This window comes from Fringilla coelebs (assembly GCF_963513975.1).
Source record: "Fringilla coelebs genome assembly, chromosome: 2".
NCBI classification, from domain to species: Eukaryota; Metazoa; Chordata; class Aves; order Passeriformes; family Fringillidae; genus Fringilla; species Fringilla coelebs.
The window spans coordinates 79,051,998-79,340,355 of record NC_140029.1 but is presented as its reverse complement, the minus strand read 5'-3'; the positions used below and the strand labels follow the sequence as shown (position 1 = coordinate 79,340,355).

General features: G+C 42.7%; 3 protein-coding genes across 6 annotated transcripts in view; all 3 read right to left on the bottom strand.

Annotated features, from left to right (window-relative positions):
* MTMR2 (myotubularin related protein 2) overlaps window positions 1-29,891 on the bottom strand; it is a 62,827-nt gene extending 32,936 nt beyond the window's left edge. For all 3 annotated transcript variants that reach the window (XR_014617005.1, XR_014617006.1, XM_084226418.1), the window contains exons 1-2: window positions 29,714-29,891; window positions 7,964-8,069 (exon numbers count right to left, since the gene is read on the bottom strand). Coding sequence is in view for 1 of the 3 variants with exons in the window: in XM_084226418.1 (XP_084082544.1) it covers window positions 7,964-8,069; window positions 29,714-29,796 (189 nt within the window). In the remaining 2 variants the exon portion in view is untranslated. The remainder of the gene's footprint in view (window positions 1-7,963; window positions 8,070-29,713) is intronic.
* Window positions 29,892-48,163: 18,272 nt separating this feature from the next.
* MAML2 (mastermind like transcriptional coactivator 2) lies at window positions 48,164-253,694 on the bottom strand. The gene is made up of 5 exons (XM_084200866.1): window positions 253,295-253,694; window positions 107,688-109,136; window positions 57,361-57,564; window positions 55,236-55,347; window positions 48,164-49,464 (listed from the first exon to the last, which is right to left on the bottom strand). The coding sequence occupies exons 1-5, from the start codon at window positions 253,688-253,690 to the stop codon at window positions 48,482-48,484; spliced, it is 3,144 nt and encodes a 1,047-aa protein (XP_084056992.1). The 5' UTR covers window positions 253,691-253,694; the 3' UTR covers window positions 48,164-48,481.
* A 5,966-nt stretch (window positions 253,695-259,660) lies between these two features.
* CCDC82 (coiled-coil domain containing 82) lies at window positions 259,661-273,676 on the bottom strand. Of its 2 annotated transcripts, XM_084225305.1 has the most exons (8): window positions 273,471-273,676; window positions 272,774-273,343; window positions 272,055-272,292; window positions 270,783-270,875; window positions 268,661-268,785; window positions 267,937-268,107; window positions 262,928-263,113; window positions 259,661-262,371 (listed from the first exon to the last, which is right to left on the bottom strand). In XM_084225305.1, the coding sequence occupies exons 2-8, from the start codon at window positions 273,320-273,322 to the stop codon at window positions 262,306-262,308; spliced, it is 1,428 nt and encodes a 475-aa protein (XP_084081431.1). In that variant the 5' UTR covers window positions 273,323-273,343; window positions 273,471-273,676; the 3' UTR covers window positions 259,661-262,305. The 2 variants fall into 2 exon arrangements, with proteins under 2 accessions (XP_084081431.1, XP_084081430.1); XM_084225304.1 differs by having other exon boundaries at window positions 272,774-273,676.
* Between the last annotated feature and the right edge of the window lie 14,682 nt (window positions 273,677-288,358).

The window sequence follows — 288,358 nt, the reverse complement described above, 5'->3', positions numbered from 1 at the left end:
ATCTTTAAAAAGAAGCTGAAGGTTATTCTATGGAAAAAAAAAAAAATACAGTCCCTAAAGTAATATAAAGAGACTCTTCTGCAGGAGGAAGCAGCCACCATGCAGTGTTTCCCTGGGGTTTTCTGCTTTGTTTTCTCCACGATGTTCTTCTCCACTCAGACCCAAATGTCCAGTGACAAAGAACAGCCTCTCTGGGTTCCCTGGGTTGGTGAATCTCCTGGGCCCTTGCTGCACAACTACAAGGCAAAGCTTAGAAGCTCAAAGGAACACATTGTTGAGGGCCACTCGTTCAACCACGGCTGGCTTGTCTCTTCAAGTTTGTATGGCTTGGTGCCTCAAGACAATTCTCTCATTAGGCTCTGACAGAAAGTCGTCATTGACTCAACTCAGCAACGCTCCCTGGCACAGAAGGTTGCAGATATTATCTATTCAGACAAGTCCAACATTTTTTAATACAGAACCTTCTTCACTGCCAAGGATTCCACATATGTCTCAAACCACAATGCCTCTGTTCTCCATGGGCTGCTCAAAAACTTTGGACAGCACATTAGCTTGACTCTATCCTTTATTTTTACTGAATTTTGTTTAGCAAACAACTTACATGCACAAAGAAGATTAAAAGTTTCAAGGAAATCATTAAACTAGTTCTGTGAATTTCGTATCAACAGTCTTAAGTGACAGAAAAACACTCTGACCAAAACCAGAGTTATAAATTCTACCAACTAATATAAGTCACAGAATACTACCTCAGTTACTAGGAATTTCACTTTTGAGTTTGATACAGATAATTACATATTTATATTGAGCAAACAATCATACAGAAGGGAACAAAGATGTTTCATTCTGTGCAAAAGCATCTACAGAAAATCAAATCTTGGCAGGCACTGCATGCAATCACAAATCCATGTACTCCCTTTAAATACCATGCTTGTTCATTCCTGCCTGATCTGTCCTTCAGTTTACAAAACTGTAACTAACAGGGGGCAGGGGGGGAAGCCACCTCTTACCTGGTTTTACTCAACAAAAAGAAAATTCTTGCACTTTGTAGCTAGAAGAAATATGGCAGTCAATTAAGAAGAGATGAAAATATTTTTTGAGAACATATGAAGGCCATTTGCTCATTTGCTTTAGCTTTCCAGTCCTAATAGATGGCAATCATAAACGCTTCCAGAGATTTCTTTCACTGTGCATTACTCCACATTCTAGCCTTTAGGTACCTCTATATAGGAAAAATTAGCAATGTTTGCTGTCTTTGCTCTTTTCTAACTAGATAAGCACTTAGGGAGTATTATTTCCATGTAAAGGAGACAGAAAACTGACTGCATCTGGATTTTGCCCCTATCTAATTTGCATGAAATCAATATTTTTCAACCCAGAGGTTGGCTACTCTGTGGGTTTGCTTCAAAGAGGGAGGTGCAGAAAAGGACTTACTGGGGAGAGGTGCAAGGAGGGAACCTTTTCCATCTCTTGGGATATTTTAAAATGAAAATTACTATAATTCTTATGAAATATGCAGCACTTACTATAAACTGGAGTCCTCGAAAAATGTAGCAGCGGCTAAATTCCAGTCACTGACAGGGCTGTCCTGGCATGACCACGCTTATGGACAAGAGCATCATTCATTCCCCAGAGCCAGTCCTTTGTGCCTTTGTTCATCAACAACTTAATGCTCCAAAGAAAGGAAGCCCATTTTCCCCAGGCACACAAATGCAATTCGTATGGTCAAAAGCAGAATTTCGAGATCGTTAAAATATGTTTCCCTGGAAGACTTCCTTACTTCTCTTCCACGTCTCTTTAAGTCCCTCTGTTTGACACCTTTGATAACATAAAGCACTGCCTGTTCTTGGGTTTGGCCCTTGGACTTTGTCCCTGTGTACAAAGGGACCTATGGAAATACAACTGGCAGGTCAGGTGAAGGCCACTTCTGCCTGCATAGCTTCTACTCCTGTACAGACACGTGAAAACGTGAAGTGCACCTCCATGTGAGAGCAGAACCGAGCGATGATGCAGAGAAATACACGGTCAAATCTTCATACAGTGACAGTAAAAAGATGAACAGTTTATTCAATTTCACTGCTGCATCACCAGCTCACATCTAGCCAAGTGTTTTGTGACCACAGGTCAATTATCTTCACCATCTGGTGGCTTGTGCAATACAGTCTGTAACTTAATAGCAGTCACAGTCCAGTGCACCAGGAAGGAAAGCTCCCAGCATGGAAGACATCTTTGCATTTGCTACGAACAACTGGTGCTTACAGGCAGCCTCATATGCAAAGAGTCAAGGGCTAGTCTGAAACAGGAATATTTATCTCCATATATTATCACAGAGCTGACTGGCAGGGCCGAAGGTTTTCAAATACCATAGAGGAGCTTAGGCAGAGATTTTGTCATGATTTAGTGCTTTCAAGCTAGCATCACTCACTGACTGAAAAGTCCCCTAAAATCAAACCTGAAAAACATTGCTTAAATGAGTGCTTAGAGTTTAAAACGTTATGTCACTCTCTAAACCCAGCTCTTGTTGAACATGTGTTACACATAACCAAAGCCTGACACACTTCCTGCATTGGCAGGGAGATAGTAATGGAAAAGCTCACTGAGGCTAGTTTTAGTGATTTACAGCAAAGGATGGAGGGGGGGGAATCACATCTTTCTTCAATATGTTTTTCTACTAACAATATACGTGCCCTACAAAAAGCTAGTCTAAGCTACTTTGCACTAAAGCTAGAGTAAAGCAAAGGTGGCAAAGTCAGTGACTGGCATTTCAATCCATCCTGCCCAGTATCATCTGAGGGACAGGATTCACCTCAATTGTAGAAGTCTACATCTGGAGATATTACTCTGCACTCTCTCCACAGTCAGAAGAGAAACACATGAGGTCCTCAAAACAGATAAAACTGTACCTTTACTTGAGCCCAGTTAAAGCTGGGATCCACAGAAATCACTTGCTGCCCCTCAAAGTGTGTTCCCAACATCTGCACCAAGGACTTCTCTAGCTCAGCTCCACTACATTCTCACCTAACATGGGCATATCCTTAAAGCTGAGATAGATCAGATCATATATGATCTATATCCTTCTACCGAGCGCAAAGGAATTGTGGTTGGCTAGCTTCAATGCAGACTTGCCCAAACAGATTTAATCCAGGAAACCTAAGGAGACAGCAACAGTATCCATTTACTGTTTTGGAAGGAAATACTCCTTCATATACCTTTTGTCATGCACCAGTTATGTATCTTACAAAATAAACCACATGGACTTGTCTACAGTTTCTAACAATACACATAATAGAGAACAAATTAAAGTTACAAGCCACTCTGTTTCTTCCCATTTTAAACCTTCAAGTCCTGGGAATGCTACAATAATATTCTTGCACCTCATGCATTAATGTACTTACTGTAAATCCACCAATCCCTCATATATTAAAGAAGAAAATCATTATGTAGGGAACAAACAGTCATGAATGGTCATATTTAGTATTTGGTCTGGATTCAGAGGGGTATCAGTATCATTGTTGCCCCTAAAGAGGAGAACAGTTTAGCAGTCACAACAGCAATGCTAACAACAAAGATTTAAACCACTTTTTCTGAAGGCTGCACAACTAGGCAGGTGACATGGATCTGCTGTATTTTCCTTCTTTCTAGGTGCAAGAAGCAATATAAAGAAAACAACATATGAGTTTCCATCCTTTGGTTTAAGCTTTTGCTGCATGCAATCCAAAAGCAAACACAATAGGCCTTAACAAATTATCAGGCAAAGGTTCTGCTCTTAAGGGAAGTGGTAGCAGGCTCTAGGGCTATATCCACTGCTTCTCAACTGCAAATGAACAGGATACAACACTTTTGTAAGGGCCACTCCAAAGCTTTGAACATGGTAAGCTTCAGGCATCATCCTATAAAGCTACAGCTACCTAAAAATGAAAATCCCTACTGATAAAAGATAGAGCAACAGCAAGAAGACTTAAGTACTATAAAATGCACAGACACATCTCCTCATATGCACAGGAGAAAATACTGCCCAAAGGACTTAGGAGCAAGAAACTCACTGTATTTCATTAACCACCATCTTCCCAGATCTGTAACAGCTATTTATACACTTCAATCCCTTTGGCAAAATTGGCTTTAAGGTGTTTTTAACATCTCAACCCAAATTACAAAGTATCTATGGATTTCCAACTCCATTTTCACTTCCAACTTCAATTCTGTTCTTGCCTGACCTATAACTTATGTTAAAACATATGGCAGGGTATTTGCTAAAAAATCCCTCCAAGATATATATACCCTAAATCAATTCTAAACAGCTTTGGATTTAAGATCAGGAAAGGGGTGGAAGGAGAACCTAAGAGTGCTTTGTTATTTTTCTGTTGGGGTTTTGCTTTGCTGTTTTTTTTTCTTTTTTTTTTTTTTTCCTATGAAACTAACTGAAGCAGCCAAAAGTTATTTAGAGTTAGTTTATGAAGTGAAAATTCTGTAAACTTTCTACTGGAAAGGCAATTTAATCTCTGTTCCAGATACTGACACGCTCAATATACATTAACAAAAAAACAAAACAACAACAAACCTTCATAAAGGTTATTATTAAATACTTGGGAGAAAGATTTAGGAAAAATACTGCACATGAATTCAGTAGGAATCCCTAGTGGCTGTCTCATTTACCTCATTACACACATGTGCGTGCACACACAGAGTGTTAATTGCACTCCAAAAGAAAACTGCAGGCACAGACTGCAAGAAATTAGGTGGGTCCATCCTTTGGTTCCCTCCTCCCAATGGACGCCTACTATTCTTCTAAAAATTCCCCAGAGAAAAAGAGAGTGCTAATTGCAGCTATCACAAAGTGTTTTTCCATCGTCACAGAAATTTAATTCCTAAATTTGAGCCAATGCACACGCAGAGGCAGAGACCAAATAGAGGTAGGAGTGATGATGAATCCACAGAGCAATTCACTCCAGCAGGAAAAATTCAAACACGCAACAAGAGAATAATCCCATAACTGGCGTATCCACATCAAAATTTTGAAAAGTTTATTTTCAGCCTCTTAAAGCTAACTGATGCAACACCTTCCTGTGAGAACATTGCATTGCCCAGGCACTTGCCACCCATACCACAGAGTCACCACAAAATACATCAGTTCCCTCTTCAGGGCTTGCTCTCTTCCATTCTTTCAGAAACAACGTGGGACCTCTTTTTGTCCCACGGTAGTGAGATGCTTAGCTCAAATCTCAGTACCTCAGTACTCAAATCCAAGTAATTCTTGGGAGTTCATGCTGTCTTGTGCCAATGAAAGCTGCACAAGATGCTCAGGTGTGTAAGGAAAGAGCTGGAGTAGAGAACATGCTTGTGCCACTGTATCAGTCAATGGTACTGCCTCATCTGCAATATCCAAGGCAAGGCCACATGTCAGAAAAGTTCAAAGAAAACAGCAAAAACAATCAGGACGTTAAAAAATCTCTCACAGAGCTGACTTTCAAAACTCATGGAGCAGTCACATGGCAGAGATGTCAATTTGAAGAAACCCAGACAAAGAATGACAAGCCCTGGGAAAGAACATCCATTGTCCTCAACTTAAGACCTGAAAGAAATCAGCATTAGCTGGCCATCACTCATAACAACTGTTCCCTTTGGGAGCTGGCACCGGGCTGCAAGAGGAAGCCCAGGGAGCAAACACTAACACACCAGCACTGACAGCAATGATTAGAGGACAGATGGTGGGTCTGCAGTTGCACTGGCAATACCACCACAACAGGCTGTACACAGGTACAGAACAGATCATCTGACCCCCAAGAACTGCTCTCCAGCATAAGACACTCTCAGAATGAGAAATGAAATGATGAATGCATGAGCTCCTCAAGGAGAATTAAGTCAATCTGTAGCAGTGGAAACTGTCCCTTTCTCCCTATACTCTAGTACAAATAGAAGCATGGGAATGCATTTTCTCTAGGTCTGCCTACTACTGACAAGCAGCCACTGGAGTGTAAAGGAATGACCCAGCTTTACACCTACACGCAGCTGCACGGCAGCCACTCACACCACCTCTGCAAGAGTAAACCGTAGGTGAAGCACAGAAGACATGTGCCAAATTGTGTTCACACAGAGTTGATGCCAGCAGAAGCAGGTGCTCACACTTAGCCTGCAGTGACACTATTGTAAATAAGTAATCCTCTGCTTACCATCTCTCCTGAAACACTACTCTAAAATGAAAGAGGAGCTGCATTTGTTCCAACCAAGGCAGAACTTTAGATTGCTTAGAAATAAAAAAAAAAAAAAGCAGGCAGGCTGTGAAGAAATCACTCCTGCATATTATAGGAACTGTAGCACAGCATGAAATATGGGCTCCTAATGGCCTCCAGAAACACACAGGCATCTTCTGCTCAAAAAAAAATATCACATGCAGCTAAGTGAACATTCCTCCGTGGACACTGTTTTTGATTGCTAGTGAATACAGAGGCTCTGTTGAATGGGAAACCAGACAAGCTGAGGAGAGCTGGAATCCCTGCCCAGACAGCTTACAGTTCACACAGATAAGGTGACAAAAGGGAGGAAAGGGTCACAAGACACAATCGGGATTGCAAAGAAAACATGCTGAGCCATCTTAACCACCAGAAGGGAAAGACAACTTCAGTTCTAAAAAAGAAATATTGGCTTGGGCTCTACTTCTAAAGGTAGTCCTCAAGTGTCACAAAAACTGTAAGAACACAAGCTGCACATCAAAACTGAAAAAAGAATTCCACATATGCAAACTTCAGTAAAAAAAAAAAAAAGAAAGTAAGTTTAATTTTTTTAAATAATATTATATATATAACATTATATTATACGGTCACAGCTGTAGCAGAAGTTGCAATCTTATTCATATCAACAAGCCATTTAGCCTCAGTCTAAAAATTATATTTTCTGTATGTTAGAGTGACTGAATAGCCTAACTTCACAGGGGGAAAACTTCAGACATATTACAAATTTCCATACCTAGCCACGTTCAGAAGATAACTATTTGTATCCATAGGCAAAAGGTGCAAACTATCATAGAATGCACATAAACTACTGATTAATTTCCAAATCTTAGCTTAAAATTGGCTAACAAGCTGCCTTTTAGAAAGAAACATTCATATACTTGTCACTTACGAACAGGTGGACTCTGTTATTAATTATGGATGACTAAGACAGCACTCACGGGATGAAAAATCATCACAGTTGTCAAAGGAATTAGCTTTTTACTCTGAGATTTTTATGCAATTTTACTGTGTTTACATTTTACAAAGATTCTTAACCACAGCTGAGAAATGCTGAAGTTGTTAATACAATGTACCAGTACCAACAGTTTTATACCCAGAGACTTTTTTTTTTAGAGCTAAGATATATCAACAAACCCCTTGGTTTCATAAGAGGAACATCAAAACTCCTGTGACACTGAAATAGAACTCTGAATTTATAATTAACTAATATAACAGCAGACTTAAAAGAACTCTGGACCTTTTTTATGTCCGAGCAATTCATTGTGACAGAAGATTATTTTTATCAGCTCAGAGATTGCAATCTTTCTCTGAAGGAAGGTACTTCCAAGGACTCAGAGTTTACAAACAGGCAGGAGCTCTCAAGACTGAACACCTCATGTATATACACATACACATAACATATATACATAAGGAGGAAAAAGTATATACAACTGACAGTTGAGGATTTCACTTAAAGCACCTAAAAGAAAATGGAGCAGCTTTGAAAATTCATCTCCAAGTGAGGATCACAGAGTCAGCTTTTTCAAGATTAAACAACTTTATAAAGAAGGACATCACATGGTAGAGATTAAACTTCAATTTCACCTGTTTGACTTCAGGTCCTTTCAGTAATTTGGCTAAATATATTTTGGCATTACTGAAAGCTGACATTATTTTACCATAGCAAACTCACAGAAGCATTATGTTCTATGAAGGAGGTCACATTTTTGTATTTTTTTATTTTTTAAGACAAAACATACCCTTAAATCTGGAGAGAAGTTGTCTGCTGAGGTGGAGATGGAGTCAGACGACAAAGCAGAAGCAGATTTTGTGTGAGTGGAATGGTCCGACTGCGACGTGGAAGCGCTATAAAGAGAAACACCAGAGCGTATCAAAACTGTGCTCAAGAAAGTTCAAAAGCTGACAAGCCCAGCCACTTGCTTACAGTCATATCAGACATTTCTCACTGTTCCTATCCTTTCCACTCACTTATTCAGCCCTCAGCAGTGCTTTAAGAGAACCTGTTCTACTTGCCATTACTAGGGATTACCAAAGCGTACACAACTCATTACTAAAACTCGGCTCTGACTGAGCCAACATTAACACAACCACCAGCCTGGGCACAGGAACACACTCAGTGCCCGAAGCTGAGTGAGCAGCGGCAGAGGAGCTGCAGGTTGAGCTGTGTGTGATGAGAGCCTGAGCCAAGAGGCCAGAAGCACCAACCCTTGCACAGCGAAGGGCCTGGGGACCTGTGGCCCAGCCAGGTGACCGGACATTCAGAGACAGGGCAGGAGCCAATCACCCCAGACCTTCCTGCATTTAGACTGGCAGGGTAAAAAAGCCCAGGGGTTCCTCCACAGAGGTACCAGCTTGAGCTGCTATTTTGTTATCTAGTTACTGCACCAAGATTAAGTTATTTTAGGGATCGAGTCATCTGAGACCCTGCTGTGGGAAATGTGGGGTCAAGATGGTAACACAACTTGGTCTGTCTGTGAGCGTGGGGTGCATGGCTGCAAAGGGGCTTTGCTCCCAGCTCAGGTGGTGAGAGAGCGACTGTCAGACTGGCTCCTGGATGGTTGGATGGGGAAGTTTCCTTAGCACTGGATCAAATCCTAAATTACAGAAACTAAGGGCCTCCATTTCAGCCCTTCAGATGGGAGATATTAGTGCGCTGCAAGGGGATGAAAACAGACAGACTCCTGAATGCATGCCAGCACAGCCCCGACCGCAGCTGTACAGCGGTGGGAGAAATTCAGAATTAAAACTCTTTTCATCACACACAACTTTTCTTCTTCAAGGATACTTACAAAGCTGAGGAGAATAAAAAGACTCTCCCAGCATATGTCTCTGGTGATATAAAATGTGATTCTCTGAATAACAAAGCAAAACAAAAGTTTTCCTTTTCTATACAGTTTTCCTAATATAGCTGTAAACAATTACAATAAGCTTATATTTTACAGCATTTTTATGCTGCAACCCCTCCTAGAACCCTAATTGCTTAAAATTAGCATTTGATACTAAGGCTTTTAAAACCCCAGATGACTGCAAAGAAAGATCCTACGAGGTACAACGTTACACCCTGAAGTCACTGTACAGTGATAAATACTACCTATGCCAATTAATTCCCACACTTTTACCAACCCCACAAAGGTATTAGCTGGGTGTAAAGATACTCTTAATGATCAGCTATCAGACTTGCAAGCCTAGCCTTGGCCGAAGCAGAATACCAGCAGAAGTATTACTGTTACTACTTACATTAACTAGACATGTGACAACCTAGAAATAGCTGTATCTGAACTTCCAAAGGGCCTGGAGATTTGGTAATTGCCTGAAAATTGTTTTGCTGCTGATAAACAGCCACCAAAAGGCCACAATGTTCCTTTTTATTTCTATTCTTTGGAGTTTGGCAAAGTATTGCACAGGGAGTGTTAAAAAGAAAAAGGACCACAGAAAAATTGGGCTCTTGCTGGGAGTTACTCCTGTCTGTTCAAGAATTAGAGCACTGGCACCTCTTTCATCCTATGAAGTAGAAACTTCAAAATGGAACCTTCAGGAACAGTAAAAAGTTATTTAAAACAAATTGTACTGGTGTGCCAATCGATTAGCACAATTCCACTGAATGCACTTGTTGTACAAGGCTCAACAGCCAATCACTCAGCTTTTCAACATGCTCAACTCCTGTGGTGTTGCCAGGTAAACTCACATAATTCTGGATGGCCAGAGTGACTTGTGCATATAACTCATGCCCCAGCCACCCTACAGTCTCTGTTCAGGCAGAAAATCATCTCACACTAAAACAGCAAGAACTAAATCTGTAAAACCTCCCATTCTTGTGAATGAAAAGGCCTCATATAAGCACTGCATCTGGGTATAGTTTCACATTACAACAAAACTGATATAAAGTTGCTGCTGCTGCCGATGGGCTGCTCACATTCCCCTCTCCTCTGGACCCAGACTGCACATTGCTGCCATCACCATTGTGCTGGACAGGCATCATGGGATGCACGGTTCAATCTGCTGATCTGATGGGGCAGTAAACTATTAATAAACATGAAGAGAGTCTTCTGTTGAGTAACAAGGCTGATTGGATTCATTACATGGCTATATAAATCATCAGATGCAGCACACAGAGAGGGAAGGAATCTGTATCTGGAGATGATGAGGAAGGCTGAGAACACTTTGCGCACAGCGGCCTGCAGGCATGCTAAATTAGGCTTAGCACTAAACCACATTTTTACATTACTCTCCTTAAATGAGCTCAGACCCCTTATGTGTTCCCTTGAAACTTCTTTCAGCCTGGTTTCTGCATGGTCAGTCTTCACCTTCGTATTTGCACCCATTTAATTAACTTGACTTTTAAAAGCATGTTAAAAAAATAAAGAAACACTCAATTTAATCATTCCACAGAGCAGCATGTGTTTACTGTACAGCATCCTATAAGGAGATGGTACTTAGAGTGTACTTTAAGGTACTCAAAAGTCATCAATGAAGAGCAAGCAGATACTGTAGATGCCGGTATCACTGGGTGGCAAGCCTGACTCCTGTCCCTGGGTTCCCCCCTGTGCCTTCTCCCACACCAGCTCCAGCCGGGGGAGCCAGAGGCTCAGGGTAAGCCTCCAGAAGTCTTCCAGCTCCCTCCCTTTCAGGGCCCACTCTTTTGTGTATTTAAATGCATTTTAAAGGTCAGCAGCTCTGCTGAGTTTACAAATCCTTTAGCACAGGTGTAAGTATCTAAGCCAGGGCACACCAGCAGCTGACCTGGCCCTGTAGCCCACACAGGACAGCTTACTCAACTAGGCAACTACAGCAAAATCACAGTAACCTATTGGCAGAAGCATTTGCATCAAAAATTTAACATCCTTTAGAGACAGAAAGGGGAGCTGGGAAGAGCAGACAGGTTTAGTGGAGTGTGCTAGTCTCTGCCCCAAAGCAAGGACAAACTAGACCCAAACAGTTCCCAAGAGCTGTCTGTCTAACTTGCTCTGAACAGCTCCCAGGGAGGGAGAGTGCTAACAAAAGAATCAAAATTTCACCAGTTTTCCTGCTGACGTAACTTGTCTGCCCAGATACATTCCCAGTGACTGTTTAATACACAAGCAGCGATTATCTAATTATTGTAAACCAAAGATTTTTATGAAATTCTTAATTAATGTCACTTTCAAACTAAAACAACAAACAGCATTATGCAGGGGAAAAAGAGAAAGAAAAGGAAAAAGGAAGAGAACTATAATCCACAGCATGTCTGAGCTGTGAAAGTGTTTTGTGTTTATTGATCACACTTGGCTTCAAGTGGCTGTTAAAGAAGGAAAGCATTTGCATTTTAGGAGTGGATTTTCAAAAGCTCCCCACACCAATGTCCCTGTGCTCCTGCAGAAACCACCAGTGAAGCCTCCCTCCAGTGACAGCAGTGGGAGCTTTTGGGAAGCAACGCCTGCAGACACAGCGAACAATACCCCTGGATTATGCAGCTCAGCACAGTATGCATAGGTTGCATATGTTTGGCTCACTACCTCTGTTCTCATCTGCCATTTCCAGGGAGCTGAGATGGAAGGAAGGAGCAGACAGCAGAAAGGCCGCTGGTTTGTGGCTCCCTCCTCTTATCGTTGTCAGGCAGCTGCACAGCTCCAGCTCCACTGCTTAGCAAACTAATTAATCTGATGTCCCTGCATGCACATGAGAAGTTTATTAGCTTCAGTGGTTTAGTCAATCTTAGCTCCCCTTTGCTGCCAACACAACAGCAAAGATCCTCAAACCACAGAGTTACATATGCCTTTGGGTGGGGGAGAACAGGAGAACATCCTGACACCGGCACACAAACTCAGAATGAGAACACCAGAGCTCCCTCCATGCTTTGCCACCATCCCCTCTGCATCATCTCAAGCAAATCATTTACTTGTGCTTCTGTCATGGCTTCTGCACATTATCCCAGCTTTTGCCAATGTGAAGTTAAAGCTGTCTCGTGCAGTACTTTTGGCAGCCTGACGGGTATGTCTGGCATCAGTTTAATGTGCTGAAGACCCCACTGAGGACATTCTGTTCTCACAGGGACAAACCCCCAACAGCTGCATTTCACCAGTAAGGCAACACAGAGCAGACCAGAGGGATGGCCAGGGCATGATGGGCGCATGTAAGTGCTGGGTTGGGGGGCACCTGACAAACATCTGAGAACACAGGTAGGTTTGGACAGATCTCAGTCAGGGTTAGAAATCACTAGAGCTGTGCCAGCCATTGCTAGCTGCAATACTACTTAAACATGCAAAATTATGGTATTGGCTCTGAATCTGATTAAGGTTCTGGAAAACAACATATACTCAGATTCACAAAATACTTTGAGTCTGCCTGTAGAAAAATAAATGAGCTCCTGTGAGGAACCAGGGATGACCAAGGACCTCCTTGAGCTTTTCTCTTCCCTATGCTTCAGGACCAGACAGCTCTACCTTGTCCTTGTTGATGGATGCCTGTGTTAAGTATGAAAAGAGACCCCTTCAACAGGTCAAAAGCACCTTCAGGGAAAGCACCTTACTCCTGTGACTGCCATCCCTCTTTACTCCTCTCCTCATTCCTCCCCCATGCAGAAGCAAGAAACAGGTTTAGGGTGCAACTAACACTGATCTGTCTTTCATCTTGGTAATTATTTTTATTATTTAAATGTTTTTCTTTATAGCCAGATTTTGAATGATAAATGGTCCAAATGCAAGCTGTCAGCACAATGGTCTTATCCAATGTCTGCACGCAGTAGTAACCCTTTGGCTATAAGGAATACATACATGAAACTAGTAAGAGTATTACACTGGAAACTGAGCACAGCGACTCAACTCCTGATAAAGTGTTCATTGTTATTATTAGGACTATCCCACAACATGCCAGGTGGTTTTCAAACATAATTCAGACTCAGACAGATGCCCTCCGGTGGTTCCTGTTCGGGCAATTGAAAGCTATTACTGCACCCGTAGCAGAATTGAAGGTATGCCAGCATGCTGAGCTTAAAGTGTCAACAAAGATGGAAAGAAGCTGCAAACAGAAGTGTCTGCGAAGCACAAATTTGACCTGTTTAACTATGAACACGCAGGGGATATATTTTGGGGAAAACCCGTGATAAAGTTTTAAGCCACTTCAAAAAGTATCATAAAACGGCATTTGCCATCAATGATACAAGGTACTCTCCCTGCAATGTAAAAAAAGTGATGTATAAGAATAAAGCCCAGGAAGAGAAACAAGATTCATAGTTGCCATTTGCTCTGGCAATTGTTACACTAGGAGTTTGAATATGAAGTTCTTTCTTTCCTAGCACAGAGAAGCAATAGTTTTCCCTGGAAGTAGAAAGAACAAGTACAAGCTTCTGAAGAGGGTGCTTTGACCTTGTGAGGATCCAAGCATGGCAGTGAACCCAAGTCAGGTAGAAGATAAGCACAAAGATGCAAAGAAACTGCCAGAATCAAACCATGAAGCTCTGAAGCTTTAACTTGATGCAGACCAATGCACCATTTCTGAAGGACTGAGCTATTCTATCTATATCCTTGCCCCTGTTGTTGGGAACTTAATACAACATTCTTCATTCCTCCAAAGCCAGGACATTTTACTTTGCTGTCCTCACACTCCAGAGGAAAGAAAAAATCCTGCTCTGTGATCTCTGTGAAAAGCTTTCTGTGAACATCAGGCCTAAGGATGACCACTCCATACAACCTCTTTTCTTATATCGCGTGACTCAAGAGGAAAAGTCACAACAACCAATTTCATGTATCACTTAAAACCAAACAACTTCTGGCAAAATCTTAGACAGAAGTCACAAAATGAATATGAGGTGTGATCTGGCTAAACCATCTTAGCCTGTAAGTACTGAGAATGGTCATTTCTGAGCAAGCTCTTAGAAGTGTGCCTCATTCTGTTCAGCAAAAACACGAAGCATACATATAGCATAGTATACTACACTTCTGATCAGCAAGAACATAAATCATATACACCTTCCCAAAGACAAGTAAATCCTGCGCAGAAAGGGACTGGATACGATGAGGATGGTAGGACACTTGCACAGGCTGCCCAGAGAAATTGTGGATGTCCCATTCCTGGAAGTGTGCAAGGCCAGGCTGGATGGGGCTTTGAGCAATCTGATCTAGGGGAAGATGTCTCTGTCCATGGCAGGGGGGGTGTAACTACATGATCTTTAAGGTCCCTTTCAGCCCAAACCATTCTATGGTTCTATGATACTTGTTCAGACTGAAAAGTTAAAAAGAGACTTTTGTCTTGCTTAAAAAAAAAACCAAAAAAAAAAAACCAAAAAAAACCCCACCACCCAAAAACCCCCAAAACCTCAAAACAAAATAAAAAAAAAAAAAAAACACCACCAAAACTAGAGAACATAAAAAGGAAGAAGATAAGATTAAGTTCTGATCCCTAAAGTTCCCTTCCTAAATCCAGGAGCAGGAATATGCATATGAATTTAACACCCAGAATTCTCAAAAAAAAATCATGAAACAGAAGGGAAACACATCTCTGGAAAATATGCCACTTTGAGTTGCAGTACATGCACAGGGCTTGAGGACACCTATTTTTTTACTAATGTCTTAAAAACTAACCTGGCTCACTCCTATAAACAACACAACCAAAATCAGTAGTCAGTGATGAAAAAGCCACCTTTCCAGCACCTTCTTTATGAATATGCTATCTCTGTCAGTACCACAAGCAGCTGTTTCATTGCTCACAAAGATGTGCCAATTACTCAGACACTAATTGGCATGAGCTTCTCACACCATTTCTTCTGTATCAAACAGAATATTTTGTTTCAATAGTCACTGAACTGGCACAGAAAACAGGTGACAAAACGCACCACTGAGCAATACAGTTTCAGACACAGAGGTCATAAATGAGAAAAACACTGTAGAGGGCTAATTTCCATTTCCTCTCTTCCTGTTTTTTTAAAAGTTTCTCATTATGTACATTCCTAAAAATTAATCAAGGTGAAAACTGCAAATTAATGATGACGAGTGGCAAATACAATTTAATTCGAAGCTTCAGATGCCAAGAGAGCTGGGTCCAATTGATCTGCATTTACAGCAGGGCCATGAATAGAAGCACTTGTAGCACTTGGGCAGTTCTCTTACAAGTGTAATGCTCCAGAGGTATTGAGCGCTCCCCGCTCACTTCCCAAACTCAGACTGACAACACTCCCTGCCCAATACTTCCAACACTCCTGTTTCTTCAAGAGAAGAAAAAGCTAATACTGAAAAACCTCCTGGGTCACATCAGAGCAGAGGAGGAGACAAACCAGTGCTTGTTCCCCATGAATATGAGTCTGTCCTAGCCAGTACTGGCTGAACTGGCCTGGGACACCCAGCTGTTGCCCACATCAGACTGTCCTATTTGCAGCAGCTCTCTGTGGCTCTGTGCTAAGGCTAAGTAGTCCCCAAAGTCCTTATCTGTGTATACACACATACTCCTAAGGGTCCTCAGAAGTCCCTCATACACCCCTCTCCAGGCAAGCACTTGAAAGCTCTGTTGGCATCTTTCCGGATGCAACCAGGGCCTTGCAGCAGGAGCTGGGCACTCTGTCGGCTTCCAGTCTGCCATGAACAGGCTCTGCTGCTGTAAATTAAGTTTTAGCATTTTAACACCATACCTCCCAGGACAGGAATCCCACAGTGATTGGTACCACATGGGCCCATTATAAAAGGCTATGCCTTTCCCGAAGAGATTTCACTGACCAACAAAGGAGTGGTATCTCCAGTGAGCAGTGACTGGATCTTAATTCTTCACACTGAAATAAAAAGTCAAAACAGACTAATTCTACCTAGACAACAAATGCCACAGGAAACTACCTATAGCATACGTAAGATGCAGCCTTACCCCTCAGAGCACCCAGTACCATCTTTTTAGGCACATGCAGGACAGACAGCTATTAGTTTCAGGTGAGTTGACTGGAACTCACAATTTTTCTAAACATTTAAAGATCCCAGTTCAACCTCTGCTTGACCTGTGACAACCTCAGAGGGGAAGAACTAAAAGCCATAAACAAATATGTTTTTGAAGGAAAGAAAAGCACAGACTGCCAGGCTGCCTCTGGCATTCAGAGAAGGCATATATTCATATTATATAATATTGCACTCTCGCTATTTAAAAGGGCCATCAATGTCAAAGCTGACCATCATCTAAAAGAGAAGCCATTTTAGCAAATAAATCATGGTGCATGTATGTGACAGACCTAAAACAGCCCCCCGTGCCACTTGCCTGAATGAAAAAGTCACTTCTGCTGCCAAGCAAAGCCGGGTCTCAGTCTGACTTCAATGTTCCAATGGAGGAAAATGACATTTTTTAAAAGTTGATCCTTCCAAGTAGCATCCTGAGCTGAATACACAGTACATCTTTTCCCATGAGCCATAAAGAAAATGCCCAATATTTTAACTGTGAACAAGCTTTTCTAGGAATGCAAATTTTGCTCTCAATAGTTACACAATGGACTACAGTGTCACAAGCACCGTTCGTGCTCCATTAGTCATTCTTTTTTTTTTAAAAACTGAAATTCACAAAAGGCCTACAGTGTGTGTAGAGCAGTTGCTAAACAATAGGCTGATTGTTTAAAATATTTGCAAGATTCCAAGAATAAAGACCAACGCCCAAAGACAAACCAATATGCATCATGTAATTAATAACAGCAAGGAGCCCACAGTATCATTCTCTCATGAGTCAACAGTCCAGAAGGTAAAAACCAGGAAGGACAAGAGCTATGAGACCCCTGAATCAATATTCTCAGATCAGCACAAGAAAGATAACTACAAAATGATCCGTATTCATGAGAGGAACAAAAGGGAAGTTCAGTTTCTAACAAGCTCCCAGCTGGTATAAGATGATCCTAAGCTACAAGAGGAAAGAAGAAAAAAAAATTCAAGAAATTGTTAGACTTCCGCAGGGAACTGACATTTTGACTCTGCTCTACCAATTTAATTTCAGCCCATATCCAGGGAGTGCAAAGTTAGTTCCTACCTTCTGAAAGCAGGCTGATAATCCAGTATTTTGGTCTGATTCCAGTTCCTAATAGAAATGTTTGGATTGCAAAATCCAGCCCAGCACAAGCACTTTTGCTTACAGCATTAGGAGTTTGGGCAGGGAACGGCAGGCAAGGCAGGCATCCCACGTTCCCCAGGTGACACACAATGGAAAGGCAGCCCTGTCCATCTGGCTCTGCCCTAGGCCTTGGGAGGAAGGTCTGACAGACCTCCTAGAGATGGTGCACTTATCTGTGTGTGTGCTCCAAAGCTTATGGGTTTACAACCACCAGCACAGGCCCCTAGCACTGAGGATAAATCAAGCCTATAAAATGAAGAGAGGTTCAAAACACAACCCTGCTTACTGCCAACATAAACAAGGTTGTCTATGAAAACAGCACTCTCACCTGCTCTTCTCTGTGGCTTCCTACACAGTGGGTTATTGCTATGCTTCTTTTTGGCATCTCTGGTATTGTGCAGAAGAAGCTAGAGCCTTTGTTTTCAAATATCAAATGCTACAGAGGGCAGGACTGAACTAGAAATGAAGATCTTGCCTGCGCTGAGAAAACTATTTCTAGGTCAAAAAAATATGGCCGAGGTGGAGACATTCCAGCACCTCAGGCTTCAGATGGCTGAAGCAGTGCTGCACAGGGACAGACAGAATGCCACCAGGGAGATCGCTGATTGACAAGACGTCTGGCAAGAGATCTCCTGGGCTGTGATGAACCAGCACATGTCCTGACCTGCAGCTTTCTCCCTCAGACAGCCCTGGCAGCTGCCTCAGCCAAGGGAATCTCCCTGCTGCATGACTGCTCTGGCAAAACGAGAGCTCACTAATCCAACTTCAGGTTTCCCCAGGTGGTACAAGAACACCCATTTGCCTGCTAGCCCTGCCTGTGGAAAATGCTGATTGCAGAGCTGAGGACGTCCTGTGGCACAGAACTAAGACACCGGGGTGGTGCTGCTATCTCCTATATCAGAGCAAACTTGGATTTCCCACTGCACACACTGGAAAAAGAGAGCTGGCAACATCTGTCTACACAAGTACTTTGAATAAAGACAAAAGCCATGATGGAAATCCTACATACAATCCAAAATCACCCTTGCAGTTAATCAATATTTATATCTACCTTATAAACATTGACATCCGTCCTTTAAAAACTTATCAAGCCAGAGAAAGACATACAAGTAAAAAACTATCAGGATTTTGATGTAAATTCAGACATTCCCATGCCAAGTTGCAAAATTAGTCCAGAACTGAAGAGCAAGGAGAAAGAAAAAAAATGGAAACACAGAACAACAAATCTTTCATTTTCTTGTTAATTTTTCTTTTTTAGGAAAAATCTATTAACTTGTTAAAGGAAAGAAAGAGAAACAAGAATTAGATTAATGAGTACTAACCTTAGGACAGAAACAAGAACTCAATAAAAAGACAGATGTAACTTCTCTTTTACAATTTGTATTCTGGCAGCACCTCAATTTCTAGCTATGTACTAAGAACCAGTTGTGTTTAGACTAACCAAATATACATGTACTTCTCACAGTTCATGTGCTGTCTCAGTTTTTTCTTTAGCTTCCTTCCTATGTCCCTGTTTAAGAAACACCTTAGTTAGAACGTAACATATATTGTTAAACTTTCTGATTTTCTTTAAAACACATACCACACAACCCCCTCACCCCAATAAACCTAACACCCACAGGAATTAAAAATACCAGTGATTTACTAATCACTGACATTACTTGTTCCATCCTGGGAAAAAATCTAAAGGAGGAAAGGATGTATAAATATAGCCAATGAGGGGAGTCTTGTATCACCTAGCAAAACTGTAACACCTTGCTAAGCTTTCACAGACACTCCGCAGCCATGTGCTCTGCCACATTCAGCTCAGGAAAAAAGACTGGGAACACCTTTATTCTGTTGACAGTTCAGCCCCTGCATGAAACTAGTCCCTAACAAAATCTCAAGGCTCAAGTCAGATAAGTATTCAATAATTTAGCAGCTTTATTTCCTGAAATACCACCTAGGCCAACACAAGATGTTTCCAGAAACACAGAGCACTTGTGTGAGAAGTGAAGACTGAGAAGGGATCTCAGCAGTATGGCCAAGATGGGTGCCAAGGGGACGTGCCAGACTCCCCTGGTAGTGCCAAGTGACAGGATGAGGAGCAAGGGCCATAAACTAAAATACAAGAAGTTCCATCTCAACATGAAGAACTTCTAGGGTACCTGTTGAAAACAAAGGTCTTTCGAATTCTTCTGCCTTGCAGTGAAATGAGGAATACAAACTATGCAAGCTCATCTGAGGATTTTCTGTTTATCAGTTCTCATTCATCTGAAATGAGGGTTAAACTAAGATCACCCACAGCCACTTCCTCCTGCCACTTCTGCTTCCTTAAGCAGAAATCAGTGTATATGAAAAACCAAGTAACTCAAAAAGGAGTAGGATCAATGAGGTCAGAATAGCTTGCCTCTGGCTTGTGGGTAACATGGGTGTGTTTGCTTCTACTAAGCCAAGGGGAACCCAGGCAGTGGAGTTTAGACAGCTATTCAGCCTTCCCGGAGTGAATCCTTATCTTTGCTCTACTGAATTACTTGTGGAGTTTATTGATTCTGATGAGGGTAGAGACGTTTTAAATACCTACTTCCCATGGAGATATAGCAATCTGGACCAGTTCCTACCCTGGTTTCCTGAAGATCAGTGTCTTGTGGAAGAAAAGTTTGTGTTTAACTGAACACAGCCTTTTGCAGACCAGAGAAAGCAAATGGGAAGAAGGAAATGCAAAAATAGCAGAATATAATGTATTTCTCCAACTTGAGAGAAGCCTTATCCAAAACAATCTGCACATATTCATTATATCCTTTTCATCTAGGTATTCCCTTGTGTTGCAAATCAAACAATTTTTTTCTGTAAAGGAAAAACTGCTGTGCCCTCCCTTCCTATATTCATTTTTGCTTAAATGCAAAACTTGTCACAAGTTACTATTTTCACTCCTCTGCAACACAAGGCTAAAACTGTCTAAATGTTAGAAAAATTATCAGTGGACAAAGTAGACAAATATATACATATACATGGAGAAATGGGGCTTAGGAAACCAGACTACAAATCTCTGCTCTCTTCTCAGTTACAAATATATTTAGTTAACATGTAAAAAAGAGGGATGCTGTGAGTTAAGAAATAGCTCCTTCCTCTTTTGGAGTTGAGAACAACCCAAATTCAATGCTCTCTTTGCCCTTACCACAACGATGGGGAGGGAGTTCTGTGTAGGTGGTCACATCTGAATTACTCACTGTAGGCTCTACTTAGAGTCACTGTGGAGAAACTGAGATGACTCATTGTCTACAAAATTGATTCTTTCTTATTGTCTTAAAAAATAAAAAAAAAAAGAAAAAAAAAGAAAAACCACCAACCCAGAGACTACCAGAACTCTGTGTTGTTCCAATCAGATGAGAAAAATCTCATGCAGGATGCCTGTATTCTTCTGTATGAAAGGTGGAAGCAGAAAGTGGAATCCAAATGTGTAATTTAGAATTGGAGTATATTTTAACAAAAAAAAGGTGAACTCTGTCTTTCTGTGGTGCTGGAGACAGCAGTGATCAGCACAAGGTATACCCAAACCGGTGGGAATACTGAAAACCGAAGACTGCTCTGCTGGCACAAACCCTGAACACATCCACAATAGTCCCTCCACATCCTCCTTCTCACACCCCAGTGTTTAAGGACTACTTTGTTAGCATGTTGCTTCACCTTTGAGGAAAAAACTTGGGAAGTACTCCCTCCTAAGGTGTGGGGGTTCATTTGCTGTGTGGGAGTGAGATATCAGTTCTAAGACTGGAAGACACAGCCTTAATTTTCAAGAACAGTCTACTCAAAAGTCAACTTGGGTAAAATATGAACAGAAGAACCCACATTTTTCATTTCTTTTCAGAGAAGTTCTACTTACAAGTGAGATGCTGATCAATTTTGATTTGTTAAAGGTATCCATCTGCTGGTTAAATCAACTCATTTGGACAGTCATCCTTCAGCAGTTCATCTCTGGTACTACAGGTCCCAGTGACCTGCCCTTACCTTCAGCATCTGCTCTCCAGAGCAGGCAGACAGGCCCTTCAATCTCACAACTGCACCGAACTCATTCCCAGCCTCCAACCCTTTCCTAGGCAGATTTAGAAGAATCTGTTCATGAAAACAATCCTGCTGCCAATGTGTGCAATCTTTCTCTTTGAGTAGACCACTGAGCAGTGATATCAACTGAAGTCAACAATAGGATTTATTGAAACAGCAATAAAAACAGCACAAATACTTTATTTTCACTAAAGGCAGAAGGTACGAATGAGGCTGTGGTTCAGCTCAGTAATTCATATATCAGTTCATTTTGTACCGGGGTAAAAACACAACACTTTGATCACAAATCACAAAGCAATGATCACAGGCATATTCACTCCAGCAGTTATAGTTTGTACAGAAAAAAATAGTTGGGTTAACCTTTAGCCCTGCCATTCAGTACTGCCATTGCTCTTCATAGGCCATAAGCTTTGTAGTGAATTTTCAAGGACTTGGGATATGTCAGTTTTGCTTTGCCTTTTCTCGGCCTGCTTGTAGCTTTGGTTTAACTGGTTTAGGTGTGACTACAATTTCTGTAACTGGTCAGGCATGCATATCCCCTCTGTTTTATTCTTGTTTGTGTGTGGTACAACCACAGCTTTGCACAGGCAAGAGTAAAAAGCAGCTGTTTTTTCTATACAGAATATTTACCACAAATGTAACTTTGTAGAGAGGAATACAACAGTCTGGTACCACAGCAGAGGACTTGAGAAGTGGAGACACAGGATGTGCTATGGAAGAGTAGAGGCGCAGGATGAGAAATGGGGCACAGGCTTGGCACCTGAGACCATGGCAATAAACAAATCACCAATGGTCAACCAAAGAAATGCAGACCTGGAAATTGACAAAACTGGCTTCAGAGATAACAAAGAGAACAAAGAAACGGTATCTAATACCCATAAAAGCAACCATGTATAGCAAAAAACTCAGATGCAATGTGGAACTGCAGACCAATGAAGAAAAGAGACAGGTGTAAAGTTGTTTAACCAAAAATACTAAAATGACCCCAGGTGGATCCTACAGGAAAGAGAAAAAAGAAAGGAGAGAAAGCAATATGATGAATCTCATAGCTTTCCCAAGAAAGCACTCCAGATGCTGACAATTTGCTCCAACACCCACTACTACCAGAATAAGATCAGCAACCTTGGAACCTAGAGGAGCAGAAGAGGGGTGAACCTAATACCAGGAAGAGGGATAGAAACCAAGAACTAAAGGTACAACAGTTTTAACTGCATTATTATTCTTCATTTTTCTGTAATAATTGCATCTACATTAATTGTGATTAGGCTTCCAAAAATTCAGTTACGCTAAGAATAAATTCTTTGCTATATAAAAACACACTGCCCTTTTGGCTGTGAACAAGGTTCTGAGTGTAACACTTTGTCTGGACTTGCAGTCTTCACATCACAGCAAATAACTCCAGATAAACATTGTTGTTTCATTCTAAACAGGTGTTGCCAGTCTTCCCAGAACAAAGAAAAAAAAACCCATAAACTACTGCTTTTCCAAACAGTTCAACAGAAATGTGATCACACACCCATACCTGACCCAGACCAGATTTGAATCATTGGGTGACCAAGCATTAATGGTTCTGGAGCCATGGCCAGAAGACTACAGAAGCCAGATCTTTAAAGCGAGAGCATTTTTAAGGAGCTAACAAAGTTACTAGAAAATCACCTTGAAGGGGTTATGGACTCAAAAACTGCTAACACTTTCTCTTCATCAAATATATCAGGGTTTAGAAAGCAATGGCAAAGAATTCACGTAGCAGAGAAGCAAGAGAGAAACAAAAAAAAAGAGCTACCTTGAAATCACTGGAAAATTACTGAGTGAGAACATTCTCTGGCAAAAGTAACTACAGATGGTAGGAAAGGGAAAAGCAAATACTTGAAAAGTTCCACTGATTTTTTTTTTGTTGTTGTTGTCTCTCACTGATTTTTTTTTCTTCAATTAGCTCTCAGTACTGGGACAATAAAAAAGCAAGATGTTATTTCAGTTAAAAATGAAGATGGGGTAATTACTGTGACAGTGTCCCTCCTGTATTCCCACTTCCCTGGGTTATCCCAGACATCTCTAGAAACCAAGCACTTAATTCCCTTCCTGTCACACTCTTCCCTCATGGTGGAATGGCCTTCCCATGGACAATTAAAAAGACTTTTTCATGTGCTGTATTACAACTACACTTAAACATAACACCCATATATCAAGGTGACCTCTGGACTGTTTCCTTCATTTCTTATGAAGGCCTGCTGTTTGTTTTCCTTGACTAAGCTTTCTGGTAACACGGAATATCCTGAACTGGAAGGGACCCACAAGGATCAAGTCCAGCTCCTGAGTCAACAAAAGTCCTTTGGTGTTTGGATCAGGTCTCTTTTTACACTGCTGACACCCTCAGAACTGAAAAACCAGTAAACCAGCAAAGCAGGTCATCAGGAAAAGATTAATGAAAAAGAAGATGTGGACAATTGATCTGCTGAGCCATTAAAGAGGTATTATGACCTTTCCAAATGCAGTCCTTGCCTGTACACATGAGGTGTAAAAGAATTAGCAAAGGGAGATAATAAAACATCAGAAAGAGGTAACAAAATATGTTCAAGACAGGCGTTAACCTATCAGGAACACAATAGGATAGGAATTGCGTAATTTGACACTGTCAGGTCATGCACAATCTTCAAATTCAGGTTCTGTGATTGCAGCCATGCTGTAAATAGCCTGTAGTTAAGGAACTACGTGTACAACTCAGCGCTGTCTAGCAAAGAGACTGCTAGTCAACACAGCATTACCATCTCTCTTCAGAGAAGGCAGTGCTTGATGGGACCCAGGAGAGTCGTGTTCTGAGCCCAGCTTCACTCCTCGCCAGTTGTCAGATCTTGCCTCATGCCTCCACTGCAGCTTCTCATCATCTCATCCTTAGACTTTCTCATGCTGTGCCCAATCTCTTAGCAAGGACTCTCAGTACTCAACTGCACTTCCAAGAGCTAAGCAAAATTACCCACCAGGCATTATTAAAAATAGAGTAGCCCTGGCTTAGGCACAATTAAATAGCTGGTCCCATCTTGTCAACACAGAAAGCATCACCATCTGTACACCAGCTTGAACTACAATACTCCAAGTTCCTGTGAGGATTTTAAACACCAGTGGAACCTTAATTACAACACAATGAACAGGTGAGTGTCAATCATATTTTATATTCTCAAATGGAAAATATGCTTAAACCCAAATATTTCTGCCATCAATAAAAAGCATTTTATTGAATGGTCAGAACTGGAACCAAGAGATGTGCATGTGTCAGACAGAGGAAAACTTTTAAGCTGAAGGTCTCTCACTTTGGGACCAGTAGAAACAGTTTCTGCCGCATGCAGAAGCAGAAATGTGCATGGCAAAGATTGCTAGTAAAAACAATTCGTGAATTCTTTAGAGCCAATGGTTTCTCTTCACTGCTATAAATTAAAAGCTCTAAAGTCCTTTTCACTAAATGTTATTTTCATTATTTTCTGCCCCAAACCCTGAGACTATTAAAAAGATTCTCCTCATTTTACAGATCTATATACAGGCAGAGCTGCTATTTAACTTCACAATACACAGTGCACCAGAAAAAACACCCCTGTCTCAGAATGGACTTCAGTTGCAAGTAAGTGTTAGAAATTATCACTCATTTATTAAAATCAATGATAATGAGCCCGTCTGGAGTCGCTAATTGGTTGTAGGCTTAGTGTCAAGTTCCTGAGATGCAAAACCAGTTCATTATCAACGCTCAGCCAGCAATGTACTTGTCTTTAATGTAACAACCTTGCTTTGCACTTACAAGAAATCAAATGCAAGAAATGCTCTCAAAGCCCATGAGGAAAAAGACAGCTACTCACATTTCACCAAACACCAGAACTGGCAAAAATCTTCCCTTTCAAACTCTAACTTCAATGACTCATCACAAAACAACTCAATCAGCAAAGCTCACACATCTGGTAGCAATGTGGCGCTACAGCTAAAGCCCTCCTCAGCCAACAGCTCACAGACCCAACTCCTTCCAGCATCACTCTCACCCACGGGGAAAGAATTCCTCAACACAGCCTTAAATCAGACCAGGTATTGACAGAGCCTTATTTGAGACAAGGGGGGAGTTCATACCTCATGGAGTTACTGGTTCAACAGACCTCGTGCACTGATTTACACCAAGCTTATGTTTTCACACTTATCCCTGCAAACACAAAGACAAGGAGCATGATTGCTCTCATATGCTTCAGTAAAAGTGCAGTGCATCGGATCCACCGCGTCTGCAGACCTCTGTGGATGATAAACACCAGAACAAAGGTGATAACAAGCAACCAAGAAAGCCGTAACATCAAGCATTGCTACAGTCATGCTGCTGGGAAACATTTACCCACTGCCTTATCTTTCTCTAATTTTATACTGATGTTGAAATATCACTGACATCTCCTACAGCAGTTTTTTTACAGTACAATCACCTCCACACCTCTGCACAGGCAATAGAAATTTATCTTCAGCAGACCTAACAGAAAGCCTCTAAGGTATCTTATTGGATCATTGTTCAGACTGAACTGTGATATGCTTTTTCTGAGGAATACAGAGAGTTGTATGCTCATTCAGAAACTACAGAACATAACCACATAGGCTGCATGAACAAAATGCCTAACCACTTCTCATGGAAAGTAAATATAAGAAGTTTGCTACCGCTTTTTTCTCTGAAGTCATGTGCTCTGCTAAAGTCATACACAACTCTATCTGGCTTTCCTTTCACAAAACGAAAAGATCATGGTAGAATTTTGTTGGTGTCCCTTTGAATTCCAGAGGTCAGACAGTCCATATGTAACCTCAAATCTGCAAAAAAAACAATACAACAAACCCACCCACAAATTCATTTTGAGAATGCTCTTGGAAGAAATCTGAATAACGAGCACAGCTGAACTGTGTTTATCACTCACTCACCTAGGATCCTCAGGCCATTCTAGAGATATAAAAGCAGTCCATAACATTGAGAAAAGCTCACTCTTCTGCACATAACCATACTGTAGCTCATCAAATGTTTGAATCAGTGTTTTACCTCACTCCTTCTTCTGTCTCACGGGTTGTTCCTGGACAGACAATGCAGACACACAAGCACTCCTTGCAAGCTGCTAGTCAAATACCACCACAGCTCTTTATGAGTAACTTGCTCATGGTCATGTGTCTTCCATGAGAACAGGATGGAAGGGGAATGTCCACCCTAAGTACTGACCTCTGGAAACCACAGAGAGCTGCAGAACGCAGTGCTGTGCCACACAAAGCCAGCACTGGGTGAGACGGCTGAGACTTGAAAAGCAGAACAGCTGTTTCAGCACAACCATGAGGGCAGCTGAGTTAATTAGCTGTGACCTGCTCATCTGAAACTAACTCGGTATTTTCACAGAGAGCTGGTAATTTTTTACCCTGTACAAACAACTACACTGTAATTCTCATTAGGAGTTTTTCAAATGTTTTTCTAGTTGGGACAGAAAGTAGGTAACATTTATTTCATTATTCCAACATCTTCCTCAAGGACCACAAGTACTGCACATTACTAGGGTCTACTAAAATATCAAAGCAACTTTCACTGTCAAATGTCCTTATTGCCATATCTCACATGCTTTATTAAAAGACAAACCTACAATGTTCTTCAGGACACTTATTCGAATGTGAGCAGCCTTATGCATAAGTAAACTCCATCAAGCACGATTCCTTGAGGAGCTAGATCTTAAGTACCTCTAGAAATAATAACACTTCCAACCAGGAGCTGAGAGAATCTAAAGAATTCACTGCTGTATGTATTTCATATTAACGCTTTTCCAAGTCTTCTAAATCTTGCATAAAACAATTCAGTAACTACAACTCAGTAAGGCTTCACATGGCTGGTAATGGTAATGGTGATTCTGGGATGAGTGACCTTTGAGTCATTTTTTGATTTTTGTTCCTTTTAGATAAAATGAATTATCAAAACTGATGACAGCATCCTCATGATTCATTGTGTTCCTCACATCATCCCCAAAGCTAACTTCTTCTTTTTAAACAAAATCATTCGATGAAAATGTGTCATAGGTTACAATTTGAAGCTGGTCTAGCTGTTAGATCACCATTACAGAGATTAAAATATTTCAATGCATACAAATAGTCCAATTAGCTTCGGAGAATTATTCTGATGTAAAAAATCAAATTGCAATACAGCTTTAATGAAAAAAAACCCTGATGATAATCAATCTACTGTCCAATTCATAGACAAGTATTTACTTGTGCATACGCATCACTAGATTGGCAAGGGAAGCTGATAATAAACATTCTGAAGGTCACCAGCCATCTCTCATTACAAGACCCTGGTTTTATTTTCTTGTAATTTTGCTCTAACCTCAAACTATTTCAACTAAAAAGTTTCACAGCGTACACCAACTCAAGATGAGGGTATTTTTATTAATAATTACAGATTAAAAACATTAATCTATTTCAAATACCCATATGTTGCTTGGAGTACATTAAACCCTCCCAACTGGCTAGCTTTCTTCTACGGGCTCTAGATGTTCAAGTAGAGACTTGAGATTCTGAAAGCTTTTGAATAAGCCTTTTTTACATCCCAAGGAATCTGTTAAGAGTCTGGGCCTTTCCAGGGCTTGGAGGACACAGCCTTGTGCATGCTCAACAGCAACAGGTTTATCATCTCAATTTCCCCATGGTTCCATTTGTGCAGGGCATGCTGCCGAGAGGCTCATTGGAAGCTTCCTTGTAGCCACTGGCTCTTCTGAGTTAAGCTCTCTTTAGTGTCCACAGGCCTCTTACAGTGAATGACCTCCAGATGGGTCCAAGTTACCTGAGCTGATGCAGAGATAAAAAGAAGAATATATTGGGTCAGTTAGGTAAGGGGGAAAGAAGCCTGCAGGTTCTGGCAGGGCACTGGTAGAACTGCACAAGGAAACCAGTACAGAGAACAAGGAACAGAAGAATTTGATGAGGAAGGGTGAAATGAGGGTCAGGAGTCATGAAGGACTCAAGAATGAAGAAACCCGAGTGCAAACTGGGCGTTGTCTGAGGAGCAGCTGGGTAACAGCCAAGCATGGGAGTTTTGAGACGCTGGCAACAAAGTGGCCACCAGGATCTTGGGCTCCAAGAACAGAGCCAGGAGATCTAGGGAAGGATCCCCCTCTGCTCAGCTTTCAGTAGAGCATTTCTGGACTACTTCATCCAGGTATTAGCTTCACAGTGCAGGAAAGTCACTAGGGAGCTAGAGGGTGTAAAGGGAAGCACTACTGGCATAGCAGGGCTGGAGCACCCTGCCTGTGTGGAAAGACCGGAGAGAGACTGCTTTAGGGGGACCAAAAAGGCAGACCCAGTGCCACCAGTGCCCGTGGAAGATACACAGGAAATGCCAGTGGGCTGTCCAGAGAGTCTGTGTGCACTTCATCTTTTTAGGTTTTCAAGACCAAATGGGGTACAAGATCTGATCTTAAAGCTGTGTCTGGTATGAATGGGAGGCTGGAGTCAGGGATGCTGAGATCTCTTAACCCTGAGTTATCCAGCGATCCTACAAATTGGGCATGGCAAGGGCAGCCAGAATGGGACAGAACAACTTTCAGCAGCCACCAGGATATCCTGCTCCTGGGCTCTGCCACAACACCAGGACTTCCCACAACACCAGCCCTACCAGTCTCTCAGTGCCTGCCCTTGCAACCCTACTGCAACCTCCTCCATCAAACACAAGGCCCAAGCAGGATGTGCTTTCAGTCACTAAATTCAAATTTCACTGGACTTGCACTTACAAGAAATCAAGAATACAAGTCTCATTTCGGCTTCCGTGGCCTAAGGACTCGAATATTACCCACATGGCACTACAAACCATTCAGACCACAAAGACAGGCTCAGAAAAAACCATGATGTCAACACCACAGAGGCTCAACACGCCACAAGCAATCTGCTCCTGAAGAGGACAAGGCCTGGCGTGGGCACGGCAGCGTGCTGAAAGGCAGCTCCCAAGCGGGTGTCGTGCCTGCCCTTCCAGCACCGCTCACCTGCGCTGCCCATCTCCCAGATCCCTCCACCGCAGCTACCAAGGGCAGGGGCACTGCTCTGCCTATGCAGGGATTTACTGAGAGCCTGGTGCAGGTATCATCTCCTACCCTGCTTAAGGGCCTGAGAAAGAGAGCGGATGTGCCGCAGCCGAGCAGAGTGCACGTCTGCCTTCCTGCTCCGTCACCCCACGGCCACCCCCAGCGCAGGTACACCCCAGCAGGAGAGACCCGACCGCGGGGAAGCGCAGGAGCCTCCAGCCCACGGAGGGAGCAAACAGCTCCCACAGGAGCCTCCATCCCTCCGGTTTCCTTTCCCCTGGCGGCCCCTCCCTCTGCCCCCACGCCCCACGGTGCTCCCCGGCCGCCGAGCCCCGCGGGCGGGGGCGATGGCTCCGCGGCGGGCGGTACCTGGACAGGGAGTCGCCGCTGGGCGGCCGCGCCGCCGCCGCCCGCCCGGCGCCCAGGCTCTCGCAGCTGGAGCTCCCCTCCATGCCGGGCGGCCCCGCGGCGGGCGGTGTCCCCGCGTCCCTCAGCCCCGCGGCCGGCGCCCGGCGGGGCGGGAAGCGGCCATGCTGGCCCGGCGTGCCGCGCGGGGGGCGGGCCGAGGCGGGGCGCTGCTGAGGGGGCCGAGCCGCCGCGGGCGGCGGGAGCGGGGCCGGCCCGCGGGTGGGCGCGGGGCTTGGATCGTGAGGGTGCGGAGTGGGCCGCGATCCCCCTTTGTGTCCTCTCGAGAACCGAGGGAAATGTCAGATCCCGGGTTCCGTCCCCGGAGCTCGGTGGTCGTTCCTAAGGGCAAAGAAGTGGCCTCTCCCAGGCATCGCTCTTGAAGTCGGCTCACCTGCGTTAGGCTTTCCAGTTGGGTTGTGTACCCGCAGTTAAAACAGCTGTGCTGCTCACATTTGTAATTGCCCCTGTCTGCCGGAGAATCCTCACGGAGTCTATCCCTCGAGTGGGTGGAGCAGGGGCTGTGGAAGGTGGCAGGTCACAATCGCATCCTCTGCGAAGTCCCCCGACGGACAGCTTGAATGCATCCATGCCAGCCTGTGTCCCGGAGGCTTTGCAGGCACAGCTCGGTATCAAGTGTTCTGCAGGAAGAGCCGTGGTATGCCCAGTGCCTTGAAGCAGTCGAAGAGCAGGAGAAAAGCTCTTGGTGTTGCTTACAAAGACTGAGGGACTACATCATAAACCTGCCCTATCAAGGATGCCGATGTCTTTCAAATGTTCAGCTGTTTGGGCAAGAATCTCATGAGGCAAAAGGAATGAACCACTGGGAATTGGTAGTGTTAGGGGGCTGGTAGGTTTCCAGAAAGACTTGCGTGTTGGCAAACAGTATCTGATGTCAGGAGCATCCGTCCAGATGGACCTTCCTTTTTAAATACTACCTCAAAATAGGATAAACCCTGTGTCTTCTAAACATTTGTGTACTTGTGGCTGTAGAATGGTTACCAAAACATCATCCCACTTCATACTCCAAGGAGTAAATTAGCTGATGTGTTTCTCTCTGTTGTTTCCCATTTTGTTCCTTTTGTCAGAAGTCATGCAGGATGCTGAAGCAGGTTTGTGGCATCCCCACCTGAGACTGCATGATCCAGCTGTGAAACTGCCTCTGTTGCTCTTTCCTTTAGTCTCTATCAGCTGCTGTTGAGCAAGGTTGATGTGGGATGGTTTTGAAGCAGGTTTAAACTTGAAAATGCAGTTTAGTTGAAGCAGGGTTTATTTTTGTATTTTTCATTTGATCTTCTGAGCAAAACATTACCAAATTGGCAAATGAGTTTTGGGGGAGGGAAGGTTTCAGCCTAGAAAATTGGGTTCCTGGAGGCTTTTCTAAAATGAAAACTGTTTTATGGTTAAAAGTGAGATCCTTGTTCGAAAAATAAGCTAATTGCTAGTGGTTTATTGCAGCGTTAAAATCCAAACAAAATGCCTCGACATTGAAAATCATTTCAATTGAAAAATCCATGGGCCTGTGCTGATTTTGTACCAGCTATAAAATTATTTTAAATGTTCATCTTTTTTCCTCCCTTCTGGTTAGGGGCAGTGAACATTTCAGAAACACCATTTATTAATAAAAACCGAGGTATGAATGGCAAACTGTCTCTCTGCCTCTTCCGTTTAGCTTTCCATGCACACCTGTGTGTGGTGAGCAGATGGTGTCCTCTGTGGGGACGGGCGGGCAGGGGGTGCTGTGGCAGCAGTCCTTCAGCATCTTTGCTGAGCAGTCGGGCAGTTCCTGGTAGCCTTTTCCCACTGGTATGCTCTCTTCCCAGCCCTTCCGGGGATGGAGTTCCTGGCGGTAGTAACCCTTGGGAGAGGTCAGCGCTGTAGAACTAGCACAAAGCCGTGCGTGTCTCCCTTTCAAATCTTATCAAACTGCCTTGTGGTGAGTTGGTACTACCTCTATCCCTCTGCTAAGCTTAGTTTGATAGAGGTGCAGTTGTTTAAAAAAGTCAAGTAGGAATAAAAACAATATATAAACCTCCATTGCTATGTGAAAGTATTAGAATGCCTTCCTTTCTTCCTAATTTGCTATTGATGTGACATCTCTAAGTAGTTTATTGATGAAGTGCTCTATTTGCTTTTCACTGCCCTGTTTTGTTCTTGGCCTTATCCCCAGGGCCTGTGAAACCCTTTAGAAATTCCCACTGGTGCTTTGTAAATGAGAACAAAGCTAATCACCTCCTGCATCTCTCCTGCTGCTGAAAGAAACTAGCAGTCTGCTCAGTGAGTCTTTCTGCTCAACAATACCACATTTTCAAAGTCAGTCAGAATATTCTCTTTGTGAAGTGTGTTTCCTCAGGGCGCTTAAAAGTGATGGAGAATTAAATAAAGGCCTGACATAACCAAAACCAATTAAGGACAATTCACAAGACTGTTGTATAACTAATGCAAAATAAGTGTCGTTCAGTCTGTTAGCCTACTTTTGCTTGCCACATCCCCTACCATTATCTTACAAGTATCATCATTTGGATTTGGGTGTTTGTTTTCTTTTTTTATGAGGGAATGTTCTGTCGTTTTGTGATTTCAACACAGGAAACAGTAAAATAAAATTAACATCTTGGATAAGTAATAGAATTATCTGTGTTCATCTTTAATGCCGTGTGGCTGACACAACTGAGTGATATCTGAAAGAGAATGACAAGGAGCTTCCTTGAATCAAAGGTGTAAAAGATTAATTCCAAGTAAAAGACAAACAGACATCCTCCAATACTTCCTGAAATTATATGTGGTTGTAGCATATACAAAGTGAAAAATACATAGCCCCAGGCTTTCTTAGGTGTTTAGAGGCTGTCAAAGCTGTGGTGAACACAGCACAAAGAGAATAATATTATGTACGTGTAAAACATGATTAAGTGAGGGGAAGTAAGACTTCTGCTTCAGTCCTGGGTGAAAGTGAGATTCTGTTTTGTATCCATTGTATTTAAACTATGTGTCTGTTGAATTAAGGGCTTTCTAGCTCTGTATGTATGTGTGGTCCATACATCCGCTATATCAATGTGCCAGATGTTATGAATCCAGATGTTCTCATTCCTGGATTAGCTCCTCAGCTTTGCTGCTGCACAGCCAAACACAGGTCTGTTGTGTCTCACACTTTGAGCATGAGGCTCGCCAAAGCTAGGGACTGTCACACCCCCCAGACATCCTGGCACAACCTTTTTCAGGGGTCTCGTGAGGAAGTTTGGCCACGGTCTGTGACTGCTTGACTAAATGTCCCTGGAGCAGAAGAGGAATCATGTTTCTACAGTGGTCAAAGGGTAGACCATGAAGCAGGATCGTGTACTCAAAGGGTCCACTCTGAGAAAACTTGCTCCCCTGCTGCAGTCTTTGTCATAACCTGTCATTGCATGGTACAGCTCATCATTCCCCTCCCTAACCCTCTTCCCATCATGCAGCTCATCCCGTGGTTGAAAGGTCTATCAACAGTAAGGGAGTCAGAGCCCTAATCCCTCCTGAAAATGATCACCTTTCCCTTTTGCTCCAATCCCTACATTAAAATCTTATCCATCCTAAAGCTAGCTCTCTTTGCTGCAGCTCTATGGATCTCCCATATTTTTGCCACTGTACTCATATATTCCTGTGCCCTCTTAGACAGCAGTTAAATGGTTCATGGCAAAGTCAGCTTCACACACTGTGCCCTCTCTAGTCTAGTCCCCATCAATGAGTCCAAAAAATTTGCAGCATGACTCAGTCCCATAATTGTTCTGAAAACCACACAGCCAGAGACACCCTTCTCTCTCCTTTGATTCACTGAAATGGCTCTGAGATTTATTACATTTTCTTGTCTTCTTGATCTACAGCTTCAGGGCAGTGGGCAGGCGATAAAAGATTCTCAGTGCCTTGGGAAGGGCGGATTGTCACTGGTGAGATCCCACTGTGATGTATGATCATCAAATCACACTGGAGGTGGCATGTGTTCCTTTTGTCAAGCCCCATCAGCTGATAAAGTATGAGGTCAGAAACAGCAAGAGCTTTGGCACAGGCAGATAAGTTGATGAAGAACAACTCACTGTGGCTGTGATTTGGAGCTAGAGCTGCTTGTGGTTGCAAGAACATCTGTTACAAGATGGTCATAGGGTACATGCACAGATTTGGTCCTGCTGATGCATAATGCCTGTGCTGTTGAAGTTGGAAACTAGTCAAAACAAAGAGAGGGACTTAGGACTTACAGCTACACTGAAATTGTCACTGTGCCTCCCAAGTTACTATACTTCTGGTTAACCTGATCAGAGTGGTCACCTCAGCTCACCCACAGTGTGGTTCTGGATTGGCTATGATGGCAGCCTGACAGTGGTTTTGCCTTGCACCCCCTCTGTGTTTGACAGAAACAGAAGCTAATGATCAATCACCCTTTAACACCTTTTTTTGGTGACTTGGCTTTTTTTTTTTTTTTTTTTAATGCAGTCATGCACGTATTAATGCAAGGTGCTACAAACGTGGGGCTCTGGACTCAACCTGGACCTAATCCTGTACACTATAGCTTGTTACCTGTTTTTGAAGCACTTTTGATGGGCACACTGTTATGTTCTTCCTGCTGCTCTGTGTACTGCTTTCTTGTTCTCACTCCCAACACCAGCTCATGGCTGCCCACAGAACAGTCAGGCATGAAATATGCCGCAGGCTAATGAGTACATCAGGTTCCACCCGTGTGTGCTCAGTGTGCACAGTCCGCTGGAGTCACCATGCAATTCACCTGGCTTTTAATTGCCTGATGCTTTTAATTCTCCATGGCCTGTGCATTATTGCAGTGCTCTGTAGCCTGTGTTTGCTTACAGCTACGTGATGGCACCGGCACAGTCCAAGGCATGGACTGTAGTGCTGAGCAGACAGGGAGCCTGAGGGCTGTGGGCACCTGTAGAGCTTCAGGCCTCAGGCTCTAGGGGCAGGACTTCCACTGCATGCTGCAGAGCCCACAGATCAATTTTGTGTGTCAATTCAAATAAAGCATCTTTTCTCCCGAAGGGCTAAATACATCACAGCAGCTGTCTGGCTGTTTGGGCTGTTGCACTCCAGCAGCTCCTTGGCATCTGTGTAATGGTCTTCAATCTGGCAAACATGAAGAAAGAAAGAATTACTCACAGGAGTTAAATTTGAAAATTCTGACGCTTGTTAAACCACTACTGCTGGAAATAAATGCATTTCCAGCAGCTGTAGGATGATCAGGCAGGAAGGAATTATGTGGGGGTAAGAATTGGTTTGGTATTGTGAGACATTAGGAAAGTGTCTGAAGTCTCAGCACTTGCAGTCTCTGAGATGGGAAAAGGTGTTCATATGGAGGAGAAAAGTCTCTGTACCTCTTAGATTTCAAATTTTTCTTTTACAGTCCTGATTTATACACCAATTTTCAAGTAAACATTCTTTTAAAATGTAGTAATTTTATGTCTACATTGTCTATATTGCCTATGTGCACACAGACTCCTTAAAGTGAGATTTTAATCTGCAGCTGCTATGTTTAATAGCTACAATTAGGGAAATGGTTAAGAATACTTGATTTTATTGTATTTATACTTCCTTTTCTGTTAAGGAGGATGCACATTTGTGGTGGTGTTTTAATGAAACACAATAAAATGTTGATGATAAGATCTGGAGATTATATTAAAATGAGAAGGACACTTCTAGAATATAAAACACAGTAGAAATTGATTCCTTTTGGTTTCCGTTTTATTTACCTTGATAGCTCAAATTTCCATGTGAAAGACTCATACTTTCTTTTAAAAGCAACAGGGTGTCATGCTCTAGTGATGAAAGGGCTGGGGAGTTGCAAGTTTAACAGTGAGTGCAATAAAAATGAAGTATTTGAGAGTGTTTGATTGTCTGCTCTGTATAAGTTACCTGTCTGCAGTGTGTGAGCTGTAGAAAATGTTCAGGAAGCTACTGAAGACACATTTAGCCCATGGATACAATGAGGGAAGAAGTTTATTGCCATTTCCAATGGAACTAAAGTTTGGAAAAGGCAGATCACAGGGCTTTAATGGGGTTGGAGGAGAACCAGGCTGAGTATTGCAGGGATGAGGCAAGACTGCTCCAGAAGGAGCTGGTTCTAGTGTAAGTAGAAGCCAATTTGCTTCACCTGGCTCCGTGGCCAGCATCCCCCTGACCACTTTTTATTTTAGCAATGTGGACCTACCCCTGGAGTTGTTTCTCATTGACTCCAGGACCATCACACACCCGGTATGAGGATGCTGGGCAATGTTTCTCGGAGCACCAGACAGCTGGAATGGAGAGTGTGTGCTTCTCCCAGGAAGATGGTAGTGAGTGACTAGTCAGGGAAGTGCCCAACTCCAGGAGCCTGCAGTGTCCTACAAGTGGTCTCAGACTCTAATTTTGACATGAGCTGGAAGCACTAGTTGCTGTTCCTGTTCTCCTAGGCATGAACAGCGTTGCCCTCCTCTTGAAGCTGGCTTTAGCTCATGAAAGGAGCAGACAGCTTTTATCCATTCTGCCACTTGTTTGATTGATGGATACATCAATCTGTGTTGTATTCACCAAAGTAATGTATGAAAGAAATATTTAGGATGCAATGCCACATGTACCAAAAGTTAGGAAATGCCTGGTTCTCAAATTTCCAGCATTATCTAAAGGGATCCCACTCCGACATCCCATCTCAGCGCTGGATGCAGGGGAAGTTCAGGACAAAAAGCATAAAGGAATTCTGCAATTAGAAACCAGTTTTATGCCTGCACATAAGTGCAGGCTTCACAAGCAACTCCAAATATTCCACTTCTGGTCATAGTTCAGCATTTGGATATCAACTGCTTTTACCCTGTGCTGAAACATAAGCTTCTGAAGTTTTTGAAGGCCAAACTTAAGCATTAATTATCTTACACGAATGTAATGTTACCTTGCTGTTATCTACAGTGAGTCACCTCTGAACCTTCAGTGCGGTAAGAGACTTTGATACCTTCAGAGACTTTGATAATCTCAATACCCATTCTGCTTGTGCACATCTGTATGATTTGGGTCTGGGATGTTTGAAAAGGATTGCTGTCTCATATGTTTGGCTCAAATGGTAAGGAGAAGGAGCATAATCCAGCATCCTATTTCCTGCCCTTGAAGGACAGGGGCCTCAGGTCCCTGCAGTTTGGGAGATTAAGAGGGACATACACTGCTGGTGGTGAGTGTATGAAGAAAGATGCTAGCTCTCATTTCTTAGCTGGGGAATTTTTGACCCTAACAAGGAAGGAGAAGGATGAGAAGTGAGTTTTAGTGCTGGATATGTTGGCACTGCTGTGGAGGGAGAACAAAGAAGCCTAAGGCAACTGTTCTTTTTTTTCCTTTTGAGGGATGCCATCCTGCTCCGGGATGGCATTCCTCAGTCTTTCATGGGGCCCCCAGGGTGTTGTGACAGGATGGTGACATGATGCACAGTCCTCCACCATCTCCCAGGTGCAAATACTCTGGCAGCTCAGCTGTGTCTCTGTGTAGTATCTGCTGCTGCTCTGCCAACAGGTTCAGCCTATCCTCAGCATGCTGACAGACAAGCTCAGGTGGTTCAGGAGCAGAGACAGTTTGGAGGCTGATGCTTTGGCTGGGACATGTTTGCTTTGGCCAACTCTGCTACAAAAGCAACTGCAGAGAGCAGAGGTGCTTTTTGGAGTTGGCAGTACCTGATGTCAGCAGGAATTCAGAATGAGCCCTGACTTGAACCATCAGCATGTGCCTCATAGCTCCCTCACTGCTTCAGTCATTCTGGAGTGTTGCCAACATGCTTTCCAACCTAAAGAAACTGAGAAGTGAAATAACAGAGGTTTAACATTCAATGTCTCAACTAAAGCAGAGAGGAATTTCCAAATCAAAGATACTTTTTTACCCCAAAGACAGAGTGCAGAGTATGAATATGTGCTTCCAAAAGAATGGAGGTCTGATCCCTTCACAGAAAAGGATCACAAGGGTCCATTGCAAAGGCAAGGGTTAAGTAACCCTATGTAGGATGGACCAGTGTCCCCAGTAAGAGATACTAATTCACTTTGAAAAAGGAAAAGAAAGAAAGGAGAGAAATGTCCTTGTTCTGCTCCAGCATTCTTCATGGACAAGATATAAAGCCTTTGGCTGTATGAACATGTTGCTCAATAACCTGAATATCTGCTAGCTCAGTGCACATTGTAAAAGTACTTGTACAGTGTTCTAGGGAGCACATTCCCACTCTCATTAAACATAACACAAACCCAAATACATTTCAAATTTATACTATGATGACAGTGAAGATGAATAAAATATTTTCTTCACTGTGGGGCCTCTGAAGTCACAAATAATGCAGCTGTTTTAGGTGATGGGTAGCCTAGGAAGTCAGAGCTGTGTTTGCTCAGAATGAGGTTTGCTGTTACAAAGAATTTTCCTTTATTCTCTAAGGTTGATATAAATTGCTACTAGTCCCAATTAACTGTTTCAGTGATGACATCTTTCAGAGAAATAGGCTGGAACAGGAGAGCAGAAATATATAATGAGTGAGGTTTTCGCCTTTGCTCTGCCCTTTCTATAATGAATCAAATGAGAATGAGTAGTGAAGAAGAATAATCCATAAAACTCCCAAGTGCAGTTGGAAGAGATGTTCCCTCATGCAGAAAACAGCCATCGGTCTGCCTTCTAAAGACGCTTTCAGAAGCACTGGGCCTGGCATTTTGAGAGGATGATGCTGGAGACAGAAGGGCCTGGAGCCAGAGCGCAGCCGCAGCCACAGTGTGGAGCAGAGTGGCTGCCCTGGGCAGAGCTCTGGTGCCTGAGGGCAGTTTCTGCAGGCTGTGAGCCACAGCTTAGCCTGTGTCCCCAAAGCTGGCTAAGCTGTGCAGAATAGCTCGGTATCAGGGGCATGCCAAGGTATCTCAAGACCCCTTTAGCCCTATTTGTGGAGCTGCAAGTTTCCCAGTTCAGTAAAAATCTGATTAAATGTCATAACCTCTCTGAGAAAGACTCTCCATTGTTCAAAATTTTGAACTTCATATCACTGTTTTATACTGCAGAATAGCATGCTCTTCACCCATCCGGTAAGAATCGTGCAGCATCTTTGTGTATAAATCTGTTAGGTCATGCCTGCATTTCCCTGCTATTGTTTTAGGAGTCTCCTTCCGGTATTTAGACAGAGGAATATCTTCTTTAATATCTATCGTCTTCCAGCTTTGAAGCTGTGCTGAACAACAAAGACAGACAAACATTTAATTCTCCCCTAATCCTTTAAATAGCTCTACAAGCACAGAGCGTTCACATGCTGTTAAGCCCCTCTCCTGCAGCAGCGGTACATCTTCTTTTAACTCTGCCTCTAAAGCCTGCAGCTTCATCTGGGGTGGAACAGGAGCCCGTGGCACCCTGTCATCCTGTGGTGGCTGTCCTTCTGGGTGGCATGCAGAGGGATGGTTTTCCATAATAAAGCAATCATCTGGATTGAATTGCAGATACCTAATCCTCTCACAAGGTACTCCTGTTTAGTTTTGTGAAGTGAACAAAGACATCAACTTAGACATGCTCCGGGCTGGATTCGGGTACCTCTGAGAGCTTCTGATCATTCCTGTGATTAGCCAGCCTCATCTGGTAACTTTTGTATAAAAGTGCAAGCACAGGATCAAAATCTTCTTCTTCAGGAAAGGGAGCTGGAATAGAAAATTTCTTTAACTTCACTCCCCAGGAAAACATCTGAAGGAGCAGACATGACAGCTGGGACAAACCCATCTCTCTCAAGACTCCTGCTGTTTTTTTATGGTGTAGAAGCAGAGTGGGATTTGAATAGTTGCCTTACAGGATGGGAAGTGGGCTGGGATGCATTGCTGTTCATATTAATTGGTAAGTATTCATTGACTTGAGCCCCAGAGAACATTTTTTTCCCCCTTCCTTCCTCAACATGAAGACTTTTCCCTTGTTTTCAATATTTTTGCTGCCATTTAGTCTGTTCCACTGGCTGAAGACAGATAACCACACCAATATAATTTCTGACAGTTGCCTAAAGCAGGTCTTGAGGAGCTTCAGACCCCATACCCTCCTCAGACAGTCCATCCTCATGTTATCCTTCCTGTTACAAAATTCCACCTGGCATCTAACCTGAAGCCATGGTTTCTTGGCCTGTAGAGATCATTATGGAAAATATCCAATCTTTTACCCTGGCAGCAATGATCTATCCATTCAAAGACTCTCTTTCCTATTCCCACTCAAATTTCCTCTTCTTCAGGCTAAAGAACCTTCATTCTTCTCTATATATTTTCTAGATTTCTGTTCATTTGCATTGCTTATTTCTTCCTGGACTACATCATATTCCCAGGGTGGCACTATTCTACAAGCTAAGACCTGAGGGCCAGACATCATCATTTAGATCAATGTAGGCATGGGAGCTGGGCTTTGGGCTTCTTATCGAAAATCTTGCCTTTTATCAAAGGCTGTAAAAGCCTGGTGAAAGCATTCTCTGATGAAAGCTCAGATAATTTAATAAAAAGTAGCATTTCTGGAGCTAATCTGTCATCCAAGTGCACAGCAACGCTGTGCCGCGGTGCTGGTGGCCATTGGGAAATTTTTCTTTATTGCACACTCTCACTTGCTGAAAGCTAAAACTGATCTAATAGCAGGAGGTTTTGGAGGCACAGTAGAGTGTATAAAAAAGACTCAATTCTAAATTTTTTTGTAAAAGAAAACCAAAAGGGGAAGCCAAAATAGGCCACTACTGAGGGTTAAAAAGACAGATGTAACAAAAGAATATTTCTGAGATTTTGTGCTGGTTTGTGCTCTTGAGTCACTTATAAAAAGACTATATTCAATGTTGAGAAACTAATGAAATGTTCTTCACGAAGGGTTTTTTTAATTACATTTTTAATGGTTTACTTCTTTAAACAGCACTATCTTGTTATCTGTTGAAAGCTTCTCTTTGAAACCTTCTAAAGCACTCCATATATTTTCTGTGAGAAGATTTTAAACTCCCCAGTATAAACAGATGGTCTATTGGTATTTGCATGTCAGAAGCTAGCATTTTATATGGTAAAACACACTAGATTAAGTCTTTGGCATTGGAGGGAAAGTTAATGAATAAGATTATCGTGTGATGGCTTTACTCTAGTAAGATCCACACAATTAATCAAGACCAGTGTGGCTATAACAACATAAAGATGCCATGTAACTATGGGTAAAACCATTGGTTAGTGGATTTGCTGCTTAAATGAAGGGAAAAGTTGGCTTTTGGGATGTGTCGTGCATGAAATCCTGATTTTAGCTGTACTAATGCGGTTAACTTGCGGCTCACGTGTGAGTGGGGACACCACGTAGCCCTGCAGCTTTGATCAGCCTTTTGGAAACACACATGGGGTTCATGCCTCTGCTGAACACATCCTCTGAGCCTGGTTAGCCAGCAGGCCAAGGCTAACACGTTCACACTAAGGAAATCAGTAAGAGTACAACGGGTTTCTTTACACTGATTTTAATTTGCGGTAGAGTTAGGTTATTAATAGAGGTACTATGAATAACAGTATGCTAGGTAGAAGTCTTGCTGAAGGACAAGAAACATGTAAAAACCCCACAATCTTTAGGAGAAGAAGAAACTCAAAACCGGAATGAACATTCATTGACAAAGCTGTTGTGTAGATTCATAAAGGGCTATATTGCCCAATGCATGTATTTTTAGACATTCTTCAGTATTTACCTTAAAGATAATGCTGAATTTGAGGAATCAAATAATATGTTATGTAAGTTCTAACACATTTCTCTTTAAAAACCGCACTTTGGGAAAACTCATCAGCTTCCTTCTCAAATAAATTTGAAGAGTTGATGCCAAATTGAGGAGTTCCCCATACATTTTTCCTTGAAAACGTTAGATGTCTTTCATGGATGGAAATTTCATTGGTATATGAATTATATATTAACCTGACTGTTATGTGTGCCCGCTTGTTCATGAAATCAGCTTACGGAACTAACCTCACAGGCCACATCTACAAGAAGGAGCTTTCCATATCAGATTCTTAAACAATACCACAATAATTTCTAATAAATATTTCTCAGCAGCTGGTACTCTAGGACCTCCTCAGAAACTAAATTACATGTTGTACTTAGAGGCCAGGTAAGCACAAAAGGCAATTTGAATACATTCCCTGGTTTTATTTTCACCATGACACTCCAATATAATGGTATCAAGGACAAACCCTGCCCTTACCTGATGTTCATAGAACTTCACAACAACCAGGAACTTTACCTTTCATCTCAAATTGATATTGAGGGATAAGTTTTGCCATCAGATCTGCTAAATTCAAGAGGAGTGTATGGATGCACCTATACTCAGCATTTCACCCAAACACTGAACAGCACCACAGGGTTTTCCCCATGATCCTGGACAAGAAGAATAAAACAAAGCTACTGTGTCCTGTTAAACAAGGCAGACCAGTCAACCAGAGTGAAAACATGTCAGGCAGCTGTCCAGAATAAATGTAGACAGAGCATCTGAAGCCACATACAGGAATGCAGGACAAGTCTGGGGAGAGCGAGCTGCTCCCCAGGCACATGGGGGAGCAGCTCCAAGTGGGGCTCTATCCTGGCTGTTCTGGGAGCCTCAGGCTGCCTCTGCCACTGCTTGTCCTGAGGCTCCTGGAGCAGCTGATGCAGCCTTGGTACCCAGGCACACAGCACACCAGCAACACACGTGTGTCCACCCGCAAGGGCAATTGCTTGCTGGGTGCTCACTCCTCAGCACATAGGAGGCTGGGTCATTACAGGAAAAACAATCATCTAAGCTTCAGCTCTTTTAAAGGAGCTTCTTGAAATGAAAATGCCAGTTTGCCAAATGTTACTTCATGTTGAGTTTTGTTTGTTTTGGTTTTGACTTGTTTTGTTTTGCTTTGCTTTCTTTTGTTTTGGTAGGTTTTTGTGTTTGTTTTGTTTGGTTGGTTTTGTTCCACTTTGTTTGGCTTTGTTTTTGGTTTTTTAAAGACTAAATTTCTAAGTCCTAATCAACCTGCTTTTTTCAGCTTGCCTGACCTTTTCTGCACCCAGAATGCCTAATTTAAAAATTAGAATGAAGTAAGCTTTTACCATGGTTGAAACTTTTATTGTGGCGGGAGGAATCCGTCCATGTCATCCTTGTCCCTGCAGCTGCCAGACCTCCATGCTGCCGTGCGAGGGAGCAGCGCTCTTGGCTGTGCTGCCCGGCTGGTAGTGGTTCCCACCAAGTGATTTGGATGCAGTGGGAAAGGTCAGCCCTTGCTTGGGCCTGGTGCAATTCCTGCTGTGCTGCATCTGGCCAGGCAATGAAAATATTCACTGCAACTCATGTCTCACACCCCCTCCATGTGGCCTCACTGGCTACATCTCCCTGGGCACTGGGGACATTTTCTGGCACAGAAACCATGTGGCGCAGGGTGACTTGTATTTTATACTGTCTTATCCCTCTTGTCCTGCTCCCACAGTGGGAATGGCTTTTGATTGTGCCACCTGTAGGAGGGTGGTCACGGTCCCCAAGCACTGCCAGGGACTCAGAGCCTGGTGGCACAGACAATCACGCTCCAGGGACAGGCAGGGGTCCCAAGCTGTTTTTCAGCTCACTGACAAAGATGTACCTTCTGCTGGTGGGCAGCAGCCCTGCCTGATGCTCCCACCTCCTATCTGCCTTGCCTTTTACCTTTACAGCTGAGATAGAAAAGACACTTTTAGGACATGAGTTTCTTGATTTATTTTGGATTTACCTTTGGGTGAGTTGGGACTGTGCCTTATTTTCCCCCTTGAGTGCAAGGGAAGCACTTTCTATCACCCGTACTGGAATTGCTGAAGTGAGGAGAGAGCCACACACCTCCTGGGCACATCCTCACTTCATTGTGTCCATCCAGAATTGGGAGTATGGGCACAGCCTCTGCAGTGGGACACCGGGCATCTGCCAGCATCCTCCCCCATCCCTCCTGTGAAAGCACCAGGTTCCAGGGCAGGACAAAGGAGCCATTTGTGGGTAGGAGTCAGATACAACTGAGGGACTAAGCAACATAAGCAAAAAAACTGAGAAGGCAGCAGCCAGTAGAGCTGGTGTTGTGAAGGGCAGCCAAGGGAGGTGTCTTCCCACTTATCCTGTAGGGGAAGGTGAGCAGACATGGACTGAAAGGGTGGATATGCTGCATGGCCATCCCTCATCATGAAGCACCAGCAGTGAAGCAGTTAAGATGTGGGGAGCCTTTTTTTCTTTCCCCTACATCTCAAAATAGCACAAGGCAGCCTTTGAGCACAGGCAGTGATGTGCTGACATTTGTCCCTTGGAAACATCCCCTCCACCACCCCTTCTGCTCAGTTCATGGGGCAGGAAGAGCCACCCACTTGGAGATGGAGCCCGGAAAGCCTCTCGAGGAACAGGACACTTCCTCAGGGCTGACCTGCTAAAAATAGCCTGGTAGGGATGAATGCTTGTGTGAAACAGCCTGCAACCCAATGTGATGTTGTACATGCTGGAATCTCTATAGGCTGGAATCTCTTTAGGCTAGAATGAGGTGTAATGTGAAGGAGGCAAGGAGGAAGGGAGAAGCCAGTTGTCTGATTTGTGGCTTCTCATTGGGGTTCTCTGATAGTGAGGGGAGTGGGGCAAATAGATCCAGGGTATGACCCAGGGCAGGGCATGGGCTTGGGGACCTAGTTTCCTTTTGGGGTAACTCACTCTTGGGGGTACACAGTTCTGAGCTTCAATTTTTGTAGAATCCCAGGGCAAATTGCTCTACTGAAAGATTCTATCAACCCATTCAGCAGAAGCTAAAATAGCATTTCTGTTAACCATTATTTGTTAACCTTTTCTGGTAGCGAAAGCATGCCTTTAGTCAGCAGGAAAACATCACAGCTCTCTGGCAAAGAGGCAGGCTGAGCTCCTGGAAGCTGCCAGATGTTCATTTTTCTCATCCCCCTCATAAAATATCAAAATTTTAATTTTCTCAGATGAATGAGCAGTTGACTAAACAGACATTTAATATAAAATTCATAGTAAGAAAAGAGACACTTGGGATAATTTTGATTGATTTACTTGGCAGAGTTTTGATAGCTACTGAAAAACATACTATTCATGTTTAGGTGAAAAATAAATGGAGTCAAATAAGTGTCACTGCATAGTACTAGGAGGTATATACAGCCACATGTAGTAAAAATGCATAAACACAAACATTTCTGTACAGCAACGTTTCTTTTCAGTCTGTATAGAGAAACACTGGTTTATAATATGGGGAAAATATAAAGCAGACATACATGCAACAAGGACATGACAGTTACATAGGTCCTACCTGCCTCCCAACAGCTGAAATAACAATAATAACAATAATTATAATAATAAAAGCCTTTTTAGGGGAAAGTATTTGAAACCTGGAATGTTTTCATGTTGAGGTTTCCAGAGAGCTTCAGATGTGAAACATATCTGAAGGTGATTAAAGGCTTGATTCAAAGCCCTGTGAAGGCAATGGAAAAACTCCATTGGTTTCAGTGAGCTTGGGGTCAGACCCAGCTATTTAAACATGATCCCGTTCTGCCCTCCCCCAAAACCCAAAGTTGAAATCTGCAGATAAAAATAAACAATCATATCATACAAAACTTTGTATATAGAATACAAAAGGTAACAGTTGACTTTTTGTATAAAATACAACTTTTTGATAGTATATTTATTTCACATATGTATAAATATAACCCAAATAATATGATTTTTATTATTCCTACCAAAATATTATTACTTTTTGTTGCTGTTTTTACAAAAGTTTACAAAACAAATAATTCTTTATATTTACAACCCAATACTGTGAAGAGTGCCCAGTCAATGATGAAAAATAGATTTTAAGCGTAGTGCACTTAGCCATTGCAAAGAAAGGAAAAAAAAGACACTAGCTCCATTCTGATGCAAGTGTTCTGAAGAAATGATACTGGATTCAAGTTTTGGTTGCAAGAGTCTTTCACAAGCTCTCATTTCAAATGCATCAGGCATAGATATACAGGACTGGAAATGGCCTCTACCTTTTTTGAATTAAGACAGGATGTAATTTTGCTCCCAGGGACGGCACTCACAGCCCAGTGTCTTTTGTACTCCAGGCTGAGGCCAACAGGACAACACTCAGCATTGAGTCCACCACTGCATGACATCATAGAACCATGGAATCATAGAATATCCTGAGTTGGAAGGGACCCACAAGAATCATTGGGTCCAACTCCTGACTCCTTGGGACCAACTCCTCAGCTGAACAATTTTTTTTTACATAATTTGAGGACCTTGAAATCAGTCTGGCCCAAATACAGAAACCAGTGGTGGCTTTTTCAATGGCATGTGAGGGTAGTTGAAGTTACTAGACTACAGTGCCCATTGCCCATGGTGATACTAACTCAGCCCTGGCCTCAGTGGCATCCATGGCAGCAGTCTGTCCCTACCAGTGTGCTGGCAGTCACTGCTGACCTGCTCGTGGACAGGCAGTGTGTGAGGCAGAGAAGCCAATCTTCCTTTCCCTCCAAACTCGTGCAGCTGCTACTTCATTCTAGTTTTGCACGATTTATGCGGGACACACTTGTTATATCGCATCTGTATCTCTCCGAGCTTAGGTGGGACCCCAGTGACCTGAGCTGAAAAGCTCAAAGACTTAGGAAAACTTGTACTGATGTTATCAAAGGGACCACATGCACCCCGACCAAACTGGGGAGAAGAGGGAGCTCTCTGGGCAGCTGAGTCACCACGTTACACAACGCAGAGGTGTGCAATGATCACTAGCTGGGCTGGCAGGAGAGACTCTTCAGCAGGTGTTCTTGTCCCTCTTATTTCTCTGGGAATGAGCAGCCTCAACTGGCATATCTAACTAAATGCCCTTGTTACACCTTTTGTGGAGGTGCTGGTGCTCATTTGTGTGACGATGCTTCTTGAAACATCCTGAAAAATCGTGCCCATTTGAAATGACACGGTGAAATAACTGGAAAAGCCTTATTAAAACCTCTCACAAGAAGTAGGTCAGATAAGTGCAGAGGCTATTGTCAAATAGTCTACTCATCCCACTGCCACTAACAAGGATGAATAAAGCACTTGCACGGGCTGAGCAATGCCTCTTGGCACCAAGGCATGGGAACGTAGGCATTGTATTCCTTTGCCACATCTAGTTTTAGCTAATTCAGAGGAGGCTGTGAAACACATTGCACCACATCATTTGAAAGAACAGCACTTTCATTTGAATTGCAAGATCTGTTCCCATCCATGAATCCTGTCTGAATCACTGTGCAGCTGCTTTATAGTGGCACAGTATATCCTTCTGATGCCATTACTGACCAAGTCTATAGCAAAGAATTTAGTATAGTCAAGATATTCCCTGGCAGGTGTGGGACAGCCTGTATCCTTACTGCTCTGCTCTGTTAGCCTTCAAGGCAAGGTGGCTGCAAACTGCTCATGGGAATGGCCCTTGCCCCAGTATATCTCCTTTCTATACACAGAAACTGCTCAGGAAAAAATTAGCTGGTCCATCCCCAAACCCAGAACAGATGATTGAATCCAGTGCCCAGAAATAATCCCCACAATTGTTTCATGTACAAGCACAAATGTAGCTGATGGAGCCTCCTGCTGTGAGTTATAATTGATGTGCATGCTAGTTTCAGGGGCAGAGCCTCTTGTACTCCAGACAGAGGCTGTGGGGACCTGGGCCAACACCAGAACTCTTTCAACTCCCCCCATATGGCAAAGGAGAAAACAGGATGGAACCAAAATGCTGTGCAATCAAAATGGCAGCTTCTACCCAGGCAGGTAGATGATGGCATTTCGTCTGGGCTAAACCTGTTTGAGAGAAGAAAATTAGGCTGAACTACCTGATGGATACTCGCCATGATTTGAGATGAAAACAAGGACAGTGGCTTAGCTGAGCCACTTTAGGCATTTGCCCTCCTCTAAGCTGGACTGGGAGGGTAGTCAGGGACAAATCATGAGCACCCTTCTCACTCAAGTTTCTATTAAGTCACTGTAGTCCCTGGGGAAGGGCAAGGTGGCAAAGTGAGGATCCTGAGCTTTGGAAGTAGTTCATCTCATGTTTCCCTCAATGCCCAGAATGACTGTGCTGCTGGCAGAACAGCAGCACCCTCTAATACTCACTGCAAACACTGATGAAAGGGAGAACACAAATGCAAGAGTACACCAAATAACACGCTGGATGATCTGTTTCCTTCTTCCCTTGGATGAGACCACTTACCCTGCTGTGTGCTACAAAAGGTACAGGGTTTATAACAAAATCACTGGGAAAGCAAATGTAAGTTTGTACTGTGCAGAAGTAAACGGTTCTTGTAATGCCATGAGATTTACACAGGGCTTGATGCTGCCAGGGCTCAGCAGTCCCAAGGAAGTAAAGGGCTGTGAACAAGATGATTGAAGAGCTGTGGACCACTTGGGGTCTTGCACTCAGAGAAATGATGTTCCACAGCCCATACCACTATCTGGTGCTTCCATGTGTGGGAAGCTGAACACGTTTTTTCCCTGGAGCCCCTCTGAGAAGAACCAATGAGTTTGCAATGGGCTGGGCACAGGTCTGGGGAACAGACCCTTCACATGTTTTCACTCCTTTGTGGCAGGCAGGAATATCATTTACACTGTCACTTCAGTTTTGTTCCTAGAGCTACTCTTCAAACAGGGCAGTTGCTCTATGTTGTATTTTAAAGGACAGCCCAGTCACTGGAGTGTAAATTAATGAAGCAGGTTGTTGGCATCTAAAGAGAAAGCTAATGTCCTTACTGCCTCTTCATCTGGTTCCCTCTTGGTACTGTCACTTATGAGTGGTTCCCTAAAATTTCATCGAGGTTGATGTCTTTCATCCAGTCATCATTACCAGGTTCTGTTTTCAGTAAAGAATCTATAAAATCCGAGTCACTGTTGAGTGCAGGTCCTATACTGTCCCCTTGCTGGTTCAGAAAGTCAAACGCTAGGTCACTACCATGCTCACTTCCTTGGTAAGCCCGGGAGGTTTGGTTGGTAGTTGTGAAACCGGTTGATGGCAGAGATGACGGCGGTGTCATACTTGTTCCTGGCTGATTCAAGGCAGGCACAGTCTGTCCTCTCAGCTGATTGGGTCTTATGCTGAGCCCTCGTAGTGAGCCAGCAGATTGTCCATTTAGAGTCTGGTGCATTTGGTTTAGAGGGGGTCTCATTTGGACTCCTGCCGTTAACTGGTTAGGAGGCGCCAATGCGCGCTGAGGAAAATGCTGGTTGCCTACGTTGCGCTGCAAAGACTGGTTGGGATATGGAGTGCCGGTGGGGAAACGGACCCCTGCAGGTTTCAGTGCATCCTGCTGCTTCCCTGCAGCCTCTTGTGGGGCCCAGTTCTGGGCATTGGCAGTAGCTGTGATCATCACGTTGGCCGGCCGTTGAGCAGGGATACCTGTCGCTCCATGGGTCAAGCCTGGCCTTATTTGCTGAGAGTTGACCACTGACCCCGTCCCAAAAGCTGCCCCGTTGTTCCCCTGTGTCATGGTTTGCTGTCGGGACACCATGGGGTTATTCTGACTGGGCAGAACTTGATTTTGGTTTCTGTGTGGCTGCATTTGGTTCATTCCTGAAGTCACATTGTATGTGCTTGGTTGGTTGCAAGGAAGGTTCCCGTAGCAGCCCAAACTCCGAGCAGCAGGAACAGAAGGCATTCGGGTCCCAGCAGGGGTGGACATGAGGCTGGAGTTCTGGGGCATGATGCTGTGAGTTGAAATTGGGTTGGATAAGGACATGTTGTTGGAACTCATGCTCACAGCTGGTGAACCACCTGGAAAGGAGAAAACAGAAGTGTTACAACAAGCGTGGGTGCATCAATATGTGGTGTCATTCAAATACCAACAGCTCAAAAATCCAGATTTCTACGAGCAGAGTTTCTTGAAGGAGACACTTTGCTCTTAAGAGGACTTACATGAACTTGCTCAAGGCCTTGAAGATGCCTATCATCCAAAGGGTGGTTTGGTCTATACTGAGCCACCTGTGGGTTTTTCATCCCTTCAGAGGAGAGCACGTGAGCCAAAACTGATGCTCATTGTAAGAGAAATATTGGAGCAAGGGAAGGACAGACAGAACCACTCGGCAGGAGAGAAGACTTTCCTGCCTTCCTTTACAGAAGCACTAGACACATCAGACAGGATAAAGCCTCTCTAAGTGATCAGAGATCAAGAACTTTTCCTTACAGGAAAAGGGCATGGCTCATCCTGGCTCCCTCTTGAGACAATGGGGAGACTGAGGCACTTTCATCAGGTTTCTTTTCCACCTTTCTTAGACACCTACAGCAGCAGTATCCATCCTTTTTTGGGAATGCCTGTCCCAGATGACAGCAGGAGCCAAGCCTGTATCTCACACATTTGCAACCGTATGCTGGGACAGGAACTCAGTCCAGTCTGTGACGTGCCTGTCCTCCCACGTGGTGGCTGAGCAGGCATGGAGACATGATCCGGTGCTGTGCCTGGAGAGCCCCACACATGCCTTTTCTAAACTCTCTTCCCAGCTGGGCTATGGCTATTAGCCCCTGCAGAAACAGACTAGCCAGTGAGGGAGCCCCTGCAGAAACAGACTAGCCAGTGAGTGTGCCAGCGCTTCCTGCACCTGAACATCCCCTTTTGTGCATCAGAAAACTACAAGTTATGAGTTGGCAGGAATTTATCACTCCTGGCTGATTCTGCCCAACAGAGGATTTTCATGTACTTAATATCTATCAATGGACGACAAGAAGAGAGGATTTTCTGGCCTTCAGTCACAAAACCTCGACACAAGCTCACTTCTTTGGCTACATTGCCATAGTTTGAGGCCACAGTAGGTAATTTATGGTCATTTATACTATGAAGGCTGAGTGCTTATCCAGTGCAAGATTGAATTAATCCCTGAGAGACTGGTTGAAAAAGACCAACCACTTTTTAAACTCAGCCGGTGTAGATGGCACTGTGGAGAACCCTTTCTGCACACAATCAGCTGCTCCACATTGCCATTCCCTTTGCTACTGTTGCTTCCAGCACAAACCCCACAAAAAGCACAGCTCAAAGAAATCAGGTTCAAGGCAAATGAAAGTAGATGTTTCTTCACACAATGTGTGGGTCAGCCGAGGAAATCTGTGCCACATGGCACAGTAAAAGCTAAATTCTCACACCTCTTTGGGTGGCCCCCAAAGTGTGAGAAAAGCTGTCAAATGAGCTTGCTACCAAGGTACCACTGCATTTCAGGAATCCTCTGAGCCTTTCCCAGAGGAGGAACGAGGAGATTTGCTATTTCATAGGGTGCAACTAATAGCAATTTTTGGGCATGAGACATTGCCTTGGTTTGATCCTTTGTACATATGGCAAATCCAGATGGAATTTGACAAACTTCAGCTTCATCACCAAATCTTATTATATATTGGTCTGTGTGACTAATTTTATTAGTTGGTCCATCATAAATCCCTTCCTACTCACAGTGCTTCAAGACTGTGTCAGGCTTGCAGCATTCTCCAAATACTTCAGTCTCAGTACGTGGCATGTTTTCCAGTCCTTTGGTCCTTTGGAGGTCCTTTCTGAACTTGACAGTTTTTGATGTTGATCTCAGAGCTGTACATCATAGCTGGTCACAGCAAAAACTTTTGCACATCTCCAATGTGGATGTAAAGTGAGCTCTATTTCTCCAGTTCAGCATCATCTCGGACAATGTTTGCCTATCCAGTTTCAATCACATGGCCTGCTCACAGTGATATCTGGAGACCTGTCAGCCATTTCCTTTTGAGCTATGTTAATTTTGTGCCACTCAGGTTTCTTAACCAAAATAGGCAGTAAGAAGTCAGATGCTTTAAGGGACAAAACCTGAACAACTATTGCCTTTAAGGTGTGGTTTCATTGAAAGAGATATCATGCAAGCTTGGAAAGATTCTTCTAACATCAGCCCATGTTGCTTGAAATTAATTACATCTTCCCCTTCCTAAATTCTTTATTTATTGGACTGTACCTGCTCCCCAGTAGTTTTGCTGAGCTCTGCATTAGGCTACTAGGGCTGCAAGCACCTACTTAGTCTTTTCATTTTTATCATGGCATTACCAGTCTCCCTTGGTGTTTCAAGGCCAAAAAGAAGGTGACACTAAGAATTTGGAGAACCTCTCAGCCAGCTCTTTTAAAACTCTTTTAGACAAATCATGGGCATACATATTTAAAAAGTCTATGTTTAGGAACAGCTATTTAATATACTGTTCCTGTTGAAATTTTACCATAATGATGTTCAGCTCCCACAGTCTGGAACCAAAGAAAAAATTGTATATTTCTGCTTTTTCTGCATTATTTTTATACATAGGCTATTTCCATTTAGTAATGGATGTAAAGGATTCCTTTTTTTCCTTAAGGACTTAAAAAATAACCCTTCCCAAATGATTACTAACACTGAGTGTGACGCCACAACCAGAGTGCTTGTTTCAAATCAATATAAACATAGATACCTAAATTAAGAAGATCCCCCTAGCCTGGAAGGCAGCCTGTTCCACAAACAGGCTCCAAGTGGGACCTGTAGAGGGTCTAATTATCCTAAGAATTGTGTTGTCCTAACTGAAGCACCTAAATTCAGTCCCTGAGCTGGGCAGCCCCTGGGACAGGATATGGTATGGGGAATCCACCTGGTTTTAGCCCAACAGGGACAATCACATTCCCACAATCAGTGCTCAGCTGGCAACCACATGATTAGCCCCATCTTCGGCTCTGCTGGTGGGTTGTGCTTTTTTGGAACTACTGTAACATCTTCTATGAAGACAGGCTGAGAGAGTTGGGGTTATTAAACTGAGAGAAGAGAGGGCTCTGAGGTGATCTAGTACTTTCCAGTACCTGAAGGTGGCTACAAGAGGGAGAGAGAGAGACTTTTTACAAGGGTATGCAGTGACAGGACAAGGGGGAATGACTTTAAATTGGGACAGGATAGGTTTAAATTAGACATAGGGAAGAAATTTACTCAAGGGTGGTGAAACACTGGACTAGTGAAAGAGTTGTGAATGCCCCAACCCTGAAAGTATGCAAGGCCAGGTTGGATGGGACTCTGACTAACCTGGTCTAGTGACAGGTGTCCCTGCCCATGGCAGAAGGTTTGGAACTAGATGATCTTTAAAGTCCCTTCCAACCCAAACCTTTTTGTGATACTGTGATTTTTCTTTTGCAGGGATGATAGGGATGGGTCCCTGATTTTTGCTCCTGTGAGCCCATATTAAAGAGGAGGAATGGTACAGAATTCAGTGGCATTTCAAGAGATGATTCTCTCCCTCCAGCTGAACTACAAGTTTGTAGAGTCACTTCATTACCACTGGGATGAAGCCCCTCCTGGGGTGACCCTGCCAGCTGTTGAGCAGACCTCAGGGCTACCATCACACTGCTCCTGCAAATGCTACACTTTTTTAAGAACACAAGTGTTTGGGAAGGGGTTGTACTTATTGCCAAAAGACAAAGCTTCCTCTTTCTTTGTTTTGCTATTTTTATGCTTTTATTTTTAACGCAAGTATTTTCCATTCTTATTTCTTCCAGATGGGAAGAAATGCCTTCCCCAGAAGCACTGTGTACAGCAGCTGGGCACCCCAGGCTACAGCAATTTGGAGAAACAGCTTCCCTACCCAATTCACCTGCTCCTTTCTTGGGGGTTTCTTGCCATGGCATGGTACTGCGGGGAAAAGTATAGAGAAATAAAACACTCCAAATACAACCAAGTTCCTCCAGCCTGTGCAATTTTATTTAGCTTTTTGCTTCTTCTTCCCTGATCTGAGCAAAGCTATTCCCAGAAAAAGGGAACAGTTTCCCTACTGTTACTCCCTTATGCAAGAGTTTCCTAATCACTCCCTCTGGTAGCTTCGCTGGAAGCTCCCAGCGCAGCCCTTTCTCCCAGGCTCGCCTGAAAGGCCGCTGTCCTCCTGGGGCTCACTCAGCAGGGACTTGAGATTTGAATGGACAAGTGCTGCCATTCCCACATGTTTCAAACCGAGGAAATGCGACTCCAAATACCACAAGACTGGCAGAGAGTCCATCAGATTAACAACAGCAAGAGCCGCCACATAACAACGGTGATCTACTCACTTCGGAGCCTTTCACACATGTGGCTGCACTCCCTTCCATTTTCTCTCTCAGGCTAGAAATGGATTGTTTTTAAGTAAAAGCCAAGAGTCTCAGTTAATCATTTGGTTCCAGGAACAAACCTTTAAACAATACACCAAATCACAAGATTTCTCAGCAAAATGCTGGAGTTGCCAAAGCATTTATTTTGGGACTACAGGAGGTACCAAGCCAGCGAGCAGGGCCCTCACCATGGGCTATTACCCTGGGATGCTTGAGCCAGTTTACTGGAGAAGATTTATGCCCAGGTCCACTAGAAAGCAGCAGTTTCCAGCAGCAGTTTCCAGGCTGCAGCAAGCTTATCACTGCTAGAATTTGTAAGCAGAGCAAAGGAGTGCATGAATGCTGCTTGAGCAGCCCAACCCGGCCCATCCCTGCATAGCCAGCAGATTGGGCAGAGGGGTGGCATGTGAGTAAGCTGCACTTCAGAGCTCATTAAAATTGTAATAGAAGCTGAAAATGTTGTGCTACAAAGGACAGGTAAGAAGGAAAGACTCAGATCACTGACTGAATCTGCAGAGCCAACAGTTATGGAAAAACAAAACCAAAAAAAATCCTCTTCTTTTTCTTTAGCATGTTGCATACAAAAATATACTAGAAGGCAAAGAATTCTTTTTATACTTACATGCACAGACACTTTTGCAGTATAGAAAACATCTTTTGGTCCCATCTGCTGCATTTCCCCCACCTCCTCTCTCCTCATCATTTTTTCCTTACTCTGCCTTTGCTCTCTGCGTGGCTTTCAGCCAATCAGCAAGGTGAACAGTATGAAAAGCCAAACAAACAATCCTGTGCTCCCATAACTAGACTCTCCCAGGAGGTCAGGGCACATGAGCTGAAACTAAGGACTTGTCTTGAAATGTTGGGCATTTCCTGCCTTGGGCAGTTCTGGCAGAAAGCAAGGGCTTTTACTGTACTGTTTGACTGATCTGTTGAAATGCTACTTGTAGAGCAGCACTAAGGCCATGGCCTATTAAACCCAAAAGTACCACCCATGATAGTGCCGTGTGGGGTACTTAAAAACCTGTGTGAGGATCCTCACGCTGTACATGAACTGCCATTTGAGGGGAGGGATGGTTCTCGTCTCAGTCTCTGAACCGAGAGGCACCACATATGTGAGAGAAGCATCTGAACATAGTGAGGTTGCATAGTCAAGAGGACATCTCTGCATCAGGTATTTGGGAAGACAGTGCTAATGGGAAGGGTACCAACTCCTCCTTCCCCATGCCTGAGAGAGGCAGTATCAGCCTGGATGAAGCACCAGATCATACACCAGCACTTCTCAGTGGTGCAGGACAGTGAGGTAAATAGCACAGGAGGGCACAGCCGCCACCCATTGCCTCTGCGGTGATGGAAGCAGATATCCAGAAAATCATGCCCCAGTCATCCCATGCATGTACGGCTCTTCCAGCTGGAAGGAAGGCAGAAAGGAAAGAGTTGCTTTGAGCCCATGGGTACTTACCAGGATATTGGTTTGCTTGTTGCATGTTGACCACATTCCTTCTTTGGTCTTTATAATCTGGTGGTGGTCTTGTCAAGTGTCTGTTTAGTTGGTCTTGTGGAGTTATTTTCTCCTAGAGGATTAGAGTAGAAGTACATTAATTTGCTTTTCTTTATGCTTTCCTGGCTCTGTGTTTTGCCAATCTCTTTCTTTTCTCAGTTGTGCACAAAGCTGAAGTATTCCTTCCTTTCACCCTGTCTGGTCCACAGGACAGTCACTCGTGAAACTCTGCCATGACCTACTGAAGTCTACATGGAAATATCTTTGCTGTTTGCATTGTGTTTGAGTCTGATTCAACTTTCTTCTCAGTCTCTCAGAACAATGTCCATGTCTGCACTGCAGTACAAAGTGTATTCTAATTTCAGCTTGTCATCCCCATCCACAGACATGCCCTCCCTCACTCTGTCATCCTGCACTGGAGGGGTGACCACAAAACCCAGTAAAATCCTTCCCTTTTGCTTCCCCCAGCTCTCCTCAGTAAGGATACCAGCAGGACATCTGGTTTAGGACTTGGACAAGGACAAGGATGGTGCTGGGCTGGCTGTTTTCATGCCACTCAGCATTGCCCTGTGCCTCCCTGTATGAGGTGCTGTCTTTCCTCTTACATTGGAAATACAAGAACTGGGGCAAGGACAGCAAGGAAAGATTGCAGGAAAAAAATATTAGCTGGGTAGATTTTTTTCTTTTGAGCTTGCAGGGAAATGTCTCTGGTGAGAGGGCCAAGTCCTTGAACTGAAATCTGACTAACTGCCCTATGCTCATAAAGATCAGGAAAGAGCAGGCACCAGAGTCAATGCCAAATTTCTCATCAGCATCAGTGTGATTTGATGCCTCCAGAGTGCTCCTGCTCACCCATGAGACATGGTTCCTAGGGATAAGTGCCCCCATGGCAGGAAATTGTGAGTTTGGTGCACATGTGCCTTTACTGGACAGCTGCTGGGACAGCATCACACCTCTTCTGCAATGTGCACAGGTTTTGTGCTCAGCTGCCAGAATGGCAAACCAGCTTGTCAGTGTGAAAGAGTCAGGCCCTGGCTGATGATGTAATCCATTGGAGTAATTAGGGATAATCTGCCTGAAAACAGCATATGGACCTTCTAGTGAAAATTTAGTATTTTTTTCTCCCAGGAGCACTTAAAAACACTGGGAGAAGAGCCCATCTTGTGTTATTTAGGGTATTTCCACAATTCATGATGGGAGGGGTCTGATTAAGATTTGTAAGATTTGTTTATATCCTGCTCAACCTCGATCCTTGTGGAGAAGACAGACTCCCATGAAATCCCTGCAATTCATGTAAAAACTGTAGGCAAGCTTTATGTGTATTTCTATGTACACAATACAAAAGCAAAGCCAAGCTGATTAAATTTCCATTTTATTTAAGATAAGCTATTTGAGCAATTAAGTTTTTGCTCTGCTAAAAATTCTGACAGAAAACTGCAGCACAGAGAGCTGACTTTGAACTTCTTTTTTCTTCTGCATGAATCGAAAAGTCAAGAAATATTTCCTTTATAGAATCCCCCATGTCTCCTAAAATGACCAGAAACTCCCAAATAGTCTATCAGATACCAAAGGAATGAGAACTGGCTGCAGATACCTAGAAATGCAAAAATAAAACTAGAGAAAGTAGCACTCATATGCAATCCCAGCCAAGCACACAAACTTGTGTTGAACCCCAAAATCAAGGTACCTGATCCTTGTTCACACACAGGTATTTTACACTATGCTGCCTGGGTGACAGCTCCTGGAAGTAAACTTTCCTCTGAGGTGGAAGCAGCATAGCAGTGCAACTTGGTTTATCTTGCAAAGAAAACCACTGACAATATTCATTGTCTCAAAACCAAGCATATGCCTGGACTGTTCCTGTGATGAAACTGCAGTAGCTTAGAAACTTGTTTCATACAGATTGAAGAAGGTTTCAAAAGGCTTAGAAAAGCGCTGAAAAATACAAGGCGCACTCTTGAAGTTCCAGGCATTGCCAAAACAACCTTGAAGTTTTAGGGGGGCTTTCTTCTCCCTGTCTTAGCTTTCTTTTCTATTGTTTTTATGACAATATTTTCCATGTAAAATAAGAAATTAGTAAACTTACAGCTTCTGCCAACATCTGCTGCTGTAGAAGGAGTTGTTTTTGCTCCATCATTTGCCGTTGCAGAGCCTGTTTCTTTTCCATCAGCTGCTGATTCAACAATGATTGCTGGGATGAGTTCATGTAACCACTTCCAGTGTTTGGATTTGAGCAAGAACTGGAGCTTGGAGTGGGGCCAGCTCCCTGGCCTACCACAGAGTGTTGTTCCTGAAACAGAAGAAAAGGCTCGTGAAGGATGAAAATAATAACAAGCGTCAAGAAAAGGAAATAATAATTTTTATGTAATTAGCTGAAGCTCAGGACACAGCCCACAGACTCTCAGGACAAGTGACCAATAGGCTACGACAAAGTAAGAAGAGGATTGAGTAACTTCATCTCTCAGGAAAGACTCTGAAAATGTGCTAGGTGGTTCCAGTGGAAAACCTCAATATTGTACCAGGAGCTTGGGAAATGTTAACAGAAGTAACAGAGCTGTCCTGGGGATCTTTCAGGAAACGTGCATCGGGCTGTACAGCACTTTGTTTGACCACAAGGGAACAAACTCAGTGTCTGCTGGTTCCTACCATCTGGTGAACAGCAGGGAGAAGCTGCAGACTTATTGGTAGAAGTGGCATCTATTCTTAGAAAATACAGAGGTGGGAAGTTAATACTTCACAGTGGGGTGAATGGTGCTGCTTTCATTCCTCCCGTCATCTCCCTGACAAGAGCAATCTCTGAGAGACTGCTAATTGAATCCCATTAGCAACATGATTAAATAGGCTTAGAGTGTATCAACTTCCTCAGTAAAATAAATGTGTAACTGGGAAGGATCTTGAAAAGTCTCTCTGGTCTTTGTGAGGGACCTAGATCTGCTTCCTGTTCCCAGTGTGCAGCTCCATAATGGAGTGATGTCAAAAAGTCCTCTTAGAGGGCAGTGGGGAAGGAACATGAGGACTCAGACATGCTCATACAAGATAGAGAATGTACATGGGATGACAGTATGCTGCTCCTTTTCTCTTGGCCATTATTTCCCTTGGGAGCAATGTGTTTTTTGTCTGCTTGCTCCAGCAGTGTTTGGTACTTGGGCCTTTACCAAATGTAGCTTTCTCAGTACACACACAAAAATACTCAGCCTATGTTGGATCACTTGATACCCACGTATTTCTTAGCCACACAGCTACAAAGAAAATGGGATACACTGAAGAGGTCACAACAGTCAAGAGACACATCCATTCTCTGACCCCACTTGGTTGCAATTCACCATAACAACCAACCACGTAACTCTGTATAACCTAAGAGGCAGCAGCATTTTCACCTTGCAACACAAGACCCCACAGCAGGAGTCTGATGCTCCCTGTTGTGCAGGGAGGTGTACACTCTCTCGAGGTGTAGAGCCAGGATCTGGGCTGCTATCCTAGTAAAGCTCTGCTCCATGGCCATTGTCCCCTAGAGCATTTGGGCAAACACGGGCTGACCAACACTGAAACAAGGATTGGTCGTACGTACCCTGCCCATGCCCTGAAGACCCCAGAGCACTGATGTTTAGCGCTTTGCAAACTCCAGGAAAGCTCATTCCTGCGCCTTAGCTTTTGCATGCCTCCCCTCCCCAGTAACACACTCAGTACAGACTAATCCCACTTATCTTTCTACCATCTGGCATGGAAGAAGCACAATGATTGTTATGGGTATTTCTATTTTAAAATAACTCCATGGCTTCTAGATGGGGCCACATGAGTGTGTAGCTAGTTAGATAAAGTATTTGAAGACTGTTACTGAAATAAAAACCTTGACTTTCTTCTGGAGCCACCTGCAGCCCCCAAGGCAGTGTTACAAACCCACCCTTCAAATTTATTGGGCTCTTACACAATTATATCCTGCACACTTTCTTTCAGTTCCAGAAGGAATCTAGGATTGCTCGGCACTGCCACATTTTTCAGCCCTTATGTTAGCTGCAAGAGAGAAAATACCTCCTCTCAACAGACCCGCTTGCCAAGTTGTTGCGCAAACTTTTTTGTCTTTCCTAAAATATTTTGAAAAGAAAAATATGTTACAATAAATTGGCTTTGACTTCTATATTCAAATGACAACTCTAGCTTGAACCCAGCCACATGTTCCATCCATTAATAGAATTCATCTGTTGTGTTTTTGCACAGATAGTGCAGGCTCCCCCGAATGTGCTTTCAGTCCTACGTAAAAAAACCAACAAAGCCTAAGTTTTTCTTTCCCTCATTCCCTACCAGCCCATATAAGCAGTGGGGGGGATTTTGTCTTAAGATAAACTGTGTAGTGTTCATTCACAGTATCTATCAAAGAAAGCTCTTCTGTAATAGCCATTGGCACAAAACACCAGCTGCTTGGCAAACAGACCCTGAGAAAACAGTGTAAATCATCAACTTGGAGCCAGGTTGGGGTTTTTTTTTGCATTTGGTCCTTTCTCTGCTGTTCATGAAATGTCAGTGTGAGCCTATGAATCTACGATGTGTTACTTCTCCTGCCTGCTGATCTTCCCCTTGCAATGGGAGAAGGAAGAACAGTTTCCTAATAAATCAGGAGACTAGCTGCACAGCAGTTTGACCCCTCATGAACCGGTGCTATCGAGCCCTGCTCTCACCCTGCGCTTCCATCACTGCAAATCAGACAGCAGAAGGGCTCCACTGCTGTCAGGGACATGGGGCTCTGCCCCTGTGCAGGACAAAGTGAGCCTTCTGACACCCCTGAGGTTTGGGTGGCGTTAGCCAGCTTCTGTTAAACTGTTTCATCCGGCTCTAAGCCCCCCTTTACTGCAGCAGCTTTACTACAACTCCACACATCTAGAGCTGCTGGTTTTTAATATCATTCCTGGGTTCCCATGCTGCAGTTCATGTGGTTTAAGGTTAGAAAGCCCTGACCAAAGAAAATCTGGAGTGGGACATGCCTGTCCCCTTGCCCAGGGGCACCTCTACCCAGCAGGCTGCAGAGGCAGCCCAGCATCCCTCCAGCTGGGGAGCCCCGAGTGCTTGCCTGCACGGTGTCACCACATTGTTTCCCTGCATGAGGAAGGTAACCTGTCCTCTTTGCCCCCAAGGAGGCAACATGATGGGGAGCACACCCCTGCAGCCAGCCAGGTGGCAGGGACAGGCTGGAAGCGTCACACCCCCAACAGGCACAAACTGGGTTTACCCCCAGTTTCTGCCTCACTTGTTGGCACAGCTCATGCATGTTCCACATTCCTCCAGCCCTGAAAATGACCTGCAGCCCTTTTAGGGCCATCCCTGGTCCCAGATGGGGCTGGGTTAGTGTTCACAAACCACAACAAAAATCCATATGCCCTTCCAGAGCTGAAGCTTCAGCATGGTGATGCTCGACATACAAAGCGGATGTGTTGCAGCACACTATCTGATGTTACAGTGCCATATAAAACCTATGAGATGCAGAAAGGCAGACAGTGAGAATTCATCAGAGCTGGTAGCACAACTGCAGTTTTGTCCATAAGCATCACAAAGAACATTACGTTCAAATGTTTAAATTAGCAGTAAAACAAAGCATTTAAGACCAAGTTTGCCCTTCACAATCCCTGCTGCAGCTGATTTGTGTTCATACAAATGAAGGGATGTCTTGGCTTCTAACACATATATGAACTTCTAAAAAAAGACATTTCTTTTTTGCCCTTTTTCCTCTCCTCTCCTCTCCTCTCCTCTCCTCTCCTCTCCTCTCCTCTCCTCTCCTCTCCTCTCCTCTCCTCTCCTCTCCTCTCCTCTCCTCTCCTCTCCTCTCCTCTCCTCTCCTCTCCTCTCCTCAGAGAGCTTGTCAGGAGCTCTGAAAGCCTTTTGCAAACTTATGTCTCAGCGTTCTTAGTTCTCAAGTGGTTTAAGGACAGTTGGCTAGGAAAGGACATGTAAACCTTTCCCCTCTTTCTCCTGGAAATGCTTTGAATTGATGAATAATTTTGATGGGACAGAAGGGAAACAATGGTCAATTTTCTACAAAACCACAATTCCCGCAGAGGCTGTTTGCTTCCCAGCCAGGAGCCCTGACATCTGTGCCACAAGATGAGCTTCTGCTTCTTGCAGATTTTTCCCTCAAAAGGAGATGGGGAATTGTTCCACCTTTCTGTTCCTCTGTGGGGCAACTCATTCTGTGCCCTGCATCAGATTGGGAGTGACAGCTCCGACTTTTGCTCTTCTCTTGCATCAGTTCTGGCTTAAAGAAACAAAAAATTAAAAGAAGAAAGGAAAAGTCTTCAGATCCATTTATGGTAGTCTGCTCAGTGACAGATGCCTGCCTTACAAAAAGCTGCTTCCAGGGGAAAGGTTGTGCAAAGTCATGTTCATCTGGTGACTGAACCTATGCATGATGTCCTCACTCATAAGCAGTTTGTGTTAATTGGCATCAGGGGCTTGTGCAGCTCTTCGCTGCAGGCTTAGAGTGAGGATGGTGAAGGAAAAGGCTCCTCTGTGGATTTCTTCAAGGGAAAGAAGTGAGCTTCTCAGGAGCTTTCTGGTTTGACTGTAAACACCACCCTGGACAACTGAGCACTTGGAAAAGGAGAAGGAGGAAGAGGGACAAGAGAAGGATGAGGAGGAGGAGAAGGATGAGGAGGAGAAGGGGAATGGTTCAATCAAGTTCTGCAGTATTTCAGAGTAATGCAAGGCCGGCAGCAAAGCCCTGTAAGCCCCTTACGTGAGCCTCCACAGCCCCAGCTGGCATGCTCCTTTTCACAGGCACAAACTGAGGCTCTCCTGAAGCTGCTGGGCCAAGCACTTAGGCTTATTGAGAAGAGCTGGTCTGACTCATGCAACTTCAGGAAGCCAAGCACAGGGTGCTTTGCTGAACAGCCAATCTTAGTACCTGCCAGCCCTCTTCTGAGCCCCCTCTTTTTTGCTGAAGCAGATACACCCCTTTCTGCTAAATACTGGGCTTTTCATGGTTGTCTTAACTCTAAGCACTGCCTGCTTGTTTCCTTGCCTCAGACAAGAAAACAAAACTCCAGCAGAACCACAGCAGAGTGCCTGTCAAATAAGAACTCTTTCAGCTCTAGTGAAAAAGCTGGAGCTTTCATATTTTTAGAAATAACTCCCACTCTTGACTGGAGTGCAGAGGGCTGCTTTCTATGCCACTGTATACTATGAGAGGACCAAAAAGTTCCTGAGGTTAAACTCATCTGCAGCAGCTGAGGATATGATCTGTGTATAAGGAAATAAGACAGACTGGGGAGAAACACAGCCAAGCAGATTCTCCCTTGCCTTACTGCTTTTTCAGCTTGATGGGAGTGGAAAACAGTATCTTTCTGAGCAACTCAAACTCATTCAACCTTTTTTCATATCTGGAATACATAGCATAAAAGTGAGTCTCCTTGAAGTTTCGGTCTCTAACAAAAAACTTAGAGCAGATTCTCTCTAAACTGCCTGCTGCAGCTCTCCCTTCACTATACAGAGAGATGGGGCTGTATAATTAGGCTTCAGATGTTTAATTTAGACAACTGAATTAGGAACCCAGATTAGATGATAGGAGCATTCCCTTACACTCCTCATCTTGGATGCTTCTAGTCACACTGGAGTAAGATGCCGGGAAGAGTGAGTGTGAACACCCTATGATTTGTGAAGCAAAAGTGAATGACTTTCTAAGGGTGTTGTATAGAGTGATCTAAAAACCTCCCAAATGAACCAGGTGGAAGATACTATCATAGGCTGAATTTCCACTAATATCTGTCAGAGAATATTTTTATGCATTCCAGGAAGATTGCTTTTATATGTACAAACAGCATTTGGAAAACCTGAACATTGCAAGGTCCCGAGAGCTGGCTTTGCTGTGTCTAATATCCAAAGATACAGCTGTGTGAAGGCTGCAAAATAGCTCCTTTCAGTAATTTTGGGGAGTGTTTATAAGAAGTTGGCTCAGCCTCATGGGACTATCTCCTAAGTTTTTCTCCTGAGAACATCTGAGCTCTCAGGACAAAAATTGCAGGGCCAACCATGTTTCCAAGGCACATACACAAGGAAACATGGACACTAGCATTGCAATTTCACAAGCCCAGGCTGTCTGCCAGAAATACTTGTGCCTTCATCCAGCCAGGGAAAAGAAGCAAATGCTGTGTCACTCCTTCAACAGACTGAATGGTGGAGCCCAAACAGGAAATGCGGACTAATCCCTTCAGACACTGAAACTGGAACTGCTGCTGACAGCGGGGAGCACACACCTGATTTCTGCATCCTCATGGTGTAATCACCCATTGGAGTGGTATGTTTGGACATCAAGTGATGCAGCAGGTATTCAACATGCCAAGGGATAAGTATTTCAGCAAACCCAACAGCTGCAGCTCTCACTGGAAGATCCAGGGAGTTCAGGCTTTTTAAAAATACATTTTTTTGCATGCTGAAATTTCAGTGCACCCCAGAACTATTTTCAGAAATAAGTAACATTGTGCACAATCCCAAACACAAAAATGAGTGAGCAAATCCCTGAAAGGAGCCAATCCTCACTTTGACAGATAGTTAATTATTTGTACAATTCTTAATAGAAACTTATTATAGCACTTTGCCTGTTCAACTCCAACAGGAAAGCCTCTCATGCCCAAGATCCTTGTGAACATATTTTCAGATCTATTTGTAGCCCAGCCATAATCCCTTGCCAGAGAGCTGCACAGCCCCATAGCCACTAGCAGGCACTCCTAGAACAATGTTCCCAACCCCAACTCCTTAAACTTGGGCAAAGTGGGAGCTGCATCTTGCAGGGTGTAAGGCTCAGATTCAGGCCTTGCACAATGACAGAGCAACAGGCCCAGAAACAGCGCCTCATTACCAGCCCTGTCTGACAATCAAGTCTTTAATGAGAACAAAGGTTGACAGTGATTAATCATTAAGACATTTCTTGTTCCTTGCTGCACGTGTTGAAGGCAGCCTCCTGCCGAGGCAGTCTGGCAGATTTCCTGTCTGCTCTATACCAGGGCCCATGGCTGGACACACAGGGATGTCTTTTCCCAAAGGCAAACACACAGATGAATGTCTTGTCTCCATTTCTGAGCACGGCAAATTCGGAATGCATGTGCATTCTGCAAAAATAATAAACCCTCAGCTGTAAATTTGATTGCTGTATATTCAGGCAAAATGACCTAAAGGAGATTTGTTCATGTCAGAATTTTTCCCAGAGACATCAAGGATGGATTATTAGTGTTTTACCATGTGCACCATGATGAACTTTTAATGTCATCTTCTGGCATACTGTATATATGAAGGTGTCCATTTTAGAAATATTTTGTTTATTTGTAATGAAAATAACATGCATGTGTTGAAAGTTCAACAGAGGAGGTTATTGTGAAACGTCTGCATCAGAAGAGGAATGTTGGCTCCATCAAAGTCAATGGCAAAACTCCAGCTGACTTCAACGGGGTTAGAATTTCCTCCCAGATCTCCATCCAGCCACAGGGGTACAGTGGCACTCTTGGCTTGCAGTGACCTCATCTTACACTTTTTGGACAAAATACCTGGTTCAGAGAGACCACTAGAGAGCCTCTGTTGATGGACTTGTGCAAAGACTATCCCATGCTCTGTATGGAGCTCTGTTTTTGAATGCTTCATGAGCTCTTATTCTGAAATAAGTTTGCCAATGAGCATGAATGATGAAGACTCCTACCTGGTTTTGGACAAAACCAAACACATAGCGATTTGTTCTACTTCAGCATTACAATATGCAACGGCTGCAATATGCAATATCTATACTACAACAAGCCAAGCCCTTTAGTTTATCATCACACAATTGCAGGAAACCAAATGAGGGAGGTTTAAGAAACTGCCCCTCCTGCAGCTGGAACGAGAGCTGGTGTGTGAAGGGACCTGTTTTGCCCAGTAGTACAGGACAAGGTACGTGCATAGTTGCAGGCTCTGTGCTTCCACTAAAGAGTGGTAATTTCCAGCTGAGGCAGTAAAAACTTCCTGAACTGGTTGAATTAGTCACTTGTGATTATCTGTCTGTATCTTTACTATATGTTATCTGTGTATATGTATACTTAATTCACCTAAAAAATGTTCTTGTCTCACTGCCATATGTTTATTATCTTTCACAAAAATTATCTAGCCTGAGGTCGATACAGAAAATTTCAGCCCACTCAGAAAAGCCATAATCAATGGAAACAAGAGTCTTGCAAGGGGAAGTGCCAGGTAATTCAGTAATAGGTGACTCTCATATATACATGTTTATATTTCAACGTTCAGTTTACAAAGCAGTGCTAAGGACACCGGTAGCAGGCTTAGGTATAATGTATCTCTTTTGGCATCTTGCCTTATCCTCATGTTTCCCCATCCCCCCGGCAGAGGCTGTGACAGTCACAGTAAACCAAAGGGTATGTGGGCACTGTACAGGGAGGTGTGCTCCAGAGGTTGCTGTGGAGACCTGGGCTGCTGGGATTCCACGGAGCCAAGTGAATGAAGTATATCATATATGATTCACCCTCCCTGTTAATTGTAGTTTAAACAAATTTGTGTCACTTCTAATTAACAAGCACAAAAAAAAAAAAAAAAAAAAAAAAGAGAGAAAATGATGATATAATATGGAAATTTTTCTCAAGCAATAAAAAAAGCAAAACAAATACCATAAATGCCAATTTTTATGCAGGAGAAGGGAGCAGGCAACCTGAACAAAATATTTAATGAAGAAAGAAAAAATAATTAAACACGCAGAACAATAACAACAGCAGAAAAACCACATCACTGGAGCCAAATAATTCAAATGAGCACAACATGGGTGACATGACTGTCAGACACATACTAAGATCAAAGCTCTCCTGCTGAGAATACACAGCGAGAACATGAGCATCCTTAAACTGGAGCATCCTGGGACCAGCCTTCTAACACCAACAGCTCTGAACTCTGATGGCAAACAATGGCCAACACCGAAAAGCAATGTGTGAAAAATGGCTCTGACCCACGTCTCCCCGCACTGACTGAAGCTGCAGAAGGGACGTGCCTCAGGTGGGACTGGACCTCTTGTTCCCAGTTACCTGTCCCAGTACAATGACTGGTGCTAACCAAAATCAGCATCTGGGGCTGGTAACCAAGTGTCACTGGGCACAGAAGCAGGGAGTGGGACGAAACCAAATGGTTTCCATCTGGGACAGCCCATGGCACTGGTGCAAGTGCACAACGCACGGTTCAACAGAACAGCTTTGCCTGCCCATCTATGCAGTTTAAAATGAGTCCTTATCACACAACCCCAACTGTGGTTTTCCCTCTCCTTCCCTTATAAAAACCACTGTCTTTGTTATAAAACAACATAATTTGATGGGAGTTAATTTGCATGAATTGACCTAAACCTAAGCTCCTGCCATCCCCTCACACTGTCTTGATGAGTGTGATAAAATGGTGCCAGTGGCTGCAGCACCTGGAGGGTTTGACAAATCTACCTATCCCTCATGTCTCTGTGCCAACAGAAGTTTCATTAAAATGTGAAAATACTAGGTTTCCTAAAAAGCACTCCTGGGATTTGACAAATTTTTCATTATGATCTCAAGACATAGGAAGCAATGTGGTTTTCCCAGGAATCCCAGCAGTTCCAAATACTTCTCTGGGTCAGGAAGAGTAAAGTCAGGACCCTGAATTTTAGGAAAGCAAAATTCCAGCCATTCAAAGGGTTAGTCAATAGGACCCCATGATAAACTGCCCTCAGGGACAAGGGAGCACAGCAAAGCTGGCAGGTCTTTAAGAAGGCTTTCCATAGAGTACAAGAGCTCTCAATCCCCAGATGTAAGAAATCAGGAAAGGGAGGCAAGAGACCAACATGGATGAATCAGGATCTGCAGGTCAAATTAAATGGCAGGAAAGAATTGCACAGGTAGTGGAAGCAAGAACAGGGATCCCAGGAAAAGTACAGGAATGGTTCCTAGCTGTGTGGGGATGGGGTCAGGAAGGCCAATGTGGCTGGAGCTGAACTTGGCAAGGGATGCAAAGAGTAACAAGAAGGGCTTGTACAGCTATGTCAGCCAGAAAAAGAAAGATAAGGAAATCTTTACCCCTTCAATGAACATGACTGGCAAACTGCTAAGAATGGATTATGAGATACTCAACAACCTTTTGCCTCAGTTTTCATGGCAATCTCCATTTCCACTTCTAGTTTTAAACTAAAAGAGTGCAGATTCAGTCTAGATATAATGAAGAGATTTTTTTATGAGATTGGTGAATCACTGGAACAGGTTCCCCAGGGAAGCTGTGAATGCCCCAGCCCTGGAAATGTTAACTGTCAGGTTGGGTGGGGCTCTGAGCCCTGAGATCTAGTGGAAAGTGTCCCTCCCATTGCAGGGGAGTTGCACTAGATGATCTTTAAAGGTACCTTCCAACTCAAACAATTTTACGGTACTAAGACTCTTTCTTGGAGGGGTAACAGAGCTAGACAGAGCTCCTCCACTTCTGCTTTCAGCCCTGCAGAGTTTAGCTCTTTGCTTGGCCAGGACCACATCATGGGAATTGCTGCCTCTTTGTCCCTCTGGTAGCATTACCAGGCATGGTGGTTACCTGCTGCAGGAATAAAAGGTTATTTCAAAGGTGATATAGGGCCACCAATGCTGTACAATGGCACAGGCCCTTCAAGGAGCACCTGGCATCTCACTGAGCTCACAGAAAAGTGCAACAGTGTGCTTGGATGTAGTGAGTTGTTTCTTCTGTTCTTTATCTCCAACCTTTAGAAAGCTGAAATGCAGCCAGCTAGAGAGGTCAAAATAGCTCAATTCACCAGGGACCAGTCCTGCCTCGGACAGCATGCCTGGGAGGAATTATCTGAGGAAAGTCTTCCTTAAATCAGATGAAATAAAAAGTGAATTATACTTCTGGCATTTATTTAAGCTATTTACTGCCCAAATCTTGCAGCGTGGGAAAGAATAACAGACTATCCAGAGCCTGCCGTATGCCAGCTATCAGATAACGTGTGACTCCGGAGAATGGGAAGGTTGGTGCCAACAAAAACTTTCCTGGACGACTTCTGCTCATTTTGTATTATTCTTGTGCAAGAGCAGTAAAAACCTGTTTTGCATCCCTGTTTTTAAATAGACTTACTCTCTTATGAAAAAGAACAGGTGGACAGGGTATCACTGTCCTGTTTTCTTTCTCTGAGCAAGGGAAAGCACAAATGCAATTGCCTTTGCCAAATCACTCTCATATTTTGCTGTGGTATTTCCCACATTTGGGATATGGCAAAGGTAAATACCCCAGAGAGCAAGGGGTAGAGGGCTCTGGATAGTCTTTTGTACTCACACTGTCTGCCCTGCCAGACAAGCCCTGGGCTTTGCTGAGGGAGGACACTGTGCTGTCTTCTGGCAATGCTTTGAAGAGACATTGGGAAGATGTAAGTTCTGCCCTCATCTTTACATGGTTGGTCACAGCTACACAGTTAAATAAACACATAAACTAAGAAAAGATCCTGTTCATTGGTATCAGGGGGCCAGGGGCCAGGGTGTATCCTTCTCACTGTCTGGTGGCAGAGCTGAGGTGATAAAAAGTACAGTAAGGAGCTTTCACTGGCATCTGCAATGCCCATTGAGCTGTGTTTGACCAGACAGCTCAGACAAAACAGTGCAATAGAAACACCCAGCTGACCACTTAATTGTGCTTACAAGGAGAGAAAGCAAAAGGGGAAACTAGCTGAACTAAATTAACTACATGAGTTGTACTACATTCTGCAAATAGCTGGTTAGACACCACAGAGGTAAAAAAAAAAAAAAGGAATTGGCTTGGTTTGATTTGAATTCCCTGTAGAGATCATTCCTTTGCAGTCCTGGCAGTTGGACAACAATAGAGGGCAAGGGAGAAGCACTCATTTATTGCAAGCTTGGATTATTTTGGATTTTAGATATTCTAAACCTGCATATTTGCTCTACAGCAAAACTATCTTAATCTGTGACATCCTTTTCCCATCCTAAAAAGCAAAAGTTGGATTAATTCTTGGACCGTTGATGGCACATGTCTCCTTTAACTTAAAAATAAGGTTTAAATGGGATTTACTGGGCTCACTGGTTTGTACCATCTGGCACAGAAAAACATCTTGTCCAATGACTGCTTTGCAGGCTATTCCTGCAAGCAACCATGCTGGTGGGCCACACAAAAGTTTCTGGCAAGTTTTTAGAACTCACAGGCAGGAGAAGCCTACCAGGAGAATATGTGGATTCAAACAACAGAAGAAGACTGACACAAAAGAATTCACATACCTTTGTTAATTAGGAGAAGGGCAAAAATCTTTTGATAGGTCAAGTCCTGGGTTCAGAATATTTAAAATATCATGACAGAAGTTTCATATTGGATAGCAAGGAGTTGTGATATGACATTTGTGGGGCTTGACACCAAAACTCTTGATAAATTGTACAGAGGTTACTAGGGGTCTTGATAAAACATCTCTAAAATATTGTGTCCCTCTTGTTATTACAAATCTAGAAGTGATGGAAAATAATGAGAATTTTAACCAACAACATAAAGTATACCTCAAATGGGTGTTGAAATATGTATGATTATGTAAATTAGATTGCTTGAGCTAGAAAGGGCAGGGTTACATAGTAGTTGGTTGGTGGGTTAAAGAACTCTTTCCACGTACATCTTGTTCTCCAGACAAAAGAGGTGTCAAATTCAGGGAATAACCCCTTGCTAGCAAAGTCTTGCTCTGTAAAAATGCTTCCTTGCTTTTTAATAATGTTAGTTATGCCTCTTGATTTCTGCCCCGCTTCTCTGTAATATTTTTGTGTGACTAATCAGAGTTGAATCTTACAAAAATAAAGTGTTAATTAAGCTTTATCTAATCTCAATCTAATCTGACAGCAGCAACCCCCATCTGCTGCTCTGTTGTGCTCTCCTATTTGGACCACCTACTATACATGGATAATTAGGTGTCGCAACTACTATGGCATCTGAATTCAGGAGAGTGCTGAGTGATTCCGACAGCCATCTTTACAGTGGGCCCAGCAGTCCTTGCTTTCCCAGACATGCAGTGGACAGGACTTACTGTATGATCCCATCTAGGAGCCAGAAAAAGGCTTGTTTCATGCCTTCAGAAAGTTTGGTACCGAATCCAGTCACCAGGGCTCTCCCGGTTGTTCATGGAGTGAAGGCAAATTGCTGTCTCCAGAGGGTTACTGGCCAAGTCTGCCCTCTGAAATGAATGGGATGAGTCTGGAGGTGCCTCTCTTCTCCTGCTGACTGGAGGAGTGTGGGGGGCTAATTTTGGGCATACACTGAAATGAGGCAAGTCTCATCTGATGGTAAGAAATCTGACTAGGAAAGCACATGGACACCAAGTCTGTAGTAACAGAGTTAGGAGCCAAATGCAAATGCATGGGAAAGATCCCACTGGGCTTTGGACCAGGCTCTGTCATACAAACAAGTTAATAAGTGTGGGACATGGAGAGCAACGTGCAGAGAAGTACAAATCCAAACACCCTCATGGTTAGACATATTTACTTCTGGCCTGCACCTCTCAAGTCCTCTGGGGGAATTACTGCAGCCAGTGCTCACCTTGTACACACAGTCATTTTGCAAGGATAAGGGATGATTTAATTTATTCTCCCTTGCTCAATTCAGTTATCTAGTCTTTGTCCACACACACTGCATGACCTGATTTTCCTCTCTGGAGATAAGTCTTCTAAGCTGCTAAAAGCTTGTCTGAAAAGCCAGCTCAGAGGTCAAGTGAGCAGGATTTCATCATTTCACTGGATATCTTAAAGGAGAAAATGAAAACTTTGTGTTACATTGCTAGTCTGACAGCATCAGACATAGTCTAGGTCCAAAGAAATCTTGCAATGCTCACTCCACTGGTGGAAAAAACTTCTTGAAATACCAGTGGTTCCCTAGCCAGGACAGGTATCAGTTTAAATAAATAAAAACAAACAAAATTGAAAAGAAACATTAAATTAATCATAAGGGTCAGGCAGACACCTTGCAATCTAGTGTAAGTAAAGGTCCCAGATAGCCACCAAAAGGACTTTGCCTTTTCTTTGCTCCATGAACTCGGACAGAAATTCATTCTCTGCTGAAACTAGGGGCAAAACTCCCAGCAGCTTAAGTGGGGCCATGGGCTCCCCAAGAGTTTACACAGCTCTGCATGCAGGAAGATATCTGGCTTCTGCAAGGAGCAGATGTTTAAAGGCACAGCACACTGAAAATCTGTGGCATAAATGGCACAATGGATACACAGATAAGCAGACAGCAGCTGATCTATTCCTTCCTAACAAAGAAGGACAGCCCTCTTTACAGCTGAGGGACCTATCAGCATCTTTGATATCATTGTTCTTTGGGGAACTGCTGAATAAAGGGTCTCTGTCTTTTTGAGCATAATTACAACTGATTTTTTTTTCCCTGATAAAGAATGCAGTCATTGAGCCATAATGGCATTATTTGATGACTTAAATTCATCCTCTAATTCCTCCAAAATGGTATAAATTATTGAACAAGTCACTCAACCCCATAAAAGCACTTTAAAAACATTTTGTTCAGCATGATAATGATCAGACAGAATGTAGCAAGAGTTACAGTAAATTAGACTCATGCTCCAAGCTGGCTGCCACTCAATATACTCATAGCTAAATTCTCACCTACTGAGTAAGACACTCTGTCATGGATAAATTAAGACATAGTCAGTTCTAAAGTGTGTTGGCAAGGACCCTTAGTTCCTTCCCATTTTTTACAGAGAACATCCATGTGATTTCTGGAGGTACTATCAGAGAGCTACACAATGTTATGCCTTGGAGAGATACTGTGGTACCTCTGAGCAAGCTCAGAGACAAGGAAAATTAGTTTGGGTAGAGATAATGTTCCCAGAACACCATTTCCAGCATGTAGATTAGCTTCTCAGCTTCTGCCTGAGTTTCTCTGCTGCCAGCCTCAAGTGGTGCCAGAAGTTAACCCTAAGGTGCCCGGAGGTGAACCTCTCTGCTTTGCAAATCACACCCACCATCATCAGAGCAACTCCTGCAGTGTTACTGTGCTGTGAGCGAGCAGATCTACCCCAAATCCAGAATCAACACCAATGAAAGCCTTGCTGTGCAAGGCTGATCATGTCTCATCCTACCTGCCCTTAATGGCAACCATGATGCCCCAGTACAGTGATGCCTCTCAATGCACTGGGATAAAACAGTGGGATCCCCATCTCCACTGATGTCCCTCTGGATCATGTATCATTGGTGATCACAGCAACTGCAAATAAGGCACCTGAAATACTCAGCTGAGGACACGGTTAGACAGTGCTTGTGATCATCCAAAATCTGTTAGTTTTTATTAGTAATATCAGTGTGACAAAACAGTTATTCATGATGCTCCTTAACTCTGCTTGAGTGTTATCACTGACAGTGACAAATAATGCATACCGATAATTACAACAACAGTGCCGTAAATTCTGCATTTCTCTGAATTACTGATAGGAGCTGGCAATTTTACAAAACTGAATTGCCTTCACTAAGTATCAGAATGTGATTCCCTGTACTCCTGTCTAGGAGAGGTGCTGCAATCTTTAGATGTGGCACAGTCATGGACTAGCAGATACTTTTGAACCAGGTCTGTTTTGAGGAATTTGACCCATCTTATGAAACACAGTGTAGGTTTGTTCCTTTGCTGGAATGGAGAGCCAGTGTGCTTGCCAGCCAAGGCAAAGCACTGATTCTGCCCAGTTGCCAATGTATTCTGGGAAATTTCTGCCCACAAGCTAAACTTCATCTTGTTTCTCTTCATTGTAACTGGTGCCTCAGCAGAAACCATGGTCTGACCTACTCTGCTGCTCTTAATTCTGTGCAGAAATCAGTGACACATCCACAACACAGCAAGATCTGGTACAAGTTTCCCCATATGAGTAATAGTGTGTTGCACCAGTTTTCTCCTATCCCAGATTCTATTCTATTCTATTCTATTCTATTCTATTCTATTCTATTCTATTCTATTCTATTCTATTCTATTCTATTCTATTCTATTCTATTCTATATAAATCAGCGTAAGGGCTAGCAAGCAGCTCCAGTTACCTGAGTATCCTGTTTCCAGCAGTAACTGGTAATAAATACCTGGAAACAGAGGGCAAATAGAGTGCTTCTCTCCCTCATATAACTTGTTCATGTCAATCATACCTGCATGCCTTCATCAGGCCCTCCCAGATTTCTCCTGACCACCTTTGCTGCCTTTCTCCGATCATCTTCTAGAGAGAATGGAACTGCACTGCAGCAGTCAAAATGGGAGTGAATTGTGAATCATGGGTTAAAACACTGGGGTAATGATGTTTTGTAGTCTGCTTTCTAGTCCCTTGCCAATATTTTGTACCTGCTATTTGCCTTTCCACTAACTGTTGACCTGATATTTTCAGACAACTACTCATAACAACCCAATATATCTCTGAGCAGTGGCAGTTAAGTCAGAGCTCATGATTGTGTACATAGACACAGGATAGTTTCTTTTAACCATCTCTGTTACTCTGTATTTCTAGACATTAGGCATTTTATAGTCGTTTATTTCACAGGAACCTTTTTTTTTTTTTTATACAGCTGGCTTTTAGTTTTACACTGATTAATTTCTCGTATGAGCAAATTTTTCACTCTGTTACCCCTTTTAATAGATGTATTTGTCTGTTACACATCAAAGATCTTGGCTTTAATCCAAATGATAAAACTCCTTTATTAAGAACCTGACCATTTATTCACACAGTTTTTTTCCTAACTTGATTTGACTGTCTCTTAGCCCATTGATAGTCTGAACTTTTTTAGATAAGAGTCTCCACATTTCTATATTTATATAGCAGCCAAAAGGAAATGGAAGTTCCTTTTAAGCAAGATGGGGAGCAGAAAACAGGTGTATGCTAAAACAGACCCAAAATCCACCCACACCGACTCTTCCAACTAACATTCCTGGCTGTACATTCTCCAGCCAACCAGCAGACCACATCCAAAACACAGGGAAAAGACCCAAGGATCCCAACACCCTATGTTCTGGTACTTAGAAAAGCCAAAACAATCCTATACCCACCGGAATGGCCCTGCAGGGACCTACTGGCTCTGTCCAAGCCCCTCCTCGAGTGACCCTGTCCACGAACCAGCCCTGTGCATACACAACAGTGTAAGTACAAACCTGGTGATGCTGGCTTTCTGCCTACTTGGGGATGCCTGTGCTTGAAAATTCTCAGTTGGCCTTTGAGGACAAATGTCCATAGCTTTTGTATGATTGGAGCAAGACATTTAATTCTCTCTCTCCTCATCTTCTACTTGGAAGCCAACATGTGAGTGCTGACACCATGGACATGATAATCCTAATGCTCGTATCTTGGGGAGAAACAAAGCTATCACCCTTGAATTATTACCTTAAGGTTCCTTATTATCACAGGCATGTTTTAGGAAGAGAGGAAAATAAAAGGATCATAGAGAAATTCCTGCCATCATGACCTTTCCTACAATCTTCTGGGGACCAAACCAAGCACACAGCTGGTGTCTGTGCAGGGAAGACATGGAATGGAGACTGAAGCAGGGTCACTTTCATAAGCTCTGAAAAGGTAAAGACTGACATAGGCTTTTTTCCCTCCGTGGATATATCAGGCTGGAGCACCATTACATTCAGAGGAAGTGGTGAAAAAAGAGATCACAGATTTATAGGAGAAATGGAAAGATTTGGAAGGCAAGCTTCCGCTTCTTGGAGAAATAATCTTTCAAAGAAAGCATGCAGTGATAGTAATAGAAAGGGAAACTTCTTGATTTGTTTTCGAAGACCTCCATGAGGTTTTCCTCAAAATACAGAGTTCCATATTTCAAGGCCACCACAAGACCCATTGTTGTACCAGAGGGCAAGGTCAACCTAACAAACACCTGTGCCAGACATTCCCAGTGTGGAAGTGTGCAGGACCTTTTAAGTGGTTGCCAGACAGCTCATTTAGGAAGATTTGCTAAATGGCCCTATCAAATTCTGTAATCAGGAATGCAAGGCACCAGAACTATACTTTTCTGTGGCTTTTCCTGGAGTTGTGCTGTCCGTAGCTGATGTTTTGACCTGGCAAGGAATAAGCTTTTTCATAATTTCTCTGATATTTTGAGATTCCCATCAATAGTGCTGGGAGAGCAAAGTGTGAATCATATGAAGCAAGAATGGAAAACTGGCTGAGCATCCCCTGGAGAAGACAGAAGTCATCTGATCCACTGTGCTCACCCCTGCTTTCCATCGCCCCCTTGCTATCCCCTCCCCAATTCTCTCTTGCTCGACCCTGTTGAGTTTTGAACATTCTTCACATTTAGATGGGAGAGGATTTGTTCAGTGGGATATTCCCTGAAAACTGGCCTTTGCTAAAGTCCTCTGTGCAACAGCAGCACTCCCCCTTTCTGTAATGACTCAGATGAGTAGGCCCAGTGACTCAGTGGTTTGGAGAGCTTAAATATCAAGGGACTATTGACAATAGCCTTCCCTAGCTTGAGTAAGGATTACAAATCTCAGTGCTTTGGGATTGAAAGATTCCCTCAGCACCCTTACGCCTCTTTAAGTTGTTTGTACCATCCCTCCCTTGTCTTGCAAAGCCATAATCAGGTAATACACCAATAAAAACAGTGGAAATAAAAACTTTCTAATTTCCTGTGGCTGCTTAGGTATCACTTTGGGATCCTCAGGGAACTGAATTAGCATTAAGAGATCGATGTTATCCCACAGTTTCTGACCTCACAAAACTTAGAAGTGTTTTAGCATTTTCTAAAACAGTACTCTTCAATCTGTTTTCTCTAAGAAAAGAGAATATATGCTCCTAAAATTGTTGCCATATTTCTACTAAAATGAAAAGAACTGAATTGCCAGAAAACCCCTGGACTAACCAGCAATGGAAGTTTGAAAGCTGCAGATGAGAGCAGCATGCCCTTGTCTCCATGCCAGGTCCTCCCTCCTGCCCACCAGAATGAATACACATGGCAGCATTAGGCTGCACTAACAGAGAGTAGGCAGCAGAAAAACAGATATCCAGGAGGTGGAAAAGCACATAATGGGAGATGAGAGACTGAGCAAAAAGAGAGGTTGCTAAATGGACCAAAACAAAAAAATGTAAAGAATTACTATTGATTTCCTTAATGTCCCTGTCCATATACACATGGGAAGTACCCAGAACTACAGTGACCAAAATAAAGATGCTATACAGATAAATACATGTTTACATGTTTGTTGTGATGTAGGTTAACAAAAAGGAGTAGAGGGGATCAAAACATTCTCAAATAATCACACTCTTAAAAGATTACATTAAGCTCTGATACACTGTTGATACATTCAGGCAGGAAAAAAAGATTATTTAAACTGAATGTGATTTTTACATATGTAAGTAATTTCATTTGTGCACATTTTTGTTCTGCTTTCTTGGGGAAGGAAAATGTGATGCACTTTGAGTGCCTAAAGACTTCGACTTGACATTTATCTCATTTGTTGAAAACAGATCCCTCTGAACTGATTTAATAAAAGCTCCTAGTGCCAAGTTTCCTGCTTGGAGCAATTGTTTTAAATAGTGAATGAAGGTATTTCAGTACCCTTCCCCCTTTTTTATTCCAGTCCCACAAAATCCCGTTTTTTTTTTACTTTCAGATGTTGACTCTTCGTTATTTTTAAAAACTATCAAGTTTGACAATGTGATTGTGACTACTTTGTTTTGTCCTAAATGCTGTCTATTCTGTCTCCTCCAAAACTGACAAGCAATGAAATGAAGATGGGAAAGAATTAGCACCAAACTTTGTTGGAGCATTTTGGCAGTATGTGTGTTCACAGTGAAAGTAAACAAAACATTATTTGTACATTTTTGAAAAAAGCTTTCAAGTTTTATGACAATAAGAAGGCAGCTGCTTAACTGTCTTCCAGTGGTATTCCAGACAGGATTTCAGGGCTCTTGGACTGACTCACATGTCACTTAGCACATTTGTAGAGGGTACCTCATTTTTCACTAGGAGGGTGATGAAGCGCTGCAGCACTGAAAACAGCAATATATTGATCATGGGCTCTGAGTACCTGCAGAATTCAAACAGTAGCATTTACAGCCTTACTTCTTCTTCTGGCTATTATTATTATTTGAGCTGTAATTAGTATTGTAATAGTTTAATTTAATTACATTAGCTGTATTATTACAATCTGACAAAGAAGTCCTTGGGTGTTTTTGTCTTCTATAGTGTTAAAGTGTGGGGATGAGCACAAAGAAAACTTTGCAGATACAAAACTAAATGCAGGAAGCTTGGAGAGCTTTGAATTTCAGTAGTAGCTAAATCTCAAGAGACACAAAATTGTCCTCCCTCTTCTTCCCAGAAATCCACTTCCTTTCTCTGAAGTGGAACAATCCCTTAGTTTCCCAGAGTTCTGCTATCTGGAGCTCACGTGAAATTTGTGGTGGCAAGGATGGTGAAAATGATCTTACTTTCCCATCTTCATATTTTTGGAAGAAACCTCCCAAACAATGTTTCCTTGTTTTTGAGAGTAGCTGGCAATGATGCTTCTGATAGCACAGATTCCCTCTGCAGCAGCAGGTCCACCCCCTCACTTCAAGCAGAGGAGGTGTGCCCTTGCCCAAGGGGGAGGTGCTTCATGGACTGACCCCTGATGGAGAGCAGCATAAAAACCCCGCAAGGTGCAAATCCTTCAGTGGCCAGTTTCAGGACCCAGGTAAGGGAGAACAGATTTGAACTTTCAAGCAAATGAAACATAGGTCATCCAAAGGTCATATTCTTAAATCCCTGGCCAACTGGCTGCCTGGTTAGCCACCTATGCACCCATCTACCCAGCCACTTCTGTGACTGACTATTATTTTTCATCACCTTATCTCCCCTAGATCTTTGAAGAACTTGAACCATACAAGTCTCTAATGATTCACGGTCTTGCAAGTCATTACTACATTCCTGACTGGCTTCCTTGTATGTCCCTTTCAAATACTGGAAGGAATCCCCATCAATATGTGCATTCCTCCTTTCCTATGACAAAATGATACAGATATCTTTGTTACTGTCAGCTCATACAATTCCAGTTTACAGAGAACTTCTTTTTAATGACTTCAGCTCAATGACTCTTATTTAGATGGGCCCCCATGTGTGTTCTGCTTGTTTTCTTTTTCTTTTTTAATCATCTGGCATAGCACCAGATACTTCCTGATAAATCATATCTAATGTCTGTCTTGTGGCTTTCTGATGTGAACAACAACAACAACAAAATAAGAAATCAAAGTGGTAAAAAGCAATATTAAAAACACATTTAGTGCAATCACGCACTGGGGAGAAATGAAAAAAGCACTAAACTCTACCTTCTTCTCTACAATCACCTTGAAAGTTTGAAAGTTATAGTGAAATCGCAGTGGGTTGTAGAGTGAAGCAGTAATGAGAATCAGAGGATTAAATCAAAAAACAATTAACAGTTTTTTTCTTGACATGCTGTTTCCTGCTTTTGGTTTAAATTTATCTTTATCATTCAAGCATTTGCATAACTGCTTAACTAAGGTGTTAGTAGCATTACTCAAGGAAGTTCAACATTTTGCTGGATTAGAGACACGCATTTTTCAGTCCCCAATGATGATAATTATTGTTATTGTGGTTCCTGCTATTAAAAGCTTTCCCTTCCAGAGCTTCTTTAGGCTTATTTATCTTTCCACTTACTTAAATTTCTAAATTTTTAACATTCTATTTTCCTTTATACCAACTCCTATTGATTGCCTTAAATCTTCCTGTTTGACCTCTTTCTCTCTTCCCCCCTACATGCTCCTTCCCAGCCTCATTTGGCCACGAATAGCAGTGGAGGCTGTGATTCAGCAGCTGCTTGGCCAACAAGGGCTGGACAACCATCCCACTGGGAGGAAAGCAGCCGCCTCTGCGCTCCAAGCTGCAGAGAAAGTGGGAGGTGGGATTCACCCCTAGCTAGTGGCTAGACATAGAGCGTTAATTTAATCTTCCGTATCATTTGCTCACAGCTGCTTCCAACGCGGCTTTTCCTTCTGACAATGTCCGCACTTCCCAGCAGATGGCATCTCCTCCCAACTTCTACCTGAGCTCACCATGTGCCCGAAGACAGAGCCTGCACCCGCTTTCTTTTGGAACGACCGGTTTTGCATTCTATCTGTGCAGGAAACATGACCAAGGGAAGTGAAAGCAGAAATGAATTGACAACATTACACATTTATTTTGCAGGCTCAAGCGACTTATGTTTCTCTCAATGTTCAGACAATTATGGATTTTTCACTGCTGGAGAAGACCCAATGTTTATTTGTGGACCAGCTCTAAAGAGCAACTAAAGAGTGCAAATAATTTGCATCTATTACAACAGGAACTCTAAAATGGAGTGTGATCTTTTACTTAGCAAAGCCAAATGGAAGCTACAATAACAAGGCCAATGAGGCTGATGTACAAGACCTTTCCTTCTTAAGCAGCTGCTGGAAAACTGGAACTCAACCCTCAGCCAGACACTGCATGAACACATGCAGTAGAAGAACACTTCCTTGTCTTTCCCTATATAGCAGCATAGTGTCTTTCCAGTTCACCTCTGAGGACAATGTAAGCATGACTGAGTGACACCAAGACCTTTGTCCCAATGGTTTGGTAAGTTTAGATAGGCACAATTTGGATAAAGCTTTGACTGGTACAGCCATAGCAGCACTGTCACCTCTGCACATCTGCAAGTCCAGCTCCAAATGCTCCTCAGTGCCCAATTCCTTTGTAGGCTGTGAAATAAACAGGGAGGGACAGGTGACAGAAAGCTGAGGAGGAGAGGTTTGGATGAGGATGGTGGGAGAGGCTTTCAGGAAAATTGTGAAGCATGCACTGATGGAATGCACTGCAAGAAGAATTTAGGACAATACCTCTTCTTGGGACACCATGCTGGCTAAGTCCAGCTCTATTCTATCTCTTGGCATTGCTTCACTGACCAATGAAAACCTGAAATGGCTACCAAATGGACAAACAGAAATTATGCTACTTGGCTCATGTGACCACACATGAATTAACTCTCCCAACTCAGCTGTGAAACACTGAGAATTCTATGTTAATAGTCCAAAGTTCAAAAACATGCCTCCAGGTAAAATAAAGCGAGGCAATTATCTGATATCGGGATTTGCATTGATGCCCAGCAAACAGAAAATGAGATAAGCATGTAGACAAAATGAGCCACTTTCTCAGATCTAACTTTTGACAAGATGGTCCCCCTGAATGCAGTCTGCTGAGAATACCAGTGAGTCACACACATTCAGAAATTGATTTAAGAACCAGATAAAACAACAAATACAGAAATTGTAGTAAATGAGGAGCCAAATCAAAGACTATTTTCCCCCTGCATTAAGGCTTAAGAAGCCTGCTCATATGGAATGTGATTAACACTGGCACACTTATGGTATTTTTTATATTTGTTATTGTTAGTAAACTACACCACTTGTGTTCACAATGCTGCAGAGATGGTGATCTTAGAGTGCTTTCAGCTGCAAGTTGACCTAAGGCTTTTATAATCAGAAGTCTCCTTCTTGGAAAGACAGAGAGAGCCAAGACAGAAAGTGAAGATGAAAACTATATGTATCATTTAGTTCAAAATCCTGCAAAAATAAAAGCTGGGTCTCTTGTTGGTTTTCTGTTCAGTCACATTTCTAGGTAAAAAGTGAGATTTATTAAAAGCTTGAAACAGCCAAAACCTGTTCCAGTTGTAATCACTGATCATTTTTTTAGTCGAAGAGGGGCAGATAAATTGAAGTTTGGTATTTTTGATACTACCACCTTGTCGTTTAGCTGGAGTGGCAATTTCCTTTAACATTTTGGACATGAATTTCATTCTCAAAGAGAGAGCAGCCCAGCGGCAAGGGCTGCTAATGCAACACGCGCCAGTTTCAAAGCACCCTCATTTAAAGTAGTAGTCTAAAATCCCCTGCATTTCTGGGGAAACGGTCCCAGTGGGAACTTTTAAAACGTAACTGAAATTATTATTTTAGCTAAAATGTGGCTTTTTGTCTTTCTTAAATGCCCAGTTTGAATTCTAATTGGTCTCAAATTTCAGATTTCAAGCCAACAGTAAATGGGCAGGACATTCATTTGCTGGGCAATTTTCCCCTCCATAGGCAGTTTTGTGCCTTAGGCAAAAGACAGAGGGGAAGATTAGAGCACCACAGGACCCTTTTTCATCCCCCATCAGAACAGCAGGAGGTGGTGACCTGGTGCCTGGGTCTCTGAGAGAAAGGCAGGGACCTTTGGGAAGAGACATGTCTGGGGGGTTTAACACAGAAAGCTTCAGTCCCCAGGATGCTGGGAAACAACCACAGGTTTTCAACAGCCCTTGGTTTGGACTTTTCTGTGACATCGAGAAGACTCCTGCCCTAGACTGGCACAAGGTGAGCGGTTCATGCAGGAGATGTGGTAGCAGGAGACTCTAAATCCAAGGGATGCCAAGCCCAAGCCAGGGGCTCACATAAGAGCAGTTGCTGAGCAAGAGATGACAGCCCTGGCCGAACTGAAGTCCTATCTGCTATTTATGCAAATATGTGGGGCTCTTAGTTCCTTACTGAGGAAACAACTGAGAGCAGTGTGATCCAGAGCGATGTGGGCTGTGCGTGTGTGGGTGTGTTTGTGCTGCTACCGGCACAGGTTCAGCACCCCCACCTCTCGCCAAGACAGGGTTGGCAAGGTCTGGAGGGCTCAGGAAGGAAGAAAACCACTAGAATCTCAGTCTCTTTCTCCCCCAGGCATTGGCTAAAATCCAAAGACACAGGTTTGCCTTCATTCGCAGATGTGGTGGAGACCATGGGGGATTTCAGTCTTGGACAACTAAGATCCCCTTCTGCCTATTCACTAAGAGTACAGGCTGCTCTGAGAAATGCCTTTGTGCTGGGCTTGTAAGGGGCAGCCTTAATTATTCCAGTTCCTCTTAAATCGTCTCTTTGTGCTACAGGCTCAGTCATGATGATTTTTCATTTGAGAGGATTGCATCACATCAGACTTGGGGCCATAAATCCCCCAAAACGGGCAAACTAGTGACAGCACTGGCCTGTTTTACAGCAGGAAAGTGTAAAGTTTATTGTCATTTTTAGAAGTGAAATGATTTTAAAGTGACATAATCTTAAAGGGGAAAAAAGCCCCACACCACACTAAGAGCAATGCTGCAGAAAGTTAATGTCTTCCCCAAACAAAGTGACCAGGTTATGGGAAGGGGGGGGGGGGAGTGGGTGGGTTGGTGGAAGTGGCCAGAGATTAATGAAAACAGGAAAGGAGAGTAAACTCTGATGTGGCTGCGATGGCCTGAACACCTTAACCCTTTGTTGTCGTCCCTTTCTGACACTCCTGTGGCTTGGGCTGCCTTCCTAACAAAATGGTCTGACCCATGAGTGCACCCCATCCATGAGAAGGATAGACAGGCTCAATCACCCCCCCAGGAGCTACATCCTGAGCACATCCCTCCAAGGCTGTCCCTTTCTTGGGGACTGCCAGCCATGAACACACGGGAGGCCCAGGGATCGTGCTTTATTTTGATGAAACATTTAGAAAGGACATACCGAGATTTGGTGGGAGGGATAGCAAAGCACAGCCCAAAGATCTGACTTGGCACTGTGCCTGGGTGCAGTGTTTCAGATTTAGAGGGGGAGGATTTTTCCCATGTGCTCTGTACTGGCTTTGCACTGCTCCTCTGGAGCCAACTGCCCCCACCCCACACTGAGAGCTTCAAAAGCCCCAACTTGGGCTTTCGGTTCTCTTGTTGCCCAGCCATGCTGGATGGGAGTACCTCCTCTGTCACATGGGATTTGCTGAGCTAGTAAGGTGGGGAAAGAGGTGGCCCATGGAAAAGCAGGGGCATAGAGGGAGAGGAACTGGCCCCTGCTCTGCTTTCTCCAGTATCACCTAGGGAAGTTGTGTCCCTTGTTGAAAAAGAATTCAAGGGCTCTCTTCTGCTGTGCTAAAAATTGTGTCAAACACTCAAAGGCCCTTTGTGATCATAACACCAGAACAAAACAGGACTTAACACTTCCAATGGACACGCTACCTTCCCAAAAACACTGAGGAAGCAGCCCTGGAGGACAGCACAATCAGTCTGAATAAGCAGAACAAAGCTGTAGGGTCTTCAGGGAACCCTGTAGCCCTAAGCGTTCCAAGCAATATTTGAAGCTAATGATGGTTATCAGAAAGGAGTCTGTACTCTGTGTCCACAGAGATGGAGCCCTGGCACAGAAATATTTCCAAAGCCTGCTCTTGGGGACAGCTGACCACATAACTCCACTGTGCTTCTGCTCTGTGCCCGTTACCTCAGTTAGTCACATCCCAAAAGCCTGCTTTCCTCATACACCCTGCCTCCAGTCCACGAGAGTGGCATTGCACTGTCAATTTAAAAGGGCTCATGAACACAGGTCCCTTCTCCAAGTGCACCACCCCAGTGTCTCCAGAGGCTCTGGCATCTTGTAATCCTAACACAAGTATTTCAGTGTATGTCCTCCCCAAAAAGCCCGACTTCCATGCTCAGAGCAAGGGTTTCAGTGAGTTACAAGGGACATTTCTGTTCAGACAAGCGCATTTCTGCAGCCAGCTGCAAATCCATCTCACAGTAATGTTTCTATTTCAGTAGGCAAGTCTATTATGTCAGAAACTGTCTAGCCACAATGGTTCAGAACACAAAAGCAATCACATAATCCCCTTACTCTGTGCAAGATAAGCAAGGCTCCAATAAATGGAACACTTCTTCTCTTGTGGATTTAATCCCCATTTGAGGTTTTTTTTGTTGTTATTATTATCCTTTCTAATCATCCAGGAGTAAGCAAGGATTTCAAATGAAAACTGCGCCTAAAGATTTCCCTCTTTATATACATGCACATATATGTAACAAATATGCATGAATAATGCATACACGTATACTTTTGCCTGTATATATCACTACATTCACTGGTGAGATTCACAAGAACTTCTTTTATTCTGATTCCACAAGCAGGATTCCTTCTCAGCAGAAATATGAAGTGCCGCAGCTTCGTGCCAGTGGTTTCAAGTTGCAGGCTTTAAGCTTTCTCTGACCTTTGTACAGAATTTTAATTCTTTCTTTTCTTCCTTGCATTTCTAGCTCAAGGGTGATGAAGAAGATCTACTGACTTAATGGGGTCCCATCACCCCAAAAAGCAGCTAAAAAAAATAAAAGTTGTGAGCTTCATAAGAATTTTCACCCAGCCAGCAAACTAAGTAATAAAACAAACTTTATGGAAAATAATTCACCAGATTTCTCTTCTATTATGACAGTAAAAGTGGAGATCAGTTCTTCTTCTTAAGCAACAAGACATTTGCAGCCTGGGAAAGACTTCATCTCCTCCGTTCTTGTCATGGGCTTGAACACATCTGTCCCTGCTGGGACTCTGTGTCTGACACTCAGTAGTGAGGTTCTGGACTTGCTTGTCCTGGCTGGAGGCTGGGGAGAAGGAAAAGGCAGCTTCATACCATTTCCCTTGGCCTGGAAAGAACTGCTTTCAGGATAAGTAGCAGATTGCTACTTCAAATGAGGAGCGAGATAGAAGAATAAAAAGTCTGGAGAGGAGAGGGTGAATCCAGTTTACAACAAACCTCTTGGTCATGAATGATTAAGTGAAAAGTTATTCCTTGCTGTACTAATGCCTCAGAATTAATGAAGCATTTAAAGGATACTTAAGACATGATATATATGAAACAGATCTTACTGGGAATGCTTTGTCTTTGGCTCAACCTTCAAAGCCCAAAATAGTTTTGCTTAGGCATACATGGCTGGCAGGTAGACCCTGCTCCCTCATCACAGCAAGAATATGAAAGAACAGAAGTTAAAAAATGCAAAACACTGAGAACTGCAGAGTGCCTGGGACCACTTCTGCTACTAAAAGCAGGAGTGCAAAATGAGGGTAAGAAAAATCAAGTAGTTTAAGCTATTTCCCATAGCTTGGGAAACACACAGATGCCAGTGTGGGAATGGCAATTGCAAAGCAGCACCCTACAAGAGCATCTGGTCAGGCCACAGGCAGACAACAGGTAGAAAGAGATCAACTTACTGCTATTTAAGAAATTATTGTCTCCTTAACTTGATGTCACCTCAATGTTAGTTTTAATGAGATGATTCTATTTGCTGTTCCAAGCAGAGATCCTGGACTCCTGTGGTTACTAAATACAAGCCAAGAGGTCAGGCTGAAGATGTAAAAGTGGTATTTCAAAATGGAAAAGATAACAGCCTTGAAATCTGGTTGAAGAACAAATAAGTTAAAGTTGATGAAGAGCAATCTTTGGAACTGTTCTGACTTGTCTTGTAGATTTCTGTAGATAAAAAGTACTATCAATTTTTTTTGCCCCAAACAAGTGTTTTTGAGGCACTTTCCACTAAATAAATATATGCATGAATAGTTCTAGTTATTACATACGTATGAAGTATCAGAATAGCATGTCACAGTTTACAAATGAGAAAAGAACTTGTATCATTTTTAGGCACAGGCTGCCATTCACTTTGTCATTGAGTGCACTGAGGACAGCACATCTGCAATCTGGCTTGCCTTTATCTGCTTTTAAATGGAAGTGTGAAATGACTTGCAATAATTACTTCAAGTTATACTGTGAACCAAAAGATTCTGATAGTAGTTAGATTATTCTTAGGGGAAAGTTAGTTAAGTGTAAAAATACTACCATAAAGATATTAATCACAAGCTTCCAGCCTATGTGCACTGATCCATGATTCAGTGATGTCAATGAGAGAGATAAGTGTCTTGCCAGATTTTGGGATGCTACAAAAATAAAACCGTAGGAGTGAGTTGCACATTTAGAAAGGGTCAAGCATATTGTTCTCAAATTTACAATGTTTTGTGGTGACACTGATATTTCAAAATGGTTTTTTGTTGGGGGTTTTTCTTTAGTAGTTTTGGCAGGACTAAATTAAATGCTTATTATTTAAATGCAGAAAAAATGCAGAGAGAAACTTAAAATTCTAGTCCTGATAGAAAGAAATTTTTATTTTGTTTCTATTGTTTATTCAAATTGCACCTACATTTGATAAGCATTAGAAGAGCTCAGACATCATGGATGCTTCATTTGGTTTGATGATAGAATGAAGTCTTTCACTGAAATATGACTTTTAGGAGTAGAGTGAACATTAGATTTAAATTCAGAAAGTACGAGGGGTTTTTTTTTTCCTGTGCCAGAAATCTTTACTACGACTAAATAAATTAAATAAATATAATTAGAAAAGGTGTTTTATAGAACCAAAATCATTGAAGTCACTGTAAGGGCTCCAATTGACTCCAATGGGTCTGCAGGATTATAATGCAGATTTAAGCACATTTAATTGAATGAATTAAAACCTTTTTGTTGAAATAAATTAAATAACTCACAAGTCAAATCCTATCCTGCAAAGGGACCTACCTAAAGAGTAGATTTGCCTGAGCTTCACTTCTAACTGATTCTTTAAGGAGCTACTGGAAGCCCCTTCCTTCAAACTGTTAATTCAATGGATGCACAGCATGAGCTCTCCCATCCCTCCCCGCTCCACTGCCAGAGGTCTGGCATTAGCTGAGGAGGAACCATGAGACAATAACAGTGACAGGAAATGATAAATGCTTTTTGTTTCCATCCCTGTTTTTGCCTCAAGGGCAAAACTTTTTATTGCAGCCTGGTGGTTTCACCTCTGCTATGTGCTGGCAGCACACTCAGAGCAACTCCACTGGGAGTGCTTCCTTGTGTGTTTGAGTAAGTGTACATAGCGTGCACGTGAAAAGATCTGCAGAAACTGGAGGAAAAAAAGACTGCTGGCACCAGTATCCATCCACAAGTAATAAACTTACAGAAAACTGAAATGATAGAAGTATGAAAATGAGTATAGGAGTATAAAAGGTTCATGCAAAATTGGCACCTACTAGTCCAGCTTAATTCCCTGGTTAAATGAAATCTGTTTTGGTTAGCAACAAATACCAGAGACAGATACAATAGTGTCAAATGCATTGCCATAATCCCAGTTTAGCAAGCCTGTTGGGTTAAATCTTGTTTTCTGACACTGGAAACAGACTAGAGTATTTGGCCCTTAGGCTTTTAATGCAGAGTCATGGCACATGTAGGAGACTGAACAGGATTTCCTTGGCATGAACTTCCTCAACCGACAAATCAACCAACCAGTTATTTTATCATTAACAAAATCATTTACACAGCCAAAATTCAGCCAGGGAGATTTTCTTGAGAAGGGAGCACAGGGTACCCTCCCACAGCATGTCCCAGTTAGTGATGCCCGGTGTGGTGAATGAACACGTGGCCTTGGGGCAGTACAACTCCCTGTTTTCTATATGGCCTCTTGGTGTGCCCCACTGCCTTCCCTTTCAGCTTTATTTCTGTCCCCCAGGACCACATCTCTGTTCCCAACAAGGGCTTGGGCTGGCTTAGGGTTTACTAAGGGTCAGACTTGTTCCACAGTTTTCTTTTTCCAAATAGTCTGTTGATCTGTCCAGGAGGTTTTTCAGAGCCATGCTTTTGTATAACATTTGCTGTGAACATGGACATTCAGAGGGCTGGGCTCACATTTTCTTTCCATTGCAAGATCCATCATTTGTTTCTTCCAGCTGCCAGGAATGTGAACACTACCTGTGGTCTGAAAGTGTTCTTCTAGGCTGTGCATCATTGCAGCAATAAAAACGTAGTTAACTCTGCTGTTAGTGACCTGAGAGCCAGAGTGTGAGCCATCCAGTCCTCCCTTAGCTGTCAGTGTTATGCGTTGCTAATAGGAAGGGGGAAAAAAGACTAAAAACTTGTTTCTGTCAGTGAAATAAGCAGCCATGACTCAATGCACACCAGGGACTGATCAGTTGAGTAAGAAGGTATCTTTTTCATTCCCTTCTTTTCTCTTTCCATAACCAGTGACACTTGGACTCAAAATGAATATCACAATAATGCTACATAAAGCCAAAGGCTTATCTTTGATGTCTTCCCCCAAAAACTTTAAAAGCTGGAAAGGAAATGGAAATTTAGACAAAACAGACATTCATTTTATTCTCCTGCTCCATTATTTTACCTACTTTTCTCCTCCTATGCTTCTGACAGATCTCAGTCTAACTAGAAGGGATAGAGTCACTCCTCCTTCCAGAGGTGACCGTATCATGTTTTGATAGACACCTGCTGCCAAGGGCTGGAATTGATTTATGTTTCAACTTCAAGATTCCTGTCAGCTTGGATCACAGAACTTTTCTAGCTGAAGGAATCAGTCAATAGTCCAAACCTCTCTCTGAAGGGACTTCAGTGCAGTCCAAACTGGGTACTTAGGCAGCAGCAAGCAGTCTGCCTGCAAGCTAACGCCTCTGTAGCAGTTCTCAGTTACATGAACCAATCATTCATCCACCCTTTCAAACTGTAGCTACTCAACATCAAACCTAGGGTGACAGCCACCAGCAGCTCTGGATCAGAGTCTCAAAATCCCCCATTTTTGACATTTGGCACCGAAGTCTTTGGAAAAGGTGGAGATGGCAGGTGCATGCTGACTGCTAAAATCAATTTACATGCATCTGACAGACAGCTGTCAAGCGAAGAGCTCTAGAATACCTGACCTCCAGCTTGCCTAAGCAATTTCATGAAAAAAATGTACTGTCTGAGTTCTCATTTTTGCAACCTTTTAACACACAACAGCTCTCATGTGGCGCCCCTTCCATCATTAGCAGCTCTGCTGAGCTGAATCACGCAGGACTCATCCAGTGTATTGGTCATGTGCCTGAGTCACATGGAGGGAGGAGGCTCAAAGCAGTGACCCAGGTCACAGAGATGGCTCACAGCACCAACTCTGACCAGGCTGCTGGAGGAGGCAAGCACACAGGGAGGCCCACCCCCAGCAGCACAGCTTCCCTGGGGCTTGTTTTCTGTCCCAGACCCTCTGGCCCACTGTGCAGATAGGCCTTGAGGGATCACAATCCATCTAAGAAACTCTGCCAAGCATGGGCTCTTCTGAGATATGGCAGAGGCCACCACAGTCCCTGAAATGGAGTTCTGCCTCCAGGAAGGCATGACACAGAAGCTCATGAGACTAGTGAGGGCTAAATTTGGGCATCTCTATGACACTGATGAGATGCTGTAGGTGCTGTGACCCAGTGATCAATGGAACAATGTTCCAGTGCATTGTTCCAGTGGGGAGTCCTGTGGATCTGAGCAGGATTAGGTCCTAGACAGGCATTTGTCAGTTCCACTGCACAGCCTCAGAAGCTCCTAATCACTTCTGGAGATCTGGCTACTACCATGCATGCTGAGGGCTTGGGAAGACTGCCCCTACATTTGCTGACTTGGACACATGTTGGGATACCTTCAAATCCCTCTGTTGTGTAAAGGAGAGGGTGATATAACCATGGAATGCCCCAGAGCTCCTTCAGGATGGCAGAAGGACTCCCAGGTTTGCCCACAGCAGGATGTTTCTCTTGCAGCAGACACCCCAGCACTGTGTCCAGTGGAGACTCGCTGTATGCTGACAGGAGTCACTCTGATGGCAGCATTGTGCAGCTGAATGACAGAAACTAAGCTGATAATAGTGCTTGTCTGACAGCAGAGATGTGTCCACCCCAGGGCTTTAGCCAGCTCTGTGACCAGCAAGAAGGAGAAGGAATGGCAGCAACCACCCACTTCTGCAGCTGGGACTGCTGTGCTGGCCCACGTGGAACTGTGGGGCAGGCCACTGTGTATTTGGATTTCATGGGTCTGGGTTCTTTATTGACCCTTTGGCACTCTCATATCATTCTGGGAGCATGGAGAGCTTTGAAAGGAGGAGTGACTGTGATTTCTACAACTAATTTATGCCTTTGTACATGGTCACCGTGGCAGCATCAGAAATCACACATTTCTGAGTCAAGGCTTTAAGTCATGACACAACATGTTTCGATCGCCTATGTAAAGTTCTTCGGTTACAGCCACTAACAAGATGAACAAGAATAAATTCTCATCCTCCCTCTCTGGTTATGATAAGGGAAATATGCCTTTTCTTCAGTAAAAAGTGAAATTTCCCACTAGGAGGAGAGGTTTTGTGTGTGAGTATTCTACACAGCTTTATTAGCTGTCAACCGTACAAGCAAATCAAACACACTTTCATAACAGAAATTAGTTTTAATTGCATAAAAATTATAAATTTGCATGAGGAATCATGTTGCAAAAGAGACAGAACATTCAAAACATCATTTTAGATCTCATCCTGCTGTAGCATCTTTTTTCTTGCGTCTTCCATGAACCTAAGCTCTTCAATTTCCCCCCTATCATATGGTCACTGGGCTGCAAATGGGACCTGGTGCAGCTCCAGCTGGCTTCCTGCCATCCACATCCATGGGAGCAGAACCAGCCCTGTTCGTGGCCGTGTTTGAACACAAGAGATACACTATAGTATAATTAGGAAAGATTAACACATCACTCAATCCTACAGGGTCATATAATCATTTAGGACATGGGAATGGTGTCAGTTCCTGATTTAAGGGCCTCAGTTACAGATATGACAAGCTAGTTGTAAAGTAGCAGGAAAAAAACCCACAGTGCAATCTATCTTTCTTTCTGAACCAAAGCTGCCAGTAGGTACCCAACAAAATGTCCACCAGGACATGTAAAATTCATGTCTGCCAGATCACACTCGGGTCCAGTGCTTTGACTGTGCGGTTTCATTTCAGCTCTGTGTAAGAACACAGCCCAACGCCCACTCTGACTAGTGCTACAGCAGCACTAAACTAAAGGCAAAAAAGGATTTTTCCCATATCCTGCAAGTGAGATAAAGACCCTTTTTCCCCTCTCCAAAGACAATGTGGTCAGAGAAATTTTTAGAAGAGCTGTACTTTTCTGGCAGATGTACCCTTTCTCCTTCAGATCTCCTAAATCCTGTTTTTAGCATAAGATCAGATGCCCAGGAGCCCACAGATTACTTCTGAGGGTCAAAAGATAACTAAGGAAAACAAGGTTTCTATTTGCTGTACTGGGTCAGTGGATTTCCTTGAAATAATGTGGGCACACCAGCTGGAAGAGGTTGCAGAGCAGTGTGCTGAGCAGCCTGACAGAAAGCTATTAGAGAAGAATCACGGAAAAGAATTTCAGTTTTTAACATTTTATCCCCCGGGCAACATCTGCATCACCAGACTAAATGTTTGCAAATATACCTCCTCAGGATGTTCCTCTGCCATGAAATAGGAGAACAGAAGTTTCCCTCATTTCTTACATCCAGTCCATAGAAACTGCTGGTGAATCATGAGCAAGGTGGGTGGTAAAGGAAAGAAAAAAAGAGAAGAGAAGAGAAGAGAAGAGAAGAGAAGAGAAGAGAAGAGAAGAGAAGAGAAGAGAAGAGAAGAGAAGAGAAGAGAAGAGAAGAGAAGAGAAGAGAAGAGAAGAGAAGAGAAGAGAAGAGAAGAGAAGAGAAGAGAAGAGAAGAGAAGAGAAGAGAAGAGAAGAGAAGAGAAGAGAAGAGAAGAGGAGAAGGAAATGTAACAGTCCACACTGGATCTGTTATCCATGAGTAATAAGGGCAGTTATGGAGAGAAAACTGTTTATCCCTTGCAATTACTAAGTGTACCTTTCATCTTCATCACAAAACTTTGGTAATGAGATTACGCCATTTGGCTGTGAAAAACATCATTTTAGCTCCACAGTATCCTTTCCCCAAGGATTTCTGCAAACATTGCCTCAAACATCAAACATGCATATTTTAATGAACTGTGTTAGTCTGCCTTCTATTAAGCTACAGTTCAAAATACTAGTGTTAATGAGTTTTCCCCATTTCTGATAAAATAAAAATAGCTAGGGAAAAAATTACTTTTTGCTGACAGGGGGGTTGAAATGAATTGTGTTTAACAAATCAAACAAAACTGTTTTGTTTTCACATTTATTTCTATTGTGTAGCTTGGGGGATGAAGCTCAGTGCTGCCATCAGTGAAGCCTTCCTGATTTTCCCCTGTAGGGATTGTCCAGTGTGCCATGCCGTGCTGTGCTGCCTTGTGTCTGCATGTTGAACTCTACCCTGTCACAGCAGCCTGAAAAGTGCATGTGAGAGTGAGTTTCAGTGTGATTACTTTGGATCTGCACCCAGGTATAAGTGGGCGCAACACCCAAGCTCTGGAAAGAGCAAGCAGCGGTTTGGGGAATATTTGCTGGCATGTGAGGGCAGGGATGCCAGGCAGATCTGTCAGCCTCACCTTGTGCCAGGCTTGCTGCATCTGCCACCAAGGGTGGAGCTGCTCCTCCATCCTTACAAACAGGCTGCCACAAATGCACATGATCATTCCTGCTATCTTCTCTGACCGCTCACAGCAGCTCCCTCCATTCCTTCCATACTAGGATGAAGTCCCATGGGGAAGCTGAGGCATCTCGTTTTGGCAAAGAACCTCATTCCCATGAAAGTAAGCACAGTTTTCACACTGCCATTTAATAACATGGCAACAATCTCATGCATCAGACTCATTTTCTTGCTGCCATGACTTGGGAAATACACACTGCTGCAAAGCAAGCTTCCAAAAAGTGGTTTGTCAAATTTGACTTCTCCTCTGTGGCAATGGTTTAAAAAATACTCAAACATACTTCTGCCTGCACTATTTACTGCTATTGCAGACTTCACACCTTTCTTCAATATACACTACACAGTGTCAACCAGATTGGCTAGAGGGGAAAAATTTCTGAGAAGCAGAAGTGTGTGTGTGCAAAGTTTTGTCCTGGCCAAAGCGCACAGCCAGAAGTGGGAAGAATCACACAGATAAAGATCAACCAAACTGCAGGAGTCTGACTTGGGCTTAAAAGACTTTGCCCACTGACCCTGGGTTTGAAAAGCAGCCTGTGAAATATCAGGTAAATGTGCCTGCATAGCCTATGCTGGCTGCCCAGGTCTAAATTTCTTCTCCACCTTAGCTAGGGACCAAATTCGCAATGCTCCTTTCCGGTTGCTTAGAGGCCAGGACAGTGCTCACAGGCTGGCCCCACAGCTGAGCTCATGCCTCTCTGTTCACCTCTCTGACGGGCCATCCACCTCACCTGCCTCTCCAGAGCAGGGTAAGCCTCTTGGCACCTCCTGGGGGACAAAGTCACTCATTCCCTGGAGGTCCCTGTCTCTCCTACGACTGCTGAGGCAATGGGGATTATAAGCGTAAGTGAGAAGCATCATATTTAGGTAAGAGTAGTTCAGTGAGGCAGCTGGGAACCTGAGCAATTAGTAGGTAAAATTCTTCCTCCAGGCCTTTTATATCATATTCCCTGAAATGCAGGAAATACCAGAGACCTTCATTTGTGGAGATGAAAAAGCACTGCGTAAAGGTTCTACAGCACCAAACCTTTCAGTCACCATCTCAGTGTAGTGACAATTTTTAGTGATTTTTATATGTATGGTGTATAAAATTAACAAACATAATTTATTGCCCTCTCACACTGTAGCTGAATGTTTTACACAGAGGACCTATTCATCACTCTCTAACTAGTGCAAACAAACAGGCTTCCACAGTGTTGATTGATGGATATATTGGGTTTCTTTACTGCTGCTGCTGCTCATACTACTCTTGAATTAATAACTTGGAGTTTACTTTGCACATTGTTATGTTATTTTTAAAGAGCATTTGGAACACCTAAAGCCTGATTCTTATTAACACTAAGTCCTTGTTACACTGAAGTGGTCTGAAGATGTAATTAAAGCTTTCTTCTATTAAAAATTCTTTCTTATGGTCATAATGATATCAAGGGGATCTCCTACTGAATGAGAATTATAGACAAAATTTTTGCCTAAAAACTTGTGATGGCAGGGAGGAGTAAAGGGTTTTGTTGTCACTATTTCCCCAGATCACCCAACACAAATCTTTTGAACTTAATGCAAAAAGCAGACTTGAAGAGGATCCTGCAATAATTAGTTTATAAATCTAATTTCCTTCATTTCTTGCAAGAAACATATGGAAGCAAGCAAGGCCTTGACACTATTGCTTTTGGCTCCTCCATGAAATGCCATTCCAGTTTGGTTAAGGTATAAACGGCTGAAAATCACCATTTCCCTTCTGTTGCTTGTGCTCCTTAGGATATTTGTGTCAGCCTGTGAAAGCAGTCATTAAACCTGCCCTGAAGACAGCAGCAGAAAGAGCACATATGGCAGTGTGCACATACTTCTGGGGCTGCTGAGCTCTCCTAGAGCTGCCACCTTTGAAAAAACTTTCCAAGAGGTGCAACTCCCGATCACATCGCTGTGCCTGCTCCACAGCTGAAAAGCCAAGACTACATCCACTTTCACAAGGTTTGGGGCTTCTGGGCCAAAATGGGCCAGGTCAACCTGAGACCAAGCAAGTGAAGAAAAAAAAAATACTGCCACAGTGAGGGTCTGTAGGTCAGGTGACTGTAAACTTCTTTGGGGGAGATGGATTTCCCCCAAACCAGGCACCATTTCTGGCACACTTTGTATCAGTAATCTTTTCTGCAATGATCAAGCAGCCTTATTTCTGTGGCTCCAAACAGAACTGTGTGTAACAGTGGTCACCCTCAGAGTCATCAAGAGATGTTCAAAGATGGATTATAGGAACAGAGCCACTATGTCCTGGCACTGTATCCAACATATCTTCCAGATTCTGCCATGTAGGCATTTTGAGTGCAGCTTTGCCTTTGCATCATATTCTCTGACCACCCTCCATAAATATTTCTTCCGAATTTGCCCAACTTCAGGTTTCAATCCACGCTGACTTTTTGTATCCACCATGTTGTGTAGGAAAGATGCCTACAGGAAGTGCTCCCTGATATTAGGGATAAGATGCCTTCCTCCTGCCTGTTTTGCTGCCTGATGGTATCAATAGGTGTCTACAACTTTCCTGTTGGGAGCCAGTGATTATTTCTTCCCAGTTTGTCTTCCCCAAGTCACTCATGATCTTTGGCCACATGTCCTCTTTCATACTCATTGTTTGAAAAGTCTCACATTAATTGCAGGAAGATGTTTCTTCCCTGCCAATGTTGCCTGAGATGGACCCACAGGTTGTTTGGGATGCAAATACCTAGAGGTGCAGGATGTCTGTGTATGTACATGTGTGTTTGTGTGCACACTTCCCACTTCTACCACACTTACTCCTGCCCTTTACATCACTGTTTTGAACAAAACTGGAAAAGGAATTTGAGGTGAGTACAGGCTTTGTTTCCTTCTCATTCACTACAGAATGTTTCTCACAGGAACTCAGTAACACCCTGAGCCAATGACAAAAGAAAAGGCAGACCTGAGTCTGAACAAGGAACAAAACCAGATTTCCTCCCAATATTTGAGAGCATTGGCTAGGAAATCAAAATATTTAAATGTACCTTTTATTATAAACTGTTGCTTATGGAATACAGCAATTATGAAGACTATTTTAATTAACATTTCAAAAAAGACAGAGTTGCCCTCTTCACCATCACACATGAAAATCACTTTTGTGTAAATAGATATATATGAAGTAGTTGAGATGTAAATTCAGAAGCTTTGGTGTGAAATCAATTTCTGCTGTGCTCTACATTTAAAGTGTAGCTCTTACCTTGCATCTATTTGTCATTTGTGAAGTGCTGAGGTTCTACTGTAGTGTGCATGAGCTCATTTCCATCATAGACGAATATCAACAGATACAGCCTCCCTCAGCATAGAATGTAAACCTATGAATTTTTTAAATGGCTTAAGCCATACATATTTAAATATTAATGAAATTAAATTCTGACCACTTTGGCTGCTGAAACCTCTAAATCCTTAAAAGGAAGTTTCCTCAAAACACTTTGAAATTTGTAGAAATCTTTGCCTGTCCAAAGTTTTAACAGGGGAGCTCTGAGTCAGAACATTTTAATTTGAAAAATTTTTACAAAATCCTCAAAGTTTATGCTAATTCTGAATCCAATCCTATTTTGAATAATAAAATTAAAGCCATACTTATGCATTTCAATTGATGGACTGTTTTCACAAATACTGATCTACTTCATCTCTCCTCAACTCAGCCACCTTGTATGAAGAGACCTTTTTAGAAGCACCACATGTCTAGTAAATGCTTACACTTTACCAGCTGTGTTAGAAAAAAGTGTTGATCTCACCATCTCAATTTTTAACCTTTAAAGAACAGTTAATAGTTATTCACTCCACAGAAGCTTTATGGATGAATTAGTGTGTAAAAAACAATTAGCATATATTACATAATTTCATTACTTCTGCTATCACTACTATCTCTGTTCCTACTGATATTTGTGCATGAACTCAGTTTGGTTTAGTTTTTGCTTGTAGCATTTGCATGGCTAAAATAACACAAAATCTGGGCATTCTGTTTTTCTTTCTTTTTTTTTTTTTTTTTTTTTTTTGTTAAGTAACATTTATAGCATAATTCCAGCTTCTGCATGGTTTTGTTGCCACAAAAAGACCAGAGATGTAAGAAAAATTTGGGAAAAGCACAATAATGACTATTCCAAATATTTACCCTGGGGGACAGAGAGAGCAAAAGGCACCGTGGAAACGTCATTCGAGAGGATATGGGGCAGCAGTCCTTTGTTTGCTTGTTGCCCTGAGAGTAATACACTATGTTGTCCAGATCCATAGGCTCAAATGCAAATATCAAGACAAAGTTATCTAATTAGCAGCCTCACAACTGCCTCTGGGTTTTATATGTTGCTTTTGTCAGGGTTGGTTTTGTATAGTAGTCTCCTCTGTTTGAAAGAACATAATGAAGGTGATTAAAATGATTCATTAACATTGTGCCCATTTGAGCAAACAGTCCAAACATTTCTGTATTCCCTGGTATCAAGCACAATGATCTTCACACAAATGTCTGAAATTCTTTTAGCTTTTTAAATTTTTTCACAGCTTGACTTTAATTAATGTTTCATGTGCAAATTTATATACAGTTACTGTACCAACTGACTAGCTTTTGATTTTATTTGGATTCTTTTGGAAGAGGAGAGGGAAGATATCCTCACAACAGACCATATATTTAAATGAATAAATAAATGCCTGTAAGTCTATCTGGTGTCTCATGGAACATCTACTTCACTTAGAGGTGGTGTCCACAGATCCCCACTTGGTTCCAACAAAGAAAGGGACATATGAGGTGCCAGTCAGAGGACTAGTTTGTGTTTTGCTGTGAAAGCAGAGGAGCAGAAAAGAATCCCATTATTAAACTGAGTGCCTAGCTATGACATATCTAACATTTATTTTAAATTTTATCTTAAAAGCAGTAAGATTTTTGGCCACCACCGCACTCCTCAGGAAAGCCAAACAATTGGGAATGTGCTGTTAATTTCCAGCCTGAGTTTACTTACGTCCAATATCAAAACTGGTTACTAGGTACACTGGTTGGAAAACTTGTCAGAAGAAAAACAGAGGTGGATATGTTAAAGCTATATGGTTTTTGGATGAACATTCTCTAGATCTGCATAAATAATTTGGCTATGGACACGTAAGTCCTACTTTGCAGCTTTAAAAATATCAGGCTTTAATAGAGAGATGAATGTTTGTACCTCCAAAAAGCCAATTTCCTTAGTATTTTCAGATGGTGAGTCCAGCACTCCAGATAGCATTTCTGAAGGATTAAAAGCCTGAGGCCCTGGAGTTTGGCCCACCAAGAAGTGCTTCTGAAAAGGACGAGTGGCCTTGATAGAATTTCAAATACGAAACAAGATTTTGACAACACAGCTGTACTTAGCCTATGAACTAGCTTTCACGTTTACCAAGGAAGCCTGTAATTTGTGGACCAAGAGTTATTTACTTCTCTTAAAAATAAACTCAGCAGTGCAAGCCCTACATGAAGAGGAGAAGGTGCCAAAATCAAGGACTGTGGCACACATGGGTCTCCTGCATAGACACGCAGGTTTGTGCTGCTGCTTTCTCACTGCGTTCAGCAGCCCACATGGCTGTGAGATATTTCTCAATGCTGTTTCAGCTCCCAAGAGCTGGGTGCTGAAGAGGAAGGAGGGCTGAAAAGGGACAGTCAGTGGGCTGGAAACACAGGATGAGAGCTTCAGGATTCACAGTAATGATAGGCTGAGAGGAAGACAGCAAAAAGAGGACTTTACACGCTCCTTGTGCCACGAGGCTGGCATGGCACAACAGGCCAAAATGGAAGAGTACCTTTGGCTTTTTTTTAGGAAGCCCTTGCCAAAGATAAAAAAAGCCAGTTTGTATGCCTTTGCTAGGAATATGTTAGTGAAACAAGTGAGCCGGTCATGCAAACAACTTGTTCAGAAGAAAGCAAACCAAGTGTCAAAAGCCAGGCAGAGTTCAACAGCTAAGCCTGGAAATGAGACACCCAGATTATTCTGGATTTGCTCTGGTTCAGTTGATGCAGCAGATAAACAGTTAATGCCATTAGTGAACAAATGGCAGCGATCAAAAACCAACAGGAAAAGGCCACCACTTGCCATAATGTGAGTGAAACTATTGCGCTGAACGCCCTCCCTGCTGGGAGGTGGCAACACTAGATAAAAGCAAACGGAAAAAGAAGTATTTTGGAAAAAACCTTTCCCTGCCCCAAATAAACTTCTTCCTGCTGGAAATTTTTGAAGTCCAGTTATTACTGTTAAGTTAGGTTTGTTTACAGGAAAAACAGAGAATGATGGAGCTGAAGAGTCTCAATTCTCAGCCTGTGAAATACTCATAAGACCCACTTAATGTTTGTGGATCCCATGCATAATGAGGCCCATGGAATGTGTTGCAGGGAGAAAACAATGAAGAGAGACAGGTAGCATGCTTAGCATGCTGCAGAAAGGGTTAAAAGTGGTCAGTTCATCACTCTCCTGTGTGGTGCCTTGGAAGTTTTCACAACACCAGATGTGTGAAAAAAAAAAGAGGAAAGCAAGCCCAGTGAGCACCAGTAGACATCCTGGTGCCCTGGAAGCAGTTAAATTAACACCCAGCAGGGACAAATTTGCAGCTTTGGGAACAAGCTTAAAGTTAGTCTGTTTTCATTCCTGGAGTGAATTTGCAAGTGTATGACAGTGAAGTACAGCCTGGGAAGGAGCAGGCGGCTTTGGATTAAGGATGGATAGCCAGAATTTGCTCCCACCCTCCCTCCTCCCACTCTGTTTTGCACTTAGGCTGTGAAGCTCTCAATACTTCTGCTAATCCCTCTGTCTTCCCATGTCTTTTACCAGTTCCAGTAGGAAAGAAAAAAGTAATTCTTTTTTTTTCCCCCCATTCTAGCTGAAACCAGACAAGACTGGAGTCACCCCAGCAAAACCTGCTTTAGCTGGGACTGCAGTTAACAGTCCTTCGGAGAAATCTAGTTCTGCAATGGATAAAGTTGGATGCTTTTCTAACTAGAACCAAAGCACTAAATCCTTTAGTAATTCATCACTCAGTTGGAGCCGGGCTGTGGCCCGGCTTGCAACCACTGCAAATTATAGAAAAGACTGGAAAAAGAAAAGTCTGTGAGAGAACATCTAAACCATCTTCACAGAATTACAGAAAGCCCTCACAGTCCCTCTCCCTCATACAAGTTACATAACAAATTGGATCCACAAAAATACCATCTTTCCTCATTTTCACACCTTGGTTATTGCAAATATTTTGGCATCAGTCAATCACAGGGAACATTTCAACCAAGGTGGATTACACAGCTTCTTATGAAGGCCTGAGAAGGCCAATCTCCCTCATTCCTCCTCATGTATATCTTTGGCAAGGTAGGAAGAAACTTCAAACCCTGACACAGCCTTCTCAGAGAGGTGGTTGATTGCCCAAGCCTGTCAGTGTTTGAGGTATTTAAACCTTATAAAAATGTTGGTCAGCCCTGATTTGGTGAGGCAATTGGACTACATGATCATTATAGCTCCCTTCCAACTGAACTGTTCTATATATTGTATTCTGTTCTGTTCTATAAGTTAGTTATGCAATGGCTACATTAGCAGCTGTAGATGGTGGAGGAGCTGTAGGGTCCCCTGAAGGAAGAAAACCAGAGAAAGGGTTGTATTAGTTGCTTCCCAGTGCGACAAGTACGCTGCTTATTCTGTCTCCCTGACTGGCAGGATGAACAGCATGGCCTGCAATACGTAGTGTGTCCTTTCAGCTGGCAGTTTGAAAGGTTCAGGGCTGCATTTCCTGCCCTGTTCTGAAGACTTCCTGCAGATGCTTTGGGAACTACAGGACACAAAGTCCTTATGCTCCTTCACTTATTCCTGGCATAGGATACAGAAACAGTTCTTAAGTGTTACCAATCTTACACTTCCCCATTGCAAAGACTGTAGGTTCTTGTCCCCTGTGTATCAGTAGCTCCTATCCTGCTCCATTTTCTCCCACACTATTTGCCTTAGATGTCCTGCCTTCCTCTACCTGCACCCAGACTCACTCTCAGCTTCCTCCTCCCGAGCTGCCAATCCTTCTCACTCATTCCCTCTTACCCAAGCCCAATTTGTACTCTGTATTACTGCCTTCCAGGCTTCTTCCTACCCTCAGACTCTCACTCACTCTGTGCTTCACTCCTTTACCAACTGCTCTTCTGTATGAGATAAAGAGGGAGATAAATATCGCTCCTTTTACTCAATTCCTGTGCTTTCTACTGATTCACTGGGTCTGGTTCAACTCCAGAATCTGTCAGAGGATTTTTCTGCAGTGGTAAGCGTATCCAACAACTCCAGTGGATTGATTGTAACGGCTTTGAATGACATCTTCCTTCTTTATTTCTTTTCCCAAATACACAAGAATATATAAAATATACAGTAAGATTTCCTTCATCTCAAGGTTTGGCTGGCTTGATTATTTAGATTATAAATTCTTCAGGGCAAAACCTGTCTCTTACACTGTGTGTGCACACTACCAGAAACAGGCATGCAAGCAAATGAAGCAGGCAGATGGTTCTGGAATAGTTCTGTTGGAGCATCTGGCTGATTTTCTGGAACAGCATCACATTCAAATGGTAAACTCACCCGTGAAAACTCACATTAAAGGAACATTACTAGGTCTGTTGCTGTCTTAACAACAGTCATCTGTGGCCTGGGGCAGGTCTTCACCATAAAAACACCAGCAGTAAAAGTGGCTGAATGGAGGAATAAATATTTGCCATTAAGATATTCCTTAATTTTGAACCCCTAGAGAGATATATTACTGGGACTAAGCACTCTTGAGCACTTCGGGGAATTAAAATAATAGGAAGACTCTAGGGAGAACTGGGGCTTGTTAATGTTTTTTTTTTGTTCCTTGACTTCTCGAGGTATTCATAAATTGCCTGCAAACAAGTAAAAACTTACAGGAAAGGGTTTTTCACCATGCCAGCTCTAAATGGTTGTGGAATTATATTGTTTTTCCAGGCTGCCTTTCCAAAATCCCTGCAGGAAGTTGACTCAGGGCTTGACTCTGGCCTCAGATGCAGGCACAGCAATAGCAGGAATCCTCACTTCAGCCAGGTAAGAAGCCCTGGTGGACACCATAACTTTATGGACAAGTTCACAGATCAAGACAGGCTAACTAGCTCCCTAGCAGAGAATCAGACCTGAAGTATCCTTGGCCCCTTTTCTTCTGGTTAGCATGCCATCTTCACAGTTTCTTATCTCAGACTTGTCCTGTTACACTTCCTTTCCAGTTAATCTAATAAGCACAAGCTCATGTCCTGATTTGCTGATGACCTCTCACTTTACACTACCACCCTGGGCCTGTAAACTGTAATCTCAGCCACCAGCACTGTGGATCTTAGTTGCCATTTGTTCCCTGCAGCCATCCTCATCTTCTATGTACACACTCAGGACCTTGGCTGTGCCCCTGCTTTCCTTCCCTAGCCCATGCTGTCCAGGTGGTGGTGGAGTACAATCAGAGGGCTGAAGCAGCTAACAACTTTACTGTACCCTCTGTCTCCAACAGTTTTTTTTTCCCCCCACAACCAAGACAACTGACTGAGTTATGAAGGGTCTCTTGGATCACTGCAGTTCTCAAACCAACATCTTGAGAACCCACAGGTAGGGAAAAGTTCATACCCATCAAGTTCTTTCCATAGTACACATCTTATCTTTGATCTTACAGAAGTCAAATCAATGTTATCCCTTTGAAACAGGTGACATTTTTAATCTGAGTTTATGCAGTCCTTCATGGAATTACATTTTGCCCTCTCAGTAGACCTCCCAGGCACTTTCACAATGTTAATAGATAATGAATGAGACTTCAAGTGTGCTGACATTAGCAAAGAACTCACCCAGGGAAGTTCAATGATGTTTTTCATTGGCACCTTCATGGAAGTATCTTCAAAAAGCAGTTCAAAAGACATGCCAGGAGCTGTCTCATCTACCTCCCAAATCCCACAACCAAGAAGTCTTTCACCATGGATAATAACCTACTATTCTTCCAGTGTAAATGCTTTATGCAAAGAGTTCAAGAAACCTTATGGAACTTGGGGTGTCTCTGAAACTTTGAATTACAATATCCTCAGGGACTGACTGTCCACAATAGGATTGTGTATGTATTTTGTTCAGCAAACTGAGCATGAATGATATAAGGCACTACCAACAAAACTGTCCATAATGACAATACAGGAACTTACAACATTTTTTCTCTATTTTCATGCTCATAAATCAGCTATGACCCTGCAATTGATGGTGGTTATTGGGACATACTCAAGTTTTTATCCAGAATATTTAATTCAGAAGTCCTTGTACAAGGGAATGTGACCAAAATGGAGCTATCAAGAAGAGCTGTCAAAAACATTATTTTTATACAGAGCTTTGAAAGAAAGGTCACATTGTTATTTTCTTACACTATGGAACAGTTTCTATTATTACAGATTCCAAAAGCCTGGAATCGTTGTCATTTATGATCTAAGTAAAATTCAAGTCCTGGTTTGTACCCATTACCAAAAGCTACTCTACATTTTCTCTCTTCATTTCACAAACATTTGTAAAATACTTCCTTCACCCTTGAAAAGAGAGAGGTTGCCTCACCAAAATGTGTTCTTCCTTTCTTCCATAGTGTAAACACAGAGGTTTAGGAAAATACTCTTTTAATAAAGAAGACACATTTTCTTTGAGAAATTTCAGGGGCTAAATTAGAAATGTAAATTACTACTCAGCAGTGAATGGTAAGAGTTTTTTATAACTAATGTCAAAAAAGACATTTGTTCTTTTGGTCCTGGTGCTTCTTCCTCACATAGCACGCTAACTATCTGAAAGTTTAACAGATACTTTTTATTGAATCCACATGGTACCCATGCTTAAAAAAAAAACAAACAGGTAGAACTGCTTCTAACCTATATCCTGCTTCTAACTATCCTGCTGTGAGTTCAGTTACACTCTCCTGAAAATAAATGAAATTTCCCTGGGCTTACACTGGAGAAAATGAGAGGAGAATCTGTTTCAGGATCTCTGCAGAACTGCCAGGTTAGTTGAAATACTACCTCTGTCCCTTGGAGATATTTCAGATGATGAATGCATATTAAGCTCTGGGCAGTGGAAGGGATGGTGTATTTGAATGGTTTGCAAGGGGGGGTCACATCAGTACCTGGAGCTCCTCTGTGGTGGCACATCCCTTGGTGCAGTGCTGATCAGTAATCCTACAGGGAAAACATGCTAGGAGCTGGTACTGGAGAAGGGACTGCTCATTCTTCAGTCGGAAGGAAGACTGATTGGACATAAAAGGAGCCTGTTAAGTTCCAGTAAAGAAAATGATCTAAGGTGTGCTCCAATTAGGACAAGTAAGGGCAACCACCACCACCACCAACTGTGACTAATCACAATTCTTGGGTTATTGAAAAAGAGTGTAGAGATGTGAAAAAGGAGAAGGTGATCCCATCCTCAAAGCAATTCTTAAAGAACAAGGACTAACCAGGCCCTGAGTTTTCCACAAGCAAACACTGTTGTGGGTTGTATCTACACTGATGTATCCAGAGCCTTAAAAATATGGACTACTGGTTGTTCATGTAAAGTGGAGGGTGAAGCTCTCACGATCCCTTGTGTTATCCTTGCCTTCAAAGCCAAGACTAAATAGGACACATGCCCACATGTAGCAGATGAAGTGGCCTTGCTCTCTTAGGGTTCCTGTTCTCATGAGCTCAGCCTTCTATTCTCCCTTCCCTTGAGCAAATGAAGTTGAATAAAAACAATTGGAGAAAAATTCAACTTGAAATCCTTGAGTTTAATTTGGCTTTAGGTCAAAACCAGAAGGGGATGAATAATATTTTATTTAGTAGATACAAGCTTTTCTTGCTGTTGTTGTTGTGGGGGTGTTTTTTTTGTTTTGTTTTTGTTTTTATTTTTTTACTTCTTCACAGAAAAGTAATAGATCTTATTCAACAAATAAAATGGCTGATCAAAAACTTTGAAAATGTGTGAGGTATTTCTTGGACTAGTTAAAAACATCAAGTCTTCAGTTCAAAAATCTTATGTCTTACTTCAGAAGCATCTCTCACTGACTGGGTGAGAAAAAGGGTAAAGTTAGACTTCTACCCAAGCCCAGTTACAGATTTTCAGCTGAGGCTCTGTAGAAGTATCACAAACCTGATTAAACCTGTATAGAATTTGGAGCTTCTAAGTACTTCCTAAACAAAGAGAGTGTTGAATTTCTATGAGTTTTTTCATGACTATGTGTATGTTGCATTCAGATAGACAAAAGAAAGGAATCTTTCCCAGAACACTGGAGAATAAAGGAGAGAGGCAAACCAACCCTTCATTCAGATCAACCTTCCAGGAAACCAAGATGATTTCCATCATTTTTATGACTTTTCCCTAGAGGCAAAAGACATCTAATTAGCAAATCCCTCTGTACATTTGTTTCAATTGACACAAAGGGAATGTGACAAGCAGAGAAATACATAAGCCCTACATTTCCAGTTAACCGGTTTGGACTGATAAAACCAAGCTCAGATGGGTTTTGGGGATCTTAAAGCTTGAGGAGCAAAAAAAATCCAAAGGGTGAGCTAGTTCTGCTAAAAAGGTGAACTTACAGTGTTCCAGTCAGTGATTTCTGATGGCAGTGTCACAGCAATCCTTTGTGAATGTGCCCTCACATTACCAGCTACAAAGCATTGCAGTGAGTTGTGACATGGTCCTGTAATGATCTGAGGAGGAGTTGAATGATAACAAGCAGAATCAAATCTTGATTCCTCAAGCAGAAATGGAGCATGAGCAAAATAAATATTAATTATGAAGTTAATTAGTAAATGCTGGTAATTAATCATGCATTACTTTTAATGATGTGTAGAAATACTCAGAGGTGGGAGATGATCCTTCAGGAAAGCAGGCTGTGCAGCCTAAATGAGGTTATGTCCCCATTTTGTAAAATCAGCAGCAGTCGACCCACAAGGTCGCTTTGACCTTTGTTGTCTTTACTGGAAGATAATACTAGCAGTGTCTCCTCCCTCTTGATTTAATATCTAGATTTATGTGGCAAGCAGACCCTGTCCAAGGGGTTGGTGGGCTCTTGCAAGTATAGGCAGGTGCTAAAGGGTCCACAGGACTCATATATACTGCCAGGTAAACAGTTACATTAAAACCTTTTAAAAACCCTGTAATTCATGGGCCAATTATATTTCTCAGTATCCAGCAACTACAAAATAGTTTAATTGAGAGAGACATAATTGATGTTCTGAACTTCATCACCACTTTGGAACAACTGCTAGGGATCTCTAAAAAACAGCCAATTATCTCTCTAGAGCATAGAAAAAACAGCATCCTTACTGCAAAAGCCCCGTAATCTGTCTCTAAAAAGCTTCCAAGCTTCTCAGCTGCGCTGGGGGTCAGGTAGCCACATCTTGCAGAAACAGCTGAGGGAAGTGGTCAGATGACATGAAACATTGGAAAATTAGTTGGCAGAAAGAAATCTGTGATGATAGGCAAAACCCCTTCCTTGGTGTAATATCTAAAGTTACAATATCACTTAGGATAAGTTTCCTAAACCAAAGACCTTGTGGCTGCACAGGTGAGAAATCCCACTATGCTCATGGTAAATCTTACAAGTACTACTAAGGCCAAGGTGCCCAGTCCCATCTTGCTGGCTGGGCTCCCTAAGCAGCAGCCCGAGAGGACACAGAGCAAGTAGCTAACATTACTTCAAGCAGAGTTCCTCTCATGTTTTTATGCCTCTCCAGAATGTGACCTTGCAAATTTTTTTCAGACAAACAGTAGTGTTTGCAGAAGTCTTGCCTGTCTCCCCTGTGATGACAGATTGCTGGAAGGTTCATGATGGCTGAATGAAGGAACTGTTAAAATTCTTCTGTCTGCCAGTCTTTTAAGAGAAGGGGGAAATGCACCTAAGAAGAGAGCACACAGTGGCTGAAGAAGAAGAATAGCTTGCAGACACCTCCCATAAGACAGCAAAACTGTGCTTGCATCCTGCAAACGCTCATTTTACAGCATCTTTCCACAAAGCAATTTCTCACACCTGCCCACAGGTTTCACCTGGTACCTCTTGCTAAGGGACTTGCTGGAGTAAGTCACGGTTAATTGCTCAGGAAATTTAAAAGAGTTAAAAGGAGAAAGGTGTGCAGGCATACAACTGTATCTACTCTTTTTAGAGCATCAACCTGTTCATCCAGTTTGGTGAAGAAACTCCAGCTTGGAAGGATTTGTTCACAGTGCTACTTTCTGGGAGTCCGTGGAAAACTCAGGCTTTCATTTTTAAGTAGCTTCTTATAGCTTTTTTCACATCTACAAATTATCTCCACACCTATACTGCAATTCCATATCTTCAAATATGCTGAGATGAAATCCCACCTAAACTACTCAGAGTTGCCTAAACATTCCAAGGTCAAATATGTTTTACTTGTTTTGTACCTGGTTTCCAGATTCTGGGGTACAGCAAGTTTGCACATTCTCACTTTGATTGGCAGGTCTGAAACTTGGGATCTGAGACCTGGGTGCACAGGCACTCGGCATAGCACAACTAAGCTAAAACAGCAGATCTTGTCAGGGTACTGTCTCATGATAACACAGTGGGAGCTGGCTACATGGAACATAATTGTAGACATATCTGTGGCAACCTTCTCCTTCATCTCTCAGCATGTATTTTATCCACAGCATATTCCCAGAAGTGTGATGGGTGTTTAGAAAGCTCACAGATAAATCTTAGTTTTTCTTTGCCAAAACGATAGCAAATGTGCAAACAGTATTTTTTGTCATATCAGTCAAAAGATATCTAAAAACAGAATTTCCTAACCCTGCCTCCCTGAGAAAAATGATGGCATAAAAATTAACATTGTAAAACACATTATCTAAGATAACATAGGAATTCATTAAAATTTTGACTTTCAAAAGAGCCTAAATTTTTGTAAGCTAGAAAACTTAGATGGGAGTCCAAAATACACTTGCATCTGCCCTGCTAACTCACCTTTCTGACAAGTATCTACATAATATATAGCAGTGACACATTCATTCCATTGCATGAAGAGAAAAGTATTATGAGCATGTCCTTCTTGAAATTCTTCTAAATGTGCATCCATGATACACCTGAATAGATTCTAAATGTGCCATCACCAGCTCTGCAGAAGTGCATGCTGAGAGGGTCATTAAGTGCCACTGGGACACATCACCTGCAGGAATGAGACCAGGCTAGAAAAACCTTTTTATCACTTGGACCAGAACGATTCTGTAACAAAGAAGGAGGTATTTGTCTTACCTGTCTGTGCTGCTGAGAGACTGGATACTGCAAACCTGAGATTTGCTGGCTTTGCTGCATTTTCTGAAGCATCATTTTTTGCTGCATTGCTAGGGTTACGTTAGGTGGCCTCTGGAGAGACTGGTTTGGGAGAGGCTGAGCAGTTTGTGGCTGCGGCTGTTGTTGCTGCTGTTGCTGTGGCTGCTGCACGGGAGCTGAACCCTGTGCCTGCTGGGTGTAGTGCAGAAGGGCAGGCTTGTTTTGGGAACCCAAAACCGAAGGCATCTGCTGGTTTGTTTGCTCTGAGTTAAAGTGAAACAAAGGCTTTGTGTTGCCGTGATGCTGCTCTAGAGGTGGCTGAGCACTGTTGATAAAGTTTCTGTTGAGGTCCTGAGGCTTCTGTTGCATGATTATGTCCATGGGATTGCTCTGGGGAGTGGTTGGTTTATAAACATAGTTGTTCATCCCTTTTGTCTGGTTTCCATTCACTGGCACCCCAAGCATTGCTGAGCTTTGTGGGCTGAACTGCTGCTGGCGAAAAGAGGGACTGGGGATTTTCTCTTGCACAAAGGGTCCAGGGGAAGGTCCTGATGGAGACAGAGTGGACCAGTTGGCTGTCTGGTTCTGCTGCTGCTGTTGCTGCTGAATCAAGGCATGCTGCTGACGATTGGCTGCAATCTGTTTGAGCTGCTGTGCATGAGACACCTCCTGCCAGTTAGGCAATGGCCGAGTGGACGCAGAAGAAACCTGCGACACCTGTGTTTGAGGCACCGAGGGGATGGGTGAAGAGGCAGACATGGCAGTGGAAGCCATAGTGAAGGCTGGACCTGTAGAAGAAGGCCTCATCTGTGGGGAGCCCACAGGAGCCTGATTCATGCCTGCTGCATACTCACTTTTTATCACCATCTTATCCATCTGCAGAGATCTCACAGGGCCCCTCTGGCTCTGCTGCCCAAGGTCAATGTTGAATGGCTCATCTTGTTTTATCGTGGCATTTATCATATTCTCTAGCTCAACATCACTCATTGGTGGCACTGATATATTAGTCAGTTCATTAAACAGTTCCTGAAGCTCAAGATCCATCATTTGGTCCCATGAGTCTTCCCCATATCTGTTAGGGAACATGTTCTCATGGGATGTCTGGCCATCTAAGTGTTTGCTGCAGGACAGTGTTTCTCCTGGTTCTTTCTTTACCTCTTTCAAAGTCATATTAAACATGTCATTCCCACTAGCATGGGTATTGTTTGCTAGGCTGCTGGCCTTTCTTTGTGATCCTTGCCCCACACTCATCGTTCCTGACATTGACTGGCTTTGGCAATTGTTAACATGTTGTCCACCTTGTCCCACTGGGATATTGTCACCCACTCTTATCCTCTTAATGTCAAGGAAAGAGCTCTCTGAAACACCATTGGGCCTTTTGTTGACAGGTGACAGATTTACCACCAACTTTCTCTTCAAGGAGCCTTGAAGCTGAAAGAAGCAGAGACAAAAAAAAAAAAAAAAATCATTAGATGAATACCAAAGAAATAATTTAATTGCTTGAAAGGCAACAGGCAGGTAAGCATTGCTTAGTTCAGAAAGCTCCTCTGGGCTTTTTTTTGTCAATGAAGCTGTGCAGAACTGTAGGCAAATAGGCTTTAAGTGGTGAATCTCCCTGCCACCACCACCCTTGCCATCAGCATTTTTTGAGCACTGCTTCTTCCTGTTCATCACAGACCCCCTTCCCCACACAAGTGTGATGAGAGATGGAGGTAGCCAGAGCTGTAGTTGGTAAATCCCCTTTGTTCCAAATTTACTCCAGTCTAGCTGTGCCAGACAGATCTAAAGAATTTTAGACAGCAGAGAAAAATGCAGTCATGAAATCTACCCTTGTGCCTATCTGGTGGTGCATGTTTTCATTCTCCCAATTTTGGTAAATGATCCAGAAAAACATTTTTGACACCTGTAGAGTCCAAAAGTCCTTGAAGACATTATAATGGCACACACAAGATCAAGGCATCCTTAGCTCATGTAGGTTTATACTGGCCAGAGATTTGTATAATTAAAAATGTTAGATATTAACTTGTTGAAAACTGAGAATGAGTTCACTGGAGCCATGTCAGGTTATGTCAGCCAAGGGTCTGGCCCATGATATACTTACTGCCAGATTATTTTCCAAAGATGTACATTAATACATTAAGCTCTTGTTTATGTCCTGAAATATCTCTTATAAAACATATAGTCCACTCAACACTGCTCTGAGAGTTGTAACTCTGTTTTGTTTTCCTTGAATATTTACAGTGATACTTCCATTTGCTTGCCAGCCCTGTGGGCCTACTGAAGGAAAAGAGGTTCATGGCTCTGTCTTCCTGATCTACTCATCTGCTGTGGCTGTACACACAAATTCCCACCCCGTGCACAGAAAACAGAGATGTCAGTCCTATGAGCTGAAAAGCCTCGACTTGGTACATATGCCCTCAAGTAAGATTCAGATGCCCTCAAGAAGAGTTGCTTTGAACGCATAAAAGAACAGATCACTTTAAAACAAGGGCAGCTGTCCTATATTTAGCCCTTTACATTTGACCTTAGAGGTCTTTTCCAACCTTAATGATTCTATGATTCCACGCGCAAAGGGGCACACAACGAGGAGCGTGCACATGCAGCCCTTGCAGAGCCAGCACACATTGTCCCTGCTTCAGCCACGAGCAATGCCAGGAAAATAAGCAGTGAAACACAGCTCATCTTCTGCCTTTCTGCACTTGGGCAGAAGTGCAATGGCCCCGGAGGCATCAAGACAATGCCATCTGAGAAATACCTGTGTGTGCCAGTGAGAAAATAATGCCTGTACACACTGTGATACCTTGGGAGGCTGCGAAGGGCAGAGAGAACCGAGAACTCTAACTCTCCATTTAAGTGAGGAAGGATGATTTATGAGATCTTCCAGTCACATTATTTTAATCATGCTGTTTCATGTACAGAAGTCCCTGGGCACGTAATACTCTATTGTGGCCTCTATGCCCCTCAGTTTCAGACTTACCCATAGGTAAAACCTCTTCCCAGTTAACTCCAGATGTGAAAAATTTTATTCTGGTGTAAATATCAATTAATTGCTCAAAAAGAGTTAACTGAGAAATACATATTTCCTCCAAACCCCCATATTCTTCCATTGCATCATCAGGTCACTGAGTTTGGCCCTTAAAAATAAAGTTTGTCATTTCTCTCTCTGACACTGAAAATCCAATTTCATATTTCAAGTTAACTTCACAGCATAGCTTTTAAATCACAGATTCATGTTTTCATAAAGACAAACATGTTGATTCCTACTTGTATACGTCTACAGACTGTGTGCATGCAAGAGTAATTAATCGTCACTAGGTGTCTCTCACTGGGGAGAAGTTTTGGTGGTCACGGCAAAGAGCACAGACTGTCTTGGATTAGCATGTTCCTTCTGACACATGAGTCACTGTACTTTCCTTTGGAACAAAAAAAAAGGTAAGTTGCACTTCCTTTTACCATCATCTTTGCTGTCAGTGTGTTTATTAGAAACCATGCTCGTACACTCAAATTCATCTTCCTGGGAAATGGGGAAGTCCGCAGGTCATTAGAATACATGACTTGGCAGCACATTTTGCTTTCAGATGTGTTGCTGACAGAAAGGTTGAACAGAGTACATCCCCTGCATATGTATATGTTTTATGTGGTTAATATGACTTTCTGCGTTAATTTGGGTTTGCTTGACATTTTGAAGCAGAGGGAGCTGTTTAAAAAACTCCACATTTTCAGGGCACCTGCACCAAGCTTTCTGACACATGTAAAAATGCAGGTGTTATATTGTGCTGTGCGTAGTATCTGCTCTTCACCTGCATTTGAAGTAGCGCCTAGCAGATAGCGGAATGAGGAGGGTGAGCTGGGAAGGGGTTTGCCACACACAAGTCAGCAGCAGTGCCAGGCAGAGAACCATGATCTGCAGACACATCCCTTAACCAAGCACCCCCTCCCTTAACATGGCCTGGAGGACTCCTGATTTCACGACATCTGCCCACCAAAAAGGGGACTGTACATTTCTAAAGAATTACAAGTGATAACTTATTACATCTTCCCAAAACCTTGCACACATAACCCTTGAAATGCTGTTTACAACATCAGTCAATAGATGTCCACACCTTAAAGCAGAAAAGAGAACAAGTGAGGCTGCAAAGATGCAGGAAACTCAGGGGGCTTCACTGAGGCTGCTAAAAAAGCCCTGAATTCACATCTCCTATGAGTTCAGGATATTGAGGGAGAGGGCATGGGAGTGAGCAGCCCACAGGGATGAAGCCCCCTCTACCTCGTTGCACTGAGCTGTTACTAATTATATGTCAGGGGGGGCTTCAGGGGAGTGGTCTGTGTTTGTTCAGGAAGATGAACAGTGTCCATCACAAGCCTGTCTGAATAGTGCCTTTGGCTGGGCACTGTTGCCCCAGCATTATGCCTCTTTTGTTTAGAAGGGAAAGGACCAGGGTTCCATCACTGAAATCTTTGCATTTTTCTAGCAATCATGTTTTTTGATTACTGACTAAAAGTCAGTACTCAAGCCCTTTTTACCCAAGGAAAGCACAGACTCTTCAGAGGGAAAAAAAAAAACAAACCAACTTGCCAGATTTCAAGCTCCATCTCTTTCAATTTGCAAGCTAGGATTGATTTGGGTCAGTAAACATAAAGCAAAAGTTCCTATAACATACCCAGGAACATTCCTCAGATCAAAGAGGCTTGTGATTACACATCTCAAACTGCTTGAACTGTGTAATACTGAAAGGCCCTGTGATGGGAAACAAGTGACATGACAGTAAGTGGGAGAGGAGGAAACCCTCCATGCCCAGCTCCATCCCACAGGTAGGTGGGCAGCACTGGATGAACCATCACGGAGCACAGGCATTTCCTGGCAGCATGTGTTACTGTGAGACCTTTTGCTGAGCAGGCTCTGGTGAGTCAGCATGAGGTCATGCACTTACAGCAAGGCAGTGCTGGATGATTGATCTTCTGAAGCTAGAACTGAGCCTCTGGAGATCATTTCTATGAGACTGCCCAGTGCTGTTCCTGGACAAAGTGCTTGGGAACAGCAGAGGGCAAACTCTAGAGATGACTTGATCTAAACGACCCCATGTGATACCATGTCCTGTGCAGAGGGACATACATAATATTTATAGGTTTTATATTTAAAACTTATTCAGAGTCTTAAAGGAATTTAAAAGAGGCCGCTTTTTTCTCTAATGCTCTCTGACACCAGGCCAAATCAGCAGGAAATCCACAGAACTAATAATTAGGGCTCATCAAATCCTGGTACCAAATAACTTCTCTTTTGCAAAAACAGAAAGGTTTTTGCTTCACCATTCTTTTGGTTGAATTTTTAAACTAAATATAAACCTAGAGGATTTTGCTGATTTTTTTTTTTTCTGGCTCATTTTATTTTTCCAGAAAATGGAAACAAAAAAAGAGTTTTAGTGCAAAAACACAGCTTGTCAATGGGAAATTTTACAGATTGTTTTCTCCAAAATATCCGTATCGAACAATATTTTTATCACATCATTGATACATTTCTGATATTACTCATGTCTCATGTGTATTCACCTTATATTTTTTTCCACAGGGTCTACCTGATATAGTCAGGAAAATAATTGTCTGTGTCAGCAGGAAATAATAGTCTATCAGGTTTCTCTTTCAATAAAAATCTTATTTTTTGTGCATTTCATACAGCTTCAGCAGTTGGATTGCCTTTAGAAATTGCTCTTTATGTCATTTAACACTGTGTCAGAAGGAGCACAGTGCTCAACAGAGCTCCTAGACTAACCATCCAGCACCTTGAGTTTCACAGCTCTCAGGACAAGTAAAACACAAGCTGTCCCTCTGACTTGCCCGAGTAACTCCATAGTGCCTGCAGATCAAGCCTTTGTACAGAGATGTTAGTACTGTATCAGACTCATTTTGAAATGTTTATAGCTGGACACTTAAAACTGGGCCAAAACACCAAAAATATCTCAAGGAAACTACAGAGAAAATACCACAGTTTGATAGTCTTAAGTCCCCACTAAGCCTTTTAGTGGAAGACATAAAAGGAAGAATCCTCCCACCTTTGTTCTCCCAACTCTCACAATTTTCTACAAAGGTTTGCAGTGTTCTTACATTGTGTGGTGGAACAACAGGGATGGAACTCCCAAGGTGCTACTGACTGAAACCCCACACTGTGAAGCAGGCAGCGTGGAAGTCTCAGCAGTTCCTGTGGAACGATATCTCTGATGATAGAAAAAGCAGCTCTGGATTTTGGCTTTTAATGTAGAAGCAGCAAACAAATCCACTTTAAAAGGTCCATTTTGGATTACATAGACTTTGTCACAACATGTGTCGACTGCACTGGAAACAATGACTACACTGTAAGTAAAATACTCCATGTAGCTGGGGAAGCAAAAGTGTAAAAGATTTACAGGAAAAATATGAAAAATATTCAAACAATGAAAATTGGGGAAAAAAATCCTTTCAAAGGAGGAAAAGATGCTGAACGATTCTTATTTATGCTGTGAAAGCACCTTTGCATTGCAGGGCTGGACCTAGCAAGCCACCCTTGAGGCTTAGAGCCTGATTCTGAATGACAGCAACTCTCAGTTTTAAAACAGTGGTTGGCAGTGTTTGCTGCCATCAGTATCACCTCCTGTGGTGTTCAGAGCTGTGCCAAGCTTGGGAGCACCTTTCCAGGCTGGGAACAGGGCACGCCAGTGCCCTCTCCCTGTTGCAGGAATCTCCCAGCATGCAGAAGGACCAGATGCCTCTCTCCTTTTTTCTTACCCCTTCAGCCAGACAGGATGGTGATGGTGACTCACACTATGGCCAGCTTTGAAGCCACAGGGGCACCCTGGGGGCTGACACAGGGATGATGAGGGGCCATCTCTGAGATGGATCTCTGGGGCCACCACAGCAACTAATGCCACAATCACACAGGCACCCTCAAGGCACATTTCTGACTACAGACTCAGTTTTGAGGGTTCCCATCACCACTATTTCCACATATCTGAAATCTGTTGGCTCTGATTGTTCTCCTTCCTTCCCACAGCCAGGAGAATCAGGTTCACCCTGATGTCTCTCCAGAAAATCTCAGTAGTGTGATCCTCTTCTGAGGACCTCCTCCCAGCCCTTCTGCTCTTCACTTTCTCTGCACTGCTCAAGTACATTTCTTTTTAATCTTTTGTCTTCAGCTGCAGCATCTACCTGACTTGGCTGAGGATGCAAGCATGAGAGTAGTCGTCAGAGAGATTTTAGCACTCTGAGTTGACAAAGTCCAATCTACTGGATGATGCTGATCTGGTAAGCATCATTAATTTTCATGCAGGACTGAGTGACAGAAGGGAGGCCTGGGCACTGCACAGAGCCCTAAGAGCTGGTTGTGTCCTCACAGCACCATGGCTAGGACAAGGTGGCTCCTCCATGGGCACAAAGAACTGTGCAGGGTAGCAGAAGCTGTTTCTTGCTCCAGTCAGGTTGCAGATGCTCAGCTCCAGGTGTCCTCTGCCACCCACCCTGTGTTCATAAGAAGGGGACCAGCTGCTCTCTCTGAGCCTGAGGAGGAGGAGGCACAGCTGCCTTCAGCCCCACGCTGTTGGTGAGCACAGCAGCTTGAGACAGCACACCTGCACTCTCCCTCACTCCCCTCCTATTTAGCTAACCAGCTGCAGGGACCATGTGGATGACCAGGGTTTACTGCTATGAGAATTTTGCTCTACCCATCCCAGAGCTCCCCACTGCCCATGCCTGTCCTTCTGATCCAGGTGTCCATACAGACCTCTTGCAGTGGTCTCCTGACTCTGGCTGATCCTTAGATGTGAGCACCACTGGCAATAATAAAGCTGACTGAGAGGCAACACAATTTTCCTCCCTGTTTACTGTAATGTTTAGTGCCACTAAAACTGAATTTATAGTAACAAATAAGGATGTTTCTTGGCTGACAAGTATCCACTTAATTTTCATTAGCTGGGACAAGGCTGGAATAGCAATCAGTATGTTAGAAATCCCACAATTTACCTTTGCTTATGGAAAAATTATGTCTCTTGCCAGCTGAACATACCAACCTAAAAATGCATCCATATTATTCACAGTGTACTGCCTAGAAACATAACATCAGGGCTTTGGTCCAGGTTGCTGAAGCACAATAATTATATTTTTTATGCAGATTTTACATCTGATGGATTATGAAATATCATGTCTAGTCACAGTCTTTTAGAAAAATAGGAACACAGAAAAACAATAGCATTTTAACTAGGTCAAGATTGCTAATCAGAGTGTAGCAGTCATTACTTTGTGCAAAACAAATAGGCATAAAAGATCTATATTTTTTTTATCTTTCAAGCTGTGTATCTGTCTTCTGGAGGAGTCTTTTCTGCTTGCTCTTTCTTTCTTTCTTTCTTTCTTTCTTTCTTTTTCTTTTCCTTTTCAACCATGAATAAATTAACAATCACTTTATGTGAAATCTACAGAAATTTATGTCAACGTTTATTACCATGAAATGTGGAACAAAGCATAATGCAACCTGAGCTTTGGGAAATAGGACTGCTTAACTGATCCTATCCTGATGAGAAGGAAATATCAAATGCATTATAAATGCTGACAGGATGATCAGGCATGTAAAAGAGGTCATCCAATACCACCCTCCACATTGTTTACCAGTTTCATAAGTCAGCTTAAGGTATTAAAAACACATACTGTCTTGCACAGGAAGCTCCTAATCCTTAAAAATGTGGCTGCTGTTATTTGATTTGCCTTTTAGAGATCAATAGCACAGCAGATTTCACCTAAAGAAAGATGCTGAGAGCTGTTTGGTCCTGGTATTCTGCTCAGCACTGCTTCCAAATTGTTACTCAGTAGGCTCATTAGAGCACATATCCATGCCCACAATGTGGGCTTTTATTACCTGTCTAGGCACCCATCCCCTCTGCCCCACTCTGTAATCAGAAGTTCAATCATTGGAGGAAGACAGTAGCCCTCCATCCAGACTTGGAAAATAAGGAAATATTTAGACTGTTTCTTCCTGCAAATCAATGCGTCACACAGGACACTCATGTCAACTGTTTGGCCTTGAGGTCCTCTTCCGGGCATGTTACAGTTCACAGGAGATACAGTCACCACTTGTCAATTGGAAAAGAAAGATCCCTTCAGCTTATTACCCAGTCATGCTTCCAGCATCAGACTCCATCAGCCCTGACAAGGAGGGCCCATGTCAATGAGAGCTGTTTTCCATCATGCATCAACTAATACACTTAATGAGCAACTGGAAAAATGGCTTCTTGTAAGAAGGAAGGAGTCCTGACCCTTTGCCAAAACTTTAGTGGAGAAGTGATGTTTAGGATCAAATCCAGGCCTGCAGTAAGAGGTCTCCTACAAGATTGCTGCACTTACTTGATGTTTGGGTTTGACCTGTATTAGCCTCTTCCCCCTGGCTCTCACCCGTCATGCATGGTCACCCCATTAAGGACATGAAGTAAGAGCAGTACTTAAGAGCCTTTTTCAAAATCTTCAGCTTAAATGTGCAGTGTCAGGACAGGGCAAGTGCACCCCACTGAGATTTGGACCTATTTGAGCAAAACAGGCAAAAATTTTGAGGGCTTTGGAGGGTTTTGAAACAACAATTAAAGAGCTTTTAAGATACTCCTAGGAAGAGAATGGACAATGGAAAAGAAAAATAAAAGAAAATGATGAAAGTTTATATATAAAGACTCTAACTGATTAACTGCAGATCAAGAGATTATTTAGCAAACTTGAGCAGCAATAAATTCAATCCCAGTGAAATGATACACTTTCTCATCCAAAGTGGATAGAGTCTGAGGAACTGCATGAGAGATTCAGAGCTCATCAAGGTCTAAAGAGGGACTGATTTTAGGAAATGGGAAGATGCTGATTTATAAAAGGTGATGATGACATATTTAGAAGGGCATGAAAAATATTAAACATCAAGGCTAAAACTAATCTGTGCTTATTGGGGACTGGTGGTGCAGGGGAAAAAGAGGTAATGAGGTGGAGTGGTGATTTTTGTAGGCATATCAAGGTGATTGTGTATCTTCCCCCAATATATTTGTCATTGATATTGATGAGAGGCCTCCAAGTTTAGTAAGAATACAAGTTCACGGCTCCTCTATTTCTAACACTTTAGGAGTCTGGAGGAAAACTGTAAAAATGAGATTAATTTGACCAGTATCTAGGTCATTCTGGGATATGAAGATCAATATGGAATTGTGATCACTATGGAAGGTCATTAGCAGGTTACAGGAAGCCCAAATGCTTTGTTGCCTTGGACTGGCACATGTTCAGGTAAAATTTTGTTATCTGGTCTTTCTTTAAGTATCATCTTGATGAGAAAGTTGAAAGAGTTCAAACCCATGAAAATGGCCAGAGAGACTGATTGGAAAGGTTTGGAACCAAGGAATCACTCAGGAAGGAATGCTTCAGGAGCTGAAAAAGGTCAGTGTGAATTAGAGTGGACCAGAGCAGCCCAGGGTAAGAAAAAGGCACCTATAAGCTAAAAGGAAACCCCAGCAATTCAGGTACTGAAAAGCTTACATGATCATGTTTAAAAGGAACGTGAGAAATGACAAGCAGAGTGGAGAGGGTGAATTTGCACATGAGGACTGAGAGGATGGTTGCACACGCAGACAACTCAAATGCATGGAGACATCTCTGAAGAAAGTAAAATTAAGTTTTCTAGTTTTCTCTCTGGTAAACAATGAGAATATTTTATGGTCATCTAGCAAAAGCCTGGCTTTCACAAAAATATTTGCTTTGGCAAAAGAGATTCAAGGAGATTGCATCTAGGCAGGACTTTCAAACCTTCTCAGGGATGGGGTGATGCTGTTTGTACAATGCAGCCCTCAGGTCCTTTGTCCTGCCCCCTGAGGCAGGGCCCAGCTGCTGAGCACCCACTTTGGTTTGTGCTTGGAGCAGCAATGCCAGTGACCATCGGTGCTCTGGGTAGCTGCAGTCAGCAGCCCATCCCCAACAGCTGTGGCAGTAAGTGACAAAGGGTCACCACAAAACTTCAGGGTATTTTTGGCTGCTATCATAGATTTTTTTGTGAAAGAGACACGAATGGATTCATTACAACTGATGCTTTCTATATGGCTTATTTTCCTAGGTGCACCAATCACCTGTTGAGTGAACTCATGCAAATAGAAACAGCACTGGAAAGTCAGTAGTTCAAAGCCTCTCAAATATAACAGCCAAGTTATATATCAAAGTCATAATTTCCTCCACAGCAGCCTTGAATCTGTTTCTAGAGTCAATTGTGATTGTTGACTTTGAAAATTCAAAATGAGAAAAATTCCTTGTTTGGGAATGACTGAGTGGAATAGCATCTCCTTCCTGACACAACACACTGTGACAAGGGCACACATGCCAACAAGAATGGATACAGGCACCACAATCATCCCAAGAAACAGCATTCCTTTAGCTATGCAGTGAAAGAATCTCAGCCAAGGACTCTTAAGGATCTCTAAACTACAACCAAGATTTGTTTCATCAGAGTTGCATCACTTTTGTAGCCTACACATCAGGTGTGTGCTGCTCTGCTGGCTTGGATAAGGGAGTCCAGACACCTGGAATAAGTCCCCACTGAGAATTGTGCATAAAACCTCTGCAGTTGTACAGCTCCAATGTGTCCCTTAAACTTCATTTCTGCAGACCACTACCACAGAAAAGGGCTCACTAGCTACTGTTTCATTTACTATGTTACTCACCGAAAGAAAATAGAAGTATTGTGATAGAGGCCTTAGTGGAGAGTTTCCTAGAAGACCTTTGGGATCATAAAATGAGACGAGCTGTGAAAGGACCTCTGGACATAGAACCAAAGAATCATAGAATGTCTTGGGTTGGAAGGGACCTTAGAGATCATCTTATTTCAACTCCCCTGACATGGGCAGGGACACCTTTCATTAGATCATGTTGTTCAGAACTCCACCCAACCTGGCCTTAAAGACTTTCAGCAATGGGGCACCCACAACTTCTCTCAGCAACATGTTCCAGTGCCTCACCACCCTTGGAGTAAGGAATTTTTTCCTAACTTCTAATGGAAATCTACTCTTTTTCAACCTGAAGCCATTCCCCCTTGTCCTGTCACTGCATGCTCTGCTTTCAGCAGAGCTACCAACAAAGTTACATCAGGTTGCTTGGGACATTGTCCAGGCAAGTGTTGACTGCTTCGAAGGATGAAGACTGCACAACCTACCTGGGCCCCCTTCCAGCTCCCCTGTTTTTCTTTACCTCTAGTTAGCAATTTGTGTTCCTTTCTTCTCATCCTTTTGTTGTTCACTTCTAGGATAGATCTGGTATGTAACTGGAAAATTTTGAATGTAGAGCAAATGGAGGGAATGTATAAATTTGACTTGTCTCCAAGTTAATGACATATATGATGAGGGAGGAGGAGGAGGAGATGAAAGCAATAAATGACAATGTACATGAGAAATGTCAGTCTCTGTTTCTGCAGAGATTCCTTCAGGGAAGGCATCAGATCAGTACTTTTTAAATGACATAAACAATCAAAGGGTTGACTGAGCAAAGTGATGCTCCATCAGATGAATATGAGTTGCTAAATAATGCTTTTGCTTAAGCCTGATCTAAAGTTCATTGAGATATACAGGTCTTTAAATGGACTTTGCTGGACTTTGTTTCTCTGTTCTTGATTATAAGATTCCATGACAAGGAATTTATCCCTATATATTTTTTTGAAAAATGCTCTTCATGCATTTAGACAATGTCAAACACATTAATAACGAGCCCTATTTTCCAGCTAAATTTCAAAAGACACCGATGCACATTCAGCACCTCTGAAAAGCAGACATCTCTTTAGGTGTCAAAATATGGATCCCAGCATACTTTTGAAAATACTAGCCAGGATAAATATAATTTTCTATTTTATAACTAATGTGAAACCTTTCACCTTCATGCTACCATTTAATGGGGACTAGAAATCGTTACAGATTAAAGGCTTTACAGCAAGCTGCTATATTTGAAACTCTGGAGGTAGCAGACTGGTTCCTAGTGGACAAATGGCCATATCAATCTTGGAGCTAATTAGTTTCTTTTGCTCTTTGTATACTTTTCTTACCTTCATAATCCTTAGCTAGGAAGCTCTGGGTCAAATGTACTCAGAGGGCACTCACCAACTTTCCACTGTCAGAAGAGCAACCAAAAACTCAGGGCTGTCAAAGCACTTCAGTGAAACTTTCCTTGCATATTACTTAGACTAGGCTGGCTTTGGTAGATGCATATTTATTCTCATTTATGGTGTGGAAATAAGCATTTTATAGCCTATCAAAATATCTAAAAAAAAGAATCAAAGTTATTTCTGTCTAGAAATAAAGTCTTTGTTCTCACAGACTCTTCTGTCTATGGTGGTCTGTACTTGGGAGAAACCTTTGGGAAGGCTGTGTAATCTTTCTTGGGATATGGACCAAATCAGAGCAGCCTTCAGGGCAGCTGTTGCTCTGGCAGGCACAGATGAGTTCAGTCTTTAAGTCATCCCTCAGGTACATTTCACACTCACTGTAAAATAGAGAGGTACATTCCCCAAGTAAAATTCAAATTCGAGGGACGCCCTCAGTGCTGATATTTGTCTGCATATATGGCCTTGTTTGTGAATCTGTACTGAAGCCCAATACAACAGTGAGCCAAATCTTCTGTTGCTGTAAACAGATGCAGCTACACTGACCTGTGTACACCTGATCAGTGTTAAGAACCAGCCCTGAAGCCTGAAATCTGGATTATGAACCAGCATTTACTGGAAGCACAGATTGCAGCAGGAACTTTTGTTGGATGCCTATTGCAACAGATTCCTCATTCCTTTTTAAAGTGCCTCTAGTGTTGCAGGCTTTTACTGAGGGAATACAATGGAGCTGGCAGGAAAGCCATAGCTCTTTAGCATCTCAGAAAAGGAAAAAAAAAAAAAAAGAAAAAAGGAAAAAAAAAAGTGCAGCAGTCCTTAAGGATATAGCACTGCTAGGTAACTGGGACAATGAATTAACAAGGACTGACTTTTCCCTCCCTCTGTTTTCAAGGATAGTAAGTAACAAAATCTGGCAGGCTGAAAAGCCCCTGCTCAGAGGACAGAGACAAAGAGGCTGGGCTGAAATTCATCGTGTCAGTTTAAAAAGGCAGAGTTTTGCATTTACACAATATGCCCATTCTTGTTCTCTTTGACTCATGGAAAAATATTGAACATTGGACAAGAATGTAGGAATGTGTCTGGTGTCTGATCTCCACAAAAATCTAAATGCTGTTTGCATTCACGTAAGAAATTAAGACTGGCTGTCCAGGCTCCATTGATGTGTAAAGAAAATAACAGTAGTGATAGCAATTTTATCATTATAATAACAGCAGTAATACAATTTTTAAAACTGGCTGTGTAACTAGTACAAATAGAGCACGAACCCAGGCGCTCCTGGACCTCAATCCCAAACACAGCTCAGCAGAGCTTTCTAGACCATTTGCCTGTCACAAGCATCACAAAGGCTCCTCTCCACTGACACCATCTGAAACCACTGCTAGTTTTCCCAGTTAGCAGAGGTTAAAGCTTTTTATTGCTTTTTTTTGCCTTTAGATGCTGTAATAGTTGCAGTGCCTATATTACCATCTATGGCAGACAGGCTGCGTGTCTGCCAGCTGTCAGGCAGCCTATTCATCTCCAGTTGCCTTTTGCCTACTTTCTGTAGCAGAAGAATTTCTCTTCACTGGATTTCATGTGCTGGAGTCCTGTTCCTGCCGACGTTCCTGCTGCTTGTTTTTAAACCCAGGCTGGCTACAAGCCTGGGGAGCATGGGAGCCCGCATCCCTGAAGAGCCTGGGGCTCCTGTGTCACGTGCAGCTTGCCAGCCAGCCAGCTATGGCTCTGGGCCAGGACAACATCATAAAACTGGCACTATGTGAGTGGGGTTGCTGGCTAAACCCAGTCATTTGCCTCTCTCATTGGTTTGAGGGAGAGGCAACCGATGGGGTCACCATGGCCTCCTCTAGGATACACCAAAACACCTTCCCTCTGCTTGTCCCATGGCAGAGATGTGGAATCTGGCTACTTATCCCCTGCCTAGAATCTCTTCTTCTTTCCTCTTCTCATCTATCTAAGTTATGAGATCGGTGTGGAGGGAATATTGTACATGTAATGTCTGGTTGCTCCTGACCCAGGTTTTCCTGGAAATTCCCTCAGGTACCTGCCAGCATCATTAGGCACCAGTATATCTCTGCTACTGTGGTATTTTAGAATTTCACCAGGGTCTGATTTATAAGTAGAGCTGAGCAGGAAGACAGGATGGCCAGGTCTCCAGGCCATAAAGTCCAGACCATATAATCACAGCTCTATGCTATATCATCGTTTGCCTAAACAAATCATTAAGAGAGGCCCTGAAATCATAAGAGGCAATGCTTGTATCTAGCAGTTGCTTCTTTTTTCTCCCAGAAGGTTAGCGATCTGAAAATCTGCAGACCTGCATATTTCCTGACCCACAGTATGAGCTTAGTGACTCACTCATAGGAGGTGGAGAGAGGATGAACAGCTCTGCCAGACCTTGTGACAGGGGTAAAATAGATCATTCAGTTACACGATGTTTGTCAAATTGCTGTGTTTATTTTAAATTTTCCTAGGTGTGACCCAACTCATCACCTCCTTACCCAGCCTGTGAGAAACCACTTGAAATTTTGCTTAAAACTCTAAGGCAGTCTCATAGCTCACAATTATCAAACCCTGAGTCATGGGTTGCTCTTCCTACCTTCACTGCTATACCAAATTGCCTACAGAAGAGAAATGGCACCTTAAAAACCCTCCCTCACACAGGCCAGACAGGAAGCCCTCAGCCAGAGGCATTTGCCCACCTCTTTGCTCCCCAAGGAGCCTAGGTTTTGAGCTTCTGAATTTAACAGAAAGACTGCTGTAGACATCAGTGTGTCTTGGATCAGGCTCCAGCTACCCAAGAGAAAAGATGGGCTTTGCAGCCCATCCAGATGGTTAACAGCTTTACATACAACCACTGCCTTATTAAATCGACAGTAAATTAAATGAACACTTAAGACACTCAACTGAAAGTGCTATTGACTGCAGTAATTAAATTGAAATACCTAATTAACCACACCAGAATAGGAAATGAATATATCATGAGGCACCACTCTGTAGTGACTGAGCCAATCAGATGCTGTCTATACCTTAACTTGTGCTAAAATAATTTTTAGGGGCATTTATGATTACTTAAAGATGTGTTTATATAGCACATGCATATATATGTCTATATATATGTGTGGCTATGTGTGTGTGTATATATATATATATATATATATATATATATATACACACACATAGACACATACCGACACATATTATATTATTATATTTAAGTCTTCTGTCTGAGCTTTTAGCCTTACATTGGCAGAGACATTAATTCCAGGTCAGCCACCCTCCTCCAAGATAAACTTGCACATTATTAAAACATCTAAATCAGAAGGATTACAAATGTCCTGCAGCGGACTTTTTTTCCTTTATTAAGAACATTTACACGAAGGTGTCTGCAGTTTCAAAGCCATTTCAGACTGAGGCCAAAGTGAATGTTTGCGAAAATAAGAAAAAATAAGAAAAAAAGAAAGAGTCTTTTTTTCTCTCTATTTAGCCTGTGCTGTCAGGTCTCTCTCCCTTCTGCTCTAACCACAGCCGCCCTAAAGGAAAAGTTTACTTTTAATTAAGACATCTAAGTGTTAGGATTCTTAGGCTCTGAGCCTCTCTCCCTTTCCTCCCCCTCCTTTTTTCAGTCAGGAGTGGAAACTTTATCTCACCTACAAAGGCACACTTTGTGCAAATCTTGATAGAATGCAGTGATAAACCTTCACTCCAAAGGAGTATGGAAGGTTTTCGGCCATACCCTGTGACAGGCCCTCCCCAGAAATGTGGTGATTTTGGGGCTGCCTCGGCTCAGAGAGAACTTGGGCACGGCCACTCTACTCAGCTCTCCCAGAGATGTGCACAACACCCTGGCTCTGGTTTTGCCTTTGTTTGGAGGGGAATTTGCTCCCCACAAATCATGAAACTGCAGCCTCACAATAGCAGTACTTGGAATGACAAAAGGTCAAACTGGGTTACAGTCACTCAACCCTACTGAGTTATTTGGGTAGTGGCAAGAGGAGTTATTTTTAATGACTTCATGTCTTGGTCTCATAGACAATAACCAGAGAGTGTCTATGAGTCTGCAAGTCTCAATCTTCAGCTGAGGAACCAACAAATCCCAGGAAAACAGCAATATGACAGGGCGGAAGGCATCTTCCAAATTTGGAGGTTTCAGCAGGGAACACATTTCCTTTCATTTCCTCAGTCATCCCACTCATCCTGGCATTGTCCATGGTATTTCCCCTGCCTTGTCACCTGGTGGTGACCAGGTCCTGTTCCTGCCTGGTGCTGCTAATGGCTTCATTATCTTGACACCCCATAGACAAAGCTGAGGTACGTGCATCTCCTTGATGACACTGGGCCCTGCATCCTTGTGGGACCACGATTAAAGGGTCTGAACTGCTGTCCTCCCACCAGGCTATGGAGCTGGGGAAGACAGAGGTGACCCTACCATGGTTCTGCAGTATTTTGGAGAGGTTGTACAGGTACCATTTCTGTAGATCCTCTCTTTGCTTTTGTCATGCCTCCATTTTGTCCACTTCCATATGTTTTCTGGACCAAACTGATCTCTTTTTGTTCCTCTCCTCATAAGTGGAATTGCAGCCCCTGTGGCCCTCTGCCACTGTTTATGCTGGCAGAGACCAGTAGATATTGGCAGGCAAACTTGGATGGGATTCACACAGTGAGAGGGCAGGGAGGGACGAAAGGGCACACTGTGGCCCTCAGTGCCTCAGCCTTCTTTGCAGAGAGCATGCCCATGGACAGAGGGAAGGGAGGTCACCAGGTGGGGTGAGAGCTCTCCTAGCTGGTGAGGAGACTGGACAGGTTTTAAAATGCTTAGATCTTAGGTACCTTAGATCCTGTCAGGTATCTGTAAGGCCTGTAAGACTCTCTCTGTGGAACTTGCTCTGCTGGCCCCAGAAGCTTTCGTCTATTTATGTGACAACACTTCTGAATACATGGTGCTGCCCACCCCATCTTGCGGAGGTCATACAGCCAAGTACAGAATGTGTGCTGGAACAGACACCTCAGGCTGCAACATACATGGACATGCCCGAACAGGAGGGCAAAGCCGCGCTGCTTTGGCCATTCCTCCTTCCCTCTGCGGCAGGGAGAGGTGGGAGAAACAAGTCTGCTGCTGACCAAGGTGTCCCACCTTAATGCCTCTGAGATGCCCAAGTGACCCAATCCTGACTGAAGCCAACAGAAAACTTGTAACAGGCCCTAAGGCATGTCCTTGCTTCATCAGAGCCTAGAAGAAGAACCTGGCCTGGACTGCCTGGCTACTATTCAAAACAGCTCTTAGTTATAAAGAACAAATTGTAAGTTCTCATGTAATGTGCCTGGCAGAATCAAAACTTGTAAAAGAAAAGCCTGTAAACATCATTCCCACTCAGGAACTGTGCAGTGTTATTTTCTGACCCTGATACACTTTGATATATCGCAGAACTACACACATTGAATCTCCTCCTGATGATCTTGAATGAAAAATTTCAAAAGGTTTCTCTCCTTTTCTTTCTCTCACTGCCTAATACAAAAAAAATCTCATTTTGCTCATGTAGATCTAAAATGATGACATATAGCTTAGAAATTACTTCAAATACAGCAGGGAGATTAAGAGCAAAAGCAGTTCATGAGTTCTAATTCTGCATTTACCTGCTGTGAGAGGCAGGTCCCAAAGCCTGTACCTCTCCGACAAGCCCTGGGAGTGCATGAGGGATTTGTTTACATGCCCAGGGAACAGAGTCATGTCGTGGAAATTCTGAAAAAGGCTTTGCTGAATTTTACTTTTCTACTTTTCAGCCTAGTTGAAAGGAAGCACAGCTTCTCTGAACCTGAATCCTCCTCCACTGGCAGATTATTTATTAAACAGCAATGGTAGGCTGGAGCTGTTTTCACTTAAGGACAATTCTTTCAAAGCCTAACAGAGAAGCAGAGTTGCCATAGTTACCTGAGCAAGCCCTCAGCACAGCACAGTTCCTTCCTACAACCCAAGACTTTAGGTCAACTTACAAGTTTGTCAGACAAAGCTTAATGGTTTGCTATTTCATGCAAGGGAATTGCATTTATCAAGCGAGAAGGTGACGTGCAAACCATGGATAGGATTGCCCCCCCACCCTTTCTTTCTGTGCTGATCCAGAAGCCCATGGGGTTCACACCAGCTGGAAATTCTGCAGGGTATCTGGACAGCTGGGGAGGAGTTTGGAGTAAAAACACATTTAGATCTTGGCACTGGTTTCAGCCATCCAATCCAGCCCATCATTAACAGCTTCTGTACAGCACTACTCTCCTCTAGGGGCTGTAAAAATGAACAAAACCTTTGTTCAACCTAAACTTCCTTTCCTTGTCTGCTGTTCCTGCAGACTTTCCATTCTAGTGGTCCTATTGTTTCATTTGGAAATGTCAGAGAGCTGCACAGTGTGCCCATTTTATAGGGAATATGTTCCATTTTAGGATGCCAAAATCATACATTGTGTTGTTCCACAATTAATTTACTTGAAATTTGCATGAGTTCACTATGGCTTGTCTGAAATGGTCTTCTTTCTTTCTTTCTCTTTCTTTTTAATTTTAATTCTTTTTTCTTTTATTTCCCTCCTTTTTTTTTTTTTTTTAGGCCCCAGTATCTGTATTTAGATTGGTAGCTACTGCAGACACTTGTTTTGCACCTGAACAAATAGGATTGCTGAGGACAAGATTAGCTCCTTTGTGCAAGCCAAGCTGGACACTGGGCATCCCAATGAATGGGCATTTTGCTTTGGAACATCCCTTACTGGAAGCAGCAAAAAAGAGCAAATACCCTGATTGTATCAGTTAAGTGGGTCATTCCTACAAAGGGAACTGGAAAATCTGCCTTCCTACTCACAGTTTCCTTCAGTTCTCCTTGTCGTAGTGCTGGAGAAAGCAAAAGGGAGAAGAATGTGCATAGAGACATAATTCTCCTGAGAACCTGATGAAATCAGGCAATCCACAAACTGGCAGTCTTACATCCCCACAGTGCCCAGGTTTCCATATTTCTCTGACCTTTTCCACTCTCAGCTTCTTCCCCCAGCAGCTTTTTAGCATGGTTTCAGGCACAAGAAATCCCCACTAATCAGCACAACTGCAATTTAATTAGGAAGCAGGTGAGATGGTGCAAGCACAGCAAAAAGTGGCCACGTATATTGGCCACTTCTGTCATTTACAGCAGAAGTTTTGTGAGGGTCTTGCAAAGGTGCTGCAGTGTGGGATGGATAATGTTGCTGACCTGGGACCAGAGGCTCAGAGGGATTTAGACCCCTTAATCCTACTCAAAATTAATGGGGATTAAGTGTCAAAGCTGAGCAGCTGTTTAAACTCCACTGGAAAACTTGAGCCTGAGTTAATATGGTGCCCACTCAAGCAGTCCTGCTGGCCTCAACTCCCCTTTCTGACCAAAATGGATGAAATGCATTTTAGAAGGCATGAGTTCATGCAGGCATAGTGCAATTCAAGTAGAAGATAGCAAAGAGGATCAGGGGACAGAGAATAAAAGAGTAAATTATGAGGCAGGGAGATAAGGATGAGAAGGAAACATGACAGGGGTAGAAGAGCAGAGAGAAAAGAGGAGATGATGGCAAAGTTGGACATGGAAGGAAAAGGAACAATATTAAGGACATAGAAAAAGGAGGGAATGACCCATCTCAGAAAATGAGGAGGGAAGATCGACAGTGTATGATTTAGTCTGAAGAATAATGGCAGACAGAACTCAATGTGTACTTCATCAGCAAGATGCTGGTGAACTAAAGAATAAAGAGAAAATGAAGCAAAGGAGTGAGGATGCTTTTTTCTGTCTGTTGTGGAGCTTTAAGGGGCAGCTTATATGTGAAGTAGCTTGTCATTAGTGAACTTTTGCAGGATGCACCCATATTACAATCTACTTTTAAATAGAAGGTTATATTCAAATACCATGCTCTTGGCTGGGTGATTGACATAGGGGACATTTGATTTCCAGAGACAATAAACAAAAAAGAGCACCATGCCATTGGAATTTCAGTTACTGAGGGTCTTTGCATTTTCCTCCTTTCCCTGCCAACACTGAGTGCATTCCAGCCAGATTTGACAGACTGGCAAGAGTCTTAGCAAAGCAAAACTCTTACAGTTTTCATGAAAATTAGTGGCTGGGAAGAGAACATCCAGTAGATAAGGGAGCTGCTGGTAGAACCCACACATTTTTGTTCACCAGAGGCTGGCACAGGTACAAAGTGACCCAGCCTGTGTCATTTGCCTGGTGGGGATGTTACAGAACACAGGAGAAGGAACTGGGTGTGTTGTATTTGGTAAAAAGAAGGAATGCAAAGGGACAATAATTCAAATCTGTAAAAAAACCCAGCTTTCTTTTTTTTTTCTTATTTCTTTACCATCTCAATTTTCAGAGGTAAATTACCCTGGATGATTTAGGCCATAAAAGCTTTTGAGTCATCTTCAGTATTTAGCTGTGAAAGATGAGACAGTTCAGTTCAAATCAGTCATCTGAAGACATGTTAAATAATTAACAGTATATATAGTTTGCAATGCCATTTACCGTCCCACGGGGTTGCTAGTCCTCTGACCTTGTAACAGCCTTATTTCATAAACAACGCTCCGCAGGACTGCACATTGACAAAACTTCTTAAAATAAGGAACTGTAATTCAATATCAGCCTAATCAATACGTGTGGTGGAGCAGGTACTTTGTGCTGGTTCTTTTGGGCCCCAAGTAAATAGACTGAGCTGAACAATAGGGAACACTGCAAAGGAAAGAAAGGGAATGTGGTATACACCAGTGCCAAAGCTTGAACACATTCATACTACGTAGTAAACTAAGGTCACTGCCTTTGTTAAGAAAATCTTGGCAAATTGCATCTGCTGTAGAGGTCAGGCAATTATGTTCACAAGGAAACACAAACTTGCACGTTATTTAATGTTTCCAGCCTCTGTAGCACAGTCCTACGTCAGTTTAAATATACAACATGCCTGATGAGTAACAGATACTGCTGAACAAGCTGCTTTCCTCCAAGCTCAGTTCTAACAGTGGTAGAAACCTTTACAGCAAAGTTGGGTTTTCACTGAGAACAGCAACACCTTTGAAATGGAAGAATATTGAGAACAACTCAAAATAAAATTGACTGCCTTATTTTGCCTCTTTTCAAGTTTTCTATTGTATGTGAGTTTTATTTTGCTTTGCTTCCAGATTACTGTTAGTTTTTTTTCTCTGTCATTTCATTTTTGGTCTCCCAGTGGTTGCAGCACAGATCAGCTACTCTACTCTCTGACTCGCCAAGTGTCCTTTATCACAGTATTTGTCAAATAGGGAAAAGATAAGCTAGCAGATAATCACTAAATGTTACGGGTTGACATTAGCAGCAAACTAAAATGCCAGGTCATTCAGAAACTTGCAAAACTAAACTCTTTTCCAAGAAACAAAAAATAAATTTTTAAAAAATCACTATTTTTTCTGCTTCCATCTTTGTTTAGCTGAACTGCTAACTATAATGTGCAGCTGTTGGCTGAAAATGATCTTGGCATCAGAACACTGGAAAGTGGCAAATATGGCACCATTTTTAAAAAGGTTCATGGGAAAATGCTTATACCAGGCAAAATGTATATATAAAAAAATTTTTTAAAGAATAGCTTTAGGTGACACCGGGATAAGTAGGATATACTGGAGAGGTCCAGCTCAGCTTTTGCAAAGGAAAATTGTACTTCACAACTCTAGTAAGGATGCTGAAGTAGATAACAAGCATGTGAACAAGAGGTATCCATTTGACAAAGCTTAACTGGAAAGCTTGTGCCCAAAGGCACTCAACAAGATCACTTGCTAGAGATGCTTAAAGAAATAAGGCTGTTGTGGGTAAGAGGGAAGCTCTTCACATTGCTTAAAAGGCAGAACAGAAGGGTGAGAGCAAATTATGAGTGAAAACTCACAAGCAAAGAAGATTACAAGCATCTAGGTGATAGAAGAGCAGATGAAAGTCAATATAGACAAATATAAAATCCAGCACATAAAAAACAGTCCTTACTCTACCTACAGTGATGGGACCCAAACTCAGTCCTCGGGGATGAGATCCCAAGGTCAGAATAGACTGTGTTATAACACCATCTCAGTGCTCAGAAATGCAGGTGCTCAGACAGCAAGCTGAATGCCAGCAAAGGAACAGAGAGCAAAGCAAAGACACATCATGCTGGCAGTGTCTAAAACCACCCGCATCACAGAAAAAAAAAAAATAGAAAGAAAAAATAGAAAGAAAAATATACAGAGAAGGGCGAAAAGAACTCTCAAAGGAAAAAAACCCCAAAACCCACCATCCATAGGGGAACAAGTTAAATAGACTAAGATTTTTGCTCACCAGGAAAGGAAAATTTGAGAGAGAAATATGAACAAAAATCGATGAATCTTCCAGTTCAGGAGTTGGAGGACATCATGTGAAATGAGCACATGGCAAGGTAAAAGCAGACAAGGAGGTCCTGATGTGAGACACAACTGCAGAACTATTTTTAGCAGGATGTCATTCATGCTGTAAGTTGAAATGGGTTCAGAAAGCAACTGGATAAAATAATAAACAAAAAATTCACTCAAGTTATTGAATGCAAATATTCCATTTATTGATGCTTAGCCCCAGATGGTTGGAGGCTGGGACATCATTGTGGAGAAGGCTAGTGTTTGCTTATCTGCTCATAATAGTGACCACTAGGAGTGATCACATACAGAATCAGACAAACTTTTGATCTCAGCCAGTCCAGACTTGAAATCTGTGTTGTTTATGTAATGAAATGAAAAACTGTGCTTTTTTTTCACTCCCTCTGTTCATCTCAAGCTGCTCTTTGTTTGGGAGTGAGCACTTAAGAAATACATTGGGAAGGAATACAAAAAGTTTTTTAAGATCTCATGTCTTCTGGTCTGCAAATGTCATTTGTTATAGTTATGTTCATATAACAGCCACAAAAATGGAGCTTTCATGTGGTAGATATCATTGGCTGCTGGTGTAATAAAACAAACACTAATTAATGCTGATGGGATCTGTTTCTGGGTATTTCTGTCCCATACTGTTTCAAATGAAGCTTCCAAACTCCTCTCCCATCATTATCCCAAATTCATCCACACAGCAAACAAAGCACTAGAAAATGTAAGCATTCATCTGTCAGAAGCATCCCCCTACACAGTTCTGAGGCTGAGTCTACGGTGTTGCAGTCTGCACTTTCTAGAGATCAACTCAGCCAAGACTTTCAGAATAAGCTGGAATGCTATTTCCCTTGGGTGAAATCTGTTGAAACTGATGGATATGTTGTTATTGGAAATCCCAGTAGGGCTGAGATTTTTCTTCCAGTGCTAAAGTCCTGAGAATACCAAATTACTTAGTTGTAGTTGTTGCAATCTGGAATTGGAGGCAGGAATGGATGAACTAAGAACAGGATTGTCATCTCCAGGCACTAACTACTGACACGTTAAAACTTTAAGCACAAAGCATGGAGAAAAATGTATTACTGTACTGCACTAAAAATGAGCAGGTAGATTGAACTAGGGGGAGAGGGTGGTCCAGACTGACACAGTCCTCGGTCTCTCTTCTTGCCTCATGTTTTCACCCTTCATGCTCCCTGCTTCTCCTGATAAAGCTAACAATGCCACACTTGTTTTCTCTCTGCCACTGCTGAGGGCTCTATTTTTAATCACAATTAATATGGAGACCGAAACAAAGCAAAACTTATCTCTCACCCCCCCATTGTTTGTAGAGGGGCTGTTTAGTCTGAGGTCACGGGGCCTGCCTCTGGCCAGGCACCTTCCCAGCCTCCCCCAGAGTCAAGCCATGCTCAGCCCCGCATGATTCTGCCAACCAAAACTGCCTTACAGCTTTACTTTATACCTACAATTTATATTGTTTTTTATCACTTGAGGTCTTCCAGATATTCCCTGCAGCTGTCTGTGCAGATGTGTGGCAGGGCATGGGAGGATGGTGGGGAGACAGCACTGTTTCTTGGGCTGTCTGTCCCTACCATGACCACCTCAGACCTTTTGGGCAAGAGTCCATTTTTAAGTAAAGATGGACTCTGAGGCATCAGCAGCTCCTCTCCTGACCATCAGTTACTTTGGCAGGAATCAGGTCACCTTGACCACCATGGACTTAATGTACCTGACAAAGAAGGATGCAGATAGGTTGACTAAAGTGACACCTGACTTGTGATGATGTCTAGGAGCTGAAGCTTCTGAGAATGCATTTCCTTGGGTACCAAAGGCTTAATGAATATGCCCCAGAGAATCCTTGTGCACACACAAAAGCAGAGATCTCAGCACCATTATGATTTCAGAGAGAGTTCAGCTTTCTGTAATTCACTACAGAGTTCTCTTCAGTTCATGTGTCTCGGCCTTCCTCACCTACCTGGCCAGTTCTGAATGCAATAAAAGACATAGCAAACAGCCTTCAGAGTTCAACATGCAGGCAGGCAGCTTTGGTACTGCACCACCCTGCAGGGAGTCCTACAGCAATCTCAGAGGAATAATATTATTTTCTTTGAATCTTTTTTTATGATTAATTCCTAAACTGCTTATTTATCTAATTTACAAGAACTGGTTGTATTCCAATTTTGTATACAAAGAAATAATAAAACCATCTTAATTTCAAAAGACCTTGCTTATCAAATGCATTTTTCATAGATTAGTTGAGCATTAGTGTATCAGACAGTTTTCTGTGCCTGTGCCAACAGCCACTTCTCCCTTAAGAACTGAATGTATTTGAAATATTTTGAACCCCCACTTTCTGCTTCATTTGCTAAATAATTTCACATTTTTTCCAAAAGCTGATATTCTTTTATCAGATAGCGATCCATATTATTGCAACTTCCTGGAACAGTGGAATGCTACTGACAGAATGAATATTTGGGTACAGAAGTAATTTTATTTTTTGCTTCTTTCACTGCAGGAAAAGGCTAAATTTGCACATTTCTAACTAGCATATGGGTAGATATGCACTTCTTGCTTAAGCTGCCCAAACCAGGTTATGTCCTGACTAGTTCTCAGGGTTATTTTCTTCTACTTGCTTTTAGCATACCAACAGACAAAAATATAACTGAAGGTCAGCTTTAACAGACTTCCATGCATTTGAATTTCCATATATTCAGGCAACCCTATGTGCATCACTAACAGATTCTAAACCCATGCAAAATTGCACAAGGGAAGTTTTATTAAAAGATCCCTATACTATTAACTGCTTGCAGCTGCCCTATTAAAAAACAACATTATCAGCCTCAGAAATTCTGAAGCTGGTTACTAAAATGGTTACAGACTAAGCTGTCTACTTAGTTTGAGTATATATTTTATTTGAGCAAATGAAGTGAATAAGCTTGTGTGCAAATGATCAGACATGCTGATTTGTGTGTGATTACTCAAGTCAAATGTTTAATTTGCATAACTGAATGCAAATTAGGTACAGAACTGCAGGCTAATGTGAAGCATGCCATTTGGCGCCTGAGAGTTCTAAAAATCAGACTCAAAACCTCCATGCTTAGTGTAACTAAATCAAAACAGTGGAATTCATCACAGCAGATATCTATCATTTGATTCTGCTTATAATTATTTACCATTAAGGGAGGTGACACATAAACAAGCACCAGAACCACAAGTCTGCTTCATTTTCTCTCTCCAAGAGAAACCACTGTTCTGAGCTTCTAGCATATTCTTTCTTATCTTATATTTTAAACAAAAATATCTGACAAAGGAAAACCTACAACTATACAAAGATTTGAAAGGGCTTCCTCAGAGTAGCTTTTTGGTAGTTTTTTTGGAAGTGGAAGTTTTCCACTGTACATGGTCCTGAAATTATTTTTAGCTTTGTTTGTTTACAATCTGGAATGACATATTCAATGTGATTTGATGTTTCCTAGTATTCTTGATCCACTCTTTTCCAAGGGAAGCAGTGGAAAGTCTACAATGTAGTAAACTGAATGCAGGACCTATGAGGAAAATATTTGTAGTGAACAATCTGACAGGGATTGGGAGCTGAACTGGATGATCTAATGGGCATTACATTGCTGAAGCCTAATGATTCATAGTAGCAGACTGGCAAAACGGCAATTCTAATGCTATTTCAGACCACAGTGAATAGGGTTTTCTGGTGTATTTGAAATTCTGGCTTACTGTAATATACAAGGGACCACATAAACTCTGCTCAGGATGTCTTTCTATAATGTTTATTGGTTTCTTATAAACCCAAACATTTCAAAGGCCAGACTTGGGAGCTGAAATATAGTCAAGAGATCAAACAGCGGCTGAGGAAACCTCGTAGTCCAGCCTACCCCAATTTGTTGCCTTATATTTGAAGATGCAGTTTGGCTGAGACTACTGCTGAACATGGAACTGCTATCTGCTTAAACTGGGAACTACGAAGGAAGGTTTTAAAAGAAGACACCCTAAGCTCCTGCAACCTAGGAGGCAAAAGATACAGAGTTAAAAAACACAACAGCTGTAAAAGCCCCAAATGGCATGATTTTGCATGCCCAATTAACGATTTATGAGTGACGGAGGTTGGCAGCACTAAGGAACTGACTCATGAATGCTCTGCTTTCTCCATCAAGGAAAAAAGAGGCAGAGGGAAATGTCAGAGCTGCCCTTTGGCTGTCTTGCCCACAGTGGGCAGAGCCCCCTGCCACCCCGACTGTGTGGTGCATAGGGGAGCAGGAGTGAGCAGCCCTGGGAAGTCACCGGTGCTGCAGCGCACACGTGGCCTTAAAGAACGGCCAGTTCACTGCCTAGGTGAAAACTGAAGTCTGTGCACATGCCTCGACCAGATGGCAACTCTGGCTGTGCAACCACTGGAGGAGCAAACTAGGAGGAACTCTGGAGAAAGGAGTACTCACTTATCTGCTGGACAATCTCAAGTCTCATGCACAAGTCTTCTGAGATAAAACCCAAACCATGAAAACAGAAACAAGCTCTGTTTATTCAAACATGCTAAAAATATCTCTTACTACCACTCTGCATAATGTGAAAACCTATAAGAGAGGCAAGTATTGGTCATGTGAGATTCACTGGTAAAAGTTTTTTGAGAGAGATGTGTGAGCCTTAAACACACATACTCACTGTGCACATGCATTTCTGGGAACACACTGCAAACTAGCCAAGAAATCCCACTGCTTCACACTAGGTGAAACAGAGCTAACATCAAGGACAAGGATTGTTTTTCAATGCCAATAGAGTAAGCAAGTCTACTCCTGAAGGACCAAGACATTAACAACCGTGAGAGAAATGCAGATATGCCAGGGAGTAGCTGAAATTAATGGAATCACACTTCATTATAAATCAACTAAGAATGTGACCCTCAGTCAATACAAGTTCAATGGTAGATTCATAAAGATCAATATATATGTATATATACATCACACTCTGCCTGGAGATGGATCTGTCTCAATACAGCTTCCATCATTTACAGGCCATTTTAATTCTGCCTGTGTGGCTGCAGGGCTTTCTACCCATCTGTGGTACCTCATGCAGCAACACACAGGACTAATGAAGCCGGTGCTCACCCATCTCTTTCATAATGGAAACACAATGAGACACCAAAATTCAATTCAGGAGCAGTTACTTCAGTTTTCTCAGACCCAGCATGGATACACTGGTTCTCCTTCAGTAGAATATATCCATATGAGTTCATATAACAGCTCTTGCAGCGTGACACGTTGGCATGTGTTGGCTCAGTTACGGCCACTCTGCATTTGTGTGTTTGTGTGTGTGCACATGTTCACAGTCCCTCACAAACAGAGTATAACTCAAGTCACCATAAACGAACTTATACTTCAGTGGCAGTGGGTTATGCTAAGTCACATTTCCATGTATATGTCAGGAACTGGGAGTGTGTGCACATGGACTGTTACCATTGGCAACCAGAAGAGCACAATTACTAAAGTTGTACTGCTTGAGAGCCTAAATTCTCAATAGGCACAGGCCACGGAAGAGGTGTTTGATGATATAAGTCAAATTTCCCTGTCTTGATAACTACTTTATTCCTTTTATAGTGATACTACACAGGTCTTCAGCAGTTGCCAAATTTCAAGCACTGATTGTATCCTGACTTACAAAAAAAAAAAATTCTTTTGGCCAGGAACTGCTAACTGAAATAGCTCCATGATTTCAGTGTACTTTGCTAGGATTTATAATCCCCAGAGTAAAACACAATCAGCATTTGCAACACAATGTGAGTATACAAAAAATCAAGTAGAAATAGGAATATTCCCACAGCCAAGAATTCTTCTAGACTGGATCTGCTGATGTGCTGGCAGCTGCAGAGGCTTGCAGGCAAGGGGCTTGCAGAAGAGCATGTAGGATGTCTGAACTCCTGGAGCAGGAAGAGACAGACAGCCTGGGAGACTTAATAGAGGTAGGGTACCCATTCTGGCATTTTCAAATCTTAGGCTTTGGCTCTGTAGGGAAACTATTCTGATTTTAACAATAACCACCACTGAAAATGGTCCCTGCTCCTCTCCTCCCACTTCTCCTTGTGCACTGGCATTTTTCTGGCCTCAGATGAGCTGGGTTGGAGATCTTAGCCAGCTTACAGCTCTCGGCTGCTTTCTTTAGGGCTACTTTTCTGCTGATCTAGCTTTCTGAACACGCTTGCTGCTGGGGGACAGAACAGTCTGTGCCAGAAGAAGGGGAGTGGTGGGGGGGACAGACAGGGGAAGGGAGAGAAGCAAAGCCCTCCTTGGCTGCAGCAGTTGAGCACTAAGTCCATTTACTGGCATCTACGTATGACACCATTAGCATTCCTGTCCCATAAAGGAAGAACAATCAATTCAACTCCACTTCTTAGGGCTTCAAGTCTGATTTTCCTAGCAAATAGATTGCTTGATTGTAAGCTGCTTCCCATTGCTTACTGCAAGTAGAACTGGCAAATGATGATGCAACAGGACAGCATTTTAAACCTTTCTTTTCCCCAAATCCTCACAAATGCAAACTGTTCCTGGCTGCATTTGTGCAAGCTCTCTGGGAACAGTGTTAGAGGGAAGAGACCAGCCGTGGATGCACATGTGGATCCATGTGGGTGCCTTGGTCCTGGGCAGGTGGGCCCAGGCTTTGTTGACCTCCTGAGATGATCAGCATAGCCCTCCTCCACTACAAGGAAGGGAGGGAGGTCACAGGGAAGGGGAGGCATGAGGTCACAGGGCTGAGATGGGACCTCAGGCATCCTGACTGCAGGCTAAGGTGTCCAATGGCTTCAGCACACACTGTGCATTTCCTTGACTGCAGAGGAGCTGTGCTGTGGACCTGTCATCTCACGGCACAGTGAGCTCAGAAAGCTATTTGTATAGAGCCTGGCCTCCTCGGTTCAAACACTGCTTTACACAGGTCCAAAGAGCACAGAAAGTGGACCAAAATTAACCAAACCCAACCAGGCAATCACCATCGCTCACCCCTTTCCTAAGCTAACACAATGGAAAGGTTTTCTAATTGAATTCCCATACGTCTAATACAAAATAAATACAAAACTCCAGCTTCAGAAACACAGAGGCTGTAAGTGATGTAAGGCATCTGGAGCTGTGGTTTAATGCTGCTCTCTTCTCCACTCTACCATGCTGTCCTGGTCTCACCCCAAAGTGCACACGGTCACTTTGGGGGTGCCAAGACTATTCCATTAGTGCTGCTTGGTGCATGTGGAGCGGTTTGAACAGGGCAAACTAAGAGAACATAAATCATCCCTAACACAGCAGCTAATTAGGCCAGAGAGAGCCAACCAACCTCAGTGAAGAACCACATGAACAACATTGTCTTATTGTGACACTCCAGGCTTGTGAGGTCTCCTCATCTTCTGTTGAGGTTTCTTAGCTCAACAGACTTCACATGGAGCAAGCAGCACATCAGTGTCTACATAGCCAACAAATATAAAACCAGAGAATTAAAAGGTCCCAAGTCTCCACTCTGTACCTTTATTCTCCCTCTCTCAGACTGTAATACTATTTTTTGTTATCAACTGGTAATTTGCTGACCTCTCAATTCTTCCCAACAGCTGCAGCTTACAGACTTCTTCTAATGTTATTCCAATGAAAGTTTAATGAGATCTTTGCTTTAAATAACCTAATGAAATAAGGGTACCAATTAATCCCTTTGGGCTAAAGTCAGTTTCTCTTTATTTTTGTTCTCTAAAAGAGCCTGTAAAAGTCCCTCCTGCAGATGGTGGTCCTGTGGAACTTCATGGAGATTAACCCATGAGTTTCAACTCAAGTGTGGTGGGGAGTTTGAAATTTTTCAGTCAGAAAGGATTTTCTATTGCAGAAATGGAAAATATTTCCAATATATTTTGCGGAAAGTATTTCCAAAGAAAAAATAATTACAGAATTTCAGCACTACAGGAAACCAAAAAAAATCTTCCACTGTAAAATGAAACCAAATGACAAAATATAAAATTTCACCATGACATGGAAATTCCAGTTTAGAGCTGGTGTAGCAGAAATTTTCAACTATGCAAATAGCATGATCTCCAAGTGTTGAGTACCTTCTCAAGAGGTGCTCAACAGCCTCCATTCTATGCAACCATGCAGAATTCCCAAAACCAGAAAGGGCTCTTCCTGTAAAATCTGTATACATCTTACGTGCAAAACAAGACACAGCATGCCACTCGATAATTTCAGCATTCCTTGATGAGATGTTGCAATATTTGCTGCACTTGCTCTTGTCAAGGCCAGGTTGGATGGGGCTCTGAGCAACCTGGACTAGAGGAAGGTGTCCCCACCCATGACAGGAGGATTGGAACTAGATGATTTTTAAAGTCCTTTTCAACCCAAACCATTCTGTGATTCTGTGACATGGGCTGCACCTCCAGTACAGGTCAGAGGGCAAGATCTGGGATACTTGGTGAGGCTAAATGCTCACTGGATAGCTGGGAATGGCTGCACTGCAGCAGCACAGGCTTCTGAGCAGGCTCTTCTATTCCCTTGAGCAATATCAATCTGGGATATCCCTGCCACTGCTGTTGGATGGCTTTTGCTCTCTGAATTAGCTCACTTAATGTTCATGTATCTCAACACTGCACTGTAATCTGCTGTGTAGACAGAGCATTATTTCTCATCTAAATTTATCCAGCTTCAATTTTCAGCCACTGGATCCTGTTATGCCTCTGTCTATCCATTCTAAAAACTTTCTATTATTAGAAATATGCTACAGAGTTGAACAGATCACATCCATCATCGCTTTGTGATCCTCCCACTGTTTTCCTCACTTTTAAACCACAGTCTCCTGTCTCTGCATAGGGGTGTTCTTTTTTCAGCCTCTGTTTTACAGTGGGGAAGCAAGAGCAAGGCTGTGAGTGTGGCATAGGCTGTGGATGTAGCTCATACTGGAAGAGGATGATTAAAGAGCAGAAAATGCTGGTAAGTGCATCTGCTGTGTTGCTGTGTCCAGCATCACTGCGGGCACACTTGCATTATGTCAGTGTTTCACATGGTTGGTGGTGCCTGAAAGATTATTCTGGCTTTGGCTTGATCTCTCACCTGATAGGTATTTAGCTTCTGTCCTGCCCTGCTTTGTTCTCACAGTTATACACCATTAAAACCACCTTCTCTTCTCCTCTAAATTGTCCTCCAAACCTTTTGGTAAACCAGCTACAAAAAACAGGCTCTGTCGTTCACCTGGCTGTCAAATCACGGTTGGTTTTGGAAAGAGCTCAGATACGGATCTCATTGTGCGAGATCAGGTTCATCCCGAGGGATGAGGAGAATCCTTTGTCTGCAAAAAGCAGCTTGCAAAGTTCAGTGCAAGTTTCCTGCTTAGTCCTGACGTTTGTGCGCTGCCCACACAGCCGAAGTGAACAATGAACTGTGGGAAACATTCCTCTGCTGCTCTCGCCGAGCTGCCAGAGTGGGATGCAGGGCTAGGATTTATAGAGTTAAGAATTACACAAGGTTATACTGCTATATAAAATGCAATTAAGATGCAAAGAATATTTTATAGCCTGACTGCATCAGTGTCATAGAATTTCATAGCTGACTGTGTGTTTTTCCATTTCCTAGAGCACTCTTTAAAAGCTGAAGGAAATGTATTAAAAGCCAACAAGATTAAATTATACATAGTTCCTATTACTTTGCTCTTATAAAAGGACCTCACATGGACACCTCAACCTAAAACACAGGAACGATGAGGTTATTTTTGCCATAAGCCAAACATATGTCCTTTAGATTATGTAAGAAATATTTGTGGTCCCTGCTGGTGTTGTCAGAATGTACATCATATATTAGATTCCCGAATACACAGAAATACCCTGCTATTAAAGCTAAACAAAAGGGATTTAACTGGTTGGACTAATGAATTTCAGGAACTGATTATCCATGGCAGTATGATACTGGCTGACGTGTTAAAAACAGTGAAATAATGTAGGACCTTGCCTAAATAAGATTTATACACAGTGCCAGCTAGCTGGTAAAAAATAGCAATAACCTTTTAAAACATTAATTTAGGCTTTTATTAGAATACAAAGAACCTCCAGTTTTTGAAAGCAGGCATTGTCTCCCCTTTTAATTTCAACAGCACCATGGCTTGAATACAACACAGCAGGGTGTGTGTTTTCTAAAGTTGGGTTATTATCAGAGCGCTCAACGCAGTTTGCCAATAAGCCTTTATTTGGCAAAGCTTAAAACTGCTGACAAATGAGATTCTTCCTCCAGCAGTAAAACAAGGCACAGTTAAATATGCCTAATTACAAAAACACACTGAGAACCACTGTGAAGTATGCATATTGCTAAAAAATCAAATGATCTCTACATCACAACTGAGGGGCTGGCATCCCAATGCCATCTAATCTCATGGAATACAAATATATCAACACTAAAGACCTAGAGACAAGATCCTGCCTGGTTTATTCCTTATGCCATCCCACCACACCCAAAAGACCCCATCAAGCCCTTCCTGAGAGTGCAGTGATCCACTGCCATAAGACAACCTGCTTCTGCTCCTGCAGTCACACTGGCCTTTAGGAGCCATCTAACCATGCCAAGATGAGCACCCTGTAAGATCAGAAGCAAGTTTAAGCACACAGAGGAAGATATATGAAAATAAATTTCTCATCTTGAACCAAAAATTCAGTGAAATGATTGTTTGCCTACAAAAGCATGGCAGTGCTTTTTCTTCAGTATCTCTGCTACTTTCTCTCCATTGGTGTGAATTGATGCAGAACTGAGGGTGCAATAAAAACCTTGAAACTAAATAAAAAGATAAATCTGTTTAAAGTGAAGTAGCTCTTTATATCTTTCTCCAACACAAGACTGGATCACTAACAGATTCGTTTCTTTTCTCTAAGAGTGTAGAATAGTGTGCACTTCGAGTTCAGATGTGACTCTCATTCCATGACAACTATATGTAGGCATCAGTAGCACTGATGAACTCTATTCTAATTCCAATGGAATTAATAATGTTCTGTGGGAGATTAATTTGCTCACTTGGGCTAAAGGTTGTTTCTAATGTACCTTTCACCCATCAGCATTTCAGTAGCTATTTGTGAGCAACATTGTCTGACAAGAGAATATAAGCAATAAAGAGCCACAGTGAGCAAGACAGAGGAACAGAAAATTATTTAAAAATTGCATTTTGATGGAGGGACATGGTCCATTTAGTTGACATACTATAAAACTTTTGAGCAGAAAAATTCTCTTGACCTCAATTTCAAGACATTTAATAATATTCCCAGGCAAAATTCAGACATACAGGAGTAAATTGGTGCAACCATAAGCAATATTGCTGTTTTGTGTCTCTGGTGCATTTTTTTGCATATTTTTAATATTTTTAAATATGTGACTATTTTGAATGTTTCATATTTACCAGAAATATTTATAAAACATTAAGAAACACAAAGAGAGGCAGCTCATTACAGTGAAGGCAAGTACAGAGTAAAAATGCCAGAGCCTCAAATAAAATGTTCTCTAATATAATGGAGTCTCTTATTTGTTGCTGTGTCTCGTCGCTTCCTTCAGCTGCACTGAGTGTCCCTGAATGGGGATTTACAGCAGCCACCACAGTGTGTCTAGTTGCTTAGTCTGTGACTACATTTAAGCCAGGACTGAAGGGTTTTACATTTATTCTCACTACTCTCAGGGTTGAATTGTTTTAGTTTCCAGCATACGTTTTCTGGCCATTACAGCCCTAAACTTAAATTTTAGTTTGAAAATTAAACATGGTACTTCCCAGTTTTTCTATGCTAGCTGAGGTCTGGTAACACTTGCACCTAAATAACATTAGGAATCTTGTCAGAAATGCCTGAAATGCCAAAGGAACTCTTAATTCCCTTTTCAAAAGCATTTAAATTGTAAGAGAGGACCAATTTAATAGAGAACTAATTCACTTAGGCTTCTGAGTGCACCAAGTCACTTTTGAAAATAAGCCCCAGCCTCTAAAAGGTCATGTAAGCCCTTTTGAAAACTTTACACGGCAGCTCAAATTCACCTTAATTGTATTGATAACAGAGCTCAGGCTCAGGCTGAAACAGGATTCCTGGGAATCATGTATAACCAAAGAAAGATCCTAGTTTCATTGTGAGATCCCAGGTTAGGCTTGCAGAGTGGGCAGGGCAAAGAGAAGAGCTTTTCATTGATCATAAGTGATCTGTAGATAACTGTGACACAACAACAGAGCTCTAGATGTGTATCTTTCTGAAAAGGACAGTTGTTAAAAGGATAAGAGGAAACCTTAGGAGAACAAACTACAATACATTGGTCTAGAAATTAACAGCTGACCATAGCAGAATTGGTATGAGGCGAACGGAAAGTGCACTGTTCAGGTTGTGAACATTCCTAAAGTTGTGAACAAAGGTGAACTCATATCTAAAACTAAACTGCTGCTCATGAAAGGGCTGTGATGTGAGCATGTGAAGTAATGTGCTGTGCTCCCCAGAGCCAGAGGAGCAGGGAATCTGCAGGGAATTCAGAAGACGGCCACAAATGAGATGAGGAAGACAGAAGGACCAAGGTATGAGAAAAGATTAAGAGTTAACTGTACATAGCTTGCCTGAGCACTGAAGTAAAGTGTCCAGCTAATATAAATGCTTTGGGAACAGAGTTATTATTTACAGGGGTGTTTTAATCATAGTATCACAGAAAATGATGAGTTACAAGGGACCAAACAGGATCATCAAGTCTTGCAAGAGACTGCAGGAAACCATCCCCAAGAATCACACCACGTGCCTGAGAGCATTGTCCAAATGCTCCTTGAACTCTGTCAGGCTGGTGCTGTGGCCACTTCCCTGGGGAGCCTGTTCCAGTGCCTGACCACTCTCTGAGTGAAAAAACTTTTCCTGCTACCCAACCTAAACCTCCCCTGACTCAGCTTCATGCTGTTTCCTCGAGCTCTGTCACTGGTCACCCGAGAGCAGAGATCAGTGTCTGCCCCTCCTCTTCCCCTCACAAGGAAGCTGTAACTACAGTAAGGTCTCCCCTCAGTCTCCTTCAGGCTGAAGAGAGCAAGTGACCTCAGCCACTCCTCATAAGGCTTCCCCTCAAGGCCCTTCACATCCTTGTTGCCCTTCTTTGGCCACTCTCCCATAGTTTAATGTCTTTTTTATATGGTGGCACCCAGAACTGCCCCCAGCACTGGAGGTGAGCCCACCCCAGAGCAGAGCAGAGCAGGACAATCCCCTCCCTTGCCCAGCTGGCCAAGCTGTGCCTGATGCCCCCAGGACAGGGTTGGCTCTCCTGGCTGCCAGGGCACTGCTGGCTCATGTTCAACTTGCCATCATCCAGGATCTCCCCCAAGTTCCTTTCTGTGGCACTGGTTTCCAGGATCTCACTCCCCAGTCTGTGCACAAAACTAGGATTGCCCAGCCCCAGGTGCAGACTCCAGCACTTGCCCTTGTTAAATTTAATATGGATAGTGATTGCCCAGGCCTCTGATTTTTTGAGGTCCTCTCTGCAGGGTCTCTCTGCCCTCAAGGGAGTCAACAGTTCCTCCCAGTTTAGTGTTGCCAGCAAATTTAAGTGTTCCCTTGACTTTGACATCAAGTTGTTAATGAAGATGTTGAAGAGAACTGGGCCAACCAGTTAAACCAGGGAACATCAGGAATGGATTTAAAAACTTGGACACATGTAAGGCATACATCAACTTGAGAAGTTACTGTGTGTAAGCAGAGCCAGAGTAACTCTTTACCTGCACACTTTTAGCCCAAAAGCTCATTTTCACTAAACTGCCTTGAAATAGGTTAGAGCAGACTGAAATTTTTGAGTGCTACAAGGGAGAACAAAGCTACCACCAGAGCTGATCTCAGCTGGGATAACTTGCTCATGAGGCCAAGTGCTAAGGAAAAAAGAAAAATAAATATTCTGGATATCAGGAAAAAATTCTTAACTCTGACTTAATCTACTGACTTTATTGTTGTGTCTTCAGGAAGAAGGGGAAGACTTATTCCTTAGGTTGCCTAAAACTAGACCGACAAAATAAAAGACAGTGTACTACAAGTGTACAATAACTGAACCAGCAAGGAGAATAGTTACATGTCCCAAAAGTCTGGGGAGCTTTCTTCACCTCTTATTCCTGCAACTGTCAGATTTCTTTCTGTGGAGTACTGCGGGAAAGAGTCTAAAGAACCAAAGCCCCTCAATTTCCCTTTTGTTCCAGGATTCAGTTTACCAGACCATTTTTTCAACCTCTCTGATGTTAGAATAAATGTTTTCCATCTTGCTATCTGAAACTGAGAGTGACAAAATACCCCAAGAAAAAATGTTCTCATAGCATTTCCAACTGGGACAAGACACAAAGGTTGCTAAAAATCTTACAAGAAAGTTTATTATCAAGATATTTCCAACCCCATCTTTCAATGTTCTGCTCAATGCTACACTGCTGCCAAAACTGACTCTGAGCTTTGCTTCTCCTGAAAGCTGTCTGTCAGTGATCACTGCAATTTTTAACTACCAAGAATATAGGTAGGTATATTGCAATTAGGTGTAACTGCAAGAATTGGGGCTGATGGGCAGTGTCAGTGTGGGTATGAGATGCAGGAGCTCTTCCCTGGAAGGCAGTGGGGAGCTCAGTGCAGGAAACAGGCAAGTTGGAAGCCCCCTCAGTCCTGCTCTGCCTTCCCAGCATGGAAGATCATGGTTTAACCCATACAATTGCGCAAGATTTCACACCATCACAGGACAGGTCGGGTTGGAGGGATCCCTGAGGGTCATCTGATCCAACCTCCCTGCTCAAGCATGGTCATGCCAGAGTGCATGGCACAGTACTGAGCAGTTGGAAGAATAGCAAGGACTTGGTCCAAAACAAAACCACACATAACACATACAGGTGAAGGCTGGGATCCTTGGCACCCACAGAAGCCTCTGTCCCACCACATCTCTTGCTAATCCTTGCTAAGAACATGATCACTTGCATTTCTACTTCTGCAAGCATCTTGGTAATGCCACCCCTCTCTGTCTTCATGGACTTCACTGAGTGTGGCGCATCCCCACTAGATAGAGTCTTAAAGATCACCGTTCTGGAAAGTGCCTTGAGTTCTTCAAACAAAAAAGACATCCTGCAAAATATTACAGAAAGGCTTCAATCAGTACTAAAGTGCCTCAGTGCTTGGGCCTTGTCTCATGGTTTTTCTTTATATATATATATATATATATATACACATATATATATAATTTCAAAAGGAAACTGTGATCTCCCAAATGTTCTTATGTTCAGTAAAATAACAAAGCTCTTTTTTTGTTCAACATGAAATAGAAAGGCTTTTGGTCTTCACAGTATTTTTTCTCACATCCCTTTCATTGAGATGACATGAGGAAAAAAAAGAACAAAGGGGGGGGGGGAAGGGGAAAAAATAAAAGATTAAGAAATTTCATTTATCAGCTTCAGATTTTTCATTTTCTTCTTTTCATCCCAATCTGAAAATGTAAACATAACTTTCTGATAAGATTCTTATTTTGCAAGAGACCTTTTCCCTAAAAAATTAGCATATACATTAAAAAAAAACAGCTATGAACAATATACAGCCAAAGACTTGGCCTTGGGGCTTGCACAGGTTTAAGTTTACAAGCATGAGAAGTTTAAATACAAGACTCTAAGTGTTCTTTGATACTGGACTGATTGGAAAAATTCCAAAAGCCTTGAAGTGGAGAGAAAATATGTATATTTAGGAAAAGAGCAATTAAATGAAGAAAACAATAATTAAATTACTGCAAGATAGAGACTAGGATGTTGAAAACTTGCATTGACTAAAGAATATATGGCAAGAGTGCTTTATTTGACTCAAACCACAATGCCCAAGATATCATTAAACTTAAAACAATGGGGAAGAAAACTGCTTTACATCCATGTTTCTAATTGCAAGACAGTGTTGTGATTTAGTTATAAATTATTCCAGTGTAAGTACTGGTTTAAAGCTAGAGGAATGGGAAGTAAGGTTTTATTTTAGGTTTTACTTCCTGACACGAAAGCATCTGACTTTTTAGAAATATAATGGGACTGATCTGTTCCTTGTCTCTATGGGTTTATCCTGATGCAGACCACCTGCAAATCCTGCCCAATAAACTTTGCATCACTTGAATTTTATTAGTGCATGAAAAAGTCACGATCTGACTGAGTCTCGTGACTGAGATGAACAGAAAAGTTATCAATAGAAAAATCTGAGAAAAACCAAAACCCCTCAATTCTAATTGAACTTGTAAGTTTGACAACAAAAAGTAGACACTCAGCTCGAGGCCATGCAGCCTTTGATTGCCAGCTCTGGGAATGTGCAGGTGTTGGAGCACCCACGGCAGTGCTGCCCCATGGCTCCCCTCAGGCAAAACCCCTGCTCTTTGATCCCTCCCCAGATCTCAATGGGAGTTCCTCCCTCCCTGGTCCAGGTGGACTAAGGAAAGTGGGAAAGCTCTCTCTGAAAATGAAATCCACTTTGCAAATCCTGTACCTCAGCCCCTCCTCTCCACACAAGTGAACTGGAGAGTGGAGAACAAGAGTTCCACCCATTTTTCCAGAGGTGAAACAGGGCATCTGTCCAAATGCCTGAAGAGAGATGCACCACGGACAGGCAGTGGGAAGGACAGGTCTAGATTACCTGTGCAGCACATACTAGGACAGATGGTGACAAACCAGCATGTTCCCACTGTGGAAGAGCAGATACACCTTTCATCACTGCTCTTCCCTGAGACAATACCAACGTGTCAAAGGTTTGGGCTTAAACTCCTGATGGATTCTCCTGATGTGTTCATATGCAAACAGCAGAAATTGCCAGGAAGGTATCTTGCAATGTTATATGACAGCTTTACCATAGTCTTTGAAAGAGCCCAGATCCATTCTGCCAGGTCAGACTTGTGCAGATCACTACAGGGATCAGGCTCACACTTTCTGCAGCACCCATCTACTCTGCACTGGCATCAGATTCAGATGACCTTTACACTATCTGAAAAAAATTAGAGAACTAACTACATTTGCTACAGCAACAAGTTGTCAGAGATGTCATGTGGACACACACAGGGGAGTCAGGAATGAGAAATAAATAGAAAGAAAGAGGAAGGAAGGAAGGGAGGGGAAGGAAGGAAGGAAGGAAGGAAGGAAGGAAGGAAGGAAGGAAGGAAGGAAGGAAGGAAGGAAGGAAGGAAGGAAGGAAGGAAGGAAGGAAGGAAGGAAGGAAGGAAGGAAGGAAGGAAGGAAGGAAGGAAGGAAGGAAGGAAGGAAGGAAGGAAGGAAGGAAGGAAGGAAGGAAGGAAGGAAGGAAGGAAGGAAGGAAGGAAGGAAGGAAGGAAGGAAGGAAGGAAGGAAGGAAGGAAGGAAGGAAGGAAGGAAGGAAGGAAGGAAGGAAGGAAGGAAGGAAGGAAGGAAGGAAGGAAGGAAGGAAGGAAGGAAGGAAGGAAGGAAGGAAGGAAGGAAGGAAGGAAGGAAGGAAGGAAGGAAGAAAGAAAGAAAGAAAGAAAGAAAGAAAGAAAGAAAGAAAGAAAGAAAGAAAGAAAGAAAGAAAGAAAGAAAGAAAGAAAGAAAGAAAGAAAGAAAGAAAGAAAGAAAGAAAGAAAGAATGTTTCAAGCTTTTAGAAACCAGCAAGCCAACACCACAGTCTCAGCAGGTGTCCATGGCAAAGGTAAGGCATGTCTAAGCCAGATGCAGGCTTAGATGATGTGGGATAGAACATGTCTATGGAGTGGACTCTCCGGAATGGCTCTGAAGTCCAAGGTTTTGTCACATAACTCTTTCACACAATAAGGGTGCAACACAAGCTGCAAAACTATACCTCCAAAAATGCAGAACAGCTGGAATAACTCATAAATAAATAAATAAATAAATAAATAAATAAATAAATGCGTCACCACTGCCATGGGGTAATGGCATGGCTTAAGGTGCTCAGAGTACCACAAAGACAGTAGAGCATGAAAACCTGAGATGGAGAAAGAAAACAGTGAAGGAGAGAGGTAAGGAATGCCAAAACTTGTCTATTTTTATATACTTTGAAGATTTTAAAATTATATCCATTTTTCTGCTGATAATCTTGAAACAAACGCAGGCATACAATTGCAGCCCACAGGAGGGAAAAGAAATCAGGAATATCAGCATCAGTTTTCATTTGTAGTCTTCAATCAAGTCTGATGCCTGTCACAAGAACAAGAACACCAAATGCTGACCTGAATGCCCTCTCCACCAGCTTTTATTTCTTATCTTCTAATTCTTGCTCCTCTGAATTCTAAAGAAGAAGAGAATCAGAGTCTTGTATCTCTGAATGTGGCATCCTCTATAGCTACTCATTCAGTGGTTTAATTCTGCTGTGGCACTACAATGTGAATAAATGTGGGTATGTGTTTAAGCATTCAATACAAGGATGTTTGGCAGGCTGACTCGTAACTGTCTGCCCTGAAGGTTATTCAGTTTTTTTGTCTGCACCTTTTCCTGTAATACCTCCAATAGTCACTGTCATGGAGAGGATATTTTGGTAAATGTACGTTCCTCCGAATTAGCAAGTTAATTTCTAAGCAGTAGGAAATGTTCTGATGAGCATTCAGTCATCACCACAGTAACAAATGACAGTAGCAAAAAAAGCCGGAAGAATTGCATGGCCAAAGACCCCAGAGTATTTTAGAAGTGAGTTGAAAGCCTACAGGGCCAGATCCTCCTCCCTCCTTTACATTTACACAGCAAACCACATCCTGTCATTGAGAACCTGGTGAAAGTGAAAGTTTGCTGAGCAGAAGAGCCCCTGTGCACCCATTAACAGCTCTGAGCAGGAATCTGACCCAGCTCCTGCCTGAGAGGCAGCAGGAAAAAATACTGTCCTCTAAGGGGCATGAGGCAGGTTACAAGTTGCTATCTCGACAGCAAATCTGCCCTCAACTTCCCTTGAATGTGGGAGAAGACAAGAAATGCTGTATACTTAGCACAACAAAAATACTTTTCTGATGCTTGGAACCCATCTCCACCAGGGAGTAATGCAAAACCAGCAATATAAACCACAGGCAAAGGGATTGATCTGCAAATGGTATAAATTGATAGGGTTGAGAGAACCCAGCTGTCTGATGCTTTGAGGCTACCGGGGGCTTATACTTCCTTTTACTGAAAAATTCATAAGTAATTTTCACATAGCTTAGTGAGAATATTTTTCTGCATTCCTTTTCCAGCAAACCTGAACTGGACTACACACAAAAGGTTTGCATGCACTGGAAACAAAGCCAAATTACAGACACGGATTTCAAGTAGATAGTTGTAGTTAAAGGACATGAAATATGAATATGGAAGGTTTAATTCTGAAATAAAGTAACCATAACTTGTTTTAACACTGAATTAAGCAAACTAAAAGTTCCTTTATGTATGAGCAAAAGCATGTACCCATGGGTTTAATAGATTTTACCTCAAACACTTTAAATTCACCTTTTAGTTATTTCACTCTATCTTCCATGCAGATAAGCCAAAGCAGTACCAACTTTAACTGAGGTCTTGTCTCAGGTGCCAGTTAACCCTCTGTAACCAACCTTAAACCAAAATATGGGTATTTCTACAGGGGTTTACACTAGTTTTCCTAAACTAGTTTACAAAATAGACCTAATTCAGATAAAATCTAAGCAGCTGAAAGAATGGGATTTATAGATAAATGCGGAGGGATGGCATAAAAGCTTCATTGAATTCCGGCTGTGCTTCTGTTCTAAATCCCATTCTCTCCTAGTCTCCTGCCTCTGTTGAAGACTGTAGGATCTTTCTTTTTTGATTTAAAACTTCAGCTGAGTTTCAACTTACTTCACTAGACTGACAATGAAGACTTAATCCCTCTTGGAATCTGCAAGATGTAAAAGGCTGTGAGTTAGCCAGGCTTGATAGGACTTTGACTGGGAAATTGCCAGTGCTTTTTGCTGTTACAGGTTGTTCCCATTCATCAGAGCCATCCCCATCTTCAGCCAGGACTCTGCAGAGCTGAGGCCACTAAAAATGGGATGGTAGTGCATGGGGCAACAGAATCCCCCTCTTTTGCATATGAATCCAATCTCATTTCATCTTTTGAGTCAAATAAAGCACTCTTGGTTAGATGCAGACTTTTATATGGACACAGTATCATTCCATGGTCACATGGTTTGCACACTCTGTGCAAAATACTCCAGATTGACACCACAGGCTTTTGGTTTGTTGGATGGGACTAGTGGAAGGTGTTGCTGCCCATAGCAGTGGGGTTGATCTAGATGATCTTTAAGGACCCTTCCAACCCAAACTATTATATGATTATAAGATAATCAATAGAATAAAAACACATAGAAAACCTAATCTCATCCCACCCAGCCACTTTGGTCATGCTTGGTAGAGATGGAGTCCTCATTGTGCATGACCCAACAGCTGGTAAAGCATTTAGAAAATGCTAATGACTAATGACAGTGACAAACATCTTTTAGGAGGATATAATTTGCAATCAACTAAGGCAAATATTTATACATGCCATTATCACTTCCTGGTGGGATTACTGTAATCCATTATTTGCAGGTCTTCATGCTACCGTACTTCCTTTGGGGATTTGAATTTTTGCAGAACTGTGGCTCCAAAATGCTCATCTCAGCCAAGATTCATTACTCACGTTACAGGCAAAGCTCCACCGACTTCCTCTGCAGCACAGAACTGACTTAAAAGACTTTTTACTTATATGCAGAACCAAATGGTTATTAATCCATCATGCCTGTAGTGCAAAACTGGTTTGGGTCTTAATTCCAAAGGTTTTCCATAAATTGCTGTCATTTTGCATAGCATCTAAGGGTTTACTCACAATCTAAACATGTTAAGGACCAAAGTAAATGTAGTTAACACAAAAATCACTTCACTGCTATGCCTGTAAAAAGTGTCTAGAGCCTTTTCAAGGGCCTTGATTAACTGAGAAGTAATTGCATTCTGAAAACTGGTGAGTAATTTCACATTTGTGGCACTTGGAGACTGGCCTCTGTTCCCTTTTGCTTTAGTGCAGATAAATGCTAACCCCACAAGTATCCACCGATGTCAGGGGTTGCTGCTCAGCACTCTGAGAGATCATGCTGCTTCCCAAGGTGCAGTTGAGAGCAATTCCAGAGCCAACAGTCTTTGAGTCACAGCCAGTCAGCACATGGTGGCAGGAGTTTCAAGATGTTGCCACCAGCTTTTCTTATTCCTCAGCAACAAACCTCTGTCTCTGGCCCAAAGCTGCAGACAGGACCACAGGAGGAGTGTTCAGCCTAAAGGACAGAGCAAAGCTGGTCTTCCACAGCTGCTGAACAATGCATGGCAGAGGCTGAGCCAGAGGCTCCAGAGCTGGCTCCTGCCAGTGCTGAGCTAAGGCTGGTTGGTAATCCTGAGACAAGAGTCAGCAAAGAGCTGCAAGAGGGAGATGCTTTCATTTTTGCAGTGAATTTTGTCAGGACTTTTTCTGTCAGCACCTTGATTTTTGCAAACGTCAGCCTACAGAAATAGCTGATGCTGGGCAAGACAGCCCTGACGTTCCATCCCCCCTGGCAGAGGCCAACCAAGAACCACCGCATCACCTGACCACCTCCCCAAGAGGCTTTGTCAAGGTGCACATCAAGTTAAACAGGGAGGGGTTAATTTCCAGGCAACCAGCAACTAATACAAGGCTGTCATCAGCTCAGTGTTAAGCAGATGACTCTGAACACCTTAAAAAGAAGACACTATTTCTGCAACAGTGGCAGGGGGATAATAGCTTAAAGAGATCACCTTTGAACTGCAAAACATAGATGACAAACAACAATTTTTGGAACATCCTCCCTAGCATTATCTGAAGCGGGATAAAAACAACATCACTAATTATAAATTTTGACTGACAGTCTCAAACCCCATCACTCCTGAAGAACACATAATTTTGAGGCTGAGTAATCATAAGAGCACAACAATGTGATAAACAAAGCTCTTCAGTGCAGTTGCTGCTGCCAGCTCTGCACTGCAGAGCAGTTTTACATGCAGTGTGTGTCTTGGGGTGAAACTGAGTCTTCTGACAACTTTATCAGTCTGCAAGACGTGGCTCCTTAGACATCATAGCAGGAGACAGCATGCACTCCAGGTCCAGTCCATAGAGTGGACTCCTCAACAATCATTGAATATCAAAGACCTCATCACTGTTTGCTCCACAGGCAGAATGCCACTCTTCAACCTTCTCTTGAAAGGATGTTTAAGGTATGTGCTGGAATGTTCATTTAACAAACATATAATTAAACTCCCTTCTAAGCTCTCTATAACTGATGTTTGTCTCCTGGAAGAGGCTGGCAGAACAAACAGCATGTGTCCAAGGGACAGTCCCTGTTGCACAACACATTACTCAAAGGTGGTCAGATATAACAGCAGTGAGCAGGCAACTGGTAAGAAGTGAGCAGAGGCAAAGATGCACTAATTTGTGAGCAGTAGTGATGTTCTGAAGTTTTTCCAAGTCTAGCTCAGGTCCGTGTCTTTCTTCAAAAGAAAAAGGGAGACAGACCAAAACACCCAAAGGCTCATGATGCTTGGAAAGAAAGATGGAGCTGTAATCAAGCTGACTTAAGCAGCATGGAGAGCTGCCTCACTGCCTCGGTTTTCTGCACAGACAGAAAAGGTCAAATTTCTAGCTACTAATCAGTAGCTAGAAAGCAGCCTCAGGATTTTGTCTTGGCATCATTTCTGGAAAAGGTTAAGAAGTCAAAGTTTATTATTGTGACATTCTCAAATAATTAACTTATGGATGAGACATGATTTTTTATCAAGTGTAAACTGAAAAAGCATCTTCTTATACACTCAGCAATCCATAGTCATAGAAAAGTCTGGGAAATAGTTTCCACTGCTTTGGTGTGTCAATCTGAGACCATGAGAAAATGAGGAAATAGAAGGAGGCAAGGTCTCTCCTGGTACCTGAAGAAATAACAGAGCAATGGTAGCTGCAAAAGAGAAATCTCTCTCCAGAAGATGGAGATAGTTTACAGATGCCCTTTTCCTTGAAGAAGGCAATGTAACAGGCTCTGGGAAGAAATTATTCCACTTTAAAGGCCAAAACTGGGGAAGAACACTTCAAACCTCTCACCCTAAGGAAGTGCAACTTTGGTTCATAATTAGGTGAGCAAAATATGTAGTCTGCAATGAGCAAGGACATCAGACATGGTGGTAGGTCTTGCCCCAGACAGCAGCAAAAAAAGCAGTGGACATTAGAGAGATTTGCTTTGAAACAGGCTGCATTGCTTATATGTTGCTGCTTTGAGCCCTTTTTGGAACGCTAAAAGCTCCCTCTGCATTTCTAGGAGCAATTTGGAAGCATAACCCCAACCATGCTGATATCTAGCATTTCACCAAAGCTAGTATTTCCTCCTTGTTTTAATAGCATAGCTTGAGATTCAGGCTATGTTAGCAACTTCTGCATGCGGTCCTGCTGCATACTGCATGCATCTTATCTAAGGCAGAATTCAGCTGCTGGGCTTGGGGTAAATAAGGTTTGAATGTGGCTTCATAAGCCCCTTTTACCCACAACTATCTGGCACAATGATGACAAGGAGATCTTTAATCATTACTTCTGGTTGCTGTCGTTGCTGTAGTCAGTGACTCAAATTTTCTCCTAGGTGAAACCTGACAGCAAAGCAAGTTGGAGAATGATTTTTGTGTGGGAAACAGTAGGGGGGCATAGAGTAAGGTTGTGTATCACATAACATTAAATCATCTCCTGGTGGCAGACAGTGACTCTGTCTCATGTAATAACAGTCTGTTTGGCCTTAAATCTCAATGAAGCAGTCAGCTGTGCTGACAGAAAAAACAAAAAACCAAGGGGGCAGGTGGGGCAAAGCAAAAGTTCCTCTGACTGCCTAAATATTAAGCCCGTTTTTCATGAGGGCTACACCAACAGTTAACACACAAGCATCGTTTCCTTCTCCCTGTTGCTCTTGACCTGGTAGCCAAAAAACACAGAGCACATGTGGCAAATTTGATCTGTAGATAACTGCACTCAGTAGAATTGTAACAGTGCATTAACATGAAAAATAACATACTGCACAGCTGCGTGAAAGTGGATCTGGTGCTTGTCACATATATTTTAATAGAAGATGCCTAGAAGGTGATCTCAGAACAAACATGCCACAAAGCAAAAGACAGAAAGGAGAAAAAACACCCCCAAATCTCTGCATGTTCTTAAAGGGGTATTGATATACAAAGTGTAGGTTTACAAAGGGTAGGTTTACAAGGGTTGAAATGAAATTGTTTTAAGGTAGAAATCTCTCTAATCCTTTTTATACAGTAAACCTCAGGCACCAAGGGCTTTGGCAGATGGGCTCTGGAGAATCTTGCTGGGGTGGTGCAAGAGAAGCATCTTGCTGCACCCCATTCTTTCCCTGCAGCAGCTGATGGAGGGGAGGGTGGGTCAGTGCCTTGGCCAGCTACCTCACTGTCTGCTGTTGTGGGCTGAGCTCACCTTCATCAGGCTGTTGAGGGCAGGAGTGGGAGAAGACCCTCTCTTCTGCAAACTCGTCTCCCAGGAAGGACAACCTCCCCAGGGCAGTGGGGTAGGTGGCTGAGGCAGCAACAACTTACCAGCCCAGCAAGGTTCACTGAAGATTAGTACCCTTAGAGAAACAAACACACTGGACTGTCTTGGTTTGGACCAGATTTTGGCTGTAACCTTAAATGTGCAGCACTTTCTGTTAGTCCCTAATCAGAACTATCTATGTATGAGCTTTTTATTTCAAATTCTTGCAAAATGATTCCTCTCTTGTAAAAGACAGAATGATGGTAGTTACATGTAAACAATAAATATTGCTATGGCTTCTTATCTTTGGAAGGTTCCAAAGCTAACCTCCTCCAGTGTCTTTCCAGCAAATATTTTAGAGCTGTATCTTCCCAACAAAACCTTGCATTCCTCAACTGTTTATTGTCGGTGAGCTGATAACCTTGACAGTCCATTTTTACAAGGTCTCAGCTAAAACTTTGAGGGAGGTTGGCAATCTGTGTGAGCTTTCCAAAACTGTTGTTTTCCACACTCATGCATTTTCCAGCATAACAAATCACTGACTCTTTAAAAATCCCTTGTCATTAGCATTTTGGCATGTTTCACTTCAAGAAGAGGACAAGCCAAGAAAACTCAGTGATGATGTTATTAAGCTAGACAGGGAGCACCTGAGGATTTCAGCTCCTCTGCAGTATTAGGAGAGATTTTATTTTATTGAATGCCATGAGTGTATTAGGATGAATACCTTTGTTTGCATCCTAGAAAGCTCCCTTAACTACCAGACAAAGGCTTCATCTGGCAACTTTAACTCAAGCCCCAATAAATATTTTTCATGGATAGAAAACTAAGCGTAAATGACAGATTTAGCTCAGGGGAGCTATGGTCAGGCCTGAACTGCACTGACAGAGCTCTGCTGGGAAGCCTGCATGCTGCCTGCACATAGCCAATATAATAAGCCCTGTGACCTTCTCAGCTCTGAGCATTTGACAAGGGGATGAAAGTACTGCATGAAAAGCAAATCTCTAAAAGCAAAACCCAGTACTCTCTTCCCGGGGTGCACATGACCAGGTACTTCTGTTTGGTGGGATAGCAGGCACCCCAGATGGTTTCTCTCAGGGATGCACACTCAGACACTGGGGTGATGGGTGATCTCCTTAAAAGAAAAAAAAAAAAAGGGGGAGGGGGGCAATAGCCACCAAACTGAGGTCATTTAGACCACTTTACTGCTCCTGAAGGATAATGAATGTCTCCCCTTGCTTAGAGAGACAATGGGGAGAGGAACTTCTTCCAAGATTCAGGGCTCCCTTGTGGAGGACAGGAGGGGCACATGCTTCCAACCCCCAAACTTTTCTTATTTCCAACAGGGAGAGACTGCAGCCACCGTAATTTCCATGAGGAGAGGAAAAAGACCTCTGGAGCAGTGTTTACAAAGGTAGCTGAGGAATCAGTAAGAGAAGAGGTGGGGGAAGGAAGGAGCCAGCATCCCCTGATTGTACCTACAGCTGCCCCCCTTTGGGGAGGTCTGGGCCCCTGTCAGGCTCTCAGTGTGATTCGGGCTGTCACATCGGCTGTGTGAGAGCCGCAGGCGCTGAGCAGCGTGCGAGTGCTGCCAGACCTCGGCCCCTCCAGGACACAAAGGCCCTGAAAGCTGGGCCAAGCCCACGTGTCAGAGGGGAAAGGCCCCATCCTGCATAGCATGGAGAGGAGCTGGGCAGCCTAAGGCAGGATTTTGCTCTTTGGACTTTCATAAGGGATTTAGAAGCAAAGTCTACACTTTTCCAAACCCTCAAGGTGGTGAAGCTGGGCTGTGGGTCCAGCTGGGATTCATGGCCTCAGATAGCCCAGGAGAGCTGGTTCTGTCAGTCCTGCTGGTGAAGTAGGGGAATGAAACAGGGGAAGGCAGCGAGTCCACCAAAATCCAGCAGAACCATGTCGAAATCAAAGCTTCTCCTTTAGGCTGCTCGGCTCTGCTGAGTCAGCAAATTCCAACAGAAAAGCACCATTTCCTGTGTTTTCTTCTGCTGAGCTCCCTCACCCAAGATGAAAGTCCCACATGGATCTTAGAGCCAGGAATGTTGTATAGCAACCAGTAGTGAATGTGAAAAGAAGAGGGCATGGGCATTGTGCAAAGGGTTGTCATGGGGGTAAAGCTAAAGAGAACAGATGAGTGGTACTGCTGAAAAATCAGATTACTGCAAGCATTGCTCCTCGTTAATTTCTTCATCCTTTCCCTGCACACAGAACGCAACCAATGCCAACAATCACCACAAGTTGCCCAAGTGAGCAAAACTCATCATTAAATCAACAGCAAAGTGTTATTCCATGCACAGCCACGAGCGTGGCCATGCAGGGAGACCCCACATTGTGCTGAACAAGCATGGGAACCTCTGTGGAAGCAGAAGGACCAATTCCCCAGCCTCTGAGGAAACTCAGAGCCATACAGCACCAGAGCACATATCTGTGGGGCAGATCCCCACAACTTGGGCCCTTAACTGCAATCACAAACAAGGTATCTTAGCCTTCAGAAATGATCTTCAACTACTGCAAAGAAATAGTTTTATAAATTAAAGCCTTTGTGTCATTGCCTTGTCTCCCCTTCATTTAAGTGTATTTATTTTCAAAAGGCAGCAGGGAATCCTTGCTGGAAGTGTGTGTGATGGTCAGCATGCTGGGATTGAACTCATTTGGAAGTCAGGGCTCATTTCAAAATCAGGCTTTGCAATATGCAATAGCACTGATGAAGGACAAGGTGTGGGAGAAGGGGTCAGATCAGTGTTTGCTGAGCATGCCAACTAAAGCTATGTTTGAGGAAGAGATCCAGGGCTCAGAGCCTGAACTCAGCTCTGCTAAAGTTCATTCACCTCCAGTTAGTGGAGGAAGGGGTTGGGAGCTGAGCAAGAGCAGGTCTAGCCTGTACAAAGTGGGAGAAGTCCCTCTGTTGTACACGCACTTTTGGGAATGTGCCGTCCCACCAAAGAAACACCTGAAGCTCAGCCCTGCAGATTTTACTCAGACATGGAATTTCTCACAGCTCAGCAGCCAGAAAATTCATGGGCAAAACATTGCAGAAGCAGCTCATGCAGTATTAAGTGGCATCTACATTTACACAGCTATCATGTAGCTGAGTAACAAAACATTTAATTTCAGAATGGATGCAAAAAATATTTGCTCCTGGAGAACCCAGACTCATATGCAGGTGCAGGATATCACACTAGCTTCAAGAGGAGAAGGATCATGCCCTTTTGACCATTTGTCCCCCATCACAAACTGTGTGAGCAGGCAGGGCCAGCCCCAAGGACATGTTTTTCTAGTTTTTTTCTCTCATCAAGAACCACTGCCCCATTTCTACATGTAGGGGTTGCCTGTCCAGCCCTCCCTGCTGCAGTCTAAATGTTATTGCATCCAATGCAGAGCTCACCAAAGTCATCATACATAATCTCATTAAGCTCAGCTCAGTTTCTTTTACAAAAAAAGAAGTGGCTGTGGAGACATTCAGATCCCTCAGATAGCATAAATTAGCCCCTGACTCAAGCTGGAGGTCTGTCTCCCAGATTTTTCTAAGGCTAAATATAAAAGGCAGTGGAGCCAGGACAGGAACTGGGTGAAGGATGTATCCTGGTACCATTGCCTCTCCACTGCTGGGACTGGCAAGCTGCTGCTGACCACCAGGCTGCTCACCAGTGTGACCATGCAGATGGACATGTCTGCTGGGACCGACAGCAGGTCTGCTCAGCCCAAGGAATCGGCATGGACATTCTTCAGTGGCTTCATCACCCCACAGCTTATCAGAGGGGTTCCCCAGCCGCCTGCATGGCCTGCTCATGTGGTGCTCAGATGCCATTTTCCTGCCACAGCAGAAATAGTTTTCATTTAACTGATAGGGGATTGCAAAAACTTCTGAGATAAAATCAAGAATAAGCACACGACAACACTCAACTCCACAGTTAAGTGTCATTCCAGCTGCTTCTCACTCATGGTTGTTTAAATTAGGGCTGCATTTTTAAAGCTATTCTGTAATTAGTTATAAATTTGAAAGTGACCTGGAAAAATGAAGAAATTAATCTCTTCTCTTAGAATGTGGGACAGGGGTATCAAGTTCTGGGATTTTCACATATTCTTTTTTTTTTCTTGTCACCTTATTTCATTCAAAAGTGATAGCTTTAAAACACCATGATGAAAAAGTTACACTGTTCTGGTGTCTTCTAAAATAAATTTCACATGAAATACAGTATGTGTTAAAGGCATTTGGATTCCCAGGGAATGTGGGTATACATTTCACTTGTCCTGTTACAACTTCCTATGAATTTACTCAGCTGGCTTCAATAAAAAAAAAAAAAAGGAAAAAGAAAGGAAAAATCTGTGGGAATCTTTCTGTGTGTACATTACGAAGCTACTAGGTCTTTACACTGATAATTTAAAACCAGCTAAGCACATGTGCACAGATGGGAAAATCTGAGTAATTTGGTTTCATGTGCTTTCCAGCTTGCTGTAGATTTGGATGCTGAGCCCTGCCTGAGTGCTGAACTCTCAAGTACCTCTTCAGAGACTTAGCATGGCTCTTGCAGAAGATAAAGCCAGGCTATGGGGCAGTCTTGTGGCAGAACCTTTCTAGGTAAGGAACCCATAAGTTGAATGCTGCTGCTAACATTTATTTCCTTGAAAGGGTCCAGCTAATGCCTAGTGGAGGTGCACAACTGAGCTGTTTCTCCAGCAGTGCCTGCCAGCAGCATTTTGCTCTTGCTTTCAGATGAGTTTTCCAGTGAGGGAGCTGTCGGTGCTTGCTGTGATGGGAGCATCCCTGCTCGCTGTGCTCCAGGAGGAAGCCAGCTCATGTGCAAGGGAGCAAGGCCCCTTTTGTGAGACCCAGCCAAGCAGCCTGAGTTTGACATTACAAAATCTACCAAGTGCTGTAGGAGCTGAGGTTCTGTTTGCAAAAGGACCTTTCAGCTTTGACTGATAACTCTGATAATTTGTGCAGGGGTAAGAGATTCAATAGATTCAGCTGTGTGCAGAGCCCCAGAGTCAAGGGCTGTGGCCCTGGAGCAGCACTGGTGTCCCTGCCCTACAACCAGACCCTGCCCCCTGCTCAGCACAGGGTGTTCAGCTACCCTGGACTTCATTTGGCACTTAATGTAAGGGCAGGGAGCTGGTGGTGCTGGTGCACAGTCCAGGCTGGGTTTAACCTGAAGGGTTTAACAGGTGACAGTGCCCAGCTTTGCTGCTCTCCAACCATTTCTGGTAGGTCAAATAGGTGTCACAAATTATATCCCTCAGGTACATAGGATCAGCCTTCCAAAAGCTCTGGGAATCTGCCATGTAAATAGGCAACTGCAGCCTAAGAGGTGCTTTGCACTTCTTGTCTGAAGTGCACTGGCTTCTTCAGACTGGGTCTTTACAAAAGCTCTGTGCCAGCTGGCACCTAGAATCCCTTGGCATCAACAAAATTCGACTAAAGACCTCTTAAATCCTAGCAGCTCTCTACACCTTTAGGAAATTAAAGCTCATTGCAGACGTAGGAGGAGGTTAAATTTCATGGAAGGGGGTTCCAGTTGGCTGTGGAGCCGATGTGGCCAGGACACACCAAATTCCCTGGCTGGTGGCAGGCGGGATGCTGTGGTTAGCATCACGTTGACTGGCAGCTGGCTCTTTGCTCCTAATAAGGAGGTGCAGCTGGGCTAATTGGAGGCAGCTTTCAGCACCGAACAATGCTGGAACGCCACTCCACGGCTGTGAGACAGCACCACTGCTCTGCCCCATATCATACTCTGGGTGGGAGAGAGGCACATGAACATTAATGTTAGGAAAAGGGTCAGCCTGCTACCTGACTGGATGACAGGCGTTTCTATGGCAGCTGCCACCTTGCCAGCACACTGAGGAGCACAGACCTCCGCGGATGAACCTGGGAGGTAGTCATGCTGTAAGCCAACAGACTGAGTGTCTTGTCTTGGCAGCAGCCTCTTATGGAAACCTACAACACACAGCGTCCTGCCAGTGTGTTGGCAACATTCTTCAATGACCTCTAGTAGTGCGTTTGCAAAGGGTGAAAGCACATCTGTAAAATGCACTGCCTTTGGTTCTGTGCTGTAGTCCAAAACAAGCTATTTAGCAGCTGGAGCTCTTGAAGGAGCACATATCCAGGTATAAATTCTCATTTAATAATTCTTAGGCCTTAAAAAACTATTTATAGATCTCCTATTTACCAAATGTATGATTTCACTACATGGCATGGCTTCCATTTGGTTGCATTACCATTCTCAGCCAGACATATACAGCTGTTTTACAGTTCTAAACCCTCATGGAGAAACTCATCTAAGCTTGAACAGTGGGGAAGGTCATTCCACTTCTTCTGATATTTTTGCAACATTCATTAATTCTCTATTCTTTTCAGCACTGCCCTCCTTTTTGGAAGCATAGGAATCTGAGATCCTCTCAGCTGTGCTTTTGGAGGTGGCACCATTGCCCCTTGTAAAAACTAAAAATTAACCTGTGAGCCTCAATTACATTTTCTAACATCTTACTGAATGTGCAAAAGCTTATCCTGGCTTTTTAAATTAAGCAACATATACACTAGAAAGACAACTTCATATACCACAAAACAAGTTTCTTCCAAATATTTAGATCTGCTAATTTCCACATGGGAGATTCTTCTCCCTTTGTAAACATTGGAACTACTCAATAGAATAGCAAAATCCTTTCTCTCAAAAAAACATAATGTAAAGAAATCCCAAAGAATATTTAATGTCCATAAAACATCTTTCCAGAAAAAGAAAAAATGCCTTTTTCAGCCCTGTTTAACATTATATGGTAATAGTAGAAATTGGTCTTTCATTTGTCTCTGTCTTTCTGATGTCTTTACAGTGTTTTAGCTGTTACTTGCTGAATTGAAAACATTGCTTTGACCAGAGGCTGGGTGGTGTCACTTGTCTAGCTGCAGATGTCACAGCAGGGGCCGTATTTTCACTACATTACCACAAACAACACAGTTCAAACTGCATTTAATTAGTGGGTACCAAATACTGCTGCCCGCCTTCTCTTAAAGCCCAGGAAACAGCCATGGGTAAACATTTCACAAAACAGCACAGGATGAATTTAGGTTTTCATATACTACTTCAGCTGGCCCCCTCTCAATCCCCTGCACCAACAGTCGTGGATATACACAAAGGGCAATGAAGTGGATGGAAAGGAAGGAGACTGGTGTTCTTCCAGCTTGGGAAGAGAGGACTGCGGGATCTGTCTACCAACACTGACAGCAAATGGAGGTGGGGAAGGCAGGACAGGTCACCATTACTAGACAGATGATAGAAATCATCTGTCTAGAAAAACCCCATCATTTATCTGGGGTTGGATATCATAGACAGTGATCCAGCATAAAGGCTATAAATCTTTAAGATGTATAATAATTTAAATAAAATCTAAAAGCAGCAGAAAGCCTTCTTTCTGGGCTTTGACATCTGCTGAAGCCTCATCCAATCTCACTACAGGCTGAAACTTCTGGAGCTATTTCTGAATGCCCAAGTGAGCACCTCCTTCTGCAGGAGCTTCCCTGGCACCTTCCTCTTTGGGAAGTGCAGCCTTCCTAATCCCCTCCTCCGGCCATCTCTACTGGTTCTCACAAACAAATGAAAAGTTGTTCCCTAAAGACAAGCTGTCCCCTCAAGAGACTCCTTCACAATGCCAGACTTCCACACTGGATCATTAAAATCTTCCTCCATGATATGTAGGTGAAGGAGGCCTTACTATAACAGAACTCACATAAACCAAAACCAATTTTCATGGGATTCTATTGAAGAACAGCCACAACTAAGGATGTGTCCTCAGTTTCCTGAGCACATAGCTGGTGGTTTCCTGAAAAGGAGACTGTTCAATCCCAAGTTTACTGCCATAGCAAAGCTGGGGGTGAATCCGAGAACTGTAAGATAAAGAATTGTAGAAGCTGGCAGAGGATGCTGCAGGGTTTTTGGGTAAATCTGAAATCTCATTGTAACTACAAGAAGACTGAACACCTCTATACACCTTCTCATCAAAATACAAAGATTTTTCAAATACCTCCATGAAGGGAAATTAAGTAACTTTATAGATTCCTAATCAGTACCTGCTTTCATGATAGTGCTAAACAAAAAAGGTGTGAGGTTTCCAAATGACGACACCACCATGGTAATTTGGCTGCATGTACAGCCCTACAGTAATGTACTTAGCATGACAGAGAACAGCCACCTGTATAATATCGACATGTGTTTCATAAAAATCACTGACTTGAGAATCTGCCTTCCAGACAGTTGCAAGCCTTAATATAACCCTTGAAATGCCTCAGAGGAAGAGGCTTCAGTGTTTTTAAGCCATTAGGCATAAAAGTGGTGGAAAAACCTGAAAACCACCAACTGCGCAAATCAACCAAATAAGAGTCAAGTCATCACCTAAGATTTTCATTTGGAGGTGAAACCGTTTGGATTTTTATCTGTCATGCATGTGCAAGACAAATAACACCATGCGTGCATGCTGCCCCTTCAGGGAATTATTAAATCTCAAAACACCTTACAGTGTTTATGGTCAGTCCTGCAGAAATGGTATTACAAACTGTCAAGAAAAGGGATGTGTCAGCCACCTTCATGAAAAACAATAGTAAGTAACAGTGCACAATGTGGATTTGGTTATTCAGTTAATCTGGCTGCAATTCACCAATTTTCTGCCCCTGAATAAGAAACATACAACTACTTTTAGGTCAAGCATTAACACTCGGGGCTACCTTATATTAGGGAAGACAACAGATCCATTTTTAAACAGAGAAAATAAGAAACTCATGTCTCAGTCACATTGTTACTCAAAGCCAAGAGAAGCCAAAACATTCAAAGATATTGGCTAACTCCCACAGAACTGCTTGCAAAGCCAACTTTTAGCCTCAAGTGAATTTCTTCAGTGAGTTGTAAGTCCTTAAACTTGGCTTTTAAATGTTACTTGCTGACACAATCTTAATCACAATGATGCAAAAAACAAAAAAAAAAATTAAAAACAACAAAATGTTTCTAGTGTTCAGAACTTTTCAGAACTCCCACAGACACCAGTATCTGAAATAAAATATTTAGGGAAGAGCAATTTAACTGTGGTGACTAAAGGTAGTATATGCAGCAATGGTTCTGTATATCTGTTTGAATAAAAAAAATACATCTGTTTAAATTAAAAAAAAAAACAACACAAAAAAAACCCCAAAACAAACAAAAAAACAACACCAAAAAACCCTAAAAAAACCCCAAAGGTCAAAATACACAGACTAAGGATTCAATTCTGATGAGATGAGAATAAATATTTGCCCATTTGCAATGCTGTCAGTTAAATGTTAGTTCTCACAGCAAGGACCGTATACCATAACTCTTGGGGTCTTTGTCTCACATAAGTCTGTACTTAGTACTGGAAATTATTATAAAATTCTTTTAAAAACCTCCTTGAAGGGTCCTGGGTGCAAAGTATTACTGAGGTAGACTGATATTTTAAAAAAGCTTAAGAGATTTTTCCCAAACAAGGAGATCATCAGGCCAAGATTTTCTCCTTATCTGAATAAAACTTAAAAACCTGCACTCCACTACCTCAATACTCTCCTACTCTGGGATTTGCATGGTCATACAACCAGGGAGAGATTTTGCACCCCAGTGCTGACAAATTTCTGAGCAGTCTCAGAACCCTGGGACTTCACTGGAGTCTTGCTTCCCAAGTACTTCTGAAAATGAAGCTTCTTTTTAATTGTCCTACAGCATTTCTCATGCCAAAAACATCTGTGAAAAGCAAGAGCTGACAAAAATGCACCAACATTTTTTTTTCTTTTTTTTTTTCACTCTTGCACATTGTTTGAAAGAGGTTTAAAGCTAAAATAAACTTCTCTGAAGCAACGTGCAGTTCACAGACAATGGCAGCAGCTGCAGATAGCAGAAGTTCATTCCTGTTTATTATATTCATTAAAACTGAAGGGAGAACTGTGGCAGCACCAACTTAATGGTCATCTGAACATAATTATTGAGAAAGCATTGTTCTTTGGAAAGATGCAAAGTGTCAGACGGAACTTCACACCCTTGTCATAAAACCCCCACTTATTTCCTACCATTAATTGGATAAAATGGGCATTGTAGGATCAGAGGTAGAGGGAAATGGGTTAATGAGCATGTGTAGGAGGCAAATGACACTGGAAACTCAGTGTCTACAGAGAGTGGGCAGAGGAAACAAAATCAGATGTGAGCAAATTTCTGGAAGGGAATCGGGTTGACAAAACTCATGAGACAGCATTTTGTGTTCCTATCATCCTTGAACAGTATGAAAAGCAAAACTCTGGCCAGTTTGCACATGTTTTTCAAACAACAAGTCAAGAGAGAAACAAAACCAAGTTGTGAATCAAGGGACTGCATTGACAGCAGCAAAGAAAACTCCTTTTGGAATCCAGACACATTCGTGCATCCTACAGCGTGCACGGTGCAGGTGTTCCCATGGTGCCTTTTGGTACCATGAAATTCCCTCCATCTCTCTAGAAGCTGGGGCAATTCCTCTCCATAAGCCCAGTGAGCCTCCTCAGTGTTCACTGTCAGTCTGTCTTTTCTTTAGTTTCCTTCCTCCTTTCCAAATCAACGTTCACAGCCTTTTATTGGTTGTCTGATGCTAAAGGGGGAGGGAGTTCTCATTGCTCCCCACAAGCAGGCTTGATGCCAAGAGCAGCACGTGGGCTGGACTCCCTCCCCTCCTCAAGCAGGCAGTGGGTGGATTTGCTCTTCAGGCTCTTTTGGGTCAGTGTGCGAGCGCCTGTGGCTGTGCCTGAAATCTGTGTGTCCCTCCACAGGCAGGCATGGATAGTAAATCATTTTTGAGTCTACAGGCAACCTCTCAGTTCTTCCCTCAGTCAGTGCTCTTCAGTGGACAGATCTATGGGGCAGCAGTGTGGGAACACAGGTCCAGACCAAGCGCAAGAGCATTAGTCTGTACACCCACCACATCCCATGGTTCAGGATGTGAACCATGAAGTCCATCCACGGCCTTGCCTGCCCAGCCGCAGATCTGCAGCACGTTACACACCAGTGTTGCATGGGGCTACAAGCTCAACAATGAATTCCACTCCCTTCTCAGCCAGGACCCCCACTGGCTCCTGTGAATGCTTTATGTTTTAGAGAAGGTTGAGCTCTTCCTGGACTATAAAACTTATTTTCCTTAGCTAGTATAAAAATGGGGCCTTCAGACTTCAGCTGGCCAACACCAACTCTCATTCCATAGCTATTCCCAACATTCAATACTGTATAACAGCAAAACAGTGATTCTTTTAACAAAATGTACTCCTTTTTTCTGAGGCTGATCTTCCTTTGTGCTCTGTCTTTTTCTGTGAGTACCCTGGACTTTTTGGTTAAGGATAATTAGTCTCACCATTGACTCTTATATTAGCTGGTAATTTATTTGTTTGTTTGTTTAAATTTACTCCTGCTAGTCCTCATGCATATGAAGTTGGTGCATCTAAGTCAAGGACATCCAAACCTGCTTTTTGAGCCTGGTCTTCCAGTGCAATGATGTTAATATGATTGTGTGCTCACCTGCCTGACAAATTGCCTTCTCATCCCTTCCAGGAGTTTTAGAACACTTTCTTTAGTAGGAGGCTGGAGTCTCAGAGGTCACAGCTGAAGCTCTAGGAGGGCTTCCAACCTCTGTGAATGATCATCATGGCCCCTCCTGACCATGCACAACCCAGGCACACATGACTTCCCACTCTACTGTTGATCCCCTGATTCCATTGCAAGGGCCATAGGCTGTCCCCAGAGAGGTTCCCCATCAGACAGTTGGAGAGCCAGGACTGCAGTTGCCTCCTCAGGTGCTTTAGAAAATGTGATCAAATATAACTTTTGCACCTCCAGCTGCTTTGGTTTTATCTTGTCCGTCAGTTCAGATAAAATTCTGCTTGCTCCAGCAATCCTAGGGAGGAGAATGCATTCCTCCACTCAGCCGGATTTACAGGGAGCCTCGCCGTTGTCACTGCTCTTGGCCTTCTCACTCGATCTCAGGAAGTCATTACATGTTATACAAGTAATTAACTCTGCTACAAACACCGGGTGATTCCTAATTCCTTGCTGCCTTTGCTCACTGGGTTGGGTGTTGACAGTACTTGGAGCAAGAGACCCACACTTTGAGTGTAAAACTAAACCAAAGCTCTGGTTAAGGTTCAGATTTTAGGAAATTACAGACTGCAGTCCAAAACTTTGTGCTTTGAGCTGCTCTGTAGTCTGTGTGTTTCACAGCACTGGGAAATAAGAGTTAGTTCGCCATAATTCTTTCATAGATGACAAAGTGGGAAATTCACCCTTCAGTCCTTCTGAAAGCGCACTCTGTGCTCCCCATGCCAATTAGTGCTTCTGAAGGCTGCTATAATGCTGGAAAATTGCCAGCCAGACTCAGAGAAAGGCATCACCTATGCAACAATCTCAAAGTGACCAAAGCTTACTGAAGTCGTTACATATTTGTCTTCCCAGTCAAATGCTCTTCTCAGATTGTGTATTATGGTTCCCATCAAAATTAATGCAAGTTTTTCAGTGGCATCCAAAAATCTCTCATTGACATTGTGAAAAGCAGAAATTTATAGTTTTTCTTTTACACCGTTTAAACCATCTCGCTCACAGGCTGAATGGGAACTTACCACCAAAAGAAGAAGTGAGTTCAAAAAGCAAACAGACAGGTTCACACAGGACTGACCTGGTGGTGTCCACAGGCAGTCTCGATACCTTGGTGACTACTGCAAACTGGCAATGTTCAGCAAGGGAATGGTCATCTGATTTCCTGCACTTTGCTCTAATTATTCACTCCTGGTCATTGCTTGACACAGGGACCAGGTTAGATACACTCTGCTCCTACCTCCCGTGATAGCAAGCAGGATGTTGCTGTAGTCAGATGAATTCATGACTTCTTACAAGGAAAAAAGACTCAAAGAAAAATCTGAAATTAGGCTTACTTTCAGCTCATGTAGTGAGGGGAATGTTTTTCAAACTATCATCTGAATTCCATCAATATATTTCCCCCAAATAAGAGTATTTTTAATTTTTTTTCCTTTTTTTCTATAAATCATAGTTGAGAGGCCTCTGGGTGCTTCAAAAACTGACTTAAAATTTTAATAATGTACTAATAAACTATGTAAAGGAGACATAAAATTATTCAGTAACTCACACATTCCTTCCATTGACTTAAGCTACATTTTAAAGAACATTTTCAAGAAAATTGTTATTTCATTCTCTTCTTTAAAAGAAAAGTGTGAGTTATTGGGAATTTTGGTACCTTTATTGCTCACTTTATTCAGACAGCATTGCTTTTTTAAATCCAATTTAAATACAGCGTGCTTTTCATTAAGAATAAACAAGTTTGTGTTACATTTAAAAGCTTGAAATCTTGAAATCTTTTATGTGAGACTGAACCAATCTATTTCTATAATTTAAGTTAAACACAAATAGCTTTCAGGCAGTGCATGCTGTTACTGAAGTTTTAAGAAAGTACAACAACAGGCTTCGGGGAAGTCACTTGCTTAGCACCTGGAACAAGAATTTGCTGAAGTGATAAACCAGCATTTGACAGCTGCAACTTGTTCTGCAGGTGCAGAAAACACTTCTTCCTCTCAGTTCCTTCAGCTTAGTTCAGTTCAGTAATTACTTCACTCAATGCTAAGACACCACTTGAGAAATACAAAAAACCAGCAAACCAATTTTCCCTCTCTAGTCTAGGAATAAAAACTCTATACAAGATATTTTCACCCATGATTTCCAAACTGAAGGACAGGACAGCCTGAAATAATCTGTCCAATCCCATCCCTAAAGAAATGTTTTCTATCATTTAATACATTACGCAGTTTTAAAAAAATAGATTAGTTTTGACATACTTATTTTTTTAATTATCTATCCTATTCCCTTAATAACTGGTAACTTATTATGGTTTTCCAAATGTATTTTTGTATTCCAACTCTGTGCATGTGCCATTTAATACAAATTACCAGAAAAATATCAATTAAAAAAATGGCTTTATTTCATAGTTTTAAGTAGTAGTATTGAAATCTGAATATATGTGTGGTAAACTATTCTATGTCTTCAATCTGTACGCATTATACATCCTCCAAATTGTTAAAACCCCCTCAGTTTTAATGTAAAACCCATTTTTAGCTTCAATGTATTTTAGCTGTTGTGAAACAAAGACTTCAATTTTTCATTTGGAAAATCTAAATTAGACAAAGCAAGCCAAGACTTAAAATAAAATTATTTCAATTAAAAGCTTTTACTTGCTGATTTAAATAACAATGGTGAACAGTACTTTAACTCATTCTCCCCTTAAATATATACATTAATATTGGCAAACCTTTAGCTTATAAGAGGCAAAATTTCTAGTGCAGCCAGCAGATACATAAGACAGAATATATTATAAAAAACCCCAATAACATGAGCTCAAAATTGTTGTGTCTTTCTTTCTACCACTGGCTATGAAGGAAATTCTTGAAGGAATGAATTTATGTTAATACTGAAGCATATATGAAGAATAAAAATGTTATAGTTAATTCTATATTAAAGATTAAAAAATGAAAATGGTGAAGAGGGGAAAATAATGTTTCCATATGCATTTGGGAAAGACAAAGATGATGAGGAAGGGGAAAAAAGGGTTTACATGACCTTTGCTTCTTTTGCATGGTATAGAGAGCCAGCTCACAGAGGAAGAAGAAAAGGTAGGGATTTTAAAAACTATTTCCCCCACCAAAAAGCTTTATCATCTAGAAATGTGTGCATGAGAATTTCAAGCTGCTACATCTTTTCCTTTCACTGTTTCATAAATCACTCTGCTCTGATCTCACAAATACCTTCTTGCTTCCTTACAACAAGAAGCACTTTTTTTTTTTCACTGCAGCTGCAAAATCTATAACTCCAAAATCATTGAGGCGCTGCCCTTTGAGGGGCGAGGGGGAGGAGGGAGGGGGAAGCCATTTGCTTTGAAGCCATGTGCTCCAGAGGATGTCATCCTGGTTCCTTGCTGGCCTATCTCTTAAGCCTGTTAATGGGCACTAAAAGAACTGTCAAAACTTCCAGTGCAGTGCAGCAGCACATTCTCCAAATCCCATGAATGTAGCTGGCTTGGTGTGATAAAAACAAGCTGGAAACAGAAATGCTCTCAGTTAAATTAGGCTGAGGTTGATGATGCTTCACATTGTCCCCTTCCCACTACCACACCACCCTTTCCTGCAAGCAGAGGTGATTATAAAGATGACTCTTGAATCACCTAATTGGATATTCCAGTTTATCATTGCCCAAATCCTCCTACACTGACCCCAAAGATTTCAGTTCACTGATGTCCTCAGGAGAGACCAGCGGGTGACCCAAGTGGAGGACAGAAGAATGCTGCTGGTGGTGACTCATGAAATGACACCTTGCCCCATGACTGCATGATTCAAAAAGCCAGTTACACTTCCTCAAGTGTGAGCATCAAGTCTTACTTTCATTCATCTCCCCATCTCTGCTATAATGTCACATGCACTTTATGGTCACCAGTTTGCAAGGTGGTTCCTGTAGCACTCAGGAACACACCCACCAAGCAGACAGGTAAAACTCAGGGTTAGAAATAAAGCATGTAATCAAGAACAAGCAGTGCCCAGAAGTAAGATGAGAGAATCCATCACAAGGGAAGATATCCACTGCACAGGTTAAAAGTGGGAAAATATTATCTCTTCCAAATACAGTAGTCAGAACTGCCCAGCAAGAATGTCAGAGGAAATGCAGGGGTAATGCAAGTATTCACAAGTCAAAGGATAAAGTCCCCAAAGTTAGAACGATACAGAGAAAACCAAAGACCAAAGATAGCTGCAGTACAACCAATTTTTTTACTGGCCCCCTGGGATATATTTGCACAGAGATCAACTTTGCATCATCTTTGGCCTCCTTTTTTCTGCTCAAAACATAAAACTACAATGACAGGCATAAATCAAATGCTTCATGGCATGCTTTTAACTACAAGATTTGATTCTGGTTTACAGAGTTAGGATTTAGTGGGTTTCCTTCTCTCCTCACACCTACCAAATTAGATAACAGCAGACTATGCCTGATTTTACAGGTAAGGTGAAAATGCAGCACTGCCCAAGTTACAGTGCACAGCACAAGCATGATAACAAGCTCAGTGCACTTTGGGAATTCTAAGCCTTATTTTCTCATGGAATCAGCCTGGGGTACTGGAGCAAAATGCTGTGGGCTTTTGGATTAAATACTAACTGTTGACAACATCAGCATCCAGCCTCACTCAGGAGCATTCAGCAGAGAAGCATGCAGATCCTCTGAAAGCAAAGGATCACCACTGCTCTCCTCTAGCAGCACTTAGGCTGCTTTCAGCCCCCATTAAAAAAGTAAATGCTATTATAGCTTCTCCACAGTATAGTGCCATGTTGTTCCTCCTCCTCTTAAACAACATTTTAAGCAATAAACCTGTGGTGCTCCCTGAGTTAAAGCCAGCCAGCACACTTCCACCTAGATGAGCAGGCAGCAAGGCATGCTTGGAGATGTAGCAGGCCACACCTCAGTGCAACAGGCTCAGGTCATAAAGAGAAACCAAATTAGCTAATTAAGGAGGTTCTTTGTTTCATTTCATGGAAGTTTAGGAGGCACCTCATCTTTCTGCAAAGCTGAAAATATGTTCATAAAAGTGACAGTGCCAATATCCCTAGATTAGATTGTGTCCTGGCCACAAAACAAAGAAATCCACGCATCCTCCACCCTTTTATAGGGGAAGCAGAAGTCTCTCAAAAGTGTAGTTAGAGTCCTTGTGGGGAGGGAAGAAGGGTAGTTTTACCACTGATGTCACTGCCAGCATAAGCCTTTTATGGTCATGACTTAGTAGTTGTCTCTGTGCTTCAAAATCAACAAAGAGCAGAGAAAAAAAGCTTGCTTCCTCCTTGGGAAATGGTGTACATTCAGGGAGGAAGCTGCCTTCCTGTTTTCTCCATAATTGCAGCTTTGCATGGTTTTAGCAAGTTCCACAATTTTAAGCCTCTTCCATATGGAACATGTTCCTCTAAACATCTGGCTTCTTTTTTATTGCAGTGATAAAACAGATTTATTTTCTACAAACCATGTAAAATATTACTTTCTCAGTGTACGATCTACTGTGCTTTTAAAAGTAAAAAATATGCAAAGAGATCAATAGTCTTGCTTTTTTTTTTTTCTTTTACTAGCACCAAATCCTTTTCTAAAGCAGACTTAAGGATTAATTCTGAATCTGGAAAGAAAGAAAGCAAGAAAGCAAGAAAAAGAAAGAAAGAAAGCTTGAACACCTACATTTATAATATCCAAATTTCTTGATGCAGACCAATGATATAAACTCAAATCAAAAAAAGAACTATAAATCCAGACAAGGCAAATTTCTTAGGTCCAGGTCAGATTAGAATATGTATCCCTTACACTGGTCCTTAGCCTATATACATCATCTTGTAACTATCACTGGAAGAGAATTAAATGCTTTGATTAGTTTAGAAGTCATCTGTCTAATTTGCCTCAATGATATTAGAAAAGAATGTCTCTTGCAAAGAAAATTCAGAGGCCTGTATAGTAAGGAAGAGAAGAGCATTTTTTGATTTTCTAATGGCAGTTGGGCTGCAATGTCAAATTTCAGTGGGCAAGGCACTCAAGCAATAAACCAGGAAAAAACCCATTATAAATCAACAGATTGTCTTGGCTTCCCATTCCATTAGCTGTTATTTTTAGCTGTACCACATGCATGGCTGGGCAACAATGCAGCAGAGTGCTTCTTCGGAAGTTTTAATCCTTTCCTCTCTTCTCTGCTTCACCTGCTGCTGCCTGAAATAACACAAGGATTCACTGCATGAAACAAGCCTAAAAATGAGCTGTAAACAATATTGTGAAAGATCTGGCCAATACTGGATACAGGGATGTAGTCCAACTGTGGCTTCTGTAGAGAGCTGGAAAAAAAATGAGTCATTTTCTAGATGCTTTGACACATACTAAAGTGAGCAAAGTCTGGCTTCATGCATCAAAAAATGGTGATGCTTTATTCCTCAGCTGGCAGCTTGATACCATTTCCAGATTTATGCTGCCTGCAAAGCCCATCTGCCCCTGTGGGATGCAACCAAGAAGGGGAAAAATTACTAGGGCTGGGTGATTTACTTGGGAGAAGAACAGGAATGAGAAACAGTGATAAAAAGGAGAGTCAAGAAATGGGAACAGTCTTCATAAGGCATGCAAGCTGCATGAGCAATGCTGTCTGGAGGTCCCTCTGGTGCATTCCTGTGCCTCACCACAGCCTAAATGATGTCAATAAACCCAACCAGCTGTGCTTGCTACACCTCACATGCCAGACCTCCTCCTCTGGTCAGGAGGACCAGGACTGGGGTGGTCCTCACCAGCAAGACAACACCCATGTGGGACAGCACCGTGGTACCACCCTGTCAGTGTCCTTTCCAGGTCCTTCTGCACTGGCATCCATCACCTTCCAAGAGAAAGTTTGCTCCAAAATGTAACGGAAAGAGAGCACGTCTCGTCATTTAAATGAACACTGCATCCTTGAACGTGCAAGGGTTAAATTTGCCTCTTTTGAGTCTACAATCAAAGCCAAATCCAGGCCACTCAGGGTAGAGAGTGACTTGAAGCTGAAGTGAAACCAATTGCTTGGTGTCCTTGCTCAGCCTGAAAGAGGGGGGATGTAACCCTAAACCATTTCAGGAAGAGCTAAATCCCATAAAAAAGGCACTGGTCCCATCAACTGTGATGCCACCAAGGGTCTGCCATCTGCCATTCTCATCACAGATGAGAAGTTGTGCATTTTTAGGTGGCCCAGCCACAGGTCATCAGTGCTCCTCAGGCCCCACTGTCCTACTGAAGGGAGGAGAGAGGGCAGAGACTTGGCTTCGGTTCTCTACCATCACATGCCAGAGAGGATCCCTGATGACAGACACAGAACTGAAGATGCAGATCTGCCTGGAGGGGTCACAGTCTGCCTCCTGTTGTTTCCAATCAATAATTAACTCCCAGTCTAACTCAGTGTGATGTTTTCTTGCAAATACTTATTATTTTTGGGTGTCTAACAGTAACTGTGTAATGCAGCAGAAAAACATGAAAAGTATTTCACTTGAAGTAAGTAACACCCCTTTCTCCTTAAATGCCTTTTGCTATCTTCACATAACTGTTTCATTTCAAAATTAATATATATACTGCATGAAAGACTTATTAAAAGCCATTAGATATCCTCTTAGTAAACACACCCATTTTTAAAATTACCTTAAATTTACTTAAGTTCACAGTACAGACAAGGAAGCTTCTGATGGAAAATTACCAGACATGGAGAGACCTCATTACAAAGTTTACAGCTATATTTATCATAATCACTTTGGATATCAATGCAAATTTTTCTAATGTTCTGATAAAGGTAAATGCTTTCACTCCAAAAAAACACCCTTACACCCTAGTGGTTAGGAATCACCAGTACTTAGAACCTTGTTTCCGTGTGAAGTCGGTGAATGAGTAAAACCACACATAAACCTACTCTCATTAATGTAATATCCTATAATTTCTTTTAATCTGGTCCCAAGCCACCAAAGGAAACTGAAACACAGTTAAGTACCATAGGACAAGTTGCCTTCAGAAGATTAGGAATCTTGTTGGAGGTTTGCAGGAGCAGGCTATACAAGTATCTGATTCAGAAGTCGATGATCTTGCCTTGAGATAAGGCAAGGCTTTCCCTTGCAGGAGAGGCAATGAGCAGAGAGCTTTACATCTATTGTATGGGCTTTCTCTCAGTCTGAGTTGGAAACCCTTGCTGTGACCAGAAGGAAATCACCTGCACTAATGAGTGGCTTGGTTTAGACTGCACAGTTTTAACCATCAGCTGCACTGGAGAGGTAGCATCCATGTTCCTGACCCCCTCACAAAGCTAGATGTGCACACTCCATTTAATTAACAAAAAGTACAGATTTAACTCCTGAACCTCTCTTTCTCACTTTCTCAAACTGGGGCATTTCCTGAAGTCATACAAATTGTTTCCTACCTGACACAAAGCTTACATCCCAAGGGAAAGCCCAAGTCCTCTCTCTCCTCTCTTTTAATTTCAAAGCTCAGCACTCCCTTGAGTCCCAGGTTGGTTTACGCATTTCAGGAGCAAAACTACTTGTGTCATCCTGAGAAGAAGCCTAAGAAGAAATGACTCAGCTTGGTGCTCCAGTGTGCCAACTCCTTTCTAGCTACAACTGCAAAAGACATGACCTAGTAGCTGAAAAGTGATTCTTCTAAACATTAGTAGCACTGCCATAAAACCAACCAACCGAACAAAATGAACTACATCCCCAAAAACCAAACAACGAAAAAAATGCAAAGAAACAAAAAACCCTGAAGAGTTATACTTTTGTGTGTAGCTGTGTTACTTTAGGTGAGGCAGTTCCTAACAACCAGAGACATGTGGCATATCCAGTTCAATCCCAGTTTGCACAGGGTGAATGTGGGTAGATTTAGCTTCTCCATGCTTCATTTTACATTTTGACAAACTTGTCCTGAGGGTGTCATGCTGATAAATTCATTAACATAAGGAGAGATTTTTGTATTCCTTGGATAAAATGGCTGGGGAAGTTGAAGCATGCCATTATCATGTTTAGGTAATAAAGTAGAGTCCTCAGCTGGTGACAATGGCAGGGATTAGCAGGTGTATGTAGAGCAATTTTTACATAAACTGGGTCTCAGAAGCCTGTAGAGTCAGATGCCATTGATCACTTCACTGTATTTGAGATGTGTATTTTAATTCATGTACAATGAAATGCAGTTAGGAAATGCAATTCAAAAGGCTGGGTTCTGAGTCTTTGCTGCAAGTGCAAAAGGAAAGCCGAGTGCCTGTAAAATGAAGCCCTCCACTTTGCTAGTGCTTCATGTTTCCTTAGTATCAGCAACAGTGAGTGAGCTGGGTTCTAAAGCCAAGTCAAGTGGCTGCCAAAGACTCACATTTCTAAACACAGGAGATTTTGGATGGATCATATGAGCAGAAACCTGGCTGGTGAGACAACATCAAGTTGACCAAGTCACTGAAATGTTTCTGTGTGCAAGAGGTCCCTGAGACCCGTCACAGTCTCTCCCTGCCTGATGACCAGTGCTGCCCAAGCTCCTTTTGCAAAGCAGATCATGGAGGAATCCATTACTTTAATCAAGCAAGATATATTCTATGTTGCTGCAGGCAAAGATTGATTGCATTTTTACCCATTTCCTTCCTTAGAAGACCAAGGTTTTTTATTCAAAGTGCTAAACCCCTCCTCAAATTAGCTGTTTTGGTGAGAAAAATACACATTTTTTTAGACATTCTGAGATTTTATAAATGCAGGCAAATTAATGCACTTTAAAAATAAAGGCTACCAAGTCTAAGCGAAGTCTGGAGGGCAATCAAAAGTGCAACATGCTGAAAAGTTGTTTGTTGTGTTGGTTTTTCTGTTTCCCCTCAATCATTTTACTAGTTAATCTTCCTGGGAACAGACTGATATTTACTCATCCCATGAGAGAGTGGAGTTGTCAAACAGCCAACTGATACTAAGGGATAAGGTTTAAGGAACTCTATTCATAGTCATCAAATGTGAGGGAGCAACACAGTTCTTTGGCGATGTACATATTACATATTAGTTGAATTTCTCCAGGTTAAATGGGGAAATTTCATATATTGTCTGTGGGTAAACAAATTACAAACTCAGAGAACCATCTCACAGGGAGTCCTAGGGAAAAAGTCTGTGGCCATCAAGGCTGTATGACAGCAAAAAAAAAAAAAGATAATGTTCAATTAGAAAATAATGTATGGAAAGATTCAACCACCACATTTTCCATACTATCTTCCCCTGACACTTAAGGCTCCCAGATGGCTCCCAGCATTGTTCCATGTTGTGCTGTGCAGACTCACCAGCAGTGATCACCACCAGCCTGGGCACCACTGCTGCAATCTTCTCCAAGAGGAGAAAGTGCTGTAGCTTTTTGCATCTCCTTACAAGCCATGCTTTGCTTTCTTCTCATCTGGTTGTCAGTTATGCTAAACTGCTGTTAAATCAAGGGTTTAGAAGGCACAAGATCTGAGTTCATTTTCTTGCTCTGTGCTAGTTCACGTGCAACTTTATGGAGAACCGATATACTTTTGTTCCTGCTAGAAATTGAATACCACTGGGGTCATTCTCCATTGTTCACCACCACCAACACACCACAAACCACATTCAAATCCTTATACTCTTCTAACTTCCAAAGTAGGGTTTGAATATGCATTCCAATTGTCTGTTGGGGTTCATAAGCTGTGTGAGTAAAACATTTGAGTTGGTTTGAGACAGAAGTCAACCACAGGCCATTTAAACAGGTGATCCAATTTGTACAGGCAATCATGTCCCACTAGTTTGCCTCACTTTTTGTGGTGGGTTGTCTATGACTCTCTGCACTCCATCTATCAATGAAGGATCACATCAGTTCTGTCCCTTTAACATGGAGTTAAGATGCAATAATACATCATCTCACTGTAACAGAAATGATCACAGGTAGGAAAGATCAATGTGAGTATAATCTTATGAAAAGCTGTATTTTTACAATATGCCTCTGATTTATTTTGTCCAGTGAGTCAACAAAGACTGCTTGCAGTTTTGACCCCAATGATGCAAAGCACTGATAATGCAGCCCTTTGGAAACAGATCAAAGATAATTGTACTTTGCAAGAGTACTTCACATCTCACTATTTCAGTGCATTGCATACCCTAACCCAGGATCTATAGAGCCTTGTTCCAAAAATGGTCCCAATGGCAGTTAAGTGATATGAACTGACATCTCAGAGATTGGACAGGGTCTAACATGCACAATGTGCTAACATGGATGAACACAGGCTTATTCATATTTAGGAAAAGGCAATGTTACATCATCTGAAGTGCCCCTGACTACTAATTGCATTGCCCAGGTGTCCATCAAGTAATGAAGGGGTTTAGATACTACAATGTGTTTACAATCTGGAGCTGGATCCTACAGCATGGGTCAGTTGAGCCATGGTAATTCACCTTGCACTTACTGGAAAACTGACACAAAGTAATTTGTCATATTTTAGCCTGTAATTAGCTGAGGTTGAGATTAGTCTTTTATTCTGGTCCCAGGTTTAGAGCTTGTATGCACATAAAAAACTCTACAGCTCAGCTAAGGTGCTGTGGCTTCAAAAATGCTAATTTGGGCCTAAATCTGACCACAGCATCTTTTGAACTAGATCCAAGCAGAAACTGCAAGGGGTAAAGTTTTTGCCTAAGTGCTCTGAAATATAAAATGGGCCTTGCAATCACATGTTTCTTAACTCACCAAGATTTATTGTACTTATTACTACTTCACTGTCTTCCATAGAATTATTTCTAATTCACCATAGCATATGTCAGAGAAAAATCAGGAGCACTGTTTCCCCTGATAGTTCTCAGCTACTAATTCATTGGTATTAGAATCAGAAAGGCAAGAGACAGAGAAAATAACCCCTCTGTGAAAAATAATCCACTTGAGGATACCTATACTTCATAATCATATTGTTTTTGTAAATGAACCTCCAGAAAATCAAGGTAAAGCATCCATGTAAGTGGTGAATGTGCTCCCCCGTGAGAGACAGAGGTCTGTACAAAGCCTGTGGCAACTCAGACAACTCAGTCAGTCTTATTGCTACTCTTATTGCACGCATATATTTTTGCTCTTCTTCCATATGTCTTTGCTGAAGTTGAAGAATATTTCTGGATATGTGTATATGGCTGTGTGAAGAGAGGCCAGTCCAACCCAGTGGATGGGAGCCAGCTCTAGTCCAGAATTATGCTTCAGTTAATGTGTCCTGCTGATCTGCTGACAGCAAGGAGGAAATAAACAAGAGGTGACAAAAGAAGACCCACAGAGCAAGGAGACCTTGGAGAAGGACTTCAACCTCTGAGACTGGTTACACACACATGGAGAACTGAGTCTCTCCTCAAGCCATGAAAAATACCTAGAGCTTTTCTGTTCCTACACATTCAGGTTTGTCCAGTGCTGTCAGATTGGCTGATAACAGGTGGGGGTGAAGTAGCCACACATCAAGTGTTTGTGCAGAAAAAGCACCACACTGCTTTTCCCAGCACAGCCATGGAGATCCAGCCATCTGAGGCACGGAGCTCACCACCAGCCCTCCAGGCTGGTACCACCCAAAGGCAACCAGGATGTGCAATGTCCCCTCAAATGTTTGATTTCTTTTTCAGAAGTGCTGTGCTCACCATCACTCCTGAGAATCACTTCAGCAGCTCCCAAGAGGGCTGACCCACGGACAGAAGCTGCACTGCTTCAGCTAGGAGGGAGCACAGAAACCCATTCCAAATGTGCATTACAGCAAGGGCTATACCACGGCAAGTTGCTTAAGCCAGGATGTATGTGCAATCAACATCGATGATGAACAAGAAGCTGAACACTGGAGAAAGCCCATTCAGAGCCAAAGCAGTTTAAAGGACCCTGCAAAATGTCTCACTATCACTGAAACTAGGATAAGCTCTGCATACAAGATCAGGACAAGCTTCCCTTGGGAGACAGAGGGGACAGCACAGTGACAAAGTCCATAATGCAATCAACAGCTGCTTTTCCCTGTTCAAACACACACCAATACTCAGATCCTCAGGCAGGAGGGTGGACAGAAAGTCCACACCAAATTCTGCATTACTGTGGGGAATCCAACATAGGGGCACAGTTGGGTTATAACCTTGTTAATTTCATACAGGAATGTAAAATAACTAAGTGTAGCTGCCAAAACTGCATAATTGCAGATTTGGCTCATGAAACCACACCATGGTTTCACCATCTTTCCCTTAACACCCTTGACATCACTGCAGGTTGCATGGAGTAAATCCACTCTCTCCACTCCACAGCTCTATTCAGGGATTAATTTCAGACCATCATGGCATGGTAGACAGCAAAGGGTTACTAACACTAAGCACAATGTGGTGAAGCTTGGCATTGTCTTTCCCAACTCCTTATCTTTGTTTCATCTGCTGAAGGCAACCAGATCTACCTCATAGTGATGACAACATCACACTGATGCAAGGAGCTGTCATTACAGCCTTCTTTCATGGTCACTGCTTGTTCCATCACACAAAGTGGAGCCTGCATGAACATCAACAAGTGCTTGGAACAGGTTTTCCCTGCACAGCTTGGCTTTCACACAGCTGTGGAGAATGAATTTCTGTGGTCCCTTGTAAGGAAGCAGTGTTCTTCCAAAACAAACAAAAACCTCAAACCAAATGAAACCAAAAAGATGGTTTTTTCCCCCTGAATAAACCCCAAATTGGAAACTTGCATTGTCATAAAAGAAGTGCTGACTGGTTCCCAGGAAGGTAACAAAAATGTTTACCCTCTGGTAAAGCAAATCGTTTTGATCATAGGGAAATACAGCACAGCATGAACTTGTTCTCAAGGTCAGAGCCTTCCCTCCAGCATATTTCTGCTCAGGGCAGGCACAGAGTTGCCTTAGACTCCTCCAGATTTTCCTGATGGGGCCCTAATATTTTAGTTATCTGAATGTAATGCAAAGGCAAACACTTCCCCACACTGGTGTCTGGCATGGTAAACAAAGCAGCCACTGAGCTGAGGGGCACAGTCCTGCAGAACGCAGTCCCACCTCCAGAGCAGGGATATCCCCTGGCAGCTCCCCACACCAGTTATACCCCAGCTCTCCTGGCCACATGGTAAGATTGGATTCAGCTTTCCAGCTTGCAGATGGCACCCTTTGGAGCAGGCTGCTGGGGACTTGTGGGGACTCTCAGTGCCATGTTCCATTCGCCCCGAGTACAGTCCCGACACCGCTCTGCATCGGCACGGGTGCTGCTGCCGCCGGTCACTGCAAGCAGTTGGAGGCAGCATGCATTGTAAGGGCTGTCAGCACTGCAACCAGTTCCAGGGACACTCTTTTTGATTTACATTTTCTACATCCTTTCTGAGAAACCTCAATTGTCTGTTTAATCCCTTAGCACTGGGGCAAAAGCATTCAGCTGTGCAACCCAGTACAGCAGGCGCAAATTTGATACCCATTGAAACTGAGAATTTACCAAGGCATAAAAACCCATATGGGGACAATATAATCTCTGGTGTAATTCCATTTCATTTTCATGTACCAGTGATGAATCTGACTCAGCAATCCGTATTTCCATCTCACACCAGCTTCCCACATCCCTCTAGTGTGTTCAGTAGAAGCGATTCCACCTTGCATTTATATGTGTGTGAGCAGAATTAGGTTTACCCTGCTGATGTTCTCTGATGTTCCCCTGCATGCTCTGGTCACAAGCAGGGACCACAGCATTGCTGTCTCTGTAAACAGTTTTCCATACCAAATAGATCTCTTTTCAACCACATCATTTTCAACTCTGCTTACTTTCAGAATGCGATGGGAGCAGGGTTGAGAGTACACATAAAGACAATGACATGAAACACTACGCTGCAGCAAGATTCAATTAGGGCAACCTTGGTGCCTGAGTTGAGCACTGCTCTCTTCAAAGGGCAGAGACATGCTTCAAAAGACTGTCACACAGAAAGTCCAAAGGTGACAACAGGGCCTGATGGTTTGTAATACACTTACCAGTGGGTGCAGCTGAACATGTGTGTCTCTTGTGAAGTTTTATTGTCCGGATAACAAATTACACATCAGGATGTATGAAAGTCACAAGCATTATACCCTGACTTTATAGGTCTGGCACTAATGTATGCATTTGGATTTAAAGCACTTTCTTGCAAGTTAAAACCCAGCTCTACTAAGAATTGGTGTAATTCAATACTTCCTTTGAAAAACCTCCCATAGGAAGATTAGAACAATCTTAGTGATTACAGTCTATCTGGGGTCCACAGATGCCACTAATCTATGGAAATTGTGAACTCAAAGGATTTATGTCTAAATGTGATTTAAAAACCACTACCAAATCTCCATCACGGTGGGTTTTTTTTAATGATTTCTTTCTTTCTGCTCTCTCTCCCTTCTTTCCCCCTGCCCCTAGACTGGATTTCTGTACGTGGCTGCAGTGTCTGTCTGGAGGACAAACAAGCACAAGCTGAACAAGTGCCTGCCTCCTCTGTGGCCCGTGCTGTGTGTGCATCATCCTCCACAGCAGTAGCAGCAATTGCCCCAGAGAAGGCTGGACCCTGGAGCCTGTCTGCAGCCCTCACCCTGATGAGAGGCAGCTGTGGGCAGATTTTGGTTTATTCTGTGTAAAGAACTATCACGGACTCCCACGTGAATGGGAATGTAAAGAGAAGTCACAAATCAAACCTGAACCGTGCAGGCCACTTAGGCAAACGCTACTTGAGCCATATGTTTTGCAGGTTCATTTCATTGGCATAGTAAATTGGTCTGAAATTAGAGCCAGATTTTAGAAGGCAGCACTGAAGATGTGTCCCTCCAGCATGCATGCACGTGAACTCAAATAAAGGGACAGATCACTCCAAACCTGCAAAGAGGCTGGGTAAATGGACACGTACATGCAGGTCAGAGGCATGGGCATATCCCGCAGGCTTTGTGTTTGCTGTGCTCATTTATAGCCCTTCCAGGTGACTCCTTAGGGTCTGTCTCCAGAACTCTGACTTTGGCACCATCTCTTCTCTGTATGGACACTTCCCAACATTGGATACTCCACACACGGACCCTTACATATTTTGGTGGGCATACATCCACAAATCGTTAGTACAAACTTTTAAATTACAGGGCTTTCAAACTACAACAATGACCTTGTCTTTCCAGCCTGTGCAAATAAACTATTGCAGATTACAGTCCTGAGTTTTTGTCAAGTCCAAACAAACATGTAGAGCACCAGAATTCTGCAGTATTGCATTACCATGACAGCCAGCTCCCAGCAGCTCTCTGGGGCAGAGCAATGCACTCATGTGATTCCTTGCCCACCAGCTCCCCTCTCACCAGCTCCAAAGATGCAGATCCAGCAGGTCCTTAATCCAAACCAGGGTTTTTGTTTTACAGCTCTGTTATAAGGAGGTTTTGCTTACCCCAAACCTGGCTTCAATTTTATCTCATTTCCATAAATAGCACTAGGAACCTTTGGCAATGTTTTGCCACATTTTTCCAGTGGAGGACAGGCAAAAAGACTCAAGGTCAGTGCTATATAAGGGTATCTGAACGGTGTTTCTTCTGCCTCTTTGCACCTAAGAGCCTTTCAAGCCTCCTGCCCAAATGCTTTATCCTCTTCTGCTTTTCAGTCCATATTTTCGAACTGTCATTCCGTTGTGTTTCACCTCATGTCCTCTGAGTTTCCACCTCTGTTTTGTCACTTAATCATGTGGGCCTCTATAACCACTCATTTGCTTATGGTAAATCTGGCATCTTTAGTAAATCCAGACTGTTTCACTCAGGGGGCACATTCACAGGTAAATCTCCTTACAGGCAGCCACCTCTGACTCAATAGTACATTTAATCCTGCAGCTGTCAAACAGAAGGTGATAAATCATCTACCTCTGATCAAATAAATCCTGACTCTTTTCATTCACCCATTAAACTTCTCCCATATCACTGAGGATGCAGTGTTGGATTGGGTTCTGATAGCTATGGACTGAACTTTTCAACTTAAAAATCGTCTCTCTCATCATCAACATCTAAACACTGTTTGCTTAATCTGTGCTGAATAAGGGCCTGAAGAAAGTGAGATTTGCTTTCTTTGGTTTCTCTGCAGTATTTGGAGGGTGTTTATCGAGGGTTTTTGAGTGGTTTTGAGGTTCTTGGTTGGATTTTTTGTTCTTGTTTTTGTTGTTTTCATATGCTTGGAAGAAGGAAAAGAATCCTAAAAGGCGTTCTTGGATCAAAATCCTGTCACAGACTAGGAAAGGGTTAAAAGCAGCCTGTCTACATCTCAGGGAAGGAAAAAGGAGGCTGCTCTGCCGGGCAGCCCCTGCCTCTACACAAAGCCCCATTGAGCCGGGGCAGGATGGGGCAGGAGGGGTGTGCAGAGCAGTTGTAACTCCACAAGCCCCTTCTTTTCACTGCAAAGACCCAGCAAGCCCCATTGGCAGCTCCCGCCGAGTTTGCAGGCTCTGCCAGCCAACTGCTCCCTGTTTGTTCCTTTTTCTTAAAACAACAAGGCACACAGGGAAAATAAATACAAAAAGCCCCCAGTACGTGCGTACATTAAGCTGCAAGAGCTGCTGCTCCAGTCCAAGGATTTTAAAAACCTATGGTTTCTTCTACCACGCTAATTTGGCTGTGTTGCACCTGCAAAGTATTTTTTACTCCACCATCTTTCTTAAACACAGATGTACATGCTGAGCCAGAAGCCTTCAGAAGTGCTCTGTGTTGATTTAACTCTTTCCCTCTGGCCTCCAGCGATTTCAATAAGATCACTCATGCCAAGGCTGAATGCTTTGAAAACCCCTGCTCTCAGGTGCAGGGTCCATGTGCTCCAATTTGTGTGCCTAAATTTCAGCTACCTATATCTACTTCTTGACTTCCAAATATAGGCTAAACTATACAGCCCATAAGTTTTGATTTCAGTAAGGCTGTTCAGTACCTATAAAAGAATCAGGCCACTTGTTTTGAAGTTGCTCAGACATGGATTTAGGCCCCAGATGCTCAAAAACTACAGCTTAAATTTAGACATCTGCATCTGTACCACTGGCAAAGAGTTTTTATTTTTGGAAGCACTGAGCCCCAGCAGCTCCCATTAATTTCAGTAAGAGCTGCTGGGAGCAGAGAGTCTTGGAAAACTCTTCTAGGGAAGCTGTGCTAACATTAGACTCTTGTTTTCAAAAGCGTTGGCTTGAAAAGAAATGACACACAATCAGGAGGAAGGAAAATGTTTGTTTAGCCTTCCTATTTAATAAAGCCGTTCCATGAGCAATGGTTCTGGTAAACTCCAGTTTCTCGAGGAATGGTGCCCAGTGTCCTCAAAATCCCACCACCAAAAAGCAGTCTGCACAATTCCCTCTAATACTGCCAGCCCGTTTAGCGGGACAAACTCCTGTGGCCAGATCCTGACGGCTGGCTGTGCAGTTGGCTGCTGCCACTGAAAACTGAGTGACAGCTGCCTTTCCTCCGGTGCCAGCTTGATTTCTTCCTCTTTCTTCTAACCAGACTAATTTTCATGAAAACTGCAGGAACTTGTGTGTTGCAGACCTTTAACCTTCTATCAAATTTGGCTGAAAAATTGCCCAGAACTTATTACAGACAAGAAACACAACTGGATGAGATTTGTTTCCTTAGGAACGTAGACTAAAAGGAAAAATTAATCAGACACTTGTGGATATCTGAAAAATTCAGGCTAGCAAAATGAGTTATAGACAATGGAAAAGAAAAAAAAATCTACAAAAGACAGAGCCAAAAATGTTTATAAGTCTGTGAGACCTGATGGCAATTAGAAGTCTAAATGCAGGCACAAACCTGAAGAAAAGGCATAGAATAGACAATATGTGGCATTATATTCCATTTTAACCTGTCCCTGTGTAAAATAGGTGAGAGTGGTGGTGTTTGTGGTTCCTCTAGGTGGAAACCACGTGGCTCACATGAAGTGTACAATTCAAGAAAGCTTCACATGCAGGTAAATCTCTGAGCAACATACAGAAATAGCTACAAAAGCAGCTTGAGGATCCCTGCCTTGGGTGCTGCAGCAGTTGCAAAGTGCGTGGTGCCCGATGAAGAAACAGCCCAACAGGAGTCTTTATAGATGGCATTTGCTATGCTTTTAAAACAGTTATAAATACAGCCCCAAAAGCCATAAATTCCATCTGTGTTCACAGCTGAAGGAGACACCAGCAACTTCGTCTCTTCTTCCATGAGACAGAAGAAGATGTCAGAGAAGAACCCTGTGATTTTCTAGAAAGCAATGAAATGAGGAAGAGAAATACATGGCAGGAGTAGTTAAGTATCTTTAAAAAACAATGCTTGGGAAATGAAGCCTGTGAGGGTAGTGGAACTTCATTGAAAATTATAGGAAATGCCACATCTCAGGAAGGGAGGAAGAGCTGTGAGGCTGAATCCATGGCCTTGTATTGCTCTTTAAACTGTCACAGCTCTGGATGTAGTCTCCAGGACCTGCTTTTTGAACAGGCACCAGCAAGCTGCAAGATGGGAGAAATTTCACTCTCCTTCCCCTTTTATCTTTCACATAAGAAGAAATTGGTTGTAAAATTTTGCTACTACATCTTTGTAACAAGAGACAAACAGAAGTTGCATACACCAGACATAAGGGCTCAGCTGCCCTTGCTGGCAGGAAATATCATTAACCCCTTTGGCTGCAGATAGTGATGCAGTAGGCAGGTTAACACAGCTAGGGGGATGGCAGTGCTAAGAGGGTCAGGAGAGGAACACAAGGCAAGTCCTGGGATGGGCTTGAATAACATGCAGGGGTTTAATCAACTTCCTTCCAATCACTTTTCTACAATAATTGTGAAAGAAATTCACCAAAGAACACATTTTCACAAATCATGCAGCATTTCCTTTTGACAGCTGTCAAATGCAATGCCTCCAAAGCACACGGCATGGCTGCTGGGATGGGTGTCCCACATGCCCTGGCTGAGAGGTGTCACGCCTGCTGTTACAGGGAGGATGCTGGGACTTCCCTCATTTCTGCCTACCTGCTCACTGCATTGGAGAGAGAAGCTGGAAAAGCTTGTGGACAGCTTCCCAAGCTTTAACACTCCCTGAAATCTTTCATTCTGCCCAACAAACTGGAAGGATGCAGCAAAAGGCAGCCCTGGGGCTCCCAGTGGCCAAGGCTCTGTAGTCTGGCAAGAAGCACCCCATCTACAGGAAGCCAGCAAATCCATCAGCAGTGAAGCACTGACACCTTTGCTGCTCTTCTCCCATGCTTCTGATCAAGAAATCTAGTGCTAAATCTGTCAATAAGCCCTCTAGTCTCCAGTTTCAGTAGCTGGACACATTTTAATTCCTCTCTAGGTTTTAGGTTAGCAAATTTCACATGAAACCTGTCAAGAACAAATTTTTTCCCCATCTTCTCTCAAGGCAATGAGGTGGTAGGGAACATGACTCCTAGAGAGTCCTGCCTCACAGTTTCCCTATCTGCCTGAATTTGTTCAGTTTCATGGGAACGTAGAAGAAGCCTTGGCCAGTCTCATGTCACTCTAACTAGGTTGCTGAGAGCTGTTCAAAGAAGGCAACTGAAGGAACAGACAATATGAACATTTTCTAACTATGGCAACGGACTAAGATTCTGAAATGGGTGCTGAAATACCGTAATGTGAAAAAAGGGCTATGCAACAATAAAATATAAAATATGACGGTAAATTCAGAGTGTGAACCTAAGATTTTGTCTCATTCAGGTTTTGTAGACTGTTCTCAGAAATGCATAGCACAGGCTTAACAAAAAGCACCGAAATACAGACAAATCCTTTTTCTTACTTGGGGCCTACACTCTGCCATCCTGATTTATTTCTTATTCATAGGGTGAAAAACACCCATTGGTTTCAGAAGATGTTGCAGATCAAAGACTGAAACATTTGTGCCTAGATTTTCAGTCCACGTATTTTACACACTTCTGAACGCTAACAACAATGCTGTGACTCTGTCGGGATACATGCATTTAAACCAGCATCAAAACTCCTTTATGAGCAGGATTTAAAATGTTGAATGCATTAGAGAAGAGAAACGTTTGCACTGTGTTTCTTATTGTTGGTTGCTTTTCTGTAAGTGCTTTCAACACCACCAAATTAGTCCAGAAGTGGTTAAAAGCAGCTAAAGGCAGCTTTGGAGGACTCAGTGTCAGCTGGCATTCTAATGAGAATTAGACAATCGGAAATAGACAGCTCTGAGGCCAAACAATTAGCCAGACAATTAAAAGGCTCTACTGTACAGGGTTTTATGTGGGATAGGATAATGCAGCTGCAATATTTGTGCTAATAAGCTAGACGGATAAGAATGAAGTTAATTTCCCTTCTCAGCAGCTAAATGAACAGATTGCTCCATTTTAGCCTAGCCCAAAAGGACACGATTTTTCCCTGATTGGAGAAAAAGCATAAGAGAAAGAAATAGAAATTTTCTACTCAGTCTCTGTCTGGATAGCCAACTGATGTAGAGTTTGTAGTGGTCCAGCAGCAAAGCCACCCTGCTCTTCTCCGTCTTCTGTCGTCTGCAAATGCCACTTTCACCTGGGTGTCAGCTGGCTCTACCCTGGAGCTGGATTTTTCTGGAAATTCTTAATTTTTTCCATATGTACAGGATAAGATTAAACACATCCATTTTGACATTTTTGATAATATTTTGCTCAATACAGATGAGAGGTATGACAATTTAATGTGAGAAATGAAAACAGGAACGATTATAAACACAAGCTGTCACTACCCCAAAATATGCACGTAAGTTTCTTATATTTGAAGAAATTGCAGTGTGTTAACACCCCATGGGGTGCAGAGAATGAGCCTCCCTATGGAAAAATTCCCTTCATGGTGGTATCCCCCTGTGAAGGCTGTACACTGAACTATGGAAATGACACATGTGGGAGGCCAAAGCGATGCAGAAATATGTCTGACTCCATAAGGCTTATCTTTCCCTATATTCTGAAATCCTATACCTCTCAAAACCTATCGCATATCAATGACGTGCCAAGAGTGCCAAAGATCAAACCTCATTACCCATCCAGTTTTGTGTGGCGCTAGTTCAGCTACTGCAGCAGCATCTCACACTGGTATCTCCCTCAAGGCAAAACTGTCTGAACTTTAACATCTACCTGGGCTATGCAGAACTGCGCCCAAACCCCAAGCCCAAAGCAGACGATACCAGCTTGGTGCAATGGGACATGGCCCTATTCCCCATTATCCTGGGCAGCTGGCTCCAGATGGCTCTGCTTGAGCAGGAGGGTTGGACCAGGTGACCTCCAGAGATCCCTGCTGACCTCAGCTACTCTGTGATTATGTGGCTCTGTGGTGTGCCATGAACCAATGGCGTAAAACACCACAGAGACTTCCACCACTTTCTCTTGCACTGAAAGAGTTACATGTGTGAAGGAGTGCTGGGAGTTTGTGGAGATGTGTCTAGCATCCCCTCTGAAAGCACAGACACAGACAGGACCATTGGAGGTTCCTGGTTCCCTGTCCTTCAGGCAGTGCAGGCTGCTGCCAGAGCCTGCTGTCCCACTTTGCATTAGATTACTGGCTTCTGTGGTAGACCAGCAGTCATGTGTTGCTACTTAGCAAAAAGCATCAAGCATCCCCAAAACAGTGAAAATGAGCTATTTTGGTTTGGTGGCTCCTTGCAGCTACAAAAGGCCAGAAGCAAGTGTCATGCACGGGATAATTGATTCCCCAGGAAAAGAAGCCACTTGGATCACAAGCCACAGGTCCATTTTACAGTGGTCACACCGTTGTTTTTCTGCTGTGACAGCAGTGGTTTTGTATCTTTGAGGCTTACCACACTTGCACAAGATAGATCAGACGTGGTCAGCTTTCCACACTGCCCGTCTCTCCTCCCTCTTCCCTCAAAAAGCCATCTATCTGAAAGGACACGTGACAGTATGACACGCTCAGAGGCTAACGCATTTACAATGCATTGGCATGGCTCAGTTCAGTCTGTAATTACCACATTATGGCTTCAGCCAAGCCATTTCTCCAATAACGCCCAGATGTACCAATTACTGCTCCTCTATAATGAAAATAGATGGGAAACAGGTGACAAGCCCTGTTTGTAGCAGAGGGAGGGAAAGAAAGTTTTTGCTAATGAAAAAATGGCTCTGGTAAGAATCCTGTATCAGAAGAAGCTGAAGCACGGTGAAGCTGCCCAAAAGTCTTTGCTCTCTGTAGATCTGATATGGAAGATCACAGAGCTAGCTATCACTTTAATACAGACATCTGCATTCTTAACCAAAATCTCTTTTTGGCCACTGGAAACTGGAAGCATGTGTTTGAGGCTGTGCTCCCATCTTGCCAGACCTGGCACCATGAACTCTGGCCAAGTTCTGCTCTACCAAGCGCCTCACTTTCCAGAACGACCGTGAGCAAGAGGCCCCTTTGGAGGGTCAGGTGTGCATTGGAGTCCTTAGGCCTTCCCTACCCTGTTTTTAATAAGACCTTTTTGTATGACTGCTCCCTGGTTCTTGCTCTTTTTCTGAGCAGGCACACACGGAGTCAACATTGTGAAGATGACTAACCAGTAAAAGCTGCAGGGCCTCAGTTGCCTCTTCCCTGGGCAATGTGACACCAGAGACCAGGGCAGGGATGTAAGATGCAAACAGCATCCCTCTGGATGACTGGAAATGGCCTTTTTGACCAAAAAGTCTTTCCCAATAGTGCTGTATCACAGCATTTTAGGTAAGCAATTTTGTCCAAAAATTCCAGAACATCTCAAAGCTCCTGGAAAACAGGCAGTGGCTTCCTCCACTTGGGATCATTCTACATTTGCAAGCAGCAATAGGGGAAGTTTTGCCAGGCTGGTGTGCAGAACACTTGTATTGATACTAGCACTGCTGCCTACAAACCACAGCACTGGAGAAACAGTAGTTGCACACAGCTTCATCAAAGGGTTCAAGGATGCATTTGCTCTGTCTGGCATATACAACTGAAAGCTACTTAATTCTAATTTTGTGCTTCACGTACATGACACCCTCCCTAATCACAGTGAGGTACAGTGATGCAGCACTGGTGGAGAGGCAAACAGACTTATACTAGTCTGTAAAAGCAAATTCCTTAGAACCATAAACAACAGCCATTGCCGCTCAGCAAAGAGTGAGGGCTTGTTCTGCTATGACTTCATTAAGATTACAAATGATGCTGTAGCACTTTCACTAGTATGTGGGGAAGTGTCAATCACATATGACTAATAGACAGTTGTTAATCATTTACACGATTAACGTGTTAGTGCTTCCCCCCACACTGATTCAGTCACATTTGTCAACTTGCTTTTGTTTATTTTATTTTAAGCAGCTCTAGCAACAAGATGTGCAGAGCAGCACAGTTATCTGATGGACTGAATCACAAGTCCTCTGTGAGCATCGCTGAAGGATTTCACTGGAGATGTGGGTGCAGAGTGCAGGCAATCAGCAGTGGTTTCTAGATGGGTTTTGACATACTGCCTGTAACCAGCTGAGACCCAAGTCCTCCTGAAATCATTGGAAGGTCCTGCACAGCTACAATTTCACCCAGCAGGATCCAGGAATGTCTGTTACTCCAGGGTATTTACTACAAGGAGGGCCAAGCTGCCCAGCTTTTGTTTTCTACTGAATTTAGCTATGATTTTCTAGGCTTCCCCATTGTGTGGCTTTGGCTTCTGAGCCCATCTGCTACACTTCAGGGTATGTTTTCATTGTGGTGCGTGGGCTCTTGGCTCATTAACATGGTGTTAATGGAGTATGGCAGCTAGAGCCTTCCTCCACTCACTGATAAGATGCTCCTTCCGGAAGGAGGTTTGCTCACAGCAGATTCAGCAGCTGAAGCATTTATCTGCCATGGAGTGTTAATAACTGTCGGGTTATAATTACCAAATCTCAATATTTACAGAAAACCAGCCTCTCCATTGTGCAGTTAATAGCACAATCCTGAATGTACAAAATGCCAATTTGCTATGAATGAGGAGCTGCTTGCTAAAATTCAAAAGCAATTAAACTGTAAGCAGTAGCTGACATTTAACGATTGTACTGTTTGCCAAGGAGTCACCACTTACTGGGTGTAATTCTGGCAGTGAAGATGTTTTATGGGACAGAAGGACCTGGGGACCCTCCTCCCCAACTACACCACAGAGAGGATTAGTGCATGCTGTGCCTCTGCTGGGAGACTGGAAAACTCAAACTATTCTCAAACCTCTAGCTATAAAGAAGAAATTTTTTATGATGAGAGTAGTGAAACACTGGCACAGGTTCCCCTGAATTCTGGATACCCCATCCCTGGAAACCTTCAAGGCCAGGTTGGACTCTGAGCAATGTGGTCAAGTCCCCGCTTTTTGCCATTGGTTTGGAACTGTATGACCTTCAAAGGTCCCTTCCAACCAAAATAATTCTATGCTTCTATGATTTGAGCGGCTTCAAACAGCTAGCTGGCAGCAGATCCCACCACACCTTCTTTAGCTCTTCTGATGTGGGATCAGGTTGTGCACTGAGAGATGAGGCAGCTCCTCTGTTTTCTGCTACTGGAAGAGAGGAAAGGTAATTTTGTTTCCCTGTCTTTATTCTTTAGCTCAGCTGGTTTAGTGTGTAAATCCAGAAATGTATGTTGTGTCTTGTCTGCATGAGTAAGGGACCTGGTCCTCTCAATCTGATCTGCTTTCTCCTATCGGTAATTATGCCGCACATTGAATTAGACAGAAATTGGGAAATATTTAAAAACTATTATTATTATTATTATTATTATTATTATTATTATTATTATTATTATTATTATTATTATTATTATTATTATTATTATTATTTTCCACTACTTGGGCAGTGGAAAAATCCACTTTTGTTAATATTCAAAGAAATGAAAAGATCTGTTCAGCTTGGGTTGAACAGAAATATATACATTCAACTTAAACTAAAATTTTGAAGTTGAATTTAGTTTCTCTGGAATGATGTTTCTCTCTTACTGTACTCTATTATTACAAAGCTGAGACAAACTGCAAAACAAAACTTTGTTTCCCAGCAAAAAATCCCCCACCAAAACAGTTATTTCAAAAATGTCAAGATATGCCTGTTCTGCCGTCACTAAAACCACTTGCTAAATTTCACAAGTATTGTTAAGAAGCTTTGGTTGATCCAAATCACTTTTTTTTTTTTTTTTCAGCAAACAAAATCTGTGCTGTGTATTTTCTTCCCAAGCTCCAGAAAGCAGCCTTTATCCACATTGTCCTAGAGCACTCTGGAAGTCATGACTGCAGGGCTTCCCCCAATAAACTGATATAATGAGAGAGTCATCTGCAGAAACTTTACAGAGGATTAAATGGGGCAGAGAAAGCCTGCCTGGTAATCACAGCAGATCAGTGGATAGTGTGCTTATCAGCCAAGGACTAAGGCCGGCACAGGACACAGCGCAGGAAGAGGCCCTGACCCAGCCAGCAGCCCAGCCATGCCGACTGCAGCCCTGCAGGGGAGGAAACCTGGCAGAGGCGGCTTTTGTGTCCTCACCCTTCCTCCGAGAGCCTGGCCAAGGGGGATGGAGGGCAGCTGGTATCTGTGCATGGGGCACATCTTGGTTATTATTTCTCAGCTTCAGCCAGGTCCTGTGTTTGCCCTGAGAAATGTAAATCCATTTTGTGACCCTAAGCCTTAGGCAGCTTTTGCAACCCCTCTTTTCCATTTTCCCTGCTCTCCTACAGCCCAGTGCTGTGTCCCAGAAGTACATCCCAGCATCTGACCCTTTCTGACAAAGAGTGGCGTAAGGATAAGCAGTTCCTGTGCCTACTCTAATTTTTTGGATAGGAAAAAAATCTACTTTTGCTAATACCCATTATGGCTAGGGATAAAGTTCTCTACCTCTCAGCACATTTGGTAACTATTTACTTAACTAAATGGTGAAAAAGAGAGGCCTCAATTCTCCAGAGTTGCCTCCCTCAGCTTGTTTATCACTGTGTTGCAATGGTTCTGTGGTTGTGAAATCTTGAGCTGAAAACTCAAAAGGAAATTTCTAGTGACAAGCTTTCCTTGAGGCTGTAAACAAATAGAATTCATTAGGAGGATGGGAGAGAAGCAGGAAACATCAAAATTAACACTTGCAGCGTGCATACACATACACACACACTCACCAGCTTGATCTAAAGCTCCCGCAATAGGTAGGAAACTGAGTTTTCTCTGACTGCAGTGCAAGTGGGATTGTGTTTTCAGGCAGCCTATTTCATCTGCCATGCCCTGAGAGTGCTTTACCCTTTCTACACCTGCTCGTGCATACTCCAAAACAGGGCTCTCTAAGAGCTCTCAGGTGTTTGCATGCTTAAAAGAAAAAGAATGAATAATGCTTTAAAAAGAAGCTTCTGAGCCAAATGTACTAATGGCTTTTTACCTGTAGTACCAAGAACTTGTATATCCTGGCTTCGTGTTAAAAAGCGTGCTGATTATACCATAATATTATGTTTTGATCTAGCCTACAGCTGAATGAATTACTGGCAGGAAACACAGCTCATGAATTCAATCAAAAATCCTTTCATTTGTCACAGCCGCTTCCTGTCCGTCTTTTAAACATCTGCTTCTCTTGTTCACGACAGAAAAAGTCTTTGTTAAAATAATAAGCATTTACTGATCCTTCTCCCGAATAAAGTGCATGGCTCTCAATGAAACATGCTTTCCCCCCCCCACTCCAAGTTTATTTTATATATCTTTAATAGCTTCCTCATACCCCTCTCTTTCTTTCTGCTTGGAAATTCTGGAAAATCTCAAGCTGACAAAAGATGGCACTTCCAAAGCATGAGCTCAAGCTGCCCCTGGCCTTTCTGCCAACGGGATCCAGAGTTCGAGAGGCTTTGCTGCAATCCCTGCCAAGAACCTCTCCAGCTCCTTAAATGGAAGCTACTTCCTCCCTGAGAAGGACTAGCAGCCATCTAGTGTCCCAGGGAGAGGTGTGTCTTCAAGGTGCTTGATGTCCCCTGCATGTGAAGCTGCACCTGGGAGGAGCATAAAATGTCACCAGTCCCTTCTTATCAGCACCTGAGTGCCACAGCTCCTCCTGGCCAGGGGGTCCGGCTAGAAGAGAAACACAGAGCAACTCCTTCCTTAACTTTCCACTTCCAGTCATCACAGTGACTTCTTGGACCGTGGCCCTTTAGTGACTCCTTTGACCATGGCTCTATTTGTGCAAGTGATAGTATCAGTTGTGCAGCCCCCTCCAGCTGCCTTTAAGTGTCTCAAAAATCCACAATCTACACACTGGGGTTTATGTGCATGTTTGGCACTATCAGCAGCTCCACATTTCCTTACAAGCATCTACAAGGAGGAACACTAGTCTTCCAGATAAGTTTTAAATCCCTACTTTGATGCATACCTCTTTCTGTGCTAATTACTTCTTAATAATTATTTACCTACTTCCTGCAGCTCTTCTGAAAGCACTCTGGGTGTTCACTTCTAAACTTGATGATCTATTGACCAGCACCAAAATGAAGCTAAATGTGTGGTGATGCCTAAGAATTGTCTAACAAATCTTAATAGCAGCCAGAAATCTCAGTGCAGGCATCAGGCTAGAATGTTTAGGGTTGGAGAAGAAGCAGCTCCGTTAGAAAAAACCAGAATCTACAAGGGTCAGCCTGCAAGATGGCTCACGCTATGTGCCAACCCTGTGCCTCTTCCTAAAGCTATCCAAGGAAGGAAGCCCTGAGTGACTGCAATGGTGAGAGTAGGGACAGATGGCTGTCTATGGGAAGTGGAATTAAAGTGTCTTCTCCATTCTCAGGAGCTGGAAAAACCAAGCCAGTCCAATCAACATATTTTCATTGTTTTTTGCGTCATGTAAACTTTCAAAATGTGAGAGATGACTGAAAGCTAAGATCATATGTGAAATAAGCTGATGACAGACAGGAGCAGAAAACTATTAGGGAGACTTGCATGATGCTTTTCCAATGCTCAAATGACTACTTTTTAAATTTCAATTTTCTCACTGGATTCTTCTTCCAAAAAAAAGAAAAATGTAATCCTTCTGAAGCATAGGCTACTTTTCTTGCAAGAGAATCTCACTTTCACTCTGATTCTTTACGACTCATGATCTGAATAAAAGTGGTATAAATAAGTGCTATGACAAACTTAAGAATTTTAGTCATGAGTCAGCCCAAAGGTCAATCTGTCTCAATGTCCTATCTCCATCTCAGACTGAATGAAGGTACATGGGGAAGAGGATGGGAATGAGGCAAACACATAGGAATAAATCCTTTGTATTTTCCATCCATTGCCAGATGTTTCTAGTTTAGGGATCTCCTGAGACAGAGCTGGGGTGTTTACACATCATGGCTGTCATTTTTTTTTCTTCTTCCTGAGATACGTTTAATTGCTTTTTACCTTGCAAATTGTTAGCAACGCAGAATCATGTGGGAGTGAGTTCTACAGTTTAACTGCAACTGTTCCTTCTGTTCATCCAAAGCTCAGCACCACCATCACCATACTGGATGTCCCGTAGGTCTTGTATGAAAAGAAACAGCCCAAATAATTTCCAGCAGACTCGCTGGAGGGCATTCATGGTTGTCAGCACCTCCATACTATTCTTTCACTCCCTTTTCTGACAAGGGAGCTCCAGATATGTAGAAATTGTCCTATACTTCAGGTTATCCTCAGAAATTTGGTGCCTTTTTATTTCTAATACACCCTTTATGAGACAGAAAGGCAGAACTAGCAAATTTGTATAGGTCTGGTTTTTCTCTTTTCCTGATAACTCCTGATGTTTGATTTGTTTTGCACTGCTGTCAAGGAAAAAGAGGCTGTTTTCACAGAGCTATTGCAACTCAAGAATCTCATTCCTGAACAGACACTGCTAACTCAGAGTCTATCATAATTGGCATCTACAGTTAGGAGTTTTTCCCATGCACAACATCCTAAATTTATCTAAAAGTTTTACCCTAAGTTTATCTAAATTATCTGCTTTTTTATTGCCTCACTACAGTGAGTGCCTTCTGCAAGTCTTTGCAGTCAACTTTCATTTTTATTACCCGTAATAACTTACTATCAATAGCAAACATTGCCACCTCACTATCCACCCTCTTTTCCTGAGCGTGGGAGATAAGATCTTCAGTCCTGCCCAGAGCCATTTCTCCCCTCATCTCTGTTACAGTGACAAACCCACACTTGTACTGGTAGAACTTGTTTTGCTTGTGAAAAGAGGTTTTCCACTACCAGTACAGCTTTGCCAGATGTGTCCACACTAGGAGAACTTTGCCAGGTTAAGCTGATGGTATTTTTGTACCAATGAAAAGAAAAAAAATCCTCTCATGTGGTTTGCGAGCATCCTTCTGACACAGTACATGAAACTTGTGGGTGAAGTGCATCCCTCCCAAAGAAGGGGGGCAGTTTAAACAGGGTGATATCATGGCGCTACATAACTTGTGATATGTAACCTTGGCTTGGGGTTTAAATCAGGATGGCAGTTTCTACTAGTCAATGAGAAAAGAGCTTCTCCAGGGATATAAATTACGAAAGAAAAAAAATGAAGCTGACAGTGAGCTTTGGAGCATGAATTATTCTCTGTAAGTAAATAAGCTAACAGTTGGTGTCAGAGCTTCTGGTGCACATCCCCACATGGCCACACTAAGATTTCCGTGATGGTACTTGGATGGCATCTGAAAACTGGCTACTTCAGATCCGCATAATCTTTTTGTTCCAGTTGACCCAAGCTGGGGCACTTGAGCATCCCATTTTCCTGCCCTCTGCATTATTTGGCAACCAAGGGGTGGTGTTGGAATAGCTAACTGACTGCAAAGCTTGCATATTAAGAAATCCTGGGCAATATCAACTTGACTTTGAGCTAGAAATGATAAAAGACATAATGGAGCAAGAGGGGAGGCCAGGTCACTGTCCATTCACCTGCTGAACTGCAACAAGCAGGCCTGCACAGGGGCTTTGTCTGCTGGAAGCTGCTGGTGAGAAGATGACAGTTCACCAGACAGTGCCAGGGCAGGAAGCTGAGATACGCAGTGACTGCATGAGGTGAAGCGTGAGCCAGATGGGGCACCTGTCACCTGGGGAGTTTGGAGCCTCCCATCCCTCCTCTTCTTTTTTTCCAAAGGAGGATATTAAATGCAATTAGCAGGCATCAGGTTTCAAGCAAACCAAAGCAGGCAGGTTTCCATCCAATGCAAATTAAACTGTGGGACTCATTGCCATCAGCTGTTGCTGAGGCCAGAAGTTGAAGCAAACTTGTGAAGGGAAAAAAAGTCCATTGGAATTATTAAACAGAAAGATACTGTCTGTGACTGAGGAACTCCCAGCCCTACAACTCCATCAGGAAAAGGACTGTGCTATGTTTGCCTGTTTTCATATGTTTTTCCTCCAGCATGCACTCCTGGCCAGAATTAGGAGAGGATCCTGGAGTTGACATACTCATTTCAGATCCAGTATAGTTATTCTTCAGCCATGTGCAAAAGTCCTCATTTTACAGTTGTGTGTGCTGCTCATTTTACAATTGTGTGTGCTCCAAAAAATGCCTCTTGCCTTTAATTTTGAAGGTTTGACTAACAGACACAGTCAAATTAAGCCCTTCAAAATATGATTTGTCTAATGCCCAAGGTCCTAGATATATAAGTGATGCCAGTGTTTCTCCTCCCATATTGTTCCGGTGTTGTGTATCATCTGATTGAAAAAGGCAATGCAATCCACTGGAATGAGAGCTGTGCAGTGCCAAACATGGCAGATTCACAGCAAGTAAGAGTCTGGCTTTTTGTACCACATGGAAGTATGTCAGCCCGGAGTTCAGAGGTGACTATTCAGACTAAAGAATTACTCTCCCTCTCTATTAAGCATCTATTTTGCCTCACTAATTGTTAAATGCCAGAAACTAATTTTGTTTTAAATGATCTTTAATACCATGCATTTTTAAAAAGGCTATAAAGCTCCTACGCTTCAGAATCGCAACTTGACACCCAGTTCCCATCTGTCTCCTATTAACAAAAACAATCTAGATAATCTACAGTCTCATGTGGAAAAAGATATGAAAAACTGATGAAGGTGATACAGTGTAGACCACCAAGCAGTCAACAGCATCTTAACAGTACCCATCTGACCTGGTGGCTAGTTTAAGGAATAATTGAATGACAAAGAGATAAAATTTATAGATGAGGCCAACTATGTACACCGACAAACTGAGACTCATTTCACAAGGCATAGAGGGTGATTTGTTTGAGTTTCAAACCACTCCAAAACTCCATGTCCAGGCATCAATTACACGAGCAATCTTGTCTTCAGATGCTCATCCTAAGTGCCTAACTGAAAAGGGATAATAGTTTGGATGAGACAGGACACACATGCACGATGAAATGCAGACTGGACCAGCATTTGCACTGCTGCCTCCCAGGCATGCACTTCAGCAGGGATTTCAGGTAAGCTTTATCAATGAGCAGCTGCAGGGGTTTCCTACAGAGCTTGTATGGTCTGGGTAAAGCAGATGCAGGTAGACTGCAATGGAGTGGCCGGATGCCCCAGCAATAATCCCGCAAGTTGTAAGCTTTGGCTTGAACAACAGCCATGGATGTAGCAGAAGAGTGTTGGAGTCAAGGGGCTCAATGAACTTCAGCTCAGCCCGTATTGCTCAAACGCCCCTCTGGTGGCCTGGTGCTGGCTCACTTCAGGCCACCAGAGAAACCTTTTCCATTCCAGGAGAGGTTCCACCTCCATGTGGCTCCACAGGCTCTCACTTTCCTGGACACACTACACTATGCTGACTGCTGAGGTGGTAGAAAAAACAGGTGGAGGAAGAAAAGGCTGATTTCTGATTTGCAGCTCCTAGAAGAGATGGGACAGGTACAAAAGTGGGAGACCATGAGCAAAATCTGTGCTGAAGCACAGCACCTTGCAGTATTTCCCATCAGGACCTGAAGAGCTCGCTTTGCTGTTGCTAGGGCCCAGGGTGCCGGTTGCTGCTGTTGCTTCTATAAATAAAGTTTCCATTACAGGATAAACTAAGAAAGCAGTAGTTGATTTTTAGGAAAATATCCCTTTTGTCCCCTGAATACACAGAGAAACAAAGGACCTCCACATCCCCCTGCCACTTGGGCAGCCCAGAAGCAGGGAGGAAGCTTACACAGTGGAAGGCAGCTGAGGAAGAGCTCTGTGGTGGCAGGCAGGGACAGTCCCCGGCTGCAACCTGGGACTGCCTGTCTGCAGAGCAAATGGGAGCTTTCTGCAGACACGCAGCCGGTTCCTCATGCCAGGCGGATCACACGCGATTGTTGTGTTTGGAGAATTCCACTGCATATAATTATTCCTTTGATCATGTTGAAAGAGCAGTCACCATGCACTTGAATCGTGGCTTTGCTGGGAATTACCAATTTGAACAGGGAAAGGAGGCTGTGAGAACAACCAGTCCAAGGAAGGGCCTCTCTTACAAATTCTTCTTTTATTCTTTTTTTTTTTTTTTTTTTTAATTTGTGCCTATTTCAACCAAACTGTGCTTCTGTCAGGACAAGCAAATCATTCCAGGAACTGCTTTCATTATTGTTAGCAAAGTGGAACTCCTGCGCAGTGTTTGCTTTTGGCCCAGGCAACTGCCCAAAGACTGCACTTCAAAGGTCCCTCCTCAACTCACATCACAGCAGCATGACCTCGGTTTCCTAGCCACAGTCTCCTCCAGCTCAGGACCTGCTTCTCCTTGAAAATCTCCACATGGTTTGGGCTCACCAAACACCAGTGACCTCAGTTGTGCAAGTATCTTGCAGCAGAAAATGAAGTGTCTAAGGCAGCTGACTTTCATTACCTCACTGGGTTGCTAATCCATGAGGACAGCCTGTAGCTAGCAAGTGTCAAGAACTGGACTTTATAGTAAAAAAAAAACCTAATAGGGTTTTCCTGGAGGATAAGGAAAGCTCCCTTCTGGGGAATTCTCCTAAGTCCAAAAGACTCAGAGTCAACAGAAGGTCAAATGCTATCAAGTCCCTGGCAAAAAAGCCAGAAGTCTCTAAGTCCCATCAGCACCTCATATAATGGTCTAGTCCGGGTAAACACTGAGATGGAAAAAACTGAGCCTGGCTTTGGTGCACAATGCTTCATTGCTTACTGAACCAGACTATCCAGCTATGAGAAAGAGAAATCAGTGGCTCTGGCTCTCTGGACTTGCCCACTAACCTCCGAGGCTTGCCTCTGACACACTGGCACTCACTACGCACAGCCACTGGAGAACAGTAAACCAGACAGGCAAGCATTTCAGCTTGAGTTGCCCAAATCTGAGCCAGGCTGGGTTTGACAAAATAGCACTGACTCCATTAAGCTCTTTAGGGGATTCAGAGACTGCTTTCTGTTTTTGCTGCCTACCAACCCTGCTGCTTTTGGGCATGACTCTGTTTTGTGCCTGCGTTTGAGCAGCTTTGCATTCCGAATGCTGGCGTGTCCCCCTGGGCTGGCAGGCGCATGAGGTCTAAAGCCACTATGGCCTCTGCTACAGTAAGATCACTGCAGACACTGCTCTGCTACTCTGCCAGCTCCTGGCTTGTATTGACTCCAAAAATTAATTGCTTTTTCTATTTTTAAATATGAAAGGGTCTCTGTTTGTCTGTCAAGTGTAGTTATCGCAGGCATGAAAGAGCAGTTTTCAGCTGAAATTTATCCAGAGGTTGTTTGGGACTTGTAGAGTAGATCTAGGGGCTACAATTCTCTCCTGAGTACAGTTCCTTCATGGCTTCATGAAGATTTGCCAAGTCTCGCACAGTATCACCCTCCCTTTCACTGCAGCATTAGGGCTAGGATGGAGCCCCACAGCCCAGGTGCTGTCTTGGCTGAGCTTGCTGGAGCTCTGTCCTCCAGCACTTGCCCACCTTGAAAGGTGGATCCTTCCTGATCATAACTCACATTTTCTGGAAAAGGCAACATAGGTGTATTTCATCTCTTTGTGCCAGACTACACTTGAGAGCCATGAAAGCATCACCATCCTGATCTGGGAAATGTCCCAGTGGTGGAAAAGCAGCACAGGTGTCAGCTGGTGTCACAGCAACACCTGCTTGTCTTTACTGAAGCAGGATCACAGTTGCCTCTAGGGACAGTGATTTAAACTGTAGCTTTATATTTTTTCTAATGGGATCCAAACAAATGTAAGCCAGCAACTTTAAAGTAATAGGTCACACAACCCAGTGTGACCTGGATTGACTGGAGGCTGCAACAGGGATGAGCAGGACAGTGTAGGAGCAAGATAAAGCCTTCACAGCACCTTCCCTCCTGTTGCTGTTTATTGAAAGTGTTACTTGGACAATTAGTTAAGGGTATTCCTGCTGTATAAATTAAAAAACCCTGAACTTTATTAATTTTTTTTTAATTTATTGTGACTTGCAAAGTGAGTTGACCATAGACTAGCAGGCTCTTTACCCAGGCTACATTGACAAAGCTCTTTCTCTGTCTGAAGGAACACTGAGCTTGCTGCACCTCAGCACACTGGCTCCGACCACGGGGTACCACCTGCTCGCACTGAAATGTGGGGCTGACATAAGCCATGGTGCTTGCTGGGTTAGAAACCATCAGCTGATTCCTTGGGGATCTGTTTGGGTCACAGAAAAGCCAGACAGGACTTTTCATAGGTCTGTTATGGCATGTCCCACTGCAGTGACAAAACCAGCTTCTCCTGGCAAGGTGTCATAGTGCCAGCCAGGTCTTGCCATGGACAGCCATATGACACCACCTTTCACCAGTGATAGCCTCACCCAGCCATTTACAGAAAATGCCTCTCCAGAAGCAGCTGCAAGTTGCTGTGCCTACCCCAAATAAAAGGCTGAGGTTAAATCAGGTTTGCTAGCTCATGTTAGCCAAACCCAATGGAAGACAGACTCACTTTTGGTAAACAGATGTGTTTGTTTAAGATATTTACCATCCTGGGTGTTTGACTCTGTCAGAATCACTGCCCTTATCCAAACTGGTGCATAAAACAAGCAAACATGCCTCGGGCATCTCAGTTCACTGCCTGGCGTGAAGCAGCCTCCATGTGTCTGTCTCAGCCTTGGCCTGCTGCGGTGCCTGTGGCTCAGGTATGTGCTGCTTTCTGGAAGGCTGGGGAGAAATAATCTAGCAGAAAAGTGGGGATTTATGGCACCACAGCACAAGTTCCTAGAGCTAGACTTTCAGAGTGAGGGTGGTACTTGAGGAGCAACTCAAACCACTCAGACCTGACATTTCTCCCTCCATTCAGCCCTAGTGTTAGGAGAGAAGACAAGGAATAGAGCCATAGCTGAGCTATCAGGAAGTCACAGGGACATCCATGGTCTGCACAGGTTCTCCCCCACTTGTGCACATGGCATTGACTCCCCAGCATGTGCCCAATGGCTCACACCAACCAAAGCAGGCTCCAAGACTATTGCAAGGCTTTTGCAATATAATAGGGGAAAATTCTTCCTTCCACTCTGGAAAACTTGGCAACAGGTATAGGAAGCCAGACATACCACAAAAGCAGCAATCAAATAGTTTTCTTAATCAGGACTCACTTTGTAAGAGCTCCAGCAGGTTCCTGCATTTTACTGACTGTTTGGAGAGCTGGTATTGGTATGTCTCAGGAATCCGGAGAAAACATCCAGCAAGTAACAAGGGTATGGGTATTTATTAAATTATGTGCAGTACAAAGGATGTCTGCAGTGACAGTGTGTGGTACCTCTCTCTAGCCCCATCTGCACAACCCAGGAGCAATTCCCACACCAGGCAGTGGAGACCGGAGACTCAAAACCTCTCATTTTATCTTTGCTTCACCCTGACTATCAAGACAAAGCAGGCACTGAGATAGCAGTCCTTATGTTTTTCCACTGAACACTTCCTTTCCGAGACACTTATGCACCAAGTCCCACAGAAGCCAAAGCCAACAGTGTAATAATACCTGTGCAGCACTGCTGAGCAAAAGGTCAAAATCAGGTTCACTGTATCACTCATGCTCCCTGTCTGAGGAACTGAAGGTAATCTTAAAGATTATGTTAGGGCTTTTGGAGATTTATGATATAATTCCAGGCTGTCTATGGGCTTTCTCCCTACCTTGTCTGGTTGCCTACAAATTATAATAAATTGGAAATACTGAATGCCTGAATATCCAATATCCAGGGTCCCTGACACACAGATGACTGATGTTTAGAGTTTTACTTTTCAAAGTGAATAATGTCAACATGTGTGACCATGGTCAATTTATCACTGAGACAAAGACCCAGCTATAGTGATTGGGGACAAGAATGTAACAAACCTCAAAGATGTAATCCTGGATGCATAGCTCAACTCTTATTTCATGATGTTACATTACTGTAAAATGGGAGAGCTGACTCTACAGGCTGGAGACTGTGATTCCATTATTGATCTGCTCCTCCTTGTCTCCTCATAGGATTTTTTACTGGGAACAACACAAGACCTTTGTGGATTTTGTAAGCTAAGCATTTTCTAAACCAATTTATGCACCATGCTCTTCTCTCATCTGCACCATGGTAATTCTGGAGCAATTCCATTTCTTATTCATTAACAGGGCAGAGAAATCACTGCAATATCACTGACTCCCCAATAACATTCTACCTTTAGGGTTACAGCATAGTGGTTTTCACAAGTAAATAAGAAGGTTGCAGGAAAATACAAATGTTGACCCTGGTGGGAGAATTTTAACTACTAAACAAGTCCTAAGCAATTGACCATATCTGTAAAGTACCAGAGGGAAAAATATTTTGCTTGCACACAAACAAGAGTGATATTTTCAAACGTATCTAAAGTAAAAAAAAAAAAATAAAAGAAACCAACAACCTCAGGAGCAGCACAAAACATCCTTTGTTGCCGGACGTGAGAAAAACACTACAGTTCTAAAAAAAGCCAAAGGAAGGAAGTGGAAGAACCTCAGAGGCGAGTGGGAGTGCGAAAGGAATGTGACTGCATTTTTCCCCCTCCCTGCATGTAAGCTTGCTGTTTGCAGGCAAAGGGAGAGCTGTTGGGAGAATTTTACTATTTGGGAACTTAGCTGTTCAGAAGTGCAGTGCATATTAAAGCAACTGTTCTCTTTCTGAACTTTGTAGTTTAAAAACCCAACATCCCAAATGACTACCAGGTTTAGCATCCAAGTTCTGCTCTTGGTTCTACTTCTGTAAGCTCAAAAGGATCTAATTTCTTCTGATTACTATATTCTTGCATTTTAATTTTACCACCCTTATGCCCCCATTCTTTGTAGTTTCCTTGCTACATCCAAACCCAATAAAACACAGAGGGGGGAGCAAGCACTGACAACTTTGTCCGTGAAACATTTGGAGACACTCTGAATTATATTTTGTGTAGCTCCCAAGCCACTGAGATTGCCAAAAACCAAGCAGAAGAAAACAGAAGAGTCATTTGAAAACAATGTCATGAAAAGGAAATCAATTTCGTATGCATTTCTGAGAGTAATGACCAGCATAAAAGAAAAAGAACTCACGGACCACAATCTTAGGAGGACTTTATGTCATACTGTGGCAGATACCTTTGGGCAGAGTTACAGGTACTACATCTTTAAAGCATCTATCTGGACCACCGTGCCAGAAAGTAGCATGATGGCCCTGGATAATGAATGACTTGCTAAGCCACAGTCCCTGCAGGCAGGATGTCTCCAAGAGACATGCATTTGCTGAGCAGTGCTATATGGGCCTTATTTGCTTTACCAGAGAAAAGGGCTTGTCATTTCAGCATGAATTTGAATTCTCTGGAGAGCCAGCAGTAAGAAAGAAAATTTGAGATGTTGAACTGAAATAGAACAAAAACCAAAAGAATCTGAGATAGCAAAAATCTTGACATAAAATGATTTCTTTGTTTATTTTTAAGTGATGTTTATCATCCCACTGCCTGGCTAAATGTTGCAGTAACTGTGAAATAGCCTGAAGTTTGTTTAATGGAGAGTGATGTAAACTCTGAAAGCCTTCACCTTTCACATTCCATCTTTGCAGCATGTTCCCTCTCTTTCCAACAAGAAATAGCTTGTTTTTTGTACCATTTCTCTTCACTAGCTCTCCATTATTAATGAGGTTTGCATGAGAACATACTTTCTGTTTTGTTCTAGAGCTTGTTTTCTTCCCCTCTGCCCACAGCCACTCCGTGTATGTCTGTACACTGCTGCAGAGAGCAAAGGCAGCCAAAGGGCACAGGGAGGACAAGAAGCAGTAGCAACAACACTCCTGACAAGTCAAGCTAACCATCTGTCTCCTCTTTCCCAGGAAGGTGAGAGGAAAAGCAATTTTGCTTCTCCACAAGAAATGTGACAGAGCCCTCACATACCCCATGGCTACGGTGGCTGCCGTGCTTCACATTCCTACTTGCTAAAGATTTGCTGTTATCCCAGTATTAGCTTGGATGAGCTTATCTCTGTGTCCAGCATTTCCTGTGGAAAAGCATGAACCCAACTGCTGCCTTGCATTCAGCAGGACTTTTTATACTGGTGCAAAACAGGTGGGAAACCATATCTCACTAAAAGACTCCTCAGCCATGCCAGTGCAGAAGTGGGGAACAGGAACCTCGCGTCTTTTTCTTGCTGTGGGTCGTTCCCACAGTAGCTCCCAAAGATGGTTTACTTTAAGCTGAACTTTTAAAAATTACTTGGATAAGTGACTATGAGAGCCCCTTACAGCTCTCTGGTGAGACAGAGTAAGGCAACACCTTCCATCTTACACAGGCAGCCAAAGAGAGCTGAAGGATGTGCTTAAAGCACATGTGGGAAGTCTGTGGCAGAGCAGAAGGAGTCATGACTTCCAAACCAGCAGGATAAGTCCTTTCTGACATAGGCCCTTCTTTCCACCCTTCATAACAAAAGCCTGACTCAGGCCCATGGCTCTGGGGCCCCTGCACTGACCCACTCTTCGCCCAGACCCTTCTCCAGGGGTGGTCAGAGCTCCCAGGTTTTGGTGTCAAGTTCTCAGTGCCGGTAGTTGAAAGCAGCTCAGGGCATACCAGATGCCAGGGTGATGAGTTCCTTCTAAACATACTGACTGACAGTTCCTGTGGTTCTGCTTTTTTGTTAAGGCGTGCAAAACCAGCCCTTATGACTCTTCAGCTACTTCTGCACTGAGGGACATATGGCACCCTGATGGCCAGGGAGAGCTATGGAAGGACAGTTCTGGTGGAAGGTGTGGTTACAACGAGCTGGGATTGAGGAGTTCAGTGACCAATTCTGTCTTCAGCTTTCTGGGTTGTCCTGAATAAACCTCTATGGACCTAATCCACAGCTCCTCTGTTTTCTGTTGTTGCCTTCAAAGTCTACCAGGTTTGAATTCAGGTTTCTCTCTGGCTGTGGGCCCCTGTCATCATGACTATTACACCCTTTCACCAAGCCCAAGAAGAGATCCAAGCTGTCTGCCAATAGACCACTGGTCCCTGCACCACTAATGAAGATGGACAGGCTTGATAACTCATGAGCATTTCTAGAAGGCAACATGAATGCTGCCTTCTCTTCTCAGCTCCCTTGCTCAGAGGGGCAGCTTCCTTTCACCTTACTTCTGCAGCTCTTCAAGGTAGCACCTCTCTTCTCCAGCCTGTGGTACAGCAGGGACTCCCTCTGGCCTGGGGCCCACCATTCCTGCTGTAATGCTGAGACTCATAACAGGACGCTGCCCGTGGTGGGAGGCAACACCCACACAGGCAGGGAACCAGGCAGGGAAAATTCCTCGGTGCTCCTCCCATGGCCCATGTGTCCCAGCTCTGCCGGCAGATATCTGCGGGGGGCCCTGGGCTGCCTGTGCACTGCAGCCCCTGTGCTCCCACCCTTCCCTCCGTCAGACAGCAAGACCGGTGCGGTGTGTTGGTGAGGATGCACGTGTGGTGGTGCAAGCCTGCCCCGCATCACTGGCTCCTGTAGGGTCAGCAGCAGCCACTCAGAAAATGGCTGTTCCCAGAAACCACCATGCTCTCACGTTAATGAGACCACTCTTTAGAAAACAGCATGAAAAGTTAGATCAGATGTGTTTTTCACCGTGGGAAATGCACTGCTATTTGTCATTCACAGGATGACAGCGCAAAGAGCTACGTGCACTCTTCCCCTTCACTTTCCATCGCCACTAGGGTGAATGGGGTGTTTTCCCCGTGCCTTCCACCATAACCAGAGTTTATTTTTAACTCACTGGCTGTCACTGTGCCCGGTTGGTGACTTGAAGTACTAACAACAGCTCAAAATTGGCTGTTACAAAGCTGATACTCGAGTTATTACCAACCAATTCAGTTTTTGATTCCTGCTCAGCGGCACTGAGCGAGGTGAAAGTGCTGTAACCCATTATCCAACCCCTCAGTTAGCCCAGGCATTTTTTTTTGTTTGTTTTCTTTACAGCAATCTCTTGAGTGGTTGCAGAAATGCAAACAGAAAGTGCTCCTGACAGATTGAAAACAATTAGGAACGTCTCAGAGTCACTGAAGCAGAGATTTTGTTATGATAATAAAGAACGTTCTTAGCTGGTGTATTATTTTAAAAGGAGAAAATTAAAAAGAAATATATCATGAAGGAGCTGACAGTGCTCAAAACCCACATCCTGTTGTTATCCATGGGCCTGGTACTATATACTGCTGGCAGCTGTGAGATGAACTTTCCCATTAGGCCCCTTCCAAGCCCTTAACCCTGACCCAAAGGGACCTTCTTTCCCTCTTTTAAAGGGAAAGAGAGAAATCAATCTCCCTGCTGATTCAGCTGTGGGCCTCTTATGTCCAAAGAATATCAGCACTGCAAAAAGAAGAAGGGGAAAAAAAGTGCAGATTGAAGTTTTTTTAATGATGTGGATCAGTGATATTTATGGACTAAGGTTCCTATCCCTGGGATCCATTTGATGCAATCAAATTACTTTCCTAAAGCATCAAAGACTCAGATTCTAAACTCAAACCCCTTGTTTGGTCTTAATTCCTTCCAGCATGCTTAGAACTAGTAATTTCCAAGACCAGATTAAAGTCACGGATACTACTACTCCTAGATCTTGTAAACTTCCTCCTGCAGGACTGCCTTGCTTGAGAATCACAGACACTTTTCTCAGGCTTTTTAACAGCTACACACATGTCTTTTTAATTTCCTAAGACAAGGCTAGTTCCTTTCAAGATGTTCCACTGGCTCACTGCTATTACTGTCAAAGCTTGTTTGCTTTCCCTCTTTTGCCTGCTTTTTCTCTATTTACAGGCTTCTAGGAATATATCAAGCTACATTTTTTTAAACAGCAGTGTTTCCCTCTTCTTACCTGCTTTGTTTTGCACAAAAAAAAAAAAAAAAGAGAGAAAGGAGTAAAACTTAAAATATTCAGAAAGCAAAAAAGAAAAGAAAAATATAGAGAGAGAAAGAGAGAGAAAGAGAGAGAAAGAGAGAGAAAGAAAGATAGAGAGAGAAGAAAAAGAAAGAAAGAAAGAAAGAAAGAAAGAAAGAAAGAAAGAAAGAAAGAAAGAAAGAAAGAAAGAAAGAAGAAAGAAAGAAAGAAAGAGAAAGAGAAAAAAAGAAAAAGAAAAAGAAAAAGAAAAAGAAAAAGAAAAAGAAAAAGAAAAAGAAAAAGAAAAAGAAAAAGAAAAAGAAAAAAAAGAAAAAGAAAAAAAGTTTCACCACACTTTACCTAAGGCTCAAATCTTTTCGATCTTTGTAAAAAGCTAACAGTGCCTCATTTAGAGGCAGAAGTAAAAAGTTCACCAGAAATGCCCCCATCTGGAAGCATTTACTGGCTTAAGGTATCTCTGTCTTTTGCCATGTTTCTGTGAAGTCACATTTACAAGCTAAGCCAGCCTTTCTGCTCACACAGTCAGGATACAGAGGCAAAATAAACTTTAGCCCAGAGCCTTGAGGACACTCATAGTGCCTTGCAATATGCTACTGTCACAAAAGTCCCCTTAGAGCAGCACTGCCTGCAAGACACACTCTTGAAGAAGAGAACCCAGACATCTCAGCAGGTCTTGTACTATGCCAAAGGTTTGTGCTGGTCCTGTATACCCCAGAGTGACTACTCAGAAGCTACTGAGCATAGATTTCGATGGAGGTACCTTAGCTTGTGCCAGGAAAAGCTGGGGCAGGTCCAGGCAAGGAAGCTGGAGGGGGATAAAAGGAGGCAGCTCTCTGGAGAACTCCAGCCCAGGTGAGCAGCCTCACTGAGACAGTTCAGTGAAGATCAGTTGGTTAGCAGACCCCAGCCTTGCCACACAGGCAGCTCAAGGAGTGCTTCAGGTCCTTGAAGTCTCACTCAAGGCTCAGGGCCCAGAATGGTTCCAAGGTAACTCACTTAACTTTGGCTGGTTTCCCATAGATTTCCCCTGACTTAACCGTGTCCAAGCCATTGTTTTGTTGTGCTAATTCATGTCAATTTTCTTATGCTCTCTGTGCAGATGGTGACTAGTCAGGCCTGGCTTCTTCAATGCAAGAGCTCTGAGAAGTAGGAGTGAGAACCTGATGGGAGGCACCTCTGGAGCTGAAGGTGCTGAAGGCTCCAATATCTCTAATGTTTTTACCATGAACCTGGACACACAAAACCAGAGGGAAGGAAGATGAGAGGGCAGAAGGGAGGATCCTACTACTTTGTAGAGTGAGAAACCCTCCCTTCAGCAGAAAATAGCAAACCTGCCTCCTCTTCAGCCTTTCATAGATAATTCTGGTGGAGGGAGAGGAGGTATCTGGTGTTACCAGATCAGAAGTAGGCTACTGAATCCCACAGTCTGATTAAATCAAAAATTAATCCAGATACTTTGTTACTGTGGCAGTAGAAGCATGGATAAATGCACTTTAAACCCACTACATTTTGAAGTTATTTCTAGCTTTGGTATCTAATATGAAGTATCCAGGTTGGAAAACTCTGACCTAAAGACTTGCTCCATTTCATCTGTGAATGAACTCAGCAAAGGTTTTCCTGGCCTGACTAGGAAATTTAACTCATTCATATGTCAAAATCACTTTAAAATCCTTGGTGATGAAGCATTATGGAAGAGCTGAGTGCTCAGAAATTGTGACTCAGCCTTTCCTCTCTCCTGTCCCACCCCAAAAAACTACAATCAGGAACTGGCTCAAATAGTGAAACAGCGCCTTTTTTTTTTTTTTTTTTATGAGTAGTAATGGAGAAGGGAAGTATTTTATTGGACTCCTAGGTTTAAAGTGATCGTTCATCTTTCCCAGCTCTTCCCTTCTCCTGATTTTTTCTTCTTCTTGATGCAGATCTAGACGTAAGGTATAGGATGTGACCTAGGAGGAGCCACAGCACCTCCAGTGATGGGGAAGGGCTGTGCAGTCTGTGTGTCTCCTCTTACAGCAATGCAACTTCACAATTTCTCTTCTTGCATGTGATCCCTGAGAGTGCCACGGAGCAGTAGTGAGCTGGACTTGATGTTGGGATCTCAGAGAGGGAGGGAGGCCACAGCACCTCAGCTGTGGGGGTGGAATGGACCATGGTGGGAGACCTACACCTTTGGAGTAATCACAGCACTCAAGGACGTGGAGATTGAAATGAGACCAAAACCCAAGGCAAGACTACTGCTGCAGTCAGGCAAGCTGGCAAGTTGCCAAGGATAAGGTGTTATCATCATTCTAATTAGCTGCTGAGTTATGATCCCTGATTTCATCGTTTTGAGAAGTGCACAAAGAAGACTCTGAGGGAAGAGCCTTAGCACAAAGCACACTTTCAACACGAAAACTGGGCTGCCAGGATCACATCATCCTTTGGCTTGTGGACTTACACAGTGAAATGTGCTGAAGAAGGAAAGCCCTCTCTATGTCTGAGTACCCCTAAGGTTAGAGATGTGACTGAAGCTTTAAGGGAATGAAAATAAAAAAATAAAAGAAAAAATGAATATAACCGCATATAATCAACTAATTTTGTGAACACTTTTCTGTTGCCATCAGATAGAAGTTGTGAAGTGGACACTACTGCACATCACAAACAGGATAAAAATTGTTACAGAAAATAGGAAGAATGAGTTTCTGTAGGCTTCACATTTGGAGAGAGGAAACCTAGAAACCGGAGAGAGGAGCTAGCAATAGAAAGGACAGCCTAGGAGCTGGAAGTTATAACTATGGAGCGTTGTGACCTTTCAGGCCTTAGACTTCAAGTGAACCCTGGCAAAACAAGACTCTGTCCAGAGGGCCAGGCACAATGACAACAGGGTCATGTCACATGAGATGTGAGAAAATTCTGTATTGGACAAATAACAATCAGTGAGCTCTGCAGCTGGCCTCATCAGCACAGCATCCCACCCCATGGCAAGCTCTGGCATCTGGCAACTCCTCCTCAGACCTGCACTCCTGTTAGTTGGTACCCACAGCTCTGGCAAGCACTGAAAGACCTTTGCTCTCATTTTCAGTACATTCTTGCCTTTCCTAACTGTGTATAAACTGTTAGCAAAGAAAAGGTGAATGTAATTAGTCTTCCCTGGTGCCTATCTGAAAGAAAATAGTTTTCCTCAAGTATGCAGATATGGCATCCTATCTGTCATTCTGTAAATGGTGGAGACTTTTAAGCCTATCTGTCTGCCCTGCAAAAATCCCAGTGAACACGGGGCCGTGGTGGATTCATAGGGACACAGGCACCTACACCAGAGTCCTCTGGTCTGTCTCACAACTCTGTCTCACAGTCAGCAGGGGCTGAAAAGAGTTTCTCACAAGAAGCTGTTGCTATCACACTTATTGGGCTACTGTAACCACCAGGTTTCAACCAGGTGTTCAACAGCAAAGGTACAAGAAGCTCTAATAAAATGCTTACAATTGCCTTGGGAATAATAACCCTTCCTGCTATTATCAGTGGAGAAACTGAGGTACAGAGAAGCAGGGAATTGCTCATGGCCACACAGAGAGTGAGTGGCCAGACTCCAATCTCTTCCACTGACACTCTCAGCTGCAATTGCCCCTTTAGGCCATGCTGGCTGCCACCAGGAAAAAACAAGAAGCAGGTTGCAACTTGGCAGCTTACAAGACTATAAATATAGTTCAAGGTTGTGCTGATACAATAATAATCCGCAAGAGTGAAATTTGAGCCATTTATGTGTGTGTGCATAACCAGAGCTGGAAGATATGTTTATAATGTTGCTCAGAGATTTCCTTTCCATTATAGTCTGAGCAAATACACACTGTGCTAAAGACAAAATATTCTCTTCACATGACTGTGCTTTCCTGGACCTTTCCCACCTTCCAGATGCAGTTTTCTGTTCTACCACTCCCTTTCACTTTTTCTCCTTGCCATCAAAATCCTTCTTGCTCATCTGGATGGGACAACAGAAGCAGGGAGCCACCAGATTTTCCCAGCTGGGAATAATGCACTTAGAGTCTTTCTTTCTTGCAGAATCAGTAACCCGATACAGAGGAATAGGAGGCAAGTGTAAGAGAAGGGAAAAAATAAAGATAGTAAAAGGATAATTTGGTCTTCAGAACACTTCCTAGGAAGTCTCTAGTTTGCACAGTTGGTGTAGAGCTGTACACCAAACTGTAATTTAGAATATGGAGTAATAATGGCTATCCCTGTCTTCCCACCAGCACAGTTTGTGAGTGAACTGAGAAGAAAGGTCACTACCTCATTTCGCTGGTACATCCCTCCAGAGATGTCCTTCTTGCAACTTTCTTTTCCTCTCTCCCCAGCTGCCTTGCTTTGTTCAAGTCACATGGCACAAATAGACTTGGACAGACAACTGGGCCAGCACTTCTCCCCCTTTTTTGGTTGATTTTTCTCCCACCTTCATGTGTTTTCAACATACTCGTCAACTCTGCTTTCTGTAAATAAAGCAAGGCTTCACTTCTACCCACTAACAGTTTTTGTTTTGTGAGCTTCTCCTGTGAATTCACCCCATGTATTATAATGCTGGATCATGTTTGATTTATGCCATTTAGTCTTTCCTTCAGACCAGCCTCCCTGGCCAGCAGCCCCAGAATTTTCATACCACTGCCCCAGTGCAAGTGGAAACTGGACCCTTCCCTGTAGAGCTCTCTTGGCTTTTCCACTCTGGTTGGCTCCTTTCCTTCCCAGCCTACCAGCTGTTCTGGGAGCAGCAGCTACTTCAGAGCACCACAGGCAAGGGCCCAAACTGCTTTGTGCCCTTAGGATAATCAAAGTATGCTCTAGTTTAGGGCGCTTTCATGTACCAAATCACTGTGGGGCCTGACTTCTCAGAGCACTGGAACTCATGTCAAAGTCAGTGGGTAACAAGAGGTTCGCCATCCCTAGGAAGCACAGTCAGGCATGTGGGAAACAGTAGCACCCCAGTCAAGGGGACAGATTAGACCACAGGGCCTCATTCAATTCCCAGGGGAATGAGCTGAAATCTTTAGGTGAAGGTCATAACTAGTCCTAGTCATGTCAAATAAGTAACTCCCACAAACACAGTTTGCACCAACTGGCTCAAATGCATCACATTCCAACTCTAATCACTGATTAAAGAGGAGGAAACTGCACATAAATTCTTTTATTGCAGAGGCTGGACTTAAACCCTTATCAGCTCATATCTTGTTGCAACCGTAAATCTTTTTCAGTGACAGCAAGTTTTTATCAAGAAGACCCATATATTCCTAATATCTGGCAGCCAGCCTAAGATTCAAAGTTTATAAAACTTGTTTTAAAATAAGCCATAAAATTCATTACATATATTAGTGTAAATATCCAGAGTTTAAATGCAAGTTTTGGACCACAAAATCATAAGACTGGATTAAAAAAACCAAACAATCCAAGAGATTTAAGAAAGAAAATAATGAAAAGAAACCAACATTCATTCAGTACCACATTTCTGAAGCTAACACATTGACTAAACATTCACAATATTTTTCCCCACAGACATTATGGGGTCAAATATTTTTGAACAAACTTGAGACTGCTACTTTCTCACTTTCTTTCAGGGCTGCTGGCTTAACAGAGACATAGTATTATTAGAACTTGCCATCATAAATGTATGAATTCACTGCAAAAAAACAAATTAAGTTGGTCATTATAGAGTAAATCTTTTTCCTAATAATGACACTAACTATGATGGAACCATGCCAGAAGTCTGATGCCATTTTGGTTAAGATTGGAATTTTATATTGTCCCAGAGATACTAGCAGACATTTGAATTAGCTGTCATAGTTGGCAGTAAATCCAGACCTGCCCAATCCAATACATTCTTTAGCTTACGAAACGGACCAAAATGATACAATGGGATCTTCATGGGCATTAGAAGGAGTTGGAAAGGGTGAGGCGATTTGGCAGGTGTAGAAATGAGATTGGGAAAAACAAGATAAATAGTTTCCCTGTGAATAATTGTCCACAAAATCTGCAAGTGAGACAATAAAACCCAGCTTTACTGGAATAACTTTGGTCTGTGAAAGAAAGGTCTTTGGTGAAGAGGATTCAGAATGATAAGGGAGAGCAAAGGAGCTTCCCATACAACTGCAGCTGTGAGGCAGAACTGTGTGAGGGCAGGGTGGCTTTGGGAACACCAGTGTCTGCTGAGGACTGTGCTGACCAAATCCTGTTCACTTCTGGAAGTGGAATAGCACAGTCAGGAGCTTCCAGTGGTTCCTCTGGGAAAGGCAAGGTGTTTTTACATGGCACCCCCCATTACAAAGGATACTAATTTTTCATAAATGTAGTCAGACCACTGCCTCTAAGTATCTAATGTATCACTCTACCACTTTGATACCGAAGATCAAAAAAGGGGCTCATGTTGTTTAGTACTTGTTTACTACTACTAGCTCTTGGCTAAATCAACACATCATCTGTTCCTATGGTACTTAGAGGCATCATGTCTGAGCTGAGAAACCTCCCTGCAGACTGGTAAGTATTTGGCCAGGTAGTGTTTGGATTGCCCAAGGATATGAGTGGAGAAAGCTTAAAGCTGCCCACAAGCCATTGGGACATTTAAATAAGGCACAAACCACAACTGGCCTTCTGCTATCCTACTCTTTCTTCAGACTGTATAAGGAGCTGGAGGAAGTCAACCCTACCTTGTCACAAACCCAAAACAGGCTTGATGTTTGCTATAAATTCTCACTGGGCTGAACAAAAACACCAGCCCACATGTCAGAGAGCTCTTATCCATTACATACCTAAAAGATGCCTGTTGCAGAAAGACTTAAGATGACCATTTTATTATTGATTCTGATTATTTTCATGTCAAAATTGATCTTCAAGCCTCCAAAGATTTCTGGTACAATTGGTATTCAAAGATGGATAAAGAGGGAAAAGATTTGTGCTTGCTGAAAGAAATATGCAGTTATGTCTGCATAAACCTCTGAGCAGCATTTGGCCCTAAATGTCTAGCTGGGACTCAAAATGTTTCTAGAACAATACAGCTAAATAACTTTTTTTCCTAGGTCATGAGATGATGGTTGTGTAGCTCCCCTGAGGGTGGTGTAGCCCTGAAACAACAAGGCTTTGTTAGCTTTTCTGGAAAGGTTGAAGACCAAGCAGAAGGCAAGTCTGGCCCAGGTCTATCTGGAGCAAATGTGCTCAGTCCAGAGCAAGCAGGAGGTCTGGTCTCAAAGAAGGGATGCTACCCTTCAAGGGCAGCTTGCAGAGGACTGTTCATCCTCCTCCTCCACTGTATAGGAGGTGAACACAACGTCATACAAAGCAAAAGGATGGATTTTGCCCCTACTGTAAGCCTTGAGATCTGTATTAGAAATATTTCCTGTAGATGACAAACAAGCAATTTACAAACAAGCAGAAAGCACACAAAGGGAATATCACTACATAGTCAGCAACGAAGGATCTGAGACTCCCTTGATTTCATAAAGTACAGACATTTTTATTTTATTCATTGCATGGTGTCAGGAGTTTTGAATATTTGGCCATACTTAAACTGTTTTACTTTTGACAAGGCAGAGGGAAAAAAAAATGCTTACAAATGGCTCTGGTAGACACCAATGGTCCCTCCTGAACACTCAAACAACATGAAGGTTGCAACACAAACTGACAAAAGAAAGAAAAATTATAGATGTTGCTGCACTATAAAGCCAACCCAAACATGTCTTCTGTGACACGCAACTGAAGGAGGTCACTTGCATATTTTGATTCCCAAAACAACAAAACAACCCAAACTCCCTGCCCCTACACTCCCAGTGCCTGCTGATGAGCAAATCATGGAGGGCCTGCATGTACACAGACGGGGCAGGTTTTCCATCCAAGTGTGTGGTCCAGCTGTTCCTTGTGGTGGGAAGAACAGCCACAAGGCTATTTCATCTTCTACTATTCAGGACTTGGGAGCAGGATGGGTAAGTGTTGCATGGGCCCATTGCACAATGGAACCTGTGAGACTCTCCTGGGCTTGATGCCAGGATTTTCACACAGAGCAGGGGGAGCATCCCAGAATTTTAGCCATCCCAACTGATGACTAAAATTCTGTCTTAAGCCATACCCCCTTGGTAAGGGCTCCTGAATATGCAGGGTTTGAGTCAGATAATTTATCAAAGTTTATCCCATTCTCTTCTTACAGGAAGGCTGTTAAATAGAAATTGTAGGGATAGAAGGTGATAATGCAGCCACATCTTTCCTCATTCTTCCTTACTCCATTTTCTTTGCCCCTATTCCAGAATTTTGCTTTGGTGGATGTACCGTGCCCTCAGGATTGTTTGCATTTCCTGTGGCTTTAAAAAAAACCAAACCAAACCAAACCAACAAACAAAAAAACCCCAAAACAAAACAACAAACAAAAACCCCCAAACAAACAAAACAAAACAAAACCACCAAAAGAAATCAAAAGCAAAAAAAAAAAAACAACTAAGAAAACTCCCTAGCACTTTCAGGAGTATGCAGAGAGAAAGAGCAAAGCCTCTTTTTATCAAAGAGCCCAGATCTTTTGCTCATCTGTGACCTGTAGAGACATATTCTCTCTTCAGACCAACCGAAACACATAAGAAACTCCAATGCTTTTCACCAGTGTAACTGGAAGAACTGGGCTATGTGACATTTAACAGGCACTCTCTCAGACATGCAGGTAAAACCTGTATGTGGTAATTGTGCCAATGTACAGTCCTCCTTGTCTCTGGGGATTTTGCTACATAAATTAAAACACATCAGCATTTCTGTTACCTAAACATTTACTCACTAGGGTTATGCATCTGCTGCAAACCTTCATTCTGAAATTAGCTGTGAGTTTATTGTTCTGTATGCACTTTTAATAATTGAAAACCAGCAATGATCTCCTCAGCTGAGTGGCATTTTGCAGCACATTTGTCCATATTGAGAACTATGTCTGCTTCATATTTGCAAACCAAGATAAAAAGAAACAAAAGAAAGGCAAAACAATTTGCAGCTTTCCTGTGCACACACATCCAGCAACATTTTTCTCTACCAGCAAATATATCACAAACACATTAGGCCAAGAGTGGCAGATGTGAGGAGTGCCAGTTCTTTGAAATAGTTTATTTTACAACCAATTAGACCAATCGTCCACAACCTAAAAATTCTCAAAGTTGGCAGTCACACCAGGGAAGTAGAGATCTCTGCTAACATGGCCTCCAAAGATGTGGAGGTAAACATAATGGCTAAGTCTGTTTCTTATACATAGAAAAAGAGAATTTACACACAAAACTTTGCTACTTTCGCTTTTTCCCCCTTAAGTATGCTCACATAGATTTTTAAAGCACATAGCCATCTGATTACTGTATTTGTATTTGAAAGGTTTGGGGAGAAAACTATGATCTATATGGTCTGCTTGGCCTCTGAAGTTTTTTACTTTCTTTCTCTGTAGCTCAGGGACATGGGAACAGAGCTGCTTGTCACAAAGGCTTTTCTAACAAGTGGTCACTGGAGCTCCACTTTCTGCAGAGTATTTTGATAAGATGCCAGAATTCACAGTTCTTACTGATCCTGCAAACATCGCCAACCCTCATAACTCTTGCCTTTCTTTACATATTTTTTATATTTTTTATGTTACTGTACCATATGAGAAAGATGATGGCAAAGCAGCAGCCTCCCAAGAATTGATCCTATCTGTTAAAGGTGGACTGTCTAAACAGACAGCAGAGGAAACCACCAGACAAGGAGACCACCATGGCCACAAAAATGGAAAGCTCTCTTGGCTCCTTTGTGGTTGCTGAACTGTGTTTAAGGATCTGCCCATGACAGTTTTACAGAGAGCTTGAACCTAAAGAGAGAAAATTTGCCTGATGCTTGTTTAATTTGAAAAATTCCTCCTCAAATGTGCAGACAGACTTTCTCAAAAATTCTATTAGTGGCCAAGGGGCCTCTAAAAAATCAATTAGTGGCAGCAGAACCAGAGCACATAGGGAATGACCAGAGAGTCCACAAAGCAAAGACAGGTAGCTTGTGTCTGGAGTGGGTGAGAAAGGGAAATCGGTCATGAGGCAGAAAGCAATGGTGTAATCAAAGAAATCCTTAGGAAAATTCTCCTTTTGACACAATTTTGAACAAATTAATTTGCCTTTCTATTCTCACTGCCTTAACATTTGGAGGCTTTCTAGACATGAGTTTTCAGAGTGCACTCTCAGCACTCTCAAATTATAGTAATTATGAATTACTTCTCATAGAACTGAGGTTTTACATGAGATTTTTAACTCACACCTTTACCAAGTTCTCATATGTCCACAATTCAGGCATGGATATGAAGACTGGGTCAGAAAAGTTTCTCCAGTTTTGATTGCTTACACTAAGAAATTCTCACTAGCAGGACCGGGCTATGTAATGAAGGTCAGAACTGTAAAGAAGCATTAAAAAATGCAAGTAATGCCCAAGTGCTCAAGGTGATACTTACAAGGATTTTTCCAGAAGTTCTGATTTGCTCCCAGGACCAGAAACGTTCCCAGGAGTACACATCCAGGGTACATTAGTCACTATTGGACTAAACAGCAAAACACGCTGTGCATTTAATGAGTTATCCTCAATTTAAGGCCTATAAAGAGCCTACTTTTCCAATAGACCTTTTTTAATTTAGCCCCATTTGCTGAAGATTGCCCATTTAATGCAACACATCATTATGTTTTTATTGTTTGCTTTTTATGAACTGTACCAGATTAGCTGCAGAGAATTTACACTAGATGCTCTAATTAGACCTTTATAGGTAGCCATAATTTTCTTTTCATGTGCCCATAAAGACTGATAAATTAATCTGCAGGAACATGAACTCCGTCATCTTTTCTCCCTCTTCACCACTTACTCCTTGTTATGATAAAGCCCTAATGAACCCACTTGCACAATTCCCTTCTGTTTTGTTTTCCTTTAAAGGCTAATTTCAACTAGACAATTCAACCAGCTGCAATATTTTTCCATATATGATGCCAGAGAATAAGCGGCAAGCATGATCCTTTCTTATATGGTTTAATCATTTCCATTCTGAGTGGAAAATGATCCGTCAACAATGGCAAACAAAGAGGTGTGATCCATAAAACTTTGGATCGTTTGTTTAACAAAGGGGAAAATAAGGCAAAAAGATAAACAATAAATTCTAGGGCTGCTAATTGTCAGTTAATTAGCAAAAATTGTCAGAATAGGACAAAAACCAGTAGCAAGGGAAAGAGTTTTCTCATTTACAGTTTTGAATATGCTCTTCACACAAAAGACAGCACTCTTAAAGGATCCAGTCTCTGATTCAGCAAAAACCATTCTTAAGCAGCAAAATCTTTAAAACTGACTTAAACATATACTAAAAACTTGGTTAACTAGAAGGGATGTTTTGCTTTGAATTGGATGCCAATCTACTCTACCTACCCCTGATCCTATTGCAGGATCTCTATTCAATATTTTTTGTCTTTCTCAAGACAGAAATGAGTGAAGACAAATAACATGGTCTTTTCATTAGTGCTGGCACTCACTTGCAGACTGAAGACCACAGTTTTTGCTGCACTAAGTCCTTTACAGTAGCTTGTCTTCTTAAATATTGGCTCAGATTCAGCAATTGAAGAAGAGGCTTTGCATTGATACCTACAAAAAAGGCTAACTGCGCTCCCAAACACCTGTACAATTTCCTTCTTGGGTACTGAAATGAAAGAAGTTATACTACCAATATCAGCCATCAGCAATAATGTGGAAGCAGCAAGCTTGCTAAAGAACTGTTCAAGCTGTATCAGGTAAAAATGTGACTTTGGGTTATTAAATGAATGAAAACTGTATTAGTGAGGGAATGTGGTGTTCAAGAGGTCTTGGGCATGTTTCAAAATGGACACTATACCAAAGTGCCTGCTGTACTCCTTTACACCAAATACTAAGGAAAAAAAATGTAACTTAAAAAAGCTTGGGTGGGGAGGATTCACCACAGTAGTACCCACAGCAAGTGGTAAAGGAGCTGAGTCACTGCTGGTCCTCTGTGGCATTATGTTGTTTGGAGGAAGTCAGGATGAGGTCCTCATGCACCCTAGAACCAGAAAGACCCACCACAAAGTTCTCCTTAACACAGGGCATTGTAGTTTTCCTTGGCCTCCTCTCTTACTAGGGTGGCTTTTTTCTTGCTTAGTTTTCTAAGGAAAAGAAGTACATGTGTACTCATATCTGGATCACAGAATTGTAGAATTGTTTAGGTTGGAAAAAACCTCCAAGATCATCAAGGCTACCATTAACCTACACTGCCAAGTTCACCACTTAAACCATGTCATTAAGTGCCACATCTACATGTCTTTTAAATACCTCCAGGGACAATGACTCCACCACTTCCCTGGGCAGCCTATTCCAATGCCTGATGATCCTTTCAGGGAAGAAATGTTTTCTAATGTATGGTCTAAGCCTCCCCTGGTGCAATTTGAGGCAGATTCTTCTTGTTCTTCACCTTTGTTCTTTGGGTGCAGAGACCAACCCCCACCTGGCTACACCCTCCTTTCAGGCAATTGTAGAGAGTGATAAGGTCTCCCCAGAGCCTCTTTTTCTGTGGTTAAACAACCTCAGCACTCCAAGATGCTCCTCATCAGACTTGTGCTTCAGATGCTTCCCCAGCTCTGCTGCCCTTCTCTGGACACGCTCCAGCACCTCCAGCACTGTCTTGCAGTGAGGGGCCCAGAACTGAACACAGGGTTGGAGCTGTGGCCTCACCAGGGCTGAGCACAGGGATGGTCACTGCCCTGCTCCTGCTGGCCATACTCTGGCTGATCCAGGCCAGGATGCCATTTGCTTTCTTGGCTACCTGGATATGCCCTGGCTCATGTTCATGGCTATAGACCAGCGCTCCCAGGGCCTTTTCCACCAGGTAGTTTCCTAGCTCCTTCTCCCCAGCCTGTAGCACTGCCTGGGGTTGTTGTGACCCAAGTGCAGGACCCAGCCAGCACCTGGCATCACTGAACCTCATACAAATGGCCTTGGCTCACTTATCCAGTCTGTCCAATCCCTCTGCAGAGCCTTTCTACCTTCCAGTAGATTGCCCAAATTGGTATTTTCTGCAAACTGATGGAGGATGCACTCAATTCCTTCTTCCAGATTATAGATAAAGATATTAAAGAAAACTGGTCCCAGCACTAAGCCCTGGGGAACACCATGTATGACCAGCTGGAGTTCACTCCAGCTCACCACTCCATTCAGCACCACTATCAGGGCCCAGCCATCCACCCAGTTTTTCATGCAGTGGTCTCTGCATGCATCCAAGTATGAGCAGCCAGTTTCTCCAGGAGAATATTGTGGGAAATGGTGTGAAAGACTTTGCTAAATCCAGGTAGACAACATCCACAGCATTTCCCTCATCAACTAAGTGGGTCTCCTTATCTTAAAAGGAATCAGGTTAGTCAAAAATACTTGCATTTGCCTGGCCTTAACCACTAATTCTTATATTTGCTAGCCAATTTTACAAAACATTGAGATATTAAAGAACATAAAAGAATTTTGAAAACATTTTAGGCAATGACATGACTATTAACAATAGACAGAAAACAGAAGTATATTCATGACCTCACTGAGACAAAGGTGTGAGATCATTTACTCCTTAGCAGACATCAGTGAATCCATTCACAGCAGCCGAGATTCACTTGTTCCCATTCCACAGAACAACTTCTTTCATTCACAGAACAATTTCAAGGGGATGCTTCCCCTGCATCTATTGTTAATCTGGCCCTAATCTGCCCTCACAGTGTCACCTGTGAGCCTACTACATCAATTGAGGACAGGGGCTTCTTGCCTCGGCCCCTCTCACACCTCTCTTCTGATTTTCCTGTGGAGGAGGAAAAGGTACCTCACACCATGCTGGGACCCTCATCCATCTCATATTGTCTTCAGGCACTCACTTCCTGCAGATCTCAGCATATCTGCTTCTGCTGTGTGCTAAGCAACCAGCACCTACACTGTTTGGAACACAGCAAAATTTAAATATCCCAAATCTCACAATCTTGGATTATGCAATCTTGCTCCTAATTTGTGGCTCTTATTAATTTCTGATAATTTTGATCCAAAACAACAAAGTTAAAAAGCAGTAAAAAAAAGTACAGGAAGAAGGGAGTGAGACTGCAAAACACAGTTCATACTCCCCTTAGATATAATCGTTCCAACAGAGCAATGAATTTTATACCAAACACCAGTCTTGGCAGTTTCATTTAATTATGGGACCCTATACACAACACCATGAAATAAGTAATCGGGGACATAGTTTGGCTCATGGACTCAGGCAGTGTCTTTCAATTATATTGGGGGAAAGAACATTAGGCCTTTGGAACAGCTAAAGCCTGTGTGTGATTTTTCACCTTATTACTGGCAAGCATGCAGGATGTGTTTTCACAAATGCATGGTTCATCAAAAAAATCTGAAAGGACTGTGGAGGCCTCAGCAAGAAAAATGCTCCTTAATCCCATTTTACAGGTAATTCTGAAGGGAGTTTGCTCAAGCAAAAATATGCTAACAATGAATAAAAGACAGAAGATATCTTAGTACTGCTTGCATGCATGGCAGCAATGCCAGATCTACCATGTGTTCTGGACAAACACTGGCATCACAGTGAATGGCATCATCTACCAGGTGCTGACACTGTGTGTTACAGGGCTCCCAGAGGAAGCAGGTTCATTAGCCTCCTATTGCCTCCCTTTGTTTAGACCCAGAAACTGAAAAATTATTCCCTAACAAAGAATATTTACTACTGCCCTCAAGGGCACCAGCTTTTGCTTTCTAACACCTGAACCACCACAACGTGCTCAGCCCTGCCCAGGTCCCACACAAACTGTGTGCTCACAGAGCCTCCTCTGGGCTGGCCACAGACATTTAGAGGCAGGGGTCCAAGGGGAAAGGCTTTGCTCACAGCCTCGGTTAGAACTAAGCTACAGACACGTGAGCTGGTGCATCCTATTGTGGCACTTCACACCAAAGCTGCTTCCCCAGGCAGCACTGCTGCCTAACTGAGACAGTGAATGATGCTGCCCAAAAGGAGCATTTACACAGTCTTTATGAGGTGCTCTAACTCTGAAAGGGGCAGAGGGGGCTTTTTAGGAAGTATAAAAGTCCCACAAGCTCAGTATCCCTAAAGGAACTGAATATACACAGGACTGGACCTTTTGGTCAAGTCCATGTTGTGGTGAACTTGGATACTTTCTGTGCATACCAAAAGGCATTACAATTCATCTTTAGGGATTTGCATGGGATCTGCTCAATGCTTCTGCTACTCAGCAAAAACAAAACAAAAGCATATTCTATATATTTTTAAAGCAGGATCTGTCCTATACATCTTACCAAATAAAAACATTTCTTTGCTTTAAGGAGCTAAAGCATTTTGTAAAAGAAATTATTCAACAGATTTGGAAACACTAGTGGTATCCCCAATGTAATAGCACCACTCCCCAGGCATTCAGAAATCATGAGTCAGATGTCTCACTCCAAAAGAAAAATCCTACAATTGACTTCAAACCATGCACATAAAAAGTGTAATCAATTCCAAAGATGTTTTTGGATTTCTTGGTATATAATTGGGGTCATGTTTCAATCATTTTTCTGACTAAAAAAGCACTAAATATTTTCTTTGCTTTTCAAACAGAGCTGAGAGATTCTCATATAATCCATTGTTTCTAGGAGCTGGGGTTTTAAGCAAAATAGAAAACACTGTCTCATGACAAAATCATAAAGCTGGCGGTGTTGCTAGTGTGATAATTCTCTCCTATCATTAAAAGCCTGGCAAGGAAGGGAAAAACACTGAGATGTTCAAAAGGCTCTAAACAAACTCTGCTTTTGCATATCAAAAAGTAATTTTTTTTCAGTTTCTGTTCTGTGCATTAAATTCAATAGGGATCAAATTTTTTTATCAAACCATCACTGGTGACTAGCATAGTCATCTACAGCAAGAGCTGCACTGGAGACCTCTATTTGTGACATCTTCAGTGTCATTATAAAGGTGTTATTGGGATGTGAGGGCATTCAAGTCCCGAGACCAAGGCACTGGGAAAAATCCCAAGTGCAAGACATGCCACAATGCCACAGAAAAAGGCAGATATGTATCCTTGCACCAGGCAAATCAGTCCCTACAGTGGTCTCCTCTCCCTGTGGCCAACAGCACTTCAGACTGGAAGCTCCAGGCTGTGCTTCCACGCAGTCCCAGATGTTGGCACCACCCTTTGTAGTGCCAAGAGCTCTGTGCTGTGCCCCACAACCACCTCCTGACCCTTCATCTGGCACACAGCTTTGTCTGGCCATGCATGGTGGCTCACTGAGCCACAGGGCAAGCACAGGCAGTGGACACCGCAGAAGCTTTGAAAGTTGGCCTTACACGTGAGCCCTTAAGGGCTGCCTCCAGGCCCTGTTTGACTTATATTATAGAAAGCTTTCACCTCTGTCTTAAATGGTCATGTTTACCTTTCTCCTCCTGTGGCAAACACTAACAGGCAGGCCATATTTCATCTATTTGTAGAGTTCTAAGAAGGAGCGGTTCATCCTAAGCATTTTTGGTTTTATTCAATGGAAAAGAGTAAGCACTTTTTAATGTATAATTTTTCTGACCTATTTTAATGTTCATAGATCAAATACTACACAAAGTATTTTTATTTTACTCCATGGACACAACAGGATCCAGGAAGATCAGTTCTGCTATAGAAGTTAAGATTTGTTTTGGAGGAAGGCACTGAAGAACTCAATAGGTGCATGTAAAATAGGATTTCCTTATTAAAGCCAAAGCTTCTGCAAGTTTTTATGACAGGACAGGCATCTGCCTTATTAAGAAACAAGAAGGGATGACCGTTTCCCAGATCACCGTTCAAACCCTACGGTCCCCCCAGCCACAGAGAAAATCAAGCCTGTAACCACTAATAAAGCATGTTTTGCATCCAGCTCAGATATAGACTGTTTCTGTGCTCAAAAACCCAACACTATACCTAAAATGTCAATGGCGTCATGTTTCTTATTGAACTCTTTGGACAACATGAGAACCACTGCCACCAGTCAGTTTTTAGCCAGATTTGACAAAAGCTAGTGGGAATTTGGCCACAGCTGTGTGAATTATGGGCCCATAGTTTGTTTCCTAATGAAAAGACAAAAACATGCTTGATCTCTTCATAGCCTCTACTTCTTGTAGAGACTTTGTAAAGGTCTATAGGAGTTCTCTACAGAAATAAACAACGTGTGTCTTACCTGGGAGGACATTTCTCCCTATACTTCCCAAAAGTAACTCCTGTCCAATTTGGTCACATGTAACAGCAGTGAGCTCAGTTAAAGGTTGTTGATCTCACTAGGAATAGTGAAATAGTGTTTTTGAAGATGCACTTGAAACTTAGTGAACACATTTCACTCCAGAATATAACCTTGCCTTCCTCTGCACCTCAGTCCCCTTCAGGTCTAGGAATAAACATAACAATTAACGCCGACATGAAGAGTAAGTAATTATTCTCATGGGGCCAAAACGGGAATCTGTATCACCAGGAAGATCAAAATACAGATACTCCTGTTTTCCTGAGAGAGGGAGCTTACACAATTCTCATGGAGAATGTTAAGCCAGGAACATTAAGCCTTTGAATGAAAGGCAGTTGTTCTGAATCCCCTAACATTGGGCTCGACCGCAGAGCTGACTGCCCTGCTCGGTGGGAAGGAAGTGAAAGACCAAAGAAAAGCAAGCATAGTAGTGCTTTTTGATCCTGGAGTGATTGTAGTAATTGTAATCTTTTACATCTAGCCACTCTTCACAGTAAAATAATGAAAACTATATCAAGATGTAATAATTTGCTAAACATCCAGAGGGAAAAGGAAACCCAAATAATAAGCAGCATAGATTTAAAATTAGTGTTTCCTTTTATTTTAAAACACACACCATTACCACTGGATAAAATCTTAAAAGAGGAATAATTCAGTATGCCAGAATAGGGCCACTGTGATGTGGTTTGAAAACTGACTGAAGGTTCATAACCAAAGGCTAATTCGCATGTAAATGTAATGAGTCCTGCCCTGTGAGGCAACGCATGAATCAGTGTATTAAAGTGGAATTTTTTTTTACAAATTATCTGAAAGAAGAAATAAACAGTTCAGGAATGAAATCACCAACTGCTAGCATAACTGGAGAAACATCAAGAAACAATGAAAATAGCAGAATATTGCAAATGGAAAGAAACCTGCAGTTTAAAAGTGTAAGAAGCTGACGTTCAATTCAGGCACAAAAATGGCGACTTGTTGCCTGTGGAAAATACTTGGCACACACACATTCAGCAAGGTGGAGTGCCAGTCCAGATGAGAGTACAGAGGAAGAGCAGATGAATGCCATAAACATGCACAACCAGAGTCTCAGTGGTATCCACACTCTCATTTCACACTTTATACAGGAAGTAGGTACCTCTGTCCTCCTGAGAGATCCGTCCTACAGCACAGCATCCCCAACCAGAAGGTGGGAGTTCGCAGGTGTGTAAGCCCAACACACAGACCACAGGCTCCCACCTCCTGGCATTGCCTGGGAGGAGACAGGCACAAGGGGACTGAGCATGGACGCACAGTGGCCAAGTGGCTGAGTGCCCCTGATGTCAGGTGTCTTAGAGGACATTCTCAGCTGACAGCGAGCCAATAGGGCTGCCCTGCCCACAGCTGGTGTCACTGGGTTTGCTAGGGCTCAGCACGTGTGGTTCCAGCCCTTAAAGCTTTGGGTGGCCCATGAGGTGATGCTGTCTTGGACATAAGATAGGGTGAGAAAGATGGGGGCAGTTTGTTCTCTGGCAAGAACAGGATGGACAGAAGCAGTTGAGTCCAGGAGGCAAGATAGCATGATTTATGAGAAAAACTCATGCACTGTATGGAGAATCTGGCAAGAAATTATCAGGAGAAGAAAACACGGATGACAACAACCTCAAAATGCTTAAAGGATGCAAAAATCTGAAAGCTAAGAGTTTATGGCCCATTTTCCACAAAGGATTCAGACTTTTGCTATTTACATCTGTCCATTGCTAGCACTTGCAAAGAAATGAGAGCTGAGGCCTTCTGAAAATCAATTAAATAAACATAATGAGAAATTGAAACAGGAATTAAATCCATGCTGAATCTCAGAAAACGACAGACTGATGTTGTGAAGGTGCTGAATGGTATCCCAAGGCATGCTTCTTCCCTTGGCCTTTCCAAACTGGACTGAAGAAAGCTTTAGCACTAGTCCTGCAAAGAATCTGTGCTTCTGTGGGTAAAGACTCAAGCTGCTTGCACCAGCAGGTGTTTTCCTCGTCAGTGTCAAACTTAATTACACAGCACAGGTTCACTTTTGAGCACATTACAGGAAAAGAACATTCTGAGCTGAAACCCATAGTTTCCCAGCCTCCCAGAGCTCTCACCCATTTGCAAACAATTGTGAAGGTGGAAGAATTCAGGGAACAGATGTAGCCTGCCCCCCTAGTCCCATCTGTTCACATCAGAGAACCACCACGCAATCTGGCAGGGAGAGCTCTCTCTGCTCAAGATAAACGCTGGCCTGGGCTGAGAGGGGAGAGGGAAGGGGGGTCAGAGAGGGGCGGTGGTCGCGGGTCAGATCCGAGAGGCACTGCCAGTGCTGCGTGGGAAGCTTGCATGGCATCTGCCAGTACTATGTCTGGCTCAAGTCAGAGCAAAATCCTTCAGCAGAGTCTGTCAAAACACAAAGAACTTGCCTGAAGCTTTTAGCATCCCCCTGAGCACACATCTTCCCACGAACACCACTGCAGCAAGGAAATGTCTCTCGCTCCCCAGTCAGCCAGAGGAGGCTTGTGAATTTGGGGATGTAGGCATGAGAGGATGTGCCAAATACACAGTGTGGAAGGGAAGACTGAAGTAAATGGGTGCTCAGAGGTGTAGATATGAAAGGCAGGGGAATATGGCCGGCAAAGCATTTATATATTTAGTTTCCTGCACTGCAAATCATTAACAGCAGCGCTGAACACCCTTGACTGGGATAAAATCCCAGTGACTTGGGAGCCTCAGTGATACAGGCTTAGATCCTGGGTATCCTTAGTCCCTGCTTCTTCTCTTGAAGCCTGACTCAAGTCATAGCCTGCTTACCCTTTCCTTCATCACCATCTCAACCTGAAGCCTTTCTGCTCATCTGGAGCTGCTCCAGATCTCTGGGGAGCACTCGAGGGAATGGCAAGGCAATGGAGCTGTGGTGTGACAGTCACCGGTGCCGGGCAGAGAGCAGAGTTCAGCTGCCAGTTCACACTCCTCCCAAGCCTCCTCCTTCTCTGTCTATGGAAACAGGCTGACATAACTTTTCTTCTCCTTTTTAAGGCTGTTGCAAAGATCTAGATCCATGAAGCATTTAGCTAGTGCACCTTCAGGCAAGTATCCAGGCTGTAACACAGCCTCAGCACTGCCCTAACTAAGCCATCCTCCAGTTCTCCCTGTGGCAAAAGTAGTGTAAAAACAGCACACAGCCCAATGTACAGCAATAAAATGATGAGAAAAGTACACAGCCTGCTTCTAAGTAAATAGGGAGATATAACATCAATGGAAAACAGCAAAGCTGATCCTCCTCCACTGTTGGACTAATCCAGCACTTCAGATGTGAGATCACAAAATATTAATGGGAAAAGGCAAAGCCATAATGCTTTTCTACTGATGGCTGAGGTGCAAACTATTTTGAATCCTTTTCTCCTTTTTTTTTTTTTTTTAATAGATGTTCTTGTGGTGGTGTTTGGGGGTGCTTAATATCCTCTGGGAAAGATAAACATCAGTGATTATTTTAGGCCTGTATGACCTTGCTGAGGAGTAACATGACTCCTTGCAGGGCTAAGAGCAGACTTGGCAGAGCCCAGTTGTAAGGAAGTCTTCTATTGTGCAGACTTGCTTTGCCTGTGAAGCAATATGTTTTTTTGTCTTGCAGAGCGGAGCTCAGAGAAAAGGCTCAGCTTGCACCAAATTCTAGCAGAAAATGACTGACTCATTTTCAGAAAATCAAACAGGACCACAGGAGGAAGTAATAACTGGCCTTCGGAGCTGAACACTTTACAGTCCTGATCTTGATTCACTCACAATGGCAAGGGAAGAAGATAGCAAGTGACAGTGGAAAGCAACACACATTCTATTCAGTTTCAATCAATCTTTGCTTTATGACAAATTTCACTAAATGTTAAAAAAAATGCCCGCCCTAACATGTCCAGCAATGTTTTCATTTAAACTAACAAAGCAGCGTTTCAAATTTCTGACCACGTCTTGGTTGGCCAACAGCAGAGCCTCTTTCCTGAACAAAATGATTTGTTGTAGCAAAGTGGAGTAAGCCACAACAGCTGTAAATCTGCGTTTGCTTCCCTGCACAGCTCTGCTGCACCTGCAGATGAACTTTCAGTTCTGAATTTGACACAAACAGCCCTCGCAATAAATGAATTTATTGGCTGTCACATGTCCAGACTTCTGCAGGGCATTTGAGTCAGGGATGGAGTTATGAACAAGGGACACGTTATAACCAAAGCAGCAGAATGCAATTATTTTTAATGCTGCTTCCACCTAGTCTCTCCTTTTAAGTCCTCTACAGTTTTGCCAAGGAAGCCCAGGGTACTGTAGTGGTCCGATCTTTTCTCCTTCCCCTCTCCCCTCCCACTCATGTATAGCTGTGTGTGCCATGCACACTTGCACTATGTGGCATTTGGCTGCAGTCCTACGCAGCATCTCTTGCCCCTTCCCCCTCAGCCAGCTGCTGCACCCAGCCCGTAACAAAAAGTAACCCTTTTGGGGTTAATGAGTGTGGCTGTGAGCTATCCTAACTGAGCTGAGCTTTCAGCACAGCTCAAAATCCTTTCTAGATTAAATTTAAGATTATGCTTTTGGGTTAATGTCCTGTTTTAAAATGACATAAAGAAATGCAGGACTGCTATCCCGGAATTCAGCAGTCCCTGCAATAGCCTGAGTGATGAATTTGGCAGGATACGAAGAGCTTTGGTTTACATATGGGTCAACATCTAAGAAGTAGAACTTCCATATAGCACAATGAAGTTCCTAGGCATCCACAGACTTAATAATACCCACTTCACGAGCTTATCTTAGCTATCTCCTCCCTGTTACAGTGATTTAAGTATTATCAAGTAGGCTGAAAATCTGCCTTGGTCAGCTTGATGAGACTTGTAGGAGAAGGAAGGTGCCCTCCTGCAGCTGTGTAGCATGAGCTATTCTGCATCTACAGAGCTTCCACCTGGCTGAGACAGAGGTAAAGAAACACCACAGGAATTCACAGCCCTTGCATAAGTTTGTAGTAGCCACATGAAGAAGCAAGGCTCTGTTAGCGGGAGGCTGGGGAACCATGGGTACCTCCTCATCCCTCTTTTCACCAGGCTGTCCACACAATTGCCAGCACCCTTGATTAGTCCCTCTAATTAGTCTCTGCCTAACCATGGCCTTTCCTTCTCATTTGGCTAGCCTGAAATGCTGATAGCTGGTAAAAGTTATGACTTTAGCAAGAAGATGCCACTAAGCCAAATGGAGACTACTTCACTGTATAAAGGGAAGCTTTGTACACCGCTGCCTAATAAAAAGAGGCATCGGGACAAGGACGCAGTTAGGTTTGAGGTGAGTTTACAGCTTCACTCCAACTTCCTCTCTGCCCACTGCCCTGAAGCTCAGACAAGCCCAGTGCAAACAGAGCAAAACCCCTGGGGGCCAGAGGAAGGAGTGTGCAGAGGTTTCCTTCCCTTTTCTTCCCACCTCACCCCAGTTCTGCCAGTTTAACTTCTCTGATACTTGTAGAAGAACATAAGCACCACAGACACCCATATCTGGGGGCCTGAAAATGTTATACAGTAACATAGCAAGACCTGCTGTAGGACATATCCCTAGCTGGGTCTCCCTCAATAACATTTTTGCCTCGGGGGAGGAAGATAAAACAGGAACTCTGGAAGCCGACTTCCCAGATTTCTCTGACACCACAGCATGCATGAACCTAGAAAATTGCTGCTGCAGTTTATAACAGCCAGCTCCTCTCTGGCTAGTGAAGAAAAAGCTGAGAAACATTAGGATCCTTAAGGAAGGAATCTTCAGTAGCTCCTCAGATAGAGCAGCATTCAAAAAACCATCCATTTTCAAGACATGTTTCAGTTTAAGGATGACTCCCTGAAAGATAAACAACTTTGTGGATACTTTTGCTGTGCACTCAGCAGTAGCTTTTCCTTTGGAAAAACAGTGGTAGAACTGGGTTCAAAGAAGCCCAGCCTTCACGCACACCAACTATTAAAAACAATCCCTTCATTTCATAAGACTTCGCTGGCCTTGGATTCATCCACAGCTGTTGTCCTCTTGGTTTTGTTGCTGAAAAGGCTTGGAACAAGCTATCACCTGGAGTAAACCGGAGTGTTGTCAGCTGATGTCAGTAGTACTGCACCAGTTTGCACCAGTGGCAAATCTGGCCCCTGCCACACGAGAATCAGGAAACTGAGGTTACAGAAAGGGTTTTTTGTACTACAGGAATGAATGACAGGGCAGTTTCAGTTTCCTGTGTGACTACATTTCTTGCATCCCTCACTTTTGGTCTTTCTCACACACTGCATCCCGAGCACAGCATGCTGCAAGGAAAGATTAAAGATGTTGTAGATCTCATTAATCTGGAGCGTCCCTGAACATGTAGCTACTACAATTGTGTAGGTAGGACAGAAATTTCTGTACTGAACCAGTAATGTCACAGAAATAAGTAAGAAAAAAAAAAAAAAAGCTGAATAAAAGCAACTCTTTTGAGACATTTAGCTTTAATGCAGCAACCTTTCATCTCCCTGGCTAAGTCCTCTGCTGGTGTAAACTGTCACATCATCATCAAGCCACATTATTTACACTAGTTGATTTGTCCTGCTGTATTTGGAACACAAAATTAATCTACTTTGCGTTGTAACTTGAGATATCACAGCCACCAAATAACTAGGCAATCATCCCTAAAGACAAATCCTGTTAAATGCAATGAGAAAGATAAAAGAGGCAATGGCTTCACTGACAAACCGTAGGTGGATCCTGTGGTAATACCTAACCTTTAGACCTTACCTAGATCACAGTGAAACCAAAAGGAGTTTCTGTTACCTCCCATGTTGGCAAGATCTGTGCCCAGCTTCTCAGCTGGAGCTCCCAACTCAATCACAGAACACTGCAGCCAGCATAACATCAGAGACTGTGATGGTACCCAGGCAGCTTTTTACCTTTGGAAGTAAACAGGTGGTGATGCTGTTGGCTGCAGTTCATGGGAGTCCCACATGGTCAGAGGTTTTGCAGGATTCACCTTCTGAGTATGGTCATAGGGAGGCTGCAAGCTCCAGAAGTTTGTCACTGACTCATGCAGAGTCAAGTTTTTCCCTGTGTGTTCCCTGGCTAACCCCTACAGGAAGTAATTTTCTGTTCTTTTAGAAATCAGAGCTTTGCTAGATGACAATTTATGATGAACGTTTATAATACCTTTCCCTGAGAAGTGTGTGTTAAAATAGGACACCTAGGTCCATCTATTATACCACTGAACAGTCAGGTGGGAAATTCTAATTCAAAAAAGAAAACCAGAAAATTACCCCTGCAACAGTTCTTTCCTATAAGAATGGATTTTTTGAAACATCCAGAAGTCATGAAAGCAAGAAGAGTCCATAACAAAATCCTGTTATTTCCCACCTTCTCAAATACATTTCAGGAAGAGGCAGTTGCTGCTATCTCAATTAAATACAACATAAGAACATCACATGGCAGCCAGGGTTGTAGAAAATAGTCAGTTACAACAAATTATACTATGCAGTGGTGTTTTAATGCTTCAGAATAACCCTGACACCTCACACCTAGTTTCTGTACACTCAGAGAGAGTGTGGTGAGAAGGCAGTGGCTAGCCAGGGATTCAGGCAGGGCCTGCTCTCCTGGATGAGTCCAGTTATTCATTCTCTAATGTGGCAGTAATGGAACTGGCTGGTTTTATAAATTGCTTTGAGATCTGCCCATAGAAAGTGATTTGTAGAAAGCATGCATTGCTCTTAATTCCACCTCCAGGGAATAATGGTACTACTCAGAGTACAGGAAGCTCAGTATGAAGATAGCTTTTTGCTGGACCTAGGCCTTGATTAATTTTTTTTCCCTGTTTACACTGTGTATTTACTTTTTGCACTTCATTCAGAATAGATAATGAAAACAGTATAGTCTGCTTCCACTTTTGTTTCTGGAATAGATCAAAGACTTTAATAGACTCAGACTCAGCAGAACTCCAAATGCTCCTTTCAGTACAGATACAGCCAATTAAATGGCTCTGTTTGCTTTCAGGAGGATTACTTGAGATTTGATTATTTGCACTGCTCTAAATTCAGTCCTTAGAAAAGAGTGGACACATTCTGCCAAAAAAAAAAAAAAAAAAAAGAAAAAAAAAGTGGAAAATAGCAACATTTTTTTTCTGCATCTCTGTATTTCATGCAATCAGCCTTAGCAAAGTGAACTGCACCCCTCCTTATTAAAGCAGTCCTGTCCTTTTCTTTTTCTCCCTGCCTTGGAATTGCTACAGAGGGATAAAGTTCTGCATGGCTCACTCACTCGCACAGTTGTAATAAGTCAGAGCAGGCTGGCGCCCTGCCCAACAAAACACAAACTCCCCTGAAGTCTCTAGCTTTTCCATGGCAACACCACAGTCATCAACACAGCAAACAATCACTCCAACCCCTTTTACTTCTCCCCTTGTAGCACAGGGAAGGATAGCATTGCACCCAGCCCATGGACCTGTGCTAATTATTGGGCATGAAAGGAGACAGTGATGGAGATCATATAACCCTCTGCATGGAGCTTTACGTGAGATCAAAGGAAAGAAGAGGTACTGAAGCACTTAACACTTCTCACTGTATTTGCTTAAATTAAAAGATTGTTGCTCCATGCTCAAGACATGAAACACCAAAAAGAGTAAGCACACTGAGACTGAACCGGGGTGCAAACAGCACTACAAAGCAAGAGTGTAACCCTGAGTAGAGCCCCTTATCACCTGTCACTCCAAGGTGTGTAATGGCCTGATCCTTGCCATGGTTATTGATGTGCCAGGCCAGTGCTTGGCTTTCAGGGAATAACAGCAGAATGATGGTTCTGCAAATAGAATTGTTCCCCAGCTCCGCTGTGAGTAGTGCTGCTCAAGATCTTCATGGAGGAGGGAGCAGTTACTGGTGCTCCAGCAGTTACAGTGCTGGGGCCCTGATATGTCACTGCTTTGTGCTGGCATCCTTCACACCTGTCCAAATAAAAGCCAACACCAGAGCTGAACACCACCATCCTCATCTGGTAGCATTTTACTCACACTTTGCATAGGTATATAGGACCTCACAAGCTGCAAAGCTATAGAAAATTAAGCCCAAAAGGCCCCAAAATATCTTGTTTAAACTAAGAGCTAGTGGTTTTCAAGCTGTGGTCTGCAGACCCATGAGGGTCTGAGGACTACTTCTGAAGGGTCTGTGAAAGCAAAGTAAGAAAAGCAAGTCAATTGCTACGAGGCTTAAATTAGTTGTAAATGACCCTTCATATGTATTGGAAAACTTTTAGAGGATCTGTAGTTTATAAAAGATTGACAGGTATGTCCACAGACTTTATACTTCCCTATAGACACAGTAAGAACCTGCTCTGTTCAAGAAAAGCTACCTTGTTTTTGGATAATTTGAGGGTACGTGTGACAGCATGGATAAGCATATGGGCAGTTCTCTGCCACTAAACCTCAGCAGTGTAAACTCAAGAATGGATATAGTTTTTCTGGCATAAGCAATATTGGAATTTCTTTAGACTGAGATTTTTTTGTTGAGTTTTTAGGCCCTCGTTAAAGTAAAAAAAGCTTTGTAGGCTGGAAATACCATAGGCCAACTAGCTCCTTGTGGACAAAGTAGTTTTTAACGTAAATTGGCCCCCAAACAGCCATTTCCAATTCAAATCCCGATACAAAAGTATGTTCTTCAGGCATTAAAAAATTATGTAACTATTTTTGTAACATTTGAAAAAAATATTTATTTGGAAAAAGTTCAAAATGGAAATAATACTCCCAGTATTCAAATGTAGGCAGAGGTAGCCCTGTGCTTTCAATGTGCCTGGCCTTGGAGTAAGCCTGAGGGAAGCTGTGAACCTCCGCTGCAGGACAAGAAATCTTAGGGTGTCAGTCCCCACGGCAAAATCCTGCCACCACAAGTCTTTCTTCACTGCCACATGTGTGACTGAAGCAGTGTGGGGTCACAGTCCCTTGTACAGAGCTCTGCAGTTTGTCTTGGTCCAGTACAACCTGGGAGAATTAATCCTTCTTTTGGGGTGAATGGTACAAACAAGGATTCTGGGAGACTAACAGCACTTCAGTTACATGTGTTTCAGTTCAAGTTAGTGCAGAAGCACTCTGAACCATAATCCCAGCCTGAATAATTTGTTCAAATTTACATTAGAGACATTTTAGTGTGGATAGCTTAAGAAAGAGGGTGAGTTTTCTACATGATAGACATAGATATACATAGCTCGGGCAGGATTTGTTGCAACTAACACAAATCTTGACAGCCTAACACTGAGCTGAACTCTCACTGGCAAGAGAAGCACTTCATTTGATACCCACAGTGTGATGAGGTCCTAATGATGGTATCTTCCATGTCATTTTAAGATTGCCTCACCCTGGCTGCTGGGTTACATCTGCAGTGCAGGCCAAAATGTAACCCACTGGTCAGTGTGTGTTATGCATCCATTTCTGTGGCTCATCCAGAGAGGAAATGAGTCTCTCAGCTACTACTCTGAAAGAGCTGGTTTGTCCACCCACACTATGATAGCTTGTAAGTTTAATTCTAGAGGTCCCTGACCTCTAGAATTTGGTGGTGGTGAAAACAGTGGTTAGCATGCAAGTTTCTGTGTGTTAACATGAACTAGGACACAAAAAAAGAAGCAACCCTATGATTATGTACTGATGACCTGAACAAAGCCAGCCGACTCAAACTGAATTCTTCTATGAAAATTATTTTTAATTTGATTTTTCCTTATCTTAAGAAAATAGCATTACACTTTAAGGCTGGAGCTAGTCCTTTTTTTCTTCAGTGCCAACATGAACACTTGTCTTCTGTATGAAGAGGCTTACTAGTAAAATCCCAGTGGCTCCTACTGAGACACAACAATAAAACTTCCTCCTAGGACTCTGTGATGCACTGCCACAGCAGTCTCAGAACCTACAGATCCAGAAAAGCAATCTAGAGCTTTGGACTAGTCTGTCTCAGCTGTGATAAGATTTCTTTCAATAGGCTGAGGAGCCTTAGGATGAAAGTGATGTTCCCCCTGTCACTCCCTCATGTGCCACTGGTGATGGCTGCAGATGTGTGTTAACATGTTAGCCCCATGGGGCAGCCTCAGCTGGAGGAGGTCAGATTGGTTTCCAGCAAGACCAGTGAAGCAGAGATCAAATGGCTTATTAACCAGAGGTGAAATTACAACCTTGTTGCTATCTCTGGTGTTAATCAGAAGAAATTAATGAGATTTGGTATAAAACTGAAGGGTCCTGCCCTAGCCAAGGGTCTATGTGTTCATTTTCTGCTTTGTATCCAGCTGCTCAAGTACCTTTCTGCATGCAAAGCCACTGTCTGTTAGTAGTTCAGACTTTTTCATTCTGCAGTGCCAGGTACTCCTTTCCTTCATAGACAGATGGGGTGGAAGTTCTCAACCACCTGCCTAGTGTTCCTTGCAAGCAAAGGAATCACTTAGCTCACACCAGGAAAGCAAATGTGAAGCCCTTCATATCACCATCCTACATTATGGTTCATTCCTGCCCAGTCAGAAGTGTCCCTTGCCATTAGCCACAGCAGCCCCAGGTACAAGTTGCTCTGGTTTGCACGCCTGCACTCCCCCCATCACATGGGTGTGCTATCTTCTGCTGGCTGACAGCCTTTAGACACACCCGTGGGCATCATCATCAGTGCAAGCTGCAAGTGTTCCAATAGGAACCAAACACTCCAGCTTAACTTTGCTTTCTCTTTTTCAGGACTGTTTTCATGAATAAACAGACTTTCTTCTGTCTGCTGTGAGTGGGAAAGGCACTCACTGTGTCTCCTGTTAAGCAGCCCATCCTGGCTAAAACTAAGGGCCTTAATGGGCCCTCATAAGCACCTCTGGGTGCCTCCCTGTTGTGCTTGGTTTGGAAAGAACTTGTGTGAAGGGTGCATCTTTCTTATCAGTCAAGTTCCTCACTGGAACAGGTAGCCTGGAGAGGTTGTGGAGTCTCTCTCACTGGAGATATTCAAGAACCATCTGGATGCAATCCTGCACCATAGGACACACAATCCTGTGTCTAGAACAGTTCTGCTTGAACAGGGCATTGGATCAGATGACCCACTGTAGTCCCTTTCAACCTTATCCATTTTGGGGTGCTGAGTTTCTGAGGCCCTTTGCCTCAGTAACAGTCATGTAAAGGGAATTGCTGGAAATGTTTCTGTGATGAAAGAACACACAAAAAAATTAAAAGGAGAGGCAGCGAGGAGGAGGAGGATTGATTAACTGGACCATCCTAACCATGTGTAACTGAGCAGTGCCGCCAATAAAACTAATTGAAAATAAACACTAACAGTAGCTGTAGCTCATTCCCATCAAAGAAACCAAATGAAATCTGATGGCATTTTCTTCAGAAAAATGGTCTCATGAATAATGTTTCTGAGCGGGGATCAAAGGTATCCACAGCCTTGGATTTGAATTTTGCTGGAGAAACTGTCTAAGGCACAGGACACCATTCCATTCCATTTCTGTGCTATAGTGTCTCAGTCACCCACACCCAGTCTCTGCCACCAGGTCCTCACCACCTCAAAGTCAGTGGGACAGGAGAAGGACAAGAAGGTCTGCTGTTTGCAATGCTCATTGCCTAACAGAAGAGCTTGTATAGCTCTTTTAACCTTTCCTCAACATAATGTCTCATGCCTCTCTGTCTCATGCTTTACCAAGGCCCCAATCTCCTTCCTGCCATTCCTTGATAAAAGGATAATAAATGCAGTAAAGATACTAATGTGTTAGGTTAGATTAGATTAGATAAGAGATAGTTACAAAAGACCAGCAGAGTTGTTCTTGCAGGACTTAAATGTCTCTGGCTCTAAGCAGGTTTGTTTTGCTTTCAGATCCATTGCTCCTGTAATATTGTACCTTTAAAGACCATTTCAGAAGAAGCCAAGTCCTAATATGCAGTTCATTACCCCTGTGAGAGGCAAGGGCTCTAGCCTCCCCAACAAAGCATTCATATTGAGTTGGTGCCCACACAACCTTCAAAGTGCACACACAGAGTGGTTTGTAAGCAGGAAAAGGTGATGGCTAAAGAGGGATTAAGTGCTGAGAGAGAAAACCTGTTCTAAAGAGACAAAGCATATCGAGACAGAAAAGCACAAGTTTTAGACGTGCAATTGTCTTGTAATAGGCCTGACAAAACAGGAGGTCTGGCCACTGGCTCCTGTTGCATAGCTAGAGTGAAGTCAGTCAAATTGGATTGGTTTTTAATTTTACTGCTTGAAAAAATGGCTATCCCACTCAGCATCAATTTGCTTTCCTAGTCCCAGGGTAATTTTTTCAAGCTTCCTTTGCTAACATGTCATAGGATTGTACAGAGCTAGACACTCAAGCACTGACAGCAAATTTCACTCTCTTCCTTTGCCCTCCAGCTCTTCTTCTGCCTTCAGCTCCTAGCACTGGCCTCTTAACACCACTCCGAGATCGATGGTTACCATGTGTGCTGGAAAGTGCAGGCATCCCACCACCCTGCCAGGACCGTGAGAAACAAGGAGTCTGAGAGACATAGTTTCAGCCCCAATACTGCATTTCCCAGCTGGGACCTGCCTGTGTGTGGTATGCCTAGAGTCTTTTACAGGTAAAGCCCTTTTCAATAAATTATTGCCTTTAATTTTTTAAAATACATTTTCAGTAATATATCTATAGAATGAAAAGCCAAAACAGAGGGAAAGCAGAAACAGTGACAGATCAGAAGGCAATGATAATAACTCAGCCTTCTCTAAAGGCCCAACACTTACAACACTGGCAAGAAAAGAGACTGGACTGTCTCCTACTAGCAAAATTCAGGATTTTTCCTAGACCACACTTACAAGCAAGGAAGGAAATAGGCCTTTTACATTTGTTCTCTAGTATGTCTAACTATTCAAAAAACAAGAAAGCCTGTCTTTATACAAGGCATTTAATTTAAAATAGTGTTTTCACTGTACAGCAAACCAAAATGTCAAGTTAGTACTACAATTTCAGAAAGTAAATAGGTTAACTACTTCTTAGGTAAATACAAAGAATACTTTGTCCTCTGGCACTGATGGATGACTCATTGACTGATGCACTGATGTCACACGTCGGCTTTTTTTTCTTTTTCAGCCATGGCTCCAGTCTGTATTCTTGACTCCAGCAAAATCTCCTAGGGATAAATGTTCTAAAAGTCTCCAGAGATTTTAGGCTGAGATTCAAAAATACAATTATATGTCCAGTTCTCCTTGGTTTCAGTTCAGTACAGAGAAGATTTGATGCCTACATGTTTTAAGTCAAAAAGATTTGGATTCCTAACTGTTCCCAGACAGTCATTGGGATGCAGGAGAGGAATCCAAGAGTCCAAGGGTCCAGCTCCCTGTCAAATACAGTCATAGAAATAATGCTAACTCTGTATGAAGAGTTACCTTTCTAAGATGTAATTGCTCTTCATTTAATGGCAGTTGCTTTAAATAAACTGCATCTGGGTACGCACCACAGCTACGTTATTGAACATTCAAGCAGCAAATAGGTGGTAGCACTACCAAAATGTCTTTACAGTTCAGAGACACTCAGATTCCCAAGTGAGTGAAAATGTAAAAGGTGACCAGGAGAGCCCCCACATTTTCTGCCTTGCCTGCGCTACCCAGCCCTATTTAAGAGTCACTGAAAATACAAGATAGTGGATGAACTACTCTTCTTAAAACTTTGGTATACTCTTAAGCATTTTCTAAATCAGACCAATAAAGATGCCTCCTCCAGAATGGGGTCCACTTCCACAGTGAAGCAGCACTCAAACAGAAAAGTATTTAATTATATTTTTATTGTCACATATATTCTTTTAGTATTTTTCTGAACTGGAGCCTAAGCATTCTGTGAGTGCTCATGGCCTTTGGTGGAGGGTTAAAGAACCTACAAGTGCTTTGTCAACTCACAGAAGCTTTTGCTCTAAGTTTCTTAGGACAGCGATACAGAAACTTTGAGCTCATCCTTTATAAAACTAGTAAGAGAAGAGAATATGGTCATTAGATGTCCCATTTAAGCAAAAAACTAAAGACAGCTAGAGAAACAGTATGAGTGAAGATGAGGAGAACATGTGGAAAACATGTGTTCAGCATGTCTCTCTCAGCCTGGCCCTCTGGCCTTTCCAAACTAGAAAAACAACATTATGAAGCAGCAGTGTCAGAAGCATGAAAGGAGAGATGGGAGGGCAATAACCCAGGTGAGAGGGGGTGCATGTGGAAGAGGAGACATGCTTATAGCTTTAGGAAGTGGAGGAGGGGGACAGCAGAGAAGGGGGTGAGTGTGACTTCAGTGACCAAAAGTGGCAATGCAAGGCTGGGGTGAGGAGTCCTTGTGACCCGTGTCAAAGAGCCTGTGCTTTGATGGCAGCCTGGGAGACCCGAGCACAGACAGTACGTCCTGGGAGAGGGCTGCAAGAACCACATAATAAAGTGTTGCAGTAAATAGCCCTTTTGGTACAGCTGTTATACAAAGGCTGTTATCCTTCAGAGGCATAACAGAATGAACACACATTCAGTACGCTGGCAAGGGGGTTATCAACCTCACTAGCCATTCTGGCTCTAGCAGGGTCCCTCAGATGTATTTTGTGTGGTACAAATGTATGGCAAGCCCTTACATATGGTTGGTTTATACAGAAAGTTTTAGAAGCACAAACTGTTTACTCAAGGGACTGAATTAACTTCTGCAGAGCTATTCTGGTCCACCTGTAAACACATGGACTAAAGGGCCTTATGAAAAGTAGTTACTGTGTATTTCCAAGTGGCACCTTTTAAAACCTGGATATCTTGTGTTATGAATGCTAGGGGTTTGTTTCGGTTTCTAAGTACCAAAAATGACAGGATCATGCTATACAACTACTGGATACAGTTATTTTTTCCCCAGTTCAAAGCTGGTTTTTTCCCCGCCAATCCCCTAGGGCTGAAAAAGTTGTGTGTTAAACTTGCAGTATAAACTGCTGCTGGCAATTGCCCTCATCCCAATGCCCTTGCTTAGATGAATAGCAAGGTCTGTATGGGATTGACCAAGGGGACGAGAGGGGAGAGGGCTGTGGTGGTCCCAGGCCTGCTTACACAGGAGCCTCACAGACATCAGCCCAGGCACATCTGCAGGTTCCTTAGCTGCTGAGAGTGGCACTGATTGCATTATAGGAGCTCCTACATGAAGGATGGTCATGCCTAGTTTGAGGATGGCCTTCACACTGCACCTGAGCTGTGCTCTGAGATTCACCATCTGCACACAGACGGTAGATTGTGCCTTCAGGTTGTCTCAGGGCACCCCTCAAAGGACAGTCTTGACTTACCCAAAGGGAAGGAATTAACTGAGACTGGAATTAGCCATTAGTTCTGTTTTCTAAACTATGACTTTGATGGAAAGCAAGAAGACTTTGTAGCAAAGGGGGAAAAAAAGCAGGAAGCTGGGGGGGGGGGGGGGGGAATGGAGCCACAGTGTGTTTGCAGCTGCTGGCCATCAAATTTCGATTCAATCAACATGACTGAGCTCCAGCTCCTGAAAAAGAGAGCTTTTGATGACATATTGACATAGCCTGAACTACAGTAGTCCAAGTGGCAGTGCTATAATTATAAGGATTATATTTAATACTGCACTTAGAAATGAAGGCCTGAAACACTGTGACACTCTCTCTCTCCCTAAGAGCTGGCCAAAATATGTCCTAGGGACCATTATGGTAATACACAAAGTTGGTAGGAAAAAAGAAACGTCAGAACTCAAATCGTTATAAAAGGGGATCATGTTGCTGGAAGCTCAGGTCTGTTGGGAGTTGAGCAGTGAGGAGGAAAAATGAGCGTGAAAGGAAGGGCAGTTGGATTTGCACAAAAAATGGCAAGAAGTTTTTAAAAGTACAGAATTAACTGGTTTAAGGAAATAAGTCAATTGATAATTAATACACTACTTACTTTTGAATTTGGATTCTTTTTGTAGTATGTCGTGGACTTCAGCCAGGCTGAGGCCTGTTTGTTGAACAAAGACCAAACCCTGCAAATATTTCTTGACTTGCTTAATTCGACACATCTTGATTTCAGTGCGATTACCCATGTGTGCACAATTAAGCACATGCATAAGTGTTTCCGGGAACTGGGCCATGGAGGTAAGCGGCCGCATGTTGAACACCAACTCTATCTAGCTTGGAAGGATGTCGAACCAAAAGCTTTCAGAGAAGCAGAGAGAAGGCATTTCTTTGGAAAACAAAATAATTAACTATAAACTAGCATAATGATCAGAAATGAAAGGCCTGATCCTACATTAGGCTGATGTTCCAGAGCGCCACGTCCTCAGTACTTCCCATAGGCGGTTTCAGGAGGGGAAAATCAGATCATAATCAGGACTGAAAATGCAGATGTTGAGATACCATAACAATGAGGGAAAGGGAAAAAAAAAAGGAAAAAAGAGGGAAGGGAAGGGAAGGGAAGGGAAGGGAAGGGAAGGGAAGGGAAGGGAAGGGAAGGGAAGGGAAGGGAAGGGAAGGGAAGGGAAGGGAAGGGAAGGGAAGGGAAGGGAAGGGAAGGGAAGGGAAGGGAAGGGAAGGGAAGGGAAGGGAAGGGAAGGGAAGGGAAGGGAAGGGAAGGGAAGGGAAGGGAAGGGAAGGGAAGGGAAGGGAAGGGAAGGGAAGGGAAGGGAAGGGAAGGGAAGGGAAGGGAAGGGAAGGGAAGGGAAGATGGTTTCTAAAGCAACAGAACCCTAAATAAATGGTCTGATTTTCTAAAGTGAAAAACATAAACTGAACAGCCCATGCAGCATTTTTGCCAACTGTCACTGAGGTGGTATTTCTAAAATCTGGTGGGATGACTCATCCCAGAACAACTGTTGCCAACAAGGTCTTTCCTTCAAGTCTAGATATTTGAATAAGAGAGATACAAAAAGAAAATAAACAGAAAAATCAGGGACAGCTTCTTGTCTTGGAGTTCAACTCTGAAGCTGCCCGTGAAGTCACGCACTCTCCAAGGTGCCTCCCCTATCTACTGAGTAGGCATCCAGGTGATCCTCTGGGCCAGGGAAGGGATTGAGTAAACCTCCTGTTTGTTAAACCAAATTCTTCCTTCTGCATCTAGAAGGAAGAATTACCACCCCTCACACCATGAATATGTACAGGATGCATCCTCCTGATCCACTCTGCACTCCACAGAAGCAAACATTCCCAGGAGAAGCACAACCCTGCCAACAGGTAGCACAGTCCTCAAGTGGTTTGAGACAGACACCCTTAAACTCTGTGGGAGTAAGCCTGGACCAAAGACTCCACTGTTGTGCAGTAACTAAACACAGCCCTGTCAGCACCAATGAACACCCTTCTTTGGCTAGTACAGAATGCAATGATTTCAAAGATGCTTTCTGAAGCAGTGTTATTTTGCTGAATAATTTATGTCTCTGAGTCTTCTGAAAATGAGCAGCATACACTTCAGTGCTGCAATAATACTATTCAGTGGAGACAGTGCACATTATGTTCAGTAAGCTCATTGCTTAAACACTGTTGCCATGACTATAAGAAAGTGATTATACTATTGTTTACGAGAGACTCTCAGTAAGTCATTACCACAGTAGCCAGAGTTTTGCCTCAAGTCAAAATTTTTCAGAAGGAAAAAAATAATCTCACAGGTATAATCAACTTTGTGATCAAGATAATCCATTGAAAGGCTTTGGAAACTGAATACATCCTGCAGTGAGGAATGAAAATAAGTAAGGATCACCAGTGTCTCAGGACTGTTGACTTACTGGCTTTCTGACTGTTTCATGGGTAAATTCCACTGAGAAGAAAAGCCCTGCTAACTAAAACCTGTTACAGCTAATTTTTAATTTATAGGGCAAGCACCAATATAGGAGTTCAACTGCGATAGGTAATGCTATAAAAACAAACCATTTTGTACATAACATAAGGGAAAAAAAAGACTTTAAAATTTTGACTTTGAAGAAACATTTGGGATTATGAAATATGGCTTTTCAGTGTCCTGGACTGAAATCAATACCCAGAACACTCAGTTCTGAATCCTCTAGTGCATATACATGTACAAGAGTCCAGTACATGACCTCTTTATCTCAATAACATGCTGATGATCAATAGTTTCCAAAAGTAAGAAGCAATTCTGAAGCTGTCGGAAAGTCATCCTCACATTTCCTAGGATCAGTAACAGGCCAGGAACACAAAGCAAAGAGATGATTAATAGAGTGCTGGACTAGGAGTCAGGAAATCTGGGCTCTGTTCCCAGCTCTGCCACTGACCTGCTGTTTGGCCTTGGGCAAGACACTTGACCTTTCTGTGCTTCTGTTCCTCCTTCCATTCTTTGTCTATCTTGTCTCTTGAGGCACTGAGCTACACAGGGAAGGGCACAGTTCTCACTGGGTGTTTGTATAACACCTACTCTAGGGAGGTGGCTGCAGAGATCTACAATAAAGCCAGGGTACCACCAGGATGACTCTTGCACAATAGCATGTTTTGTTTCAAAACAGAATGGCCATGATGAACGCTCTTGGGGTTTCATCTGCTAGTCCAGGATCTTACCAAGTCTTTTAACCAGCTTCAGGCTCAGGCAGCATGTAAATGGGTTTGCAAGATCTACATCCTCACTTGTCAGAAGCACTTTCACATTGATTCCTAATTGGTACTAATTTCTCTCCACCTTGATTCAGCTGGGTTTGCAAGCACATCAGAATTATAACTGAGTGACATAGATAAAAATAGCTACAGGAGCCATTCCTGAATACAAGGAATTTCTTTAGGCAAATGCCAACACCTGTAGGTGAAACCACAGGCATGAGGGTGTTTTCAAATTAAAACTAAAATAAATTATAATTTTTAGGTAAGTGTGTTGGAATTTTGCATAAATTATTCAATTAAGCAGTATTTCTCAGTGTTTTTCTCACCCTGAGCCATAAATGTGAACTACCCTCCATTACTACCAGATGAGAGACAACACATGCAGGGCAAGCTGGCTCTCACCTGCTCTCACTGGGGAGCAGCTGCAGCCTCAGAGAGACCTGATGACTGGTGTATATACTCTCAGTACAGTCCCACTCTGCTCCCAGTTAGCTGAAGCATCAAGTACATGAAACACGGACACAGAAGACTTCATTGGGAGATTAATTTGAGCACATACTGATGCAGAATCAGGAGCAAGTAAATCAAGAAAATATGAAGCATACACATTCATGATTATGAAAAGAAAGTTAAAAAATGCTTTTCTCTGCTAAAAAGAAAGGTCACTGCCACATCTTGTGCTTTTATTGTGAATATTGGCAACATGGTGCCATGAAAACCTAGGTCTGGAGTCATGTGATTATGTAAATGACTCATTCAGGTTTGTATTTCCAATACTCACATCTGTAGGTCAAAGGCTGAAAAGGTGAAGCTCCTCCAAGGCTTTGTCAAAGCAAACGCTCAAAACTCCTGCTTTAGGCTCCATCAATAATGAATTTGGCTTCTGAGCAATAAACTCACCATCACTTATGGAAGTGAAATAACAGGAGTAATCTGTTGAATAGATCCTAGAGTCAAAGTGGAAACACTTAGATTTCGGTTTACAGCATGCTCACCTAAAAGCAATTGCTTGAGAATTACAGGTATTTTGGTTTAGGTATTAGTGTTGGCACTACAGTACAAATACGGCCTGATTATCTGCATCTAAAAATACTTTGGACGAACCGGACAAGGTATAACAAATTTACAAGCTGGCTCTCAAGTGGCTACAGGAAGCTTTCCAATAGGAATCTAGGGCATAAATAGTTTATGCTTTTATTTAAATGAAAAAAAAATCACAGAAAAAAAATCTGTATCTTAGTACTGCTAAGTTGAAAATTTGATCTAAATCTAAATCTCACTCAGCACCAGCTCCTTCTTTTCTGCAGCCAAGACTACTGCCTCTTTCACAGCTCAAAGCTGTTCCAAATTGAAGCAGCATGATATAGGTAAGAACTTTTTCAGGTTTACAGACTGTGATTAAGATTTGTGGAAAATACAGACCTGTCAAAGATCCCATCAGCCTCATCTTACTCCTGCTGGGAGTACCACCACTGGGAATTCATATAGGGGAATACTGACATGCAGACACCAGAGAGAGGTCAAAGAGCAAAGACCTTGTTCTTCTTCTCTTCAGAAGCTCCTCTAGGCACCATGCAGCTGATTTCATGCCCTCAAAGGTGTTACATAGAGGTCGCTCTAATCACCTGCTTGAATTCCAGGATATGATCGTGTCAGGTCATTGTCATGTAGAGTTGAGCCTTCAGCAGAACCCAAGGTCCCATGTGCTAGTGAGACTGTACCACCAGAAAAGCTAAAGCATAGAAGTGAAATAGTGGCACAGCAGGAGACATTTGCAAGACCACAGAGACACTTTCTGGCAGAGCTGGCACCTCTATGCCAGCGCTTTGTTAGCTGGAGCAGCTTGCCTGCTTCCAGCTCCTCCTACACCACATAGGAAATGCAATATAAATGAAGCAGTGGAGATACCACCCTTCCCAAAGTTGTCAAAAGGACCTGGATGGAGCTATTCTTTTCCAGTAATGAGACAGTGGTGAAGTTTCAGCTTTATAAGGCAGCAGACTTAATAAGAAAAGCAGACCACAACTGGCCTCTGAAGACAATATCTTGGTAGAAGGGACTGTTGACAGCAGTTAGGAAGAGGAAGAGAGGCACTGTAGCCTTTCTTAACCTGCTGACTAACCTAACTGCTGGGGCTTTTTTTGGTCACTGCAACCTAACTGAACCTCACATACTCCTTCTGCAGGGAGTGCTCTTTGCGAGGGGAGAAGCACCAATAGTGATGTGAGTCAAAGTTTCTGCAAAACAGCTTCTCTGACTCAGACATACCTGTCTAAGGTTCAGATTTCCCCACAGATCAGCTCACATTTTTGCTGGAGTCACACTTTTCAAAGTAGAACAAACAGAAGCTAAATATCACTTTCCTTTGTTGTGGTGCTACAGAAAAGGGACTCAATTTGAGTACTGCAGGGGATGCAAGAACTCTGTCAGAGGACATGCCATAACAGCCATGGATGTTAATAAACCCACAGGCTGGCCTTGGAGAGCACACCAAGTCCAGGCAGAGACATTGTTCCTCTGCTCACTGCCTACAGAAATTTTGGTGGTGGAAACAGTCTGTTAAACAGTTTCAGAATGGAGGAGACTTTCATTAAATGTATTCAAAGTGGAAAAAGCTTTAAAGGGTGCAAGTGATTTGATAGGAGAGCTAGGCCTGAAAAGGCTCCTACATACTAGCATAAATTTAACAAATTCACTTGTTGAAATCCTCATTGAAAACAGCTTCTATGCAGCTTGGTCTGGAAAATATTCTCACAGTTAAGGGGAACAAAGATTTTTAAACGGCACCCATGTCCATCCAAAGCAAATGGCTCTCAGCAGGCCAGAGGGCCCATAACAGCAGATCAATATTTTCTACCCACACAGGCAATGTGACTTACTCCTTTTACCTGACTCAGCTACATAAATTGTCATTATTAGCTGGAACACAGCTTTGCTCCTGCAGAAGCCCAAGGAGCAGAGAGCAGTCCTTTATCTCACAAACAGAACATTTCCATTGCTTTGGCACCAAACTTTGTGTCAGTGAAAAGACTGCACTGTAGCTTTTCAGAATGGTTTGTGATTTAACCCACCTGTCCTCACGACACCATAATGTCACTTCACCCCACAGCTGGTCACCTTATCCTGCTTGCTTCAGAGTGGTTCCAAATGTTATGTGCATCCACAAAAAATGCAGGTATTTCTGCAGGGTGCCCTGGCAGCCAAGCAGCAAACAAAACAAAGAACTTGGGAGATGGGGATAAGTGTCAGCTTGGGCAAAGATACCAGAGCACAGTCGCTCCTTTTAAAATACTCAAGGATCTTTAACACTAGCACAGAGGAGGCCAAACCTCAGCAAACACAGCGTGGATCATTAAAAAAAAAAGTCCTAAGGAAATTAATTCAGGATCTCCACATAAAATAACTGCCTAAATTGAGGTTTTACAAGTCAGTCTTGGCTCTTGGTACCAGTCAGGCAACCCTGGTTTTCACTGAGGTCCTCTGGGAACTGGGACAAACCCATTGACTCTTCTAGATTTATACAGCTGTTGATAAGAATTTAGGGAGCAGGAGGAATTAACACATTCCCCTCTTCCTTGGATATATCACTTTTATGGGATGGTTTTCCCTTTTCTTTTTTCCCCTGCTTGCAGACTATATCTGGGGAGCAGGCCACTTTTACAGTCACTTTTCAAGTACAGAAAATATTAATGTATTTAACTGCTATTTAAAATGAATTCTTGTAATGATAAATTCAGCACAACTGTGAGATGGGTGAAAGTAGAACAAGTCACCTGTGACTGATGACAAACATCGCTTAACACACTCAGAGCCACCGGGGTGATGGCTGCAATGGAAGAACCTGGCCAGAATAATGCACTAATGCCTATGAGACAGAGTTCCCAGCTCTCACAGAGCAAAATGAGCAGTGCTCAGCCTGTGTCAGAAGGACGATGTAATGAATTGGCTGCAAGAGACTTGAAACTGCAATGCAAGAAGTTTAGTATTACCAGTTCAGTTCTTAAGGCACTGAGGAATGCCCTCCAGAGCTAACTGTTTACATATAACGTAAATAGTATAAACAGCTAAGTGCTGGAGGGCATATACATACATATAGATGTATGTATAAAAGAAAGACAGAATATTTTATCTGTTCCACTCTGCACCACGAAAAGTAACAACACCATATAAATAAACAAATGTCAGCTCTTGGGAAATGCACGAAGGCAGAAAGTACAAAAGCTTCCTTAGCTGCGTCCCGAAGAATAAATCTCTCATTCACACACACCCACATCCATTGGTCAAGCTAAAAAAATCTGATCTCCAGTCAGCAATTAGAAAATGCTGTTGCTAAAGATACTTTCTCAAAAATCAAAGTAACAATGTTAAATTGAGGCCAAACCAAACTCCTCTAAAAACTCTCTTCTGCCAGTTCTAAACAGCCCACTGGGAAAAGATAATTATCAAATAATAGTACCAACAATGTCAGATAATCACTTCAAGCTCTTTGATATGTTCCAGGAAACATTGTTTCAAATGTTACCAAGTGTCAAATATTTACTTTTGAGTCCAACTGTGTAAATGACCCATCCAGTGCCACTAAACACGGCAGGCACATGTGTAACAAGAGCAGTGGGACCTGCAAAGAAGAGGAAACAGCCCAGCTGGGTTTTGCAGACAAAAGAGCGTCCTAGTAGCCAGAGCTCCCCAGCGAGAGTTATGACTGCCTTTGCACTGTGTAGCTGTGGGGTTTTTTTTAAACTGGTGGGCCTGCAGCAAGGCATGTGGAGCTTTACATTCCCCTTGGAGTCAGCTGTGTGTCCAGTCTCACATGCTCAGTGTGAGACTTGAACCTGTGCTCCTGTCTTGTACTTCCCTGTGCTAGAGCTTGTACCCGCCACAACTGAAACTCAGAGCTGTCCCTTGTTCCAGGACCCTGTGCACCCTGTCTGCTGTAAGGAATAAATCTGGAATTAGAGGAATAGCACATGTAAGCCTTCCACTGGATTTCTTCTTGAGAATCACTCCATAGAGGATGAATTCTACTCTCTTCCCATCCATTTATAACGCACAGGACAACAGGCTTAGTCTACCTCGTCCTTCCTCTTCTAGTAGCCTTGGAATAACTGGCAGAGATAATTCCTTTTCCAGCTATGGCTGGAGAAAAGCAAGACTCTGTTCTTTCCTGGTCCATCCCTGCCCTCTGAATTTTCAAGAACAGAAACATAAAGCTGTACTACCTCAAAGCTGCATGACCCTCAGCCACTTGAATTCACCCCACTCAGAGGCGGTGGGTTTCGCTATTCCTTGTTAATATTTGCAACACTGTTGTAAGGAGCTCTTGGTAAGGAGAAGGTGTACCTCCAGGACACAGAGATGTGATTTTGAACCAATGCCTTTCTCTGTTTCTTAATCAGAGCAGCAAATGAGGAATGTCAGTGTCAAGCATAGAGCGGGAGGATGTGCAGTGACACCCTTACAACAATGCTGTTCCATGAGACAGCATTTACACAGTGTCAAAACATGGTTCAGCACCCCAAAAGTCATGCTCACTGAAGTCACACACCTTGCCAGCATGTGTACCAAAGGCTCACATGCAAAAATGATGGGGACTTTGTCAGACCTCTTGTTTCTCAAGGTCGCGTGTGTGTGGAGTTTTCTGGGAGGAAATGCAACATGCAACATAGAGCAAGGGCTGTGCATAGCATGCCCAGCAAGCAGCAGGCTAATAGCCATTAGTGATATTTCAAAAACAAGAACAACCTCTCTGCACTTAAAAGATGAAAATCTTTCAGTATTTTCTTGGGAATTGTTCCATTTAGCATTTCCAAACAGCTGTCTCCAGCTATTTCATAATAATAGTAACAACTAGCAAAAAAAAAAAAAAAAAAAAAAATTCAAAACAAACAAACAAGCCAAAACAAAAAAAAACCACATAGGCCTGTTGCCTGATTTCAGAAAGTGACTTTTTCTGGGATGTACACTATTAGGCAAAAGCCCTTTTTTTTTCCCATAAGGCAAGTGCAAAGCATTACATTAATACACACTGGGAAAATAAGATAATGGCTTTCTTGATTGTGACGAGGAATGTGGGGAGATTTAATCTGAACACTGAGTCAGGTGGAAGCGCCTAAACTCCCCTCGGACACAATGTTATCGCGTTTAACGCTTACATCATCACCCTCACGAATGATGCTGAGTAACGCAGCCCCAAACGTCGATCCACGCACCGCACGGGTAAAAAGGGAGAAACGACCACAAAGGTCCCGTTTTAGCATACGTCAGACACTAAGAAAGATAAGTTTGATGTCTGGAGCAGAGGGAGCGATCTATTTTCAGCTGTTCGAATAGCAGCCGCGGGCCTATCAGGATGCAATGCAGTCACTCCTCTCAATGTTTCGCATGTGTGCCGAGAATTAAGAGTTGGGAGGCAGCACAGCGGAGCGAACGCCTTCAAAAGCGTGGTGCACTGAATGCTCGTAATAAAGTAACAGGAGACAAGGCTTCGCCTCCTTGACATGTTCAGAGCAATTTCCAGTTGAAAAAGGTCAGCGTATCATTTACAGAGCGGCAGTGCCTGGAAAACTCTCGTAACTCTGCTCCGCGAAACGCTCTGGGTGACAATAACAACCTGAGCATCTCTGCTGGGGCCGGCGCTCGGAGCTGCCCCGCCGGCACGGGCGCTCCGCTCCGGACAGTGCCGCTGCCCCGGGCTTTGGCACCGCCTAAGCCGAGTTCCAGGGCCACGGCTGAGAAACGACCTAAAATTGGTGCTGGAAGCCCTGGCGAACGGGATGTAGCGGGACAGGGGGAATAATCCTGAACGCGGGTGATACCCGAGCGCTACTTTTCACCCTTGCTCGGGGACGCGCTGACAGCGTCGGCTGCCAGTGCCCTCCTCAGGGACGACGCTGTCACCGCCTTGGCAAGGCGCGACGGCAGAGGCGCGCCACGGGTTTTTAGGTGCACAGCGTGATATAAAACACCCCAAAGCAGCACCCCAAGCAGTCCCAAAATCCCTTCGAAGAGCACACACACACGCCCTCAGCCCCCCGAGCTCGGCACCTGCCCACCGCCCCTCACACACTCGCTGCGGCCGCGGGCCCGGCGCCTGGCAGGGCCCGCCCCGCGGCGCAGGCGGGCCGAGCCCACGGACACGGCCGGGCCCGCGGGACGGGGCGGGCAGGGCGGGCGCCCCGCGGGGCGAGCGGGGGCTCGGCGCGGCGCCTCCCCGCCGGCAGCGGGCGCTGTGACTCACCGCTAGGAGCGCCGAGGCGCGCTGCTCCCCCGCCGGCTGCTCCCCGTTGATGCCGCCGTTGCCGAGGAGGTGCTGGTGGTAGTCCGGGGGCGCCGCGCCGGCGGCAGCGGCGGCGGCGGGGGCGGCGGCCGCCTTGGGGTGCTTTCCGGCCTTGCGGGCGCCCTGCCCCTGCTGCACGAGGTGGAGGAGCTGCAAGGTGCTCTCCCGCTCGCGGTCGGAGCTCTCGGCGCGGCCCCGCTCGTAGCGCCCCTCGCAGCTGAGGTGGTGCTGGCGGCAGACGGCGATGCGGGCCCGCAGCCGCTCCACGATGGCGCTGTGCACCCGGGGCGCCGCCGGGCCCCCCCCCAGCAGCCCGGCCCCCAGCCCCGCGGCCTGGGGGGGAGCCGTGTCGCCCATCGCTGGCTGCCGGTCCTGGCCCTCCGGATGGGTCGGTCCTCACTGCCGCATGGAGGAGGGCGGGGGGGATGGGGGGGGAGGCGGGGGCAGCGGCGGGAGCCCGAGCCCGGGGGCTGGCGGCGGGGCGGAGGGCGGTCAGCCCCGCGCCCCCAGCCCACCCCCGCCCGGCCCCCGGGCGGTGACGGCCCCGCGGGGGGTTGACAGATCGGGGGGCGGGAGGGGGTCGCTAGGGCCGCGCCAGCATCGGCCGGCGGGAGGGGCGGGGGTCGGGGCCGGGCAGCCCCGGCCGAGGGGCGCCCGGTGAGGGGGGGACGGCGGGGCTCCGCCGGGGGAGGAGAACGGGGGCGAAAAAAAAAAAAAAGCCAAATAAAGCGAGCCGCTGCCTTCAAAATGAATCTCTGGACGAAGGAGCTCTCCGTCGGGAATGAGTGAGACTTGGCAGGTTTATTGGGTTTATTTTATTTCGGGGGAGCGGGGGGTGATATTCCTTGAAGTGAAAATTTAAGGCATTGCCGTGGTCGGCGGCGCGGAGAAACCCCCGGCGGACCGAAAATCTCGTAGGTTAGCTGGAGTGGGTTTCTTGGGGTTTCTCTCTCTTTTTTTTTTTTCTTTTTTTTTTTTTTTTTTTTTTTTTTCTTTTAAGTCTTTAGTAAATGTGCAAATAAAGAGCCGGGGAAGGAGGAGAAAGAGGAGGAGGGTCGGGTTAGTTCAGTCTTTGTGCTTTCTCGTTTCTCTCGCCCGCTCGTTGCTGGCCACTCTGCGGCGTGGTGACTGTGTCCGGCTGGCTGCCGCTAAACTGTAGTTCCTCTAAAAATCAGAGAGATAGATCCCCCGGTCCGGAACAATGTCAGTCAGTGGACTTCCAAGCCACGCTTCGCCTTCACTTAATTCAGCCACTGGATAAATCGGTATTGCTTTCAGTGCTCATCTCCCCCCTTAGTATTAAGCAGCAAGCTACGGACACAAGTCCTCTCGCGTACTTTCCCTTTTACTCCCAGATATCGAACAGTTTCAAGTACAGTTTCAAGAAAAGCACGGAGGAGGGGGGAGAAGGGGAAGAGGGAAAAAAAAATCCCAAACAAGCAACCCAGCCCCTCTTCAGACAGTAATTACAAACGGAGAGTTGCACTTACAAACTTCCAGCATTTTGCCCCCAGAACAGTCCAGCAGCCACTTTTCCTTTGTGCTATTGTATATTCCATGCCCGCGCCGGCGGGCGGGTGTTTGCCGGTAGGCTGTCGGCGCTGCCGGTGCCGGAGCTGCCCGCGGCCCCTCCGTGCGGCGCGGCGCGGAGCGGAGCGGAGCAGCGTGGAGCGGAGCGGAGCGGGGGCGGGAGGCGGGTGTCACCGACAGAGAGCGCGGCCGGGGACGCGGCGCCCGGGAGGCCGGGGCGAGGCGCGGAGCCTCCCAGCGGCCGCCGAGGGGAGTCGGGCTGCCGCTCCCCGGGAGGTATGTGCATGGGAGGAAGCCAAGGAAATCCCCGCTCCCCTCCTCGCCCTCTACCTGGATGCCGGGCCGGGCTCGGAGCCGCTGCCGAGGAGCGCAGCCTCCCGCGCTCTCCCTCCTCCCCCGGCAGCGAGACCTTCAGGCGAGTACGAGAGAGTTCTCAAATAAATCACGGCGCTGCGCTCCTCTACCAGCTGGATTTCTCTGGAACAGGCGGTATAAAAACAAGCAGTGCGTTCTAGGGCGCTCGCATGCACGGGACGAGTGCACGACACGAGATCAGGCTCGGGATGTGGGAGCTCCGCGCGCTGACAGGAGCTTCTTGGGTGTCCGGGGCAAGTCACGTAGCGCCTACACTGTGGTTTCTCCCCGGGAAAGCCGCAGGCTTAGTGCTTCTCTCGCCCGGCTCCTCTGTTAAGAGCAGGGCAATTTTAGACTGCGAGATCTGGCCTCTGGAACTGGCCTTGCTGCAACTGGCAGCCGTCAGGTTCTGCGTGTTGTTGTAGGTGAGCTGTAAAGGAGGATGCAGAAATAGCTGGGAGCTGGCCGGCTTTATTAAAGCAATATGCTTTTGTACTACTGTGGCTGCATTAGCCAAATTCCCAAATACCTCTGGGAATAAAAATGGCCCCCAAGCACGCAGAGACACATCCCTGATGGAAAACCTCCAATGTCTTTTGGGACTGTACAGCCCTGAGTAGATGGGTGCATTCTCTTTCAGTTCTGCAACGGGTCCAGTCAGAAACATACACAAATTTCATCTCAGCATACTGAGACCATTAAGCTGAGGATGAGGAGGAGCTGACAATAACCCTCTCAGGTGTTTTTTATCCCCTTCCAAGGTCATGCAAATAAATACTTTGAATGACAGTGATGAAGTGACACATTCCTGGAAAATCCCCCAGAATATAAAAGATATGCAGCATTAGACATATGGGAAATATAAAACCCCCCACTTTCATGACCCCCATCTCCTTCATGCAGCAACAAACATGAAGGTTTATTGCAAGATGTGGGTTTCCAGGTTCTGGCTTGGTGAGCACCAGCCAGAGCCTCCAGCACGTTCAGCCCCATGTTTGTCTCAGCAAATGCTTTGAGACTTTGCTGAGGGATAAGGTCTGTGGGAGAGGGTTTGGGGCTGTGCTGCCTTCAGAGGAAGGCATTACTGCTAACAGGAAAAAGAGTTTTTTGTTGTTGTTTAACCTTGAACAACTGAGGAAGAGTGGGTTATGATTTGATATTTAACAGTAGCTTGAATCTGTTGAGAACAGTGGGTTGGCACAGCTGGAAAATAAAATGAAATTATAATATTTGTAAAATACTAGACAATGTTACTTTTGCTTCAGGCCTTACTTGGGCTTATATTTGTTCTGTACTGCTCAGATGTCATTGCCGTGCTTAAGGGGGTCAGTCACAGAACACATGTGACACAGTAACACACGAATCTCATGGAGAATAAGTGAGAGTGTTTTAAATGATGGCTTAGCTGTGTTTTTCAAAGTGGCTGTGGGAATATGAAATCCATGGTGCTGCTCCGGAAGCTACCAAGACAGCTGAAGGAATTCTCTCTCTCTCTCTCTTACAAGACTTAGTAGAACTCAGAGAGTGATCTTTCCAAACAAAGATTTTTTTTTTTTTTAAATTATAACTTGAGACGTTTAAGATGCGCTTTTTGCCCAGCAGCATCTCGAGAGTTCGGTTTGCGGTTTGATCTCTCCCTAGCAAGGCGAGAGGCAGCCGGCTGCGGGGCTGCGCTGCGAGTCCCGCTCTCTCAATCCGCAGCAAATGCTGCCCCTGGTGTTTCCGAGCAGGAAATACCCCACAGCCATCCCTCGGCTTTCAAAGTTTTGTTCAGAAGACCCTGGCGAATGTCACCAACCCCTGGATACTGCCATCAGTTTTGGACTGGTCGGTTGTCGATTTTCTTAAAAGCAAACGGTTCTTAACACGTTGTAACATCCCTTGCGATTAGTGGCATTCTCATAAACACACTCAGGATAAAACAACCTAACAGGTCCTTGGACAATTAATTACTTTATTCCTTCTGTTGACACTAATTTGTGACCTTTTTCCACCTGACATTGTAATCTCATATCAACTGTCATGCTTGATCATTTTTTCTGTTTGAATTCCCTACTGCTGTTGAAGCTCTGAGTTTCCCAAAGCAGCAGCCCCCTCCAGATGAGAAAAGCACTTATTTGTGCTGGGTTCACAGCCAGGAATTCCCACCATAGACATCCCATCATGCTAATAACTTTCCAAAAATGGAACAAAAAGACTGTGCTGAACCTGTGTTGCCTAAAATCTTGAGTGCATGCTTGAGTCTTAGCACAAGCCTCGTTCATGTGTTTAGAAATCACATATCAAATTTCTTCAAAGTTACATTAACTCCACTTGGAACGGCATGTACTTAATATCAATCCTACAGAGGACTTTCTGAACTCGGAGTGCTGAATTTTGAGCCATTTCCATTATTTACTTTTCAGTGAGGGTTCTTTGCCCTTTGCCATTTTGATTTCCGGGGGTATTCCCTGCGAGGCTCATGTACAATGCTGCTCACCTGGCAAATTGTTTAATTTTGAACCTTTGAAGCAGAGTCTGGACCTGAGTCAGTTTTCTTGTCTTTAAATTTTGGGCACAAGGTGCTTGCAATTGCTGCTTTATTTCAACTGTGAAGTAAGAAATCTTGAACAGAGCATTTCTGTTTGGTTTGGGGTTTTTGTTTGGTTTTGTTTTTATTTTTTAACTAATATTTATTAATCCAAGGAAAATGTGTTCATATCTTATTTAATAAACAATAGGGGAAGAAACCCCGAACAATCTCATGCCACCACTTACTGGCTAGACAATTACCAAAGTTCACATCAACTATTCAGGGAAGTGGAGCCACTGACAGGGTTATTATCAGGTTCTTTTAATATAATTTTAACATATTTCTCATATTACTCTTTGGCTGCTAGATTATACTTTTTTACATTCTTTTGTCTAATCTCTGAAGTCAGATTAGAAATTGGTATTTTTCTTCTCAAAGCAGAAACAGAAAGGCAACTTTTTAAAGTCTACTTCATGTGTGCTGGATATTTCTCTTGGAATGGTATTGTATTTACAAGTGTTAGTGTAGCACACATGCACACTAGCCCACTCTGTTAATCCAGACAGACTTAAAAACAGATAAAACTAGAAGTCTTTATTTATCCAAATAAATGTAAACTAGAGGAGTTAAGCATGGGAATAGTCTGTAATTGCCTGCTGTAGTGCTAAAAATAGCTGCTTTTTGGAAACAGGAGAAGCCTTCACTGTTGAAAAAGTGGCAGTAACAGCTACCTACTATTAGCAAACAACTTTCTTTCCAAAAACTGAAGGACACGGATGGAGAAAACTTGTTTCTTTTCATACTTCACTGCAAGAACTGGACAGAATACAGACCAAAGAGAACCTCCTGTCCCAGAAGTACATCGTGTTAGTCAGCCCGATCCTGTGCATAAATACCTTGTGTGAACTTCATCATTATCACCGTCTCTAGTTACAGAACTTAAACTGGAGCAGATTATCAAAACATTACAGGAACTAAAGTAATTTCCAAGTATGATCATTAATCACCCGTGCAAAGTCTATTCGCATACTGAGCTCTCTTCATTGTTCCATTAAGACAGGTACTTTATCTTAATTAGAGCTACTGCTCCAAAAATTAACACTAAAAACAATTTAAAATGTCCTACTGGAACAATCATTTTCTTCTCTCACCTCCTAACTCCATTCAGCTTCCCTGATGTGGAAAAAAAGCATGAAAGACTGGTCAGATTTCTAACTTCTCCCATCATTAGGTATTCGCACATTTTTTTTTCCTGCTAGAAATATTCTTACTGATTGATTCTATATATAGAAAGTCTCAGGGGTAAGAGACTTTGTGCTTCCTGCTGTACTAGCATTTGCAGACAGACCTGGAAAATTTGATTTAAATTTTTGCATATTTACTCTTCTAAAGAATTTTTAAACTTCCTGTGGTGAAGACAAATGTAAAAGTGATGTAATGACACATCATATTTGCTGTCTTTTTGAAACACTTTAGATAGAACAACAGCCACAAAAGTATTATCACTTCCTCCCATCGCAGTGAGGTGAATATCAGAGTTTAAGAGACACAATACACACAAAAACATCAGCTCCTGCCAAATCAAATATCTGCTTCTTACTGAGACAGAAATGAGTGCTTTCAATTTACAGCATATTTTTAGTCCCCCTGGTGACACCACAGCCAAGACCAGTAAACCTATGGAAGCACCTTCTACCTATAAGCTCCATCAGAATACTTTTGTATGCCTGCTAGCAACACAAAAAACAATGATCTGGAAAAAAAAAGCTGTAGATAGCACAAGCTTTTTAGGTGAATAAACAAGAGTGAGAAACAAGTCTGGGATATCAAAAAATGAGCAGAATGGACCAATTCAATTTCCAATCAAACTTCATGTATTTCTGAAATATTACCTACATGTAATCAGCAAGCCAGAGTTTCACAAACTTATTCTTTATTTCGGTAGTGAATTGTTTTCATGTAGCAAAATGAGAGATCAACCATTCATTTTGACAACAAAATTTTAAAGCAAAGTCATAGTCTTGAGAGTGTTCAGAACATTCACACAGTAGCAAAAATTAGAACCAGTCAGGAAGGCTCTAAGAGGACATATTCCATTACATGGTACAGAACTCATTTCATAATGGTTTTCCTTTGTAAGAATAAAGGTACACCAAATGTATATTATGTTCCAGAGAAGCGAACCAAACTATACAGAGATTTTGTTAACAGAAAGAAGTGAGGTATCAATAACTAAAAGGGATATATTCAAGATGGATTCCTGAGTACTTTTAAGTTGATGGGTGTGATCCCACCAATATTCCCAGAAGAACAGAGATGAGAGAGGAGAAGGAATAGAAACCTTCAGCTTTGGTAACCAGGGAGATAGATATAAGACATACCAAACCTTAGATTTTTATGTGCCTAACTCACAGATAAGGTATGGAAAGAATACCTTCAACATAAGTTTACTTCAGAGCAAGTCTCAATCTGTTTACTGGGAATTTTCATCTTGGTTTTCTACATCTTGTGTCTGTATGTGGTACAAAGGAGTACTGATGCTACTAACTCAGCCTAATAGCATTTAAAACATTGCTGAATTTCAAGTCCTTAAAAAAGTAAAAGCAGCTAATTTCTTACAGTGATTGCTAGAAAAAGAGTAGTGAATGATAAATCTAAGGTAGAGTCTCTATGTAAAAAGGCAGCAGATGTTCATTGTTAAGCAATACATCTGGCAGCAGTTGCCTACTCAATCTGGATATCTGTTCCCAGTAAAGTGGCAAAATAAATGTGGTGACTTCTTATGGACAAATCTATGAGAAATCAGATTCCATTAGTTTTGCTGCTGAGAGAATAACATGCTAAAAGGATTCAGAGTGTTAACAGTATCTTTCACCAAGTAGTTCAGCCACAAAAGACTAATAGAGTACGTGCAATACAGCAAGATGTAGGATTCAAAATGCTGTGCCCTTAATTTTATCTTAGGCTATATCTGATTCTTTTTATATGCAGCCCAAAATACAGGGAGAGAAACACTGAATAATTTGGGTGGGAAGGGACCTTTAAGGATCATAATGGCCAGGAATATCTTCCAGTATACCAGGTTTTTCAAAGTCCTAGCCTGACCTAACCTTAACACCCTTCCAGGGGTGGGGTATTCACACCTTCTCTGGGCAACCTGTGCCAGTGCCTCACCAACCTCACAGTAAAATTTTTTTCCTCTATATCCATCTATACCTACCTTCTTTGAGTTCAAAACCTGTTGTCCTCTCACTACAGGCCTTGGTATAAAGTATTAGTCTTTCTCCATCTTCTTTGTAGGCCCCCTTTAAATACTTAAAGGTTGCAATATGGTGCCCCAGAGTCTTCCCTTCTCCAGACTGAACAACCCCAACTCTCTCAGGTTATCTACAGTCAGCCCTCTGATCAACTTAGTGACCCTCCTCTGGACTTGCTCCAGCATGTCCTGTCTTTCCTGTGCCAGGACCCTAGAGCTGGTGAAGCATTCCAGGTAGGGTTTCATAAGAGCAGAGGGGCAGAATCACCTCTCTCAGTCTGCTGGCCATGCTGTTTTGGATGCAGCCCAGGACACAGCTGGCTTTCTGGACTGTGAGTACACATTCACAGTTCTTGTGCAATTTTTCAGAATGGGCAGTACCATACTTAACCCTTCCAAAATCCTTGAAAATCTACTCTGATTTGGGTTTCATGCAATTCTGGTAAGCCATGCATCCTGTTTCTGACTAACTCCTACTTTCTCTTAAGTTACACTAGAAGAATTTTGCTTATCTTGCTTGGGCATATTAACCCATTCACTTAGGACTGCAGTTACTCCAAGCTGCTGCCATTATGTTTGCACAATGTAACCCGATGTTTAAAATCTCAGTAAATTGCCCCAGCTACTTATCAGAGACAGCAATGTGGGCCCATGTGTTCATTTAAATGGCTAAGCCAGACTCAGTCTGTATGACGCCCATACTGTGACTCATCACCTACTTTCTCAAGAGAGGAATGACTACTGTGCTGCAAATGCAGTCAGGACTGCAGAATATTTCCTCTGTTGCCTTGCAACTGTCTATACTGATTCCTCAGAGGAGAAATAGATATTTGCATTTGGGTCCTGTTTGTTGTAACTAACATTTTAACTGACTGGACTTCCTTGCACCTAATGAGCAATAAAGGAAAGTAAGATGCAAGTCCTAAGTTCTGGTATAACAAAGCCTTACCTTTCCAAATATACCCACTTCAAAAGATCTCAGCATCTCCTGTGTTATCTACAATGCAGCTCAATCTGAATAGGTGGAAGTTTTATTTCACAAGTAAATAAGATATTGAACTGATATTTCTAACAGTAGAAAACTTAAAGTGATTAATTAATGCCGTAAGACTGGAAGGACTGATTTGGTAAAACTTTGGATTTCTATTGAAACAGATGAGAAAAAAAAGAGCACATAATCAAACAGTAATTTAAAGGCATATGAATTTACGTGTAACAGCCTACATAGAAATTTTGAAGTCCAGGCAGAGATAAAGTGCATGCAGATGAAGTAGGTCATTCACATTTTTAAAGATGTCTTTCAAAGAGCTATATGACCTCTTAATCAATTTTTTCTTCTTGGAAATTGTCTGCATCTTCCAGGTAATCTTCAAGATCATTGTATCTCTGTGAATGAAATAAAATTTGTATAATTTATCCATATTTAGTAACTGTATTATGTAAAGACTGCTTTTCTTGTTCAACACATGACCAAGTATGCCAATAACAATTTAGAGGCTACATCTAAAAGCACACTAAATGTAATTGTACTACAAATTGTCTTAAAATTGTTCATAAAGAGGTACTGAACAATTAAAAGTTCTTCAGTGTAAACAGAATTGTAAAATACAATTCTGTGCCTCATGTACATCTTTCCCATCTTCCCAAGTTACAGGTCAAGTTTGTTATGTTGCTGCTTTTAAATGAAACAGGGGTCTGCCCACCACAGCCCGGAGATCATGCAGCTGTCAAAAAACTTCATGTCAAAAGCTGATAGAAACTCTGTGTGAGCACAGCAGCAGACCACTACTTGAAACACTGGGTCAGCAGAAACGGGGGAATGGTTGAGCTGGGTTGTATTATTGATGAATGGTAACTCAGAACTGATCCATTAAATCAGACATTTTATCTGAACTTACTTTCATCTGCTCAGAAAAGAATACAGGGAATAACCCAGTCATACCTTCTGAATCCATCCAGTCTCTTCCAAGTGGCTGAAAAGCCGCTCTACAGTGTCTTTGACTGGTTCATCCTCAACACCATCTGATTCAACAATGGAGCTGCAATTCATGTATAACTTGTACTTGAAGTGTTTCAAGTTATGATAAACTCTTGTACGATTTGCACACACCGTACCAACCTTCAAAACCTAAACCAGAGTGAACAAATTATTCCTTTGGATAGAACCATGATTATCTTTACAATATACAGAATTGGTGGGCTAATCTAATAAGATTTAACCAGTCAGTCCAGGAAATTGTTTGGAATAACGAAATAAACAGAATGACACCACATGCATAAAATTAGCACAAACCCATGTAATTTTCACAGCCACAGCAGAAAGATTTTCGAGCAAGCAGGCAGCCAGCAAGTCCAAGCAATGGCAGCTTATCAGTGCTGTCTTCTTGCAAACACAATTATGTTTGTAATTGGTTGTATCTTTCCTATCTCCCAGTGGAACTTTGTTACAAAATCACCAACACTTTAGACAACCATCATATTGTGAAAGCAGAGGAAGAGGAATTATTTGCTTACTTTTGCTTAATATGTAAGTACTTCCTAGGGAGAAGGAATACCAGATTTAACATTTTGTAAACTGAAAAATATTCAGTGTTTCTTCAAGAAGTACATATAAACACATATAGGCATACACCTCACAGCACTTACTTAATAAATGGAGAGGCTGAATTTCAAAGAAATGAAATCTGAACTTGAAGCTTTATACAATACAAACATTAATTGGCAACTGTTTGGGAGGAATAGCTGAGATATGATGGTACAGATAATAAAGCCTCTGCATCTCCCAGTTATTACCAGTTTTACCTCTATGATTTCCATGCAGAAAAGATGGAACTGACTAATTTCACAGTTTTTTTCAGAGCAGTATTTATAGGTAATCAAATGGTAAAATGAGCCAGTTTTGGACTGATGTCTTGTCACACCTTTCCATAACAAATATGTAAATGGTTAAAGTTCTCTGCATTAGTAATGCAATCTACCTACAATTGCATTGTTGCTTTTACTGTATGTGCAGATATAGATATATATATATTTATAAGAATCAATTTTAATTTTAAGTTGCAAGACTATTTCTTCTGAGCCACAGAAGTGATACCTTTTATTGCTAATAATCTGAATACTCTCAAACTACAAGCAGGTTAAGCTTCAATTAATGCCTTTAACTTACATTTTCAGGGAGCTTTTCTGAATGCATGACCAAATGTTTGCATCTGTGAGCAGTTTTCCAGACCACCTGATCTACTTGTGCAACCTAGCACACTATCTCTATCTGCTGACAATGAAAGTAACAGAAAAGTGTATTTTAAAGATTATGTAAATGGAATTTGTATGTGTTAGTTATATATTCTCTTAACTATATGAATATATCTTAATTTCCTAAACATATTAATCAGCAGCTCAGTGGATATCACCAGGCATAGTATCAGTTAAGTCAAAAGAGACACACTCACTTAAAAGAACTTTTGATCTGACCTACAGTAAATTGTTAGTAACTGAAATTTTAAACATTTTGAGATAAAAATGCCTATTACTATGTTTTAAGTCTTTACTGATCATGTAAATGTTGTACCTATATACAGCTCCATTTTCTAGTATCCCCAAAACTGAAAAACTAAGGCTTGTCTGGTGCTGCAGACGCTTCTGAAGTGCAACACCTACCAACTAATGCTGAGCCTTGATTAATTCAAATTTCCAGAAGCACCATTTCAAATACTGCAGCAATGAAGAATTGAACTGCCAGTGTTTTGTACAGCATTGCACAACTTTTCAGCATCCCAAGTAATGAGGTGTGGCATTTGGAACATTATGTGATATAAAATAGGAGATACCATCTTACATCAAACTGGTGGCCCAGTTTTCTCCCTTGTGACAACAGCTAGCAGGAGATATGTAGGAAGCTAGTATAAGATCCAGCACAAACATTAGAATGATGATAAGACTACTGCACATTTTCTGGCAGTCAAGAGTTAAGATCATCTGTATCCTCCCAAATATCATGTTCCATAGTGTGAAAGAACCTTCCCCAAGAACCTGTCTACTTTGTTTTGGTACCCAATACTATTTTCCCTTCCAAAATATCCTGTGGCAGTGAGTTTCATAGCTTATTTATGTGTGACGTGGAGAAATGCCAAAGGCAAATAGCTAAATATCGTATAAATGTAACCATGTATTGTGTTTTTAAGCAAGAAAGATAGTCTAAAAATACAATGCTATTTCAGAATGCAGCTTTGGAAAGAATCTCAGTACTGTACTCTAATTTTTTCCCCTCTGAGTTGCTCTGTGTTAATGCTTAACTTATCTACTAAAGCTGGCCCTATCAGCCAAAGTTGTGTTAAATCACTTTGTAAAGAATGTAGGAGCATGGTTGGACAATAGCACAACATGTAGTGACTGAATCCATGTCCTCTAAGCATGTTTATAAAGAGAACACCAAAACTAAGAGTAGAAAACAGTTTATAATCCAGGTGACATAAGGAGCAAGGAAGTATGGCGGACACTTATATCTCTAAACCTTGTGATTCTCCCTGATCAGGGGGAAATGAGAATTGGCACCTAAACAGTGAACAATCACTGCAAGCCTAAGCAAAATTGGAACAGCTGTTTCTCTTCTCTTTCTACTGGCAAAGCAGAATACTTTGGAGATGAGAGAAAAGGAAAGTTTCATGCAGAAGAAGGAGGTTGGAGGTCTGTTTTTGTTCTCTTCACATCCACTTTTCTCGGGTATTTTCAAACAAATCCATAGAAAATAGTCCAACTATGTGTTTCCATTCAATTTGATCTGTCAGTGCTGAACTGCCTTCTCTATTAGTCAATTAGGCTTGTGAAATGGCAGTTTTATGCAGCTCCGTGAGCCTCCTTGTCTTTTATATTTTTTTCTAAATTGGCAGGACAAGTTGCTCAATGCATTGCCAGCAGAGCTTTAAAGACAACTTGAGAACAGTACTTTTAGCAATCTAAACTGCAGGTCACCATAAGAACACAAATGTTGCATTACAAGATACAAGACACTATTAAAAATGTGCTCAATTACTCTCTCTCCTGAGCCTCCTTAACAGCCACTGAGCTATACTGAGCAGGCACATAGCAGACATCCCCAGATGCTGGTGTACACAGGGTAAAAAAAGCTCTCATTTTGTACTGCTAAGCCGAAGAGGACAAAAATGAACTAGCAAGTTAATTCAGTATTCCATAGGATATTTCAAGTTTTTTCCAAAGTGAAAAATAGCCAACACTTTATGCAGCACAACATTTGGTCAGCAGCGTGGGAACTGCTACTGTTATTTCCACAGTTAAGCTGAAAGTTAGGTAAAAATTAAATTCTTCTGCTAGTTCACTAATTATTTCTGGTTAGGTAAGGCACACGCTTCCCATGAAAAACAGTAATTTTAAATTAATGATTTAAGAAAGAATGCCTGTGACAGACTGCAGTATCAGTGCTGGGATGATTGCAGAGGACTTACTGTTTTCCTCCAATAAACAGGATTAAAAAGGGGAAAAGCATTGCTGGAAAAGCCTAGATTTCTTGACTATCATGCACATACATATTTTTCAAAACAGAATATCAGCAACTGCTGCTCAGAAGGGTCTGTAATATAAGAAAAACTCTGTCACAGATTTTCAAGCTCCTGCATTACATGCAGAGCTTGTATAATGACAAAATGATAATCATGCTGACAGCTCTCAAATCTGTAAGTTAAAGAATTTGCAAACACCCAAACAATACAGGTTTGAGCTTCAGTAGGGTATACTTCCTGTTTGACAAGGGCTTCACTTTATTTTTACTTAAGGAATCTCATTATACCTCATTACCAAATATACCTAAAAACCCCCTGTTTCTGAAACTTTTTTATTTTCAACAAATACTGTAAGGAACTTCAGCTGTGTTCAAAAATTCTTTTACACTCACAAATAAAATACCATGTGTGTCTCCTGAAAGGGAAGAAACTTGGATATCAGCTTGGAAAAACAACTGTAGCAATATTTTATTCTTGACAAATCAAGTGCTTTGAATTTATCATAAGAAGTCATGAATTGCATCACTGAAGTCATATGCATACCTAAAAATCATAACACTTATGTGGAGCTGTAATTTTGAAGGGAAGATCTCTAAATATTAGAAACACACAGGTTCTTGAGAGTCAAGGTTTTCAAAAGGCTCAGCTACGAAATAAAATTGTATTAGGCTATTATTAAATTATTTTAGGTGACTTATTAAATCACCTAAAATGACTGCTTAATGGAACATTATGTAACAATATGAAAGATGCCTTTTAGTTTAAAAAAAAAAAAATCTAATCCAATATGTTCTACAAGTGACAACTGAGGGAGAAATAGATGCAAGACTACCTAAATGGAAGTGTTCTCTAGTTTGGACAAGTAATTCTGATGCATCTGAGATGCCAGGATAATTTGTTCTGAGTGAATAGCTATGTGGGAAAGAGCAGATGTGGGAAAAACATCTGAAGAATGAAGCAATAAATTTTGACAAGGTCACACGTGGACTGCTAGAATGACCATTGCACTCAGGGTTTGAACCTAGAGCAAACAAGAACTTTTGGAGTGCACATGGACTCACCAAGTGCTAGAGGCAGAGCAGGCACAGAATTAGTAAGCCTAGAGACCCAATGTTGAACAAACCTTACCTGCACCAAAATAGAAAGCACAATCATTCAATGGCAATGATTGTCCATCTTACAGAAAGTTACTTTTACAACATTTTTGACCACCAATCAATGCAAGATTCCCGCTGGGAAAGTCTTAAGGGCATTATAGGCACACACAAAGGTAAAGGAAGGGCTTTTTCATTAAGGGGTAGATGCGGGGAGGAAACAGCACAAGGGTCATTGTGATGCAGACAAAACCAAAGGTCACAGAAAAACATCTGATTTATTTTCTTGATAGAAGAAAAACTTAAAAATAAAACTTTAAAATATAGTGCTGGTTTGTAATTACCTGTTTATCATCTGACATGAAGTCATCCACTTCCAAAGTTTTACTATTATAAAGCCTTCCAGAGAGCAGCACAATGAACTTACACCACCGCTTCAGCTCACAGGCCTGACAAGACATATTTTCTGCACTTTGCAAGCTTATGCGAACATCTGGGTAACAATCCACACGCTCCTGAAAAAGAGATTCCAAATAACATTGAAGAACCTCTGTAAACTGAACGATGCCACTAACAGGCTGCTGAGTACTCTGTACTCACAAAAAATTAGTCCAAGAGAAATGAAACCAAATTTCATTATTACAGTGATCATTCAATCATCACACCCATGACACTAATTCTCTTCTAGTAATATACATACAACAACTAATTGCTCTATACTGACGTATTTTTTGTAGCAGTAGAAAGTTCATGATGAAAATACTGTTTACCTTCTTGTGGGAGGAGGAAAAAATCTTGTTAGAATGTTTAGCAAGTGACAAAAAAATCCTCAAATGTTAACTGCTAAAGTTTGCAAGAAACACATTCAGGTAGCTGGGAACAGATTCTGTTCTGCTACCTGAATGTTTGTCTAGTTATCAACATGTAAAATATTTCTGATATTTATATAAGCACCAAAACAAATTATTTAAGTTAAAGAACAATAGTTGCTATTAAAAAGGAAATATAATTACAGTGATTGTTGCACCTTTACAGAGAATTTCAGCATTTAAAGTAGAATCTACATACCTTGTATCGATCCTTCCAGCGACTTCTACAGATTAGGTTCTCAAGACGAGGCTGAATGAAGCGGTCGTCCAAATAATGAAGTGAGAGCAGCATCTCTTGTGCATACTTCTTTTGTCTTGTTCCATCTGTTCAGTGAGAATCATCACTAATATGCTGACCACCCTACGTTGTACAAGCTCTTTAGATAAAATTTTCAAGGACATTATGCTTCTGCATACAAAGAACTACGAATGATTTTACTAAACTGTTATTGAATACATTTGCTACCGTTACCCATAAAAGTGATCCACACAATCCATGCAGTTTGCTAAAGGATTTTATTATTTAAAATGGCTACAAGAATAAACTCCACAATCAAGCCTAAAGCTCTCGTCCTAAATGGAGATCCATTCACTCAATCCTATTTAAAACAACAGAAAAGGAGGAAGCATGTGGAGGAATGTCGTGCTTTTCAACCAACCTGTTTAAGTTGTTTGAAATGTATAAGGGAAGTGGTTGGAATCCACAAAAACAAACTGCTCTGAGCTACTTCTGAGCAGAAATTTTGACAACTCTCTTTGTCACTTATAAAAATCACAGAGAAACTGACCTTTACGTCACTAGCGCAGTCAGATGCCTGGAGTTAGCATAAGTACTTCCAAATACTCAAGCAAAATAAATAAAAAAGCATGAGGATGAGTAAAACTACCACTATTGCTGTTTCCCAAATACATGCTGGACTCCAGGAAACAGGACTTCCGTAGATGGCGGTCAATGCACACTGCCCTGGAACCTCAGCATGTACAGACATAAAACTTAATTCAGCTACCTTCTAGCAAAGCTGTTATCTAAAAAAAAAGCAGACCTGAGAAGGACCACTGGCTATCCAGCTTTCTATATAAACATAGTTAATTATCATTATAGCCACCATAATTGCAATTAACTGTTTTTCCATATTCACTTTACACACACATTTGCAGCATGAGCTTGAAGAGGCTGTACTAGACCATAAAACAAAATCCCTCCCAATAAAAAGCAAGTGTAAACTCCAATACTATAGCAGCTGCTCTTGAGTCAAAACTAATGAAGAGATTCACTTCCATGAACTCAGAACAACCCATTCTACCTTACAAAAATACATTTCTGTAATGCTAGGCTATGTTCATACAATGTTCACGTACAACCTCCAGCTCACCCGCAGAGCTCATTTACTTCCAGCAACTTGGCAGTAAATTGCTACATTTTATTGAGCAGATATCATTGGAAATAGAAGGAAGCTATTACAACATTAATCTGGCAGTGTTTACTTATTACTTTTCAAAGGCTTGTTTTTACTCGTTGAAACAAAACACACCAAACACCTGAAAGAACTAGCAGTGGTAGATGAAAGACATGTTTTAGCTCCAAGAGTATACAGCTTTTATTCTGAGGTCTGTGGAGTACTTCAGTTTCTCCATTCCCTCTAAGTTCCCGATGACACCAAAACCTCCACTCTTGGCATTTCACTAATTCCTTCCATAATCTGACACCGAGAGCCCTCTCCTTAATCCCATCTTTACAGGGCTTATGAAACTATGTATGAGGCTGTTATTCAGCCCCACTAGGCCAAATGCCAAAAAGTACTTCCTCAGAAAGAGTACGACAAGTACTGACTGCAGCTGAAGCTTATTTATCTGATGTGTTAAAAAAAAAAGAAGGGAAAAAATATGATATAGAGTCATCTCCATAACTAAAAGCATTTATTATCTATCAAATTCCTAAGAAAAAAAGCTGTGAAGCACAAGAGATTTTGACAAACTAGCTGACCTTGCAATGTTTTCATTGAGATATCTGCTTTGAAAGTAATTTGGTTTTCATGCTGGAAAGGCTACTACTGATTAGGAACACAGAAACACATTCCTACATCTCAAGAAGGCATTTCAAGCCTTCTGTGCTCAAGAATTAAGTCTACACATTTTTCCAAGATTACTGTATCGTTTTCAGACTGACTCCCCTCTGCTCTCCCCCACCAAAGTTATATAGCAGGAAAATCACAGATTTCAGGACCCTCAGTTCTACAATCAGGAGAAGCACCCTTCCCTAGAACAAATGGCTTTATATAATTTCAAATGCATTAATATATTATTTTATGAAATTTACTTACCATATAATGAGCTCAGAAAAGTGTCATCAATTGCATTTATGAGGAAAGCCTTCACTATTCTTTTGAAGTGTACATAATGATCACAGTGAGATACTGGGAAGAAAGCAATACAACCAAAGTTTAACAAAAGAAGGGAAAAAAAAAGTCACATTAGAAGTCCTATAAGAAGAAGAATTCTTCTTCAGTATTGTAAGTTTATAATTTTAAACTTATTTAAATATAGATTGAGAAATAATTTCAATGCACAATTTATACACCCACAGGATTTTGCCTTAAAATTGTGCTTCTTATCCCAATGATCCTACAGAATTTTAGCATTCTAAAGTCCCATGTGCTTCCAGCAAGAAGAGTCTGCAGTAAGACCTACAAACACTAACAGAAGTGAAGAATTAGTTCTACAAACAGAGAAAATAATATAAAATCAGAGAAGACCAAGCTTATGTTGTGGTCATGGGTTTTTTGCTTGCGCTTTGTTTTGTTGTGTTCATTTTTTTTTCTTTCAAATACAATTCTGCTGAGGTCTTCAGCGGGGAGAAATACCACAAATGCTTATGACTACCTACAACTAGCACTGACTGTCCAGTCACCACATACCTACTTCTGAACAACAAAATATGGAAGAAAATAACTTGCATAAGGTTCTTCTTCAAATCTCTCTGCTCCATCCAGAAACTGGTTTTCATAAAAGAACAGCTTGAAGAGTTTTCATGCTCTGTGTAATTCAGCCAAGATTGGCCAATGAAGTCAGAAACCCCTCTAGACCTCTGGTCCCAAGTCTTACCACCACAGAATAAAAATATATTAAAAAACCCAAAACAAAACAAAACAAAAAAACCCAACAAAAAAAATTCAAAAAATAAAATCCCAAGCCCCAGACTGATAGCAAGACCAGAATTTGGACAGATTAACATAGCTGCTCTTAGCATAAACCACAAAATTGTAGGATGAAGGATGATGCCTTCAGGTCTCCATAGTAATGAATGCATCATGGGCAGTCTACTTCATCCTAAATCAGAACAACTGAAAAAAAAGTTGTGCAATAAGGTTTCACTTTCTCCCCTCCAACTTATACCCTCTCTTTAATAGGATATTTAAAGACTGCGAAGGTTTACTGTGGAAATCAGAATACTTTCATAATAAATTGAAAGCTTTTAGGTATCTGCTTTTAAATACCATATCCTATTCCTTAGCATTTGTATTCAGCCCATTAATTTTTATTACAGTACTACAAGCTAGTTATACGTGAAAAATTATCACTAATTTTGATCTTACACTGTGGGACGTAGCGTGCCAGCAGCTCGCTGTTTGATGGATTTGGTTGCTTTTGATGTGGCTGATTTTCATTCTTCACATGCTCTGTGTTGTCAATGTCATCACCATCATCACTGTTTTCCTCTTCCTCTATTATGAAATCTTTCATGCTGTCACCATCAGTTTCACTGCCTGCTGATGGTGTGAGGGGCAACTGACAGAATGGTTCCTCTTCTGTTGCTGCTTCACTATTAGAATCCTAATTAAATTTTAAAAAGTACTTCAAACACAAGAATTTTCAGTATTTGCACAGACAAAATGCTACATACACCAGCTAAGATTTTTGACCATCTAATAACACCATTTGTTCAGTTAACAAGAAAGCACAAATTTCCAAATATACATCATCCTGTACTAGACAACAATTACTTTCAGCTTTAAATTAGCCATTTCCACATACCTCCCTTCAGTCTATTTCTAGGAATTAAGCTAACAGATCTATAAGACTGACTCTAAGATTCTAATACTTCAGCAAGTATTCTGCTTCCTGATAAAAATAACTTGATAGATTTTCAGCAGTCAATAGTTATCCAGTTAATGTGACTGTTAAAATATTACAGAACTACTAATTTGTCATGCATTCAAACCCAAAAAATCCAACTGATTTGTGCCTCTTAACCTTTCCTGAGATTATTTTTTTTTTATTTCCTCCAATTAAATTTCAAAGATTAAACCCTGACCTCACAATTTGCACTGCTGCAGGATCTCCGAGCTGTGCTCTGTCTTACAAGTTCCTTCAATTTTTCAAGCACTCTCTGTTTCCTGCTAGCAGGAACATTCTCTGTAGGGCATGTTTTATCAGGCTGCTGTTCTTCAGAACTCTCATCGTCATCCATTATACAGCGGCGTTTGGCAGAAACCTTTCTAAGAAGTATGTCACTGCCCTCACTTTCATCGCTGTCGTACATGACAGAGGTGCTCAACCTCTTGCGCTTCCCAGGCACAACGCACTCATCGTCACCATCTTCTGCTACTTCCCCACCGCGGTCTTTCTCCTGCTGATCCGCAGGACTGCTCTCCACAGCCGTCGGATCTTTCTCATCTATTTCACTTTCGGATGTGGCAGACTCCTCCTCCTCAGAGGTGGCTGAGGATTCGTCATTGCTGTCCAGCAGTATGAGCGCCCTCCTAGTGCGTCTCCAATCGACTCGGGATCTGGGTGATGCCAGCTCTGTCCCGCCTGTCTTATTTCTTGTTTCGTATCTTTTCGTATCTGTTTGTACCCCCATCGGAAAGCTGTAGCAACACACCTAAATATAAACCGGCAGAACAAAGCACTTACTACACTGTGCTATTCAAAGGGAAAAAAAAAAATAAAAAAAAGAGTACATTTTGCTCCGCATGCTCATGACTTAGCAGCACCATTAAGAGACTCACGCGGAAACCGGCACCAAACAGCACTCAGCGCGCACAGCAGCTTTTCCAAAGGCTACACGTCACTCAGGACGCACAGAAGCGCCCGGCGTGGCTACACGGAGGAAGGGATCGGGTCTGGGACGCCGCTGCCGCTCCCAGGGCCGGCTCCGGAGCCGTTCGGGGCCGTTCGGGGCCGTTCCCGAGCCTCAGCACACTCCAGCCCGCGCGCCGCCGTTTCCCGCCGCGCGCCGCCTCAGCCGCCCAGCGCGGGCTCCCGCCCCCTCCTCCGCTCCGCGCGCCTCGATTGGCCGCCGCGTCTGTCACTCATCCCGCCGCGATGTTTACGGAAGTGCGGTCACGCCGCGGAGGAGGGTTTTGCTGGAGTTCGCGCGCAGAGCCTGCCGAAGAGGGGGTGGTAGCGGGTTCGAGTCCCGGCTCGGGCCCTGCCCGCGCCTCACCCTGAGGTCTCAGGCAGCGCTGTCCTGTGGTGTTTAATTGTTTGTGCCCGTCCTCGGTACCTCCGCAGCGGGGCTGGCAGGGGCCGCCGCTGGTCTGAGGCGCTCCCCGCCACAGCAGCTTCCTCAGCAGCCGTGGGAGCAGAGCGGGTGGGTTTGTGAGGGGCGCCTGAGCGAGCTGAGGTGTCTGGCCTGCAGAAAAGTGGGCTCGGGGAGGCCTTATGGTTCCCTACAACTGCCTGAAAGGAGGGCGTAGCAAGGATGGGACAAGAGGAAATGGCCTCAAGTTGTGCCAGGGGAGGTTTAAGTTGTGCATTAGGAAGAAAATTCTTCCCTGAAAGGATGGCTAACCATTGGAACAGGCTGCCCGGGGAAGTGGTGGAGTCGCCATCCCTGGAAACGTTCAAAAGACGTGTGGATACAGCACTTGAGGACAGGTTTTGTTATAAATGAGAAGCTTGATTAGGCCAATATTCAAGCATCAATCAATTTATTAATTAATATGGTAAAGTATGAACAAAACAGCACTGGGTACAGCGGAGGCAGTTTTCCCTCCAACTGCACACTGATGTTATAGGGGTACTAAGAAGCTTTCTCAGCAGTTTCTATTCCAATTTTTTTACTCATCAGCAGTTTCTATTTCCAATTTTTACATCGCAATTCTATACACTATTGTGATTTAGTTTTTCTTCAGGATGCATCCCAAAAAGGAGGATCCTCAGATGGTGGTGCTAGTTTCCAAGATGTTGGTCTGCTTTCCGCAAGAATAAAGATGAATCCCATCTGGTGAAGTCCAGCTCCCCAGATGTGGGTCCACCTTTTTAATTACAATGACTATAAATCTCATAACAGTGATGTCAAAATGATCAATTTTGGTCAAAATGATCAATCCTTGAGATGATGTTCATCTTTCTTTCTCAAGCTGTTTTTCTCTGTTTTGTTAAGGCGTGAGATAAGCATATTTCCTTTATATATATATATACCAAAGTTATAGTTTCAAGGATACAAGCAATATTCTAAAATTATACTTCAAAAGGTTATTATTGCAGCACTCTTTAAGGCCTGACTACAAGCAAAAAGCAACATCCTTAACACTTTAATTCAAATGCTCCTAAATCAACCAAGGTTAATTGCAAACAAAAGATAGGTTCAAAGGCCTTCTTCCATGTTTTACTTTCCTCAGTTATTATTAGAATTCACAGCTGTCCCATGGTTGGTTCCCACACATATCGCAATCACAAATACACACATTGCCTGTCTGTACCTGACACGAAACACAGCTTTGTATTTCACAGTTTTAATGGTGAACATAGTGGTGGTGCTGGGCTGGTGGTCGAGCTTGATTATCTTAAAGGTCGTTTCCAGCCTTAACGATTCTATGGCTCTGTGAATAATAACGAGCTTCTGCTCGTTTTCTGCATAAAGCATCTTTGAATAGGATGCTGGATCCTGTTCAGAGCTAATAAGCTTAGAGATGCATTTTAATAACAAGATTCATGTCTTAAATTTTCTCTGCTATGCTTGGTCTGTGGCAGAAAACTGCTGTTACCTTGGAACTCATTCTGCTGATATACTTTGGTATTCTTTTAACAAGATCTTGTAATTGCTTCCATATATTTCTTTAAAAATAGCTGCTTACAAAACCATAAGGAGAGAAAATCATAAAAAGACAATTATTTCTCATCTTATTTACATAATGAATTTGATATGGTGAAAGGTGTGTACAGGTGTGTTGAATTGCCACCAAAATGTTTATATTGAAAGTATTCTAATGGTTATAATTCAAGGATTGTATTGCATTAGGGGATTTGTAGTCCTAGGCTGACATTTCCTTTAATTGCTTTAGATTTAAAGCCAGTATATGGATTTTCACATAAATATACGGATCAGAGTTTACCCATGATTTATTATTTTCTCCAAAGTGTGGTGAAAGTCAGCATTTTAGGGTGCTGCTCTGTCCCTGGTCTCCATCATATTTCTTGCTTCCAACGCCGCCACCTTGTGACAAAAGGCATAAAGGAATCTTGGTGGTTTTACTCCTGTAGTACAGCGGTCAGAAATAACGTAATTACAATGAAAATATTGTATGTAACTAAAGAAATTATCTAGTAAATACATTTTTTTTCCTACTTCAATGACATGAAGAGTTTCAGTTATGAATACTGAAGGTCTGAAGGACCATGAGAAGTTTTTACTATTCACAATACTTATATCCTGATGATTTTTCAGGTGAGCCCCAGTCCCAGGGGAATTGACAGCATGGGGTCATGTTCGACTTTAGTAGCAGAACTCAGTCGAAAGTCAGAAGTTTTCCAAACAGACAAATTTTCATCAAAACTCCTCTCTAAGTATCTTAATATGTTCTGTACACATTAAGCAAACTCATTTGTCTCATAGAAAATAAACACAGTTGATTTTCTTGTGTACCATAGCATTTTTCCTGACTTTATGCAGTTACTCTGCCATGTGATGGCAGCAGCATCTCCCTAGTACAGAATTTTATATTTTACCGAGAGATTCCAGTCCCCTATGATTTTAGATAATAGAGAAATTGTTATATTGAAATCTTTATTTTAAGTGGCAGTCCCCAGGAACCCCTTCTGTCGCTGGCTGCTTTAGCCTCCGAGTATTTGCTCTGCTGCTTCCCAGCTGGTCTGTTAGTTGTGTGGCTGTTGCTGTGTTCACATTGCAGTTTCTCTGGAGCTTTAGCTCTTCTGTGATGTCCAGGGTTATATGAACATTCCTCCCACAAAACAGACCCTTCCTGCTTGGGGTATTCTCCTGTCCCTAAGGTAAGCAATGGGAAGCTCAGAGCCCGCGGTTCCCAGGGACTGTTTCCTGCAGCAGTACAGCATTTGCAAACACCCTGTGCCTCCCAGGCACACTGAGCATTAGGCTGGCTCATGCCCAAATAGTAGTGTTGGAATTTACCCCAACTGGAAAAAAGAAAAAAAACAAAACAAAACAAATAAAACATCTTAAAAAGCTCTTTTTGACTTTTAAACTTATGTAGAGGTTCAGTCTGGCTGGGACTGGCACAGGCACCAAAGTTGCTGTTTGACAGATTGCAATAGCTCAACAGTGTGTTGAGCTCTACTCAACAGCAGAGTAGAAGTGGTAAGCCACCTCTGAGTTTGACAAGGTGTTTAGGTAGTGGCACCCTTGACAATGAGCTTTAATGCTTTTGAAATAAATTTTCAGCATCGCAGTTCCTTAGAAAGGACTTTTTACTGGTCACCAGCTCACATCACCAGGGACTCCCCATTCCTGTCCAGTCCATTTATGTCATGCATTAAATAGAGACATAAATCAACCACACAATAACAGTTTCATCACCAGAAAGAGCTGCTAGCACTCATAGGGAGGTCCCCAAGTAAGACTGCACCCAAAGTGTAGAAATTGAATGTAAGGTTGTCTTCTTTTTATTTTTTAAATTCTTTTAATATTTCTCTCTGTCTTCCTTGAACTCAGCTTCCTGTAGGGTACATGAAGAGCATATTACAGGGGACTCACTATCTTGCATTTCTCTGCCTCCTATTCCTTGTCAATGAAAGACCATTTCCCTAATTTTAGGGAGAAACCCTGCAAATGGTAAGCCTCCCCAAAAGCCCTTTTAGATGCTGGCTGACTTTGACCCGATTCTTGTCATTTTTTGTTATCACTCTGTAGTCAGTAGCAACAGAGAAATTGACTTTAATAATTACAATTTTCTAAGTGAAAACATTTTAAGATTTGATTTTCAATGCCTATTTTAAAGAACATACATCTCCATTTAGAAAAAGTGTGTTTCCAAAAAAAGTTTAAAAAGTTTCCTGGAGCACAGTTTTCATAGTAGTTCTAAAGCACCCCCATCCCTCATGCTTTTGTGAATAGTGCAACTTTTCTCAGAGACTGGAATTCATTTCAGCACAGAAGCCTTTTTAAGGAATTAAATGGGGTTTATGAGATCCTTAATCCTGATTCTGGCTCTTTGTGTGGTGTTGAATTTCATAGAAAGAGTGAATTTCAGACAAAAGAGACCAATGGAGTTAACATTTAATCTCTTTTTGAAACACTGAGAGCTTTCTGGTCTTGTGAGATTCTGAAATGATGTTTCATATACAAAAGTTTTCTTTGTGTGTCTTGTAGGCTGGATCATGATTACTAGATGACTTGCATGATGTGGTCAGCAGTGCCTTTGGGAACTCTCTTCCCTGCTATTTAAATAGTTGCTATTTATATAATATTTGATAAAATGTGTAGTTTACCTTGCCCTTTGTATATGTAAGGTAAAATCTTTTATCTTCAGTGCCTGAAGTATATACAGTCTAATGGTAGGAGGGTACAAGGCTGCATGTAGTTAAGGTTCATTATTACTATTTGAAGATCACCTCTCCTTTGATCAGTTTCACTCTAGTAAAACTCAGTTTATTCTATTTTCCCTGCCTCAAGATTTCAGAAATACCTTGGTCTTTCAAAGTCACATAGAGTATGAATTACATCCTTCTGTGTTGAAGTAAGAGACTGGGGAATAAATAGGATTTGATGTTTATCTGGTGCTGGTATAAGGGTGAGGCATTCCTACAAAATCCTGGAGAGATTGTTTGAATGATCTCAATGTTTAGATAATGCTTGCTATAACTCAACCATGTTGATGTGCTGAATTTTGAGCCAGAGCAAACCAAGGCATAACTTACTAGCATCTCCAAGAACTGTGTAATGAAGCTCAGTAGTTTTGTACATTGAGGGGAGGGGTATTTCATCCTACTTTCAGAGTTTTTCACCTTCATTTTAATATTTCCTGGAGAATTTACTTAAATTTACTTAAACTTTTGTGTGGTTTCTTTTCTCTTGGTCACAAGTTAAACACAAGCTCTTGGCAGCATTTCCCTAGCTGGAGTAGGGTCTTTTGCCAGGAGGAATGTGATGAGTCATGATGTGTGACCGGAATAGCTGGGCTGTTAAAATTGCCAAGAGTTGATGGAGTTCCACCCACAGAACTGTGCTTAGGTACTTGAATATATTCGATCTGTGGCAGCAGAAATAAGAGACTCTTAGAAGGAACTGTAGTGGCAAAAGCATTAATCTCCTTGTTAATGCATGTGCACTAACTTCTTACCATGCTATATACCAGAGCCTCTGGACATGCAAAAGCCTGTCAGCTTTAACTTAGCCTTCGTTTTTGGCCTGGCTTGATGAATGACTATTAAAAGCCTTCCTTGGTGTTTGCATTGCATTATAGATATAAAAAGTAAGTATTTAAACTATAATGAAGAGAACACCTACCTGGTTTACCCAAACTGCATGTACTGCAAACAGGATACCAAAGTATACACAAACAAACTGACATCCCTACATTTCTTACTGTGTACATTTCTAACTTAATTGAGGGAATGAAGGTGACGGAACCCTGCTTGTAGGGAGGTGCAGTTTACATAATGTATCTGTAAAGTTTAGAAATCTGTTAAATTATTTGCATAACAGCAAAGTCAGAATAAAGGACTGTTTTGTCCCAGGGTTGATGGTGGTTCTCTCAGATTTACTGTTTGAGTAAAGCGCCTTTCATGTGTAGATATTTTTTCTATTCAGATCATTGGCAAAAAGAAGAGGTACAGGTATCAGGACAATTGCAGACAGAGAGAGTTTAGAGTCTTAACCTGCTCCTGTGGAGCCAACAACAGAAGTTCAGCTGACTTCAGCCACACAGATTCAGAAGAAAGATCTTCAGAAAGATCAACACAGGAAAAAAAACGTGTGAAAAGGTATACAAGAGAAAAAGAGAAAGCAGGTTTCCGTGGCTGTTCTTCGAAATAGATATATATTTAAAAATGTAATTTTAATTGTAGATTTACTTGTTTCAACCATATGAAAAATGGAGGTAACATGGAGAGATCTTTCATTGTTAAAATAACTAAAATAGATGGATTTTCACTTTACATATTCATCTCTGAAATTCTTTATTTTTTTCTTATTATTGTGAAATTTGCACATCTGCTCTGGTTCAGTATTCTCCCAGCCTTCTCTGAAATTCTTTTGTATCTGCTTACCACTGGCCTGTTGCACAGCAATACTGAATTTAGAGGGCTTATTTTTCATTGTTAAAATCCATGACTCTTTCAGCATAATTGGAATTATATATACAAAATACCAGTATTATATATACAAAATAACAGTATTATATATACAAAATAACAGTATTTACAACATGTATTATGTATCAAAAGTACCCAAAAGCAAACGGTAGACAAGAAAGATGCAAATGATGGTACCTGGTAAGTAATCAAACGTGCTCCTAAGCACAAGTCCTTTGTAAGTACAGTAATTTCTTGTTTTCTTAGCAAGCTATGTTCATCTAATGTCCTTAGCATAGGTATGGTCTTTGCAGACACCAGGTGGTGCAGTGGGGTTTTTCCTCACCCTAACTCTGTATTTAAAGTTTACCATCCCCTCTACTCTGTGCTTGTTCTCCAGAAACAGCCTTTGAGTTCAGCTTACATTGTACTGAGGCGGGGATGTGGTCTCTGGTAAGCCAAATGAAAGAGTGTTACACAAACGTCCTGTCTTGAAATTCTGCCTAGAAATTATCAAAACCACAGACAAGTAGATAGAGCACAGGATCTCAGCTGCTGAGGTCATCCACTTCCTTTGAGATTATATAGATCAGAAATATTCAAACCTCTACCACCTTTCCCCACACATTCAAGCAGTATTTAGTCCAGAATAGCAGCATTTTCAGCAAGGTGAAATGGGCCTGAAAGAAAGAAAGCCATTTACTAAGTAAGCAGTCCCAGACTGAATTGCCCCTGAACACTGCGAATGATGAAATAATTTGGTCATGTGAAAGACCTCAACGACCTGTGCCCTTTGAGGTCTGGGCTAGATTTTTATCTTAGATTTCTTAGGCTAATGTAGTTTCTCAGTTCCTTTCCCATGACTTTTTTATTTCTGATGTTATCTAAGCATATGTGACATACTTTCCCATTCAGATCTAGAGGTGTCTTATATTTTAGCTATACAACATGCTTAGGAATAGTTGTGGCTACTTTTTAAGCACATGGGGATACTGGGGGAGGGAAAGAAAGTTCTTGGTGGGGAGTGTTGGTAAAGTTGCTTTTATTAGATATGAATGTTTGCCAGTAGCTTAACTTTAAAACTAGTGCTGACTGTAATTTTCATTTCTTATAAGGCTTTTGCGTCCCCCTCCCCCTCTTGACTTTTGTGTAATTTGGCTTATTAAAAAAAATTATTATTATTCTTTATATATTCCAATAAAAGGTTTAAACAACTTATTTCTGTCTGAAATCTCTCTATCCTACCAATATATTGGTTATATAACCAACTGTGAGCAAAACTGATCACAATGAAAAATTTACTTGAGCTTTCTGTGATTGGTTATAGCAAACACTTTGGAATTTCTTACATTTGGATGTAATAATATACAATGACAGGGATTTTTGCCTTCACATAAGGTGCCTCCTTCGGTAATAGAGCATAACGTATTTTGAGATGACGCTTTTCTTACAGTATTCATTTTTTAAATAAGTACCCCACACTTGAAGTTGGTAAAATGGTGGTTAAAGTGGCATGTTAAATTCAAAGCATCACATTTGCAAACTGCTTAATATTGTTTGAAAACAGAAGAGTGCAGAGCAGAACACTAGAATGCAATTGTACGACTGCCGTGTCTCTCTTTTGCCCACGTACCTTGTACAGCTCAAACCACAGTGGCCTGATGTTAGCTGCTCGCAGGGGAGGCACAGGAGGGGTGTGTGTGTTTCAGTTTCCACTCACTGTTGCTGTTCTGAGTAGTCATTACTTGTGTTAGAGAAGAACCTATCAGCTCAGACATAGTCCTGCACTGTTGATTATTGTGAAAAGATGGTTTCTGTTCCTTTGAACATATGATTAAGGATGAAGGACACAGAGGGTGGATAATGGTAAACAAAAAAAGGACAGAGGGAGACAGCCAGTTATTTATGATTGCAATGACAAGTGGAGGTCACAGAACCACAGTTTTGTAAACAGCATGAATCAAATCTCAGAGAACTTTGGAATTTGATTGTTGTTTTGGCTGAAAACATATCTGTAGCCTTAAGTTATTAAATCATTCCCTTCTTCCTCTGACAATGCCAGGCAAGTAGGGCCATGGGCAGTTATCTCAGCATTTTAGCTGGGAAGCTGAAAAAAGTAAAAGAAGTCAAGAGAAGCACCTAAAAACTTAATACAGACTGGAGACCACTACTGTGCTTATTAAAAAAAAATTAGGCAAAACCAAGTTTTGTTCACATATGCATTCAGGCAAACTCAGGGTGACCACTTTCTACACCGGAGCATGATTAAATGATTAGTGCTGAGAAGTGCTCTGCAGCTGGAGAGATTTGCACTCTAAATTTGCTGTAGTTTCTGCCCTCCTTTAGACCCCCTAGGGTATTTTGCTTAGTCAAAATTGACAACACTGTTGAAGTCCAAAGATATATTTCAGCAAGCAGCAAAATTCTGTGGAGCGCCCTCCAGAAGGATGGTGATGACCAGTGGTGGAGGTGGGAGCAGGAATGATGGATATTTTGTAGAAATACAGCACAGTAAGATTGCTGTGTGCTGCAGGTTTTCCAGCCGGCTCTGGGTGCAAGGCTCACAGGGCTCACTTGCTCACACCTAAACCAGGGTGCAAAGGGAAGAAGTGAAGGAGGAAACAGAGAAGAAATCATGGAGAATGGTAAGGAGGAATATGCAATGGTTCTCCTGTACCTTTATCTAAGATTAAGGGTGGTCAAGGGTAGAGGACGATGCTGCCTGACTTGAAAGCAAAGTTGCAAAATAGATAGGTGTGCTTGCAGTAAACACCTGACCTATGGACTGGGGCCAGACTCTAGTGAACTTCAAAATTTGGGAACGTGTTCTCCTCTCCTATGACAGTGGTTCAGAAGCATCTGGCAGATCTTTGCTTATGCTGCCTCTGCTGTGTCAACAGAAACAGAATAACTGACCCAGAACAAGCCCTTTTCTTAATTGCCAAAGTAAAGTATTTTTATCTTTCATAAAGTATGCAGTTTTACTGCTTTCTTGTTAGAATGAGGCTCTAGAGAAAGAATCTTAAGAGATTTTTTAGCATGGGGATTTATATTTTATGATAGCAGTCTTTTCAAATAGGCATTTAAAGCAGGTTTTAAAAGTGATTTTTGAGGAAAGGAGAAAGAGCTGTTACTATGGAATAATGTAATGATAACCCTTCCTCATTAGCTGACAGGTGCTTTTTCTGGTGATTGTAGATTATGTAACACTGATTGTATTTTGGGACACAGATAGATTTCTGGATTTATCCAGTATGGTCTCAGGAAATTGCTTTCTTGCTGGGTTTGCTTTTATTCTGATCTGATGAAAAATCACTAGTTGCTAAAAAGCTGTAGTCATTTAGTAACTATTTGAGAAACTGGTTTATTAAAAAAGTGCAATTTTTTTGGTACAAAACATGTCATAGAAATGGGTTAGTTGAAATTACCCTCTGAAGTTAAAGACTGATAGGAGCATTTTTCAAAATTGTGAATATATTAATATTTTCAAAATTGAGAAATCCCTGTCTCATATTACAAAATAATTCTGTATTAAACTATAAATTAATAACAACTTTTTGTAAATTATACATATATCCATATTAGAAATCACACACTTAAATTTACTCAAATGAAATGGTTAGTACCTTGCATTAGTATGCCATTTCGGTTAACCTTTTTGCTCAGATTTAAGAGAGTTTGTAATTTTTTTTCCCCAGTTCTACCTATTCTTCACAGTTTAGAATAAGATTTATTTAAACAAAAAGTTTCAAAGCTTTTCTCATTAAGTAGGCCAATTCCCACTGGTCCTATTAAAATGAAACAACACTGCAAAGAAACCAACAAAAAAAAAGTCTGATTGTTTGTCTGTATATCTACAGCCTTGGGAGATGTGTGTGTGGGAGGGAGGGATGGAGAAGGGGAAGGATAGATGAAATTACCATATGTGTACTCTTAATCTGATGCAATGGAAGATTAATTTAAGCTGCATGGTAGCTTTGCTTTGGAGCTTATCAAAGAAACTTAGAAGGGGCCTGAAAGCCAGAACTGTAGCTCGCAAGAGACTGCTTAATTTGCAGAATAATCTGAGGTTTTATTAGTCCAGGACCCCAAAAGAACCTGTTCTGCTAACACGTCCTAAAGGGACCTGCTTCCTTGATTTCAGGCTGTGAGCTCCCCAGGCAGGGTCTCTATTTAGGGGGTTGATCTCTTCTAGTTCTGGTGCAGTGCTGAGACAAAGTCTTTGAAAAAGAGACTACAAGTCATCAATTGTGAAGGATGCTTACTCAGAAAAACTAGGTAGGACTGCCAGACTGACTCCAGCCCAAAACCTGACGTGGACAGAAAGCCCTTCTGACTGCAGTGCACTTGCCTTGCATGGCTCATGCTGTGGCCCAAAGCTGTGATGCATTCGTGTTTCCTTTAGGCTTCTTTTGGTTTGTACTTTTGGGCTTGGGGGGGCAGGAGGGGTAGGGTGGTGTTGACGTTTTCTGTTTGTATCTTTTTTATAGTCCCAAATAATTATTTGGCTTTTTTGTACAATATATCCTTTTTCAAGGTGACCTATGGTTTTTAGGTGCTTGGGAGGGGTTTTCCTGACGTTAATCACGCTTGTGTTCTACCATGCTGTACTAATACCGAAACACCTTTCTCTCTTAGTGTCTACAAAGAACTTTGTTTGTGTGTTTTTAAATTAAACCTTAAAAACATTCCAATGAGAACTCAGTCGCTTTCCAGCATAGGATATGCCCAGTAGATGGCACCTGGAACCCACACACTGACAACTGCTTGCCCTGAATTCCAATGTATCTCAATTCGCTATGCTGAAGTGATTTTTAGTTAACACACACCCTATGTTTTCATTAAGATTGGCGAAAGGAGGTTACTTTAACCTCGATTAAATAACATGTATAATAATTTTGGAAATATTTGGAGTCGGAGACCTGCCAACTGCTTTTTTCTTTCTCTTTTTTTTTTTTTTTCACCCCCTGACTCTTGCAGTAATCAATACAAGAAACTAAAATGCAAATCACGGAAAGTGTCTCGCATTTCACATCTCCTCTCAGCCTCCCTTCCTGCCTCTCCCTGCATAATTTAACCCGTCCTGGAAATCATGGTTGTCAGCAGACTGGTGAGGGAACCATCAGCCAAATTTGCTCTTTCTTGGTATTTTTCAAGGAGAATAAATGAAGCAAATGCACATAAAAGCACCGCTGCCAACACCCGCGGCATTACTGGGGGAAGGAAGGGCCGGACCTTGGCACAGTCCCGGCCTACCTGGGGGTTTCTACTGACAAAGAAATGTTTGTGACCCCAGAACGAGGGCGAGAGTCGGGGCCGGCAGGGGCCGCTGCTGCCCCGCGGGAGCCGCTGGCCCGAGCCCCCGCATCCTCCGCATCCCCCTCCCCGCGAACGGCAGGGGGGCCTGCGAGAGTGTCCTCAGCACTGCGGGCAGAACCCCAGCATGGGTTCCTGCCCATACACCACAGGAAAAAAAACACAAATCAGACCCAGCATTTATTTTATTTTATTTTATTTTATTTTATTTTATTTTATTTTATTTTATTTTATTTTATTTTATTTTATTTTATTTTATTTTATTTTATTTTATTTTAATTTTCATGACTGGCCCCTTCCCTTATAAAATTGTCAATACTCTGTAATTAACTACCAGCATCTGTTTAATTTCATTAGTTTATTTATTTTACAGTTATTCTGTGGGAAGCAGGCACATCTTGGAAGCAGGTTAAGCATATTCCTGTTTTGCATGTTGAGTCCATCACGGTTTTCTATAATAGTCAAATATCCTCTCAGTGTTGAAATATATACTCTAAAGGCACCTAAAGCCAAGATTTTGTATTACTGCTCCAGGAGATGTTTTCTGCAGTACACCTGTGGTTGTGTCATCTCCACGTTGCTGTGTTGCAGGTATTTAATGATAATTAACTGAAGTGAGAAGCACCTGAGTGCATTTTAACTCCAAGTATACAAGCAGCTCTCCTGAAGTCAGCAATTCCCTTCAAGCACTTGAGGTTAATCATGTGCTTAAATGCTTGACTATGTCTTCATTCACCACATCACAGCCTGCAGAAGAGCTGTGAAAAGTATTATGATTAAATATGAAGTAGGGGAGTCCAGGCTGAGATCAAGGCCGGTGGCTCTGGAAAAAGCTTATTCCGTCACAGTCCTGCTGGGCACAGGATTCTGGATTTGGGGATCTGAACATGAAATCAGTGCTGATCTCAGTAGTCTGCTTGAAGATTAATGGCACTGTCCTGCTGGAGGGGCTGTCACAGCGTGTTGTAAATCCACTGTCATGTCATATGTAGACACTAAAGAAGCTGCAAAATGCTTTAACAGAGCCTGGATCTACACTAATGGCCAACTTTCAGCATGAAATTCCCTGCTTACACACATTCCTCCTGCAGCTTCAAATACCATCAGACTTTGTGTAAGCTGATCTGAGTTTAAGTCAGCTGACATTGATTTAAAAGGATAATCTCTACAAAAGTATTGACCTCTGCATATGAAAGAACTAAAAAAATCCAGCAGGGAATACACTGTGAAACTAACTCCTGAGGCACTCACAGGCTTTGTCTTGCCCAAACCTAAACCCAGCCATGCACTGAGCCCGCTTGGGATAAACAACCACTGCCTACATGAAGGCTGCATCATCAGCTCTGCAAAGCGGTGGCCTGTAGTATGCTGTTCATATGCTGAAATCCTGATGAGATGTCAGGACTAGCAAAGCTTGGGGGAAGGTGGAAAAGGAAGGGGAAGAGAAGGAAAGGAATCCATTGATAAGGCTACACAATATGCAGGGAATTACAGTGAATTTTACATGATTTTAAACATCACAGTAATGAATACAGTGCAGAGGCAGACAGTTGGGAAAGAGCAAGCAGTGTCTGCTTCCCCCTGATTTACACATGGACAGGATGCGAAGGTCCTCAGCTAGACAGCTGGAGCAGTGAGTCATTGTAGGCTAAAGTTCCTTCTCAGTCATTTAAAGCTATTATTTGGACCTTAGCAGCTTCAGTAATAACTGAAAATATGTTCATTATGTAAGATAATGCCTATCTCAGTCTAACTCAATCCAGTGAAATGGCTGTCTGTCAAATGGAGGCTAAATGAGATAGAATTATTTTGCTCAGTACTGGAGCCAATCCTATTTAATATGTGTACCAAGGATCTGGACAAGGGGATCAAGTGCACCCTCAATCAGTTTGCAATTGACACCAAGTTGGGCAGGAGTGTTGATCTGCTGGAGGACAGAAAGGCTCTGCAGAAGAATCTGGACAGGCTGGATTGATGGACTGAGGCCATTTTTATGAGGTTCAACATGGCCAAGTCCACCTGGGTCACAGCAACCCAGGCAGTGCTACAGGCTGGGGGCATGGCCTGGAAAACTGTCAGGCAGAAAAGGGCCTGGGGTGCTGGTGACAGCAGCTGAACATGAGCCAGCAGTGCCCAGGTGGCCAAGAAGGCCGGCGGGATCCTGGCCTGGATCAGCAATGGTGTGGCCAGCAGGAGCAGGGCAGTGACCGTCCCCCTGTGCTGGGCACTGGGTGAGGTTGCACCTGGAACCCTGTGTGCTGTTTTGGGCCCCTCACACTAGAAAGAGAAGAGGTGTGGAAACACCCATCTGGAGACCTGAGCCACTCTACTTAGAGAGGTGTGCTGCTTACTGGTGGCTCATATCAGGGATGTCGCTGAGGGATGACCAAGACTTGTACAGGGCACTCACTATTACCCACTGCTGTTGTTTCATGTGGCACAGACAGGAGCACTCTGAGGAGTATCAAGAAGGGTAACACAACCCTAGGAGTGCTGATAAGGGATTCTGGACCACAAGTACTAGAATCTATGATTATATTGGATTCCTTTGAATTTAGTCAGAGACAGGCATCTGGTAAACATCAGTAAACTCATTTTATTATTGGAAAGCAATTTATTGAGTATTGTTTTCTACTCCTTTAAAGTTAGCTCAAAAGGTAAATTTGAAACAGTCTTGAAATATTTTGCTTTGTAGATAAACACTTCAAAAATAATAAAAATGCTAAATCGATTTAATGAATATATTTTTAGCAAACCCATTGAGTACAGTCTTCTGAGTCAAATGTATAGCTCTGAACTCGCAAACCTCACCTTTTTCTGCCTCTACTTCTATTTTTGTTGTAATATTTTGTTTAGAAAGTGAAAACAGATTTCACACTGCTGAAAAGCCAAGCCAAACTCCTAAGGGAGTTTATTTCAATGATGTGTGAAGTTACCAGAGCCTTTTTCCCCTCCCTTAATTTCAGGTAGTACAATATGTAAATTGACCAGAATACTCTGGAGAGTTTCTTTTGGGAGTCCTTCTGAAACCTATGATGTCTCACACTTTTGATTCCCTCCTGTCTGCAAGTGCATGTGCAGCACAGTG

Excerpts from the sequence above, each read along its gene's own strand:
- MAML2 (XM_084200866.1), bottom strand. The coding sequence starts at position 253,690 with ATGGGCGACACGGCTCCCCCCCAGGCCGCGGGGCTGGGGGCCGGGCTG. Across the intron at positions 57,565-107,687 it reads TCTCTCAGCAGCACAGACAG|GAACAACACTCTGTGGTAGG; the intron begins GTAAGACAAATA and ends CTTCTGTTTCAG. Across the intron at positions 55,348-57,360 it reads AGCAGATGTTGGCAGAAGCT|GAGAAAATAACTCCACAAGA; the intron begins GTAAGTTTACTA and ends CTAATCCTCTAG.
- CCDC82 (XM_084225304.1), bottom strand. The coding sequence starts at position 273,322 with ATGGGGGTACAAACAGATACGAAAAGATACGAAACAAGAAATAAGACA. Across the intron at positions 272,293-272,773 it reads GCAGCAGTGCAAATTGTGAG|GATTCTAATAGTGAAGCAGC; the intron begins GTCAGGGTTTAA and ends AAATTTAATTAG. Across the intron at positions 262,372-262,927 it reads AGACTGGATGGATTCAGAAG|AGATACAATGATCTTGAAGA; the intron begins GTATGACTGGGT and ends TTTCATTCACAG.